General features: G+C 49.0%; 2 protein-coding genes across 3 annotated transcripts; one reads left to right on the forward strand and one right to left on the reverse strand.

The window, feature by feature from the left end:
- Positions 1-3,581: 3,581 nt before the first annotated feature.
- Positions 3,582-173,526, forward strand: Hlcs (holocarboxylase synthetase). 2 transcript variants are annotated; one of them, XM_059277330.1, is made up of 10 exons: positions 3,582-3,712; positions 17,945-18,107; positions 18,332-19,269; positions 23,850-24,032; positions 65,761-66,032; positions 161,339-161,406; positions 164,101-164,261; positions 169,904-170,018; positions 171,477-171,690; positions 172,667-173,526. In XM_059277330.1, exons 2-10 carry the CDS (start codon positions 18,056-18,058, stop codon positions 172,836-172,838), a joined length of 2,175 nt encoding a protein of 724 aa, XP_059133313.1. In that variant the 5' UTR covers positions 3,582-3,712; positions 17,945-18,055; the 3' UTR covers positions 172,839-173,526. The 2 variants fall into 2 exon arrangements, with proteins under 2 accessions (XP_059133313.1, XP_059133312.1); XM_059277329.1 differs by lacking the exons at positions 3,582-3,712; positions 171,477-171,690; positions 172,667-173,526 and having other exon boundaries at positions 17,951-18,107; positions 18,335-19,269; positions 169,904-170,587.
- A 5,256-nt stretch (positions 173,527-178,782) lies between these two features.
- Positions 178,783-221,501, reverse strand: Sim2 (SIM bHLH transcription factor 2). The gene is made up of 11 exons (XM_059277524.1): positions 221,327-221,501; positions 213,129-213,211; positions 210,205-210,294; positions 201,364-201,472; positions 199,751-199,836; positions 196,808-197,007; positions 191,707-191,813; positions 184,192-184,339; positions 182,276-182,444; positions 181,254-181,662; positions 178,783-179,231 (listed from the first exon to the last, which is right to left on the reverse strand). Exons 1-11 carry the CDS (start codon positions 221,499-221,501, stop codon positions 178,783-178,785), a joined length of 2,025 nt encoding a protein of 674 aa, XP_059133507.1.
- Positions 221,502-287,743: the final 66,242 nt, after the last annotated feature.

The following is a 287,743-nucleotide window of genomic DNA, read 5'->3' on the forward strand; positions in this document are numbered from 1 at the left end:
TCCCAGGGTGAGTGGACAGATCCTTGGCCAGTGTACTTCAAAAATCTATTCTTGGATTAGGCAAAACTTGGGGAGAGGTACACCTGATGGTTCTTAACTAATTATGCCGTCTATTTACGGGGGGAGCAAGGGTCAGGCAGCAAGCCACTGGACACAGCTGCTCAGAGGCATTGTGGGTGAGAGGCTTAAGGGAAGAAAACCACTGTTTTTAACTGCTGGGCGTTGTTTCCCCTGGGACCAGGCCGCTGTGAATTGTACCTGATGTCTTCTTCCCCCGGGCTCACAGTTAAACTGGTAGCAGACATGTAGTGAGAACGTCCCATTTGTCTTTTTTGGTGCACCATATGAATTCATGTAATTTGCCTGGTAGTACTTTTGAAGGCTTAGCTAATCAAATGGCCTCACCTCTTTTTCCAACTGGGCCAGATAGAGGCTGTGTTAGCTCTCTAATTTGTAATGTGTAGATAGTTAGTAAATATTGGCTGTTGACATAAGGTGGACTTTGACTTGATTAGGTTAGGCATCCCCCCCATCAAACTCTCCCTTGTCCATCACCCCCTCCCCCATCAAACTCTCCCCTCCATCACCCCCCTACCCCCCACCCCCCGCAGTGGCCTCTCCAGGTTCCTCTATGCCCCTGTTCCTGTAAGTTCCCAGCACAGCTTCGGTCACCTCCCCAGTTCCCTCTAGTGGTGCAGCCTGGGTCTCTCCATCTTTAGGGCACACCTCCACTTTCCTGTCTTCTCTCTCCCTCCCTCCCGACTCCTGTCTTGGAACAGCCGGCCTCCTAAGACGAGTCAGTAACCTCTCTTCCAGGGCCATCCTCAGTCCTGGCCCGGCCTTTTCATTCCCGTAGCCCCTCCGTACCCGCGTCACCCTCTCTGTAGTCCCGGCGCCCCCAGCTCCTACTCAGTCGGCATCCCTTGCACCCCAAGCGCATCCCTCCCCTGCATCTTTCCCTGGCCGGCGCCCCCGGCCCGCCCCCGGCCCGCCCCCGGCCCGCCCCTCCCGCAGCGCACGCGCACTCCACCCCCTCCCCATGCCCGGCTTCCGGCCGGGGCGGGGCCTGGCGCGGGCCGGGTGCGGGCGCCGGCCATGCTCATCACGCTGTGCTACTTGTACCTGTGGGCGCGCTGGGGGCGCCGGCCGGCCGCCTTGGTGCTCTCCACGGTGCGGCGGCTGCGCGCCTCGCGCTGCTCCTTCACCTTCTGCCGTGCCGCCGCGCAGCCCGGGGGCGCGCGCGTGTGCCTGAGCCGCGGCGGCCGCGTCTTCTGCGTCGGCGAGAGCCAGGTGGGCGGCGGGCGGGGGCGCCTTTGCGTGGAGCGGGCGCGCGGCGGCGTCTGCACCCCGGCGTCTGCACCCCGGCCGCGCGCGCGCAAGCCTTGGCGTGGACTGGAGCCCGGGAATCCCTGCCGTGCGCCGTGGGCCGCGGGCCAGCTGCCCCTCCCGCGGCGTCTTCTGTCGGTTGCAGCTGTAGCGGGGACACCCCGGACACCCCACTTGGCACCTCGCGTTTCCGTGGGCTGGCTTTTGGACCAGTGCCGAGGGTGATGGCCGCGGCCCCCTCACTGGGAAGGGGACAACGGCCAAACGTTTGCACGGGCCGGCTGCAGGCGAGGGACCTGACTACACGGTGTACTTCCTACCCTGTGCTTCTGGACATCACTTGTTTTTGTGAACATCACACAGTGTTTTGCTTCTCAACGGCCTTTTCCCCGTTCTGCTTCCTTCTGGAAAGCTGCCTCACTTCTAGCACTGAAATGAGTGTTCTTTTTCATAGATGTCAAACCATAACACCCATATAGGAATCACAATCTTACTTCAGGCTGGATATTTTTGTTAAGCTGCTGAGGTATGGGGATGGAATTGTGCTTCCAGGAAATTAACAAAGACAACACTCTAAGTAAAAAAAATACAGTGTAGGGGTTGGAGATGAATCAGCGGTTCAGAACACGTGTTGCTCCCGAGAGTTCCCTTGTCCAGTTCCCAGTCCCCACACAGTGCCTTGTAACCATCTCTAGCTCCGGTTCCAGGGGGTCTGAGTAACGCAGGTGCACACATACACAAGGAGGCAAGACACTTGTACACACAGATAAGTGTAAGGGAACTACGGTGTGAACAACACTCAGGGCTCTCAGGTGTCCTAAGTATATAGACACTGCCTAGCCGTGTCTAGCACCTCCTGGAACAAGACAGGTGCGGTGGAAGCGGACACTGCTCCTCTTAGAACATTGGGGCTAAATTCTCTTAGACTGCTTGAGAGAGATCACAGAACTGGAGAAAAGTGAGGGTGGATCTTTCCACTGGGGTGGTTTCTAAGCTGATTATTTAACACAAAACCTTTGCGGTTATATCAGAGTAGAAATTTTGACAAATAAGTTTTCCTAGACACCTTTGAACATTTTCATAACCCCTTTGGCCTCACTATGCTAAACTGGTTACTTGGCTCTTACCTGCTTCCGAACCCCAAGTGGGGACGGCCCCATGTCACACCCCTGCTTTTCACAGGCAGCCCCTTGTCTCTCAGCCTTAAGCTTTGCTTTCACCTCACTGCTGTCTGTTTTATTTATTCAGGGCTGTGGTTCTGAGAAGGTTCTTGCAGCCTTAGAGTCCTGCTTTCTCTGCTCTGGGTGTCCCTTTTTTTTTGGAGATAGGGCTTCTCTGTGTAGCCCTGGGTATCTTGGAACTCGATCTGTAGACCAGGCTAGCCTCGAACTAAGAGATCTGCCTGCCTCTGCCTCCTGAGTGTTGGGATTAAAGGTGTAAGACACCACCACTTGGCAGACTAAAACCTTCTAAAATCAAATTACAGCCCTCCTCTCAGAAATCTGAAAATAAAGGAACTGGAATTTCAAGGCTGATAGCTCACCTAAACAAGCTCCCCGCACCTGAGGATGGCCAGTCCCTGTATACAGTGACATGATCTTTGCGTTCTGTGTGGGTCCTGCCTGTGTTTGAGTCCTTCTAGGTCTCCCATACCTGGTCCAGGGCAAAAGCTGTGGAAATGGTTATTACACAGTGTAGTTTAGGGATTAATGGTAAGAACAAAAGTGAGTTTATTTGTATAGAGGACAGTTGTTTTTTTGTTTGAACATGTGAGAAGGGCCAGCAACTCTGGTTGTTAACCAGTCATCTAATCCGCTATTAAAGACCCCACTGGGGTCCACACTTCCTCTAAAGCACGTTGGAAAGGCCCTTTCCTGAAGTCGCTTAGTCTCTGGGTTTGACGATTATGTGACTTGGAGAAGTTGCCAGGCATGCGCTTCCAAGCCTCACCGTACACGTACTTTCCAGTGACTCGGAGTGCTCATGCTTGTTAAGCCAAAAGAAACTGTCAGAATTACCTGCATGGAACAGATATCCAGAGACTTTGAAATTCTTGTGAGCCAGACCAGGAACCATACAGCGGTTTAAACCCCACGGTCCGACGCTTGGTTGGAGGGGTCTGCAGAAGTGTATCAGATACATGTGTAGATCTTACCTGAGGAAGCAGGGGGAGGGTATGTGTGCCAGGCTGTGGAGGTAAGTGGCCATCGGGGCCTGGAATGACACTGAGTCCTCTTTTCTTTCTTTGTAGTCTATTGATGACTTGAACAAATGGGCCCTGTTTCTTGTCTCTCCCTTCATACTTGAGGCAGAGCACATAGCATTTGTGACAGAGAGCATTTGGGCACAAGGCGACAGTTTCCAGAAGCCATCGTCTCCAGAAACAGTGAGTGCCATGTTCTACTGGTGGGACCTTAAGGGTGTGTCTTCGGCCACACTTGAGTGGGTTTTCTTTTTTTTTAATTTTTATTGTTTATTTATTTATTATTTTATTTATTTATTTATTATTATTTTTTTAATGAATGTTCTTTCTTGGGTTTTATGGGTGGCTTCCTTTCTTTGGGGGTATATTGGGATATATATATATATATATATGTATGTATGTAAAATACACTAGTAAAATTAGTGTCATCTGTTTTTGCTTGTGCATGTATGTGCATTTGTGTGTGTGTTTGTGCATGTGTGTTTGTGTGTTCAGTGCATGTGGAGGCTGGGGACAACCTTGGGTATCTTCAGTTTCTGTCCACCTTGTGTTTGAGATGGTCTGGTATTGGAGACTATGGGGGTCCAGCCCCTCGATAGTCCCCTCCCAGGGTCCGGGAAGAATCTACAACCAGCTGATAATTAATCTTTGATGAGAAGAAATGAATCTATGTACACGAAACTCCTTAGTCCATATACTTTATTATTCTGTGTCAGTTACAAGCTTATATTCTGCTCTCATATTTAGGTCTTTTCTTGCCTGATTTCTCTCTACACTTGTCCGCGGTCCCCTCTAGGTTCTATCTTAATTCCTTCATCTTGTTCTGCCCCTTCTAGGTTCTCATCCATCTTGTTCCTTCCCATATCATCTTTTCTCCCATCTCCTTCTCTCTCATCTTGTTGTTCCCCATCTGGCTCATCCTCATCTTCCATCTCATTCCTCTAGTACTCTCTTCTAGCCCTTCAATCTAGTCCTTCCCCATCTCAGTTTGTTCTTCTCAAGTTCTTACCTGTCTAGTTCTTCCATTCTCTTTTCTCTTCTCTCACCCTCCGTGCCCTGGAAGTCCTGGTATATAAAGCCAGGCTTCCAGGGTCAAATGGAAGGGTGATAAGCATCACACAGGGAGGCAATAACCGTTAATTATCATTTGCAACCCGAAAGGGAAGTGACCAATGGGGAAATGAATTAACTAAAGGCTGAATTCAGGTAATATCTAAGAAGAGGGCTCTTATGTGCTCAACTATAATCTTAAATGTGATTGGTAGAAAATGTTAAGAATCTATAAGTTGCTAGGACAATAGGAGAAAATAAAACTGTCTTCTTTTTTCCTGTGGCTCCTATCTGTCCAAGCTATCTGCTGTTTTTCTGCAGGGTGGGGGAAAGTGTGCTCAGTCGCTAGGCAACCTGTGTACAGCTGGATTCCTCTGGTGATAGTTAAAGGGAGATCTGGAACTGGAGGTAAGGTTTGGGAAAGGAGGAAGTAAGGCTTAATTGGCACATCCGCCAGGCCTTCTCAGACAGGTAGCCTGGATGCTTAAGTCTGTTCTTAGAGAGTACAGAGGTATCTTTGATAAGGTACTTTCCTCCATCTGGGGATGGACCTGGCCGGATGCTGCCAATGATGATAATTACAGGGAGGCTTGAACTGGGGTTCTGGCTGAGCATAGCTGTCAGTGCAGGAGGTTATCTAAATATTCCTAGAAGTGGTTAGGTAAGGAGTTAGCAGTCTATAAAGTTAGTAAGGCTGTAAGAAAGGGGGGTCCGAGCTGAATTGTGTAAAGCTATTACTTAACATCCACCTGACCTAGGCAGTGTCTCCTTGTGGAATTTGTCTTAAATCAGGAGACTTACATGTGGACTGTTATTACTGCTAGTCCTTGAAAGTGGCCAAGGGAGATATCTGATTCCAGAGGAAGCCTTTCCTGAGGCTGTTCTCCAAATACCTGGAATGTGTGTGTCCAGAGAGTGATCAGTCCACACTGTTAGCCCTTCTTAGGGAAAAGTCAATTGGGAAAACTATGAAGGCACACATGATTTTCATAACAGAAGACAGCTGATATATAACAAGCCAAGTAACACCAAAAGCTCCTTGGAATTTGGCTTCCTCTGAAGGAATTCCCTGATTCCTCCAGGTAGTGACTTTGCCATAACCAGCTGAGTTCTTATGATATATTCCTGCGGCCTGCAGCAGTCTGGTACTGGGACCTGAGGCTCAGCAGTCTGCCGGTCTCCACCTTCCCAAAGTGTTTGAAGGAGCATCATCACTCTTGGCTTGGGTTTTAACTTGGTGCTAGGGTTATACTCAGGTTCTCGTGCAGACATGGCGAGCAGGTAACCAATGGAGCCTTTTCCCCAGTCCCTTTTTTTTTTTTTTGCACTTTATATATATTTTTTTGTTTTTGTTTGTTTGCTTCCTTTTACAGTGACTGACTGACTGACTGACTGACTGACTGATTGATTGATTGATTGATTGTGTGCGTGTGAAGTTAGCACGTGAAGTTTGAGGTTTGCTTGCCAGGACTCGGTTCTCTTCTTCTGCCGTGCTGGCCCCCAGGGATCCAGCTTGGGTGTTGGGATTGGCAGCAAGTGCCTCCACCCACTGAGTGTGAGAGTGAAGTGTACCTGGGCGACAGTGTCCCGTGTTCTATCCCAGGTGGTCCGGTCCAGCCTGGTAATCTCTTCCTTTTTTTTTTTTTTGGGTTTTTCGAGACAGGGTTTCTCTGTGTAGCTTTGCGCCTTTCCTGGGGCTCACTTGGTAGTCCAGGCTGGCCTCGAACTCAAAGAGATCCGCCTGGCTCTGCCTCCCAAGTGCTGGGATGAAAGGCGTGCGCCACCACCGCCCGGCTGGTAATCTCTTCCTTATCTCGTCCTCTTCCTGGTACCCCAAAGGGCTGACTTCCATAATTACCTCCTTCCTGGATGTCTTGGCTGGAGTTTCCTGGAAATACTTCAGACTCAGACACAGGTCCAAACCTTGTTTATCATCTGCTTGAGAGAGGGAGAGAGAGAGGGGGGTGGGGAGAGAAATCGACGCCTCTTCACCTCCTTCTCACTTCCATGAAGTTACAAGTTTGATCGACCCAGCCCCCCAGTGCCTTCGCTGTGCCTCTTCATTTTCACGGCTCCTCACCACATCTCCTTGAGTCTTCTGTCTAAACTGGGAATCTGTCCTGTCTTGTCTTGTGGCCCTTTTTGGTTTTCCCCCTCGATGGCCAGAGTTCTGGTCCGGAGCACACCCCGCTCTTGCTGAAGCTTTGGTGGCAGCCTGCCCATGAAGTGCAGTCTTTGTCCTTAAGGTGGTGGTCAGTTGACTCTCCCCAGGCTGGTGGTCTCCTGGCTCTGACTGTGGCCAGCCAGGCTTGGCTTCCTGCTCTCGCTTGTCCACTGTGTGCCCCTTGCCTGCCCTTTGGGGACCCCGCTGTTCACACCTGAGTTCGTGGGATCCTTATCTTGTGGTGATCATCCAGAAGACATTCTGCTGGGAGGAGAGAATAGAAAAGAGAGAGGCGAGACCAGGGGACGCTTGAGCGGCGTGCAAGGCCTGGAAGGAGAACTGGGGATGGGGAGGACAGGAAAGGAGAGAGAGACTGGCTGGCTGGTGTGGGTGGGGATTGGCAAGCAGGCCCGAGAGCACCCTGGTGTCCTGAGACTCCCGCATTCTCTCCAGAATGTTCACGAAGCTTCGTTTGACCTTCTACACTTGATGACAAGGGCAAGGCAATTGGTCAGGTCCGTGGAGATGCTTCACACACGGCTCACCTGATGCTTAGAGCCTCTTACCTCTGTTGTTGCTTTTGAAAGGGTGGAAGCCGAGTGGCAAAGCCACTGTGGCTGAGTGGCAACGTTTTAACTGATGCCCAATACTCATACCCTTTCTGGTTGCCAGAGGAACAAGTGAATGGTTTTCATTTGTTGGTTTTGAGTTTCTAAACAGGAAAAGGTTTTGTTAAACTGAGTCTAGTCAGCAGTACTTGTGGCAGGCTGTCTGTGTTTGGTATCAGGAAACTAACTATTGAGACAATATCTTTTTGATGAGACAGGGTTTCTCTGGATAGCCTTGACTGTCATGGAACTCACAGAGATTCTCCTGCCTCTGCTTCCCCAGTGCTAGGATTAAAGGCATGAGCCATCACTGCCTGTTGGTATACTTACTTTTGAAAGAATTATTTTAAAAACAAATAGCAAATGATCATTTAGTTAAATCACATAAAATTGCTTATATTTACTTTATTATTATTTTTAATCTATGAAAAGTTTATGTGATATGGTTGCCTATTCTTCTTTGGGTATTTATTTTTTAATTTTACTACATTTATTTATTTGTGTATATGTGTGTGCACATGGTATACCATGTATGGAGGTCAGAGGATAACTTGAGGGACTCAGTTCTCTCCTTCCACCAAGTGTCTCCCAGGAATCAAACTCAGGTCACCGTACCCTGATTATATTCTTGTCACCTTGACACAAGCTGGGGTCATCTGGGAAGAGGGAACCTCAACTGAGAAAATTCCTCCATCAGATTTTCTGTAGGCAAGTCTGTAGGGTATTTTGAAGCAATTACTTATATTGTTCTATTATTAAATAAAACTTGGGAGTCAGATATTGGAGTAAAACCTGATAGATCCAAAGAGCAATGGATCAGCTGACTCTGTCTCTCCACACTTCCAGATCGAAAAGGCCCGTGAATCTTTTTAAGCCCCTCTCTATTCCTTCCTGTGTCTCTCTATCCTAATCTGGGTCCGCCAAAAACTCTGTGGTTAGTTCTGGCCCGCTGAATGTTGACTCCGCCCTCTGATTCAAGGTTTAACTTTATTGGCAGTCTCAGGAGTGTCAGAATGCGATCAAAACATCCCACAACCGTATTTTCTTGATTAATGATTGATGTGGAAGGCCTTGCCCACTGTGGGTGGTACCACCCCTGAACAGGTGGCCTGGATGCTACAAGAAAGCCGGCTGAACAAGCATGGGAAGCAAGCCAGTGAGCAGCATCCCCCTCCCCCCACGGCCTCTGCATCAGCTCCTGCTTCTGAGTTCCCGGGTTGAGTTCCTGCCTCGGCTTCCTCTGATGGTGGTCTGTAACCCAAGTCAACCCTTTCCTCCCTAGGCTGCTTTTGGTCACGTGTTTATCACAGCACTAGAAACTTAATTAAGACACCACGCTTGATGGCAAGTACCTTCACATACTGAGCCACCTCCGGGCCGTCTTTGGGGTTTTAAGTCTACCTTGGCATTCTTTGAAGTTTAGCAAACATTTGCAATCACCTTTAAAGAGATTTTTGAATGTATTTATCCTGTTTACAGTTGCAAGTATCTTTAAACATTTTAAAATACCAGCACACAGCATTATCTCAATCAGTGTCACTCAACATCAAAACTATAACATGCACCTGTGTGCCACAATTACACACGTGTGCCTGCAGTAGGTGTGGCTTAGCAGCCATCTGCTTAGACCCCGCGTTGTCTGTGTTTTTATGTAGACTATACGTGAGGCTTTTGGTCGGTTTGAGGATGACGTAACTTCAGATCTAGACACAGCGTGATTTGTGTCTGGTGCTTTTCTTGCTGCTGTGCCCAGTATCTGGCAAGTAAGAACTCCAGGAGAGGAGGGCTTGTTTGGCTCACACCGTGAGGAGACCGTCTGTCATGGCAGGGAAGGATGATGCTGGCGGGTCTGAGGCTGCAGCCTTAGCGGAGTGAAGCTGCCTCCTCAGCTCACGTTGTGGCGAGTCAGGAAGCAAAGAGAGAGTGAAGAATACTGGCATACGTCTGCCTTTTGCTTCTTGTTCAGTCAGGGTCCCTAGCCCACAGGGTAGAGCCCCTTAGGGTCAGGGTGGGAATTCCCTCCTCCGTTGATGAGCCCTGGGGTGTGTTTCAGAGATGATTTTAAGCCACTCAAGTTGAGCATGAGGATTGACTGTCGCACTTGGTGACCTGTGGCTTTTTGTCTCTGGGTGTCACTCTTTCCTATCCATGTCAGCACACACAGGTCCCACTTGTCTGTCTTAGTGTGCCTTACAGGTTTATGACTATCACAAAATAGGTATGTAGGGGGCTGGTGAGATGCTTCGGTGGTGTAAGAGCACTGGCTACTCTTCCAGAGGACCCAGGTTCGATTCTCAGCATCTCCAACCATCTGTAGCTCCGGTCCCAGGAGGTTGGATACCCTCTTCAGGCCCCCGAGGGCACCAGGCATGCACGTGATATGCAGACATATGTGCAGGCAAAACACCCATATGCATTACAAAAAATTTCTTTTAGGGCTGGAGAGATGGCTCAGAGGTTAAGAGCACTGGCTGCTTTTTCAGAGGACCTGGGTTCAATTCCCAGCAACCACATGGTAGCTCACAACCATCTGTAATGAGATCTGGTGCCCTCTTCTGGCCTGCAGTCATACATGCTGTATACATAATAAATAAATAAATCTTAAAAAAAATTCTTTTAAAAAAGAGAGAATATATGGGGTTTAAATCATGAGTATGTTTTACTGTTTACTATGTGGCAGAATTGAATATACTTTTTTTTTTTTTTTCTGAGACAGGTGTAGTTTTAGTGCCTGTCCTGGATCTCTCACTGTAGACCAGGCTGGCCTCGAACTCACAGAGATCCACCTGGCTCTGCCTCCTGAGTGCTAGGATTAAAGGCGTGCGCCACCACTGCCTGTCAAATTGAATATTCTTAAGTGATATGGCAAATAGACAGGACACTCTAACCTGTGGTTCTCAGCCTTCTTAATGCTGCAACCCTTTGATACAGCTTCTCATGTTGTGGGGACCCTCAACCATAAGATTATTCCGTTGCTTCTTTAAGACTATAATTTTGCTACTGTTAGGAATCGTAATGTAAGTATCTGGTATGTGACCCCCATGGGGGTCGAGATCCACAGGTTGAGAATTGCTGCAGTCCAATTTTTTTTTTAAAAAAAAGGCCACATACACTTTAGTTGGGAATTGGAACTCTGCCTCGGATTCTAGCAGGAATGCGCGTCAGAGGCTGTTCACCTGATTATATAGAGAGAGGCAGGGAGGGTGGAAGAAAGGTCTGAGATGAGACAGGGCCCCCTACCTTCTAAAATTTCCACAGTTCTCTAAGAAGTACCGGCAGCTGAGGACCAGGGGTTCAGCGGGTGAGCCTGGGGAGGACGCTCCATGTCTGCACCTGGATCTGCCGTGGTTCCCGAGCCACAGATTCCCACTCCTCCCGTGCTGTGCGTTCATCCTCTTCCACCCCGACCCCCATCTGTTCCTGGAACCCCCCGTTTTGCTTCCTTTCTGTTCATGTTCCTGAGATACGATCTTGCTATACAGCTGAGGCTGGCCTTACGTTGGCAGCAGTCCTCCTGCCTCAGCCTCCTCTGTGCTGGAATTACAGGTGTGTACCAACCGTGCCCAGCTTTTATGTTTTGAGGCGGGGTCTCACTACCCGGCCCAGGCTGGCCTCGAACTGGCGTTTCTCCTCCTGCTTCCCCAGTGTGGGGATTCCATGCATTCGCCACCGCCGGCTAACTAGAACTTTTAGGAACCCAGTGTTCGTTTGTTTCGGATGAGTAGGAAGCGGACAAATGGAACATCATAGAAATTAACATAGTATCCAGTCGGGCGGCCGGGCAGCGTGTAGGGGTTTCTATGGAATCTGCTGTTTCACTCTCTGCTTCTGGGACCGGAGTTTTAAGTGGAGTACCGTGTGACACGGAGTTCAGGGCTTCTGTGATCAGGTCAGTTCTGTCTGTGGTGTGTGGGAGGAAGGTCTGTGCCCACACCAGCCTCGGCTCCCGTAGCTTTGATCTTTGGGGCCAGACTTTGGCTTGGCTTCCCCTTTCTTCTCTGCCCTCTGTCTCCATCTCCCATCTCCCTGTGCAAGTTTGAAGTGTCCTGTTGGCTTCTGTTGACGAAGGTGACACCCCCACCCCACGCCCCGTGAAGTACGGGAGACAGTGGCTTCTCTTTGATCCGAAACCCCTGCATGCTCGAAGGAGTTTCCATGGTCCGTGGCGCACAGACCTTGTTCCTTAGAGAGAGGAAGTGCATTTAGGTGAGGAGGCGCTTGGCAAGCTTGATCAGGGATGTATTGTTCCGCGGCCTTCTGTTCTTGCCCTTCCTTTGTTCCCGCATCTCTCTTCCTTCTGTGAGAATTTAATCAGCAGCTCCTTTTACCTGAAGTCAGCAGGTGCAGAGGCAGTTTGAACTCTGAGCTCTGTTGGCTCAGCACTTCCTGGCTGGCAGCGGCTGACACCAGCCATGCCATTTGCCTCACTCGGGGGCCAGGGCTCCCATGCACCTTCATCTGAAAAGCCCACCCTTGCCTGGGCATTAGCACTTCTCCTAGTCTCCTTCCAAGACAACCTTGCTGAATTCCCACGCCGGGCATCAGCACGGTGCTTGTCTATTGCATGCTTCATCTGGTGTACTAGCATCCAAGTGATCAGGGTTTTACGTGTTTTTATGTATTTTCTTCTTTCTCTCCTGTTTGTGTGTGGCATTCCTGAGAGTGTGTGGTTTGTGTGTGTGTGTGTGTGTGTGTGTGTGTGTGTGTGTGTAGATGCATTGCAGTTTAAAGAGACTGTTTTTGAAGACAGGATCTCACTCTGTAGCTCTGATAGGCCTTGAACTCAGGGTGATCCTTCTGCCTCAGCTTCCTAAATATTAGGATTGCAGCATGAGCCATCATGTCCTAGTAAGAGGTCAGTTTTGAAATATGGAATTCTACTGTACACTGCACATCTGGGACCTTCTGGATGAAGGCCATGTGTGGGCTCTGTGTGTGTGTGGGTGGGGATGAAGGCTGGGCCTGAGCTTTTTGAGTGTGTGGGGGGGATGAAGCCCATGTGTGAAGCTGTGTCTGGGAGACCAGAGAATTAGGTGATGAGGTGGAGGGAGGCTCTGAGTTTATGTAAAGGAAAATTCTTGGGTTTCTCTTTCTGCACATGCCTGTCAGTTACCGACCAGAGTCCTGTGTTTATGACTATTCCCCCTAAGTCTTTTAACAGCGTCTATTAACTTCTTTTTTTCCCCTCTGATGTTTCTCTAAGGAAAAATTCAGTTCAATTTAAATTCTGAGACTACTAAGGTGTAGATGAATTTCTAAATGGCCATATTAAATAAAAAACACGGAGCCAAATATAGGGGTGAAAGCCTTATATCAGGGAAATAGGGAAAGCCACCAGCCAACCTCACCTCACCAGCTCTGCAGCTAATTCGTAGCCTGACAAGTTGGGCACCAGATGTAGCATGAATCTTAAAAGGTCTTATTAATAAAACAAACCTGGAGCCAGGTATTGGGGTGAACGCTGAAAGATCAGAACAGGCCATATCTAATCTCACTTTGCCAACTTCTCAGCTGATCCTCTTTACTCAGACTGAAAGCCTCTGAGTCCTCACCCGAATGGATCTCAGCTGAACTGCTGCTAAAAGCCTAAAAGCTTAAAAGCTTAAAAAGCCTCTAGTTCCTGGTCCTCACACCTTATATTCTTTTCTGTTTTCTGCCATCACTTCCTGGGATTAAAGGTGTGTCTCACCATGCCTGGCCTTGTTTCCAGTGTGGTCTTGAACTCTGCTTCTGAAGTGATAGGATTAAAGGTGTGTGTGCCAGCATTTTTTTGCCTCTATGTCTGTCTAGTGGCTGTTCTGTTCTCTGACCTCCAGATAAGTTTATTGGGGTGCATAATATGTCAACCACACTAAGGAATAAAATTTCCTGTGGTAGGTTGAGTCTTGGAGGGCCAGGAACCATTGTAATATCTGACTCTCACTTTCTCCGTGTTTTGTGCCCTGAGAAAACGCTCTGAGAACTTCACATTTTGGGATAATCAGAGCACCCGTGTGCACCTGGCTCTTAGAGTCCCATATAAGTCTCCCTGGTAGCTTTCAGGTAGGCAGTCTTATCCCATCCATCTGAAATCAGTTCAGAGACCAGAGATGCTCAGCTCAGTGAGCCGGAGACTACAGGGTTCAAGTCTAGGCTGTCACGCTTGAGTCTCTTACTGGCTGGGCTGTCCTGAAGAGTTCGGAACCAGCCAACTGGCTTTACCATCTTCCTGAAAAGATTCGTGTGTGGGACTGGAGAGAAGGCCCTGTGTTTAACTCTTGATGCTCTTTTGCACAGTACTTATAGATGAACAGTCTTATTAAATAAGAAACACAGAGCCAGTTGCAGAGTTAAAAGCCCAAGAGGTCAGAGCAGTAGCTGAGAGCTGAGCTTACCCTTCGCTGCTGCTGCCGCTGCTGTCCTTCCTCTCAGCAAGAGAGCTACTTCCTGTGTGTTTGTCTTTTTATAGACTTTCTGTTCTGCCTTCTCATTGGTTGTAAACCCAACCACATGACCTCCTCGTCACTGCCCATCCATACAGACCTCCAGGTCTTCTATGGTTGGTATTGAGATTAAAGGCGTGTGTCTCCATGCTGGCTGTGTCCTTGAACACACAGAGATCTGCCTGTCATGGGATCGGGATTAAGGGCATGTGCTACCACTGCCAGACTACTGCTAAGGCTTGCTATTAGCTCTGACCCCCAGGCAACTTTATTTATTGACATACAAATAAAATCACATTTCAGTACAAATAAAGTATCACCATAAGTACTGAAGTTGGATTTCCAGCACCTACACAGGGCAGCTCTCAACCCTCTTGAAATGCAGCTCCATGGAGATCTGACGCCCTCTGCTGGTGTTTGAAGGCAGCAGCGTGCATGTGTGCATACACACAGACACACATAAAAATAAAATAAAGCCGGGCGGAGGTGGCGCACGCCTTTAATCCCAGCACTCGGAAGGCAGAGACAGGCGGATCTTTGTGAGTTCAAAGCCAGCCTGGGCTACAGAGTGAGTTCCAGGAAAGGCACAAAGCTACACAGAGAGATCCTGTCTTGAAAAAACAAACAAAAATAATAATAATAAAAAAATGAAAAAATAAATCTTTTAAAAAAGTTGCTGTGTAATTTACATGTCATAAGACTTATCTTCTAATGTATACAATTCAGTTAAGTAGTTCCTGATACAGTCCCAGCAGCATTTTACAGTTCTCATCCATTCCCCACCTCGGAAAGAAACTGTCCCCGCCAGCAGTCACCGTCCCCTCATCCACTGCCATCACTAATCGACGATCTCACTATGGATTTGCCTATTTTGCTACATTAGTAGGATCATTTATGACCTTTAGTTATTGGCATCTGTGCTGGCTGGTTTTTATGTCAACTTGACAGGAGCTGGAGTCATCTGAGAGGACGGAGCCTCAACGGAGAAAATTTCTCCACAAGATCAGGCTGCAGGCAAGTCTGTCGGGCATTTTCTTAGTGATTGGTGGGGGAGGGCCCAGCCCATTGTGGGTGGTGCCATCCCTGGGCTCGTGGTCCTGGGTTTTATAAAAAGAAGGCTGAGCAAGCCATGGGGCGCAAGCCAGTAAGCAGCACCCCTCCATGGCCTCTGCATCAGCGCCTGCCTCCAGGGTCCTGCTCTGCTTGAGTTCCTGCCCTGACTGCCTTCGATGATGAGCTGTGATATGGAAGGGTCAGCCAAGTAAAGCCTTTCGCCCTCAGCTTGGTTTTGGTCGTGGTGTTTCGTCACAGCAGTAGAAACCCGACTGAGACAGCATCTTTTAAGATATTCATGATTCACCCGTGTTGTTCAACTCTTTTTTTTTAACGAATGCTTCCTAGTCCATTTATGGATGTACATTTTATTCAGTCATCTATTACAGGATATGTGGGTTATTTTTGGTTTAGGGGATTAGGTATAGTACTGTGAGCATTTATGCACAGGGTGAATGTGTACATGGCATTTGTTTTTAATTATCTTTGGTACATACTCAAGTAGAATTGTTTGGTCATGTGATAATTCAATATTTAACTTTTTGAAGAACCCTCAGATTCTCTCCTGAAGATGCCGAACCATTTTGTATCTCTATCAGTAATCTGTCCGTGTGTGTGTGTGTGTGTGTGTGTGTGTGTGTGTGTGTGTGTGTATGTGTGTGTGTCGTTGTCGTCCCCCCACCCCAGCTGAGGACCGAACCCAGGGCCTTGCGCTTGCTAGGCAAGCACTCTACCACTGAGCTAAATCCCCAACCCCAGCAATCTGTTCTCATTTCAATTTCTTTTTTAAAATTTTACTTTATTACATTTATTCTGTGTGTGTGAGTGTATGTGAGTGTACAAATGTGCCGCGGAGCACACACACAGGTGGAGGTCAGAGGTCATTGGTTCTCTCTGTCCACATGTGAGTCCTGGGTTTACAATTCCCTCTCATCTTCCACCGAGAGCTTGCCTGTATTCTTACACTAGCCAGCTCCGTGGGTGCAGAGGTGATCTTCCCCTGCGGTTTGGTTTGCATTTACTTTCTTCCTTGGCCATTTGCATATTATATTTTTTGAGAAATAATGTATTCAAATTCCACTTTGTTACTTTAAAAGTACAGTGTTTACTTTCTCACTGTGGGTTGTAGGAGTTCGGTGTGATTTGCAAACATCCCCCAGTCTCTGTGTGTTGCCTTTTCACTCTCTTGATAGTGTCCTTTGATGTGCAGAAAGCATTGGTAACTTCCCACTTATCTTTTTTAAAAATAATTTATTTTAATTTTATTTTATGTGCATTGATGTGAAGGTGTCAGATCCCCAGGAACTGGAGCTACAGACAGTTGTGAGCTGCCATGTGGGTGCTGGGAATTGAACTGGGTCCTCTGGAAGAACAGCCAGTGCTCTTAACCACTGAGCCATCCCTCCAGCCTCTTATTATTATTTTTTCTTAAGTTGCCTAGACTTCTAGTGTCATATCTGAGAAACTGTCATTTGACCCTGGGTTCTGACGTTTGCACTGTTTTCTTCTTTCAAGTTGAGGTTTTTGCCCCAGTTTGGGTAATGGGCTGAGATGGGGATCCATCGTCAGTCTTCTGTGTTTGAATTTCTGGTTATTTCAGCAGTGTATTCTTTTTGTGGTTTTCCAGTAGGAAATTTATTCTAAAATCTTATCCCCTCAATGTAGAAATTGGAATTCAGAATTCTGTACCTCTGACTGTGAGCTGCGGGGCAGTCTGCCCTTGAGGACATTTTGGGGAGTGGAGGACTGGTTGTTGGAAGCACGCGCTCCTGGCTGCTCACTGATACAACTCGACTAATTGAGGACTTTCGCCTCAGCTTTACTCCTTTTATAAATTATTATTATAAAATATTGGTTTTATTACTTTTTTATGTGTATGTGTATCAGACCAGAAGAGGGGTTGTATCGCGGGTGCTGGGAACTGAACTCAGGTCCTTAGAAACAGCGGGAAGTGCTCCTGGGGTGACTCTCCAGCCCCCTGCAGCGTCACACTCTTGAATCTCCTTGCCACACAGACCTGAGGGGATGCTGTCGTTTTTCCTACTTTACAGAGAGGGCTTGAGAGGGACAGACTCTTGCACAGGGCCAGAGAGCGGCGTGAGTGGAGCTTGAGTGGAGCCAGGCTTCCTGCTCAACTGTGTGTCTTGCGGCTCCTTTGTGGAACTCTGGTGAAGAAGCTGGAAGGCGGTTTCCTCGCCTCACGTGTCTCTCGCCGTCTAGTGGTGGGATCGTGAACTGTCGGTGCTGACTTCCCCGTCACTGTGTTTGACAGTTTGGATTCCTGGAATGTAACAGGAGGGAGCTGCCCTCTGGGAGTCGGGGGTCTGATGTGCTCTCAGGGGGATCTTTGCAGCTGGCCCCTGGCTGTACTTGAAAATGGCTGGTGGGCAGGTTTCCTTCTTACATTACAGGGTGTTCAGGAGACTCCTGTCCTGTGCCCGTCACAAAAAGGCGGTTAGGTTTCATGTCTGCAGAATGTCCCTTTCTCCTTCAGTGCCCTAAAGCAGCTGAGACTTGGGCCACCTTATTTATTTCCAAGTCACACTTATTTTTACTTTTTACATTTAATCTTACGTGTGTGGGTGTTTTACTGTCATGTGTGTCTGTGCCCGCGTGGTACCCATGGAGGCCACATGAAGGCAGTAGATTCCCTAGAACTGGAGTTCAGAGAGTTGTGAGCCACCATGTGAGTGCGGGGAACGGAACCCAGGCCCTCTGGAAAAGCAGCCAGCGCTCTTAACCATGGAACCACCTCCCAGTTCTCTTTTTTGATTTTTGAGGAAGTGGCTTATGTTGTCTTTGAACTTGAGACCCTCAGCCTCCTCGGTGCCGGTTGTGTGAGAGGCCTGTATCACCACATCTGGTACCACATCTGGCACAAGTCCAGTTACATTAAATGGCAGCTCTGGTTAGTGCTTTGAAATCAGTCACATCGGGATGAGGCTGCCTGAGCCCAAGCCTCTGCTCTTGATCAAAGGTGGTCTCTAGGAACTTGCTGGATGCGGTCTGTCTGCCTGTAACATGGTGCCGAGGAGCCTGAGGGTAAAGTGTTGTGTCTGGTCATTGTAGATGTGAAAAGTTCCAGCTTCTCTTTCTCCCTCACCTGCTCTGTCCTCAGGTTGTAAAATGGTCGGACTGTTGTTTGCCGTTAGCTTGCCGACCCGGGGATCCCTACCAATTAATTGCTAAAGCAAGCGTGGACAACTTCAGCAAGCTCGGGGTTGCGTTTATGGAGGAGAGGCTCCAGATGGATAATGGACTCATAGCCCAGAAGATTGTTTGTAAGTGACTTTAGAACATGTTTGCACGGGGTGTCCCAGTGATTCGTCAGAGGGCTGTCCTGACTTCCCAATGCCGTCCGTGACTTAGTCTACTTTCTGTTTTAGCCGACAGGGTTGATCTCACTGTAATGCATGTGGGACTGGGGTGGACAGGAGGCACGTTGTAGTTTGTTGGATTTCTGGTCAGTAGTGTTGACTAACGATCTCTCCCATCCGTGCTCTAGCAGTTCACTTAAAGGACCCCGCTCTGAAGGAAGTCAACGAGGCCTCCACCAAGCAAGTCCAAGCCCTGCCGCCGAACCCAGAACCTTCCCTCGAGGCCGAGCCTGTGCAGGGCGTCATGGAGCATGCTGGCCAAGGTGACCGGAGGGCTGCTGGTGAAGGCTCTTCCCTTCGGAGGAGGGGCTGTGCCTCTGGGGGTGAGCCTGCCGCGGATGGCGACCTGGGGCAGAGCTCCGCTGCTGAGCACCATCAGCTCCACCTGTCCAGCTGCCACGAGTGTTTGGAACTTGAGAACAGTACCATCGAGTCAGTGAGGTTTGCATCAGCAGAGGACATTCCAGAACTTCCTTATGATCACAGCAGCGGTGGGGAGGGTGCTGCGGATGAACTCTGCCCTGAAAGGGAAGGGAGGAGAGTCAACATTTCGGGAAAGGCACCCAATATCCTGCTGTATGTGGGCCCCAGTTCCGAGGAAGCCCTGGGCCGGCTCCAGCAGGTGCGGTCTGTCCTGACCGACTGTGTGGACACGGACAGCTACACTCTCTACCATCTGCCGGAAGACAGTGCTCTCAGGGACCCATGGCCAGACAACTGTCTGCTCTTGGTTATTGCCACCAGGGAACCTATCCCCGAAGACATACACCAGAAGTTCATGGCCTACCTCTCTCAGGGGGGGAAGGTGCTGGGCCTGTCTTCCTCTTTCACGTTTGGTGGATTTCAGGTGACAAGCAGGGACATGCTACAGAACACAGCCCAGAACTTGGTTTTCTCAAAGGCTGATGGGAGTGAGGTACGGCTCAGTGTCCTGAGCAGCGGCTGTGTTTATGAGGAAGGCCTCAACCCAGGCAAACTCCGGGGCCACCTAGAGAATCCGGACAAGGACAGGATGATTGTGCACGTGCCTTTTGGAAGCCGAGGAGGGGAGGCCGTTCTCTGCCAGGTATGGGGGTGTGTTGATGTGATACGGTGCTTTAGGGTGTTTGGTACAGAATGTGCTCTTTAAGGCTTGACATCAAGACGTCCAGCTGGGACAACAGCTCAGAAGTGAAGTGTGTGCCTTAAAATTGTGCATGAGGACCCGAGTTTGATTCCCCAGAACCCACAGGAAAAGAGCCAGGCATGGTGGTGGGTATCTGTAATCCACGTGCTGGGGAGGTGGAGACAGGTGGATCCCTGGGGCTTGCTGGACAGCCCCTATGCCTTCTGTGGTCAGTTCCAGGCCAGTGAGTGGGCAGCACTGAGGAAAAGCAGCTGAGATTGTCCTGTGACCTCCACCCTTAAGCTTATGTGTTCTTGTGTACATGCACAGACACAGATACCACACACACAGACCCACACATACACACACACACCACATACACACTACACACAGACCACACACACACACACACGCACACACACGCACACACCACACACACACTCCATACACCCCACACTCCACCCCCCACCCCCCACCAACACACACATACACACACACCCCCACACCACACACACACCACATACACACCACATACACACACATGCACACACACACACCACATACCACACACACAAACACACCACACACACACCACACATACATACCACACACGCACATACCACACACACACACATACACATATATACCACACACCACACACACTACATACACACCACACACACACACACACCACATACACACTACAAACACACCACACACCACATACCACATACACATACCACACACACCACACACACATACCACATCACACACACACCACATACACACTACAAACACACCACACACCGTATATCACACACACACCACACACAAACACACACACACTCCACACACACCCCCCCCCCACGCACACACGAACTCAAGTGCCAGTGGTTAGTTGCACTAGTGGTACTCTTGGCTGTTTCTGCTGCGTGTGGAAGTTTCTGATGTGAGGAGGCTTAGCTGGGGGCTCTGGTGAATACCCCGATCAACCACATTGCACGTGATTGAGGAACTAAGGCAGGCGGCAAGGTTAGCCAAACCTTCAGGTTAACCAAGGACGAGCCAGAAAGTTCTTCCTCATTTTAATCATTATTGGTAGCCGTCTTCCTTTTTTTTTTTTTAATTTTTCGAGACAGGGTTTTTCTATGTAACAGTCCTTGCTGTCCTAGAACTCACTTGGTAGTCCAGGCTGGCCTAGAACTCACAGAGATCCGCCTGCCTCTGCCTCCCGAGTGCTGGGATTAAAGGCGTGCGCCACCACCACCCGGCCCAGTAGCCGTCTTCCTAAATATGATTTATTTCTTGCCTCAAAGCACATCCTGGTTAATGTCATCAAGTTCTTGTTTAATTCGGGAGGTTCAGAAGTAGGAGGGACTCCAGACCGGCACCTGTCACGTTAAAGTGATGCTCTTGGTCATGCGCGTGCTTCGTGTTGGACAGATCTTCACAGTCTCTGATCTTTCCTTATGACTTGTTAACATTTAAAACCCAAATACTTAGGGCTCGAGAGATGGCTCAATGGTTAAGAGCACTGGCTGCTCTTCCAGAGGTCCTGGGTTCAATTCCCAGCACCCGCATGGCAGCTCACAACTGTCTGTAACTCCAGTTCTGGGAGATTAGCCTCTGTCTTCTGGTCTCCATGGGCACTGCGTGCACAAATACAGGCCCACAAATATTCATACAGATGTAACAGATCTCTGTGTCTCTCTCTGTAGTATGCACACATCATGGTTCTTGTATGGTGGCCAGAGGCCTGCTGTGGACACAGTCCTTGCTTTCTACCTTGTGTGACAGATTCTCTTGTTCCTTCCTGTGTATGCCAGGCTGTCTGGGCCACAGGCTTCCAGGGACGGTCCCGTCTCTGTCTCTCTATAGGAGTGGGGATCAGAGAGGCTGAATCTGGCTTTATGTGGTTTCCAAACGTAGGTCCTGACACTTACATGGCCAGCACCCCCAGCTCCCCAACTCCCCTTTGTGCTGGAGTCTATTGTTTGTTAAGCTGATGCTCAGGCAGAAATGCTCAAAACGCACTGGGACAGGCGTTCACACAGAGTCAGCAGGTTTCCTGTGAGGCTGCGGACCACATGGGTTAGTTAAATGCTCCTCTTATCTTTCCCTCTGCAAATATGGTCACTTAGTAACCATGCATTCTCAAAAAATTCGCTTGAAAACCCCACTTCCTGGAGCCATATTTCAGTTTTGAAGAGTTTTTTTTTTTTTTGTACACAGACTTGCACTAGAAAATTGATTCGGCACGTCGCAACCCATTTCTCTGAGTTCACGGCACATCTGTCTGCTGCGCCGTTTAAGTCAACCCCAATACTATCATAAAATTCGATACTGTAGTATGTTACCATAGGAAGGAAAAAAAAGGGCAATATGATGCAGGTTCACAAGTCAGAGTCAGGGGATTAGAATGTCACTTGGGGTTCTAAATGACTTCCAGTCTCCTGTGTGGCAGGGTCACTGCTGTCCTGCCTCACTGGAACCAGCCAGTGAGTACCGTCACAGGTTGCAGCACAGGCTCCTCGTTCTCTGCTCCGTTTCACAGCCTTCCTCTCTGTAGTAAATCTAGTAATGATGTAACCCGGAGGAGAAGGCCGAGTGCGTCAAGGGCAGCGCACAGCTGCTCACCGGGTGGGGCCGTCCCTCCCTTGCATTCCCAGTAACGAGGAGAGGGGCTGGCGGTGCGCACACCCACCGTGCTGGGGAGGTGTTGAACCAAGAGTTAAGGCGGACACCCGATTATGAAATGGATCCGGGTTTTGGCATGAAGTTGCCCAGACACAGCTTGAGATTGGATTAGAAAAGATCTCACTTGCTTATGCAGCCTAGCAGAGGGAAGACGCTTCACAGAAGAGTTTCTCCGCTGTGGCCCCATGAACGTTTTGGGCCAGGTCAGTCTTTGTGGTGAGGTGTGGTCCATGTGGACGACAGGCATTTAGCAGCCTTCCTGGTCTCTGCCCACTGGATGCCAGCCAGCCGTCTCTGCATTTGACGCCAGAGACATTTTCACTTAAGGCTTTCGGTCCAGTTGAGAAGCCTTGGCTTAGAAGGGGCCAGGTCAAGGGTGTAGACCGGTCAACATTGCCAGTCAGTGCCTGTGACTTGCGTCAGGGCTACAGGCCCACATCCACAGCATCAGACGGGCGTTCGGCCGCTCATCAGTTGAAAGGGCAGCACCCAGGGTCTCATGCATGCTACGCAAGCACTGTCCTCTGAGCTGCCTCCGCAGCCCAGCGAGTAAAGCGTTTCCCCAACTTTAATGGCGGCCTCTTTGGGCCTGGGGGCCTGTTGCAGCTTGATGGAAACCCTTCCTCTGTGCACCCTCCTCCTGTGCGCACCCTCCTCGTGTGCAAATCAGCTTGCACACTTCCTGCACAAGTTCCTCGTGTCCTCACCATCCAGTGCGACTGCGTGCACTCAGCCTTGCTCTTGCTGCGCTCCCTTGAGCTCCTGTAGGAACGTAACTGGTGCTCATTTTATTGGTGCCACCTGGAGAGGTTAGCCCAGAGGGCAGCCATGTGCTCAGAGGGACGAAGTGGGCCATTGACTAGGATTGGACCCTCACAGGGCACCCCTTTCTTCTCCGTCCCTCTGTCTGGGGGACAGGCCCACCTGTTGTCAACTGACCGCCTGACCACTGTCCTCTAGCTGTTCAGACTGGCCCCAGAGTTCAGCATTTGCCCCATTTTGGACAGTGTGTTTGCTCTGGTCACAGCTTAGGTGAGGATTGAGTGGTGGCACCATGCTGTTGGAGCCTTGCAGTGTTCCGGTTGGAAAATCAGTAGAGAAAACCAAAATAAAACCAGGCATGGGGGTGCCTCGCTGTTGCCGAATGTTCTGGCACCTGTAGACTCCGACACGCAGTTAAAATCCGCTCTCACAGGAGCTACAAGTTCCAGTGTGGTCCTTCATCCTGCCAGGGATGCTGTTGGAGATGTTTGTATATTTATAACCTTCATGTGGCTTCCAGCGTGCATCCTAAATATCTTAAATCACACTTTAACACCTGGACTGCATGTAGGAAGACCTCAATTTTAGAATCCAGTCAGGTGCAGGGGGCGTCAGGAAGGGCTCTCTGTTGTCTGGGAAGTCCACTCTATCCACCCAAAGTCCTGAACACAATCTCCGAGTGAAGAATATGCTTCTCTCCTCTGCTGACTGCAAGGCAGAGTGGAAGTTTCCAGCCCGACCCATCGTGCCTCCCTAGGTCCGGTGACATGATCGGTTGGATTCTCAGCATAATTATGTTTCCAGATGTTTTAGTCCAGGTTGAGTGACCTTCCCAAGGACCTGCAGTTGATTGAGGATGAAAGTCAGGTCCTGGAAAGAATCCGTGACCACCCAGGGGTGGGTTCCACCGTGACTTCTGAGCCGGGAAGCCATGATGTTAAGAGGCTCACTCTAATCCTCGTATTCTCGTTTCTTGGTGTCCCCCTCCGGATGGTCGTGTTCAGATTTTCATCAGACCTGGTGCAGAACCCGCTTCTCTGACGCGGGTGCCCACAGTTTACCTGTGGTTGTCTTTTCCTCAGGTGTACCTAGAGCTCCCTCCAAGCGCTTCCGTGGTGCAAACCCAAGAAGACTTTAACGTGCTGAAGTCCAGCAACATGAGAAGGCATGAAGTCCTCAAGGAGATCCTGACCACCCTCGGCCTGAGCTGTGGTGTCCGGCAGGTTCCCGCCTTAACACCCCTGTACTTGCTGCTGGCCACCGAGGTGAGTGTGGGCTCAGTGGGAACTCTCGTGCTTCCGGTGGCCTCACCTCCAAACCGTGACTCCTTTCCTTAATGTCAGGACCGTTTTCTGCCTTGATTTCTATTTTGACTTTGGGTTTGGAAACCATAATAATAGTATGTCAGTATCATTTAATATTATTCATTTGGATGTAGTGTGTGTGTGTGTGTGTGTGTGTGTGTGTGTGTGTGTGTGTAAGGAAAGTAGAAGTGATTGTGAAGTTAGGAGGTGTGAAGTCTGGTTTGTGATCCTTTTATAGGGAAGTGGCGCTACTGTTGTTTGTTTTTGCTCTTTTGGGGGGCCTGCCACCCAGCTCCCAGATAAATCACAGAGGCTTTTTCTTAATTATGAATGCCCGGCCTTAGCTTGGCTTGTTTCTAGCCAGCTTTCCTTAAATTATCCCATCTACCTTTTGCCTCTGGGCTTTTCCCATTCTCTTACTTCTGTATCTTACTCTTTTTTTTTTTTTTTTTTTGGTTTTTCGAGACAGGGTTTCTCTGTGTAGCTTTGTGCCTTTCCTGGATCTCTCTCTGTAGACCAGGCTGGCCTCGAACTTACAAAGATCCGCCTGCCTCTGCCTCCTGAGTGCTAGGATTAAAGGCATGTGTGCCACCACCATCACCCGGCTGTATCTTACTCTTACTCCATGGCTGGCTGTGTAGCTGGTGGCTGGAGTCCTCCTCCTTCTCTGGCTACCTCTTTGATCTCTCTTCCCAGTTTTCTCCTCCTATTTATTCTCTCTGCCTGCCAGCCCCGTCTATCCTTTCTCCTGCCTCACTATTGGCCGTTCAGTTCTTCATTAGACCATCAGTGTTTTACACAGGCACAGTAACACAGCTTCACAGAGTTAAACAAATGCAACATAAACAAGAGTAACACACCTTAAAATAATATCCTACTACATGGAGCTCTGTCTTACATGTTGAAAATGTAGATGCTGCTCCACACTGGTGGCTCTATGTCTGTGGATGCAGCCAACCGTAGATTCGATATTTGAAAGAAACGTCAAGATCCTGTACTGGGCCAGGGAGATGGCTCACTGCGTAAAGAGCAAGTGTGAGGACCTGAGTTTGAGTTCCCAAGAGCCTGTGTGAAGCTGGATGGGTAGTGTGCTCCTGTGTGTCGTGAGCAGAGGTGGGGAATCCTGAAGCTCCTAGGCCAGCGAGCCTGGCCTGCATGGTGATAAATGGAAGAGACCCTGTCTTCAACACGGTGGAAGGGGAGGGCTGAAGAGTGACGTCCAAGGCTGTCCCCTAACTTCCACGTGTGCCATGGCGCGTGCTCACCCTCTCTTGTATGAACACACACAGACATATTCATACATAGCACCTCATACACATACAGCACACACATACACACACAGCCGCACAAACACATCACACATGTATACAGCTAACACCAGTCCTGCCCACCTGCAGACTTTTCCTGTCGTTACCTGAACAATACACAGTACAGTGTAACAACTGTTCACAGTGTTGGCAATGTTTTAGGTGGTTCAAGTCGGAGGATGTGCATAGGCAATCCACAGGCAAATGCTGTGCTGCTCTGTATGACGGAGACTCAGCGTTTGGTGTCTGTGGGAGGGAGTGCAAGAATCAGGCCCCTGTGCCTGCTGATGGGTAACTATTTTGGAATCAGCAGTCAGCTGGGATCAAAACCAGTTGTTCTGATCAGGGGGTTTTCTCAGCAAGCCTTGGAGTGGGAAGATGGGTTTGCTGTGTACTGATGTCTGCTATCTTGTGGCAAGGCTTTGGGTTTCGTGTCTGTCATTCATGTCTAAAAGTAAAATGGAAATGTTGGGAATGTGTCTGGGAGTCTGCCTCATGCCTGCACTCACTGCTGGACCATGAAGGATACTGGATTTTGGGCAGGCTGCCAGGTTCTCCAGGTGTGTGTTCTTACTAATCCCTTCATGGTGACATGCTGTCAGTTTCTTATTCACTGTGACACATGATTTTGTGGAGCTCTTCCTGTTGTCAGCCACTAACAGGCCAGTCTGTGGCGCTGGTGATGTCAACACACAGGAAAGCAGTGGTGGTCAGGGGCTCCATGCACCAAACCCACCTGTTCCACTTGAAAAGAACAAAATACACCCTTCACGCCCGGCCGCACTGTGAGAAGGGGAGGGGCTGTCTCTCACGGTGGCCTCTGTCCCCGGGCAGGCTTAGTTTGTGGAGGAGAGCAGAGTTGTACATGGTGTGGCTGCTGCATACTGACTCACAGGAACAGATGCAGAGCCTGAAGATTGTGTGAGGGCTGGAGGAGAAAGTGTTTGGGAGAGTTGCGTGAACACCGCACAGTTTAAATGATAATGCAGTGATGATTGGGTTGTTGAGAGGTTGAATGGGTTTGAAAACAAGTGTGCTTAACAAGTTCCCGGTGCCTCCTCTAAGAAGACTGAAGGTAATGCTTTTAATTAAAAAATTAACATCAACACAGGATGATCTTTCTCATTAAAAAACATTCTTTTATTACATTTTCATTACCTAATTTCTAGCTAGTTTATTTATTTATTTCAGACAAGTTTTCACTATCCCACACTGGCCTGGAGCACACTATGCAACAGAGGCCACCCTTAAACTTGCCGTGATCTCCCTGCCTCAGCATCCTGAGTGCTAGGATTACAGATAGGTGCCACCAAGACAAGCTCTACAGTTAGCACTGTTTCTGATGTGTATTTCTGGGCGTTAGTCACGTGACTTCCGTTTGTGCCTTCATCTTAGGAATTCCCACACCAGCTCCTTTCACTATTTTCTCTTCAGTTCATCGGGCAAAACTCCTCACTGACTTATGGCATAAAAACACCAGTAAAGCCAATCCTCGGGGCTTCAGGCCCTTAGGACACACAGGGTGGAGGAGGTGCCCAGGGCCGCATGGGCCGGGGTTATTCTGTCTTTAGTGGAGTGTGACTGAGCCTCCTAGGCCGTTTCTGTACTTCTTTCCAGAACATCGAGGGTTGTAGCTGAAATCGAGTGTGTGAGTGTTGGAGGCTCCCAGCCCAGGGTCAGAGGGCAGCGTCAAATGGCCTCCTTGTCCTTTTCCAAGTCCTTACTGTGGGGTCTTGGGACTTAGGCCTATTGGCTCTGACAGAGAAATGAAGAGGAAAAGTGGCCTCTGGTTACTTTCTGGGGAACAGGTTCTGGAGCACTGTGGTTCAGGCCTATTCTTTTTTTTTTTTTTTTTTTTGGGTTTTTCGAGACAGAGTTTCTCTGTGTAGCTTTGCGCCTTTCCTGGGACTCACTTGGTAGCCCAGGCTGGCCTCGAACTCACAGAAATCCGCCTGCGTCTGCCTCCCGAGTGCTGGGATTAAAGGCGTGCGCCACCACCGCCCGGCCTCAGGCCTATTCTTTAGAACATGTACAGCTGAAATATCTAAACTGAGGTTTGTGTCACAGGAACATAGGAGAGAGATTGGCATTTAGTTTTTCAGTTCTTGGACTGGGGACAAACATGGCAGTTGGACTGGAACAAACTTGAACAGTGGACAAACTTGTTTTTTTTTAAAGATTTATTTGTTTATTTATGGATATGAGTGCTCTATCTATATGTATGCCTTTATGCTAGAAGAGCGCATCAGACCCCACTAGAGATGGTTGTGAGCCATCATGTGGTGGCTGGGAATTGAACCCAGGTTCTCTGGAAGAGCAGCCAGTGCTCGTAACTACTGAGCCATCTCTCCAGCCTGGACAAACTCTTGATACACAAGCACTAGGTGGTCCAGAGTTGGCACCCCCAGCCCGCATAAAAAGCTGGGTGGGTATAGCAGCCCAGCTGGTGATTGCAGCCTGTAGGGAGTGGAGACAGGACCGCCCCGGGCAAGCTGACAGCTAGACAGGCCAAATTGTCCAGCTCCAGGCTCAGCAAGAGACCCCGCCTTAGTAAACAAAGTGGCCAACAAATGAAGAGGACCTCTGATGTCAACCTCTGGCCTCTGCACATGCGCACACACATGCATGTTCTCGTTCACACATTGCACACACACACAGTGCATTTGGCTCTTTAAAATGTCCCATGGCAGCCAGTGGCAGTGGGGGTGGTATGTGTTTCCCTCTTTGGTAATTGACTGGAGAAACATTAATTTACCCACTCAGAAACCACGGGGATGAAATGCTTGAAAAGAGCGAAAGCCAATATTTGCTCTGTATGCAGCACACAAGACCTCTCCCCACTGAGGACCTGATTGCATACAGTCTTGGAAAGAATAGTGTTCAGAAGCGCTCCCCTCTCATTCGGTCCCCAGCCTGGTCTTCCTGACGGACTTGGTGTCAGCTCTCTGGACCGATTCTGCCTCCCCGTTGCTTGATTCTGGCTGAGTTCTGTTGTGTGTTAAGTGAACACACACGTGTGATTGTGGTGTGTCTCCGTGTGATTGTGGTGTGTCTCCGTGTGATTGTGGTGTGTCTCCGTGTGATTGTGGTGTGTCTCCATTGCTTGATGCTTCTCAGCACTCTGGAGTGCCCTGAGTATGCTATAGAGGTTGAGGTCAGAGGTCAGGGTTTTCTTTCCCAGTATTGATCAAGTATTGTGTTTTCTTGGATCAAAAGTTCTCCAAACAATTATAAGGAAAATGCATTTGAAAACAGAAACAGAATTAGATGGCTTTTCTGAGGCAGCCAGAAGATTCTTCATCCCAATGCTGAGGCTGAGACATTTTAAAACATCTCGCCCCTGTGCGGTTGGCTCGACATAGAGACCAGAGAGGCTAGGGATGGGGTTAAGCTGTGTTTTGTCTTCCTTCCTGCATCTCTACTGAGATCTCACTGGCCCCACCTGGATCAAGTCACAGGAAGAGGACCTTGGCATTTCCCATCTTTTGGACCTGCTGCCTGACTGTAGGTTAGGGAATTGCGTAGAGTTCCAGTTTCTTGCTTCCTGTGAAGTGCCCTGCTCACGGGAATCCACGCTCTCACCACATGGTGTCGCTGCTGAGCTAGGCTGCCTCCTCTACGGGTCCCTCTAACGGTATAAAGCAGTTCAGAAATCCAATGTATTCTCCCGATCTCAGTGTCACGTAGTGTAATTTCGACGTTTTCTCTTATATTGGTGGCACTTTCTTTCGGGTCTGTAGAAATTATTTCAGTGCCACAGTTCATAAAATTCATCCGTTCATTCAACATTTATTCGGTACTAAGTCCTGTTCTAGTACAGGACGTGAACGAACAAAATAAACAGAGAAATTATCTAAATACCTTCACTGCGAGGCAGCTGTGTTTACTTAGTTCGGAGCCCTGACGCTGCTCTTGACGGCAAGAAGCACGGAAGATTTATGATCTCCGTGCCCCCTCCCCCCATGGTTCTGTGTGATAGAAAGAGATGTATAAAGAACAGCGGACCCTCGGCGTTCATGACGAGTGTGCTCTGAGACTTCCCACAACCAGCATGGGACTCCCCCATGAAAACCCACCACAATGACCCTTGAGTGTAAGGGGAAGGGAAGCAAGGCTCTGCTGAGGGGCAGGCGCCCGTGGCCATGCTGGCCTTCCTTTCTGATGAGCGTCTTTTACACTTGCGCTGTCCTCCCAAGGAAGGGCTTCTGCAGAGCCCTCAGTGGAGTCCACTGTGTTGAAAACCGTCAACGCTGCATGCCACGTACCTGTGTCCACCCAAACAGGACTGGAAGAGCTATGGGGTGTGGACACACATGTACACACACATACACTTATATATAACACACATGCAAACACACACATCTATATAAACATACACACATGCACATACATATACACGTACATATATACATACATGCATACATACATATATACATACACATTCTTGTAGTAGGCTTAAGGTAATTTTAATAATGCTTTAAAGTTTTCTTTCTAGTTTTCAAATTGTCTCCGATGGATGTATGTTACTTTATAATGAGCCAAACAGGCTATTAAAAACTAAAGAAAAAAATAAGTTAGTGTGTGTCATAAGACTTTGGAAGCATCCCACATGTACTTAGGACTTGAGTGTTTGGATCTTCTGTAGACACTGACACTTGGGCATCTTTCTTAATTATTTAGAGCAGTGGTTCTGAACCTTTAGAGGTTCTCAACCTCTAGATAATTAATTTCTTAATTATTTAGAGCAGGGCTTTGTCACCCACTTGGAGGTAGAGTGACCCTTTTACAGGGGCCACCTAAGACCATCGGAAAACACAGACATTTACATGATTCATAGTAGTAGCAAAACAACAGTTATGAAGTAGCAATGAAATAATGTTACGATTGAGGGGTCACCACAACACGAGGAACTGGATTAAAGGGTGGCAGCGTCAGGAAGGTTGAGAGCCGCTGCGTTAGACGATGTAGTGTTCCCAGTACATCGCCTGACTCCCGTGAGTGGAGTGTCACGTGACTACCAGGCTTGTTGGTGAGCTCCAGCAATGGGGTGTGGGGGCCTCTCAGGCGCTTTCACCCGTGGGAGTGGAAGGCATTGCTGGCGCTAGTCAGAATTGGTACCCTGCCCCTGCTGGGGGTGGTCCAGAAACCTCCGGACTGCTTCTCTGTGAATAAACTCATACGTGGTGCCCACTACAGGGGGCCAGGGAAGGGCCGGGCAGACGGGCTGCATGGCTGATGTAGGGTATATTATGGGCTAGCATTACATGGTGGCCTCCATGTGAGCCTCCCATCCAGCAGAGGACAGGGAGCTGGCAGGAATTCAGTGTCACTGTGGGGTATGATTGTGGGAGACACAGATTTTATAAGCAAAAGACAGAGAAGGAACCCGTTTCTGTGATGTTGTATAGGAAAAGTAAATATTTAATTTGGATAAAAATGTAATATTATTTAAAAGAAAAAAGCCAAACCCACAGTTCCTTTCCAGTGAAAAGCTGTCTTATTTCCATTTCCCCCAATGCCTCTGTCTGAGGAAGGTGACAAGGAAGAGGCACACTGTAGTCTGCAGGGCCAGCCCCCACCTCCCACCCGCACAGTCACCTGTCAGTGGAGGGTGCAGACGAGGAACGTCCCCTCCTCTAGCAAGGGGAGCTGCCATGCTCTGAGGAACCCAGGCTGCTTGCAGATCTGCCCCAGCCCAGCTTCCTGCTCAGATCTACGGAGCACATGCACATTTTCCCCCAAAATGAGGAATCTTGGGATCTTTTAGGTGTGCGTTGGGGCTGGGGGTAGTGATGTGTATGTAGGCGACCTGGGAAGTAGACTCCGGCTAGACTCTCGGCCGGACTCCTTTGAGGGGTGTCTGGTTACTCGGCCCTTGAGATCAAGATGTAACCATAACAAGAAGTGACAAGTGAGTTTGTTGTTAAAGTAACGGGCAAAGTCACAGCGGTGTGTGTGTGGGATGCCGACGGTGTGGGAGTTGTGTGTGTGTGATGCCGACGGCGTGGGAGTTGTGTGTGTGGGATGCCGACGGCGTGGGAGTTGTATGTGTGGGATGCTGACGGTGTGGGAGTTGTGTGCGTGGGAGTTGTGTGTGTGGGATGCCGACGGCGTGGGAGTTGTGTGTGTGGGATGCCGATGGCGTGGGAGTTGTGTGTGTGTGATGCCGACGGCGTGGGAGTTGTGTGTGTGTGGGATGCCGACGGCGTGGGAGTTGTGTGTGTGTGATGCCGACGGCGTGGGAGTTGTGTGTGTGTGATGCCGACGGCGTGGGAGTTGTGTGTGTGTGGGATGCCGACGGCGTGGGAGTTGTGTGTGTGTGGGATGCCGACGGCGTGGGAGTTGTGTATGTGTGATGCTGATGGCGTGGGAGTTGTGGTGTGAACAGTACATGCTTCAAGACAAAAATGGGTTATAATATTTCATTTTGATTCATCCTGAAATTATGTACCAAGAAAGTTTATTTCCTTCCTCAGAATCCAGCTATTGTTGGCAATTAGCTGTTGTTGGTCATAATCGTTTTTATATTTGTAGATGTGTCAAAAAGCCCCTAGCTGGAGCCTCTGCCCAGGGCGTCCTTTCTTCTAAATTCATTTTTGATTATTCTCAGTTAAGGTGTTTAACATGGTGTTTTGATACATAGCCATCCTGAGGTGGAAATTTCTTTCTGTCTTGTTGCTTTATGAGGGAACTAAGTCATTCCACATGGCCCTCACTTCTCCCCCCACTGTCCACGTTATTCAGCAAACGTTCGAAAGCTAGTGAGCGGGTGAGCTGGGGCTGCGGCAGTTTGGGAGAGTCGATAACTTTTTATCTCATGCTTTTTGGTTAATTGAGGCTTCTTACATGCTTCATGATCTCATCTGGATCCCCAATAGGCAGGATGAGGTGTTTGCCTGCAAGTGTGTGCGTGTGTGTGTGCGTGTGCGTTTGTGTGTGTATCTGTCTGTGTTGGTCTGTGTCTTTACCTTGGGATGAGGAACCTGAGCTTTCATTTACTTAGGTGGGAATCAAACCCAGGGCCTCTCTTCTGTGCTACTGAACTGTGTCCTCAGCCCGAAAGTCAGGTTCTTTCTTTTTAACATTTAAAACCAAAATTGTGTGCATGTTGGGGGGAGTGTGTGCGTGTGTGGGTGCACTAGCCTGGGGGGCACGTGGGGAGGCCAGAGATGGATCTTGACATCTTACTCCAGTCACCTCTCTACTTACTAATAAAGTCATTGTTGCTCCTGTTGGAGACGGTCTCCCTCTGAACCTGGCGATCACCGCATCAGCTCGACGAGCTGACGGGCAGGTCCACGTCCAGCCTTGGAGAGCTGGCTCAATACTGCACCCACCTTTCACGTGGGTGCCGGGGATTCCAACTGCCCTCCTGTTGTACAGCACTGTACGCTCCGAGCCGCCTCCTCAGCCCGTAAGCTAGGTGTTAGGAGCATAAACTGCCTAGTGTTGTTGCTTTTTAAATTCTAATTCTTCATTAAAACAAAAAAACTCTGCCTGCCATTATTTTTAGCATAGTTTTGACATGGAATCCTCCCCGCCTACTGCCTTCGGCCTAGTTCTGAACCTTTAATAAGAGACAAACTTACAGCATTTCTCTAAAGTGCAGTTAAAGAAACACTTTTTGGGAGATCCAGATTGGAGAGAAAGTCAGGGCCCCAGGTGCAGCGAGCGGCTTGTGATGTGCGCGTCTGCTGCGGGCTTGTGGCGGCGACTTTACAGAGCACGCAGCCCAGAGCAGCTGGCAGATTAAAGCCAAACGTTTAAAAGCTTTTACAGCTATGAATGTTTTCAAGGGTCTTTCATATACCTCTTTCTCTCCTTTCTTCTTTCTCCCTGCACCAAAACTGGGAATCTCTCTCTCTCTCTTTCTTTTTTTGTTCGTTTTGACTGACTTCCTGTTATCAAATACAATACGCATGTAAAAGTGACATGATTCCTTTTGACACCGAAATGCAAAAGGCATAATACACGGGGTATTGTCCTCAGCCTCCTTTTTACAGGTTATTTTGGTGAGGGCCTTTGAGCTCCCGGTGACCTGACTTTGTGTATGAATCTTGTTCTTACAAGAGTCTTCCGAAGCTGCCTGTGGGGTCCACACCTCAGGGCAAACGTCCAGGCAGGGAGAAAATGCTTGTGGAGATGGAGACACCCACGACTCCTGTCGCTTTCCAGCCTTTCTGGGTTTTTTTCTGAGCTGTGTGTTTTTGCCATGGGGTCTGGAGGGGGTGGTGGGGCCTCCACACTGCTCTGGAGTCGCCCGCTCAGGCTTGCGCTGTGGCTGGGAAGGGCGGCTCTGTTTCCTTCGACTATTTATAGCCACCGTTTATGCAGTCACAGATTTGTGGATGGGAAGCAGGCTCATTCGGAATAAAAAATCCTCCACGAGCAAATGCCTTCTGTCTCCTACACCTAATAGCTGCCATGTGTGAGCGGGTATGCATTATGGCCACACCTCCTGGGAAGCCGACTGAAGCTGTCTCTAGTAAATTTGGCTCTCAGGTCCAACAGATACATCCCTGGGAATCAGGCCACTGGTTCTGGGTTGGGGGTACCGTCAGAGGGCCTTGTGGTCAGGTGCAGAGGAGAGGCCTGGATTCGAGGTGGCTGGTGGTGGGCACCTGTGGTAAATGGCAGGGCCTCCAAACCTGCTTCTCCTGGCCTGGCTCTACGGCATTCCCTGTCAGTGCAGGAATGTGAGGGTCTGATAGCCACTTGACAAATGTGTGCATCAGAGCGGGGTGGGGGTGGGGGTGGGTTGTATGTTCTTTCCGTTAATGCTAATAATTCAGGGATGTGGTTCTGAGCGTGGTGCTTGGTGTCTTGGATGAGCATGGATGTAGGAATTTCAAAACGGGCAGGCCAGCATTGGAGCTGTGTCTGGTGGTGGTCAAGTCTCCACAGCTTTCTTTAGAGCAGGGAGGGTCAGGACGCCACAGTTTGACTTGTTCTCAGGGTGCCTTTCTCTGGCTCCATCAGGAGGGAACTCCACCAGGGTTAGACTGTCGTCTGTCTGTCTGTCTTGTCTGTCCACCAGGTACTTTACAGTGATGAGAGAGATCTGCACAGACCTTTAGTTTCTCAGTCCCGCTGCCGGGATCAGTGTGCGCTGGGCGTGCAGTGTTTTAGGACTGTTTCTAGCAACATTCTCCAGGCTCCTGCTCGGGGACACCTTTCCTGAAAGTTTCTTAAAAGTAGTTCCCTTTCTTAAAAGGTTTTCAGGTTCTGGTTTAGTAACGTCATCAGGGGAAGAAGTGTTAGAACTCCCATCCACCTTAAATATAACAATTTTAATATGTCCAGGAAAATGAATAAAAGAGAGAGGAAATACTGGAGTTAGAGACTACAATACCATCTCTTATTGATCACGAGAGGCAGTATCCCGCATGAGACAGTTCTAGAGTTTAAGCCCCATTTTCTCACCCGAGAAACATGGCTTTAATAAGTGAGAACAGCCCAGCCTTTAGAAGATTTGTTCTAATTGGTATGTTAGTAGTGTTTAATTTCTTTATGTCAGCCATATGTATGTACATTTAGACATTAAATGTGCGTCTCCTTTAGCTAGAACCGTAGTGAAAGTAAGGTTGCTGAAGCTGAGTCTGCTCCTGTGAAGCGCTGTTTGCTCCCTTGACCCCAAGGATGAGGAGACGTAGGGTAGAACATCTGGGGATCTCTGCCACAGAGGGAGGCCGCACATGTCCCTGTGACACACGGGACTGTTGTGTGTGTGTCGGGTCTCTGGCGCGTGTTTGCCAGGGTACAGAGGGAACGGTGAAGGGAGGCTTGCTTTAGCCCACGACCACGGCGTTTCTGAGGCTGACATTTCAGCTCTAGATGTGCGTGAAGCGGGACGCACTGCCCGGCAGATGGGAGAAGGCTGTGCTGCTGAGCGTCAGCATTGCAAACTGAAAGGGTTCTCTGCACCTCGAACTTTAAAAATGTGCAATCAACACACCTCCCACATTCAAATGAGAGTTTAGAAAATTAACATTAGAAGCTAGAGTAATTAAAAAGACAGCTTGAGAAGATTCGTTTTTCTGTGTCTCAGAATGATGTTTATCAGAGAGAGGTGAAATATTGGCGTCATGGATTCCCTTCTCAGTTTTTTAAAAATAAAAAATCTAATAAGTAAAAACATGTTTGGACATACATGTGTATATTGTGTAATGTTTAAATCAGCTACCTCTTCCCATTTTTAATTTCTCCAAATAAGCAAATATAACTTTTAAAAGAAAGCATCAAACAGTGGTTTCATATTTTTAATGGTGGTTATTTTTTGGAGAGGGTGTGGGACTTATTTAATCTCGTTTGCCTAAAACTGCCCAGATGAGTTCACTAGAGTATTCTGTTGGCAACCTTGATCTACTGGCCGAATAGTGTTTGTTTATTTTCCCTGCAGCCTTTTAGTCTATAAAATATCTAAAGGTTAAAAGTCTGTAATTTTGAAGATTCTTCTCTTTAGAGTATTTTCTTTCTGAGGTGTTGGGCCTGCATATAGCCCTGCAGATTGTCCACACCGCGTTTTTCTCAGAAGATGGCTGTGTAAAAGAGAGCCACCCAAAACTCCGAAGCCTTCTCTTTCTGTCAGGAGGGATGAGAGACGAGATGGCCTGTGTGTCATTTCTGGTACCTTGAGGTGTTTATGTGGGAATTGGCAAAGTAGTTAGACTAAAAGTCACACGTGTGTATACACGTGTGCACAGATTTACACGTGTGTCTGTGTTGCTGGGAATCCAACTCAGCGGTACAATTGCTAAGCAAGCATCCTGCTACTGAGTAACACTCCCAGACTTAAAAACAAACAAAACAAAACACAAAACAACAAAACACACAAAAAACCAAAACAAAGAAACAAAGCAAAACAAAAACTTCTGAAGCATTTCCCGTGAATGCATCTTTTCCTAAAACACTGTAATCATTGCCACTTTCATTTTGATACTGGAACAAATCCTGAGTAGAGACCAATCCATAGTTAATTTAAACATAATTAAAGAATATTTTGCTTTCTGTTTTTTTTTTAATGTTGAGCATTAATTTCTCAAATTAATTTACCTATACTGTAAGAATTATCAGTGTGGTCTATACTAGTCTCAAGTCTATAAACAAAATTATGTTTTCAAAGTCTGTGTGTGTCCTGTTGTAAAACTTGGTCCCTGTTACTCAGACTACTGGCTTTCCTTCCTGCGTGTTCCCTTGTTCCACAGTGCAGTGGAGCCCTGGGGAGGTGCTCTCTGATGCACGTTCATGTTTGCCATAAAATAATCGTGTGTGTGGGTGCGTGTGTCTGTGTCTGTTGGTAGCAAGCGACCCCAGAGCCTCACCCATGCTGAGCACCTGCTCTATTTCTGAGCCACACTTCCAGATCTTGTTGGATACCATCCGCTGATTCTGATTCTGCGTCTGGTTCTGCGTCTGGTTCTGGCTGACCTGGGGACGTGGAGCGTTCGTTCTGCTTTTCCAGTGCTCGGCAGAGACTCTCACAGCTCTGCCTCAGACATCGCTCAGCGATCACTCGGGCGGCACCATGGTACATGTCCATCTGTACTTGTGGGGACCTCATATATTTGTTTTGATAGGTCAGTACTTTCTTAAAGTCAAGGAAATGTTTTTTTCTTCTTTCTTAGTAACTGCTGAACTATGCACATAAGTGAAAGAAAACGTCTCATAGAAAATTTCAAGTATGCAGAAGTAAACGTAGAACACAGCGAACTCCTCTGTAGTCATCACGCCCCTTCACAGCTGTCCACTTAAAGCCAGTTTTATTTCATCTGCTCCCACCCACGCCTTCTGTGGTATGATTTCAAACCAAATCCTAGATATTGTTTGGCTCTCCTTGTGAATGTTTCAGTATATATTTCTAAAAAGATTCCCGCTCTGTTTGGAAAGGGGAGCTATGAGGCCGTGGCGACATCCTAGCAGAACACTTCTGCCTGCTTGTCTCCTGAGCTTCTGTTCAGACACATTTAAAAGCAGGCTGTCTTGCTTGCCCGTGCCTTGTGCATAAGCTGCCGAGCCTGGTCCGAGAGGCCGTTGTGACACTGGGGGTTGGTGGAGGACATGGAAGTTGATGCCTGAGGAATTGTTTCCTCTCTTCGAAGGCCCCTCTGAAGGCAGCGGTAAATATCTAGCTGTGACAGCATGGAACAGCCCACAAGCTGACGGACACGGGTTTGTCCCCACTCTGGCCCTTTCAGAAAGAACGCCGAGTGTGAGTTTCTCGCCTTGATTTTCCCCCATGCCGGTCCCCAGTTTCCTCGGCAAGGACGGTATTGAATTTAATCTGTATACTTTCAGTTTCAGGTTGACGGTTAGCCTTTGACCCAGCCACTCTTTCACAATAAACAGTTTGTTGATGAGGGCAGCTGCCCAGCCGATTGTTTCCAGATTGTTCTCTCGTGGCAGTGGACAGAGTGTGCCGTAGGAAGAGGAGAGGCTGATGGCCTCTGTTTCTTAGGCTCCCTGCCTTGGAAGCTGTCAGCCTCTGGTCATTCTCCTCTTTGTATCCTTGTGCGTGGTGACTCTGTGGCGCCAGAGACGCGGGCTCACGGTGCTGAGTGTGCTTCTGTTCTCTGTCAGCAGCATCTTCCAGAAGTTTCTGCCACGAGGAGCAATTCCTTATTCCAATGCTGCCGTGAAATCTCCCCAAATTTAGAATGCAGGAGTTGGGAGACTGTACAGTACTATGCAGAGAAATGGGATAAATAAGTCTTCTCTGCCCCTCTGGCTTCGGCCCTTTAAATATAGATCCTCGGGACAGGGAAGATGGCTCAGTGGGTAGTGTATAAATGTGAGGCAGATGCCCAGCACCCACATAAATAGCCTGACAGTGCTGGGGTGCAGAGACAGGGGGATCCCTGTTGGCCTCTGGCTGGACAGTCTATGCAGTCGCTTGACTCCAGGTTCACTGGAGAGACCCTTTCCCAAACAACAAGGTGAAGAGGGATGGAAGAGAACAGCAGATGTTGTGCTCTGGTCTCCACAGGCCCATGCAGAGGCATGCGCACGCGCACACACACACACACACACACACACACACACACACACACACACACATACAAATGCGCACACGTAACGTGAACACACACAGATCTATTTATTTTTGGTACATGCGTGGCTCATGCACACATGTGGCACTGGGGATGGAGCCCAGAGCCTTACACAACCTGGGTGCACACGTGTGATGCTGGGGATGGGGACCAGAGCCTCACACATGCTGGTCTTCCGACTTTTGGAAGGTAGAAGGTAGGACCTTTACTCTTTTTATTTTTAAACACAGAGGGCGATCACTTAATGTGGCTCAAAGCCTGGGCTCAGTTTGAGTTTTTTCTGCTTCCCTGGTCGCCCCTAGTTGTTACCTGGAATGGCGGGCTGCCTGTAGCGACCTTTATTAAGGGAGGTCAAAGCTTTCAGCATGAGCGCCGACACTTTTTACTAAGCCGGCCACCAGGGGCCGCTGTCAGAAAGGTGAGACCGAACTCTCCTCCCTGGAGGCCGGGCAACTTTTTCTACAACCCGTAAATTTTGTTAAGCTACCAACCCTGGTTTCAAAACTCAGGTCGCACTAAGCGGCCTGCAGCCACCAAGCACGCTCAAGCTGTAGCCCTGTCAGCCAGCTGTTGCGTAGAATCTGGACAGGGTTCAAGTCCCAAGATGAAGCCTGTGTGCTTCTCGTTCCTTGCCAGTAAGCTGTTATTAGTTCTCCTCCGATGCCTCAGACGGAGAACTTCATGGAACGCACGGGGGCTTGTGCGTCCTCCCTGTCTCTGGACTGTTCCAGGTCCAGACTCCGGAGGGACGTCTCCATGGCGGTGGAATTCTGCAGTCTCGCCGTCTCTCGGTCTCTCGAATGCTTCTTGCTCTGGCGTGGCCTCAGCAGCGCTGTGCTGATACAGACAGCAAGGGGGTAGGGTGAGGGGCACCTTCAGATCCAGCTTAAATGCAGAATGCCTGAATGCATTGGGTTGTGTTTTGAGTTGGAGGATGGGAAGGTTTTTTGTTTTTGTTTTCCAGCCATGGTCTCATTCTGTCCACCAGGCTGACTTTAACAGCAGCAATTCTCCTGCCTCAGCCTTCAAATGGGATTGTAGGTGTGGGCCACTGCATTCAGCTGTTTTTTTTTTTTAAGATGGCCACATCTTTGGCAACTACAGGATTGACAGTAGAACAAAAGCCTCAGGCTAGTGCTTTTAGACCCGGTGTGCTCAATCCAGATTTTTGTTCTGGAAAAAATGAAAGGACAGCTTCTAGGCCCCACTTAGCCAAGTGTTTTGCTAATAAAAAGGACTTGTGGTGTGCGTGTGTGTGTCCTGGAGCCTGGGGTGGACACTGAGTGGCTTCCTCAGTTCTCTCCATCTTTGTTTTTGAGACAGGATCTCACGGACTCTGGAGCTTGATTCACCCTGACGGGTCAGCCCATGAGCTCCAGAGAGCACCTCTTCTGCCTCTCCGCTCCCCTACTGGGATTACGGGCCTGGTCTGCCATACCAGCCTTTTATGCTGGTCCCTGGGGATTAAACTCAAGTCCTTATTCTTCTATGGCAAGCATCTTACTGATGGAGTCATCTCTCGAGCCCCATTCTTTATTTTTAAAGATGTTTGCGTTATTACTTAAAAGGAAAGCAGTGCTCAGGGCCCCCTGGGGCTCCTTACAGGGCATGAAGTGGGCCTTAGCGTGTACTTCTAGGGTTGTCAGAGAGTGAGTGGCATCAGCTTCTACTTGGCACTGGGTGTACTCCCTCTGTCTGAGTTCTGGACCAGCCTAGACTACATAGTAGGTTCCAGGACAGCCAGGGCTACACAGAGAGACCTTGTCCCCAAATCCCACCAACCAACCAAACAAGCAAACAAAAACCATAGATAACAACGACCGCCTAATGATAATGAAGACACAGAGGCCTAGCACGCGATGTTTCACAAGACTTTACAGTTGGTTGGTGGCAGGCCATCGTGCCTGACCCCGATGTCCCCTGCCCTATGGGCAATGCTCCAGAGAAGCCAGGAGGCAGAAGACAGGTGCATGGAAAATGGTGGAACCTGACTGTGTCCCAAGACTTGGGATGCAGAGGAGGTGTCTTAGCTCATGGTGAAGAGCAGAAGTCTCAGGTGTTGGTTACATAGTCATTGCTGGACAAAGTAGCTGACAGGAAAAACTTAAGGAAAAAGGATTCATTTTGGGTTATGGACTCAGAGGACTTTGGCCATCATGGCGGAGAGGCTAGGGATCCTCAGTGGTGGTCGGGAGTGTTTGTGTTCATGAGCCTTTCCTAGCATGGCTGGACCGCAGCTGAGGTAGGTCTGACCTGAGAGGCCTTTCCCAGAGGTCTCCATCTGCTGTCGAGGCCCTAGCGGTCCTAAAGAGTCTACCTCCTCAGTACAGCACCTCCATCAGGACCAAATGTCCAAACGTGAGCCTGTGGGGGACCTGCCACTGTCAAACTGTAACACGTAACCGATATCTGTGGAAGAGGTGAGACATGAGGGACGGACTTGCTCTGTGACGGCTGGGTAACTCACCCAGGCTCTGGCGGAGGGGACTAATTAATCCACACCTGGGCTTCTCAGTCCCCTGCGGCCCAAGCACCATGCACAAGGCCCTACCTCCCAACACTGCCGCATTAAGGAATTAGGGCCATGACCCATGAACTTTTGGGATACACCTAGACCGTAGCAGGAAGTATTAACTGTCGCTTCTGAGTGCAAGGAGGCCAGGCCAGTCCCTTCCGGGAGAGCTGAGCAGGCTTTTCCGCTGGAACCGCACGCACAGGTATCTTGGCTTTGCCCTCTCATGTTTCCGACACTCAGGAGCTGGTGTGTTGGATTCTGACAAATGGCGGGCGTTTCACATAAGGCATGGTTAATGAAGGCCTTGGAGACCCCTGCGGATGTCGACCACACCCAAGAGTCCTGTGAGTGGAAGTTCGCCCCCTTGATGTACGGGGCAGCGGTGGACTCCTGCCTAAAGCCTCCCTTTGTCCGAGAGCCCTCCCCCGTCCCTGGGCTTCCAGAATAGATCTTGCCTCTAAAACGAGCCTGCTTGGCCTGCAGGAGGTGTGAGGCCCATAAAACCAGCCTTGTTAGAAACGACTTATTCATTTCTCCTATTACGGTTCCCCCCCAAGCTCTTTGTGGTCTTCGCTAGTTGGCAAGTAACAAAAAAAAAAAAAAAAAAAAAAAAAAAAAAAAAAAGCAGTAAATCTGGGGCCTTTTACAGCAACTGAGCCAGGTTATCACTTTACATAGTAAATGGAAGACAACTTAACGGATACATACGGAGTGCCTACTGTGTGCGGGCACTGGTGTGGACGGAAATTGTGACTTGTGGTAGACTGTGGTGGTTTAAATGAGATGTGTCCCAATAGTCTCAGGACACTTGTCCCAGTTGGTGGCTGGGGATGGTCTTAGGAGGCATGTGATCCGACTGGAGGACGATCCCCACTGGGGTGGACTTAGAGTGTTCACAGCCTAACTTCTCTTCCAGTTCCCTCTCTGTGTCTCATGCTAGCAGCTGACAGTGTGCGCCTCAGCTTCCTGCTCTGGCTACCACGCTCCCCGCTGGGCCTCCCTGCCGTGAACAACATAAGCTCATTGCTTCAGAAGCAGCCTTGTATTCTATCTCATTGTATTCGATCACAACAGAGAAGAAGCTAACGTGTAGATCTTTAAGAATCACAGACTGCCCAGTCTAGTTTGGCCGAGGTATTAGCAAAGCGTCAGGGTGTGTAGACGTGCGTATTGCAGCAGGGACTAAACTGAGAATTGTGCCCCGGGCCTGGTGTGTGAGTAGGAGCCATTTGCCTGGGAACCTCCCCAGCCAGCTCCCAGCAGCAGCAGGGGTGTGCTGGCCACCCCACAGCCCTCCCTCTCCCTCTGTCCCCAGCAGAGGTGTGCTGGCCACCCCACAGCCCTCCCTCTCCCTCTGTCCCCAGCAGGGGTGTGCTGGCCACCCCACAGCCCTCCCTCTCCCTCTGTCCCCAGCAGAGGTGTGCTGGCCACCCCACAGCCCTCCCTCTCCCTCTGTCCCCAGCAGAGGTGTGCTGGCCACCCCACAGCCCTCCCTCTCACTCTGTCCCCAGCAGGCTCCCAGCAGCAGCAGAGGTGTGCTGGCCACCCCACAGCCCTCCCTCCTGCTCTGCTCCGTGCCATCAGCAGGCCTTGGCTCTCCTGTCCCCACCTCTGCTTGGGTCCACCATGAGTTTGTCCCGGCAGGAGCTGATGACCAGAGGGAGGAGTGTGCTCAGGACCCTGTCCTCTCTCCCCTCTTGCCCCTTCAGTCCTGTGGCCCCGGTGCCTCCCCTCCCCTCAGTCTTCGGTTCTTTTAACTCTGCCCACAGTCCTGTGAAGAGATCTTTATTGGACCATTTTGAATGTACCACCTCCTGCCAACACCAGATTGCTGTGAGGTCAACAGTAACTCAGCTACACACTGATAAAAATCTATGCTCTGTGTGATTTGTCCTCTCTCGGGTTTATTAGAATACATGCAGCAGGGAGATGGTGAATCCGAGCTTCAAGTCTCTCCTCTTGACCCACCACCTTCCTGGCTGTGTGGTACCGTCAGCAGTTGACAACAGTCAGCAGACATTCTGTGTTGCTGGGACGTGGGTAAGGCGGGGCTCCTGTTTAGCCTATGGCAGAGGAATTAGAGGAAGGATTTGGGGGCAGTGGATTTGGTTTCATGGATTGAATTCCAGCTCTGTCACTTGTACCTGTGCGGTTGTGAGGCAGGACAGACACAGGGGAAATTATGGTGGTATGGTGAGGGAGGAGGCCCCTCCCCTCTGGAGTCTAGCCTCCGGCAAGCTGAGAACCAACATTTGCTGTGAAGAACACCCACACAGCCCACAGCCGGGGGCTGACAAGATGGCTCAGTGAGAAAAGGGGCTTGCTGCCAAACGTGATGGTCTGTGTTTGATCCCAAAGACCCACGTAGCTGAAGGGGAGAATTGATTCCTCTAAGTTTTTCTCTGGCTTACACACACACACACACACACACACACACACACACACACACACACTGTGATATCTTTGGCTCCCCTCCTCCAACAAAATCAATAAATGTCAAAAGGGGAGGAGCAGAAAATGGTTCAGTAAGAGTGCTTTCTCTGCAAGCCTGAGGACCTGTGAGATATCTGGGTGTAGGGGCTGGAACATCAGCTCTGTGATTAAAAGCACTTACTGCTTTTGCAGAGGATCTGGGTTTGATTCCCAGCATCTACATGGCAGCTCACAACCATTGAAACACTCATATACACAAAAATTAAAAAATCTGAGTGTGGCTTTGCAGACCTGTCACCACCCCCCCACCCCCACCCCCCGTAGCAGAGACAGGAAGATACATTCTGGAGCTTGCTGGCCACCAGCCTAGTCAGAAAACTATGAGAGACCCCGCCTCGAGAGCATAAGGCAGAAGGTGGTAGAGGACCCTTGTATTCCCACCCCTACCCCCATCGTCTGTATAACACACAGGATGTTAACAAGAAAAGAGGCCTAATGTAAGCCGGGCGGTGGTGGCGCACGCCTTTAGTCCCAGCACTCGGGAGGCAGAGCCAGGCAGATCTCTGTGAGTTCGAGGCCAGCCTGGGCTACCAAGTGAGTTCCAGGAAAGGTGCAAAGCTACACAGAGAAACCCGTCTCGAAAAACCAAAAAAAAAGAAAGAGGCCTAATGTATATGACCACTAGTAAAGCCCGACCCCTCTCTCAGATGTTTTATGGGCATCTCACAAACAGGACTGTTAACTTTGTTTACAGTGGAGAGTTTCTGACTTCCTGTATCCCATGCTCTCTTGCTTTACCTTATCAATTATGGTCCTGCCAGGTGCCCCCAGGAGCCACCCTGTGATCTTGAGATTACTTCAGACATCCCCCAGTTCTGTCGATGGCTGTTGTGTGTATAAGAACGTGTGACTGTTCTTGGGTATGCTCAGTTTCCTTCTGAGCACCTTTCTTTTAACTCCTCTCATATGTTAAACATGCCTATAAACGGAGGCGGAGCCTTTTGTCCTGACTGCCTGGTCCCAAATAAATTCACAAAAGCTTGTATTAATTGCAGAATGCTTGGCCAATGGCTCAGGCTTATTACTAACTAGCTCTTACATTTAAATTAACCAATTTCTATTAATCTATGTATTGCCATGTGGTCTGTGGCTTTACCAATCTCTGGCATCTTGCTTCTTGGGCAGCTAGTTGTGTCTCTCCTGACTTCAGCCTCCTTCATCCCAGGCCTCAGTTTGATTATTCCGCCTGACTTCCTGCCTGGCTATTGGCCAATCATTGGCTATTAGCATATGAGTATAATACATATTCATAGTGTGCAGAAGGATCATCCCACAGCATCTCCCCCTTTCTATCTAATCAAAAAGGAAGGTTTTAACTTTAACATAGTAAAATTGCATACAACAACATCAAGCAAGAATTATAGTTACAATATCTAGTCTATTTGTATTTGACAGAATCAGAAAAAACACTCAATTATCCATCTCATCTTGGTGAGTCTAAAGTTTTATATCTAATTTATCTTTTATTATAACTAAGGAAAACTATAATTATAACTATCTAGTCTTCAACTCCATCAAAGACCTGAGAAGGAAATAATACCTGGGTAAGCAGGAAGTGCGGGCAAGCGACTTCCAGAAAATGTGAGACATGACAGAAACAGCTGTCTGCCTGGACAGTCCCCAGAGTCTCTCTGTAACATGGGGGCATCCATCTTTGGCCCATAGTCCTAGTATATCTGACAGACTTCTGTGAAGCCGGGAATTTTGAAGGACTGTCCCACCTTGTCTTGGCAAAGTTCGGTATGTCCAGCTGGTCCAGTGTGAACAGTAACTGAGGCAATTGAGGCAAGGGCAGTTTTTTTGCCCATGAGGCTAGATTTTGCCCTAAAGAAAAAAAACTCCATATGGAGTTGCTTTGATGTCCATCATCTTTTCTGGAATATATTGGTGCTGGCAGGAGCAGATGTGTCTCACTGTCATGAAAAATCTAAGTTGTTAAAACATTTCAAATGTCATATTCTGTAGGTCTTTGAAGTGTTTGAAGATTACCTATCTAAAATATGTCTTTGTATACTTGGAAAACCTAAGTAACATTACTATAAGTTTGACTATTATAGATGATTATTATTCTGTATTTTTAAATTATACATTACATTTTAAAAAAAGATTTATTTATTATGTATACAGTGTTCTCTCTGCATATATACCTGCATGCCAGAAGAGGGCACCAGATCTCATTACAGATGGTTGTGAGCCACCATGTGGTTACTGGGAATTGAACTCAGGACCTCTGAAAGAACAATCACTGCTCTTAACCTCTGAGCCATCTCTCCAGCCCCCTATACATTACATTTTTAATTGAGCTGCATAAACACAATATCTTAAACAAGAATATAAATATATACAGTATATCAAAGTTAACTTTTGTATTAATAAACTAAAATCCATACCAATGTAAAATATTTTGAGATTAACAGTTGTTTTTTGGATTAAAGTAGATTCAATAATCTACCCTTTTTCCCATTTTTAAATCATATCCCCCTTTCTTCTTTTAGAAAGAGATTGACTATGACCAATAACAACTTATAACCAATCTTCTTTAAATGAAAACAAATATTTATAACCAATATTTTGGGAACATGGGAGTATTTTCCTAGACTACTTCCTGTTGATTGGGGGCACTGGTAATCTTTGAGGGACCCTGAGAAAATCAGAATAATTGTTATATCTTGGCTGTAGTATTCTGTGAGGCTGGATCATCTCAGTCAGCAGCCTGGAAGCTGTTTTGGATGCTGGATCACCTGGGCCATCTGTTTTTATTGGTGTCTGGTCCCCTTGTTTTGAAAATACATAAACTTTTAAAGGTAACATAAATATCTGTATTAATACAAATAGAAACTCTGTATTGTACATAAGTCAGCCAAAGATAATTTTTTGTTTTATGTTTGAACAGGTAAAATATACATTACATGTCTTATAGTTACTTTAGGTTTATTTTTTTATGTCTGTAGTTAGAATTTCAGGGGGTCTTTGTTAATCAAACCTGATTTTCCTTAACCCAGAATGAATCCATAGCCTTTCATTTCCTGTGAAAATAAAAACACAGCTTCTCCTGAAGTGACATATCTTTTGACTTAAATTTTGGAGTCAAAATATTTTTAAAATATATAGGTTGGTTTAGTATAGCAGTTTCCATAATCTAAGGTCTCTAAGTAGTTATTTGCTCATTAATAGTTAAAAATATAAAGACAACACATTAAAATATAGAATCCAGACTCTAAGTGTATTCCCTATCTTCACATGGCTTATTATATTTTATTATTCTATTTCCTTTTTAAGGACTTACTGTTTTTAAAATATTTTTTAAATCTGTATCTCTACCCTTTTATTCTCTCTCTCCCAAGCCTATGTATATTTTAAAACAGCAGTGTACCCTGTCTAGAGTTTTATTTTAGTCTGAGTGTGTCCTTGTTGTGTATCTCTAGCCGTTTTTGTCTGTATGAGCAAATAGCCTAACTCTGCCACACAGCTGGGAAACACTCTGTGTACTGCAGCCCGCATGAGACATGAACTATGAAGCTGCTCTTGGCTCCGTTTTGTGTGTCTAGAACCCTTTTTTTTTTTCAAAGCTTTTTGAGGCTTTATGTGGATGCATGTGCCCCATGTTGGAGTGCCGTATGTAAACGGAGATGGAGCCTTTTGTCCCTATCGCCTAGTTCCAAATAAAAACACAAAAGCTTATATCAATTACAAAATGCTTGGCTGATGGCTCAGGCTTATTATTAACTAGCTCTTTTTAATTAATGGCTCTTTTTAATTAATTAGTTAATCTTTTTAATTAATTTAAATTAACCCATTTCTATTAATCTATGTATTGCCATGTGGTCTGGTTAGCTTATGGCTCAGGCTTATTATTAACTATCTCTTTTTAATTAATAGCTCTTTTTAATTAATTAATTAATCTTTTCAATTAATTAATTTAAATTTACCCATTTCTATTCATCTATGTATTGCCATGTGGTCTGTGGCTTTACGGGTCCTCTGGCATCTTGCTTCTTGGGGTGGCTCATCATGTCTGTCTCTCCTCTGCCTTACTTCTTCCTCGCCTTAGCTTGGTTTTTCTGACTAACCTTACCGTGCCTGGCTGTTGGCCAGACAGCTTCTTTATTACGTGCTCAGAGCATACAGAAGGATCATCGCACAGCATTCCTGGGGCTGGGGAGAGAGCTCAGTGCATAAAATGCTTGCTGTGCAAGTTGAGGGCCTGGGTTCAAATCCCCAGAATCCATGTAATCTAATTCTAGCCTTCCTACAGTGAGACTGGAGAGCTGAGCCAGGAGAGTCCCTGAAAGTTTGCAGGGCCGGCTAGCCTGGAATGTGTCAACCAGAGATTCAACAACGTGAGATCCTGTCTCAAATGAAGTAGCAGGTTTTCTTCACATGTCTGCTATGGCAAGCAAGTGTCCACATTCACACACACATTATAATAAATGCATATCACACACACACACAGACACAATTGATGTTTTAGTAAACTTCAACACTGTTCAGTACTGACTTGTCCTGAATTTTCCAGTGGAAGCCACAGATCCAGTTTTACATGACTGGAGGTCTCTCACTCTTTCTCTCTTTTGAGACAAGGCTTCTCTCTGTAGTCTTGGCTGTCCTAGAACTCACTATGTAGACCAGGCTGTCTTCGAACTCACAGAGACCCACCTACCTCTGCCTCTGCCTCTCAGTGCTAGGACTGGAGGTCTCTCTCTCTCTTTCCGAGACAGGGTTTCTCTGTGTACTTTTGGTGCCTTTCCTGGAACTCACTCTGTAGCCCAGGCTGGCCTCGAACTCACAGTGATCTACCTGCCTCTGCCTCTCGAGTGCTGGGATTAAAGGCGTGCGCCGCCGCCGCCGCCGCCGCCGCCGCCGCCGCCGCCGCCGCCGCCACCACCACCACCACCACCACCACCACCACCACCCGGCGAGTGGAGGTCTCTTAAGAAAAACTTCTCAGGCTCCTTCCAGTGATGGTGGGGTGCCACCACTGCTTCCTAGGATGTTCTTTCCTCTCCAATGGGAGGTCCCAGGCACACAGAGCTGTCCCCTGGTTTGAATTGCTCAGAGCAATGCTTGTCAGGGCATGGGTTGGCTGCACAGCGCACGGTGGCTGTAGTAGTTCCTTTTCTGTTGCTGTGATCAGACACCATGACCAAGGCTACTGATAGGAAGAAAAGTTCATTTTGGCTTATGGTTTGGGTGGAGGGGTTAGAGTCCATCTCTGTTACATGGGGAGGGGAGGGGTATGTGTGTGACAGCAGGCAGATGTGGCGGCTGGAGCTGGAAGCTGAGCGCCTGTTCTAGATCTTGCTTAGTGTTGGAATCATATATCTGTCTGTTTGTGTCTGGCTTTTTTCATTTAACATAGTATCTTCAAGATCTACTTATGTCAGAACTCTTCCTGTTTCTATACTGGGCAGTATTGAGTCAAATGTGTGTAGTATGTCTTATTTATCCTTTCTCACGGAGTTAGGCTGTGTGAAGTGTTGGTTTGAGCATTGGCCCAGGAGTCTCCGTTTGGCCCTCCACTCTTGGTTGTGGACCTGAGGGTGGGCTTGTTGGCTTATAGGTTAATTCCATGTTTTCATTTTGAGGAACTACATAAACAGACTTCACGAATTACCTTTCCTTGATGCTGTGATAAAGCATCATGACCAAAGGTAACTTATGGAAGAGTTTGTTTTAACTCAGGGTTCCAGAGGGAAGAGAGTCCATCATGGAGGGAAGGCCTGGCAGCAGCAGGAAGCCGAAAGAGCTGACAGGAAGTGGGCTGAACTTAAAGTCTGCCTCCAGTGATGCACTTCCTTCAACAAGCCTGCGCCACCTCCCCAGACGCCACCCAAGGGGACCAAGTGTTCAGTTCTCAACTCTCTGGGACGAGAATGCTCATTTTGTACTCAGCACTGACCTCTTCTGTCTGAGAGTTCTGGTTGCTGGATTCAGTCTGATAGACGTGGACAGATAGCCCATTGCAGTTGAGGGAGAGCCTTGTGGGTTGGTCAGAGGAGGGGCTTCAGTCAGATGCTCGTGGGGAGGGGCACATGGCGCAGCTGGAGGGGCGGTCTCATGGAGCGAGGGCACCAGCGTGGCTCCAGCTAGAGACTCCTTTAAGTATGAGTCACTGTTCTTTAAAAGGGGAGGGGATGAGATGACTCCCTGAGTAAAGACACTTTCTGCCAGGCCTGATGACCTGAGTTCAGCCCCCAAATCCACCACATGGTGGAAGGAGAGAACCAGTTTCCAAAAGTTGTTTCTGATCACCACGCGTTCCCCGTGCCACATGGACACAGGTGTGTGCACACATGTATGAGTATACACACACACACACACACACACACACACACACACACACACACAATGGATAAGTGTAAATTGTTTCAAATGTTTAAGAGATTATTTTAAACTAATTTTTTAGGCTAACATAAAAATAATGGGGTTGATCTTGCCATCTTTATATGCATATCTCTGTATACTACTTTAGTCTTATATTCCACTTTCAAAAGAAGCAAGAAGTCTGCTGTGATATACCTCATTCTTTCTTTCTTGTTTGTTTTTCAGAGACAAGGTCTCGCCATGTAGTTCTGGCCAACCTGCAACTTACTCTGTCAACCAGGCTGGCCTTGAACTCAGAGATCAGCCTGCTTCTGCTTCTCGAGTGCTGGGATTAAAGGGGTGCACCACTGTGCCCAGCTGATTTATCCCAATTCTTAAGTGTTACCACTTCATTCAAACTCGGGTGGGTCAAATTAAACATCGCCACGGTCACTTTGACCCTTGGTGACGAAGTTGCGCCCTGTGTTCATGAGATCAACTAGACGGGTGTTGATGTAGCCTGGCACTGAAGCCCGAGCCCCTGGGTCTGTTCAGTTTGCTGTGTCGTGGTTGGTTCGGTGGCTGAGCACACCAGGAGAGGAGGCATCTCGGGAAACTGACCTGGGAAACCGTGCCCTCTAAGGAGTCTACACAAGTCAGACATGGACAGCAGGCTGCACAGGGCCTGTGTGGCGGGGACAGTCAGGTGAGGTGTCCCTACACATTGCTGAGCCTCACTCCTCTTGAGATTGGTGCTTGGGGTCAAAGTTCACCTGGTGAGTGCTCTGTGGATAACCCCAGCCTTAAGTGAAATGAGACCAGACTCAGGCAGGCCATCTCAGTGCTGACTTGACAGCCCAGTGCTATGTGCATGCGTCCTGTTTGACACCAGGCTGTGTGTAATTACCTGGGACTGTGCAGTGTTTAAGACACTAGTGGGAAGAACAGGGCTGTGTCCTCACCTAGAACGGACTCTTGGCTTATTACTTCCAGTTTACATGGAACCCACCACAGTTCAGCAGGGAGGAACTCCTCAGTCTCAGCCTTTCGAGCCATCCTGTGTAGCGGCCTCTGCTGGAGCCAGCCTGTCCCTGGTACTCTGGACCCTCCCTCTGGGTCCCGCCCGTCATTTATTTCCATCCCGATTCTTTCCCAGCTGTCAAAGGGGCTGTGTTGTGTGAAAGTCAGTCATGAGTCTTTCCTGCTACCAAGATGCCCTTGCTGGCCTGTTCTCTGGAGTGGGACCACGCCACAGGAGTGCCTAGCTCAGCCATCACCCCGAGTTGCCATGGAAACACCCTCTACTTTTCCTGGATTTGGGATGCTCCACATTCCAGGAAGGGAGAAAGTGAAATCTTGGTTTGTACCTAAGGAGGCTCTTTTCTCTCTCCTAATTGACTCGGGGGCCACATCTTCCTGCCACTCATTCTCTGAGAGCCTGTGCATATCCCCTCCAGGACACTTGAGCCCTGTGTTCATGTCTATTCTTGTCTGCCTTTTCATTCATTACCTTAGGGGGTCCTTCGGGGCAGTGATGGCCTTGGAAGCATTGGTGTGTCCTGCAAGGCTAGTTAGGGAGGAGGTTGGTAATTTCTGTCCATTAGTTAAGAACCTGATTCAAATCCTACAACTTTAAATCCAGTTGGAGGGGGAGGGGGAGGGGGAGGGGGAGGGGCAGTACTTAATGTAAGAGTGAAGTTTGTTATTGTTTGAGATTTTTCAGGGGTGGCATGGAGACAGTCTTACTGTGTAGCAGTGGCTGGCCTTTAACTCACAGGGTTCCACCAGCCTCCGCCTCCCCAGTGCTGGGATTAAAGGGGGGACCATCACTCCTGGCAAGAGTGAAGTTTGTGTGCATGGTCTTGGAGTAAGGGATAAAAATTAAATCACATTTTCTCTTCAAGAACTGTATAACTGGATATAGTGGCATCCACCTTTAATCCCATCACTCAGGAGGAAGAGGCAGGTGGATCTCTGTGAGTTCAAGGCCCGCCATGTGAGTTCTTGGACAGCCAGAACTACATAGTAAGACACTGTCTTCCAAAAATCAAAACAAAACTGTAGACAGTTTTGTCTACATTGAGATTCAGTGTATTTTTTGTTGTTTGTTTATTTTTATTTTGTGAGCATTGGTGTTTTGTCTGCATGTATGTTTGTGTGAGGGTGCTGGATCCTCTGGAACTATAGTTACAGACAGGTGTGAGCTGCCATTTGGTTGCTGGGAATTGAACCCGGGTCCTCTGGAAGAGCAGCAAATGTGTTTAACTACTGAGCCATCTCTTAAGCCCTTATAGTGGGTTTCTTAAGAAGAATTTGCTGGGGGTCTTGATTTCCCCCCTAATGACTTAAACAACCTCTCTTACCACATGGCGCTTGGGCTCTGTCCTCATTTCCACACCTTCCACTCCCACAGTGAGAGGAGAGGAGATCTCTGAGCAGGAAAGCCGGTAGTTGAGGCACAGAAGGATGATAGTTTGTGAATTAAGAAACATCTAATTGGGGTCCATGCCTATCCCCCGAGATCAGCTGTACCCCATCAGGGATCCATTCCTCTGTGTCTTTGGGATACCCCACTTCAGGGAGGCTCTTATCAGAGTGCTGCTCTCCTGGGGAAACGTGGCTCTTCACCCTGCTCTGGGAACACACTGTGCTTGCCCCTCCTCCATAGGTTAGAACCTCCTCCAGGGCAGGGTCATCCCTTCCAAGTGTCAGTATGATGGTTCTGTGGAGGTGCTCAGTACATGTTTTACCGGGGCTGGGTCACGGTGAGATTGACCCAAACCTTAAACGTTTTAATTTTTTGTTGTTGTTGTTGAGTAGATTAAAAAAAAGATTGTGTTGTTTCTTATAAATTCCATGAGAGTAGACATACATGTGTTCCTGTTCCCTGAAGTATTTAAGAACCAGACACCCATAAAAAGGGCTTGTGTGACTTGTCTTTGATGGTTCATTTTCTGATTTACCCGCTTCTGGTTGTCTAGCAGCTGACAGTGTTATCACTGAAGCGGGACTAATCTAATTATTTATCATGAGCCAAATGTGTCTTTGAGATAAAAAACTTCACAGATTGGGAAACTGAACTCCAGAACGCAAATGCAGACTGTAATAAATACTTTTAACCCAGTGTTGGTTTGTTATATGGACGGCGGGTGGGACGGCTGGAGAGTGATGGTAAGCATCCGGTCTCTGATCCTCGCTGCACTCTGAAGTGAGTGTTCCCCGGAGCGTCACTTCTGTGTGCTCACACCTGTTCACATGAGCGTGTCTGTGATGTTTCTTTGAATGCTAGTGAGTAGAGAATCTTGGGTGCAGTGTCTGTGTGGCTCAAGCTTGCTCCCATTGGCTTGTTTTGTTTTGTTTTGTTTTTTGAGACAGGGTTTCTCCGTGTAGCTTTGGTGCCTGTCCTGGAGCTCGCTCTGTAGACCAGGCTGGCCTCGAACTCACAGAGATCCACCTGGCTCTGCCTCCCGAGTGCTGGGATTAAAGACGTGCGCACCACTGCCACCCGGCTTGCTTTTTTTTTTTTTTTTTAAACCAATTTTATTTAGGTGTGATTCGTACTCAAGAAAACGTACCTGCTATGGTATACAGTTTGATGAAAGTGTGCTGTGCAATTTCACTTTCCAGTCAAGACACAGCACATCTCCTGTTCCCATCTCTGAGGATCCTCTCGTGCACTCTCTCACCACCATGCTCGGCCTCAGACAACCATCCTTTTGCCCTCCAACACCATGGATTGCTAGCTTGGTCTCTTCTGAAATGTTGTCCAAATGGGATTGTGTTGGACGTACTGATCTCACTGTGTGCGCATGTTTGGGAGTGTTAGGTAAGTGTGTGTGCATGAGGAGACCACTGGTGTGGCCCACCCTTTTCCTCCTTTTTCTTTTTTTCTTTTCTTTTTTTGAGGCAGGGTTCTTAGTTACCTGGAACTTGTCTAATCGATGTGGCCAGCTGGCCAGTGAGCCCCAGGAATTGTTCCCTCTTGAGTGCTGAGATTTGAGGTTTGAGTGTGTGCTGTGTGCACCAACACACCCAGCTTCTTTAAGGAGGGTCTCCTGCTTGCAAGGCAAGCGCCTTACCAGCTCCCTAGACTCTCCACTCTTGGATTGGTGTTATACTTTGAGTGTCGTTACCTCTATTAGAGACTGTTAGAGCTAGGCATCATGTCTCAAGCCTTTCGTCTCAGCACTTGGGAGGCAGAGGCAAGCAGATCCCTACAAGCTCTAGACCAGCCTGGTCTACATAGAGAGTTCTGTGGCCGGCCAGAGCAACATGGTGAGACCAGCTAACCTGTTTCCCAAAATCACTGTGGCCTTTTCTGTTCTCAGAGAGTTCTATTTGCTTTACATTTTGCCAACCACTGCTGTGGGATGTTCTGTATGTCAAATGTGTTGCTCTGATTGGTTAATAAATAAAACACTGATTGGTCAGTAGCCAGACAGGAAGTATAGGCGGGACAAGGAGAGAGGAGAATTCTGGGAAGTGGAAGACTGAGGCAGAGAGACGCTGCCAGCCGCCACGATGAGAAGCAGATGTGAAGATACCGGTAAGCCAGGAGCCACGTGTCAACTTACAGGTTAAAAGAAATGGGTTAATTTAAGATATAAGAACAGCTAGCAAGAAGCCTGCCACGGTCACAGAGTTTGTAAATAATATAAGTGTCTGTGTGTTTATTTTATAAGTGGGCTATTGGACTGCCGGGGCGTAGTGGGACCCGGAGGGAAAACTCCAGCTACAAACCACGGCAGTGTCAGGATTTAAACTTTAACCATTTGAGTGGATTGTAGTGAATCTCATTGTGGTTTTTAATTTGCATTTCTCTGGGTAGCAAATGATGGCTAAGCATTTTTTTCCCATAGGCTTATTGGCTGTCTCTTGTTTTCTTGTGGACAATGTTCATTCAGATATTATGCCCATGTTTTAAGTTATTGTCTTGTAATTTTAAGAGTTTACAATATATATTTTAGATAAAACTTCTTTCTCTGATGATGTATTGAATAGAATCCCCTGGTTTGTGTCTTTTTTCTTGTCTCATCTTCCATCCTTGTCTTCTGTAGCAGGAATCTTAGAGGTACTTATTAATAAAAACAAACCTGGACCCAGGTTTTTGAGGTGAACACTGAAAGATCAGAGAAGCAGAACAAGCCACAGCTTCCTCACCTCACCAGTTCCTCAGCTGATCTTGTTTCCTCAGACTGGAAGCCTCTGTGTCCTCATCCGAATGGGTCTCAGCTGAACTGCTACTCAAAAGCCTAAAAACTTAACCAGGCCATAGTTCCTCGTCCTCACACCTTAAATAACTCTCTGCCTCCTGCCATCACTTCCTGGGATTAAAGGCATGAGTCACCATGCTTGGCTGTTTCCAGTGTGGCCTTGAACTCACAGAGATCCAGGTGGATCTCTGCCTCTGGAATGCTCTCTCCTTTCCTTTTAAGAGGTCACGTACGACCCTTTGGGCTATATAGCCCAAGGTAAGGGGTGGGGTAAATACAACTACAAATGATTGTTAGGTATTTGCCAGATCAGGCCTGGATGCTGTGGGCACAAGAGAGCAGTATCCATGTGTAGTCTTCATGGAATCCTTATTCCAACAGGACAGTAGGACATTCAATATGTGGCACTCAGTATCTGCTTTGGTGGCTCAGCTCAGAACCAGATGGGTGTGGAGGTTGAGGGTGGGTCATACTACTTACGTAGCAGTGCATTTGACAACATACACATGTGTACACATACATGTGCATATATATGTGTGTGTATAAATGTATATGTGTGTTTATTTATATAAAATCCAAACCTTTTTAAATTCAGCAATGTTTTTCATACTGCCTTAATGGTTACTGATAAAATTATCTGAGTGGTATAGTTAATTTTGCTAGGTAAGTTGATTTAGTTAATTTACTAACAAAACACCACAGAAAAGAAAATAAATTATGTCTAATGATTATGGAGGCTGCAGAATGCAACATAAAAATGCTGGTGAGAGCCTTCTTGTTGTACTATCCAATGGCAGAAAGACGAGCAGGAGGGAGCGAGGGAGAGAGATGTCCCTCCATTTTTTGTACTTAGTTAGTTAGGCATATACTCCTAAGACAACTGGTTGACCACTGAGCTAAGTACGTTGACCTGTTCATGGGTGCAGAGCCCTCATGACCTAGTCAGCTCCTAAGGGTCCTCCCCCCACTTCTTAACACTGTTGCATCAGAAGTTTGGTCACCAACACATGGACTTGAGGGGACACACTCAACCTATAGCCCCTCACGTGTGTGAGTGACAGCCACCTCCTCAGCCCCCAAGTCACCATTGTCGTTTGAGTGTGTCTGAAAGGACACAGCTGGCAGGTGTGCACCAGACAGCTTGGACTTTTTATACTTCTTGCTGTTCAGGGGTTAATGTAGAGTAGAGGGGGGAGCCCTCAAAGCCATAATCAGATCACCTCTGAAAGGCCTCACCTCTCAATGTGGTCTCATTGAGAACCCTGTTTCCCACATATCTTTGGGGGGCCATAGTCAAACCACAGCAAGCCTGAAGAGGGAGCCTGGTTGGTTCTGCTGACACCTCGATTTGACCTCTGGCCTTGGCAGCTGTGACCCATTTTTGTCACTTAAAGCCCCTGTTGTATGGTCCTGGTTACTAGACCCCAGGATATGAATTCAGCTTGTTTATACCTGACTTCTTCATTATCTTCTGCTTTCTTCTGTCCTTAGTGATATCTACATCTGATGATCCCCAAATTTGAATCTTAGTTGACTCTTGCCTGGGCTCCTGGCTTACAGAGCTTCCCCTGCTCATTTTACTCTGCTTCTTAGTTAGAGTTTCTGTTGCTGTGAAGAGACACCATGACTACAGCAGCTCTTATAAGAGAAACATTTAATTGGGGCTGGCTTACAGTTCAGAGGTTCAGTCCATTATCATCATGGCAGAACATGGTGGCATGCAGGCAGACGTGGTGGAGAGGTAGCTGAGAGTTCTACATCTTAATCTGCAGGCAACAGGAAGTGAACTGTATACCACACTGGGTATAGCTTGAGCATATGAGACCTCAAAAGCCCACCCCCACAGTGACACACTTCCTCTAACAAGGCCACACCCACTCAAACAAGGCCACAACTCCTAATAGTGCCACTCCCTGTGTGCTGAGCTTTGAAACACATGAGTCTATGGGGACCATTCCCATTCAAACCACCACATTCCACTCCCTGGCCCCCAAAGGCTTGTAGTCATAACGTAATGCAAAATGCATTTAGTCCAACTTCCAAAGTCTCCATAGTCTATCACAGTGTCAACAATGTTTTAAAGTCCAAAGTTCAAAGTCTCTTCTGAGAGTCATGCAATCTCTTAACTGTAATAAAAACAAACAAACAAACACCAGATTATATATTTCCAACATATATTGGCACAGGATATAATTACTGTTCCAAAATGGAGGAAAGGGAACATAGTGAGGAAATCCTGGACCAAAGCAAGACCCAAAACCAGCTGGGCAAACTCCAAACTCTGCATTTCCATATCTCTTGTCAAAGTGCTTTTCAGATCTCCAGCTCCTTTCATCATTGCTGACTGCAGCACACTTCTTTCTCTTGGGTTGGTTTCACTCCCTGCTAGCAGCTTTCCTCTGCAGGTATCTCATGGCTCTGGCATCTCCAACATCTTGGTGTCTACAAGGCAATCCAGGCTTCATCTTCACAGATTCATGCAATGGCTTCTCTGGGTCTCCACACAGGGACACCCTTGCCACATATCTGGCCTCAGCTGTTTTCCATAGTCTTGGAGGGAGATTCCATAACCCCTTTCTTCTATACTTGGCTATAAAGCCAGAGCCACATGGCTGAAGCTGCCAAGTTCTGTTCCATGCTGAGGCTGGAACGTGTCCCTCATTCAGTTACATCTTCACCAGCTTTCTGTCTTCAGTGGTCTCCTTCATTGCCTAAGCTTGGCTGTCCTGGAACTCACTATGTAGATCACACTGGCCTCAAACTTAGAGATTCATTTGCCTCTGTCTCCAGAGTACTGGGATTAAAGACGTGCACCACCACCCTTAAACCTAAGCTGTTCCTTAATTCCTTTTCACAAGTTGAAAGTTTAGCTGGGCGGGATCTTACCCTGAGGTCACCATTCTCTTTATTCCATTTCTTAATCTGTTTATCTCCTTGAACACAGGATTTTGTTCCATTCAAAATATCCATATCCTGGTGTCTCTTTAGTTCTCAAATTTTACATTTTGTATTTTTACTCGGTTAGCTTGCTCCTTTTCATTATAGATCTTCATAAGAGTGAATGCTAACAACCGTATCTGTGACAGAGTCTGTTGCTAGAGAATTTCTCTCCAGCTCCCGCCACCAAGTCCCGCCAGTTCCAGAGCCCACTTACAAAATAAACACACAAACTCTTATATTATTTAAACTGCTTGGCCATTAGCTCAGGCCTGTCATTGTCTAGCTCTTACTCTTATATTTAGCCCATTTCTATTAATCTTTACTTTGCCACATGGCTTGTGGCTTACCGGTACTTTACATCTTCCTTGTCCTGATGGCGGCTGGCAGTGTCTCTCTCTCCGCCTTCCACTTCCCAGAATTCTTTTCCTTGTCCCGCCTATACTTCCTGCCTAGCCAATGGCCAATCAGTGATTTATTTACTGACCAATCAGCAACACACTTGACATACAGACCATCCCACAGCACTTCCCCTTTTCTTTTCTTAAAAAGGAAGGTTTTAACTTTAACATAGTAAAATTACATATAACAAAACAATTATCAAGCAAGAATTACAGTTACAATATTAAAGAAGAGATCCTATCTATCTTCTATTTGTAAGTTTAAGGTTTTATATCTAACTTATCTTTTATTATAACTAAGGAAAATTGTAAGTATCTAGTCTTTAACCACATCAAAGACCTCAGAAGGATATACTACTACCTGAGAAATGGAGAAGGATATAAGCAACTTTTAGGAGTCTTGTAGGGTAGACAGAGACAGCTGGCAGCCTGGACAGTCATTCAAAGTTTTCTTGTAAAGTTGGGGCATCTGTCTTCAGCCCACAGGCCTAGAGTCTCTTATTCACTTTTCTCTGTGTCCTGTAGAATGTCTGGCAGTTTTCTCTGCAAAGCAGGAACCTGAAGGACCATTTTGTCAAGCAAAGTTCAGTGGTCACCTTTGTATGGGTCCTGCATGTCCAGTTGATCAGGCAGTCCAGGCAAGAACAGTTTCTTGCCCAAATGGCTATTTTTGTCAAGGTGAAGATAAACTCCATATGGAGTGTCTTCGATGCCCATCCTCCTCTCTGAAGTAAATCGGTGCTGTCAGGAGCAGACATGTCTCACTGTCCAGAAAGTCTAAATTTTTAAAACATTTTAAATGCCATATTCTGTAGGTCTTTGAAGTGTTTGAAGACTACCTATCTATCTGAAATATAACTATGTATACCTAGAAGACTTAACTAACATGGCTACAAATATGATTATCATAGATGACTAATTATTAATCTATTTTTTAATTATCCATTACAATTTTAAATGAGTTACATAAACATAATACCTCAAACAAGAATAGAAATATATATATATACAGTATAACAAAATTAAGTTTAAACTTGTATCAATAAACTAAAATCTATAGCGATGTAAAACATTTTAAACAAGTTGTTACTCTTTAAAAGTAGGTTCATTAATCTACCCTTTCATCCTATCATATCTAAACTATCCCCTTTTTTGTTTTAGAAAGAGATTGTATTTATAATCAACCTGATTTAAATAAAAATATTGTTTTTTCTCTGTCCCACACCAGAGGGCTCTTCTGATTTGGGACACAAGAATCTCTTAACCATTTTTTTTTTTTTTGAGCAATATGTCTGGGTTTAGAGGGGGAGTGAGCCAATTCCATCTCTAAAGCCAGCTTGGTATATTTGGGAATTTGGGCGTAGCTTCTCTTACTACTTCCTGCTGGAGGGGGGCGCTGTATCTTATGGGGACACAAAGAAAATTTTAGGATCATGGAGTAGTCCATGAGGCTGTATCATCTGAGCCAGTTGCCTTGAAACCATTCTGGATGTTGAGTCATCTGGGCCATGGTGTCATTGGAGACCTTTCAGGGGGTCTTGGCTGGTCAAACCTGATGTATCTTAATCTGGAACAAATCCATAGTCTCTGGCTTTCTGTGGAAACAAAAGCAGAGACTCTTTTCCAAAGCAACATATCCTTATATCCAAATTTTGAAGTCAAGGTACCTTTAAAATATACATTTTGGCATAACTCAACAGCTTTTACAATCAAATGTTTTTCTGCAGTTACGAATATCAAAGAGAACATAATCCAGATTCTCTGTGTGGTAGCCATCTTTACGTGGCTTATTTTTTTATATTAGCTTGAGCCTATTGCTTTAAACTGTAGCCTTCTAAGCCTGAAACGGCACTGGCGCTGTGGCTGTTGGTTCCGCCCACTTCAGCTTCCCAACATGGCGGTAGTCCGTTTTCCGCCAGCTCTGGGAGCCATCAACTCTCAGAAACAGTGGGTCTATGCTTTTATCAAAGCAGCGTGTAGCGCAGAAACCTCTTTTTTTTGTTTTGTTTTGTTTTGTGCTAGCAAAGGCTAAATTCACCACATAGCTTAATGTGCCATTCGCAGAGGCCTCATTCCCGCCATACGGCGGCAGGTCGAGCACGCACGCTAGGAACCCGCCAGTAGCTCAAACATGCAGGCTGCCGCTAGCTTAAAAGAGACAACTAGGAGCTGTTTTTAGCTCCGTTTTAGAATCTTTTTTCTCCGTTTTTAGGTGGAGACTCTTGCCCCACGTTGGGCGCCATTTGTTGCTAGAGAATTTCTCTCCAGCTCCCGCCACCAAGTCCCACCAGTTCCAGAGCCCACTTACAAAATAAACACACAAACTCTTATATTATTTAAACTGCTTGGCCATTAGCTCAGGCCTGTCATTGTCTAGCTCTTACTCTTATATTTAGCCCATTTCTATTAATCTTTACTTTGCCACATGGCTTGTGGCTTACCGGTACTTTACATCTTCCTTGTCCTGATGGCGGCTGGCAGTGTCTCTCTCTCCGCCTTCCACTTCCCAGAATTCTTTTCCTTGTTCCGCCTATACTTCCTGCCTAGCCAATGGCCAATCAGTGATTTATTTACTGACCAATCAGCAACACACTTGACATACAGACCATCCCACAGCAAGAGTCATTACTAGGCTGTTTTGAGATTTCCTCTGCCAATGGAATTAATCTAAAACTCTTCACTTTAGCCTCAGGCAGACTTTTCAGACAAGGGCAAAAAGCAAGCACATTCTTCACCAAAATATCACAAGAACGATCTCTAGGCAGCATACTAAAATTCTTCTCCTCTGAAACCTTGTTTCAGCACCACTGTCTTCCCTGTTCCTTCTAGGATGGCCCACTAAACCTCATTTAGAGTTCAACTGCTTTTCTAATCCATAGTCTACATTCTTCCAAATAAAAGCATGGTCAGGCCTATCACAGCAGTACCCCACTTCTGGTACCAACTTCTGCCTTACTTAGGGTTTCTATTTCTATTGCTGTGAAGAGACACCATGACCACGGCAACCTCCCCCGCCCCCCGCCCCCCCACAAGACAGGGTTTCTCTGTGTAACAGCTGTGGCTGTCCTGGAACTCACTCTGTAGATCAGGCTGGCCTCAAACTCACAGAGATCCACCTGCCTCCACCTCCTGAGTGCTGGGATTAAAGGCATGTGCCACCACTTCCTGGTGACCATGGCAACTCTTATAAAGGAAAACATTTAATTAGGGTTGGCTTACAGTTCAGAGGTTTAGTCCATTGTCATCATGGGAAGCATGGCAGCATGCAGGCAGACATGGTGGTAGAGAGGTGGCTGAGAGTTCTACATCTTAATCTACAGGTAACAGGAAGTGAACTGTATACCATACTGGGTATAGCTTGTGCATATGAAACCTTAAAGCCCACCCCCACAATGACACAATTCCTCTAACAAGGCCACATCTCCTAATAGGGCCACTCCCTATGGACTGAGCATTCAAACACATGCGTCTATGGGGTCATACCTACTCAAACCACCATACTCTCTATATTTCCTGTAGCTCTGTCAAATTCAGCATACCCATGCTGACCCCCAGCTTCTCTTCCCACACTGGCTTTCTCTGCGTATCTGCTGGTAACAGCTATGCTTCAAGGTGTCTAGACTGGAAGTCTTCTAGAGTGAGTTCCAGGACAGCCACAGCTGTTACATAGAGAAACTTTGTCTTGTGGGGGAGGGGAGTTGCCATGGTCATGGTGTCTCTTCACAGCAATAGAAACCCTAAGTAAGACAGAAGTTGGTACCAGAAGTGGGGTACTGCTATAATAGGCCTGACCATGCTTTTATTTGGAAGAATTTAGACTTTGGATTAGAAAAGCTCATATTTGATCTCTCCCCTTAAAATTTTATTTATTTATTATTATTATTCTCTGTGTGTGTACATAAGAATGATGTGTGTGTGTGTGTGTGTGTGTGTGTGTGTGTGTGTGCGCATATGCAGCAAGTGTGTGGAGGTCAGAGGACAACTTTGTGGAGTTAGAGGCTCTTTTTCTACTTTACGTGAGTTCCAGGAATTAATTAAACTCAGGTTGTCATCCTTGCCTGGAAGTGCCTTTCCCACCGAGCCCTCTTGCTGAGTCTGATCCCCTCATGTTTGATAACATCCCAAGTATGACCTGTTAGCAAATCGTGTAGCCTCTGTTGAGAGCATGTTCTCACCATGTGTGCTGTCACATTGGTGGAGGCGTGGTGACCTCACTTCACTTCCATTCGCTCCTTCCCCTTCAGTCAGCTCACCCCAGAAGGAAGGGCAGGGACCCAGTGCTGCTGGCGTTGGCTCCTCCTACTCCCGAAAGCTCTTAGGAGCTCCCCATTGCTTCCCATGTGGGCTCCACCATCTCTCTGCTCCTTCATCTCCTTGTCCTCTCGGTTCTTCCAGACCCCTTCCCCTTCCGTGCCGTCTCCATCCGCTTCCCTGCCTGGACCATCTGCCCTGCTCCTCTGGACTCCTTCCTGCATGATAAATACAGATGACATCATTGCAGTCAAGCATCACATAATGGCGGGAATGTGTTCTGGGAAACGTGTTGATTTCTTCACTGCGGGAACATCCTAGAACTCTGACACAAACTAGACAGCTGAGCCCGACTGTGAACAGATCACACTGTAAAGCCCACCTCCCCTCCCGCCTCCCCTCCTCCTTCCCACCCTGTCCCTCATCCTGCTTCCCTCTCTCTCTTCTCCTGTCCCTCCCAGGACTTTGCTAATGTTGCCTGCTCAGTAAGATCACCCACCTTCAACTTCCAGTGGCTAGGTTCCAACACACCCCTTTTCTCTGTTCCTTCCTTAGCCTTCTTCTGTGCCCAACAGCCTGCCTGTTGGGCCTGTGAATTTTCTCACCTTGTGACTCACACATGAGAAGAAAAGCCCTTCAAGGTGACCCCTTTGCTTCCTGCTACATCAGAGGCCACAAGATGATCTGCCTGGGATATCTGTTTAGTGGTTGACTGAGTGAATAGGTGGTTAGTGTATTTTAGTTGAATTTATTATTTTATTTCACCACTTAAAAACAAAACAAATTTTATGCCCATTTTTAAACATGCAGGAGATTGGAGAGGACAGTGCAGCAAACTCCTGGTATGCGTCACTCTGTGTAACGGATCATGTGCCCCTGTTGGCTTCCGCCATGTTGGAGATAAATCATATATACTGTGACATATCTCTAAACGTTAAGGACATTTTCCTATATTGCCGCAGTGTCTTCCCACACCTGTTCGAATGGATTTGTTACTTGCTGTACATACTGCCCCTGTTCACATTACCTGATTATTTTGTGTCTTTCCTAGCTAGTTGATTCCAGCCAGAATTCAATAAAGAATCACTAACTGCACTTCACTAGGTCCTTTGCTTGTTTTCTGAGACACGGTCTTACTACACGTAGCCCAGGTTGCCCCCAACTTAGAATCCCCCTGTCTCGGCCCCCTGAGGGCCAGGGCTACAGACGTGCACAGAGATTCCCCACCCGCTCTGTTTCTTGTGTTCTTTAATAATCTTCTAGACAGTGTCCACATCTCTCCACGCGGAATCATCCCCTTACCCAGTGATGTTTTGTTCAGGACTCCTGCCTTGTGGTCCTGTAATCGGTGTCACTGTCTGGGTTTCTTGTGATATTGTTAACTTTCTGCACTTCTCACTGTTTCCTACAACCTGGGTGTGAGTTCTGAAGGCTGGCAGACTGCAGTGGGTTAAATGAATTTCCATCCTGTCAGCTGTTTTTTTGGAACAAGGAGAACTTTGGGACAAACTCCTAATGTTAGTGGAGAAGGAACACTTTTCTATTTTTTTTTTTTTGAAAGTTCTGACATTTGCATGAGGATGTCCTAAACCCTGGCTCTCAGGCCTGGAGAGATTTCTCAGTGGTTAAGAGGACTTGATGTTCTTGCAGAAGACCTGGCTTTGGTTCCCAGCACTCATGCGGTGGCTCACAAATGTCTGCAGCTCCAGTTTCAGGGGGATCTGCTGCCCTCTTCTGGCCTCCACGGGCACTGTAAACACGTGATGTAAACACAAACATACATGCAGGCGAACCCTCATACACTTAATAAGAATGATAAATAAAGTCTCTTAAAACCCCTGGATCTGCTTTGTGCAGGCCTCTTCTTACGGGATCTACACAGTTATTGACTGGCCATCCCAGAGTAAGGCTTCCGTCCTGCACACAGGCATGGCGAGCCTCCTCCAAGCTTCGGACCCTCACCTAGTTGAGGGCTGAAGACTCTGGGTTAAGCACTGTCTCTTCTGTTTTCACAGTTAGGACAAAATAGAGAGCTTGGGGTGCCACCCTGGGCTGGTGACTGTGTGCGACTGTCTTTACATGAGGACACTGTGCCCCCAGAGACCAAGAGTATGCACTTGTACGAGGATGCTTTCGGTTCTGAGACCCCTACTTGGAGTTTGTTTCCAGGTAGGATGATAAATTCTCATGTGAGGCCAAATTATAGAGATGTAAGGGTGATCTCCCCCTCTCCCCCATTTCTTTGTAGAATGCACAGAGTTCTAGATAAATAGGGACCCTAGAGCTGGAGTAGGCTTCTGAGATGTGCTAGGGCATAACTGGGTTATAAAGTAAATAAGGGACTCAGGTTGTTTCTGTGGATCCTGGTTTATAATTCTTTTTTTTTGGTTTTTCAAGACAGGGTTTCTCTGAGTAGCTTTGCGCCTTTTCCTGGAACTCACTTGGTAGCCCAGGCTGGCCTCGAACTCACAGAGATCCGCCTGGCTCTGCCTCCCGAGTGCTGGGATTAAAGGCATGCGCCACCACCGCCCGGCTGGTTTATAATTCTTAAACTGTAAACACATTTAGTATCTTACTCTAATTTATTTTGCCATCACTGAATACTTAGGACTGGGTAATTTATAAAGAAATTAATTCCTCACAGTTTGGAGGCTTTAAAGGTGTGTGTATGTGCATGTGTGAATGTGAGTGAGTGTGTGAGAGTGTAAGTGTGAATGTGAGTGTGTGTGTGTGTGTGTGTGTCTGTCTGTCTGTCTCACTGAGTGAAGGCCACTTTATTGGTGAGAGGAGATTCCGTGGAGTCCATAAGGAGTGCTGTGGGTGTCAGATGGTAAGAGGCCCACGGAAGGTGGATACCTTAGCTTTTATTACAGTCCTGATCTATTTTCATGATAACTAACTCACTTAATAACCTAGTAATCTGCTAATGGGTTAATCCATTTGAGGGGCAGAGTCCCCGACTCAGTCGTATATCAGAAGTCCCATCTCAAAATACCATTAATATGTGGATTTGGGAATTAAGTTTCTAATGTCTGAATACTGGGAGGCAGTTCAAACCAGTCTGGTGTATTGTGTTGATTTGGGTGTACAAAACATCTTAATCTAGCTCTTATTTTGTGAACTAGGAAGTACCTAAGTTACCCAGGTAATATCTTCAGTAAACACTGCTGTTGTTGGATTAAGCCTCAGATGACAACCTCTTTTCCCCCTTTTTATGACGTAGGAAATCCAGGATCCTCTGATGCAGTGGCTTGAGAGGCATGTGGATCCTGAAGGGATCATAAAATCCAGCAAGCTCTCCCTTAAGTTCATGTCCTCTTACACATCTGAAGTGGAAATCAGCCCGTCTTCTATACCTGTGGTTACTGATCCTGAAGCCTTCTCCTCAAAGCACTTTAACTTAGACACGTATCGACGAAATCTGCAGACCACGCGGCTGGGAAAAGTAATTCTGTTTGCTGAAGTGACCCCCACGACCATGAGTCTCTTGGAGGGGTGAGTTCCAGTCAGGTGCTCTGCCTGGCCACAGTGTCCACTGATGTCTGTTCTCTGTCCTCAGTGCCGGGGAGAGGGACATATCCGCCGTCTTCTGAGCACGGTAGACAGACTCTGTCCCGTCCCTGAGAGCCTGAGCCTTAGAAGGAGGAATTCAAAGAAGGCTTCAATGGAGTCCATGCTTTAGACGTGGCTTTGGTGGCTGGAATTGCGCTTCCTTTAATCAGCTATTTCAAAATGTCCTCGAGGGAAATTTTGGAAACTAGTGTAACAGGTGGCAGTGGTCAGGTGACCCTTTCTCTTTGTGCTGTGGTAATCAGTGATAAACGTTTAATCTAGGATGTTCTGCAGAGTGTTATGAAAGTGGATTCGGAGTGACACATAGCTGGTTAGAGGGAGACAGGTGGACCTTTGTGGTTCATTCCCAGTCATCTCCCGAGCTCTCTCTAATCCCGTTCGCATGTTTGAAATGTATTCTGTTTTTTTTTTTTTTTTGGCTTTTCGAGACAGGGTTTCTCTGTGTAGCTTTGCGCCTTTTCCTGGAACTCACTTGGTAGCCCAGGCTGGCCTCGAACTCACAGAGATCCGCCTGGCTCTGCCTCCCGAGTGTTGGGATTAAAGGCGTGCGCCACCACCGCCCGGCTGAAATGTATTCTTAGTGTAAGCTTCCGTTTTTTACTTCTGTTCCATGGCCTCAGTTTGAAGTTAAAACCTGGAAAACAGAAGAAAAGGATTTTTTCCAAATGCCACATGTTGTTTGTGCTAATTAATATGGTATTAGTTTAGGACATTGGGTAGAAGAGAGAAACTCAAAAAACGTGTCTTCCCTGTGCATGAAACCAAAATTGAAAACTATAGGCTCCAGAAATCACTGGATGCACAGTTCCTAGGGTTTACCCATAGGGATTACTAGATAAACATGTAACTCAACATACAGAAATGTCGTTGAGTGTGTTCTAACAGTGTCTGGAATGGAGTTAATTGGTTGTATGTTGGTACAAAACAATGACGTAGCTGCTGTGTTGGCAGAGGGGCAGTTACAGCGTGTGGAGTGTCTAGGAGGATCAGCGGAAGGTGGGGAGAGCAGGGGACGCTGCTGTGAATGAGCTGTAATGTGAGCCGTGTTAATTAGTGGGTTTTGTTTAATGAGTTATTTGTGTTGCTGTAGGTACTCATTTTTTCTGTTTTCTTTTCCTCAAAGAGAAAAGTGTTTCTGCTTTTCTCCGGCAGTGAGGAATCCTCTTCTCTCCTGGTCTCCTCCGTGCCAAGCACAGGCAGCGGGATGGCGGCTTTGATTATTGTTGGTCCCTCTGCTGGGCAGGTTCCCGATGGGCAGCTGTCCTTCACCACGGTCCCCGTGGGCTCCTTCCCAGCACTCCCAGGGAAGGTGGCTCACAACAGCCTGCGGAGTCAGACGTTCCCAGAGGCTGTGGCCGTTTTAGGAAGAGGTGTCTGAACAGGTCTCCGTAGAGCCAGCAGGACCCGGAGCCGCTCACAGGGTTCAAGTGACAGAGCGGAAAAGCCACAGGTTGCTGGGTTCCGGGCACACAGCCAGAAGCATTTCTGGTGCCGGCGTGGCGGGCACACTTGTCTCTTGGGTGCTTCTCTGTCCGTGTGGCTGAACCTTGCACCCAAGGCAGCTTGTAGAAGGAAGGGTGTGTTTGGGCTTATGATTCTGGGGGTTCACCGCAGGGAACATGGCAGCAGGGCAGCATGGTGGCCGGAACAGCTGAGAGCTCACATCTCGAGTGGGAAGCAGGAAACAGAGTGTAAACTGGGGGTGACAAGAGGCTGTGAAACCTCAGATCCTGCCCCCCAGTGACATATGTCTTCCATCAAGGCCACACCTCCTAGGCCTTCCCAAACAAAGCTACCACTGGGGACCGAGTTCAAAGGCCGGAGCCTGTGGGAGTCGGTCATGGGAACCACCGCAGATGCAGACTATGCACCACATGGACATGGTTGGTGCAGCTAGTGTGTTGGACACTTTCCCTTCCACACGTCTTTGCCGTGCGTCCGTGACTCCAGCAGCGCCGTGTGTCACCTCTGGGTGCTTGGTGGCCATTGGTGGACAGTCATGCATTCCTGTCATGGTGCACAGCTAGATGACAGGAGGATGGAACAAAGCAGGCTGGGTTGCAATCCATTCGGACTCTTAGCAGAAGTTACACTTGGCTGTTGTGTTCGTATCTAGTGGGTAGGCCTGGTCACAGTATAGACAAAGAAAGCAAGGGAACAAATGTGGTCTTCATGCATGTGTGTGTGCGCGCACACACGTGTGGAGGTCAGAGGTCGGCGCCTCCTCAGCTGCTCTTCTTCACCTCATTGTTTTGAGATAGAGGGTCTCACCGGATGTGGAGCTTACTAATCTGACTGATTGGTCAGCACATCTCAGGCACCCACCTGTCTGCACTCCTCCCCAGCACCGTATCACAGGTGTGCAATGCCACACCCAGCTTCTTTATGTCGGTGCTGTAGAGCCAAACTCGGGTCCTTCTGTTTGTGTGGCACACACTTCACCGACCAGGCTGTCTCCCCATGAGGTGTCTGTGGCTCCGGCTGAAGGCGGAAAGATGCGTGGGGTGACCGGAAGTCTTCATGGAGGTGTTGCAGTCTGTTAAGAAAAGCAGCTGGGGACCTTGCCGTGACTATGTCATAGCCCCAAAGTCCGTAGGATTCGGAGTCACCGCGGAGAGTGGAGACTGTTGCCCTTCAGGAAATGCTAGCTTTGTCTTGTTGCCTTCTCAACGTCTTTAAGGCATCCTTCTGTTACTGTAAATCCGGGAGATCTGGCGATTTGTCGTGTGACGAAGGCTTTGGTGCTCATTGTACTTTTGGCTTTCACTGCCAAGCTCACCCCACCCGCATGCTGCGGCAGGAGGTGCGGAAAGGTTTCGTTTGTTCTCTGGGGTGATACTGGCTTCATCTGGGAGTTGTGAAGACCCTTCGCCGTCTCTCCCAACCCTGTGGTTCTAGGAGCAGGAGCAATAGAAAGTTGAGAATTACTCGCTCATTACTAAAGGCAGTCAAAGGGCATGTGGTTCTCCCCTCCAGAACCAAAAAGTAAAAGCCTGATCAGTGAGTGATGCTCCCCGAGTCTTTGGATTTGGACGTGCCATCCAGTCCCTGGGTTGGACAGGCTTTTCAGCCTTTATCCCCCGCCTGTCGTTTCTCTGGCTACCGTCCTGACCCTTCGGCTTTCTTCCACTTCGTTGTAAGAGGAGGGTGTTCTGGATGCCCCAGTCTGCGTTGCTGGCTCCGTGGGAGGCCAGGGGACTTTATTTTTCTTCTGTGCTCTCTCCAGTTAGCTCAGCCATTGGGTAGAGTCCCAAGAATTGGGCTCCAGGCTTTGTCTGGCCCAGCGAACCTCCGAGGGTCCGATGGTCACGTCCTACAGCTGGGCCAGGGAGCCATCTGCATTTGTGGTGTGGGGTGGCGCAGATAGGAACAAGACCGTCACCATCACAGAGCAGTCCCTCCGTGTGCTTGCTCTGCTGGGTTGTGGAGGGAGCCTGTGCATTCTGTTTACTGGTAAGACGAGGGGCCAGCCCGCTCGGGAGGCCAGCTGAGGCCAGCGAGCACTTGATCATGGGGTAACTGAATCATGAATCATTGTTATTTTTGGAATTGTCTTGGCCTTGAGTCACAGTATCTTTCTTGATTGACCTCTGCCAAGTCTCTGTCAGATACTGAAATGAATATATGTGAAGCTATCGTGTGGGGAGCCAGCTGCCACAAACTGTGTGTACGCGTGCATGCTGAGCGGGCTCATCAAGGGTTGCCTGTTTTTCATTTGTAAAGAATAATTCTGATTCTCCTATTTAATGTTTAGTTACCACTGTTTAAATCCCTGGATTTTTCAGGCACGCTTGCCTGTAGCACTGTATGGGGTAAGCCAGGTGCTGTGCCCACGCACGGCACTGTGCCCACGCCGACACCACTCTCGCCTCAGGGCATGTCCCCCAGGTGCGTTCTGGTGATGTGCAGGTCAGGAGGGCACGGTAGAGACAATGCAGGGTGAGAGGCAGATGCACCAGTGGGTCTGTGGGCCTTCCTTGTGCGGTTGCTGCTCACTGAGTGTGGTTGCTGCCATCTACGGCTCTTAGTCGGTGGGAAAATGATGGGACCATGACAGTATGTCCTCCAGTTAGCTCTGGGACATTGGCAGCATCCCCTCCTCAGCTCCACTCTTTCTTAGCTGCGAGGACAGGGAAATTGAACAGTAGACACTACCCTGGCACCTTGTCCCCAGGTCAGAGCTGCCACCAACCCCCCTTGCTGCTTCCACGTGACCACCAGCGCTTTCAGAGGGTTGTGGGTCCTGTTTAGGTGGAAGGAATAATTAGGAGACAGTTGGCTCTACTAGCAGGAGGGAAAGAAAAAAACAATTCTGTAAGAGAGCCTTGGAAACTGCTTTTGGATGTCATACATAGAAACTCATGTCTGTAATCTCAGCACTGAGGAGGTTGAGGTAGGAGGATTGCCATGAATTCAATGCTAGCCTGGGTTACGTGGGTTCCAGGTCAGCCTGGGCTACAGAGTGAGACCCTGTTTCCAAAATATTTATGAATTGTGTGTGTGTGTGTGTGTGTGTGTGTGTGTGTGTGTGTGTGTGTGTGTGACGTTAATGAGAATGGCCACGGTCATTTTAGAAAGAGTATTTTGGTCTTCAAAGTTTTGGGCTAGCCCAGTGACTCAGCCGTGGGCTTGCCCCTCCAGCCAGTCCCGACCCTCTCTTCCCTTTTCTCCCCTCCAGGAACTAGCTCCGCTCTGTACCCTCCTCCCATGAAGTCCAAGCCCGAGAGGACAAAAATTGGGCTGGAACTAATTTAATGGCTGAGTGACCTCACAGTGGAGAAACAGCCGGATCCTAATAGGGGGCTTTGTCTCCATTCCCACCCTGGCTGGTAGCATGCCAGTCAAGAGTCAGGCGGGAGGCACAGGTGGAAGCAATTAGCGCTGTCAGAAAGTTTGAAAAATTGATTCTGGAGGCCGAGCGAATAGATTGGAGTTGACAGTGTTGTCCTAAAGATTCTAAGGGAAAATCCTGTAGTTTAATTTGAAATCCCTTGATTATTCATTAGCTTTCCAGATGGCTTTTGTTGGTGTTTTACATATTAATGCTTGTATTGTGTTAGCCACGTACTCTTAATGTGCACACAGGTAATAGGCAGAGAATAAACTTGTTGGTAAGTGTCCCAAATTAATGGGGTATTAGTGTAATTGTGAAATAAAAGGGTTTTAAGAAGTTGATTGCTTTGGAATAATTAATGTGAGATTTTTTAAAAAATGGGCCAATTTAGTACTTTAAAAGTGAAAATGATTGGCGAGTTTCCCCTTATTTGACTGTTTACTTCTAAATTAAAGTTTAGGATATAATTCCAGAGTTTGACTTCTACAGCGGTCATGACTGAAGGGTTATTCTGGCAAGTTTTCCAGGAATTTTATTTGGTCAGTCCAATTCGACACCTGAATAAGTTAACCCTTCTCATGCTGGGCTACTCCAGTTGTGCGATGTTAGCGGCCGGTTTTTATTTTAGAGATGCCTTTGCACTAGTTTTTAGTGTTCTGGGTTTGTTGTTGCTGCATGTGTGTGTGTTTGTGTTGTGTGCATGTGTTCATGTGAGTGCATGCGTGTGTACATGTGAAGGCCAGAGTATTTTCCTCAATGGCTCTCCACTTTTTTTTTTTTTTTTTTTTAATTTTTGGACAGGGTGTCTCTCTGAGCCTGGAGCTTGTGGGATCAGCTAGGCGAAGGTGATCTGTGGGCTGCAAGGATCCACCTGTCTCCACCTCCCCAGCCCTGGGATTTCCAACATATGCTGCTTTTATGTGAGTGAGTGAGATCCAAACTCAGGTCCTCGTGTTTGGGTGGCCGGCATGGAGCCTACTAAGAATTTGAGAGGCAGGGCCCACTTGTTCCCGAGACAGTGCCAGTTTTATGATGGCCATGGTGTGTTCTGTTCAGGTGAAGTTTCACTGGAATGGACCTTCTAGGTTTCTCTCCAAAGTTTGTTGTCTTGGTGAGTTTGCATTGCTGTAACAAGGAGAAGACTCTGTGGCAGGTTGAGGATGGTGTGTGTGTGTGGGGGGGGGGGGGCTTTGTTCCTCCCCTGCTGGAGGCTGGAAGTGGGAGACCAGGGTGCCCCGGGGGCAGGTTCTCCTGAGGACCCCTTTGGGTTGCACATAGCTGCCTTCCACTGTAGCTTGTTCGGATGGTGGAAAAGGGTGAGAAGACCCTTGAGAGCCTTTTGTATAAAGACACCAACCCCATCCTAAAGACTCAGCTTTTGCCACCTCATCCTTTCCCAGGCCCCGCCTCCTCAAACCATCACTCTGGGGGTGAGCTGGGGTGGAGAAAGTGCAGACACTGAATCCATTGCACTATTTAACCCGAAGCATCCTGACCTTTACTGTACCAAAGAGTACAGGTGAGTGTACCCAGGAACGCAGCAAACACTGACTCTTCAGAGGAGGCGAGCTGCTCAGCCACAGCGAAGACCAGACGGGCCAAAGGCCTGTGGAAGCTTTTCATTCGCGCAGGGTCACTTAAATACTCTCGTTGGTGGCAGTCTGAGTCCTAAGGTAGCCTGAGACCTTCGGGCAAGTGCTGTGAAAGTGTGTGCAGAAACCATGCAGTTGTCCTGGGTCCCTCTCTCCAGCCTCAGGTCTCTTCCTTTGCTCTTAGGGTGGATATTGTAATGGGTCCTGTTGTCTTGGGATAATGGTTGCCTCAACTTTTTCCACTCAGAGCCCCTTTCCCCAGGGAACTTTTAACACATCCTCTTACCGAGACACCAAAATTTTGAGAGAAACCTACAAAGTCCACTCCAATGAAATGTCACCTAAATATATATGTTTAGAGGTGACTGAACCCTTTGGTGGCTGGAAGTGTTCTCACTGGAGTGTAGGGTGCAAAGGTGTTAGTCCATAGCAAGAGGACCATCATCTAACCTGGGCCAACCCAGGGTACGTTTACTAGACATACGGCTATCGCCCAGCAAGTCAGCCAGGGATGCTGAGTACGGAGGAGGCTGGTGCACATCTTTGGCTACTGGCTCTGGGCTAAATCTCATGACTTTCCATTGTGAAAATGTCAGGTTCATTGGTGCCTGTTCATGCCACTTGGAAGTGCAAGTGAGTAGTTCATGCAAGGTCCTTTGCAGGGTCTCTGGCTTGCAGGGGAAGGTTGGTGAGTAGTGGTTTAACCTGTTTGTCTATAACTAAGACAAGCGCGTTTCTCCCTTGGAGAATACTGACAGCCACTTATTTGGAAACTGAAAAAAAAAAAAAAAATTAAAAAGCAAGACTTAGAGTCTATGTATATTTGTTTTGAGCTTTTCTTTAATGTTTATATGGATTTTGACCAGACTGGGATCTGATCATATTTCTGGTCCTAGGTGGAAATATTACTGTCAAGCCCGCCTACAGATCCTTAGTTTACCGTCTAGTCAAGGCTGTGACTAGGTCTGCAGGCCTGATGCAGTGAGACACATGTGTGCTAAGACAGACTTTTCAGAAGTCAGTTTATGGGTTAACACGGGTCCTAACTTTAGACAGGTTAGAACGGCATGTTCACAGAGGCGTGACCACTCACCTGTGCACACGTGGTGTGGAGACAGAGGCTGAGCCGGGGTTGACAAATGCGTTGTATTAAAACTCTGTAAATGTGTAAAGAAAAAAATAGCCCTAACAGGGTGTTGGGTAATCAAGCAGAGTATTTTCCCTCTGCTTGTTAAGCCTCCTTTCCTGGCTCCCCCTCTTCCCTGACTTTGCTTTGTGGCTTATTTAGAACTTTTGTTTTTCTTTCAAATAAAACACTTACCTGCTTTGGAGGCAGAGTGAGTGGCTCTCACCTCCCCCTTTAAAAGCTTTTACACACCGGCACACCTTGGGCACAGAGGTCTGTTTCTGCATGAAGGGTATTCCGTCACTTGGAGAGCCCAAAGCCACATTTTTTCTGCATTGCACAAGAAGTCATTCATCATTTCCCTTTTTTGTTTGGCTCTCCCCGAAGAGTATTCAAATTAGTGAGAAGGAGAACAGTGAGGTCATTGGCTGGCAGAGGGGGCTTTTCTTAGGACATGGGAAGGGCAGGAGGGGCTGGGGGCACACAGAAAGGAAAGGTCTTGTCCTGCCTCTCTGCCTGTGGGTTCCAGAGGTCACCTGAATGCTAACAGAGTTCTCACAGTTGAAGTTGGATAACGTGTGTGTGCAGCGTTGACCGAAAACTGAAAGTGCATTGTGGGTGGCGTGTTAACAATCTGGGGATTTGGGCTACAACCTCTGTCTTGTCCTTTGACAGTCTGGGATGCAAGGTGACTCCCCGAGCCTCTCTGGTTGTATGATGAGAAGGCTGTAGTGAGTATGTGGCTCATTTTTTAAGCAATAAACTCCTTATCAAATGGAGTAGTTTACAGGAGCCTACCATACAAATGGCCTCAGGGGCTTTCTCAGCCTTAGGGCTTGAGTGAAGAGGCTGGACCAGAAGGTACCTGAAGTCTGTCAGGCTGGATACTCACTTGCTGAATGACTCCTTTTATTCAGTGCCCTGCTCTAGAAACAATTTAAGACAACAGGGATCCCGAGTTCTCCCTTTTCAGCCCTTTATGCCTCCTGGAGGTGCTGTCCAGTCAGCTTGGACCATGCTCTGCCTCTGGATGTCACGGGGAAGCCCCGTGTGCATGCCTCATTTCCAGCCTTGGTTCTTGAGTTCTCCAGAGTTGCAGTAGCGATAGAGAACTGGAATTCCCTTTTGGAGTCCAGGGAAGCCTGGGTGGGTTCCGTCTCCCTGTCATGCTGAGCGCTACCATCATGGGTGGCAGTGGGAAGCAATCGTCTAGGTGAGTATTTAAATGCTTCCCTTTGGAGGACATCTGTCCACGTTCAGTGACATCCAAGAAGGAGCTCTGTGTTCCTGGGTTGCCTTCCAAGCCAAACAGCCAGACTGTGGAGGGGAGAGGTAGGGAGCTGGGGGAGCCTAGCAGGGTAGTACACACCTGTAATCCCAGCCTTTGGGAGGGAGAGGCAGGAAGATTAGGAGTTCAAGGTCACATTCAGCTACAGAGCAGGTGTTTTTAGACCAGCTTGGAATATGTGAAACCCTGTCTCAACGAACATCCGACCAGCTACGCAAACCTCAGGAGTGGGTAAGGTTGTGCTAAGGACGCAGCTGCCTTGGGAGCTGCCCCTTGGACTGCAGAAACACATGGAGGGTTGCTTAGGAGGACCAGGAGAGTAGAGGGAGGGGAAGGATCAGGGCGGGGAGTGCTCTCAGGTGAGGTCTTGCTAACATTTTAGATCTTGGAGTTCCTTCAAAGCTTGCTTGGCTGGTCGGCATGTATCATCCAGTTTCTGCCCGGCATCAGTCCTTTCTCTTCATTTCCAAGGTCCTTCCTCCTTCTGAAACTAATCACTGATGCTTTGTCCTTTGAAAAGGAACACAAAACAGAACATGATTTGACTTTTAGCATTCAGTGATGTCCGTGGAGGGGTACATGAAGTGTAGTTATTGGGAGCCATGATTATGAACCTCAGGCAAGAATTTGCCTGTGTCCAGAAGTTCCGTAAAGGGCTCTCAAGGTCCTGGCTGTAGCCCCCTCTTCCCTTGCCTTCCTGTTCCTTTCCCAGTGCCTGCCGACTGCTAACTGTCTGCAGGGCCTTCGTGGAATCATGACCTTTGGAAGATCACAACAGCATCTACCTCATGTTGCTGCTGCCCCGAACGTAGTTGTGAAACAAGTCCTCTCCAGCATGGCCTTGTCATGATTGGGACTGTGTGGTGGGACTTGACATCTCCTGTGTCCCACGTCAGGCAGGCAGGATTTACCAGAGCCCACCCATCCTCACTTAGATCCGAAAGGCCAGCCGCCCACAGCAGTCAGAGGATGCCCCTCAGTGCTCTGGGCAGCCACAGCGAGTCTCTCCTGTCACAGATTCAGGTAACAAATACGGGCCAGCTCCATACCTCTGAGTGGGTCTTCATAGACCCATCCCATTCCACAGTAGAAATCCGACCATGATGCCAAATAGAAAACAAAACAAAAAACAAAACTTAACTGTGTCCCAAGTGATTGTGAAGTCTTGACTAGTTTAAGAATATGTTGATTGCCACTAAGGACTTTCTTATCCCATACAGTCTGTTTTCTAAGCATTTCTGCCTCAGTGGGACAGGCTGTTTGTTCCTCTGTACCATCATTATCTGTCAGTGTGGATACTGACATGGACAGGCTGTTTCTCAGACCTACATAGGGTGAGCAGCCACACCGGTGGGACACTGCTGGTTAATACAACTTCCTGTGAGAGTTGGGGCTGCCTTTCTTTTAGCCTCTGTTATATTCACAGTAACCCTTCAAAGGCCAGCCACCGTGAATCTAATTATGTAGGTCTTGTTCTCATGGTTTGTGAACTTGAAAACAGAACTGAAAAAAATGGTCAGATTTTAAGAAATAAACAGAGTGCCAGGGATCTGTGGGGCTATATGAAAATGTCTAATACATGTAGAACCAGAGGTCCAGGAGGACGAGAGAGAGAGAAAATATTTGAAGAAATAACAGCCAGATGTTCCCTCAGTTTAGCAAAAGACATAAATTTACAAGTTCAAGAAGTTCAGCTAACCGAAGCAAGATAAATACGATGAACCACACCTAGGCACACCACACACACGGCCGGAGCCCCAAATCACAAAGAAATATGTCAGTCAGTCAGAGGAAACCAGAAACATGCACTTCATGTACAGAAGAATGGGGTGGCCTTCTCCTCAGAAACCGCAGAGTCCAGAAGACCGTATTTACAGAGGCAGAACTGTATTTTTAAAGAGCTCAAAGAAAATACAGCTGCCAGTCCAGACATCACACACGACAGAACATGCTCCTGCAGCAAGGATCTTGCCCCAGTGCAGGTGACCTGGAAGCACACATGACAGTCAGGTCCTGTAAGCGCAGAGAACGCACCCCAGAGGGAGAGGAGGTGATGGATTGCGTGTGGAGGGGATGCTTGCTGCCCAGATGGTGGCACTGTTTTGGGTGTTGAGAACACTCAGGGGTGTGGGGGCTACTTGGAAGGAGTGGGCAGCTCGGGATGGGCCTTAAGGTTTGATAACTTGGACCCACTCAGTTCTGCCCTGTGCTTGCTGACTACTGACACAATGCGGTCAGCCGGCCACACTCCTGCCGCCACCCCCAAAGCTGTGGCCAAATAAACCCTTCCTCCTTGAGTCGCTGTTATAATTTTGACTTTTGTCATGGGGAGCGGGGAGTAGCTAATCCAGAAGGCCGTCTGGGTGAATTAAAAAAGCCGCTTTCCACCTAGTTTCTTAAACGTGCTGCGGGGATCTGCCGGAATCAGAGCTCCTTGTGTCGTCTTGGGCAGTGCGCGTGGAGATACAGTGCCATGGCAGCTCCAGCCTCCAGGACGGTGAAGCTGGGAAATCCACCGTGGCTCACGGCACGGTCGTCACGCCAGCAGGAGGGGTGAGCTGGGAAGGAATGCTGTGATCCCTAGGGTAGCGTGAAACACGTGAGAGAAGAGATGCAGTTAAAAACCAAGCGGAGGCGTGGGGAGATGGCTCAGCAGTTAGGAACACTCGTTGCTTCTGCCGAGGACCTAGGTTCAGTTCCCAGCACCCACATGGTGACTCACAACCATCTCTAACTCCAGTTCCGGGGAATCAAATGCCCTTTTCTGCCGTACGGGGCCACCAGGCGTGTATGTGGTCTGGGTTTCTTTGTCCCTAGGTCGGCGGTCAAAACTCAGTTATTTTCCTACATAGAGTCTGTATCCAGACATTCCAGATATAGTGGATAAACTGTATCGTAGAAAAACAGTTGGGCCAACCAGAGGGCTCAGTGGCTTAAAAGTTCTTTCTTACTGCTGACAATGTCAGTCCAGTCCTAGGGGCCGACATGGCAGAAGGAGAGAATTGACTCCCGAAAGTTCTGTCTGATGTCCACATGCATGCCACAGCATGCACACACCTGTACATGTTACACACATGAACACACCCACACAGATTGATACATGTGATTAAAAGGACATTACTCAGTGATCAAAGTTCAAGCTGATTCATACATGGGTGTGGGTGGATCCATGAACTTCAGACAGAGTGAAAGAAACCTCCACAAGACCACGTGGTGCGGTTCCGTTGAAGAAAGTTCTGGGACAGGCTGGAAGAAGTCATGGCTGGTTGGCTGTGGAGTGGTCATCAGCAGGGAAGGGCACGGGCCGCATCCTGAGGCTCCTCAGAGGTCCTGCTAACACCAATGTGCCCATCTGCCCAAGTCCAGCAGACCAGGGACACCACAGCGGGCCAGCGTCACATCAAAACTAAAATACTGGACCACAGTTAGTGACATGGAGACTGACATAGAGGGGCTGTCTGTGATTGTGTTGAAATGGGTAAGGTAGTAAGATGATGATGATGGATGGATGGATGCATGGATGGATGGATGGTTTGATGTGCACTAAAGCAAGTATTTAGAATACAGGTGGCAGACCAGGTGGCCCACACAGGGTTGCTCATGCCAAAATTCAACCTTCTTGTAATGTGTCAGTATTTTTATAATGAGCAAATCACCATGGAGTGGTTTTTTTTTGTAGGAGCAGCAATAGTATATTTAAAATAGATTAAAATTAAAAAATGAATTTAAGTAAACTTTTGGTCATCCTAGTAGTGTCCATATAAGCTGCTTCATGGAGAGAGATGCATGGTTACTCGTATGTATGTGTGGCACTCTCTCTTCACTCTCTCTCCCTCTCACTCAAATGTGTTCTCTCCTTCCATGAAGAAAACATTTAAGTTCTATGAGAAGCACAAAGCCGAGCTGAAGTGTTGCTTCTGGTGACTTCCTTAGGTCTTAGGGGCCCTAAGTACTCAAGTTTAAAACAAAAACCTCAGTCTGTATTCTCGCTTTCTGAAAGCCCAGGGGTCTAATTTCTCTTTATTTATGCCCCTAGTGAAAATATTTTAAAAATCTAAATTTGTATGCACATAAAGTTTTCATTTCTCACACCTCATATCACGCAGCCCCCTGTCATGGCCCTCCAAGTGTGTGCAGAATACGAGGCTCCCCACTGGGCACCTGGCCGCTCCTGGGGTTGCCATAAAACATTCCACCTCGCGTTAAAAAAGAAAAGATACAATTAGCAGTGTTCTCATTATCGAAAATCCTCTCATTAATGTATATTCTGATGTAATTTTATTCCATAATCCCTCAAAAGAGCCTCTGGAGGGAAGTGGGGTTCGGGCCCAAGCAGGGGTTGGTGCCAAGCTTTTCCTAGTCCCTTCCACCCAGGAGGCCGGGTGCACTCTCTCTGAGCCTTGGTGTCTCCCAACAGTTGGGTGGAAGTTTCTCCTGGGAGCTGGTCCTTGAGGTGGTTTTCCTCTGGTGATGCTTGTGTGTTTAAGTGCCATACTATTTGCCTCCAGCGGCTCTTGTGAAGGGGATTCCTTAGGCCTGAGTAAATCTTCAACACTCCAACATGAGTGAAGCCAATTCTTTTTGTTTACCTAGTTTTTAAATTAAGAGTTAGCTGGTAGCTTGGATGATGCCTTTAAGATGTGAGAAAGGAGTCGGGAGCAATGGCTGAGTGGGTAAAGCCCTTCTTGGGCAAGCGTGAGGCCCTGAGTTCAGATCCCCAGATCTCATGTAAAAAGCCAGGTGTCCCGGGGAGGTGGAGACAGGGGGATCCCTGGAACTTGCTGGCCAGCATGGCTAGCCGAATCTGTGAGCTCCTGGTAAAAATTAAAATAGAACTCGACATAACAGAGAGCCGTGGAGGAAGACACTTGACAGCTACAGTGTCCCTCTCTCCCTCTCTCTCTCTCTCTCTCTCTCTCTCTCTCTCTCTCCCTCTCTCTCTCTCTCTCTCTCTCTCTCTCTCTCTCACACACACACACACACACACACACACACACACACACACACGCACACACGAGTAAAGAATCATGAGTAAGTCAGTAACAGCAGCCAGGAGGTGACAGAATTCACCTTGCCTGTGGGTGAGTTCTTTCAGTGTGCTGGGTGTGTCCTCACTTCCTCCCCGAAACTTCCTGTGGTAGCAAGTGTGGGTGAGGGAGGGGGTCCTCCTGCAAGGAGCTCCGTAGCAGGGCACCCCCCCTTCCCCCCAGTAGTGCTGGGGCCAGAAGCAAAAGCAGCCCGGCCTCCTGCTGACAGTCCTTCAGTATCAATTTCTGAAGTCTCTTAAGTAAAAACACACATGCTCTGGTGTGGAGTTAATTTTAAAGTCGTGATAAAACAACTTTTCAGATTCTTTGCAATCCGGGGGTACTGTAACTAGGGCCCCTGGGTGCTGTTCTCAGTGTGGTTTTCTCAGGTTCCCTTCTCTGCTGCACTCCCCTTTCTGTTGAAAGCCCCACCCCCATACTGCAAAATTTAAAGAAACATAAAAGTGATTCTCGGTAGAAGGCCTCAGTCCCTGCTCTTTAAGGTCAAGGCTCCGGTTGGACCCTCAGGTGTGAGGGACTGGACGTCTGAGAGTCCGGTTTAACCCACTTGTTAGAAGCACAAGATTAAGGATGCTAATGCATTTAAAATGAAGGATTAATGGAACAAGGATATGGAGGCAGATGCTGTAACAGGCCATGTCTTGTAAAGGTGAGTCGTCAGGGGTGCCAATGAGAGTGTTTCCATGTCACAAGACCTCATGCATCATGCTCTGTGTTCTCATGGGACTTTCTGAAATTCAAAGACCTTTTGAAAATGCAAAGTGCAGGGTATAGGGGTCGTCTTAGGAATGGAATTAGGTTTGAAAGTGAAAATCTCTTTTTTAGAATTATCATTTATTGTGTGGGTTGGGGTTGGTGGTACATGCCATGGTACCAGGGTTGGGGTGAGAGAACAGCTTTGTAAACTGGTCTCTCCTAGCTTTACACGGGTTCCTGTGATCAAACTTTACCCACTGAGCCGTATCATAGCCCCAAAATCTTCCTGTCATGGCATGGTTGAAAGAATATTTATCTGAAATTACGCATCTTGATTAAATGAATTGATTCATTAAAAAAAAAAAAAACTAGTTATAACTGTATAATAGTTCCCACTGAATCTCTTAGCTAAGACCAGGGAGGCTGAGCTCAGGCCCTGCCCACCGGTGTTGTGACTTCACTGGAAGCTGCTGAGGCCTGGAGAGTTCGGCTGCCCTGTGTTTCCCGTTCTCAGGGTCAAACCAGGCACACTTGGTCCTCTACCCCACGTCCTGTTCCAGACCAGGGCTCTCTCCTAGACTTCAGTGTGTGGACTGCCCTGGGTTCTGGAAGTCCAGAAGTGGAGGTGCACTGCCCAGCTCCTATGGTAGCCCAGCAGAGGCAAAGTTCCTTGGGTGTTCCAGCCAATTATTTTGTACTCTTTGTGGAGTGTGAGTGATAGGCAGGAAGTCTTTGCCGTAACAGCTTTTATTTGGGGCATTATTTTCTTTACACTTTAGGAATTGTCTGGAATTTTATAGTAGCGCCAAAATAGAAGGTTCATGAAACCCTGAGAGGATCTATGAACGGGTACTCAGACCGTGAAGACCTCTGTTACAGGGTTGTTGTTCAACACAGGAATGTTATTTTCTTTTCATATAACTAAACACTACAGTTAACGTTGAAGTACCCCCTGTTCCTTTCTCTTCTTTCTCTCTACCCTTCCTGTTTACCATTCTTGCCTCCACAGCCACTACTGGGAAATGCGTCTGCCTCTCTTAGGACTTTTCTGTCTAGTACTACATGTAAACTGTGTGGTCCTGTATGTTCCTGTGTTAGGATAAAAATATTGCCATAGCCACATACCCATCAGCAATTTGTCTGAACTTATTTAGTCATTTAGTTAGATTTTGTTAGGGATTGAACCCATGGCCTTGCACATGCTAGGAAAGTTTACTATTGAGCTACACTCTCGGCCTCTTTTAGCTGTTTTGGACAGGGTCTTGCTAAGTTGCCCAGCCTGGCCTCAAAGTTTTCTGTCCCTTTGCCTCAGCCTCAGAAGTAGCTGGTGTCCCAGGCGTGTGCCACCACACTCGGCTAGCAGTTTGTTTCTAAAATTGGGAGTCTGGGGAAGTAACTCAGGCAGAGCACTCGATTACCTTGCACGTGTAAGCTTATGTTCAATCCCCGATGTCAGAGAGAATGGGAAAGGTGTTTAGTTTTGTTCCGTGTGACAGCCCTGCCCTCATGGCCGTGGCGTTCCATGTCGCCGTCTGTGGACCCCGGCAGAGAGTGGCTCTGCTGGGCATCGGAGTCCCAGCCAGCACGTAGGACAAGCGTGGAAATAGAGGCTAAGTGTGTTTTAGCCAGTAGCACATTTCACTGGTAGTATCTGGTCCCAGCCAGCCAGGTTTAAAGGAGAGGCTGAGATGCACTGTCCTGATGGCGTTCTGTCACCTGCAGTGTCGGTGGTGACACAGGTTTGAGAGGGCTGCCGTCCTTGCTGCTGCATTGTCTGCAGGTCAGCTGTGTGTTCTGGAGATGCAGCCATGTTGCAGTACGTCAGCATAGCTCGTCCTTTTAGCCATTGCAAACCGAACCGCATGTACTCTGTTTGGCCGTGTCTTTTGTAAGGCGCTTCCGTCATTTTGCTGTTGGAGACAGCACTATGATGCCCACGGGCTTCAACCCTCAGGCAGGCGTGTGGTGGTCTTCTCTGGGAGGATCTGGGCTGGCAAGGGTGTGCTTGCATGGCTGATAGCTGCTGTTGAACTGCTCCTAGACTGAGAAGTGTTCCAGGTTTGCCCTCAGCCCTTGTGCTGGAGAGGCCCCTTTACTCTGCAGAGGTCTATGGCTGGTTTTGTTTTAGTGATGACGACAGGGAGGGTAACCATCCCCTTCCTCGACTCTCTACAAATGAAAACTAGTATCAAGTCCTTTGGGGAAACAGTTATTATGGAATAGATTCTTTAGAGCAGAAAACTTTTTTAGAATGACTTGTTTTATAGCCAGCTTCGACGACTAATTTATTTCTACTTAGCCCTTATTTAGTATCAATTTCCAGTCTGTAGTTGAAGATGATAAAGATGAAACTGAATTATTTGAAGGAAATGAAAGTTACCTTTGATTTAGAAGCAGCGGCCCCAGGGCCTGATCACTTTAAGGACTTTATGATGGAAGGAATGTGATCCGGGTGTTTGTGCCATGGATCTGCTCAATGGTAGGAAGCTATCTCAATGAGACGGACCCACCTTCTGTAGGCCGGGTTGGGGGAGGGAGGGTAGCAACTCATGTCTGAACTTCTATCTACACATGGTCGTGAGTGTGGACTCGACAGACATCCCCGACATTTACACACTTTACAGCAACATCCTAGGAAGCGTAACAGAGAGCAGTCTCCTCTCTGGTTTCAAGGCAGTGTTTATAGTCACATGGGGGGGCTAGAGGGGAGGGGTAGAGAGATGGCTGGGGAGCTAGAGAGATGGCTGGGGGGCTAGAGAGATGTGGGGGGTAGAGAGATGGCTGGGGGGCTAGAGAGATGTGGGGGGTAGAGAGATGGCTGGGGGTAGAGAGATGTGGGGGGTAGAGAGATGGCTGGGGGGCTAGAGAGATGGCTGGGGGGCTAGAGAGATGTGGGGGGGTAGAGAGATGTGGGGGGTAGAGAGATGTGGGGGGTAGAGAGATGGCTGGGGGGCTAGAGAGATGTGGGGGGTAGAGAGATGTGGGGGGTAGAGAGATGGCTGGGGGCTAGAGAGATGGCTGGGGAGCTAGAGAGATGGCTGGGGGGCTAGAGAGATGTGGGGGGTAGAGAGATGGCTGGGGGGCTAGAGAGATGTGGGGGGTAGAGAGATGGCTGGGGGTAGAGAGATGTGGGGGGTAGAGAGATGGCTGGGGGGCTAGAGAGATGGCTGGGGGGCTAGAGAGATGTGGGGGGTAGAGAGATGTGGGGGGTAGAGAGATGGCTGGGGGGCTAGAGAGATGTGGGGGGTAGAGAGATGGCTGGGGGGCTAGAGAGATGTGGGGGGTAGAGAGATGTGGGGGATAGAGAGATGTGGGGGGTAGAGAGATGTGGGGGGTAGAGAGATGTGGGGGGTAGAGAGATGTGGGGGGTAGAGAGATGGCTCGGCTGCTGAGACACTGTTGCTCAGTCACGAGGACCAGTGTTCAGGTTCCAGCACATGGGCAGCTCACAGACTGCTCCAAGGGACTGGGGCCTTATTCTGGCCTCTCCAGGCATCCACATACACAAGTGGGCAAATAGTCTCTCTCTCTCTCTCTCTCTCTCTCTCTCTCTCTCTCTCTCTCTCTCTCTCTCTCTCTCTCTCACACACACACACACACACACACACACACACACATCTAAAAAGGATTTGTAATCACATGCATGTATTATTACATTCTTTTTCCTCTCGCTGTATCTTCCTTCTAGGTCTAAATTTCATTTTTGGAAATAAAGTCCCTTCAATCCTGTGGTATCAAAGTCGTCTTCAGAACTCCTCCCCTGCCTGCACTCCAGAAACTGAAAAGGATTAGTACTTCACACTCCTAACCAACCAATTTCACCCAGATTGAAAGGTGATAAAGTTGATACAACTCCAGCTCCCAAAAGTGAGACAGCACATGCAGATTCAGGAAGCTGCGAGCGTGAGGTTCTCTCCCCTCCCAAAAGGAGAGCAGTTTGAAGCTTCATTGAATGGAACTATGAAAAAGGTTGCGTATTATTTTACAATAATTTTAGACTTTCATGACTGAAATTAAACACGGCAGTTTTAAAGGTATATTTTTACTTGAAGTTTTACAAGCTCAGGACATGTTTTTATTAAAAAATCGGACTCAGCACCTTATATGGAGTACAATTCCAGATGTGGGGCATGAGGGGGATTGCTGGGGCCACCTGCTTTCTGTGTATTAAAAACTTGTGTGGTAGCTGATGTCATATGAGGTGTGTATGATGGGGAATAATTTTGAGTTATTAGACCGTATCAGAATATTAAGGGTCACTGCTGGTGGAATGTTCAGAATTTTCTATCACATTTCAGTATTTGTTTGGAAAAACCATGGTTGGTATGATGACCCTTCAGCTAAAAATGAAGGAGAAAAACCCAACAGCCATGAAGAACGAATCAGAGACTGCAGAGGCACCGTGAGTGCATTTAGCTGGGAGTAAGATCGTGTACGAGTCAGATCTCTAATTTGAGGGACTCCCCGTGGGGCGAACTGCTGTGTAGTTCACAGAGCTCTCTTCAGATTCTCCCGTTCATTCCCTTCCTAACATTGTTCATCATCTCTTCCCACCTCTTCCTTCCCACTTCCTTGGCCTTCCTCAGCCCTTTAGTAACAAAGCTTTGGTTTCAGGGGCAGCCCACTGTGGTAGACCAGAAGTCTGCAGCCTTCCTTGGTGTAGAACCTTTGAACTAGGAGTATCCTGGAGTATGTGAGTGGGAAATGTTGAAGTTTCGTGCCCTCAGCCTCCACATGGACTCCTTCCTGAAGTGTTTGTGCATACAGCAGCCTGCTTGATCCCCCCACTCCCCGTTCACCCCTGCATCAGTGCCTTTTTACCCATTCGTAATCTGCTGTACTTGGCTTCTCTGAATGGAGCAACATCCAGGTGTCACATAAAAAGGCTGTGGCAAATACCAGCCCAAAAAAGCAAGTGACACTAAGTGGCAATTCCTTTTGCTCGTCAGATTGGGTCTTTTTTTACTTCTTAGGATAAGTTGGAGGAGGATTTAGACAGTCTGTCACCCGACAGATTATTTAAAAAGATTCAGGTGACAGATATGGGTATGATTTAGGTAGATAAGTTGGAAAGAGTTAAAAGAATTGGGAGGCATTGTGATAATAAAACCCCCTCTGTTTCCCCTGCATAGACAAGCTTTCCAAGTGATTTGCATCTAGCAAAATGCAAAACAGGAATGGAACTGATGTCGGTTGATGCCTGTCTCTTTCTGGCAACAAATAACATTCCTCCATGGCTGTTATTTTTTAAAGGCCTTTTTTGTCTAATTAAGAAATATATTTCCAGGCTGGAAAGATGACTCGGCACGTAAATGCACTTGCCTGGCAATATGAGTTCCACAGCCAGCACCCATATACCACAGAGTTGTCCTCTGACCTCTGTGTGTGTGTGTGTGTGTGTGTGTGTGTGTGTGTGTGTGTGTGTGTCTACACATGCCACGGCACACATGCACACACACACACGCGCGCGCGCGCGCACACACACACAGATAATAGATTCTCAAAGTTTTAAAAACTTAAACATATTATTTCCAATAGCTTTCAAAATTTTTAGGTAACATTTTAATCAAAATTGGAAACATTTATGGTTTTAAGCTGTTCTCTGCTATTAGTGATTAGAACTGAATCATTGCCTAGCTAAAAAATTGACAGGACTTAATGGTCATTGGAAATAAGATAATTTAATACACTTTGTTTTTATACAAATATTTTTAACGTGGGCAAGTGGAAGAGGGGACTTAAGATTCCGAAGCAGAGGTAGGATGCGATTCGGGTGAAGGAGAAAAAGGATGCACATTTCTAGTGCTGGGGTGTGCTCGTGTATCTTAGCAGTAGATATGGAGTAGCACTTCCTCTCTACTGTGCTTCTAGTCTTCTAAATACATTTAAAAGTCAGGTGTTGGCTTTGTTTTACAATGTCAATTCAAACTATAAGCCCGAAATACTATCCTTTACAATTACCCATAGACTGGAACATTTTTATATGTCAACTCAAAAGTATACAGCGTTTCCATGGTTTTTACAGTTCATTCAGGAGGTGTGCAGGCTGAAGACTGGGTGTGTGCTGTCTCAGGGCACACAGGAGCTTGCAGCATTTGGCGATACGGGGTTGAGGGCTGCTCTTCAGCAACAAGTATTGTTCAAGAAGAAATTGTGCATGGACAGCTGGGGATGTGGCTCAGGTGGCAGAGTGCTTGCTAGCTTGTGTGAGGCCTTGGGTTCAATTCCCAGCAGTACTTAAAATAGATGTGGTAGTACACATCCTGAACCTTAGGAGGTGGGTGCCGGAGGATCAGAAGTTCAAGGTCATCTTTGGCTACTTAGTGAGTTCAAGGACAGTCTGGGCTACCTAAGAGGGAAGGAGGGAGGGGGAGAGGGAGAATCTTAAAAAGCTTAGGTGTTGTTTTTTAGGGTTTTGTAACTATACTAAAAACGTTTATATCCATTTGACAATCTGGGTGACACTATAGTGTAAATAGAAATCAGATCACGTCCCCCCATCTCGGAAAAGCTTACAGGACTCACACCCCCAGCCTACAAAGTCATGACCCTTGGAGAAGACTGGCCAGCACCTGGCCCTCAGCCTTCCAGCTTTGAGTCCTGTAGCTGGAGTTTTCCTGCCTGGCCCACAGTCAGGATATATCTCTTTCACCTGCCAGTCCCACAGCCTCTCAGACCCGACCAAGTAAACACAGAGACTTATGTTGCTTTCAAACTGTATGGCCGTGGCAGGCTTCTTGCTAACTGTTCTTATAGCTTAAATTAATCCATTTCCTTTAATCTATACCTTGCCACATGGCTCGTGGCTTACCGGCATCTTCACAAGCTGTTTGTCATCTTGGTGGCTGGCAGTGTCTCTCTGACTCAGCCTTCCACTTCCCAGCTTTATTCTCCTTGCCCCGCCTATACTTCCTGCCTAGCCAACGGCCAATCAGTGTTTTATTGATTAATTAGCAACACATTTGCTATGTAAAAATGTAAAAATAAATAAATTAAAAAAAAAAAGTGTGTTACTGTTGTCAGGCTGGGAGGGGCGGATGCCACAGTCTGGCGAGACTCTCCTCTGTGGGCGGCAGGGATGTTTTAGTTACATGGTGTCGAAGGTTGTGCAGCCCGGCCATAGGCTGGGACTGATGCACCTTGGACTTTAAGAGGGTGAACATGTGGTCTTTCATACCTCAGAAAGTTGTCCCTTTTAAAAAGCTGATGATAGAAACATAGAAGCTTGCATCAGAAATGATTAAAAGGGAGATACTGTGCATGCGTGTGTATGCGTGTGTGTGTGTGTGTGTGTGTGTGTGTGTGTGTGTGTGTGTTGTACACACGTGTGTGGATGTACTCCCATGCACGTGATGGAGACACCAGAGCTGAACACAGTGTGTCTTTCTGTTTCCCACCTCAGCCTTGTTGCCTTGCGACATCTCATTTCTCTTTTCTGTCATCTGTTGTTGAACCAGAAGCTCTCCAGCCAGGGGAGTCTCAGGATCCACCTGTATGCACCCTGAAGTGCTGAGGTCACAGGCACAGGCACATGCTTGTCTAATTGGGATTATAATTTTACATGAATGGCGGAGAATTGAACTCAGATCCTCACGCACATGGCTGTCACCCACCTCCCCGCCCCACAACAGGAGATAGTCTTTAAAATTAAAATGAGGGCCAGGTGTGGCAGTACGTGCCCGTGATCACAGTGTCTGGAAAGCGGAGGCAGAAGGATCAGGAATTCAGGTTCATACTGGAGCTAACGGTGAGTTTGAGGCTGGCAAGGATAACAGGAGACCATGTTAATAAAAACAGCAGCAACAACAAAAAAATAAAATGTATCAACCATCTCTTGGCGAAAGTGTGTTCCCACAGCTGGAGCAGCCGACAGGAGCTGAGGTTTCTCAGCTGTGTGTCTGGGCAGAGTGGAGATGGTGTAGAGGGAAGGAGGGCGTGTCTGGAAGATCCCGGGCCCATTCCTCTGGGTGTTTTGATCTCCGTACCCCTCAAGGATGGGGACTGTGTTTCTCCCGTTTGTTGTGGAGTGACTCCAGCCCTGAGCACAAAACCTGGTCAGCATTCCGTAAATGTCTGTGGAAATAAAATCAAGCAATTTTTCTGTTAACATACCCACCGTTGGGAGAGGTGAAAAATCGGGAAAATGACTAGAATGCCTTTAACTTGTTTTCACACTCATTTTATTGGAGCTGTCTGTGAAAATAAACCCAGGTGGACGGTAATTGATTGAGTGATAATTTCTAAGTAGCAGCAAGTTAAAGTAGGTAAGTGGCTCCTACTGGGGAAAAATTACCCGTCAGCCTGAGCCACCTCCGCTGCGTTTGTTTTAACTCTGGGAAACGTTCATCGCTCTTCAGACGTGCTGTGTCTAAACTGGACTGCTTTAGAAGAGTCGGCATTCCCCGTGAGTTTCATAGAGAAATAATTGTTTTGACTTTTTATTTATTGCTTTTTCCCCCTTCAGTCTCTCCTCGTTCCAAAATGAAGCTAAAGGTGTTATTGGTTCATTGGACTCACACAAAATCCATATGAGCATCACAGTGTATTTCTGCCAACAGTAGCTTAGAGTTAAAATGAATCTCTCAGTGTAAGACTTGGGCTTGGACCTTATGTCACGAAGCCCTCGCTTTGGTCTGCCCAGTCCTTGCCACCCATTCATTCAAGCTTCGTTCTGTGCGGCCAGTTTGGGGCATCACTATGGCTTCGTGGTGGGCGTGGCCTCCTGGTGGGCGTGGCCTCCTGGTGGGCGTGGCTGGAGTCCTAGCCGTCGCTTACTGACTGGATGATCTTGGGGAAACTAGGTGACCTTGGAGAAGCAGCATGATCTCTCTGCTTAGCTTCCCCACCCGATAAAATTCAGGAATAATAATGGGCACTCAGAGAGAAGGAAGAGATGAGCTCCAGCACCGCGTGTGACTCACCAGAATGGGTCAAGTGTTCAGTTAAGGTTGGCCTGTGTGTCCTGTGTACAGGGTGCATGTGCACACGCATGCTGTCATGTCTCATCTAATACATGACCTGCCCTGGAGTTGGTGCTCTGTGAAGGTCGGCAGTGTGAGCGAGTGACCTGTAAAGAACTTGTAGTCGGAAGTTTTCCTGTGTCCCGCCTGATCCCACAGCCGCTCGGTCCCAAGTAAACACACAGAGGCTTATATTAATTACAAACTGTATGGCCTATGGCTCAGGCTCATTATTAACTAGTTCTTACAACTTAACTCAACCCATTAATCTGTGTTTTGCCACGTGGCTTCGTGGCATTACCTGTTCTCTCACATCTTGCTTCTCCTCCGACTCGCCTTTCTTCTCTCTCCATCTCTCCTGGATTTCCCGCCTGGCTCCATCCTGCCCTTTTATAGGCCAATACAGCTTTATTTATTAACCAATGGGAGCAAGGCATACTCACAGCATACAGAAAGACATCCCACAGCAGGAACTGTTGTAGGTCAGAGGTCAAGGCCACGCCTGTCCTCAGTAGCCACTGGTCTCTGTGCATAATTGCTGGATTCTTGCCCCCTTCCCTCCTGTGCCCACTGGCCTGCTTGAGCAGCATGGCTGATGGATGCGTCCCCAGGGTCACTCTCCCCAGGTCATAGCACCCACCTGGACACCACTTCCCTGTCTCGTTAGACATCCTCACTGCGGGCCGTGGTGAGGACTCAGCTGGCCAGGTGCTTAGCATGCAGCATGAGGACTCCAGTTCAATCTCCAGAACTCAGGTAGTCAGTCAGATGTGGGGACACGTGTTTGTAACCCAGGGCTGGGGAGGTAGAGAGGGCAGATGCCTGTGGCCTGATGGCCATCCATCCAACCATCAGTGAGTTCCAGGTCAGTGAGAGACTGTCTCAAGACACAAGGCGGGCAACACCTGAGGACTGACGCCTGCATATGTGTGTGTTTCTGCTTTTGTTAATGTATTAATAATGTCAAAGAATGACACTGCCTGCAAAAGTGTGTGTGTGTGTGTGTGTGTGTGTGTGTGTTCGCCTGCATGCATGTGTATGCATGTATGTGTTCATGTGTACATATATACATATACATATGTATGGTGTATGAGTATGTGTGTGTCCATGTCTGGAGTGTGTGTGTGTGTGTGTGTCTGTGTGTGTGTATACGTGTGTTAGATTTTCCCTGCTAATAAATCTTTGTTCTCTTGCACTGTCTCTGACTTTGGAATACATTAGCTATTTTGTGCACTGGCTTGTGCCCACCTCATAACCAGAGGTGAGAGAACACAGTCCCTAGATGTGGTTTTCTCTTAACTAGGTGATTATTGGTGTGGGGTGCTGTTGGGGCTGTGGGGCGATCATGGGGTTTCTTCCTGCTGTTTTCTTTTCATGGCTTCGTGGCCTGTGTCACACTGCCTGATGCTGCGCTGCCTGGAAAGGCTGTTCAGCCTGCTGCCTGGGTCTGCAGGGACTTTCAAGGGACTGCTCTTGGTGCGGTATGTGTTCTATCTCCCTGACCCAGAAAAGCCCTGGTTTTTATTTGAAATCCGAGACCGTCTCTTTTGGAAAGTCTCACCTGTTGTTTATTGCGCTTGTATGCCGTGTCAGAACGTCGCCTTCCCGCCCTGCACAGCGGAGTCATCTGTGACTGCACAGCAGCTTTAATGCAGCCGGCACCCCACCAGTGTGTCCCACGACCTCTCCCCTGCTTTTCAAACAAGTTAGGCCTACTGCATTTTAGAAACAGCCTCTGTGAGACATAATTCGCATCCTGTGACGTTGGGGCATTTATAGTATGTGTGCAGCCAGTCCGGTGGCTTTTAGTGTGTTCTCACCACAGTCAACCGTAGAACATTCTCATTGTCCTCCCCAAGGAATCCCTGTGCCCATAAGCAGTCACCCTTGGCATACCCTCTGATTCCTCCCCAGCCTCGGTGGCCACTGTCTGCTGCTACGGATTTGCCTGTCCTGGGCCTTGGATACACCTAGAGTTACATAACCTTCAGCTTCTTGTGTCAGTTATCTTTTTCTTCTTGAAGTGTGTGTGTGTGTGTGTGTGTGTGTGTGCGCGTGTGTGTGTGCGCAAGTGTGTGTGTGTGTGTGTGTGTGTATTGTGTGCGTGCATATTTATGTATGTGTGTGTGTATGTGGTGCTGGAGATCAGAACCGGGGCACTGTGCCTGTAAGCCGGTGCTTTGCCCCTGTGCAAAGACCAGTGTAATGTTTAAACTTGAAAAGAAATAAGATATAATGTTGCTAGAGTTTTCCTGCCTGGCCCACAGTCAGGATATATCTCTTTCACCTGCCAGTCCCACAGCCTCTCAGACCCTACCAAGTAAACACAGAGACTTATGTTGCTTTCAAACTGTATGGCCGTGGCAGGCTTCTTGCTAACTGTTCTTATAGCTTAAATTAATCCATTTCCTTTAATCTATACCTTGCCACATGGCTCGTGGCTTACCGGCATCTTCACAAGCTGTTTGTCATCTTGGTGGCTGGCAGTGTCTCTCTGACTCAGCCTTCCACTTCCCAGCTTTATTCTCCTTGCCCCGCCTATACTTCCTGCCTAGCCAACGGCCAATCAGTGTTTTATTGATTAATTAGCAACACATTTGCCATACATCCCACAGCACTATAAGGTACTTTATTAAAATGAAATAATATGCATATGCTCATTTCTGGTTACTTGTGGGGGTGGATTTGGTAGTTAAGCACCCCTGCCTCTGCTCAGAGTCAGAGATTGTTTGGCAGCTCAGACATCACCATTTCACATGGTAAGAATTCGACCCCGTGCCTTATGTGGACTCTGCCTCGTCACCCTGGTTTTCATGGTGGTAACATCTTTGGAACACTTAGTGTGTAATAAAACTGTACAAAAGATAAAGATACTTTCTGTTCACATACAAGAATGAAATCAAGCCAGGCTGTGGTGGTGCACGCCTTTAATCCCAGCACTTGGGAGGCCGAGGACAGCCAGCACTACACAGAGAAACCCTGTCTCGAGAAACAAAAAGCAAAAAAGAAAAGAAGTTCCCACATTGGACAGTTGTGGGTAGACGCTCCATCTTCTCTATTGTTCAGTGGAATTCTAGTTTTGTTTCATTGGAGAAGGCAAGGCAGTGTGATTCCTTGGCCCCTCTGAACACAAATCTAGTCACCGAAATAACAACCAGACAAGCAAAGAGAGGAACTCCGTGGTGGCCCCTGGGGCAGGACTGGGACCTCTGAGTGCTGGGTGAGGTCCTCTGTGTGACTTCTGTGACTCAGACACTCTGGTTTTTTGAGTTCCTGGGGCTGGCCTGCTCACAGGGTTGCTCAAACATGAGTGAAATGGATGGCCTCTTCAGGTGGCTACTGAGGAGCCACTGCTGGGTGCTCAGAGCCTGCCTTCAGGTCCGTGTTACCAGGCATCCATTCTCTCACATGCAGCCTCCCTGGACACCCCACTCCCACCCCCAACCAGTGGGCATTTGGTTCAGGAGAGTAATGGGGTGCCCTGACTGCTGTGGTTCCTCAGCTTTGTTTTTGTGAGCCCCCAAATAGTTCGGAAAAATCCTTAAATCCCCTTACATGGGTTTAAACCAACACTTAGCAATTTTATCCAGAGTTTAAATAGTTTCAAAGAGTGCAGCTCTCCGTGTGATAAATATCGACGTTCAGCGATGGTAGCACATCTTTCTAAAGTAGCCGTTCTAGCCGAGCCTGTCAGCCGCTGGCGGTTTCCGGAAGCTCTCTGTAGTAGTTATAATTTCACACTGGTGGTGTATCTCCTTGAAGTCATGTTTCCATTCTGCTCCTCCGTAGATTATATTTTTGTGATCCAGTTTCACGCTTGAAAAGTCTGTTACTGGTCACTCTGGTGGTTCCTCTGTAGCAAAAACACACGTCAGCTCCATCAGGATAGAAGGGATTGATTTTTTTTTTTTTTAAAGCAGCTCCAATCACTCTTTTGAAATGTTTACAGTAAAATGTCAAAAATTACATTGCTCTCCCATCAGTAATTATTTTTGCCAGCTTGTCAGCTATAAAGTAGCCAGGACCTCCTTCAGTTCTGGTGAAATGCTGGAAACCACCTGATTTGTGAGAGGATTTGTTGGTAGTCATTAGAGTCGGTCACTTTGTTAATCCCTGGAGGATTCTGGAGGCTTTACTGTGACTTGTCCAAGTTAACTAAGTATCTAAGATACTTAAAACTAGCTAAGAAGTTGACATCTCTCATTTTGGAACACCGTTATTAAAATGGCTTTATTTTATCTGCACTTTAAGTATGTTTGCATAAAAAGCAGCAGACCTTGGGATTGGGTTGTCTACTGTTTATAGAAAGTATCCACTCTGTACTCTAGCTAGCAAAGCCAACCCTCCCAGCATGCTAGTTAGCCACACCAGGCTCTCTATCAGAGTCCACATTCACCTCTCAGACAAGCCTGTTGGTGTTCCTGTTCCCATGATGAGGTCCACTCCCTCTCCTGGAGCCTTAGATGGGTAAATGTGGCATGGAGTTTGTCCCCCGGAGGAAGTGAGGTGCCTGTATTGTAGTCCTCTGTACTGATTTTGGAAGTCAAGCATTCTTGAACAGCCCAGCCATGGAAGGTTCCAGATGGTTAAACAAAAGCTGTCTACACTCTGTCTGCCCCACCCCGTGACACATCTCCATGGAGGAAGATGCCCCCTAGATCAGAACGTCTTGCTTCTGAAAGCCACAGTCTCCTCTCAGGAATGTGTCTGAGATGCAGGCCAGGGAGATGGTTCAGTCAGTAAAGAGCTTGCCTCACAGGGCCGAGGATCTGTGTTCAGTCCCCAGAACCTGTGCGAGAAGGCTGGTATGGCCGCATGCGCGTAACGAGCAGTGAGGTAGAAACAGGCACGTCCTCGGGTCTGAGCCTGCTTAGCCAGTTTGTGGTCAGTGAGAGACCCTGTCTCACAAACAAAACAAAGAAGACAGCCAAGGTGGTCCTTTGTCATCTACATTCATGTGCACAGTATGCAAACATGTACTTACACACACACACACACACACACACACGCACGCACGCACGCACACACACACGCGCACGCACGCACACACGCACGCACGCACACACGCACACACGCACGCACACACACACGCACACACACGCGCACACACGCGCACACACACACGCACGCACACACACGCGCGCACGCACGCACACACGCGCGCGCGCGCACGCACGCACGCACGCACACACGCACGCGCACACACACACGCACACGCGCGCACACGCACACACACGCACGCGCACGCACACACACGCGCGCGCACGCACACACACGCACGCACGCACACACGTACGCACACGCGCACGCACACACACACACGCACGCGCGCGCACGCACGCACACGCACGCACACGCGCACACACGCGCACACACACGCACACACACACGCACACACACACGCGCACACACACACACACACACGCACACCCCTACATACCTACACTCGAGAGCCACCTGGGTGTATCGTGTCTTGAAAGGGTTGGTTTTTCTTTGTTCATTTTTATCAGATTCTGAATTTGAATTGAAATGGATGGAGGAGAAGCTGTGATGTAGGCACAGGGAGAGAGAGAGAGAGAGAGAGAGAGAGAGAGGGAGAGGCACTCGCTTGTGCTCGAGGGCCATTTTTCAGGGAGCTTTAGTATCTGCGCAGGCTTTGAGGGAAGCATCCTCCCCAGAGAAAGACCAAGGACTCTGGTTGTTCTGAAACTCTGGGAGGAAGTGCGCGGGGCACTGTGTGGGCATGACATGGGAATCAGTTTGAGGAAGGGGTCACTTCATACAGGACAAATGAGACCTTTGTTACTGATGGACCAGCAAATGGCTGAGACTAGGCAGCAGGAGCCAGGTTTTGGCTGTGGACAGTGGTTATCTGGTAGATAAGCTACCCGGTGTTGAGGGCCTGCTGGGAGCTGGTTATCATAGGCCTCTGGCAGGAGAAGGACCCTCTGGTCTCCTGTGGTGCCGAGAAGATGGAGGATCCCTGGGCCCTGTGCAGCTTGTCAGGAACCCCAGGGGGAGCTCATGAATGCACGAATGCACACAGTTCTCATTGGTGGGAATTTACTAACAGCTGGTGTAAGGAAGTCAGGCAGGAGGTGGCCACAGTGCCTGACCCTTTGAGGTCCTGTCTGCCTTACTCTTGCCATGAGGAAGAGAGCTTTGTGGGGTGGGGGTGGAGCTAAGGGGGCTGTCTCAAGACTCTCGGTGTTAAAAACAGGCAGTGTGCCTTCTCTGGCCTGTGTACGGGTGGTGCTATGTTGCTGTGTGGACTGGAGAGTGGCCTGGCACAGGAGTTTCCTGAGATAACCCTACCGTCACTTGATGTATTTATAAAATAAGAAAGTCTAACAGCTTTGGGGAGGCTTGGGGAGGCAGGGAAATGTGCTTAGAAGTCCTCTCCTATTCCCCCTAACTCCCAGAGCAGGGTGGGGGTTGCACACCTCTGAGGACCCACTATCCTCTCTCTAGCCCTGTGAGTTCCAAGAGAACCCTCCATGCCCCAAGAGATGGGTCCCCCAGAAGTCGCCTCCCCATCCCCCCTCTCACTCACCATCTCCTTCCTTTTCACTGAGGCCATGAGGAGCTGAAAACATGGTCAGTGATGCTAAGGGCTGAGTTCAGGTCTGACCCAGCTTTAACACGTTTAGAAGATGGGGGAGTTCAGGTCCAACAGCTGCAGGAAGGCCGCCGCCGCCGCCGCCGCCGCCGCGGTGTGCATCTTTGTCCGGTGTTTTCACCTCACGCCGCTCTCACCCCTGAGCTCTGCTGCGAGGCTCATCCTAAGGAGAGGAGGTCCAGGCACAAAGAAAAAAAAAAAAAAAAACATAATAAAAGGATTAAGTTCAAGTGTGAGGCTAGGCCCAGAGGCCAAGTAGCTTTTAACAGATTGTGTGTGCTTCCACGCTGAAAGCACTGTGGCTGAGCAAGCTCCCACAGGCTTTAATTTGTGTCAGAAACTAGTAGGAGCGTGCAAGTGAATGTCCATGGTTGCCAAGAGTGGGAATTAACTTGGGTGACACGCGGAATTGATACGTCTCAGGTATGGAGAAGGGTTGAGTGATGATCCGGTTGGGGGGATGGTTTGCTGTCTGGGCATAAGGATCAGGGTTTGATCTCAGAACCCACACACAAGCTGGGCATCGTGGTGTGTACTTAGAACTAGGGAGGCAGAGGCAGGTGGGTCGTGGGCTGTTACCAGCTTAGTCATGTGGTGGGCTCCAGTTATCAGTGAGAGCCCTGTCTCAAAAGAACAAGATGGAAGCTCCTGAAGAATGATCCCAAGACTGCCCTTTGCTTCCACATCCACGTGCACACACACACACACACACACACACACACACACGCGCGCGCACACACACCCCTGTACATAGATCTGCACCCCCCACAGACTTGCACACATATGCACCACACACTTGCACACCCACACACAGAGACATGCACACACACGTACAGACATGAACACACGTACATCTGCACACAGACCTGCACACCCCCACACAGACATGTGCACACATGCACCACACACACTTGCACACCCACATACTGATGTACACACCCAAAGACTGCACGTGCACCTACAGACATGCACTTGCACATATCCAGGCACACAGAGACATGCACACATTTTAAGGGAAGGGGTGATGTAGGAAAGCTCTCAATGCAAGCAGTCATCTGGGGAAGTCAGAAACAGAACCTGCGCTGAGCCAGACTTGCGCACACACCCAGGAAGGCAGGAGGCTGGTGCTGGATGCTGGGTTCTGCCCTGGCCACCTCTCCTTGTCCCTAGCAGGATTTCTAGACTGGTCCAGACAGCTTTGTCACACTGAATAGGGTTCAGCCTCCCCAGCCTCCTCGGCCTTCTTCCAGCCAGACACTCCTGAGGCTCACTCCTGAGGCTCCTTTCCTACCCTATTTGAGAGGAACGTGGGTTGGCACAGCGGTGGCCAGCCATTCGTCTCTAATGAGATTATGATTACATTTAATGGCCAGACGGCATACACCGAGTTCGATATTTTTTCTTTTTTACGTTTTGACAGAAGTAAAAGTTATGTGTATATGCATATATATTTGTGCCTAAGCACTTTATAAACATGCACATCCTGTAGCACATCATAGTTGATTGCACACTAAACACTCTTCTCTGTATATATGCTCCCGGATGCCTGGGGTTCTCTAAGTGGGTTTTATTTGTCCCACACCTGGGACAGGTAACAGATGACTTTAGTTCAACACTTTCTGGGTCATTGTTAGAATAACATCACTTAAATGAAATTTATTCACAGCACTGTTGTATCAATATATCCCTTATTATTTTAGGATTAGATTTCCATGTATAACAAGAATGTTGTTATTGTCTTCAGTGGGATTTCGTTATTGCTGCTCTAGAATGAACCTTTTCTTCTTCAGAATCTCCATTTTCTCCTTCATTAACTAAGAAGCAAATTAGACCTGCATTTAGCCCGAGTCTGCCAAATGTTATCTTTAGAAACCTTCCCACCTTTTCCCTCCTCTGGGGTTTCTGTTTTCTTTCCTCAACTCTGTTTTGCCCTCTCGATCACTACAATTAAAATGAGTGCCATACATGAAGTTGGGCGGAAAAGTGGTGGGGAGGAGGGTGGGGAGGAAACGGGGGTGGGGGGTAAACGGGAGTGGGGTGGGGGGTAGGCTTGATCAAAACACTTTATATACGTGCATGAAGTTCTCAATAAAAAGAGATCTATCCATAGGAAACCAAGTCAGGACAGTACCGTCAGCACAGTGTCTAAGATTGTCTTCTCGTAGAAAGGAAAGATCTTTAAAGCTTAAAAGTCCAAGAAGAGCATGGTTGAAGACATTGATGAGCCATGCCGGACGGTGGGGCCTGAGGATCAACTCATGCTACCCAACATCCGAGTGACTAGTGCGGGAGAAAGGACTGGAAACTACCATCAAGGGGCTCATGTTCTCATTCTACTAAATAATCTTACTGTCGGCCAAGGAAATGAACAGTCAGGTTCTCAAAGACATCAGGTGACCAGAACAAATTCGGCAAAGATCCAAATGTCATTATTGATAGAAATGGAAATGATGTAATTTTTGCATGCTAAGCTAGCAGAGATTAAAGAGTTATTTGGGGGTTGGAGGGATGGCCCAGCAGGTAAAGAACTTGCTATATGAGGATAAGGACTTGAGTTCAGATCTCAGACATCCACATAAGAAGCTGGTCGTGGCGGCACACACCTGCATCCCCAGCAAATACAGGGTAAGGGAGGACCCTGGGACTTGCTGGCCCACCAGCCTGGCCCAAGTGAAATCGCAAGCCCCAGCTTCAGTGAGAAACCCTGTCTGAAGAAAGAATAGGGTGGGGAGCAATGGCAAAAGGCACCCCGAGGTCAACCTCTGGCCTCCACACGTACCCACACAGGCAAGTACACGCACCATGCTCCATTGCACACACATTATTTGGGCAGAAGTATAAGGCAAATGATGCTCTTGTACTTGTAGATGCAGATTTAATATAGCCTCCTTGACGTACCTTGTGTATCAAATACCTTGAAATGTGTGAAGTTGAACCCAACAATTCAGTTCTTAGGAATTTAACCAGAGGAAAATGGAGTAAGCACAGAGACGTGTATGTGTGGATCTTTGTTGCTCCGTGATTTATAATACAGAAAACACCATCCTTGTACAGTAATTATATATCCATTTGATCTGTTTCATAGCTCTTACAGATCATGAAACACATCCAAAAATAATACATACAGCATTACCCAATTTTTGTAATTAAAAAGCTCTATATATGCATTTAAATAAGATGAAAGTTTACCAGGCCTATGGGGAGGGGGATGTGGAAGAACAGAAGACCTCTTCTTTTTTGTGATCTTTATACTTTTTTATACTGTGGTGGTGGTGGCGTTCCAAACACCATTATTTATAAAACAGGAGGTTTTTAAATTAGTGTAAGCTGAATGGCTGGAACAACCAGAAAGTGAGTTAGTTAGATTTTTGTGTTTCTGAAAAGACTGCAAACCTCGCAGGAGCTGTTCTTGGCATGGCCCTTTGGAAATCCCCGTACACTCTGGAAGGATGAACGGCTGACGCTAAGTCTGGCATTGTTGGGCCAATCAAGCCGAGACCCGGTTTATTGACATGAGTGTCGCCAGAGAACCACACGGCGGCGTTGAGCTGTTTGCTCTCAGATTTAGCAGTTGTTTAGATAGGGGACTCTCTGTTTGAGCTCAGACCTGAGGGAGTGAGCCTCATGGTTGAGGAGAGAGAGAAGACATAAGCAAAAAAAAAAAAAAAAAAAAAAAAAAAAAAAAAAGTCTTTCTTAGCGTAGGATCCTCGGGGCTGCATTGACTTTCCGTCACCGTTTGTTCTACCCTGTGTCTCCCCGTTCTGCGGCCTAGAGGTCCCCTCTTAGGACTAACCTCATGCTCTCATTAGCTACATTTTTGGCTTATCCAAAACCAAAGCAAGTAGTAGTAAATAGCAGCAACATCTCCGCAGCCTGGACGGGCCTTCCCCAGAAGTAAGTAAGGCAGCAGCCTTCCTGAGCACCAGCCACCATGGTTGGGACCACAGGTCCAGCCCCTGGGGCGTGTCTTGATGAAGGCCTGAGGATCTCAGACGAGGACAGAGGAACGCAGCGTTTATTAAGTGTCTAATGTATTTCCACCCCAGCATTTGTTGAGTGCTGACCCTGTGGTAGCACCCCCATTTTACAGATGAGCAAACAGACTCTGTGGCCCCTTGACCAGAAGATGCAGAGTGTGAATCCAAGTCTGCCCAGCCATCCTTCCCCCTTCTCCATAAAGAGAGGAATTTAGAGGCCTGGGCTAACAAAAACAGTGCTAAATGTCCCTTAGTGCCCATCATTGTGACCTCAAAGGAAAGTAGATTCTCCATGCTTATTCCTTACCCTTCTTCACAAACGCCCCTTGGCCGACTGGTAACAATTCAGCTGCCACTTCCCCAAAGATGACCTTGTCATGCCGTGGACACCTTGTCCTCCTCCACACTGACTGTCCAGGTCTCATTCTACCAGGAGCAAGTGGTTTAACAGTGTAGGTCTTTGCCACACTGGCTTAAAATGTTCTGGAGGGTTGTTCCAGTTTTGTCTTGAAGACCCTGAGAGAAGAAGCAGGAATTTTCCAAGGGATGTCTGAGAGCATGGTGGAGTTGTGTCATGGTGCTGGCTTTTATCTGCCGTTATTCCTCGCCTCTCTGGTCTGGCTCACGTGAAGCCCCTGGAATGGAGCAGAGAGAGAGGAGAGGAAGCGTTGGTGTGAGAGAGAGGGAACGTGGGTTTCATGAAGCCCAGGGTGCACACTTAGGGCTATGCTGTGAACACAAAGTTTGCCGCCATTATTTTTTTTTAAATGTCGCCATCAAAATGGACAAAAGTTGTTATTAAGATCATTTCCTGTGTTAATTTTTTTTTTTTTTTGGCATGTGGTTGTAGGAAATTGAAACAGAAAAAGTCAAGTCTATCTAAGCTTGGAAAGAAATCCACAGTGGTGGGTTTGCACATCGGCCTTAATTGGCCCAATTGACCTTCTCTGCTGTATTTACAATTGCCTTGAAATTGTAAACAGATGTTGGAGCCCGGCTTTAATGGTCTCCCACATCTGCTTCGCCAGCACGCTGCCCACCAAAGCAGCTGTAATTAGGGAGCACCTTAGCGACTACATCTTTCCTTATGGGTCCAATCGATTGGGTTTCTCTCTGAGGGATTAAAGTCCACCTTCATTCTTGCTTTTATTTGAATACATCTTGCATTATGTTTTCTTAGGCAGAACAGCCTGCCAGCCAGCACAAAAAGAAAAACACCCATGCTAGGTATTCTTCATCATGCATTTCTAAAATAGCGTGTGGAATCCCCCGCTATGGTGAAAACTGACTGATGTGCAGAGGCATAGCCTTGGGTACAGGCGTTCGCTCTTCCTGCTGCATCACAGTGTCGTCTGCAAACAGTGAAGTAATGAAATCGTCAAAAGGTAGAAGGACGGTTTATTTTTCAGTTAATCGGGTTCATTTCTTAGAGGAGTCTTTTTAGGTTTGTTTTTTATTTATTTAATCATGTGTGTCTGTGTGGGGACCTGTTTGTGTGAGCGCAGGTTCCTGCAGGAGGAACTGGAGCTGCGGGCGATTGTGAGCTTCCTGATGGGGATGCTGTAAACCAAACTTGGGTCTTCTGCTGGAGCAGCTGGTGCTCTGAACCTCTGCGCCGTCATCCAGCCTCCTGGAGGAGCTTCGCTTTTACAGGAAGTAGGGGGCTTTCGGGGGCTCCTTCCGTTCCCCTGAGCTCCCACCACCCCATCCCGTTTCCCTGTTACAAGTAACTTTCACTGCGGTGGGGCTTTCATGGCTGATGAGCCTCCATTGGCACATTGCTAGTAAGTCCGTCATCATTAACATTAGTGTCCGTTCCTTGAGTTCTGCACTCTGTAGATGTTACCAGTTCCATGCTGGTATGTATCTACCAGGACATTTTCTTCTAGAATGGATTCACTGTCTTAGCGATGCTGTGTGTTAAGCATCGGAGGGAGCGTCTGGGTTTGCCACTATGCCATCAGTGTCAGGGGGGTATTATTGACTGACAGTTTTGTTTTTTATCATTAATTAAATTTATTCATTTATTTTACATCCCAACCGCAGTTCCTCTCCCTCTTGGTCCCTCCCCCTGCCTCCCATCCCCTCCCTCAACCCCCTTCCACTTCTCCTCTGTTTCTGTTCAGAAAGGGGCGGGCCTTTGGTGGGTGTCAACAAAGCTTGGCATATCAAGTAGAGGTAGGACTAAGCTCCTCCCTTTGTATTAAGGCTGGGTGAGGCAACCCAGTATGAAGCCAGCCAAAGCGTTAGGAACAGGCCCTGCTTCTACCACTAGGAGTCCCAAAGTAGATCAAGCTACACAACTGTCACATGTATGTAGAGGGCCCAGGTCAGTCCCATGCATGATTGATCCCTGGCTGCCAATCCAGAGTCTGTGAGCTCCCATGAGCCCAGGTTAGTTGTTTCTGTGGGTTCCCTTGTGATGACCTTGACACCTCCCCCCCCACCCCTACACACACACACACACACACACACACCCCGGCTCAAATAATCCTTCCTCCCTTTCATCAACAGGATTCCCAGAGCTCGGCCCAGTGCTCGGCTGTGGCTCTCTGCATCTGCTTCCATCAGTCACTGGATGAAGGCTCTATGATGACAATTAGGGTAGTCACCAATCTGATTACAGGAGAAGGCCAGTTCAGGCACCCTACCCACTATTGCTAGGAGTCTTAGCTGGGGTCATCCTTGTAGATTCCTGGGAGTTTCCCTTGCACCAAGTTTCTACCTGGCCCCCAAATTCCGCCCCCCATTGAGACAGCTCTTTCATTCCTGTCCCCCTCCATCCACCACTACCCTCCCCCCCAATCCTTCATGTTCCCACCCCCTACCCACTCCCAATCTACCCAGGAGATCTCTATAGGATATGTTTACTTAAAAAAAACTTCCAAGGCCTGGTGTGGTGATGCACACTTTTAATCTCAGCACTCGGGAGGCAGAGGAAGGTGGATGTCTTTGGGTCTGAGGCCTGCCTGGTCTACGGAGTGAGTTCCAGGCTAGCCAGGGATAGGTAGTGAGTCCCTGTCGTCTTACAATGTAAGTTAATATTATTTAAAATTGTAAGTTGGGATATCATTTGCGTTCTGTAAAATTCATTCATCCCAGTTCCTTTTTGTTTATCCCTCTGTCCAAAAAAAAAAAAAAAAAAAAAATCCCTAATATTTTTTCTAATGAAGATTTCAAATTTGTCCTAAAAGCAGTTTTAGTTTAAGAGGTCAGAAAGTGAGGCTGGGTTCACCCCAGCGGCACTTCCTACAGCAAAGGCTTTTTTCTACACCTCCCCAAACAGCGCCCCCAGCTGGGGACCGAATGTCTGCACACAAGCCTGTGCGGGGTATCGCACATTCAGGACACAGCAGAGATATTTATTATTGGAGCCTCATAATTTCTGTATAAGCAGTTTAAGTACTTGAAGGTAAGAGCCTAGAGTTTCTTCAAATGAATCTTTTCTTAGCTGCTTCCGTAGTTTTTCTTGGAGGATGTTCTAAAATCCCCATCACGGTTATGGAGGCAGTATTCCTTCAACTGTAAAGTATATTAATTCTTTTTCTATAATTATATAATTCTACTCAACTTTTCTATAAAGAAGTGGTTTTAGCACTCAGGGCTATATGTTTTGCATTTAAGTGTAAACTTTAGCTAATGTAGAGATCTCTGGTCTATGAGTTTGTAAAAGTTAGCAATGTGCCAGGCGGTGGTGGCGCACGCCTTTAATCCCAGCACTCGGGAGGCAGAGGCAGGCGGATCTCTGTGAGTTCGAGGCCAGCCTGGACTACCAAGTGAGTTCCAGGAAAGGCGCAAAGCTACACAGAGAAACCCTGTCTCAAAAAACCAAAAAAAAAAAAAAATAAAAAAAAAGTTAACAATGAGATTCTAAGATAAATAACTTTATGAGCTGTTATGAATTTCTCAGATAAAGCCACGCCTACTTATTCTGATGACGAACTAGTTAAGATGCAGCCTCACCCTTTCCTGTGAGTCATGGAGTCTTATTAAAAATTGAAATTTGTGTCTGTATGCCTCCCACCCGTTGGAAAGCGCTTCCAGAATTGTGGTAACGAGTTACAAGTGTACCTCCTGATCTCGCAGCCTGACACCCAGAGAAGTAAGTGTTTACTTTAGAACTGGCTCTCCGAAATAACAGGCCGTGCTGTGCGGTTCTCTTGGGTTCTACTTATTAATGTCGCTGGGGTAGGAAACACACATGTAAGTTACTGCAGACCACAGGCGGCTTCGGGGTGTCCATCTACCTGAAGACGTAAACACACACATAGGGTTTAGCCTATGAGCTGGCGCTGTCTTGGTGGGATTTCGTCAATGTTCAGTCCTGTCCCTGGTGCGCCTGTTCGTTTCCTTGGCCTGTGTTTCGAGCGCTGGCGTAGGTGTTGGATGGCTGTGTACATCCAGCCCTCTCTTGGGGCTCCTGCTGCCATCTGATTTTCTGGGCTGTTACTTGTGTGTTCCATCTTTTTCTAGGGTTCACACCCCGTAATGAAGCCAAAATATTTGTGTTTGTACATAGAAAGTGGTTTTCTCCACATAATGGATTTTGGAGTGAAGTGTCCTCCAGCCTTCGGTCAGGGGAACATAAAGATCCCCAGATGCAGTTCCGAAACCTGGCGTCCATGGGGGCTGATCCAGGTGTACTGGGACAACTGTAAGAAGCAGGCAGGACGATGCTGTCGTGGCTCTTGAGTCTTCGGTCCCATGCAGAGGGCCCTGACATCCTGCTGAGTCCCCATTGGCATATAGTCATGGAACCCCGTGTTCCAGAGGCTCTGCTGAACAGGAGCATGGTTCCTGAAGCTGCAGGAGTGGTGTGCTGTCGCTGCCTGGAGTTGAAGGGTGTACAGCTGTTACCTGGTGTTTCTTGGGGCTGCCCTATACAGTCACCACAGTTCCCTAACCACTTTGGAGGCCACAGCCAAAGCTCTGGGTGTGGCCAGGCTGTGCTTGCTGTGGCTCTAAGTGGGGATCCAGCCTCTTCGTTCTTGCTTTACTTTTTCAAAGTCAGACCGCTCCCCAGGGTCACCAAAACTGGAACAGCATGATTGAGCGGTACTTCCTAAATGGTCTCTAACTTTAAAATTAGCCCCGATTCTTATTTTTTGGAAAAGGGGAAAAAGAAGCTGGAGGCAGGAGCCGCTTAGGAGGCGGTAGGTCTCAGCTCGGGGGACCTCCCTCCCCACCCCGCCACCCACCGCCACCCCGCCACCACGTGTTGTCATTCCGGGCTGCCCCAAGCCCGCCAAGCTGAGAGTGGCTTCCATTGTTAGAGGTGACATTTATGATTGTAGTCCCCTGTCCACATCTCCAAAGTCACACTCTTCCAACATGGGAAAACTATCACGCATCTGTTTGCTTGTTTGTTTTTCTGATATTGTCCAACTTTACTGGCAGGGGGTGTAATCTTCATATTCTTGCCAATGATTTTGTGAGCTGTACCAGTGGCACCCACTAGTTAGACCTCTGTTCCTTCTTGCTTCATCTTCTGGGGCAGGGATTTCAAACCTAACCAGACTTTTGTTTTATTCGCTGTTCTTGGCACGGACATGGTCAAGATGTAATTTTTTTTTTGTATTGCATTTTTAAATGTCTAAACTTGAGACATTGTGTCCTTGGGATTTTGAGCTGCCCCTTTGGCAAGATTTCTTAAAGAAGTCCGACTATAAAGGCTAGCTAGCATCGGCCGGCTCCAAGGCTTCAGATGCCCCACTTTATAAATAGCCTTCCGTAACAGGCGGGTCAGGGGGCCGCACTCAGGACGCGAACATCATGCTCTTTGTCATTCACCACACGTTTCTGGAACAGTTCAGCTACGTGAGGAGCAGCTCAGATCCTGCCTCGGCACCTGCCGCTGCCTTGTTAAAAAAAAATCACACCAGGATTTCCCTGAACCCGTGGGCAAGGTGAAAGCGTGGTGCAGCCGCGATATCATCTTCCCATCCACTGTCATACAGTGGGGGAGCAGGCTGCCTTGACGGGGGGAGGGGGGGGAGCTGCAGAGTGGGGCTGCCTTCCAGAACAGCCTTGCACCCGAGGGCATCCATTCAGGGATGTTCTGGAAACTCTCCATGCCAGGCGAACATGAACGGCCATGGGCAGATTTCTATGTCAGTGTAGAGTAAGACAGTGCACTAGATGTGAGCAGGAGTGGTGGGTCACTGTGGATCCGCCCCCTGTGGCCGTGGCTGAAGTGCACATGGGGGTGGGGGGTGGACAGCAAGAAGGGCGCACCGCCTCTGGTGTGCCTAAGGGAATGTTTTCGTGTCTAAAATTGTGCTGGCACTGATTGTTACTCACAGAACATGACATCTCCAAGTGGCTAATTAGACCCCTCCCTGGCATGCCTGCCCAGGACTGCTGATCCAGGGTGTGTTAGAACCGTGACACCTGATCCCAGCCCTGGACTAGGAGAGAGGCCCAGTTCATTAGTGCAGGGAATAGGGAGCCCTGGGTGTGGCCTGCCCCTGGCAGGGAGGCCTTGTCGGGGAGGAGGAGACCATGTCCCCAGGATTCTGCACCAGGCTGGGCATGGGCCAGCAATCAGGATGGCTTCTGAACTATGTCTGAATTTACGGGCTAGGGAGGGGCAGAGTGATGAAATTACTACTTTGGCCGTAATCTGGAGAAATTGTGACTTCATACCCACCGTCAACACCTACTCTGCATTTAATCTTACCGCCCATAAAGTACTCTTAGTTATTATTTAGATTTAATCGTATTTTTAACCCGAGAGGCAACGGTTATGATTGCCTGATTTCCACGCGACTCAAGGAAGGGTATTCAGTTTTGGAAGGCTTCTTGGGCTCATAAAACTCTTGACGTAATGTGGATTCAAATCTCTGTCGTCCTACTCAGGGCGGACTGGATCAGACATTCCAGCTTCCCTTTGGGTTTAATTCTTGGAGGCAGTTACCTGCTCTGCTGGGAATGGTTGTGATGAGGTGGAAGACCTTCGTCTGTACTCCCCAGAGGGCAGCCTTCTGGAAAAGACTAGTGACATTCAGCCTGGTTCCTGAGTGATAATTACTCTTTCCTTAGATGTCGTTCTCGTTTCTCAACCCAAACGTTTGTTGTTTGAATCAGAGTGAAGCTTTAGAAGCATCTGTGGGGAGAGTCTTGCCGTGCAGCCTCGGTTGGCTGGACCACCCACACCAGGAGACGCTTGAAGGTGGTCGCTCTGGAGCTTGCTCTTTCTGGTGCCTGTTCACTCCTAACGTTTGCCCCATCCCCACCCACAGGGCTAATCTCTCCCACATTTGTTCTCTTGGATGTCTAGTCACACTCCTACTTAGTATCTTTCAACAAGGTCACTCATGTGGTTGGTGCTGTTCTCAGTTTCTTGGCTAGGACACTCTGAGGTTCCATTACTTTCTCTCATACATGGTCACAACCCTTACAATGAGAGATGAAGATTCACTTGGCCTTTAGAAGTTTGTGACCTTAGCTCATGGCCCTGGGCTGTGGTGACTGTCCTGAGCACTCCCATAAGTCTCTTCTGCCTGGGAGATCAGTGGAAGAGAATCTTTGGTGACTGGAAGGATTTGCAAGCAGCAGTTGTAGTTCTGGCGTGGGGTTCTCCAAATCACATACTTCACATTGTCTTAGTTCCGACCCCTCCCCGGCTTAGCAGCTGCCATGCCCTCTTCCATCCCTCTTCCTTTGATGGTGGCTTGAAGAGAAATGTCCCCATAGGCTCAGGCATGTGAACACTTGGTCCCCAGCCGGTGGCACTGTTTGGGGAGGTTCAGTGGTGTGTGTGTGTGTGTGTGTGTGTGTGTGTGTGTGTGTGTGTGTTGGCTTGCTGAAAGAAGACCATCACTGGAGGTGGGCTTTGGGGAGTTTGTACCTCACCCCATTCCCAGTTCACCGTCTCTGTGGTGGAAGATTTGCGCTGTCAGCTTCCTGCCCCGCCGCCATGCTTCCTGTCACGTGCACTCTCGCCCTCTGGAGCCCAGGGAACTCTCTCTCCCATAAGTCGCTTTTGCTCAGGGTGTTTATCACAGCAACAGAAAAGTGCCTAATGCACAACCAAGTACTGGAATCTCCAAACAGAGTCAATGTCTGAACATCCGTGTGGACATTTGCTTCTAAAGGTGGTGTTGTGGTTTGAGTATCATGCGTCCCCCACTGGCTCACATCGGAACATGGTCTACCGCCGGTGGCGCTGTGTGGGAAGGTTGGAAACCTGTATGGGGGGTCAGCTCTCTGAAGGAAGTGGTCCACTGAGGCCTGACCTTGAGATCACAGCCGAGTCCTGCTTCCTAGTCACACACTGTTTCTAGGCTGTGGATGCGTGCGAGCAGCCAGCCCCCTGCCTCCATGCTTTCCCTGCCTTGATGGGCTGCATCACCTTGAACTTCAGTTCTAGTGTATTGTCACAGCCGTGAGAAAAATAGCTGATACAAAAGGCTTGTCGTCATGGTTTCCTATTTTCAGGTTCTCTGCTTCTTTAGTCCCTTCTAGAAAATGGGAAATAGGGAGCAGTCTCCCACAAGCCCCTCAGTCAGCCACACAGTGGAACTGGAAATGGGGTTCCAGGGGGGCTATGAATCGAAAGCCCCTCCTCAGCCCTCACAAGGTCATGATGCAGCAGGGGCTGCCTCCGTTACCTACCCTCAAGGACGCATTTTGGGGACGTTCAGAGTGCTGTCACGCTCGTTTGTTAAAGAAAGAAATTTAACAACCACACCTTAAAGGAGACAGTGAACAGTGAGCTGGGGACGGCCCTCCGCTGCAGATCTGTGGCTGCCATGTGACTAGCCGTGTGGACAAGTCAGTCAGCCTCCCCATGCCCCTTTATTTTCTGTAAAGTAGGGGGGCCGTTCACACTATCGTAGCCAACGAGCAATGGCTGTGTGGTGTGCAGAACCATGATCTTGTGTGGCCGTGGGGAATCCTCACCGGCTATGATTGAGGGGAAGGAGCTGGGACCATGGTAGACTTTCATGTCTCATTACACACTCACTCAGTCCACTGAATGACATGTGTTTAGAGAGAGAGTCTTCACAGCCGTGGGTTCTACATTTGATATTTTTATCAAGGTTCTCGAGTGTGATATTCTCCCAGCCAGCATTCAGGCCAAGGAGCAAGTTAACTTAGTCCCTGTGTAGCTAGAGTTTTCCTGCCTGGCCCACGGTCAGGGCAAATCTCTCTCACCCGCCAGTCCCACAGCCACTCAGACCCGATCAAGTAAACACAGAGACTTATATTAGTTACAAACTGTATGGCCGTGGCAGGCTTCTTGCTAACTATTCTTATATCTTAAATTAATCCATTTCCATTAATCTATACCTTGCCACATGGCTCGTGGCTTACCGGGATCTTCCCATGTGGCTTGTCATGGTGGCGGCTGGCAGTGTCTCCTCTCTCTGCCTTCCACTTCCCAGAATTCTTCTCCTTGTCCCGCCTATACTTCCTGCCTAGCCAATGGCCAATCAGTGATTTATTTACTGATCAATCAGCAACACACTTGACATACAGACCATCCCACAGCACCCTGAGTTATACTTCCTTTCTGTCCCCATCCTCCTGATCGGGCATGTCAGTCATCTTCTGGCCTTTTTATTGAACTGTAACTTTGCGTACATAAAAGGCAGGACTCTGGCCGAGTACTCCCCAGGCCCTCAGATGACGGTATGAGTCCATCATCAGTGACCTGTCTAGCAGGGTTTTCTTGCATAGTCTTTCAGGATCAGGCCTTCGGACTCTGATGGAGCCTAAAAGCCAAGTTAGGTACAGGGACATGCCCTTCAAGAAACTGAAGGGGAGTTCCTTCCCACTATGGTGCCAAGTCCAAGCTGTGTCCTGTGTCTATAGTATTTGTATTCTATATAATAAATACCTGGTTAATTAATACCATAGGCTGTGCTCATCTGTCATGATGTGGCTGTTACATGCCAGCTCTTAGAATAGGTGTACAGACAGATCGCTAACAGTGTAGCAGTTGCAACTGAACAGTGTGAAGCCCAGAGCTGAGCCCGGGTGTGTGTCTCTCAGGACCAAAGCAGCGAGACTTGTCTAGAAATATAACAGTGTCGGGAGTTTCAGAGGGCTGGGAGGTATGGCACGATGCCTCACTGAGCGAGGAGGAGGAGGAAGAGGAGAGGAAGAGGAGACGGAGGATGCCTGAGCTGTGCCCTCATGAAGAAGCTGAAGGACGCTGTGTGAAGTTGCCAGGCCATGAAAACCAGTGAGAGGCAGTTGGAACCAGTTAAAGGAAACAAGCTACATTTTTTACAGCACCCGCCCTGTGTTTCATGTTTGGAAATGTAGCTACTGTTTTTTGTTTTTTTAAACATTCCACAGTTTTCCTTGATTAACAGCATGAGCTGATCATGGCACATTTATCTCCTGAGGGTGGTTCCAAGTTTTTGAACAGATATTCTGCCATTTTCTGAAGGCTACGACCTTTACTGCCTTTTGTTTCTCAGGGAGATGAAAGGCGTGATCCGAGAGATTATGCTTATGGTGGGCTTAAGTAAAAGGGATTTATGCAATCAGATTTGCAGATGCTCTTCTTTATTGATCACAACTTTTATGCTGGGGATCAATTTTAATCTACTTGGCATCTTTAATTGCTTATCCACTTAAAAAATTAACCTTGTGGATAGAAGGGCCTCTTCTAATGTGAATTGTTTCTGCTGTTAGTGAAAATATGGCATTATGTTATCATTACAAGGAAACTGCTGAGTCTGCTGGCAACCTTTTGGGCAAAAGGGAGTCTGGAGGGGAAAGCAGAGTTGTGTTGGCATTTTCTTGAACATTTCCAGAGTGTTGACAGGTCACTCACTGCTTAAGCTTTTGTGTGCAGATTCTGAACACCAGAGACACGAATGTGGATAATCTTTAGGAGTCCGGTCCTGCTGTCTAGTCCCACCTGTTGTCCCTGTGCCCTGTGCCCATCAGTCCTTCTCCTCGGTTCCTCCTGAACCAGGATCTAGACACCCTCTCCCCGCCCCACACACACTGAAAAGCTGAATATCCTTTCTCTAGTTCTTAGGATGTGGAGCGGAGGTAGGGGATGCCACAGACTGAGGTTTAGGATGAGAACCATGTAGGGGCAGAGTAAGGTCAGCAGAAGCACTCCAGGAGGGCAGTTTCTGCTGTGCCAGCTCCCACTCAGCCCTAACTTACCAGTTGGGTGTGCACGTTGAGTTCTCTTTCTTCTCCAAACAGACAGAACTCCCGTGGGCTCTTCAAGGCTCTGGACCTTCCCATCCAATCAGCAAACATCTTCATTCATTCTCTTGTGCCTCACAGGTCCCCTTGGTCCTGCCTTCCTGTCTGTGACCTGCCTCACGCCTGTCTGTTATTAGCGTCTTGTAGCCCACATCTGACCCTTCCTTTTCTCTTTTACTCTGTTTGTCTGTACTTAGGTCCAACCTTGGACCCGAGTTCCGACCCTGGGATCCCATTGTCTCCGTTCTGCCCTTGGTCTTTCCTGAGTAATTTCTGCAAGCTTCCTAGGAGGCCGTGTGGCAAGCCTACTTCTGTGGCTGACAGACTTGTTAAGTACAGGCAAGCTTTCTCACTGGTAAAATGGGGGCAACGCTACTATATGGTTCAGTCATGGTGAGTAAACTAGTGCAGGACGTGAGTCAGCTGTGGACAGGGCCATCCTAGAAAATGCTGTGTTACAGAACGTTACTGTTTGTTGTGAGTTCGAGGTCAGCTCAGACAGACCCCCTCATGGGCCCAGGCGTTAGGACAGTCCCGGGAGAATGAGATTTAGTGCAGGTGCTCGGGGTCTTGGGAGGTCAGTGACAGGCCATCAGGCGCTGACCCTGTGCTGGCTTCAGGAAGAACTCCTGGATCACAGCCTTGGAAGTGGCCACTGCTGAGGAAGGTGATGTCCCTACTGGAACTGCTGATCCCAGCAGCTCCCTTGCAGCCGAGACAGGTCCCCACCATGGCTGTGCCTACTCACAGGAAGCTCTAGTTCTCCCGCCATACTGGGAACTATACAGAAAACAGCTGAAGAGGATCTTCAAACCTCACAGGAATGCTGTGGATATCGCTCTGTATGCTGTGAATGTGTTGCTCTGATTTGGTTGATAAATAAAATGCTGATTGGCCAGTAGCCAGGCAGGAAGTATAGTATAAGTGGGACAAGCAGAGAGGAGAATTGTGGGAAGAGGAAGGCTGAGTCAGGAGCCACTGCCAGCCGCTGCCATGAGAAGCAAGATGTAAAGATACCAGTAAGCCATGAGCCACGTGGCAAGGTATAGATTTATAGAAATGGGTTAATTTAAGATGTAAGATCTAGCTAGCAAGAAGCCTGAGCCATTAGGCCATACAGTTATAATTAATATAAGCCTCTGTGTGTTTATTTGGGTCTGAGTGGCTGCGGGCCTGGGAGGGACTGAAGAAAACTTCAGCTACACAGGATTGCACTTTTAGAGCCTGCAGAGCATTTGGGAGTGCCACTCTGTGTTTGTGCAACCGTTGAAAGACAGGAAAGTACCCCCACAAGGAGGACAGGAGGCCTTGGGGTACCAATCCCCAGATCTGTCCCAAGGGTCAGCAAAAGCATCCAGAAGGAGACGGCTTTGACTGAGTCTTAGAAGACAGATGGGATCAGTGGGTGTATTGTGGGTGGCTCCATTCAGCCCTCCTGTCTCCACATCACCAGGCTATCAAGTCCTGCCTCTTCCAGCTCCTCATCTCTGCCTCAGAGTTCACCTCCAGAAAGGCCCCCACTGCCTCCCTGTACCCCCAGAACCCTCACTTCCATCCTCAGCCTGCCTCCTGAGATGCTTCTCTACCAGGCGCCATGGAGATAGTCCATGGATGCTGGACCACATCCAAGCTCTTGCTGTGTTTTGAGAGCCTTTCACATGGGCACCAGAGATCTATCACTTCCTGCACACAGACACAGCCTCTGTCCTTTCATCTCTCGCTCAGCCACTTCCTCTTTCATGCTTGGCCTCCATCTTCGTCATACTGACGTCATCATGGCCACCTTGAAGGCAAAGTCCTCATCGGCATCCAGGCAGCAGCTCCTGCCTCCACTCCTTGGAGACAGGCTTGCTTACGTATAGGCTTTTCCCGGTTATGTTTTAGTGAACTTTTTTATCCTGGATTTTTAATGAACTTGTATTAGGATTCATTGATGTGTTTCTTAAAAGTTAAAATGAATGTATGGCATAGATCTTTGGTGTGTTTAGAAAAAGAAAAAAGTCACTAGCTTAGTGTAGCGGAAAGTGGTGGCGGCAATTGAGAAGAAAGCCCGACACCGGATCCTAAAGAGTGTGATAGGGAAAGGCCGCCTTGTGACCGTCAGAGGCTTCCTGTTGTGGAGGGTCTTCGCTAGGCCTGTGAGAAAGAGAATGATCGGGAACAGGAGGAAGAGAGTGAAGGGCTCACTCACCAAATGCCTGAAAGGCGATTTCAGATCCTGCCTGAGAAGAACACTAAGATTCACGTAGGCTAGTGAGGATCCATCTCACAGAGTGTGCGGGTCAGTGCAGAACTGTGGGGTTTGGTAGGTTCCTCATTCTTGTGTTTCTTACATCAAAATTGGTCCAGAGTGAAGCTGGTGCAATTCCTTCCTTTCTTTTCCCTCCCTCCCTCCCTCCCTCCCTCTCTTCTTTCTTTCTCTCTCTCTCTCCCTCCCTCCCTCCCTCTCTCTCTCCCTCCCTCTCTTCTTTCTTTCTCTCCCTCCCTCCCTCCCTCCCTCCCTCCCTCCCTCCCTCCTCTTCTCTTCTCTCTCTCTCCTCCCTCATTCCCTCCCTCCCTCCCTCCCTCCCTCCTCTCTCTCTCCCTCCTTCCCTCCCTCCTCCCTCCCTCCCTCCCTCCCATGTGGGACTCCTATTCCTGGCATTAGGTGGAAAAGTTCCCTGCGTCTCCAGACGTTTCTCCTCTGGTTGTGGGGAGTGTTGTGCCCCTCATGTTACTGCTGCACCCCCCACCAGCATCGCTGCCCTTCAGCTAGTGGCTGGCAGATGTGAGAGTTCCAGTTCTGACTGGATTGTACAGCAGCATCTTTTATCCTCAAGACACTTCCTGCCTTGTTATCTGCTGTCCGGAAGCCACAGACTGACCACTGCATCGCAGGTGTGACATCAAGTACCAGAGGACAGTCGGGATCCGCGGTCCTCTGGCTGGGCAGGGTCCTTAGACTGGGAACCGTGTCCCAGTAGGTCCTGAAGGAGGCTGATAAAAGCAAATCCACCTGTACTGAAATTGAAACAGGAAGGCTAGCTCTCATGGAAGATGAGTGAAGCATGTTTTACAAATCACTTAGAACAGTGTGTGTGTGTGTGTGTGTGTGTGTGTGTGTGTCTGTGTGTGTGTGTGTGTCTGTGTGTGTGTGTGTGTGTATGTGTGTGTGTGTGTGTGTGTCTGTGTGTGTGTCTGTGTGGGTATACGCTCAAACTCACGTGTACATACACAGACTCCAGAGCCAAACCAATCTCAAGAATTGAGTAGTAGCTATTTTTAGTATCAAACCATGGACTCACATGACTGGCTGAAGGTTTCTGATTTCGGCTAACGCTGAGCCATCTCAGCCGTAAGGTAATGTCCTAATGACAGTTCATCTGTGGTGAGACACCCTCTGCCTGACACTTTTCAGACACGCGGAAGAAGACGAGTCTCAGCCCAGGGGATCCGTTTTCAGATACTTTCTGCTGTGGGACATGCTGTATTATAATGAAAATAGCATAACAACAACAACAACAACAACAAATCCCATTACCCCACTAGAGTAGTATGTCCCTTGTCTTATTTTTTTTTTTCAAATGTTTCCATTCCAAGTCTGTCAGCAAAGATCAGTTTCCAGCAATTGTGATGGTTAATCTTGTCAGCTTGGCAGAGCTCAGGCTCACCATGAGGATGTTTCCAGAGCGGCTTAACTGAGGAGAGAGGTCCTACCCTGGCTGTAGTTGGTGTCCCACAGTGAATAAGAAGGATGGAGTGAATGGAACATTGGCATTTATTCCCTCTGCCTCCTGTGCACACCGTGACCAGCCACCTTACACACCTCTCACCGTGGCAGGCTGTGTGAACAGCTGTTGTCAGGCAGTTTGTCTCGGCAATAAGAAAACGTAATGAATACAGTATTATCTGAGCAGGACTAAAACACTCTATGTTCAGAGTTTTATGCTAGAGACAGGCTTCAGTGCTGGCACAGTCTTCCTTGGTGAGGACGACAGTGAAGGAGTGCTGGACTCCTCTTGTGCCCACCTCACACCTGGCCACGGCTGTGGTGTGCCCACCTCACACCTGGCCACGGCTGTGACGGCAGCTTCTGGCAGGTGCACCAGGCTGTACCGCCTGTGTGGCCTGTGTCTTTCCGCTTCTCCAACTTGAACAGGCTGAGACCCTGCCAAAGCTGTACCTGGCGCTGCACAGACGTACCTGGGGAAAGAGTCCCCGTTGGGCACACCTTGACCGAAAGGATGGGGACAACAGATAAATCCTTTCTGTGGACCATGGAGATGCGATGCTGAGGCGTAGTCCAGGTAGTTCTTTATGACTGCCTAGCACAATGACACTCCTATCCACCTAGTGCGGTGACCAGCTCAAAGGTTCCTAGAATGAACACTTGTGTGGAAGCCGTTGTCCAGGCTCCCCGCTAGAGCCTGCAGGGTCTGTACAGCTGCCAGAGTCACCCCATAATGCTAGCATTGAATTTCTATAGTTGTGTCTTGATATTCTGAAGTGGGGGGCTGGAGAGATGGCTCAGAGGTTAAGAGCACTGACTGCTCTTCCAGAGGTCCTGAGTTCGATTCCCAGCAACCATATGGTGGCTCACAACCATCTGTAATGAGATCTGGTGCCCTCTTCTGGCCTACAGACATAACACTGTATACATAATAATAAATAGATATTCTGAAGTGACACTCACCGTACTTATGCCCATGTCTTTCCTTCCTTTAAAAAAACAAAACAAAACGACGAAGACGCAAACTATTGCAGTAAACAACTCACCAGGTGAGTGACCGTTAACAGGCCAGTGACTGAGAATAGGTCGTCACCAAACCACTTCCCCAAAGGGCGGAGCGACAGGAAGCACTAGTCAGTTGTGTGTGCAGCTGTTGGGATGCCTGATTTCCAGTGGTGTGGAAAGCAGGGGAAATGTCTGGTGTGCATTGCTTTCCCTGTGTGTGCATACCCTCAGCAGATAACTGACCCAACACACATGCACTTCCCCCGTACTTCGGTGCCCATAACAAACTTTCTAGGAAGCCCTCTCTAGCTTCTTTGTGGCGTATTCAGACTGCCTGCACCAATGTTCTCGTGTTTGAAGGACTCCAGTAAGTACAGTAAGGGTCATTTGAACAGAAACGTCAAGGGTGCGGTTGACCAGGGAGGGGAAGGAGGGTAGCATACACATTGTCAATACACTGGGTGAAGGGAAAGTTCGCATCCCAGCTGGGATGGAATGGTCGCCCAGCATCCCCGTCATGCTATTCAGAATGGCATGCCATTTAAAATGTATGAAATACTGATCTCCAGAACTTTCAATGTACTACTTTTGGACCATGAATGGCTGCAACCCACGAGAACCACAGACTGAGAAAGTGCAGGTCGGGGGAGGGACCTACAGTGATCCTCCGTAATCCTCCATTTTTTTGCTTTGTTCTGACGTCATATGGTTAGGTATAAAGAGAACCTCTGAGCATAACGAATTAGCTCTTTCCTCCTAGGATGGAGGGAGGAACAAATAGTTCTGGTCTGCATGGCTGGAGAACAGGGAAACGCTTCTCCAGGTAACGCAAACACCAAACCCAACTGTGTTTAACGTACACAGATGACTCAGACTCGCCCCTCAGACGGTAGCAAACTCATGGGGTAAAGTGAGTCGCGCACGCCTGACCCTTGAGCACTTCTGTGCTTGCTCACACTCGCATTCGTCCAGCCCATGTAGAAATGGAGTGCCGCAGACAACTGGCACACACAGGCCGTGCGTGTGAAATTGTTGAACCGGGCTGCTTCCAGGCTGCCCCTGGCCTAGATCCATGCTTGCACATACAAGCAGGGGAGGATTCATGCTTTGGAGATGTGTGTGTGCGCGTGAGGAAGACCTGGCACACAGGCCCACAGACTCTGAGTGGTGGTGTCCTAATCAGTAGAGCATGGAATTCCAGCATGTGATGTGCTTACTTCTGCATTAATGTTTTTATTTCTTTTTATTGGACTTTGAATTAAGTGTTGTGCTTATTGCTGCTTAAAAAATAGCCATCTGTTTTTATAATTTTAATTAAATTTATTTAGTGTGTGTGTATGTGTGTGTACATGCCATGGCATACATGTGGAGAGCAGAGGACAACTTGTGAGAGTCAGTTCTCTCCTCAGGGATGGAACTCAGGTCATCAGGTCGGGAGTCAAACTCTCTTATCCTATTTATCCACCTCATCAGCCTAGCTACCTCATTTTTGAAATTATTATCCTGCTGTAGTTAAACATAGATATTATCCTTTACTTGTTCTTCCATCTTCTGGACATTTTCCAGACTTCTAGAACTTTATTTGTGGGGTGCCATGAGCAGTAAATTCCACAGTAAGGGTTATCTGTATATATCCTTATATTTGTCTCCACATCAGTATGCCATGTCTGCTTCAGCATCCGTGCCTGCATCCATACACCATGTCTGCTTCAGCATCCGTGCCTGCATTCATACACCATGTCTGCTTCAGCATCCATGTCTGCATCTGTTTACCGTGTCTGTGACATTGTGTCTGCATCCATCCATGCCTGCATCTGTTTACCGTGTCTGCTTCTTCAGCTTCTCTGTATTTATATATCCTTTACTGTGTTGCTGATTGGTTACAAGGCTCATCTCAAGAAAGAACTCATCTGGAGTCTGTTAACAATGGTGTCAGTGAAAAAGTATTATAAAACAAAAAGGTTATTTACCAAGCAAAACATCCCCTTCAGACTGGATGACTCTGTGAGATCTGCTCGTCATCCATCACAGGGATTGAGCCTCGAGCCACATGTCACCTACACCCCGAAGTGCTCAGGAGTGAGTGTGGGAAGAGGTGGAGGAGGCTCCTGTCTGCTTATCCAGCACCTGAGGGATCCTGGGCCCTTCTCCTCCTCTCCTCCTCTCTTCCTGACTTCCCTTCCTTGCTGTCTTCTCCCTGGCCCTCCTCTTTCTTCCCTTCCCTGTGATCACAGTTCTCTCTTTAAAGCAATGGGTTTTGATCCTCTGCTCTCTGTTTCTATGTGACCTAGACTTTGCATCTTCAAATGCACCCGAGTTTGAACAAATACTGATGTTCATGGTACTCAACACTCAGCAGCAAGTCTTCAGTCTATTCAGATGAACTCTTGAAGGGTTTTTTGTGTTGTGTCTGTAAGTAAATGTTTCTGCATCATATAAGACAAGAGTGAGGTGTCCAGGAAGCACTAGTGTAAGCATTTGGCAAACTTTGCTTTAAGGTCTAGAGCAAGGGCTAAACATGAGGTTTGGGGAGTGAGTTCCAGACTTGGCAAAGGGCAGATCTCCTCCAGGTTATTTTTGTTGGTTTGTCATAGATTTGTTTATTTTATGTGTATGAGTGTTTGGCCTACATATATTTCGGAGGAAGTCTGATCCCCTAGAACTGTAGTTATGGATGATTGTGAGCCACCATATGGGCACTGGGAACTGAGCCCAGGTCCTCGGCTAGAGTAACAGGTGTTCTTAACCGCTAAATGATTACTCACACACACACTCACACATTCACAGGTGTGAATGGTAATAATCTTACTGGGGACTGTAGTTAACTGTCTGTCTGTCTGTCTGTCTGCGTGAGGTAATGAGCCAGTGAACATCTAACAGTCCAAGCCCTCTCCCCTTGGACTACTTGGCCGTGACTCGGCAAGCCTTTGAGATACGGTTGTTCTCTCGTGCTCGTCCTGAAGACAGCAGGGTAGAAGCGTGGGAAGGACGGAGCAGGTCTGCAGCGGAGAGACCCTTCTGCACACACAGCTTGCCTGCCCCTCACAGGCTCCCTGCCTAACACTGTGAACAGGGCACGGTGAGATGAGTCCCTAAACACTGCTGTGGGCTGGCTCCCCAGTTCCTGGTCCTCAGCCGGTGATGAGCAGCAGTGTTATGCCGTAAGTTGGGTGTGTGTGTTTTTCCCGCCCGTCTGTGCCTCCCCACCCCCCACCCCCCACTCCCCCACCCTCACCCCTGGTCTTCAGTAGCCATCTTTGTGCTCACTGTTGCTGTGGACCAGGTAGCACAGCTGGCTGTCCTACTGTATACACCATGCCCACTGGGTGACTGCCTGAAGGACAGACATCTGGGTCTTCTGCACTTTAATTCCCTCCCTCAAGACTCTAAGACATGATGGAGGGCAGGTAAGCTGGGGCTAGGGGAATCAGTGTTGTTCCACTGAAATTCTCTACATGGTGGTTGATCACTCCTGGTAATTTTGAGATTGTGGTGTTCTGTGTTTCTCTGTGGTGGAGGGTCATGTGTAGTTGTGTGTGTCTGGCCCAGATGCCACTGTTGATGTGAATGGAGGTGCAGACCATGGGTCCAGGTGATAGAATCTTTCCTGTTCTGTCCTGCTCGAGGGCTTCCCTATCAGATCTTCATGCCCACAGTCATTCTAACTTTGGAATGTCCCGGCTCCTAACTGACGAAGGAGCAGGTGGGGAGATCACCCACTGGGTTATCCCTTCCCTCAGTCTCTCCATGATTGGCCTTCCTTGAGACCTGAGAGTCTGATGTTGGTGGGGGCCCTGTTCAGCAGATGGTTGTGCAGGTCCAGGGCCTGGACTGGGGTAGTCTGAGCCACATTCCTCCTGCCTCCCTCAGGCCTCATCCTCACGGCCTCTGCTTTCTAGGCTCTGCCTTTTCCATACTTCACTCCTGCTGAAGGGAAGGACTGTCAGGTGCCCGTCATCAGTGGCACAGCCTAGCTGTCAGGGACTCCCCAGTACTCCTGTTTCCTTCTGCTGCTCCATGAGGACACCCAGTCTGGCCAAGGCTCGCTCTTCTACTCCTAAAACGCTTCTTCCTAATGTCTAACAAGTGACTTTGTTTTGGGTGTGAGAAATCCTGTAGCCTTTGGGGTTTCTGGCATCGTAGCCATGTGTCTTAGTTAGGGTTTCCTTTGGTGTGAGGAGACACCGTGACCACGGCAACACTTATGAAGGAAAACATTTAATGGAGGCTGGCTTACAGTACAGAGGTTCAGTCCATTATCGTCATGGCAGGACATGGCGGTGTGCAGGCAGACATGGTGCTGGAGAAGGAGCTGAGAGTCCTACCTCTTGATCTGCAAGCAGCAGAAGAAGGCCCTGCTAAGCCTCGCTTGAGCATGTAAGACCTCAGAGCCCACTCCTACAGTGACATACTTCCTCCAACAAGGCCACACCCACTCCAACAAGGCCACACCTCCTAATAGTGCCACTCCCTATGGCCCAAGCATTCAAACACGAGTCTATGGAGGCCATTTCTATTCAAACCACCCCTCCCTGCTTCTTTCTTTAGGGTCATAGTTTGTTTTGTCCCACTGTTTCTTTATGGGACCAGCCTGTAGTTTGGAGTCCAAAAGACTTGTGTTGGATTCTTTCAGTTGTGGCTCGGCTGTGTGGCCTTTAACAGCTGCCTTGCCCTCTCTCAGCCTGTTTCACCTGTCACACAGGTACCTCCCACCTGAAGGAGTGTGAGGATTAGGGATAATGTCTGCAAAAGGGATGCCCTGGATTCTATCAGGAGTGATCACGTGTGAAACTGTTGTGGTCATTACCATCGTTACCATGCTCATAGGCCCAGAGTTTGGACTGATAAGCTGTTTATAGTAGGTTGAGTAAGTCACAAAAGAAGGGGAACAGGCTGATGTGAGAGTAGGAGTGAGAAGGAGTGTTAGTTCAGGTTTTCTTGTGTAATGTTTAGCACAAGAGAAGGTGAGCAGTGCTCAGGACTGAGACGCTCGGTGGATCCCACATTCGCAGGTACATCATGATCTGTGGGAACCATATGACCTGGCTTGAGCGTCCCTCGGTGTGCCTGTATCCCCTCCTGCCTCTCCACCCAAGGGAGCCCTCTGCTCAGATGGTGCCTGGCACCCAGGGTGGACCTTTATGTCCTGAGCCACCAAGGCTGAGCCCCTCCGGCTTCTGGGTGACATGCAGTTTTGTTTTTCTGAGTCCCCTCTGGTCTTGCAGGTTTCAGTCCTTGGTATTTCTGAGGTTACATGTGTCATGGTCATGTCTGGGGTTTCACTGTGGACTTCAAACACCCTCAGGCCACCATCCCACTGTGCTCTGTCTGCAGATTCAGCCACGGAAATAGCCTCAGGGACTGTCGGTGACTGCTCAGCTCAGACCTATCTCGATAAACGGCTAAATTATCTCTTAATTGAGTACAAGCAGAATACAATGAGGGGGAAAGAGAAGTGTTGGACACCACTGCTTCTTCGAGGGAAATTAAGAGCTCTTTCATGTCCGATTTTTAAAAGTGGGTTTAACGACACCATTGTGCAGCTAAAGCCGTGGAGGCGCACATCATCCTGGCACAGGAGGGATAACGGCGGCGTTTAAGCCAGCCCGTGAAAAAGGCCTCCCCTTAGTGCTTCGTGTAGCATTTCTTATGTGATTACTCAGACAACCTAATGTAAAAATATTTTGACTGCAGGTATCACAAGTGACACCCGGGCCCCTTTCCCCAGTGTGTGGTGACAAAAGCAGCTTCTTTAAGACCCACACTTTTAATGAACCGTCTTACCGGAGACCCTCAGAATCTAATAGTGTGCCTTTTGGTGAAGTTGTTGAGAATTTTAATGCATTTTAGTTCTCATTCATCACGGCCTGTGTGCTCCTCACAGGAGGGTCCTTAGAAATAGGATTAGTTTCTAGAGGAATGCATTAGCCACGCCACAGAAGTAGGCCGAGAGCTAACCAGCCTGAGATTGCTCCAGCCTTCAAATCCTTAGCTGCCCCTCCCTGGCCCCCACCCCCCCCTTATTGACAGCTTCTCATTGAATGGCATTAGTGTATTTAGGAGTTAGATGTTTTGTATGATCCTAGGCTGATCTCATATTCCTTTTCTGAAATTAATTCGGCGCTGCTTTACATGTTAATCCGCAAAGGATTGATTTGAAGAAGGTCGGAGCGGCGCAGCCCCAGAAAACAGCACTCAACACGGCTCATTTCAGTTCCCAGACCTAAGCCCGGCTGCCTTTTCATCGTGACCCGCGGCCAGCTGGAGGCGGCTTGGAGGGCCGCAGAATACATCAAACAGTGGGGTTTGATGTGGGCCGGAGGGTGGACGGGCTAATTAAGTTCAGCTTGGTTAACCAATTGCAGTTTGCAAATTGAACAATCGTACTTTGAAAGCTTCGGACACAATAGAACACAGAATCTTCTCTTTAGGCATAAACATGCCCAATAACGGAGTAGCAGTTTTTGAAAGAAGCTTATACCAAATCCACACAATTTGGATGTCTCTAACGTAGAGTTCGTTTCGCTGGTAACAAAACTGCAGCCCCTTTTATTCAAAGAATTGCATGAAGTCAAAGGCAAGAAGACCCCATGCACTGGGTGGGGAAGCCAGTGAGGAAGCAAAGTGCCCAGTGGATGGAGGGTAGGTGAGTGCTGGAGAATTAAGAGATTTAAATTCTTCTTTGAGAAAGAAATTTAAATCTTGAGCCATAGTCAAACAATTGTTGGGCTGATCTCATGGATGCACCAGATAAGCGGCGATTCAGAAGATGAAAGTCTTGGACCCAGAAAATCAAATTAGAGAAGGCAGGGTCCCTTGGTGAAAAATCTCAGTTGTAGGGAAAGGCGGAGAAACCAGTTAAGTCCAGACTGAATAAAGATACGAATGGTAAATCCAAAGCAATCCCAAATTCGAGTAGAAAGAAAAGCGTCCACGTTTTAATCTACCTTCGGTGTGTGTGCGCGTCCCCCTTGCTAATAGAAGCTTTTCCCACTTTGAGACCAAGGTGCCATGCGAAGGTCCTGCTAGTCCCTTTGTCCTCTGCGTTAATGTAACCTCCGTCTTTATCAGATGCTTACTCTCTGCTCAGAGAAGTCACCAGACTGCCGTGGTCGATTGTAGCCAAGCAAAGCTGTCTTGCAAGATCACTGGGCTGCCAACTGGACCTGAGGTTTTGCTACAGGATGTCTTGTGGGGGTCCTCAGTTGGTCGAGTGCTCGCCTGGCATGCTCAGTTGGTAGAGTGCTCCCTGGCATGCTCAGTTGGTCGAGTGCTCGCCTGGCATGCTCAGTTGGTAGAGTGCTCCCTGGCATGCTCAGTTGGTAGAGTGCTCGTCTGGCATGTTCAGTTGGTAGAGTGCTTGTCTGGCATGCTCAGTTGGTAGAGTGCTTGTCTGGCATGCTCAGTTGGTAGAGTGCTCGCCTGGCATGCTCAGTTGGTAGAGTGCTCGCCTGGCATGCTCAGTTGGTAGAGTGCTCGCTGGCATACATAGTTCTCTGGATTTGGTCCCTAGCACTACACAAGCCAGGCATGGGGGTTGCATGTGCCTAAACTCAGCCCATAGGAGGTAGCGGTGGATGGATCAGAAGTTCAAAGACATCCTTGACTATAAAGAGAATCAAAGCCAGCCTGGACTATACGAGATCATGCCTCAAATAAATAGGAAAGGAAAATGAGTCTTTCTGGGGTTAGGGCATCTGAGCAGCTGTCTCCACAGACCCTCTGTGAAGTGTCATCCTTAAGCTTTTCTTACAAGGAAGGCTCCTGGCACACTGAAGGAACTGTCAGCTGCACGCTTCTCTCGGAGCACATGGCAGGGAGGGCTGACAGCAGCAGCCCTGGGCTGAGGGGCAGGACCTCAGGTGCAGTGGTACCTCTGCTGAGGTCAGTGCAGGACCTGCTGCTGCATCCTCAGTCCAGGCAGAGTCCCCATCCACAGCAAGGGGGCTTCGACAACCTTTCCTGCTGCCTTTATCTGTGGGTGTGTACAGTGATGTAAACAAGCTTAATTGTGGCTTTCTGCTTTCCTTACCCCCCTTGGGAAGTGCCTGGTGTGTGGTGGGATGTAGCAGCTATCTTTAATTTGGATAGAATGATAGTTTTCTGAAATTAGCCATGGAAGTTGCTTCTGGACTATTCTAATTGATGGGGAAACAGGCTGTGTATAGGATGAATTTACATGCTTGCATTTACAATTGACTGCAGAAAGCCTGTGTGTGCCAACTGGTGCTACCTCTCTACTTTCCCCAACAAGTATTTCAGATAACTCTGGGCCTCCGAGGGATGCATGCCTGTTCAGCGAGTCCTGCAAGCTTATGCCACGTGTTTGGGGGTTGTCTGCGCCAGCTGAGGCTTTTGCCCTGGATTTTTGCATGTGCTGCTGGTCTCAGCAATATGGAGAGCATATGTGACCAAAATTGCTTGGTGCATCTGCTTTGTGTATACGTGTGTGCTTCTGCTCAGCACCCTTGTCTTGGTGCTTTTAACGAGGGCGCTGGTTTCTCACAGTGGGAAGCTAGAAGGAAACTCAGAGATGGAATGTTTGTACTTCACTTCCTTTTCTTTTTAAGATCTGTTTATTTTTTGTGTGTATGAGCATTTTCCCTGCATGTACATCTGTGCACCACGTGTGTGTATGGTGCCCCGGGAAGGCCAGAGGGGGCAAGGGTGGTGTATGTCCTAGAACTGGATACAGACCGTTGTGAGCTGCCGTGTGGGGTGCTGGGAACCAAACCCAGCTCCTCAAGGACAGCAGCGAGTGCTCTTAACACCGGGCCAGAAGCGGGTGAGAGTGTGGGGTAGGCTGTGAGGAGGGCTGGAGCTGCAGGTGGGAAACTGTCAGAGTAAGACTGTGGCAGGAAGTGGGACGCAGGCATGGTGGATGCAGGGATGAAGCCAGGTCCTGGGTCTGGATAGGGAGTCGTTTTCTCATTCACCTTTGAATGAAGAACCTTTGGTTCTGGTGTGGGATTTCGGCTGACCTACTCCATCTGGCAGCGTGACTAGCAGGCTCTGTATCCTCTACACGGAAAATATGTCAAAGAGCAGTGATTAATGCTGAGAACATCCCGGCAGGGGGAGGGGGGAAGCCGTGGGCATTGCTGGTGAGTGCTGAGGAGCCCTGCGCTACACTGACCCTGTAACAAGGCCATTGCTTCCAACTCCAGCCGCTGTCCATAGTTTGAAGCAAAGTCTGTTTCTCTTGTGTTTTTTCTCTGGAAATTGTAAGGAGGTAGTCTTAAATAAACTAAAAACAGGGTTAAGTTTTGTTGCTTACTGGCTGCCTTCCTCCTCCGCAGATGATCACCTCCACAGTCCCCCTGCCTAGATGGGCTTCAGAAAGTGATGGGTCTGGGCCAGCAGCGTCCATCTCATGGGGAGGGTGGGAGAGAAGCAGGCCAGCCCCTGGCCCTGCCACTCAGGGCCCATGTATTAAACTAACCAGATCCGCCCAGATCCCTGAGTGATGTTCAAGGTTGAGAAGCAGCATGGGGAATTCTAAAATGAGGAGCCTTTATTTTTCCACATCCCCCCTCATCCCACTCCTCCCCTCCCTCATCCCACTCCTCCCCTCCCTCATCCCACTCCTCCCTTCCCTCATCCCATTCCTCCCTTCCATCATCCCATTCCTCCCTTCCATCATCCCACTCCTCCCTCATCCCACTCCTCCCTCATCCCACTCCTCCCCTCCCTCATCCCACTCCTCCCTCATCCCACTCCTCCCTCATCCCACTCCTCCCCTCCCTCATCCCACTCCTCCCTCATCCCACTCCTCCCTCATCCCACTCCTCCCCTCCCTCATCCCACTCCTCCCTCATCCCACTCCTCCCTCATCCCACTCCTCCCTCATCCCACTCCTCCATCATCCCACTCCTCCCTTCCTTCATCCCACTCCTCCCTCATCCCACTCCTCCCCTCCCTCATCCCACTCCTCCCCTCCCTCATCCCATTCCTCCCCTCCCTCATCCCACTCCTCCCTCATCCCACTCCTCCCTCATCCCACTCCTCCCTCATCCCACTCCTCCCTCATCCCACTCCTCCCCTCCCTCATTCCACTCCTCCCCTCCCTCATCCCACTCCTCCCCTCCCTCATCCCACTCCTCCCTCATCCCACTCCTCCCCTCCCTCATCCCACTCCTCCCCTCCCTCATCCCACTCCTCCCTCATCCCACTCCTCCCCTCCCTCATCCCACTCCTCCCTCATCCCACTCCTCCCTCATCCCACTCCTCCCTCATCCCACTCCTCTCTCATCCCACTCCTCCCCTCCCTCATCCCACTCCTCCCTCATCCCACTCCTCTCTCATCCCACTCCTCCCTCATCACACTCCTCCCTCATCCCACTCCTCCCCTCCCTCATCCCACTCCTCCCCTCCATCATCCCACTCCTCCCTCATCCCACTCCTCCCCTCCCTCATCCCACTCCTCCCTCATCCCACTCCTCCCCTCCCTCATCCCACTCCTCCCTCATCCCACTCCTCTCTCATCCCACTCCTCCCTCATCACACTCCTCCCTCATCACACTCCTCTCCTCCCCAGTGGCTGCATTTTCTCTCTTCCTTGACTGATTACAAGGAGGGCAGGATTTCATTTCTCCTTCCCTGTTGTTACACTTTTGCATCGATTTTTCCAGATAAAATAGCAGACATCTTGTTGAATCTGATGATAAACACAGGCTGAATCTTTATTGTTAGTGCACCCCACACAGATGAGACTGTATTAGGCAGATACTTTTTAGCTTATGAGAGGTTTGTGTCTTAGTTAGCTCATCAAGTTGAAAATATCCTAAGTTGAAAATTCACTTAAAGGCTGGCAAGGTGGCGCTCTGTGCTGGGGTGCTTACCCAGCAAGACTGAAGGCCTGAAGTTCGGTCCCGGGAGCCCTTTTGAAGGGTGGCTTTCATCTGTAACCCCAGAACTTCTCCCTCCAGATGGGAGCTGGAGACAGGAGACTCTCCTGGAAGCTTGCAGGCCCCCTAGCCCGGTCTATGTGTTACCTCAGAAATAAGAAGACAAACCCTGCCCAGCGAGGAGGCTGGCGGGGGAAGAGAGAGAGAACACTGCAAAGCTGTCATCTTGTTCCACCCAGGTGCTGTGGCAGGTGTACTTGAGACACACAGACAGACAGACAGACAGACAGAGACGCAAAAGAACATGTGTGACAAGGAAAAAAAAAACTACTAAAAACATAATTCATTGAAGGAAGGAAAGAAAGAATGTGTGTAGTGTGCCTGACTCAGGGACATTGTAGCTTAGCATCCTAGGGTGTGGTTATTGTGACTGCGGCTGCCTGGGGCCCCAGCTGCATCAGCGTCATCGTTCAGGGCCACCCATACCAACTGTGACTTCATGGAAACTCATGTCTGTGTTAGTCTCCTGTTACTGGAGCAAAACGCCAAAAATGATCAGCTTCTGACAGGGAAAGGTGTATATGGACTCATGACTTTAGAAGTTCTAGTTCAACAGTTCTCAACCTATGGGTCCCTACCCCATTGGGGGTCAAATGACCCTTTCCCAGGAGTCGCATATCAGACATTTACATTACGATTCGTAACAGTAGCAAAATTACAATTATGAAGTAGCAACCAAGTAATTTTATGGTTGGGGGTCACCACAACACGAGGAACTGTATTAAAGGGTCGCAGCGTCAGAAGGTTGAGAACCAGTGTTCTAGTTCATGGCCACTTGGCCCAGTTGGGTCTGTGGTGAGGCAGAATGTAACGCAGGAGAGTGTGGAGGAAGCTGCTTACTTTGTGGAGACCAGGAAGCGAAAGAGAGTAAGAAAGGGCCAGGGTCCTGGTATCCCCATTAAAGGCACACCCCCAGTGAAAGGCCATCCACCAGCCCCCCATCCTCCAGGCACCCTAACTGCCCAATAGCCTTCCACGTAGCCTTTGAGAATATGGGACCCCTAGAGCATCTAACTGGGCCTCTGTGTGTGTGTGTGTGTGTGTGTGTGTGTGTGTGTGTATGTATGTGTGTGTGTGTGTGAGTGTGTGTGTGTGTGTGTGTGTGTGTGTGTGTGTGTGTGTGAAATCTGACGGCATCGCTGGAAGAAGATAACGCTCAGCTGTAGAGTATGAGATGTGCCGGGGGAGCTTGGGGAGCCGTCCACCTCCCTTTGGCAGTACTCTTGAAAGGGAGGGGGTCTGTCGCTCTGCGGGGGGTGTCAGTGAGGTCCTCCTGGCTGGGGCTGGAGACACTGAGGGAAGATGCCACCTTATTCCTGCCAGGCCTCTGAAGACCACCAGCTGAACTGGGCTGAATCCAGTGAGAATCTGGGAGAATCCAGTGAGCACTGGGGACACGTTTTCTACCAGGTGGCTTGAGGTGGGAGAGCTGGCAGTTAGTCATTTCAAAAGAGAAAAGTATCCCCACGGCAGTGTTTTCACTCTGTAAGTTGGATGCAAGCCTTACGTTACATTTAACTGGAAGTTTCTTCCTCGCGGAGGCACCTGAAGTGCTGGCCCGCTCACCTCATTAGGCAGAGGGCTTGCAGCTGCTTCTCCAACAGTGCCTGACCTCATATTTCTTCTTGTTAGGTACTTCCAGATGATGGGGTTTGACTCAAATGTCCCAAAGCACTGAGTCTCGGAATTGAAGTTCTAGTGTGTGCCATGGCTATTTGCTTTTTATGTCGCTTAATAAGTTGTACATACATATTCCGAGAGGAGTTATGGGCTGCTTTATTCATTACACAGTTTTCCAGCCTCATAATTGCGTTGGCACCAAGTGTTGGCACCGTTTGAAAGGAACTGGCATGTGACTTGGTCGTTGTAAACCTCCTCATGCTTCTAACTGAGAACGGCATCAGACCATTTTCTTAGAATCTGCCTCTACCCCTCCCTGGGGTCATGGGGGTGGACAGTGATGGTCAAGGGCCTTGGTTGAATAGCCCAGCCTTCACGGTGCATCTCCTTGCGGCTGGCATGCCGACCTGTGGTGCCTAAGGATGTGTGCGTCTGTGGGCCTCAGGCATGAGAGGGCTTATCCAGGAAATGACGCAGTGGAAAAATGGAAGCGGGGACGTAGGACCCTGGCTGTTTCGGCGCTGTTTGCGTTGCTTAGTACCGGGAAGTGGGTTGTTCTGAAGAACGTTGACTAAATTTATAATCTGCCGAAGTGACCTTCTCAATTACAAGAAAATGTTATCCCTGTGCTTTACATATTTGCAAGTGCGTGTAGCATGAAACTTTTAATTTGTCCTTCTCTCCTCTGTAAGCCACTCTGATAAATCTCATATACATATGATGTGTATATGATGTATGTGAATATCTATACATACACACACACACACACATATATATACATATATATATGTATATTCATCCTATCAGTTCTGTTCTGTTCTGCTGTTGTTGCTGGCTTGCTTTTTCATACACACTCATGAGTTTTCAGTGTGCACCTGCCATGGCCCACAGGGCAGAGGACAGTTTCCCAGACTTAGTTTTCTGAGGGTCCTGCTTCTGTCATGCAGTGTTCCAGGCTGGTTCTCTGGCCTCTGCCTTGTGTCCCAGCAGAGGTGGGATTACGGCGCACACCAAGGCATCCGGTTTTCTCTATGGGTTGTGGGTTGTGAAGCTACCGCTTTTTACCTGCTGAGCCATTTTACCTGGCCAAGATCTCTCCATTTTAAGCTCACTAAAATTGGTGAGTGGTGCCTGTCTTTTGAGCTTAGCTAATTAAACAAAAAATTTAAGTCAAAAGAATAAAAGCTGTATCGGGTGGCTTATGAAGTCTTATCTTTTAAAAATTAACTGATTTTAAACATGAATATTCTAAGTCCTATGTGAGGTTTCAGTATTGGCTTAGGCTATCTTACTCCACAGTTAAAAATCAATGGATAAATTTTGCACAGCGGCACACGCTTGTCATCCCAGAACTTGTGAGGCTCAGTTAGCAGGATCAGAGAGAGTTCTCTAAGCCAAACTGGGCAAAATTCTGTCTCAGAAACTTCAAAACAGTAATGATAAAATAAGCATGCATGATATAAAGACATAGAACTTTGGGACTTTAATTAGCATAACCCTCTGTTAGGATTGTTAAGCTTAGTGCCACAGAATGTAGGTATTGCTTGTCTCTTTGTGAAATCTTTTAGGAACCTGTTACTTCCTGGCTTGATGGGACTTTGAGAAGCAGAGGACTGACCTCGGAGCTTGGGCGGTCCCATAACACCTCAGTGGCTTTTACCTCCACCTTGCGACACAGCTGTGTGGTACCAGTTTCTGTGAGGCCAGCTTGTGGCTTCTGAAGAGTCTTTTGTAAGCAAAAAGGTGTCTCCATCTGTGGCTGTGAGCCCAGTGTCTGGTCCACCTCCTGGCCTGTCATCCATGCTCTCCTCGGGTGTCAGCAGCAGGCAGGGTCTCTGAAAGCAGGCCTTCTGAAGGGTCAGATGTTAATGATGACACCTGGATGCCATGAGTGGGAAAGAGGCCTCTTAAATTGTTTGAACTTCAGAACCACTTTTCTCCAAGGAACGAACCTGACTTTTGTACCTAGCTCTGAGAGAGGGATGCTCGTTCTCTCTCTCTCTCTCTCTCTCTCTCTCTCTCTCTCTCTCTCTCTCTCTCTCTCTCTCCAGACTGAGTCAGGACTCACTCTTGACACTTGATGGTTGGCTCATCAGCATCACAGTGGGATGAGTGAGTGTCTGCCTCTATGGCAGGGCACTGGTGGATGCTCCTGGCTCCCCACCCCTCCAGGCATGGCTTGGTGGGGGAAGGGCAGACCTTTCCTCCCTGCCATCACCTGCACTGGAGTGAGTTGCAGTTTTGAGCTCGTTTTCCAGACATGAGCAGGTAGGTGCCTACTGCCCATGGTCCCAATTGACAAGCAGATTGTATGTCTCTAGTCTGAAAAATCTGGAATCCAAAACAATAATATGATGCTCAAAAAGTTTTGGATTTCAGGCCAGTCATGGCAACACACACCGTAATTCCCAGTACTCAGGCGGTTGAAGCAGGAGGACCATGAATTTGAGGCCAGCCTGGAGTGCATAGCGAGGCCTTGTCTCAAAAAAGAAAGAAAAAGTTATGGATGTCTGAGCCTTTTGGATTAAGTTTACTCAGCCAGTGAAACCTGTGACTCTTGCTCCCAGCATTTCAGGTGTGGGATTTGGTCCCATATCAGCATTACCTGGGATGAAAAAGAATAAGACCCTGTTAAGGAGCTGGAAACTGTGCCGTTGAAGCACAAAACGCTCTCTCTGGATAGAATCTCATAAGTCAGGGCCCGGTGTGTATCAGCTGAAAGCGTAACAACTAGAGGCCAGTGGGATGGCCCAGGAGATAAACGTGCATGCTCCCAAACCTGACTTCAGTTTCTGGTCCCCACATGGTGGAAGCAGAGAAGCAGCTCCCACAAGCGTCCTCACCTCCACACGTATGGGATGATATGTGCCTGCCTATATAAATATATACACTCAAATAAATAATGCAAAATAAAATTTCTTAAGAGGGTCTTGGTTAAGAGCAGGTACTGTCCTTGCAAAGGATCCTACTGTGGTTGTCAGCATCCACCAGGCAGTTTACAACTGCTTGTACCTGTAGCTCCAGGGGATCCCATGCCCTCTTCTGGCCTCAGTTGGCACGTGCAGTCATGGGCACATAACTTCAGACAGACACGTACATACACATAACTAAAATGAAAATAAATCTTAGTCCTGGACATGATGGCACCTTTAATCCCAGCACTTGGGAGGCAGAGGCAGTTGGTCTCTGAATTCATGGCCAGAGTTCCAGGCTAGCCATAGAAACAGTGAGATGCTATGTCAAAAAAAAAAGGGGGGGGGGGAGGAAACAAACCAAATCTTTTTAAAAAAAAAAAATTGTTGTGTAAATACTAGAAAACTCCATAAATTGTCGACCTGCCGGTAATAACTGTTAAATATTGGTTGCATTGCATACTCTCTGAAGGGACACTGTTTTAAAGCCCATAACAGAAAGTGCTTCTGAAGAAACTAGACTGTGCCCTGTGGCTACCAGAAGAAGGTCAGTGTGACACTGTCTAGTTCATAGTCCCAGTGTGACCACATTACTGGTTTTAAAAAATATATTCGTTTAACCAAAGTTATTGGTTTCCTAATTAAAAATTGTCATGTGCATCCATGGTGGGAACTGAAACCATCTTAGAACTTTCTGGCTTAAAAAGACAATTTTATGTTTCTTGTGGTTTTTCTGGGTGGGAGACTTGCATAACGTTCAGCTGAGTTATTCTCCATGTGGTGTTGGCTGAGGACACTTGGTTAGATCTTTACTCAGGTGTCACCTATTCTAAAGGCAACTGTCAGGCCAACAGTCCCCATGTTCTTGTCCATCATGGTGATCTCGAGGAATTTGGATATTTTCTTGGGTGCCGAGGACCCCAAGAGAGCCCCTACATTCCATTGGAAGCGTGCTGGAGAATTTGGAACTAAACCTTCCGACCAGCTTACCTTCCTCTCTCCTCCTCCTCCTCCTCCTCCTCCTCCTCCTCCTCCTCCTCCTCCTCCTCTTCCTCCTCCTTCCTTCCTTCTGTTAGGATCTCGCAGATCTTAGTCTGGCCTCTAACTCTCTGTGCAGTCAAAGATGGCCTTGAACTCCTGACCTTCCTGTCTGTACACAAGTACACTTCAGTCATGGATTATAAACATGCCCCGCCATGCCTAGCCTCTGTGGTGCTGGGAATTGACTACAGGGCTTCCTGAAAGCTAGCAAACACTCTACCAACAGAGCCACAGCCCCAGACCCTTGAAATTTATTTGTTTGTTTATTTATTTATTTTATGTGCATTAGTGTTTTGGCTGCATGTATGTCTGTGTGAGGATGCCACATTTCCTGGAACTAGAGTTACAGTCGGGTCAGCTGCCGTGCTAGTGCTGGGAATTGAACCCGGGTCCTCTGAAGATCAGCCAGTGCTCTTAACTGCTGAGCCATCTCTCTAGCCCCTTAAAATTTATTTTTATTGGGTAATTCCCCCTGACACCTGGAAGCTGCCGATGTCTGCCTGGAGACTAGCATGGAGATCTTCCCACTTGAGCTGTACTGGGTGCATGCTCCAAAGACCTGCAAGAACTTTGCAGAGCTGGCTCCAGGGGCGGGGTGTGGGGGTGTACTGCTGCAATAGCACCAGATTCCACAGGATCATCAAAGACTTTGCGATCCAAGGCGGTGACCCAATAGGTACAGGTCGAAGTGGTGCATCCATCTACGGCAAGCGGTTTGAAAATGCGCATCATCCAGACCTGAAGTTCATTGGGTCTGGGATTCTCACATGGCTAGTGCAGGACCAGACACCGATGGCAGCCAGTTCTTTGTGACCCTCCCCCCACACCATGTGAGCGTGCCAGGGTATAGGGATGGTGAATCGAGTGGGCATGGTGGAAACAAACTCCCAGGACTTACCAGCAGACCGTCACTGTGACGCAGGCTGAAGGGACCCCTGCAAGTGAGGGGAGACGATGGTGCAGGGAACTCAGGTCCTGGAGGGGCGATGAAGAGAACTGGAAATGAACTATTTGGATAGGTCCACAGTATTGGTTTACATGCTTTTCCCTTCTTTAATTGTTTGATTAACCACATAACTATTTAGAACAAGGATTACTGCGTTTCCTCCTGGGTCTTATAACACCCGTAGATGCAATACACCTAGCAACTCCAGCCTGATGTGGTCGGTATGGGCTCCTGTGGCTCTAAAGTTTCTCCATTGTACAGGAAGTGGTACAGTATTGACGGTGGCGGGTTATAAAACGTAACCGCGCATACTGTGGTCCCCGGTGCAATAACGTAAAAATGTAAAGAAACATGACTAAGAAGCTAATCGAGCAATTGAAATGAATACCCCAGTGGTTTTTTAAGAAGCAGGAAATGAGGAGCAGAGGAACACAATTTTAATTTTTTAAAACAAAAGGAACCAGTTTGTATAAATTAAGTCATAACAGGATGATGAATGATCCAAAGATCCATTTCAAATCAGGTTTTGGGAGGAGACTAAATGTGTAACGTGCTTTCTGCCAAGTATGATGAGAGCATTTGGACCCCCAGTGCCACATAAATGCCAAGTGGGCATAGAGACCAGGGGACAGAAGATCCCCAGAGCAAGCTGGCTAGCCAGACTAGCCAGAGCATTCAAATCTGGGTGCAAGTAAGAGACCCAGCCTCAGGTATATGAGTTGGAGAGCGAGTGAGAAAACAGCCAATGCCGGCCTCTGGCTTCCACATGCCCGCACTCCCATGCATGCACATGTGCACACGTGTGTGCCTACACATGCACACCAGCCCACCCATGCACTCACGCCCCCACACAGGTGTATCTACACCTGCACGCTGCCCCGCCCTGTTATTACACTTTTATATATTGTTATCTTTACTATATCGTTATTGTGTGTATGCACGCGTGTGGAGGTCAGGACAACCCACGGTTCCAGGGATCACACAGGTCATCAGGCTTGGACACCTTCCCCCGGCTGGGCTGGCTCACCGGCCTGAGTCAGCAGTTTTGAAGAATGTTTATCAGTAGCAGGATGTGCTCCCACGTTGTGGTGAGAACAGTAGCGCACTTGGGCAGTGGCAGCTGGCAGTGGTGGTTTGTTTTCTCTGGTTGTATAAACACCCTACAGAAAACAAGGTAAAGCAGTTTCACCAAACACCTTTTGGTGGCAGACTCGTGGGTCATTCCGTGTTCTGCTTCTTCCTGTTGTTCAGATTTTCCACGGTACGGATGCACTGTAACAAAATTTACTTCTTAGCCGCTGCTGGGATATAGCCCTGTTGTGGCGCCGAGTTTTTCTGTGTTCTCATTTTTGTACCATGACCAAATTTATGTTTATTCTAGTGATTTTTAACTTATTATCTATTTATATTTGAGACAGGGTCTCACAATGTAGCTGTGGCTGGAACTCACTATGTAGACGAGGCTAGCCTTGAGCTCGCAGGGATGAACCTGCCTGTGCCTCCCGAGTGCTGGGATTAGTGGTTTACAGCATCACATCCGGCTCCTTTAGGTTGCCTAAATCTGTAGCACTGTGGTGTAAGAGCACAGAACTGTTTGGACACGTGACTGTTCCTGTCGGTTTTAGTGCGGCCGAGTATTGCCAGGAGGTGCTCGCTCACCTGTGGTTCCTAAGTCAGACCCATACCTCATCCCTCCTCGTCTAGAAGTACGGTCATGTGAGACACGCTTGATTCAGTATTTGTTCACCACACACAGCCGACAAATGCCAGTGGTGTTTATTTTTTTAATTTATTTTATTTTTTATCTCTGAGCATGTAGTTTCCTCAACAGAGCCAAGTGCCAGAAACATCCATGGCAGTCTGTGGACACATGGTAAAAAGGGACAGGTCACCAGCAGTTGGTATCTTAGAATCATCAGCTCCAGACAGCTGTGCCTGAAAACTAGTTTACCCTGGTGAGGGCTGCATGAGTTTGTCTTGCTTAACACTCCCTTTGTGATAGGAAGCCATGCTGACTTCCATGGGACCTGGGGAATGATGGGAATGTGCACCCTAACGTGTGGCCTCGCTGTGTAGCTGTGTGTCGTTTCCAGGGGCTCACTATGGGAGGACGGGCCCTGGTTCATCCAGCATCTGTGGAGTCCGTCAGTCTGTGGTCAGCAGCTGTTGACAGTCCAGGGGCCTCCGCCTTCGGCCCTTGGTGCTGGTCTTAGTACTCATTCATCAGATCAGCTGTAGCCCAAGTATGGCTGTCACTCCTGAGACTGGGTCACGAAGGAGACGGTGGCATCGTCTTTGCTGCGTCTGTCTGTCTTGCTGCCACTGCCTCTCTCCTCTCCCTCTTTCTCGCCTCACCCCAGAGAGCTGAGAGAAGCTGGGGGAAGCATGCTGACAGGCTGTAGCTGACACACTGGAGGAGTCTGTGGCAAAGGCTTCGTGAGGAATAGTCTGTGGAGAGCTAAGCCATGGAAATAAGCTTAGAGGTGGAGCCTCCCCAGCCAAGCTTGAAGGTGGCTTTGGCCCTGGCTCACACCAGGATCACAGTATTGTGGGAGACCCTGAGCCAAAGGCACTTAGCGGAGCCCTGCCAGACCCACCAGACCCACAGGAACTAGGAAACAGTCAATAACATGTCTGCCTCCTCCTTTCTGTCTTTGGAAGGAAGGGCTGGACACTTTAAGGAGAGGACGAGACTCCTTCTGTCAGCTATAAGGATTTAACGTTCGAAGGGTTTAACTCTCCTCGCAGTTCACAAACTGTCCTGGGAACTCTTCGGGGTCTGTGAAGTGCTGCGGGGGGAGCGCGTCTGAAAATAATTTGTTGATAGAAAATTAGCTTCCCCTAAGTCACTTCTGTATCCCTTCAGCAGCTCCTTTACAAGGTGGGCTTCACACCAGATGCCGTCGCCATCACGGTCGCTTGCTCTCCTCACACCGTTCCTGGCTGCATTAAGTGCCCCCAGTGTAGAGAATTAAGCCCCAGTAAAAGTGTACTGTGGATTTCACCAAGAGGTCACGGAGAGCCCCGCTCCCCTTGGCAGTCCGTGGCGCTCTGATTACTTTTCATTTATCTACTTGGGAGGACTCGGAGGACCAGCTGGGCCCCTGTCTGTACTCATCAAGAGTTAATTTCTGAGAGAGGTACACTGGTCATGAACAAGTGCAGAAGGAACCCTGCTGCTCCTGCCAGACGAGAGGGGCCCTTAATTAGCAGCAGTGTTCAATCAGGCTGCTTAACCCACCACGAGCTACAGAGGTCATGTCCTTCCTGCCGCCCTGCCCATAAACACAGAGCCCAGAGCCGGGCTGCCTGGGAGGAGGAGACATCTAAACACAAGAAGCCAGCACAGGTCTGAGCCTGACATTGCTTCAGGGCATGCCTGACCATTTTGTGTGTGTGTGCGTGTGTGCGTGTGTGTGCGTGCGTGTGTGTGTGTGTGTGTGTGTGTGTGTGTGCACATGCATGCACCTGTGTGTCCATATGAATGTGCATTGTGTGTGTGGTATATGCATATATGTGCGCCTGTGTATGCATATGGGTGTATATGTCTATATGCGTGTGTGTGTGTGTGTGTGTGTGTGTGTGTGTGTGTGTGTGTAAGCCAGAGGTTGACATCTGGAATCTTCCTTCATATTTTGGAATAGGGTCTCTCACTGAACCTAGAGTTCAGTGTTTTGGCTAGACTTGCGGGCCAGTGAGCCCCTGGGATCTGCCTGACTCTGCTCCACAGTCGGCGATGGCAGGCGAGGACCACGCTGCCCAGCTTCTGTGTGGGGGCACCTGAGCGCAGGTCCTCAGGCTCACACAGCAAGCCCGTTACCCACTGGGCTGTATCTCTGCCTTAACTAAGTACCCAGGGTTCACGGGGAAGTTGTGTTGCTATCATTTAAAGTCTGGAAGCGTCCTTTGGCCAACTTCATGTTTCTGAAGCTGGACATCACTCTAGCCCTCTTTCTTCACTGTTGGAGCGTCTTATGCCACCCTGACCCTGCTGTCACAGACTGATACAGCTTGGCAGAGTGGGAAGTCGGAGACCCCTGCTAGCCTGAGGGCCACCGAGTCACATGATTCAGCTGCAAAATGAGGCTGACTGTACCTGTCGTAGGTTCCCAGAGCTGGGAGGGTGGTTGCTGAGAGAGGTGGTATGTCAGCTGCACATACACAAGTGTCACGTGACAGTAGATGACAGACTTGGGGTATCTTTTTGTCTCGTCCTTTGTTGCCAAGGTCAGTGTTTATTCCCGTGGTACATGGAGAGCACCAGAAACCCAGTGTTGTTGGTCGGTGCTCTGTGATTTACAGGAAGGCTGCTCACCTCCACAGCAGAGTGAACAGCATGCATTGGACCTTCTGGCTAAGTGGCTCTGATGTGCTTTGATGCCTGGAGAATCCAAGGCTGGATGTAAGAAGAGGATACAGGAGAGAGTCTTAGCCCTGGGGAGGTCTCCAGTTTAAAAGCTGGGACCAGCACGCAGGCTGTGCCTAGATGGTGTGGGTCAGTAACCTGGAGATGGCCTTGTAGATGTGTAGAGCAGCCCTGGGTTTGAATGAACCCAGAATTGTCCCTGATCCCTGTCTATGACTACCTTAATTCCCTTTGCAAAAGTTAGCTAGAAACCCTTCCTGATCAAACAGAATTGGGAGTGGTCTCCGATGTGCCGGTCAGTGACCCGGCCCCTGGGGTGGGGGTGGAATGAGTGGCAGTTACAGCACCGTTCTGAGTGTTGCATGGACACAGACCTGGTGCAGCCTCACGGCAGACACACGAAGCAGCAGCAGCAGAGGGCTAGCTTGGAGCAGGGCCGGTGCAGCCCATGCGTTCCTATAAGGGAGACGTGTTTAGCATTTTCAAGGTGACTGTGAAGTCTAAGCTTCATTATTTACCTGTCTGGCAGCAAATGAGAACGCTGTGTCTTAGTGTAATGAAGCATTGTGTTAGTGCAGTGAAAGGAAACTGTCCTGCCAGCTGGGGTTAGTCCTCAGTAAAGGCCTGTGCTCTGGTGAGGTGGATGGGCTGGGAGTGCATGGGTGGCACGTGTGTGCACGGCCTTACTCAGGACGGAGAAGTGGAGAACAAATTGTCCATTACATTGCCTGATTCTGACGGTTTTCTGAAATGGATATTTGATCACAAAATCCGTTTCTGTATCGAGGACTGTTTTTCTTAACCTTGTAATTTTTTTTTAATCTATGGGTTTTTTTTTTTTCTTTCTACTCTTGCTTTGGCAACATGGATATGATTCATTCAGAGAAAAAGGAACCGGGGAATAAATCAGACGCAGGATAGATCTTGCAGCCAAAACCTGGCTGGAGCCAGGAGCTCTGTTAGGGGAAGCCAAAGGCTGCAGCCACATCCAGGAACCTTGCCGTGCCTCGTGGGCATAAACTGGAACCTTGGCAATAAACTGCTGGACACAAGGTCGCCCTGTGTGAGTGTTTTTGGACTCCAGGTTGAATACTGCACGTTCCACTCGTTTTGAGAAGAGAAAATCATTGCTTTTAATGTTACATAAATCCCCTCCATCCTTGGCCTAGAAACGTTGATGCGTTAGACAGAGAAGGAGGTGGTGGACATTGTCCGCCTGTTCCCTGCCAGCAAGCATGGGCCACGTGCTCTGTGGTTGTGCCGTGAGCCTCCTTCCTGTCAAGGAGGGTCCTTGTCGATGTGTGGTGTCACTTCTACAACTGTTTCCATGTTCATCTCAGAACACCACGGGATTTGTGTTCCGTGTGCGTCTTCCCTTAGTCGGGCCGGCTATCACCATAGTTATACCTGGCCTTGTTTTCAGTTAAACGGACAGGGTTAGTAACCTAACTCCTAATGCCTGTAGTTCTTTGTTTTTTTTTTGGTTTTTTTTTTTTTGTTTTTTTTTGGTTTTTTTTTTTTTTTGGTTTTTCGAGACAGGGTTTCTCTGTGTAGCTTTGCGCCTCTCCTAGAACTCACTTGGTAGCCCAGGCTGGCCTCGAACTCACAGAGATCCGCCTGGCTCTGCCTCCCGAGTGCTGGGATTAAAGGCGTGCGCCACCACCGCCCGGCTTGCCTGTAGTTCTTGATCACATCAGTCATTTCATCTTAATCATAACTTACCCATATCTGCTGCTGCGGTTTTGGCCTCCAAAATAAAAGAGATCTCACCTGGGAAATGTTACCACATTAATTTGCTGGGGTTTTTTTTGGTTTGTTTTTGTTTTTGTTTGTTTGTTTTTTTAATGAGTGTACATGTGTGTGCACATGTGTGTGGAGGCCAGGGGTTGACATTGCACTTCTTCAATTGTTCTCCACCTTCGTTTTTGAGACAGGGCCTCTCACTGAACTCAAAGCTCACCGATTCCGCTAGAGCAGCTGGCTCTTTGCTCCCACTGTCTCTACCGCCCCCATGTTAGGATTATTCGTGCATGCCTCTGTACTTGGCTTGTTATGTGGGTACTGGGGATCCGAACTCAGTCCTCATGCTTGCATGGCAAGCACTTTTCTGACTGAGTCATCTCCCTGGGCCCCTACTGTACTTTTTGCAATGTTCTCTGAAGTGACTGATGATGGCTACTTGGCTTCTCACACTGTCATTGGTTTGGTCCTTGTGAATCACTCAGGGACCACACTATGATCAGCAGCAAGACGGTAACCCCAAATCTACTGTGCGTCTTCCCCAGGAGCTCTGGTGTTCCTGAAGTTGAATGCAGAGTAGTGAGTGAAACAGCGTTTGGCCTCTGTCTTCCCCAGTTCTCAACCTTTCACCTTTTTCTGACTGTGTCGAGTGCTTAAGGGAAGAGACAGCATGTTGTGAAAAGTGCAATGAAAACCTTTACCGAATACAAACCGTCCACGTGTCACTGAGCACAGTGGTGAGAACGTTCGGAGACTCCTAGCCACGCTGTTTACCGTGGCACACGGTCCCCCTCTGTGTCTGGTGGCCACATGGGTTGAAAGTGAAGGGTGTTTCTTCCAGGTCTCACCCCTGCAGCCCCCCACTCTCCCTCTACCCTGCTGTAGTCAGGTGGGAATATGGTGGCTTCACAAGTTTGAAGAAGTGGGAGGCCCTGAGCTGAGTGACAGCCTTGAACTCAGGCCACCACGGTCAGGTTCCTTCAGCTCATGTTAGCCTGCCTTGGTTAAGCACAGTTTTGCTGGTGGTAACATGAAATTGTTGTTCCTTGTACATAACTGCATTATATATTATTATAAAAACTGTATAATATAGTTTTGTTAAAAACATACTGTATTGTTATACGTCACTAAAAGAATAGATAGGAATAAAAGAAACCCACTGAAAGAGGTGTGTTCACTCTAGAGATGTTGTTGGTTGTTCTTGTTCTTTTTGGGGGGCCGCCACCCAGCTCCCAAATAAATCACATGGAGGTGAATTCTTGCTTATGAACACCCGGCCTTATCTTTGCTTGTTTCTTGCCAGCTTTCCTTAACTTAAATTATCCTGTCTTTCTTTTGTCTCTGGGTTTTTCCTGTTCTCTTACTTCTGTAAATCTTACTCCGTGGCTTGCTGTGTAGCTGGGTCATTGGTCCCTGGAGTCCTCCTCCTCCTTCTCAGGCTACTAGATCTCTTCTCCCAGAGTTCTCCTTCTATCCTCTCTGCCTGCCAGCCCCGCCTATTTCTCTCTCCTGCCTCACTCTTGGCCAGTCAGCTCTTTATTAGACCATCAGGTGTTTTAGACAGGCACAGTAACACAGCTTCACAGAGTTAAACAAATGCAACGTAAACAAAAGTAACACACTTAAATAATATTCTACCACATAGAGCCATCAGTAACAATGAGCCGACTAACTGATGCTGACTCAGTACTTAGCCCTGGTCAGGTGACACAGGGTGGTATGATCCTTGCAAGACAAGGTAGAGTCAGTTCTCTTCCTCCATCTCCTTGTTTTTCTCAGTACAGGGTTTCTCTGCGTAGCCCTGGCTGTCCTGGAACTTGCTCTGCCACCCACCTGCATTTACCTCGGGAGTGCTGGGATTAACGGTATGTGCCATCATGCCTGGCCAGCATCCTCCATCTTTATGTCCATTCCAGGGGTGAAAGTCGGTCACTGGCTGAGCCATCTCATTGACCTTCCAGTTATTTTTCTCTTTTAAAACTGAGTTATGAGACAAGTTCTTCCTCTCTGCTTCCTGGTCCCCATAGACCCTTCTGCGTAGGATCATAGAAAGTGGCACAGGTGAATTAAGTTGGGAGCTCATTTCGTGTGTGAACCCTGATGTCCCAGGGCAGACAGCTGCCACGGTGGATTTTCAGTCAACTGCCGCCGCCGTCGGCTGAAGAGTCCCCGCTGTCCCTGTTGTGCACTGGGTGTTGGGGCGGGAGTACATCAGAAGGGGTTATTGGAAGAGCACCTGTGGTTAGCTGGTGCTTTTCCAATCCGTCTTTCTCTTCCGTAAATCCGTCCAGACAAGCGCAGCTTCCTGTGTAGCATGACGTCTGCAGGCCGTATCTCATAGGTTTTGTCTGTGATGGGGCTTCCACTAGAGCAAAGGATGCCATTGAAGTCTTGGCTATCACAGCAGCCGTGATGCTTCATGGTGAATCTGCCACAGCTTTGCCACCGCAGGGCTGGCTCCACCACCAAACTAGATAGAATGTGGGTAGAATTCACACCTTAAAGGAAAAGAATTGCAGTCAACATGAAACTTCCTGCCCCAGACTGGCATGTCGTCGCGATGGATTGCACTTTGAAGTTCTACAAGTTAGATTGTCTCAAGGTAATGGGGGCAGCATGGGAATGTGCAGCCAAGGGCTCCCACTTGTGGGGAAGCAGATGCTCTGTGGAGAGATGGACTGGGGAATCCCAGTCAGGTGATTGGGCGTCAAGTCCCAACTCGGCCACCTCTGTGGGTCTTAGTTTCCATCTCTGGCAAGGAGGTAATTCTAGCACCCTCCTTGGCACGCAAGGGGTTAATACAGCCCCACCTCATCAGATGCTGAGAATGTTGCCAGCAGAGAGGGAGCCCTCTGAGAGGTCTAGATTTGATGTCTTCCCATTGTCGTAGAGAACTTGGCCGGAGTGTCCGCCTGTTGCTCAGATACCTGTCTCTCTTTGTGGGTCTCTTGTGTGCCGAGGATTTGCGGTGTAGCTGTGGGCTGCCTGGCGTGTCTTGTAAGGGTGCCCATTTCCACAGGGGCTGCTTTAGGTGGCCACATCTGCTCCTGCTGAGCTGCCCCAGTCAGCAAGGAGCAGCCATCCTGCAGGCCATTGCCTGGGTCCTCTTTGATGACATGATGACAAGAGCATGCTGACCCGTGCCTGCCAGGCTCGTTTGAGCTCAGATGACCCAGCCCGTGTTCTGTGTGACTCATGGGGAATCAGTGGAGGTGAATTAGGTAGACCCCTCCAGCCAAGAGGAGGAGACCCGGGGCCTCTCCTCAGGAGGCCTGGGTCTTATTTGCATTTTTGCGTAGTAGTTGTTCATAAACAGCCATGTGTAACTGCAATCCCAAAAGTGAGAACTGAGGCTTAGAAAACTAGATTGGCTTCCTGAACTTCCAGGCTGACTGTGAGACTCTGATCTGACGGAACCTTTGGCGTTTGGAAATACAGCAGATCCCGGTTAGAGCTGTACTAGATGGTGTTGGTATGGCTAGTGACAGGAATCAAGCTGCTCAGAGAGCAGAGAAATCACTGGGGGCTACACTTTAAGTTTGTCTGTCACTGTGTGTGTGTGTGCGCGCGCATGCGCGCGCACAGATGCATGTGTATGCACACATATATGGTGGCCGGAGGCTGGCCTTGAGTCCTTTTTCCAGTCCCATCCACCTTGTTTGTTGAGACAGGGCCTCTCACTGGCCTGGAACTTGCAAAGTGGGCTAGGCTGGCCAGCAAGTCCCAGCAAACCCCCAGTTGCCGTGTCCCCAACACTGAGATCACAAACCCGCCTCCATGCCTGGCTTCTTGATGTGGGCCCAGGGTACTAAACTCATGCCCTATGCTTTCATGGCGGGCACTATGCTGAGTCCCTGTTTATTCTTGAGACCAGATCTCACTGTAGAGCCCCAGATGACCTTGAACTTGTTAGTTTCCTGCAGTAGCCTACCGAGGGTTGGGATCACAAGTGTAGCCACCACACTGGGCTGGGACTACACTTGGAACAAAGGCTGACTGTTCATTACTCTGTGTTGTGCAGTTTAAGAGAGGAAGTGTTTACTGTGGCTCACAGTTCAGGGATTTAGTCCATCACGACAGGGAAATCACAGCAGCCAGAGCCTGAGGCAGGGGACCATGGGAACGCAGTGCTCGGCCCACACTCCAGGACCTCGGCCCAGGCAGGTAGTATAAACCATCACACAGACCAAATGCATCCACGGTCACTTGGGTACACAGGCCTAGGAGAGCCCTTCCTCTCCCCGTCCCTCTCAGAGCCTCTGTACCTCGAGGAACACCCAGTCCTGCTTTGAGTCCCCTCTCTAACTTTCAAGTCTGTGTCTCGGGTCTCTCCACTGACTTCAGGTCTCGTTTAGATTTGCTAGTCGGATATATAAACTGTATTTCAACATAGACAGCTCGTCTTTATCTACCCGAGAGACATCTTAAAGGTTAACTTGACCTTGTAGGTTAGACGGTATGGAACAGGGTAGCAATAGTAAAAATAGACTTACGGTTGAATTTTGAGGAAAGGGGCCGTGTTCTTGGATGGGGACGAGTGCTGTCTCAGTGGGCTCTCTGATGACTAAGTAACTGTATAGGGGGAAGAAACTTTCTTTACTTGTTACTATGTAAAAAAAAATTAATTTCAAATGAACCATAAACTGAAATGTAGGGCTAACATCATAGAAGGAAATGTTTCTGACAAGCTAACAAACATGAGCTGTAGATGAAATTCACAAGTCAAGTGGATCTTGTTTAGTGAAAAAAAAAGAAAGAAAGAAAAGAAGACCCTTCATTCTTTATGGGACACATGAGTACTCCCCAAAGCACCCTTTTTTCTACTGAATTTTTATCATGATCTGGACTGCTGACCAAAGGCCACCGAGGAGGCGCTTTGAGTGTCTGTGCCGAGATCAGGTCATTTCCCTCAGTTCACGCGCCTGGGATGTAGTTCATTGCCATAGTTTTCTGTCTTTGCATTTCTAGGATAAACTGTCGATTCCAGAAGGTGCACTACTGGTTCAGTTTCTTGACCTTTCATTTAGGACTCTCACATCTGAGTTTATTGGTGCCAGGTGAGCTGCTCCCCAACGTTAACTGTCGAGTTTTAAAATTGCAATCGTGCTGGGATTGTGACCGGCCCAACAACTTCCCACTTTCTCTACCTCACGGCAAATAATGGGCAGTTTTCGGGGTTACAGGCTGTGGCTGTTTTGAACCCCACTTGGGCTTGGTTTACTTAAGCCACCAAAATATTTTTTTAACCTTGTTCTTAATTAACCTTTTAAATTAAAAAGATGTTTTTTCTAGTTTTACTGTTTTCCTTTTTTTTTCCCAGGGAGTAAGCCAAATTAACTGTCCAGTTAATTTTTAATGGATATTTATCCACTCATTTATTTGACATTTATGTAGATTTATTGGGCATTGCTCTGCACGGGGCATCGTCCCCGGTCCTGGAGAGGACTGAACGGCAGACGTTGCACAGTTAGTAATAGCTTACACCTGTGGCAGGCTGTCTGGTTCTCTCCGAGAGACCTTCAGACACTTGTCGTTCAGGGAACAATCCTTTTCCATATTTGCTGAGCTGTAGATTAAGCATGGCTCTAAAGTCTCGAATTTCAGTTAGAAGTATACATTATTCATCAAATATTTATGAAATCCATATACTACTCTAGGCAAAGTGTGTGGTGCCGAGACTGAGATCTGTTCCACTAGGGTCTCAGAACATTTTCTGTTGCTCTGACAGATTGCCTGTGACTCCGCAGCTTACAGAGAACAGAAGCACATTTGGTTATAGTTCTGGAGGCTGGGGAGTCCATGGTCGTGATCTTGCATTCAATAAGGCCTTCTTGCTGTGCTAACATGGTAGACGGTATCACATAGCACGACCCACCATGTACTCCTAAAGCACTGATGCCATCATGGGGGCCATCCTGGTCTCATCCCGGTTACTTCTTAGGTCCCCCCTTCTTAGTGCCATCAACATGATCTTCTACCTCATGAACTTCAGGAAGACATGTCCAAACAACAAGCCACTTATGTCAAAGGTCTTCAATGTTTTGGAGGATGTGTGTGCCATTGGGCCTGAGTCTGACAAGAGGGTCCTCACTGTCCCCTTGTCCTTCTGCCCTCTGTCCCAAATACTCAAGCACCAGGGCTCAGTCTCGGCAGGAAGGAGACTCCTTTGAACCCTTGTCTTTGCAGCTCATGTGTGGTGACAGGGTGTGGTCATCACACTTCTTTCCTGAAAAGAAACGGAGGGTAACAGTGGGGTTCACCAGAAGTGTCACACTCCCTGCTTGACCCCCTGCCTGTGTCCTAGGGCTCTAGGCACCATCTGCATGAAGTGCATTTCAACTTTGTAGAGAACCATTCCAGAGGGGCCACCTCTGAGTTCCATGGAGCATGTGTCTGTCTGTCCTTCAGCTCTGGGGAGGTTATGGCGGACACTGTGTAAAGATTCCTAGGTCCTTACCTAGGCCCCTCCCTTCCCTCCAGGCTGCTGTGGGAATCCCCAGGGCTGTGTGATGGGGTATCTCACATTTACCTCATCCAGGACCTTCGTGCTCATCTGTGACTCCATCTGTCTCTCAGGAACCAGATACACCACCAAATTATGCTGGTTCCACTTTCAAAACATGCCCGTGCATCCGTTCCCTCACCAGCCAGCTCTGCTACCCACACGGCCTCCTCTCACCTGCCCCACTACACAACCTCTTAGCTGGTTGCCCCAAGTCCATCATACTCAGGTGAACTCATTTAAAATGTGAGTTACAGCTTGGACTATATAGCCTAGGCTAGCCTCAAACTTGAAATTTCCAGCCTTAGCCTCCCAAGTGCAAAGAACACACACAACACCGCACCTGGCTCAGTTTTGTGTCTCTTTTTATTCTTCATACAACCCAGAGTCCTAATTGTGACCTTTAAACCCCTGGCTCTGTCCCTAAGCACACTAACCGTTGCTCCTGTGGCCTCCAGCGGTGGGCTTCAGCCTCTGTGGCCACTGTGTTTCTCTAAAACCTACCCAGGGCCTCTGGCCTTGCTCTTCGATACCTTCAGACACTTGCTTACACTTTCTTCTGCTCTCAGAGAAAGGCCTGTCAGAGCAGCCTTCCTGGCCCTTCCTGCCCACCCCGGTCCCTCCCCACCCCTGGGTCTTTGCTAGCCCCCTTCCTCTGCTTTTGTTTTCCCTAATTAGCCCATTTACCTGCCCCCTCCCCCAGAACACACACACACACACACACACACACACACACACACGAGAATCCCAGCCCCCAGGGCAAACAGGGCATTTGTTCACTGTAGCCACCCCCAGAGCCTGGGAGGGGCCGGCACATGACCCATGTTCTTTTCAGTTCTCCGCGTGTGCTCCAAGGACCTCAGAGGTGGCCCCTTGGGGACTGCTGCTCCAGCAAGGCCAGTAGAGCATAGCTGTGCCATATCGGTAAGCTGGTTCTCCTGGGCAGAGACCAAAGCACCATGGCTGTGCATAGGTGTGCCATATCGGTAAGCTGGTTCTCCTGGGCAGAGACCGAAGCACCATGGCCTTGGCTGGCTGCAAGGCTTCAAAGTGGCCATGCTCAGCAAACCCCACAGCAGCCCCGTGCAGGAGCGGCACCCTCCTGGTGAGAGTGAGGCTAAGGGGTGGAGGGGCAGCCTGGCAGAGTCGTGTCTAGGTAGCATCTTCTAGATCCCTTGAGTCCCGCCCCGTCCCCCCCCCATCCCCCCCCCCACCCCGGTATTGGCAGAAACAGCCCCAGATGCCCAGCCTGTCCCTTCAGCTTCCTTGTCCTGTTCCCAGCCACTGGACGGACCAGGGGGTGATGTGGGACGCTGCGGCTTCATTGCTTAGGAGCCGTTGTTTGTTGTGGGCAGTGGGCATGCCTCCTACCAGCTGTGCGGCTCTGGCCGTGACTCACTCATCTCAGAGCACTGTCGATGAAATCACCAGCAGTCCCTCACACAGGGCTGCTGAAATACAATCTGTGCATGACCATCCTCTGCTGCTCCGCATTAGGCCGAGTCACACGACCGAACAGTCAAATGTCCATGGTTCCTGTGGCCCCACTGCTGCTATGGTGGACAGTTGATAAGCAGGTGGCAGCTGTCGGGCCTCACACAGAAGCCAAAGCCTGACTTCTTGCTGTGACAGAAGAAAAGGCTGCCTGTCCCCTGGGCTTACTCCAGGGCCTGTGGACAGCCCCTCATTCCCCCCCACACACACCCCCAGGTGTCTTTTACCCGGGTCCCCTCATGGGTTTTGCTGTTGGTGGCTAGTTATTGGGAAGGGCTTGGGGACTAAGATTGCCTTTGCTTTTCTTCTGAGCAAGGTCACAAGTGGCATCCCCCCCTTGCAGGTGCCCCTACCCTGTCTCCTGCTTGCCATCCACCTGGACATTATTTTAGACTCCTGCTTCCTCTGTGCACAGACGCCACAGTGTGAATGAATTCTGACCTGCCTTATTTTCTTTCTTAATCTCTCCTGCTTTTTTTCTTTTTTCTATTCAGCTCTTGGTGACAGTGGGTTGACCCAGCAAGGTTATATTCAAAGCCACAGAAACAGCCTTGTGTCCATCGAACGGACCCCTGGGAACAGCCACGCTCCACATGGCCCTGTGGCACCCACTTGTGTGGCTCCTGAGGGCTGCCCAGCCAGCCTCTCCTGCTGGCCATTTTCCCCATCACTCTCCATTTCTCTCACATGGTAAAATCCCACCTAGGGTGGGTTACATTTAATGGGGTGAGAAAAGTCTACACAGTAGAGGAGAAGTCACAGGTGAGGCCAAGGCCTTCCTCCCAGGAGGGTGAACCATTTTCTTCTCTCTGGCCCCACATGGCAAGAGGCATACAAAAGAGCCCTTTCTGGGTTTGATGTATTACTTTTCAAAAACAAACCCTTCATGTTTTTTTATTTTTGGTTCCTACCTCTTGGCCGACCCAGCAGGAATTTGGCAGCCGGCTAGGCTGCTTCTCACAAATGCTAAGAGCAGCTTCACTGGAAGTCACAAGTTGGGGGGTGCCGGGAATTCTAGATGTGCTGTGAGGCTGCCCAGCTGCCTAGGTGCTCAGGGAGAGAGGGTCTCTGGTCTCCAGTGCGTACACAGCCAGAGGCTCAGCAGTCGTTGATACGAGATGTTAGTGGATGGAGTTCCTTCTGTGACTGCTGCGTCTTGGTGTATGTTTGAATTTTTTATATTCTTTAGAATATTTCGGGTGTTATATGAGGCATAACAGGATGTGTGCATTTTGTTTGGGAGCAAGCCTATTTAATAGCTATTTTTTGTTGTTGTTTATGATTTATGCTCCAGAAGATTTTGATAAGTCCCATCTAACTTATAAACACAAGCCCCCTCAGTGGCAGCACACCTCCATTTCTCATTTAGTTCTGTCTACAAAGGACACCAGCACCTGGCTTCTCTACTCTGAAAAGAATCAAGAGTCAGGTCAGTACTAATTCAGCATAGGTAGACAACGGTGGTGAATGGACAGACCCATGGAAGTCTGCTGACTTCGTGAGGTTTTGCAATGTGGAGTATTCCAAAATTCTCCTGTTTCCTGCTGTCGGAACACAGGTTCTCCATGGGCCTTGGGTTAAAATAGAGGTACAGCAGAAGGGCCCCTCATTGCTGGTGTCTCAGCGAAGCGGAACAGAGCCTGTGGGCTGTCTTGTGCAGTCTTCTGTGATAGGTGAGCACAGACAGAAGAAAGGCGGCCAAGGGGATGAGGATGTAGCTCAGCTGGACCAGTGCTTGCCTGGCATGCAGAATGCCCAGGGTTCCTTCCCTAGCACCAGGCCACATAAAGTGGTGTAAACACCTGTAATCCAGCACTTGGGGAGTGGAAACAGGAGGATCAGAAATTCAAGGTCATTCTCAGCTACAAAATGAGTCCAAGGCTAGCCTGAGCTACACGGGATGGTGTCCGGCATACTGAGTTCACTCTTACTGTGGCCTGGATGCAGTGATGTGTGTTTTTAAGATAACGGGACTGCGTTTGTAGTTTATCAGGAGAACACTTACCTCTGCGTGATACCCGAGGTTCAGCCCCCTGTACTGCCGGGGGGAGGGGGGGTCATGTTATGTCTCATGGCTCAGGGAGCTACTGGAGATGGATATTTTTGTTGCATTTTTTTATTAGGATAATCAAGGTACTCAGTTGCTAGGGAGAGGGCTGCTTTCCAGCCTACTAGAGTGTTCCTAGGCTAACACTGCATTCTGCCTCTCCACCCCTAAACAGGGTGTCTTACAAAAACAACAAAATCCAGCTATTAGCAATTAAAGAGCTTGGCCAGGTAACCACCCCCTCCCCCGCAGCCTGTAGGAAATATGAGTTATTCATCTTTACCAAAGAAGTTATTCATCGTCACTAAATGTTCCTTTGAGTTTTTATAACTTTAGGATCCTTTTAATAACACACTCATTTTATATAATAATATCCAACTGTAATGCTGCGCACAGCCTCCTGCCCGCCCCTGCCCGCCCCTGCCCGCCAGCCCTACTCTCTCTCCCCACAGGCCTAGTCTGTGGCAGGAACTTTTAATCTTCCTCTTTGCGTTTTAATGCTTATCGTAAAAAGCCTTATGAGAAGTTCCAGGCAGTTTCATTTTGTGAAAAGCACACCCTGCAGTCTTGGTCTCCTTAGAATGCTAAGCTCCGTTTATGGTTTCCAGCTTTATGAGGGTCATTTGGTGGGCTAGCGTGGAACGGTAGGTCCCTGGGTATGTCAGCACCCAAGTCCCACTAGGGAGTCCCTCTCCCTTGACAAAAGGTGTTTCTGTGCCGTGCTTCTGTGGGTGCACAGCAGCACATCCTGTGTGGAAGGTGGGCACACCCACTCCTCTCTGCCAGGTGAGTGACGTCCTCGGGGATGCTTTGTATCAAGACTGTCTCACCAGGCGCCTTGCCTGGGAACAAAGAGGATCCAGCATGGCATAGTTTCAGGGAGGCAAAAATGTCATCCCTAGGAAGTGCCTCTTTTGAGGGGCGTGGTGGCACAAGAGTGTTCTAGAAGTTTGAGGGAGATGGATGAATCGAGCTGCCTTGGAATGGAATAAACTTCAAACTTGAGCCAAACTGTGGGGCGGGGAGGGGGGCCGGGGGAAATAAAATCTTGGCTTCAGTGTGTTCTCAGGAGAGTGTCTCCCCACAGGAGAGCATTCACGTGAAAGAACTTGTCACTAGGAGAATGTTTCCCCGAAAGAGTTTGTCCCCAGGGGAGTGTATCTACAGAAGACTGTCTCTGGAGAATGTGTCCCAGGGAGAGTGTTTCCCCAGGAATCCTTAGGAATCCTTGACCCTCAGGGGCTGTTTCCAACCTGGCCATTGGCACAGGTCAGCCAGCAGGCACTTTTTTCACATGTAATCAGTCATATCGAGCCTTGACATTGATACATTTGCTGGCCTTATGGGTGTCTTGATGGGGCTTTGATCTGTTCTGAGCCGTGTTAGGTAGAAGGGCATACAGGCTTCTTTTCCAGAACAGCCTTGGACTGGAAGCTCCTCAGACATGCAGGAAGAGGGCTTTGAGTAAAGTGGCCTGTGTGAGACTCTGAGAGTGCCTTGTGATGTCAACAAGAGGAAAGCCAGAGGCAAGAGCAGCTGTGGCCAGGGACCTAAGTGTGTCACATCCTCTGCTCAGGATTTTGTCAACAAGGACACCATAGGAAGAGACTCCATGGGTGCCCTCAGTAAAGCATTCCACAGGGATGCCCAAGCCAGCAGCCCATCACTGTCAGGAGGGGCAAGTGTGTGTCTCAGAGCCCATCTCTGGCCAAAAGACCAGCCCCTCCCTGCAGGTTCCTGGTGCTCCTAAAGTGGATGGTAGGGTCCACACAGCACCACGGTCCGTACCTGTTCAAGAGCCCTAGACCACACTGTCAGTTCCTCCGGTGTTGTCTGGCCCTCATCAGCCCTACCTCTGCAAAGGGCCACAGACAGCACTCTGCACATGCCGTCAACTACGGGAGCGTGAGCCCTGGCCACCCTCACTAAAAGGAGCTGTCACCATCTGGACACTGAAGCATCACCGTCCCTCTTCAAATGGCCTGTGTGACTTTATATTACACCTCGTTCGGTGATTATTATTATTCAGTGAGAACCCACTTTGTTTCTGGTTTCATCAGATTCTTTCACACAGCCAGCAGGTCATTTCAATTCATAAAAAATCCTGTAATTAACATTGGTTATTTTAAAAATGTGCGCCTCCGGGCCGGGGGCTGCTCAGTGTGTATGGTACTTCCTGTGTAACAGTGAGGAGCCTGAGTTCTGATTGTCACCACTTAGGTAGGAAAGCCACATGTGACCACACATGCCCGGAACCCTGACACTCAGGAGGTGAACCAGGCACCTCCCACAGTCTCCGTGGCTGACCAGCCTAGCTGCATATCGAGCTCCCGGGTTAGTGGGCAAGTCCGTCTCAAAGAAGAAGACAGAGCAGTAACTGGGGAAGGACACCCAGAACCTTCGGCCTGCACACGGGCGGGCACATAAACGCGCGCGCGCACACACACACACACACACACACACACACACACACACACAGTCATTGTTTCATGTGTTGAGGATACCTTCCTTCCTTCCTTTCCCCCATTTTTTTAAGAGGGGGGAAAGAAAATGAAACAAAATGTAAGGGAAGAATTTATGTATTTGATTGGGGGAGGGGAAATTAATCTTCTCATAATAGTTTTTAAATTAAGTTTCAAATGGTCCAAACCTTTCCCCTCCACCCCTTCCTCTGATATTCCCTCTCTCATTAAAACTTGGGTTCTGATGGCATTCACAGGGAAGCTGATTTACTGGAACACAGACGCTCTTTAGGTCTTAAGTTCTGGAACGTTCCCAGTGTGTCTGAACCCAGGTTTCAGATTTTCCTGGCATTTTGTTGGCAGGCCCGTCTTCGGAGTCCTCCCTTATTTGAGCATGTTTCCTGACACCTTTCGCAGTATGGTGCTGTGTTTCTTAAATTTTAGAAAAGAGAGAGTGATTTTAAATAGAAAAGCATTGGAATACACAGACGGAAGGTCAAGTCTAAGATGTCAAGCAAAATGAAAAGGCAGTTAAGTCTCAAAAATGGACAGGTAGACACACTTTATTTTTTAAGGGCAGGAAAAGACCAGAGGAGGAAGCTGTTTCCGGAAACCCCAGCTGTGTGGACTCTCCTCTCCCTGTTGAGGCAGTAGAGAGAAGGGAGTTGTCTAACTCCAGTGGGCTGTGGTCAGTACCTCCAGCCCTGCACTGGACTGTGTTCGGTACCTCCAGCCCTGCACTGGATTGTGTTCGGTACCTCCAGCCCTGCACTGAACTGTGTTCAGTACCTCCAGCCCTGCACTGGACTGTGTTCAGTACCTCCAGCCCTGCACTGGACTGTGTTCGGTACCTCCAGCCCTACACTGGGCTGTGTTCGGTACCTCCAGCCCTACACTGGACTGTGTTCAGTACCTCCAGCCCTACACTGGACTGTGTTCAGTACCTCCAGCCCTGCACTGGACTGTGTTCAGTACCTCCAGCCCTGCACTGGGCTGTGGTCAGTACCTCCAGCCCTACACTCGACTGTGTTCAGTACCTCCAGCCCTACATTGGACTGTGTTCAGTACCTCCAGCCCTACACTGGACTGTGTTCAGTATCTCCAGCCCTGCACTGGACTGTGTTCAGTATCTCCAGCCCTACACTGGACTGTGTTCAGTACCTCCAGCCCTACACTGGACTGTGTTCAGTACCTCCAGCCCTACATTGGACTGTGTTCAGTATCTCCACCCCTACACTGGACTGTGTTCAGTACCTCCAGCCCTACACTGGATGGTGTTTAGTACTTCCAGCCTTACAGTGGGCTGTGTTTAGTACCTCCAGCCTTACATTGGACTGTGTTTAGTACCTCCAGCCCTTCACTGAGCTGTGCTCAGTACCTCCAGCCTTACAGTAGTAGGCTGTGGTCCAAACCCCCAATGCTGCAGTCAGAGTCGCAGGTGGACTCAGGACCTAGCTTGCCTGAAGGAAAACCTTGCAGACACAAAAGCAGGCTGATAGGAATGACCTAGGATGGAGATGCCTCTAGAGATGGCCCCAGAATGGCACTCTGACACCTGGGTCTAGAGGGACAAGGGGGAATTTACCGGTATTTCCCAGCTGGATGGGAGCTGGTAAGATTGCTGAGGCCTAACTCTGATACCCTGAAAGAAAGTAACCCTGGGCTGATGAGAGCGCTTAGCAGGTAAAGGTGCTTGCCAAACAGCCTGATGACCTGGGTTCAATCCCTGGTCCCATGTGATGGGTGAGCAAACCAACTCTCGGAAGTTGTCCTCTGACTTCCACACTTAGGCATGCACACACAAAATACATTTTTAAGAAATGGAGGGGGCAGGAGCATCTCTTCACCTTGACACCATCCTGGGGACACAGGAAATCAGTTGGAGACATAAGAATAAAAAAAGATGGGATGCTCAGTGTGCACCGTGTAGATAATGTGGTGGTGTAACCTCTCAGGGCCAGCGGTTAGACTCTGCTCTGACAGCAGAAGAGATCGGTGAGGAAATGCAGTGAATGTCCCACCACCGTCAAACCCAGCAGAAGTCAGCCTCGCAAGGGTTGGAGAGATGGGTAGAAGGTAGAATTGGCCCAGAGGGGATGGAAAATAACCATCTGAATGAGTATCTGTTCCAGCCTTGGATTCAGAACCAGGTTTGGTTCCTGGGGCCGCCAACCCAGCATGTCATGGAGCAAAGCCCTGCCTTGAAGAAAGAGGCCCCTTGTCCCGTAGCGCTAGAAGCTAGCTGGTGTTAAGCTTCCCGGTCACACTCTCCCTGTGCCGCTCGCTCCTGGCAGAGCGGAGCCCGAGAGGAAGGAGGAAGGGTGATGTTGAGGGCAGTGCTGCCAGAAGATGCTCTCGCTTTTGAGGCCAGCTGGCAGGGTAGGAAATCCTTCCCAGTGATTACCCTGGAGCAGAGATGGAATTGAGGTGGAAAGGCTGGACCGGGGCCTGAGTGGGAGGGTGGGGCTTCCCTTTCTAGAAGAAACTCATTCCATGAAACTTGCTTTGACCACCCAGGTGCTTCAGAAACTCCTTGGCTCTGTAGCTAAGGAAACTCATTATTTTATTATTTTATGTAAATTTGGCGAGGAAAACTTGGCATGTTTGAAACAGAGCTTCCATGGGAGAGGCCTTACCTATTATGCGCAAGGCCATGGATTCAATCCCCAGCAATACCAAAAATAAATTGGAAAAAAAAAAAAAGAATTTGTTTCCTGGGAAGTCGCTCAGTAGATAGAGTGGTTGCCTAGCACCAGGAAGTCTGTCCTGGGTATGATTCACAGTAACATAACTCAAGGGTGGTCCTACATGCCTTTAATCCCAGGACTCAGGAGGATCAGAAGTTCAAGGTCATCCTCAGCTACACAGAGATCTGAAGCCAGCCTGGGCTACATGTGAGACCCTGTCTTTAAAGTTAAGGGAGGAAGGAGGAAGGGAGGAGAAACAAAGGAAAAACAAACAAGCAAACAAAAACAAAACAGAATTTGTGAAAAGCAGGAAAAATAACTTCCCGGCACATAGGGCAAAGAAAGTGAACTTCATCGCAAATCCGGTAGCATTTAATTTTTGAAATTTAAGATTTTATTTCAGTTGTTTTAAAAAAAAAGATTCTTTTCTCAAGTTTAGGAATAAGTGTACAGAACTTTCCAGAAAAAAACTTCTAACTCCCCAGGACTGTTAAACTTACGCAGATGCATTTTAAGAGACTAATGATGTTCCTGTTTTTATGTCTTACTGATGAAACTTGAGTTGGGAGGCTGAGGCAGGAGGATCTCACATCCAAGGCCAGCCTGGGCTACATATCAAGACCCCCCAAAACAAAACAGCAGGTCTTCTGCAGTGAGCCGGGCCAGCCCTGGTCTGTGATGCCCCCGGCCCCCAGACCTCCACTTCCTCAGCTGTAAAATATGACCATGTGGTAGTGACTGCTGGGACAGTTTTGGGGACATTTCAGGGATGGCTCAGTAAAAGGAACCCTAGAACTGTCACCATCCAGAACCCTGGAGACTGTGCTGAAGGTCTGCTCCTTTCCTGTGGCTCGGTGGTTCATTTGTGTTTGGATCTCAGAGAAATCTCAGTGAGTGTGATGACGGCACTGTGTCTGTGGCTGGTGCACGTTAGCTGCTGGAAACCTGCCATATTAAGGTCACAGACCCTATAAGTAAAACTATGTGTTTGCAGGTAAAATGATAGCTTGCATGTGAAATCTTAGAGAAGTGATAATTCTCTACCTTAAGCAATGAAGGAATTCAGTAAGGGGGCAGGATATCAAATCAGCCTATAGAAAACAACTTATTTTAATATACATAATAGTAAAATGATAGTATGACATCTATTTACAATAACAGAGAACAGGGTAGAATGCTGAAGAAATGTATTGGAACAGCATCATACTCCTTGCTCACAGGGCAACTTGGCCAACATTCAGTCCTCAAGTTAATTTAGAAAGTATATTTATACAAAACAAACAAAACCCTCAATAGCTGAAAAGGCATGGGGGAAACAATGCCCAAAAAAGACCAGTGAGGAGGACTGGGCATGCCGGACCTTAAAACGAGCTTGGTAACTAAAACAGTGTGGTGTCAGCACTGGAGGGGGTAGACGCCAACGGACAAGGACTCCCTCCAAACAACCAAGCGCATTGGACAGGACAGGAGGAAGGAGGGCCCAGACCTCCCTGGGAAAGGAGGATGTCTGTCGATGACAGACTTCCTAACACATAGTTCTGAGACAAATTGACAGGCATTGGAAAAATATAAAGCCAGACCTGTACCCAAACTTTAACTCTACACAGGAATGAACTTTAAACGGAATCTGAAGCTTAGACTTGGAGCACGTGAATTCCTGTGTGACTTGGGGATGGGAAAAGATTCTCTAGTTGGTGCAGCAGTGGGGCGGGGAATTCGGCCATATCTCACAAAGTCACAGAAGCGCTTGCTCTCCGACCAGCATCCTCCTTTACCCCGTAGATGGAACTCCAGCAGTTCACCACACCGTGGTCAAGGCGTGAGAACTCCTTAAGGATGGACCAGCCGTGGAGTACGGCACCACACATGAGTGATTTGACAGGAGTGAGAGAGACTGGGGAATGGGCTGAGTGTGCCCAGCCTATGTCCAGTAGACTGGAGAGAGGGGGCGGGGTCCAGAGCGGCAGCTTTCTCTAAGGGAGAGGGAGAATGGAGGAAGCAGGCATGTGCCTACCGTGTGCAGAAGAGGTCGTGAGAATAAACCGGAGACAGCTGAGCGTTTGGCTTGGTATTTTTACAAGGTTGAGGGACAGGCTAGCTAGCAGGGATGGAGGGTGCAGGAGAGTGGCCTGCGACCTGTATCATAGTTCTGGGGTGGTTTGAATGAGAACGGCCCCATAGGCTCCTCTATTTGAATACTTGGTCCCCAGTTTGGGAAGGGTTAGGAGTGGAGATGTGTCACTGGCGGAGGGCTTTGGGATCTCACAAGACTCTTCCCACTGCGTGTCTGCTTGTGGTTGTGGAGCAGGGTGTGGGGTCTCAGTTCCTTCTCTCCACCATCATGGACGCTGACCCGCTGGAACCTTGAGCCCGATTACATACCTCCTTTTATAAGTTGCTTTGGTCATGGTGTCTTACCACAACAATAGAAAATAACTAAGACAGGCCAAAACCCTGGCAAGCAACTAAAAAAATATAAAAGGAACAATGATTGAAGGAAGTGAAGTCACAGTTGAGGTTAAACCTGATCAGACAGGCAGAAAGGCCACACTGGACGAAGGGATAAAAGGGCAAACCGGAGGAATCTGTAGACCCCTTTTTGCTCCTGTAGCTCAGGCTGAAGAGGAAAAGAACTGTATGTAAGTGGACACTGAACTCTCTCACGTGTGTCCCAGCAGGGTAGCCAACCATTCTTAATCCTTCTCTCTGTGCCGTAGCATCACACCAGTAGGTTGATTGTTTTTTTTAAAGAAAGCTTTAAGTAAAATGTTCATTTTATGAATTAAAAAAAAAGATTTGTGTACTTCATTGGATGTAGGTTATATCTTAACGCAAAGTATAAATAGAAACAAAAGAAAATTGTTATGACTCTAATTTTTTTTTTTAACCTCTCTGAGTACCCCTTAGGATTCGATTTGAGAAGAATATAGTTACTAAGTCAGAAGGTGTGAGAAAAAATAAAGCTACCATCCATGGGGGTCAGGAATGCCTGCTCACTGTCATTAGTGTCCGCTAGGCTTTCACACTGTGATAACAGGAGGCTGTAGATCACTGTTAGCTCACTGCCGGCTTTACAGTTATTTATCTGCCTTGCCTGTCTGTCTGTCTGCTGAGACAGGGTTTCTCTGTGTAGCCCTGGCTGTCCTGGATCTATCTCTATCTCTCTCTCTCTCTCTCTCTCTCTCTCTCTCTCTCTCTCTCTCTCTCTCTCTCTCTCTCTCTCTCTCTCCCCATAGGCCAGGCTAGTCTTAAACTCAGAGATCCACCTGCCTCTGCCTCCCAGATACTAAGGATTAAAAGTGTGCACCACCGTGTCCAGGTCATCTTTACTTTTAAAGCAGACCTTTTTGTTTTAATCCTAGAAATTGTTTTGAATAACTGCAAATAATTGACCTAATGTAAAATAGCATGTTTTTCACAAACGAATTTAAAAATAATTTTAAAATTAGAAGCTAACTAATCGTCTTAAGGGAGAGATTTAAAAGAGAATGACAAAAAAAAAAAAAAAAAATCATCCCATTATAGTTGCCAAGTCAGCTCCTTTCCTTTGAATTTTCCACAAGTTGAATAAACGCATATGTTACGTTTTAATCTTGCTGTTCAGTGTGCGTTCCGTGGCCAGCACGTCTTCCGTGGTTCTGTATGTCAGAGCTGTCATTTAATGACACCCGATTGTCCTGTTGCTCTGTTCAGCTGACTTCCTCTTTTCCGATTTGTTGCTCTTCTAACTGGTGAATGTGGCTGTTTCAGATCTCCACAGAGGATGGGCTAGATCCCAGTTTAAATTTTTGCTCACTCACTGTTTTGACTGGTTCCTCCTGGTCTGTCTTCTGGATCTGTATTTGTATCAAAACTTTATCATATTGACCATGTGAAAGTCAGGACAGTCTTGGCAGGGCACCCCTGGGTACCGTGACAATCTCTGTGACCTGAGCATTCCGTGTGGGGATTTACAGACCTCCACACAAACAGAGCTTTTCCTCAGCATCCCTTCGGTACAGCAGTGAGTGCACATAGCCCAAACCTTTTAGCCCACAGCCCTGCCAGCCACAAAATAAAACACAGCAGGGGGGCTGGTAGGTAAAGGTTGTGCAATCCCCGCTCCCCCCCCCCCTTCTGTCTTCAAGGGCATCGAGGAAGAATGGAATGCATCCATGGTTGCTTTTTCTCTAAGCAGACTACAGCAACCTCATTTTCAGAAATGCAGCATTGATGAAGTTCATAAATGCTCCTTTGTCGACCATGAGCCGTGCGGCTTGGCCCCCAGAGTTATCTCGGATAGCACGAATAAATCTGGCTGCCTCCAGTTGTCTCAAACAGGCATTAACTCCTTCCTCGTTGTCTCCCTCACAGAATTTCCTCTTGGCCTCAGCAGCACAGGCTCGCTCTGCTCATTAATAGGTCCTGTTAAGTGCTGCCAAACCTCTGGCAGTTTAGTGCATGTGTTCCCTTAATCGTTCTCTTTGTTCTAGAAGTGTCCTGCAGCCTATTCCCACCCCTTTCCATCGCTGGCTGTATGTAGTCTTTGAATGTCTACTGTCCACATGTTTAAAGAACATTCTAGATTACCTGCCATCCATAGAGCTTCTGCGGTCTGCTCACAGAGTACTAAATCACATCCTCCTCCTTGTCCCTTATTCGCCCTAGGAGTCTGGGCATCAGGGATGGGACCTTCTAGAAAGCAGAAATTCCTCAGAGACAACATTAACTCTGCCCCGGGACAAAGAACGCTTCTTAGGATTGTTGTTTGTCCAGCACAAGCAAAGGAATTTTATTCTTGGTGCCCAGGGGTGCAGAGGCATAGTCTACCTCAGTGGGTTGTTCATAGCGTCCGAGAGGAATACTGTGGGGATGTGTTCATGTGCTTAGGCGCAAGTTGGTTTTCCTCAAGTGCCGTGTTCTGCTTTTGAAGCTTATGAGGAAGACCCCACTGTCGCACTGGCCAGACCCTACCCACCTGATGTCCCCTTTACAAGCGAAGAATCCTTAGGCTTCTCCCCCTAAGCAGGTACTGCTCGCCTTGGAGATGCAGGAGGCAGGGTGTGTGTGTTGGTTTTTAAGCAGCTTTCTTCTCCTAGGGGTTCCTTTAGCCTGCAGGAGAGGGTGGAGAGCTTCTCAGGACGCAGGCTTACTTTACAGCTGTGGTTCTTAACCTTCCTAATGCTGCAACCCTTTAATACAGTTCCTCACGTTGTGATGACCCCTAACCATAAAATTATTTTCATTGCTATTTCATAACCATAATTTTACTGTTATGAATCATAATGTAAATATCTGTGTTTTCCAGTGGTCTTATGTGACCCCTGTGAAAGGGTCGTTCACAGGTTGAGAACCACTGCTTTAAGGGGTTCTGTCTTGCAAGAATGTTGAGGAACACTTCAGACTGACTTGTAATTTTTTTTAATACAGGATATATCCTCTGTCCTGTTCAACCTCTCTCCTCCCACAGATGATAGATGATGGATGGATGGATGGATAGATAGGTAAATAGATAGATAGATAGATAGATAGATAGATAGATAGATAGATAATAGAGATAGATTGATGATAATAGGTTGATAGATAGATGATAGATAGATAGATAGATAGATAGATAGATAGATAGATAGATAGATAGATAGAATGGAAAGAGACTGCCCACTGCACTGGCAGGAGACGACTGTCTTTGGCCGATAATACCCCTGCTCTGAACTGTGTCTGCTCAGTGCCAGACCAGCAGCCGCTGGGAAGGTCTTAATATGGAATTAAAATGCAGAGAACTTAACATGGAGTGAGGGACTTGGTTGTGTGTGTGAGCATTTTCCTCTTTCTTTCTTTTTTGAACCTAATATTGGCTGCTCAGGTAGAGGTGTGCATAAGTACACTTTGCTACTTAACTCCCAAGAAGTTTGTATTCTTTTCAATGAAACTATTTTAAAAGCAGAACTGAAGCCCAAATAGATCCAGGGTTCTTGGGAATTCTCAGAAGGTGTCGATTTATTTACTACAGTTAAAGCATAATTAGTTCTCAGGGGATGGGCATCTCTTAAACGCTTTACTGCCAGCATATTGGTTTTCTGAGTAATCAGAAACGTGTGCGAGTTCGAACAGAACCCCACTGTAAGTAGAAACAAATGTCAGAAATTGCTGTTGTCATTGAAGGTAGATATGACGTAAGGGAAACAGCTTGATAAAGTCATCAAAGAACTGTGCCCTGATGCAGTCAAACTGAGCACCGGCCAGGCGGGTCACCCTGCCCCTCTCCTCTGTCTTGCCTTTCGGTGGCATTCTCTTCACCCCTGTCCCGGTTCCCACCAGGCTGTGAAGGGAAGCAGTACCCCCCCCCCCCCCCCCCCCGATTTACAGCTCTGCGGCCGTTGGGCCCTTCCTGGCCACCGTGCACAGGCACACACTCTTCCCTCTCCTGTCCCAGCTCTTGACCCTCCTGTGTGTCCGTTCTAACTGACCAGTTTTTCCCACCATTTGCAGGTTGATGTTTGAGATGCCACAGGAAATGGGTTTAATCGCCATTGCTGTTCGGCAGACCCAGGGCAAAGGTCAGTCATGGAAAATCTGTGAGTCTCCTGCCTGGGGAGCTCAGTGTGTGCTGGGGAGCTCAGTGTGTGCTGGGGAGCTCAGTGTGTGCTGGGGAGCTCAGTGTGTGCTGGGGAGCTCAGTGTGTGCTGGGGAGCTCAGTGTGTGCTGGGGAGCTCAGTGTGTGATGAACCCTGAGATGTCTTGAATTAGAGTCTTTCCATTTTAATAGCCACCCCCTCCTCTGAAATGGGGCAGGGGAAAAGGAGACGGACAAGGACAGATTGGACCTTAGTGGAACACACGTGTTCTCCCAGTCCACACTTTGTTAATCATGCAATGTTTGCATTTGGTGGCCGTCACACCTGGTAACCTGCGTTCCCTGCATATCCTGCAGGCTGTGATGGACAGAGTTCTGAGACATTTAATCTCCTCCAGGTCCTCAGTAAGGGTCTGTTGGAGTCTGTAAAAGGCATAACGTTCAGAGGCCTCCGGCTCACCACCCCCACCAGCTGGTACCCAGCGCTGCTCGAGAGTAAGGAGCCAGTCTGGGTTCCCACCACCTTCTGCTTGCAGATCAAGAATCAGCACCCTCCCAGAGCCATGGTGGGACCCACAAGGGCAGAGACCCTGCCTGTGTCTGCAGGAAGCACAGAGGAGGCTTTACAGGAACGTGGGTCATGTTTCCTCCAGCCAACACCAGGCCCACCCACATCCCGTCCTCACTCAGGGCAAAGAGATGGGAGTCTGCTGCTTGTCACTTCTTTGTTTGAACATAAGACGAAGAAAATATATTGTGTAATTGTTATGAGATTTGACGGTATATATAATCATGATATATGTATGTGTGTATATATGTACACACACACACACACACACACACACACACACACATACATATATATAGTAGCTCAGGCTGACTTTCAGCTCCCGAACTTCCTGATGCAGCCTCCCAAGTGCAGGGCTTACAGATACGCACCACCCACACCCACCAGAGATGGTAGATTACTTAAAAAGATACTCTAGAAAAATTTTGATTAAAGTATACCTCTCATTTTGATTATTTTCTTTTCTTAACTTCAATTTTAAAAAACAAGTAGCAGCTTAGAGAGTTGCTGTCAGGGATCGTGTGTGTGTGTGTGTGTGTGTGTGTGTGTGTGTGTGTGTGTGTGTATGTGTGTGTGTGTATGTGTGTGTGTATGTGTGTGTATGTGTGTGTGTGTATGTGTGTGTGTATGTGTGTGTGTGTGTACATGTGTGTATGTGTGTGTGTGTATGTGTGTGTGTATGTATGTGTGTGTGCCTGTTTGTGTGGGTGTAATGTGTGATACATGCATGTGCATTTGTGTGTGTGCACGCACATGTATGAAGGTATGTATGCACTCATGTGTACAGGCAAGAGGTCAGTGTCACGTGTGTTCCTCTCACTGAACCTGGACCTCACCTATAGACTAGCCGGCTCCCAAGTCCCCAAGAATCCACCTGCCTGCCTGCATCTCTACAATACTTGGGTTACAGGCGAGGAGACCACCATGCCTGACACTCTCTCTCTCTCTCTCTCTCTCTCTCTCTCCCTCTCTTTCTGTGTGTGTGTGTGTGTGTGTGTGTGTGTGTGTGTGTGTGTGAACCTCGATCACTCTTCAGTTTGTTTATTGCGGCAGGGTCTCCTGGTGACCATGGAGTTCTCCCATTCTAGCTAGTCTAGCTAGCCAGCACCAGGCTTCCCCTTTGTCTGTATCCCAAGCATCCTCATGCTTGTGTGGCAATCCCTTGATTCACCAAACCATCTGCCCAGCCCCATGCCTGGCCTTTTATGTGGATGCTGCGGATTCGAACTCCGGTTCTCAGGCTTGTGCCTAAGTACTTTACAGACTGAGCTGTCTCTCCAGCCCCCAGGAACTGATTTTTAAAACAACTTAAATATTAGGCTGGGACTTGCCTGACATGCACAAAGCTCCAGATTCAACCCCAGAACTAAAAGTTTGAAGCCTAAAATAACACCACTGTTACTAAGGCACAGCTCTGGGCTTCATGTCCTTGGGCCAAATAGCCAGTACTGCAGGAAACTCAGAAGGAGTTTCCAGAAGGTTCTGTGGGTCAGTGTAGCTTGTCCGGTTCCCCTGCTTGCTATTTTCACCCACGTGACCATCTGTTTGCACAGCATTCAGGCACTATAAGACATGAACTGTCAGGAGTATAAAACAGGCAGGGAGTTATGCTCACTATGTCTCAGCAGCAGCTTCATGGTAAGGGGTGCACATGTAGGTGCAGATAAGTGTACAGGTGTGGTATGTGTCTGTGCGTGTGAGAACCAGGGGCCCACCTTCAGTGTTGTTCCTTGGGATTTGGGCACCTTATTTTTGAGACAGTGGGACTTGCAGATTCGACTAGACTGTTTTGGCCAGGGAACCCCTGCTTATCTCTACCTCTGCAACACTGGTATTATAAGTCCATACCAACATGCCCCTAGACCCAAGTTTTTATACAAACACTGGAGACTAAACTCAGGTCCTCACACTTGTATGTTGTTTACCAAAGGAGTTTTCTTCCCAGACCCCAAAGCATCCGTCTTCTGTTGAGTTAAGCCCAGCATGTCAAGGTGTGTCACTAAGACTAATAGACTCGGGTAGGACAGGCATCAGGTATGTGGCATTAGAGACACTGTTGTCTGGGAGTGTCCACGTGTGAACAGTGTTCTCAACGGGTTTATCTTCCAGGAAGGGGCCCGAATGCCTGGCTGAGCCCTGTGGGGTGTGCCCTATTCACTCTGCTGGTCTCCGTTCCCCTGAGGTCACAGCTGGGACAGAGGATTCCGTTTGTCCAGCATTTGATGTCCCTGGCTGTGGTGGAGGCCGTGCGGTCCATCCCAGAGTATGAGGTAAGTGCAGCTTCTTTGTCCTCTGCCTTCCCGTGAAGCCTCCAGCTCGGCCTTCTGTGGGGTACCATTTAGAGTGCATATCTGGCCCCGGCCCTGGTCTGGGGATAGACTGGCTGACACGCCTTTACAGTGTTGCTGTGGGCGATTGCGTCCACGGAACATTTCCCAGAGTCCCTCGGGGCTGTTTATCAGGTTTCTCAGGGTCCTAGTAAGAACACGCTTTTCTTCTTTTAATGAAAATGTTATATCAGGACTGGACAGAAGCTCTCTGCATTTTCAGGTTTTTTTTTTTTTTTTAAAGGCTGTTTTGTGGACCTAAATGACTTCTTACCACCTCCCCTTACCCTCATCTCCACTCAGCGGAGTTCAAGGCCAGGTTCATTTGGTGCTGTCTTCCTGCACCACAAGGACAGGTGTGCTGACACCCTATCACTGCCTGACTTGGACCCCACTCCCGGTACCAGTCTCGTTGTTAGTCACTTTGCTGCCATAGAACACCGCGACCGAGGCGACTTCCTGAAGAAAACGTTTATTTCGGCATACGGTTTCAGGGAGATGAGAATTCGTTGTGGCAGGGAGGCATGGCAGCGGAAACAGGAAACAGGAAGCTGAGAGCTCATCTTCTCAGCCACAAGCAGGAAGTAGAGAGAGCAAACAGGAAGTAGGCAAGGCTCTTTACCTCAAAGCCCCTGGTGACAGACATCCTCCAGCAAGCCTGCACAACCTCAAACCTCCACAAACAGCACCCACCAGCGGGAACCAGTTTTTCAGTCAGTCTGTGGGTGGCGCTCCTCCTCAGACTACTGTAGTGTCTGTCCTGTTAGAGAGACAGGAGAAAGAATGATGAATTCGGTGACCAGAGCCTTTCTTCCACACCTGTCTCCACTTCCCCGTGCACCCGAAACATTGCTGTGGCAGCTTCATGTGGCCGCGAAGAGGAGGTGCTCCCAACCTGGTCCCCACCGTCAGCTCTTATGTCAAGGTTTTTGTGTTTGTTTTTAAAGGCTGTGTTGATTCCTTAAGTGAGATTCGAGAAACACAGCTTTCATTACCAGGCACCCCACATCATAAATGTGTGATGAGTTCTGGGCCCATCAGAGCATCACAGACCTTCAAGGTGCCTGAGCTGTGCCCTTGATCTCATAGGAGGTGCTGAGACTGTGACCCTTTGTGGTAGGACCAGGCACATTTAACCCTTGTGGGAAGATAGACCGTCTTCAGGAAGTCAAACTCTCAGGCTAGAACGCAACGTGAGACTGATCCCCTTGGTCACGGCTTTGACTTCTACCGTGATGCCTCACTGGTTCATGTGGTGCCTTCTTGGAGCCCCTGCTGTGTGCAGAGGTGATGTCGGGGCACGGGGTCATAGACTGGAAGGGGGAGAGGAATCTTGCTCACGGGGACAGGTTGTTAGGGACAGTTGCCACTGGAGATCTTACCATTCCACGGTTGCCAGCCTCACCCTCACCTGTATGAGACGACTTCCATTTTGATTTATTTTACCTTTGTGCAGTGTATTTTGATCATGTTCCTTCCCCCATTCATGCCTCCAACTCGCTCACCTTCCCCAACACACCCCTCTCAACTTCACTCTCTCTTACTTTTTTAATAATACACTAAGTCCAGTCGAGGACAGACAACCCACCCGTGGCCACGGCCCCAAAGGAAAATGAGTCTCCCTCCTCCAGCATCCATCACTGTATGAGCTCCCCAACTAGGGTTAGGGTTATATGATTCCTTTCCCCATCCATACTGGAATTTTGGCTGGTTCAACCTTGCACGAGTCTTTCACAGATGACCGCAGGAGACAGCGTTTCGTGGAAGTCCTCCCCATCCTCTGGCTCTGAGATTCTTTCTGCTCCATCTTACTTGATGTTTCCTGAGCCTAGAGAAAGTAGGGGATTTCTCATAGTCCATTCAGGCTAAACGCTTTTGTTCACTTATTCTTAGTGCTTTGGTCAGTTGTGAGTTTCTGTATTACATTAACCACTGCCTTCTACAGAAAGAAATGTCTCTGATCACGGTTGAGAACAGCACAGATCTATGGGTATAAACATAAATAGTTACGTGGCAATCTGACAACATGACCATCTAGTAAGACCATTAGGGTCTTACTGTTTAGTTTAGTTAGCAGCCGAGGGTAAGTGGCAATAGTCTCTGTTGTTTTGGGAGCCTTGGGAACCTCCCTGAGCAGCAACTCATAGGGAGGTGACCATATGTCCTTTCATAGTCCCTTTATTTGGGTTAATCCCCCCCCCCCCCGTACTTTTCACTCCCAAACCCCATCTCCCTCCCTCCTTAGACCTCCCCCCATGGTGTGGCTCTTAATTTTCCTTTTTCCTGGTTCTGCTGTCCCCGTCTTTCCTGTACCCTCCCCCCTCCACCAGCCACTTTATAAGTTCCTGGCATCTGAGGGTGCCTCAAGTTAAACACACAAAACTGAAGATCCACAGCTGGGGTCCACACACGAGAAAGGACATACGGTGTTTGTTTTTCTGGGCCTACCTGACCTCCATGACTGGAGTTAGTTTTGATGTGGCCGAGTTGACCCACATAGAACAGCTACTGGATGGTTGGGTTCCTTTCTCTCTGGCCTTTGAAGGGATGACGGCCTGTCCTTAGTTGGGTGTCACTGTCAGCATACAAACCAGGATCGATTTCTGCACACTAACTCAGTGTCACTGGAATGTGGCCTCCTTCCCAGTCCCGGCTGCCTGCTTCTCTCTGTGGCTTCTCTCCCTGCCCTTGGCTGGACTCCTGCAGCCCTCCCTCACCCCCCACCCCCCACCCCACCCCCACCCCCCACTCCCGCCTCACTTCTTCCCTCGGTGTGGTAGTAAAGTCCTTCCTCCTTCCCTGGGAGCTGAAGTTCCTTTCCCAACATTCCTTCCTCTAGGCAAAAGCACAGACTTAGGTTTCATTGAGAGAGAGTCTTGTGTTCCCTGTTCCCTCACCCATGAGTTCCCAGAAATCAAAGACAGAATTTGTTTTACTTAGGTCTGTGTGGGCCATAGAACTTTACATATAAGAAAGTCACAGGGGTTGTTGGAATAAATGACCAAAGATGGGATGTAACTCAGTTGGTAGAGCTTGCCTAGCATCAGAGGCCCTGGGCTCCATTCCCCACACTGGCACATAAACAGTGTGGTTGCTCACACCTGTAATCCAGCCCTTGGGAGGTGCAGGCAGGAGAATCAGAACTTCAGAGTCATCCTTGGCTGCGTAGAGAATTTGAGGACAGCCTGGGCTACATGAAGCCCAGTTTCAAAATCATTCAGTCAGCAGGTCATCAGGGAAAGAGGAAAGAAGTTCCTAGCCTCACTTTTCACCGTGGGGCAGATGTTCTTGTTTGGAGAACCCAGGAGTTGTATAAGTTGTTTCCTTCCTGAACAAGAACAGAACCCGAAAGTCAGGCCAGGGCTGGAGCACAGGGCCAGCTCAGAAGGAAGCCACTGCCACTGGAGAGAATCCTGGCCCAAGCCATGTGAGGTGATGGGGACTTGATCTCATTGCCGTGGCCATAACGGGGAGCACAGAGGGGAGGAGGGAGGGCACAAGAGGAGAGAGAGCAAGCCTTGGGAGAATCATGAAGACCAAAGATCCAGCTTGCAGGTTTTGGGGACCGGTCTGTCAGCCTTAGTGACAGTGCCATCTTGGTCATTTGGGGCTGTCCTGAGCGTGAGAAGATGGGGAGCAGCACCCCAGCCTCACCGTCTGGATACCAGCAGTGCTCAGCCAGGCTGCCCCCGGTCTCCTGTGGTTGCCAGATGCTCAACACTGATGACTGGGCTCCAGACAGGAGAGAGTGAAGATCCTTGTGAGCACACTCTGGTCCTTTCTGTGGCTGCTCTTTAGTCTCAGCACTTGTGTTGGGGCTTCTAAAGCGCAGTGACCGTGAGGGTCTGGAAGGAGAGGAAGGGATTTGGTGGCAGCAGTAGGTCACAGGGCATCGCACTAAGCACCTAGGCTGGGTGTTGGAAAGCCGTGGGCTTGAGTCCCCAGGTGCTGCTGCCAACAGGGGTCCGCTCGGGAGCCCTGGAGATCTAAAGGAGAGAGAAGCAGACCAGCACAGGGTACAGATGCGCTAGGAAAGGCTCGGTGCTGTGCCTCAGCCACAAAGTGGGTGAAATAGTGTCAGCCCCAGAGACTTGCAGACCAGCCTCCTCCGTTCCCAGCTTTAGTTAGCTGTGTCTCCTTCCAGCTGCACGGCTCCATAAGAATTTCCTTTGCCCATGCGTGACCCAGCGCGGCTGCCAGACAAGATCCAGGGCCCCAGTCCAGGCCTCTTGCTCTAGTCCAGTCCGTGTTTCCAGGGGTGAGGTCTGGGAGGCCTCGAACCAGGAGGTGCCCACCCTTGTCCATTCTGCACTGAGCAGGGCGCAGACAGATCCCAGCATACCACACCCTTCATAATGGAGTCTGTGGGCATAGGACAGATCCACTGCTGTACCCCAGTCCCCTGTTGACAAGGTGCTCGCTAAGGCAGTGGTTCTCAATCTTCCTAATGCTGTGACTCTTTATTAATACAGTTCCTCCTGTTACGGTGACCCCCCCCATCATAAATTGTTTTCATTGCTACCTATCACTGTAATTTTGCTACCATTATGAATCATAATGTAAATATCTGATATGCAAGATAGTCTTAAGTGACCCCTGTGAAAGGATCATTCGACTACAGAGGGGTCACGACCCACGGGTTGAGAACCACTGCTCTAAGGGCTTGGCGAGCTGGACCCTCTGCTGCTTCATAGCAGTCTGCTCCACACCTCATGCCTGTCAGTTCAAAGCCATCTTCGTCTGTCACGACTTCTACAGGGCAAAGAACCCTGAGGACATTGTTCTCCCTCCCCCACACCTGCCTCCTGATGACAGTTGTGGTGCTGAGGTATTAATGAACTAAATTTATAAGACATCTCTCCTCTTTTGGCTGTTCTGTTTGGGGAGTGTTTGTTTGTTTAGAGTACTGGAGACTGAGCCCAGGCATCCTTACCAGGCCACTGTGCTACACTGAACTAATACCACCAGCTCACCTTTTCAAGTTTCCTTTTGAAAAAGAGTCTCACTAAGTTGCCCAGGCCGGCCTTGAACTCGTTATGTTTTCCAGGCAGGCCTCAAATTTGCAATCCTCCTCCCTGAGCCTCAGGGGTCGTTGTGCAAAGATGTTTTAAAAGTGAGGGACAGTGATGGGAATAGGTGAGGGTGCTGAGTGGATGGAGAGCGCTCTGTCAGGGTGTTACGTTCTAGCTCCAGCAGGGGCTTGAATACTGGGATCCCTAGGGCTGGAGAGAGGGCTCCGTGATTAAGAGCAATGGCTGCTCTTCCAGGGGACCTGGGTTTGATTCCCAGCACCTACGTAGCAGCTCACAGCTATGTATAACCCCAGTCTTGGTGGGCTCTGGCACCTTCTTCTGGCCTCCATGGCACAAGGCCTGCACATAGGACACAGACACACATAAAACAGCCATGCACACAGAGTACGTTTGGAAAGTACTGTATTGTACCCCACAAAGTGGCCAACTGCCTAAGGCAGGAGAAAGGACCGGTCCCTGTCCCTTAGTTTCGTGAGTATTCTGTTCCTCTTTCATCCCATTGCTCGCTACCCTGTGGTTTATTGCTTAACTAACCTGCAGATTTCCTTCTAGGAGATCAACTTGCGGGTGAAGTGGCCTAATGATATTTATTACAGTGACCTCATGAAGATTGGTGGAGTTCTGGTTAATTCAACACTTATGGGAGAAACGTTTTATATTCTTATTGGTGAGTTCTTAAAGCCCTGCCTCCAGCATTGTTTATATTAACAAAACAGCAAAAATTAAAATGTCTTCTGCATGCCTGTACCCGAGACAGCAGATGTCATTGTGAGATGATGTTTTCAGTCTCAGGTTATAGAGTGTGTGACGTGGATGCAGAGAGGACCAGACGAGTTGAGAACACTTCAGGGCTTAGCGGTTCCCCTCTGGGGCCGTGAAAACTGCCAAATTGGTATCACACCTCACAGATGTCTTTCTACGGGTCTGCTTCTCACAGAACTTGAAATTCTGGAGACAAATATTTTACAATGATTACATTTTATAATAAGCAGTGATTAATGTCTGTGGCGGTTAGCTTAATTGTCAACCTGACACAGTGTAGAACCGGCTGGAGAGAGTCTGGATGAGGGACTGTCCGTATCGGGTTGGTGGGGAATAGTCTTGATGATGTTCATCGACGCAGGAAAGCCCAGCCCAGTATGGGTACCCCTAGTCTCCGCTTTCTGTTGGGGTATTTATTACAGGAACAGAAGTGAGGCTAAGACACTTTGCTGCCCGCCTTGCATCCTTAGCCATGAAGAGAAATTACCTTTTAACCTTAACAAAAAAACAAAAACAAACAAACAAAAAAAAACTCAAGCGAGTCACAGTAGGACAGAGTCCCTGCCCTCTTCACCTCAGTACATTCGAGGAGGTGGTTCCACAACAGTTTCAGGAGGTCTGAGGACCCTGATCATCCCACCACCCACCCTCCTCATTCCCAGTAGCGTTCACTTGCCACTCAAAAATCAGCAACAGACAGAAACACGTGATCGTGTCTAGGGCGCCAAAGAACACAGGCTCGTGTTTCCAATTCTGCTACCAACTGGCAGTGTTTTTCTAGGCAAGCTACTTCATACTTCTAAAGCTCCACACCCCATATTTAAATGAGTCATTGTCCTATATGCAGATTCCAAACAGCATCTGCCGGTACTGCGGCCAGAAGACTGCTTCTGGAGGCTGAGGGATGGTGTCAGGGGGAAGTTGAGGCAGGATGTGTAGCTTAGTTACGTTCTTACAGCTTTTGGAGGCTGGAGAGTCAAGAGGGGCAAGTTTCAGGATGAACAACAGAATAGTCTGTCTTCTAGACAGACAAATCCAAGTTGGTAGTAATTGATATTGTTCTTCTCCCTCAGTTTTAATCGTGTGAGTGCTGGGAGAATTTGCACCATCATCTAGAGCAGTAGTTCTCAATTTGTGGGTCGTGACCTTTTCAAGGTCACGTAGCAGATATCCTGCATATCCGATATTTACATTACGATTCATAACAGTAGCAAAATTACAGTTATGAAGTAGCAACAGAATATTGTTATGGTTGGGGGTCACCACACCATGAGGAGCTGTATTAAGAGGTTGCAGCGTCAGGAAGGGTGAGGACCACTAGTGATGTCAAGCTGCTTGTGTTTGTTTGTTTGTTTCTGCCCAGGCTGTGGATTTAACGTGACTAACAGTAACCCTACCATATGCATCAACGACCTCATCGAAGAGCACAATAAGGAGCATGAGACAGGCCTGAAGCCCTTACGAGCCGATTTTCTCATAGCCAAGGCGGTGACTGTGCTGGAGAAACTGATTGACAGGTTTCAGGACCAAGGGCCCGATGGCGTCCTTCCTCTCTATTACAAATACTGGCTGCACAGGTCAGTCCCTGTTGTCCTCTCTCGTTTAAATTCCCTGAAGTTAGTGCTTCAGTTTCCCAGCGTGAAGGGCTGAGCATCGGCCTGGATGGCTGTTTTTTGACTCTGTGATGGAAAAGCCCCATGACTCAGCCTAGTCAGGAGTGAGAGGAACCGGTATCCTAGAGGAGGCACTGGGAAGGACACAGCACTGAGAACATCTAGAAGCAGTTTAGTGTGGACTGTGAGGAGTGGTCAGACACATCTAAGTGGTGGAACCTTCTAGATCTTAAAATGAGATTCCCCATGCACCCATGGCAGCTTCGCCTGCACCTAGGATCTTCTGAATCTGTGCTCTGGGGCTGAGGCCAGCCCCCCACATGCTAACAAATGCTCCTGGTGTCCTCCTGCAGCTCAGTGGGGGCCTCTACCCTTCCATAACGTCAGTGTCCTCAGACTTAAGAGAAGGTGGACAGCATTGTGGAGCTAGTTGTCCTCTCCCACCTTTACCTGGGTTCCGAGGATTGAACCCATGTCACCAGGCTTGTGCTGCAAGTCCCTCCCCAGCTGAGCCCATCTTGCCTGTCCCTATGTACTGCTTTTCTTCTCTTTTCCTTTCTTTATTTTAATTAGCATATATTGATTTGAAAAAATAGCGGGTTTTTGTTAGGACATTTCATACCTGTTTACAATATAATTTGGTCGTATTCACTGGTCCCCATTGCCCTCTCTTGTCTCTCCTTCCCCCTCATTTTCCCACATCATCAGCAATAGGATCAGAATTAGTGTGATGTGGTACGTAGAAGTCCCAGCCCCCACCACTGTGGCTGCTTGAGTAGGAATTACGACATTTCACAGGGACAGAGAAAGTCAGAGCTTGCTATAATAAGCCACAGCCTGTCCCCAAAACCCTAATCCCTTGTAATGAATAATCACTCAGCCTGTGTTCCAGCCTTCTGTTGCCTCCTGTGACGCCGATGTTGGTGTGCTCCGTTTTCAGTGGTCAGCAAGTCCGCCTGAGCAGCACCGAGGGGCCACAGGTGTCTGTTGTGGGCCTTGATGATTCCGGATTCCTGCAGGTCCATCGGAAGGGTGGTGAGGTTGTGACTGTGCATCCAGATGGCAACTCCTTTGACATGCTGAGAAACCTCATCCTGCCCAAGCGACAGTAGCGCATGTCCCCAGACAGCTTGGATCTGCCCTGCTGCAGCAGCAAGCCACACGGGGAAGCTCCTGGGCTGCTCCTGGGAGCTCCGAGCAAGCCCCCTGCTTCCCTGGCTGTCGCCTTTGTCTGCCTAGGGCCCGAGAAAGGAATGTAGAGCTGTAGGCCAGTGTCTTCTCCGAGTCATTTGTTAGCTCTTCAGGTTATTGGTTCCCTGCCTCCGCCCCTACCCCACCCCACCCCTGGGTTTGGGTTTTTACTTTGTCTTTTTATATCTGTGGTTGTATTTGGTGTTTGAAGATTCATCTGGTGAGGATGGACAGGTGAAGATTCGATTTAGCTTATGAGTTCAGTTTGCCTTGCACAGTGTCAAAGTGCTCTTTCCCACACGGGCTTGGACTTATGTTTACTAGGAGAACATGAGGGGCAGGGAGTTGGAAATAGCCATGAGGTAGTGCAAATATTTCCCAGGCAGTGAAGACTGTTCCAACAACGAATGTGCTGAGCTCAGGTGAATGCTGAGTTAGCGGTCCTCAGTGACTGCTTGTGAGCCTCCAGAGGGGTTCTCCCAGAACACACAGTGGTGCTTAGGCATTGGGCTGTTCTTTGATTTGGTTCTGGGGGGTTGTTGTTGTTTTTCTTAATCAAGGTGGGCTCCCTGAAGAGTGGCTGAGGTGACCCCCACATGGCTGCGGTGACCCCCATGTGCCTGCGGTGGCCTCGGGGAGGAAGTAAGTTTCTCACTTTGCTCTTATGCAATGAGCACTCCTTCCCAGGGTCAGATGTGCCAAGTTTTAGGCTTTTAAGCCAAGATGGCACCTGCTTTGGAGGCTGATGCTAAGCCCAGGTTGGAGATGAAGGCTCACTGTTCTGCCCACGTGAGGGACGGTTCTTGGAACTTTTTTTTTTTTTTTTAATTTTTATTTTGCAATACAATTCAGTTCTACATATCAGCCACAGATTCCCTTGGAACTTTTAAGCCTGGCGGCGGCGACTCCGTTAGAATGTGGAGCATTCCCACAGGGCTGTCCTCATGCGGGATGGAGTGCATGGCACTGTATTGCAAGTCGAGATCTTCTGCCCCTGTTTCCTTTTATTGTCATGAAAGAAAGAGATACTGACTCTCAAGTTTGGAGGTGTGTGTGTGTGTGTGTGTGTGTGTGTGTGTGTGTGTGCTCACATGCGTGCATGCCCGAGCGCTCACATATGACTTTAAAAGAGATGTTCAAACTCTGATGTGTCCATGGAAGAACAAAGGAAAGGAAGCCTTTCTAGGTTTGTTTCCAGATGTACGAGTGCTTCCCATGTACCTCCAGTCTCTGTGGAGTTTGTGAACTGCACCCATTACCACCCAGCCTTAAAGAACCAATCCCTGTCTGCTCTCCCGCTTCCTGCCCATCAGACTGCAGTCGGTGGAAAGGAAGCAGCAGAGTGCAAAGCTTTGAACAATCCCCTCATCGTGAACAAGCACCATCTTTATCCAGGTCTTACGTAGTCGGGCCACACTCCAGAAACCTGAGGCTTTCAGTATAAAAACCCATCCACCTTCAACCTAGAACAGACAACCCCACTTGAAGCAAGAAATAACATGGTAAATTCCACCAACCTGACCTACGTTTGAGGGCATGTAACTTTAAAAGAACTTTAGAAAGTAACTTTTTTTTTGCAAATAAGACTTCAACTAAAAATTTTCTCAAAAAGAGATTGTGTGTGTGTGTGTGTGTGTGTGTGTGTGTGTGTGTGTAATTTTAGTTCAGGTCTTTTTTTTTTTTTTTAATTCATGTGAGTTTAAATAAAACTCTACACCACCCCGAAATTACAAAATGGACCAACCCTTGAGAGGACGTCTGTAAAATGTCATCGAGAACGAAGATCTCCAGGCTGATGTTGTAAGCTTCGTTTCTCAGACTTTGTAATATAAGTCCCGCTGTCTCCCAGGACAGCCGTCATTGCATTTTAAATTTCTTTGGGGGATTATTTAATGAAAAACATGCTGTTTTGTTTTAAACCGAAAGCCTATTCTGGGTAGTTCTACTTTGGGAAAAAATGTTATCATTTAATTTCCTTTCTGAAAGTTAAAACTAATGAAGTGTGGTCATGGCAGAGCAGACAGAGATGTTCTGGCCATGGCAGCCGGCCTCTGAGTAGTTACACTGTTTTGGGGTATTCTCGATTATGCAAACGTGACACCCACTTGTCATGAGAGAGAAAGAAGCCTTGAAACAGATGCTTCCCATTAACCTGGTTTTGCCTCACGTGAACCAAAGACTTCAAAGTCCACATCATAGAGAGCATTCTGCTGATGGAGGTGGGGAGGCTGCCACTGTACCTGCTCCAGGCAAGGGTATCTGTAGACTCAGCAGCCTGAGATCTCGAGGAACCCTACAAAGTCTTAAGGGAATCTTTGTTGTCTCCTCACCGTGAGATGTGGCCACCTAACTCAGAATCTGCATATGCTTTAGAGCAGGTTACTCCTGATGTAAAGCTGCTTACATATCCCCAACACCCCCCAGCCCCGTGTCGGAAGGCACACACACAGCAAAAACTGGGTTTCGTATGACCCAGCTAGAGCAGTGAGGGAGCCCTGGCAGGGAGGGCTGGAAGTGGGAGATGTGTGTCCTGTGGATCTCACTGTGCACGATGACATGACCCAATGTGGAGGCAATGTCCTGTCTGCAGCGTGGTCAGATACACACCCAGTGAGGGACCACAGACTGTGGGTTCCCCTGTACCTAGCACACAGTGTGGTAGTCCCCTGGCCTATCTCACAGGGCGCTTCCAGAGTGCAAGAGGGGCATCTTAGGAGCTGTGCTTTCCCGACCTGTCAGAAATGGGATGTCCTCATTCCTGGTTCATCACTATGCATCTTTGAAATAAACAAAAATGTAAACCTTTGCTATTTTTTGTTTTTTAGCTTTTCAAAGAATCATCTCTGAAAAGAATTTCTGTAAACCAATGCCTATAAAGCAAGTCTACCAAAATAAACTTTTAAGATTTTTCACTGTGATTCAGGCTCATTCTTTTTTTTTTTTTAACCTCCAGTGTCATTATTAAAAACAGTCAGTAGCTTTTGATTGCACTCTTTTTATTTAATATTTAAGCATGATCCTGTGTAAGAGTTCAGGAACCTGGTGCTTTGTGAGTTTTTGTGTATTTTTGGCAGGAAGGAAATCTTACTAGCCAAAAGAAGAGCAGCTCAGAAAGGTCCAAAGAACAAACAGATCTTTCCAACCAAACGAGAGGGAGATTTCAAGTCACCACTCCTCAACTGTTCTTTTAGGATTTTTCTTTTGTGAAAACTGCTCAACTTTCACTAAAGATATTTTTGTCCTGAGATAGTTAACATCATACATCATGCCTAAGTTTGGGATCATCGTGAATCGTGCTGTAGATAACCCACAGGCTGCCAGTCTCCAAAATTTCAAGCTAAAAATGTTTTGATCTCACTTTATCTGTAGTGACTCCCACACTCTACCTCCAACTACCTTGCAGTTCTAATAGATTAAGATGTGGATCGATTTTATATGTGTAAACTGTTAGAAAGCCCCCCCACACATACACCTTTATGGTGGAAGGGAAGAAGGCCTGTCCTACTGGACTTCCGACAGGATGAAAGGGGTGGGGGTGGGGAAACAGGCAGAGGTATGAATGGAATGGCTTTTCTAGAAAGGGGCTTCCGAGAACATAAAGGAATTCCTTTCCCTGGGAGGCCCTGTGCAGAGCCCAAGGCTTGAATTGGGTTTAGGCCTCAAATCCATTTGATCTGGCATTTTTGTCAATATGGTACATCTTAGGTAGGCCCACTATGGTTTTCTTTTCTTCTTCTTCTTTTTTTTTTTTTTTTTGTGAAAGAGTGGCATCATTATTAAAATGCTTCTTCGGTCAGAACTTCAAAGTTGAGAAAACGATACCAGGGCTGCTTCTGTGGGCAGAATCTTGAGGATGAGGGTAATGGTATTGGGTTGCCATGGTAACTGTTTTGGCAACTTTGCCAGAGTCCATAACCTCTGTAAGCCAGTTTGGCTTTCTGAGGAATCTTTCTTCCTGTTTTAGGTCATGAAAAAGTGATGTTTGTTCAAGTAAGGAAATTTTTACTGATATGCGTTTTAATTTTTAGGAACACACAAACTCCCTTATGTTTACATTATCATTTGTAAATCTGTAACAGGTTCACTTTTCCCCCCTTCAGTTAACCTGTTAACCTGCTCCAGAATCCTTCTGTCTAGTGGACACAGCTCCCAGAGGTAATAACCAAAAGCACTTAAGTGGTACTTTATTGAAAAATGTTGGTGCCGATGCCCACGAATCAAACATGGACCTTCTGAGAACCATGGCTTAATTATGCGACTCATGAACATAAAAGATAACACCATTACCCTGTGCAGACACCGAGAGCATCCAGTGAGGCGTAGCTGAGTAGGGAGGGAGTCTACACGGAGTCTACAGAGTTCGTGTGTTGAGGGCTCTGGATGCCACTGATTGGAGAAGGGTTAGTAAAAAAAAAAAAAAAATCGACACCTTTGGATACAGGTGGGAAGAGTTTCCTGAAGTAAACTTCCTTAAAAGGAAATGGATGAAGTGTTTCCTGTGTAGAGAAACTGAAAGGCAGTAAAGCAGATGTTGGACAAGACAGATGTTCAGGTTAGAGCCGTGACAGAATTTTTGAATAGTGATTTTTCTTATTTTTCTTTCCATACCGGGGTTTAAACCCAGCATCTTCCTGTCACCCAAGCCCTGGGCTACTGAGCCACACCCATCAAGAAAAATACACCCATAAATACATAAATCGTAAGTGTGAAACAAAAGTAATGGAAGTTTATTTTTAAACACTGCTGGTGCGTTTATAAAAAGGGTCTCCGTTCACCTGTTACACATGACATGTTCGTGCGAAGCTCTCGCTAAGTAGAAAACGCTTAAATGTATACACCATTTTCATTACATCCCTTACGCATGTTCACCTTCCACAAGGTGCGGCCCGCTCCGGTTTCTGTATTGCACATGCAATTTAACTAGCCTTAGTAGTACCTAGTTGCAGCAAACACAAGCGTAGGACTAACAGATCTGTGAGGGTTGGAGGGACTTTGCCAGGGAATTAAGCTCGTCAGGGACATTCTAAGATGCCTGGCTATATATATCTTTTTTTTTTAAATTTTTTATTTTTTTGCATTTGATGCCTACTCCATATATTTTGAAGGTGCAAATTGTGGGTGTTACCAAGAGTTCCTATGGGCTCGGGAAAGAGCGAGCTTGTTAATGTGCTTCTGAAGCACACCCATGTCCATGCACACAATAGGCTTGCACGCCGGCCTCCTTATCCTCGGCTTGTTGGGTTTTGTATTTTTAAAAGGATTAAATTTTAAAATGAGATGCATGAGTGAGTTCAAAGACCGCAGAAACTCTTGTCTGCTCGTGGGACTTACAAGGATAACATTTTGCGTTTACTTAAGTGTCCAAAAGGACTCTGAAGGGACTTCCACCCTGACTCCACCCCTCTGGAACGGCAGACTATGGGATGGGTTTGGAGAGGGGGGTCCCTTTAAAGTGGCATCCTTCCGCCAAGCTGCATACAATGCCTTGAATTCCCATTGTTGCGCCCCCGGCTTGATTGCCCTGGGAACTGGGTAGTTTGAGGTCACACGTTGGCATCCGGACTCTCAGCCCTCTGAAAACCGGCCCTTGGTGACAAGGATGGGCGGGCGGTCCCTTCTCCTCATCCCCAACTGGGATCCCGACCCTCTCCACCGGCATCTACGGTAAAAATCTAAAAGGCGGCTGCGGAGTTCTATTAAAATAGTTGTCTCTGTATAAATTAATTTATATCGTGCATATACAGTTCGCCCCTCCATCTGCTGGACCTTGAAAAAAAAAAAAAAGGAAAAAAAGGAACCAGAGAAGGCCTGGCCTATGGCTTCTCCCTGTGGGCCGCCCTGCGGAGCGGGACCGGCCCTAGCGGGTCACCTGCCGTTGGTGATGATGACCGAGGCACCCAGGTAGTGCGGCCGGGGCGCGCCGGGCGCGGGGGCGGCGACGGGGCCCGGGTGTCGCGGCCGCAGCTGGCCGACCGCCTCCGGGGCTCCGGGGCCGCAGGCCAGGCCGGGCGCAGCGCCCCCCAGCGGCCCGCGGCGCGCAAGCACGCGGTGGTAGTTGAGCAGCACTAAGGGCAGCTGCGCCGGCGCCTGCGGCTCGGGAGCAGGGGGCGCGCAGCACTCGGGGGGCGCTCGGGCTAGCGCCAGCCGGGCTCCGTCCCGGGACACCTGGCGCGCCGCCTTGGCGGGGCCCAGCGCCGGCTCCTCGCGGTAGTGACCGCAGCTCGGGAAGCTTGGGGGCGCGGGGTCCTCGCCGAACCTGCGCGCGGCGGCGGCGGCGGCGGCGGCGGCGGCTGCAGCGGCTGCAGCGGCGGGCGCTGCGGGGAGTGGGGACAAGAGACAGGTTAGAGAACTGCACTCAGAGACACATCAGCCCTCTGCTCTGCCCGGAGCCACAGGCACCCTTGACCTTGCACGGAGACACATGTGCCCTCAATCACGCACAGAGAGCCACGCGGCCCTCCTCGTTTACGCACGAGTCGCACGTGCCCTCAATCAATCCTGCAGAGCCACGTGTTCCTCCTCCGTCATACGCGGAGCCACAGCCCCCCTCGACCCCCTCCCATCGTGCACAGAGTCCTCCTCCTCCACCAGTGCCAATCAGGAGACGCTGTTGGAAGCGTGCTGGGAGCTTTAAGAGGAACAGGTGGGATTCATTCCGAGTAATACACTTAATGCAACAGAGCCAGACACGCCAGTGTGGCGTCAATATTAAAAGATGCTCCAAAGCTACACGGAGCTAGCGGACACCTTCCTGGACAGTAGTGGAAGCTAAGCAGGGTCCTCTCCACAGTGCCCAGTCTGCTAGGCTCACTAATTCCTCAGCGTGGGTGGGGTGGGAGGGAGGGGGTGTTAACGGCCCTGTGCTGTTTAGTATCCCCATAATTAAAAGTATTAACCATGCCCATTCAAGTAACTCCCCCGAGCTTTCCCATGAGGCCTTTGTTTTTTTTTAATACCAAAGACAAGGAAGTTGGTCACAAATCGCCTCAAATCAGCCCCTTTAGTCCTTCCCCACCCCACTTCTAATCAAATGTGACAAGTAGGTGGCCTTTTTTTTTTTTTGCTTTGAAATAGTAAAATAGTAATAAAAGTCAAATTCTGTGTGTTTTATCATTAGCCAATCCTCAGATACAAAGAAATAATAAGTCTGTCTCACATGGATGTTTACAAGGCCCTTCACGTTTTCTTTCCTCGACTGTGGGGGATCATGGCTGCTGGGCAGGCTGTGGCTAAGCAGGGTGCCCCAGCGGCGGATGTGGTCTCTTCTAAATTGTCTGCTTCTGAAAACCATGTTCTCCTGCCTCACCTCTCCCACGATTGTCCCCTGCTCAGATCTGGCCTTGAAATGCAGACTACTCACAACATGGAGTCATATCCTCAGAGTTTGCAGAGAAAGGGAAACCACAGAGAGTGTGGGTGCAGGAAAGCCACGGGAGAGGGAAGAGAAGGTGAAGAGGACACACATTTCAGGGAACTGCTTAATAAATGCTGCTTTGTTGTGTTTTTTTATCCCTAGGGCATACGTAGCTTCTTAGTATGACATTTACCCTCACTTTAGGGGTTCCTGCAGACCATCTGCACCAGCTTGCTCAATGCTCTGAGCAGTCACCAGGTCTAGATGGAAGCGGTTTATACCTTCCCACAGCTAGCCTCAGGACATATTTTCCTCCTCTGCTGGTGATGGTCTAGTGCCCAAACAGAAATCTCAGAGTGTCCCAGGTCGTGGGCTGGCTCTTCCCACTTACTTGCTAACAGAGAAAGTTAAAAGGTCAGCCCTGTCGGGCACCTGGGGTGTGCTAAGTAGCCTCCCTACATAGGCTGCAATCCCATTTTACAGAGAGAAAAACAGAGGCTGGAAGAGTCCATGTTAATTGTTCTGTGTTCGTGGCTTCTGCCCCCAAGGCCAGGAATTTCTACTTTGGTTTTCTGTACTTTGAAAACTGGCCTAGGAAGAGAGCCAGTGTTTCTGCCGGTAACTCTGAGGCACAGTGAAAAGGCATCTCATGGATGCAGCCGGGGTGTTGACAAACATGGGAGCTGGTTTGGAAAATCATTTTTGTCTCCCCGTGGGAGCATGAATAAAGCCAGGAGTTATACGGGTGGTCTGTTTCCCTTTGCTCTTTATAGTGTCTCTGGTGGTCTTGGGACACGTGACCTGTAACCCAGTCATTTCTCATTCCTGTGAAGCCATGATTGGCAATAGGAAGCAAGGTAATCCCTACTTAGACACAGAAAAAGCCCAAGTCTGCCCAAAGCAAGAAGATTCTTTTTCCATCCACCACCCACCGCTGCTGATGCCGGCCCCCTCCCCTTCCCCTCATGCGAACGGGACCCACCTTCATAGTTTGGCACAGGTCCATGGCGGGCAGCATTTACAGGAGGCTCAGAAAGGTTTTTAGCTGGCGATGGGCTGCTGGGCACTAGGGGGTTGGCGTAATGCCATTGGCATTCGCCGCTGGCTGGCAGCGTGCTCAGGAAGAAGCGTGCCACCTCACACGGGGATCCTTGGGGTTGCCCGAACTTGGCGGGCAGTGCTGGCTTCTTGCTGCTGAAGACGTGCGGGTCCAAGGGGAAGTGTCCGTAATGGTAGGAGAGGGGGAGGCTGTAGGGCGGCCCGTATAGAAGGTCGCTGCCTTCTGAATGGAGCTGCTGTTCTGGGGGAGCCGGAGCACTCGTGGGGGGACTGGCTCTCCAGTTTCCCGCCTGGCTGCACTCCAGTTTGTCCATTTGGAACGAGCTGTATTGCTGCACGCAGCAAAGACAGATGAGAGGCCATCAGAGAGGTCACGAGCAAGCCACCTTCTAGTCCCACAAGACCGGATCTTAGGGGGCCCTGACTCCAATGTTACTGTGAGGGCCCTGAGTGGAAGGATCCTATACTCCAAGCTGACCACACACCAGATGCTTGTGGACGCTTGCCACACCCCAGAGCTCAGTCATGACCTTTTAAGAGGGCAAATTTTCATTTTGATATTACCATAAGCCAAATGAGGTAGCACACACCTGTCCTAGCTTTTGAGGAATGGAACAGAGGATCACTTGAGGCAGGAGTTCAAATCTAGCCTGGTCAACATAGTGAGACCCCCACCTCCAAAACAGAATCTACAGGTTCTGTAGCCCGTATTCACATGGATTCAGAGGGCCCATGTGCCCTCCCGAGTCAGCTGGTTTTTTCTCATTCTTGATGATTTACCTGGGGTGTTGCTATCTGAAGGTGTCATTACCATATGGTCAAAACATCCCTCAGGGACCTTTTCTTGCTCTGCAAGGACACCCCTGAGCCTGAGATTCCTAGATCATGCCCAGGTGTCCTGGGTCCCCAGATAGACACCGCCATCTTGCCCCCTGTGTGTGTTACCTGTGGGGGGTAAGGGTTTGTTCTCAGCTTTGTCTTCATCTTCGTATGTTTGGGTTTAGCTGATTTCCTAGTTTCTTGTGAGGTAGACAAGGTGGTTCTCCAGGAGTCCTGAGGCTTAGAAGTGGACGCCTGGTCCAGAGACAGCTGAAGCTCCTTGTATTCGATATCCCTGGAAAGCAAGAGCGGGCAAGTCACGTCCAGCAGCAGCCCATGTCTGGGGGGAAGAGCAGATCCCCTGAACAAGCTCATCCTCAAGTCCCAGCACATCTCTTCTCTGAGGCTGGACGTGTGTGATGTTGGCTAGAAGGACATCTCATCCTGACAAAAGCCACCAGCAGCTTGTGGTGGCCCAGAGAGTGCTGAGCAAGGCCAGTACTGTCTGGCAAGAATGGTGGAAAGTAATATGCTTTCTCTGAACCCATGCTGCTGTGGGATGTTCTGTATACTGTGAAAATGTGTTGCTCCGATTGATTGATAAATAAAGCACTGATTGGCCAGTAGCCAAGCAGGAAGTATATAGTATAGGCGGGACAAACAGAGAGAATTCTGGGAAGAGGAAGGCTGAGTCAGGGGACGCTGCCAGCCGTGGCCACCATGAGAAGCAGATGTTAAGATGCTGGTAAGCCATGAGCCACGTGGCAAGGTGTAGATTTATAGAAATGGGTTAATTTAAGATATAAGAACAGTTAGCAAGAAGCCTGCCACAGCCATATAGTTTATAAGTAATATAAGTGTCTGAGTGATTATTTTATAAGTGGGCTGCAGGACTGCCGGGGCTTGGCAGGACCCAGAGAGAAACTCTCCAGCTACACCATGCAGCCCAGGTACCCTTCCCAAGGACTCTTTGACCATGGCAAGGGGTGGGCATGCTAACAAGGCCAAGCTGAAGGGCAGCAACTCCAATGACCCCCAACACCAGTGACCCCGACAACCCCAGTGGCCCCGACAGCCCCTATTGGTTTGTGTATCTGGGGCCTAACTGTTCTCTGTTGAGTACCCCAGAAGCTTGGAGGGATGGACCTGCTGGGAGCCAGCTCCTAACCTCACCTACTGTCACAAGGACTCATGCCCAGCCTGCAGAACCAACTGACAAAGTCACATTCCCAAAGGGAGAGTCGCTGCAGAATGCTGTCATGCCTAGCTAGTGAATTAAGGGGCAGAGGCATTTTCTCCCATGTGGTTTTGACAGATCATCATCCTAGAACACAAAGTAACCTGGTGACCGTTCTGTGAAAGAACCTAGAGTCTGAATCCTCACAGTGTTTAGGATACAAAGGAGGACCCTTCTTTGGCTGAGGCTGGGGACATAGAGAGTGAGAGAGAGACGTGTGTAGGGTGTTCTGGGAAGGTATGCCTATGACTGCTCGTGGATTTATACTCATCTGCATCATTTGGTGGCCCATGCCTGTAATCCCAGTATGTGGGAGGCTGAGGGGGAGGATCATGAGGTTGAGGCTAGCCTGGACTAACGACAAGACTCTGTCTCAAAAACAATTTTTTTTTTCAATTAAACTTGGGTCTTTCGGGGACCAAACACCATCATTGGGAACAGAATATGTGGGAAGACACACAACTGGTAGATGGTGTCTGTTCCTGATGGCAGAAGCACAGATGTGTGTGCCTGACACGGGACATGAACCCTCCCTGTACACGCTGTCCCCTCCTGGGCCCCGTCTTGGGCTCTGTACCAGGATCTAAACTATATCCTCAGAGGGCTCCCTCATCATCACCACCGCTCCCTGGCACATGTTCCTGGTTGGGACCTCCCAAGCTACCGGATTATTCCAGTACGACAAGAAGGGGAGGAACGGTCTTAGACAGCGAGAGGAGCGGGAGATAACGAGTCCTGGAGCGGTGTGTGTGACCAGGGACAGAAGCAGCAAGAGCGGGGAGAGAAACAAATAGGGCTGACTTACGTGAGGACATAATTGACACTCACGATGCAGTGGGGTCGGGAGGAGCGGCTGTTGTGGACCACGGTGGCGTAGCTCTGCACCCACACCCAGCCGCCCAGCTTCGACAGCAGCCGGTAGTATTTGGTGGTGACCTGGCCTTTCACCAGCACTGCAAGTACAAGGTGACGTGAATCCGGGGCCGCCGCAGTCCCGCCCGACCCCCCGACACACAGCCTTCTAGGGCAAAGGACCTTTGAGAACTTGATGGAGTGGGTGGACTTTCTGCACACAAACACGGCACACACACACACACACACACACACATGCACGCACGCACGCACACATCACACACACACACACACACACCACACACATGCATGCACACACACACACATACATGCGCATGCACACACACATCACACACACACACACACACACACGCACACGCACGCGCGCACACACACACACACACACACACACACACACGAAGGAATGTCACCTATAACTTTGCAGACTCCCTGGAGTAACCCCTCCCCTTTTGTTAAGAGCCCTGATTTAACAGTCCCTGTTTTCATGGGAGAAAAAAGCCCCCAGACATCACCAGTACCTGCAGAGTGGTAAAATCCGATTAGCTTTTTAGTACCGAAATGCCCCAATTATGTTTTAATCCCCCAAACCTTTAACCGGCAGAGGGACTACGTTGTTTAAACAGAACGCTAATTTCAGTGCATTCAGCCAAGTGTCAGATTGGTGCTGACATTTGCCATCTGTCAGGACGTGTGTGTTCACTGGGAACCTGCTCCCGACTCAAGTGCCATTTATATTTTCTTCCCAATTACCCATTTTCCTTGGGCTGCTAATTTCCTGTGTTGCTCATGGAAGAAAGCCCTCTGCTTAGTGACATGACTCCTGAAAATTGGGCCCATGAGCCCACCTTCTGTGCATGCGTGCCAAGGCTGGGCAGCTGAGCGGTTCCCCTGAAGCCTCTGTGCGCCCATAAACTGCGACTCCCCCTTGCAGCCCTCAAGTAGGCGGATGGAAGAAAGCCCAAAGGGAAGGAAAGTGCCGGAAGCTGTGGGTGGCCACTGGAGGGGAGAAAGCATGGCCATGGCGGGGATTTCACCCCAGCCCTAGAACACTCCTGCTTCTCAGGGCAGGGCTGGCCTGGGGCCCCTACCTGGAAACCACCTGGACAGCTACAAGGGGAGAAAACAGAGGGGCTAAGGCTGTGACAGCAAGGCTCGCTGGGACTAAAGGACCCCACACAACAAGGTGCATATGCAACACAACAGTCCTCATGGTGTCTACAAGCAGAGACCCCAGTCTGCGCAGCACGCCCCAGGCTTCCTGCTGTTCGTGGGGGATCTGTGTCAGCGGCTGTAACAAGCACTTCAAGACATTTTGATGCACTGGGAAAGTGGTATAGATTGATAGATAGTCAAGAGATTGTCAGCCTTGCGTATCAAAGGCAATAAAACCTCTGAAATGTCTGTGATTTGGTTCTTCAGATATTTAGGATAAACTGACTCTGTCTTAGCCAGCCAGGTGTGATGCCTCACCTGTAATTCCAGCATGTGGGAGGATGAAATTGGAGGATTGCCACAGGTTTGGGGCTAGCCTGGGCTACAGAGTGACTGCCAGACTAACCACGGTGTGAGACCCAGTCTCAGACAAACACATAGACACACATGCACATGCAGACATGTATACACACACACACACACACACACACACACACACACACACACACACACGCATGAACATACTCTTGAATACACAGAGAGACTTCATGGTTGTTAATAAAAAGCATTTAGACCTAAGAGCAATGTGATCGAAGGGCATGTACAAACTGCCTGTGGTAGTTTGAATATAATTGGCCCCCATAAGCTTATAAGGAGCAGCACAATTAGGAGGTGTGGCTTTGTTGGAGGAAGTGTATCACTGTGGAAGTGGACTTTGAGGTCTCATATATGCTCAAGCCATGCCCAGTGTTTCAGTTCACTTCCTGTTGCCTTTGGATCAAGATGTAGGACTCTCAGCTCCAGCACTATGTCTGCCTGCATGCTGCCATGCTCCCTGCCATGATGATAATGGACTGAACCTCTAGATTATAAGCCAGCCACCTCAATTAAATGTTTTCCTTTGTAAGAGCTGCCATAATTATGGCGTCTCTTCACAGCAATAGAAACCCTAAGACACCGCCAAAGAATAAACATAAAAGGACAAAATGAGGAAACTCATTGATTCAAAGGCAGGGGTGTCCAGCAAGTACTCAAAAAGAAATGAATACATGTGGTTCTGTTTATGTGAGCCACCCATGACAGGCAAATCCACAGGGCCAGAGCTGATGGGTGCCTGTGGGCTCCAAAGGAGGAAGGGGCAGGAATAAAGACCACAGAGCAGGCACTTCTGGAGAGGGTGACAGTGTTCTGGGATTATATAAAGGTGACAGATGTACTGTGGGCATTCTAAAACCCACTGAAAATGGTCAAAAAGTTGGATTTTGTATTATGTGACTTTTTAAAGAAAAAAAGTGGCAAGCTATACCAGCTGATCTGTGGCGAAGGCCTGTCAAAGGGTTAGTGGAGGATGACTCAGAGAGCTTTTTGGAAAGCAGTCTGGTGGCTCACTGAAGCCACACATTTCTAGGGATGGGGTCTGTGGGAATTATGCATGACGTAGTAAATAGACTGTTGTGCAAAAAGGTTCACTGCAATCTTGTTTAAGGTTCCAGAACTTCAGAGGAGGGGACTTATGTGTTCAAGGGGGAAGGTAAGAAAACTGTGGAGTACTGTGCAGACACTGAAGTGATCAATAGGGATTTGTCTTGCTGGAGACAGGGCACATGATGCAAGAGAAAATGTAAGACTCAGAAATGAGTAGAATGCAATCCTAACTTTAAAAATGGGTCTGTGGGCACATGCCCACTCAAGCTAATTGTGCTCTACCAACTAGCCTGTTGTGGAATATTCCTTTACACTGTGTGAAGATGTGTCACTGTGATTGGTTTAATAAAGAGCTGAATGTCCAATAGCTAGGCAGGATTTCTGGGGAAAGAGAAGAAGAGGAGGAAGAATCTAGGCATGTGAATTACTCCAGGGAGATGCCAACAAGACAGGGAGGGAGTCAGACATACAGAATAAAAGAAAAGTGAAAAGCCACATGGTAAAATGTAGATTAATAGAAGCAGGTTAATTTAAGTTATAAGAGCGAGTTGGGGACAAGCCTAAGCTAAAGCCGAGCTTTCACAGTTAATAAGTCTCCTTGTTGTTATTTGTGAGCTGGCAGACCAAAGAAAAATATGACTTCATTAGCCTGTGCCTCAGCCCTTATTTGTAGAAGGATGATCACAGTCACTAACATACAGTTGTGAAGATGACACCATTCCTGTGAGAAACACTGGCAGACAGATGGGGCTCCAAATGCATGAATTCTTATCTAACTGGTAAAATGATGGGAAATCATCATTTTCTTCTTTTTAGCTTTTCTTCTTCTTCTAAAGTTCTAATAAAGAAGGGGTTTGAGTTTTCTAACCAGAATGAAAACTCAGGATTTTTTTTGTTTTTTGTTTTAATTGGAAAAACATTTTGAATAGGAGGTTGGGAAGCAGAAATCTAACATACTTGAGGCTCCAACCCCTTTAGAAATATTTGCAGAGATGGATGCAGTAATCTTGCCATGTAACAGCCCGTTCAACCTGCTGTGTAACAACCATCCCTCTGTCCTGCTGTGTAACAACAACCATCCCTCTGACCTGCTGTGTAACAACCATCCCTCTGTCCTGCTGCGTAACAACCATCCCTCTGTCCTGCTGCGTAGCAACCATCCCTCTGTCCTGCTGTGTAGCAGCCATCCCTCTGTCCTGCTGTGTAACAACCATCCCTCTGTCCTGCTGTGTAACAACAACCATCCCTCTGTCCTGCTGTGTAACAACCATCCCTCTGTCCTGCTGTGTAGCAGCCATCCCTCTGTCCTGCTGTGTAACAACCATCCCTCTGTCCTGCTGTGTAACAACCATCCCTCTGTCCTGCTGTGTAACAACCATCCCTCTGTCCTGCTGTGTAGCAGCCATCCCTCTGTCCTGCTGTGTAACAACCATCCCTCTGTCCTGCTGTGTAACAACCATCCCTCTGTCCTGCTGTGTAACAACAACCATCCCTCTGTCCTGCTGTGTAACAACCATCCCTCTGTCCTGCTGTGTAGCAGCCATCCCTCTGTCCTGCTGTGTAACAGCCATCCCTCTGTCCTGCTGTGTAACAACCATCCCTCTGTCCTGCTGTGTAGCAACCATCCCTCTGTCCTGCTGTGTAGCAGCCATCCCTCTGTCCTGCTGTGTAACAACCATCCCTCTGTCCTGCTGTGTAACAACCATCCCTCTGTCCTGCTGTGTAGCAGCCATCCCTCTGTCCTGCTGTGTAACAACCATCCCTCTGTCCTGCTGTGTAACAACAACCATCCCTCTGTCCTGCTGTGTAACAACAACCATCCCTCTGTCCTGCTGTGTAACAACCATCCCTCTGTCCTGCTGTGTAGCAGCCATCCCTCTGTCCTGCTGTGTAGCAGCCTTCCATCTCAACCAGCCCTGCTGCATGCCAGCTTTCACCTGCTCTTTTCTGCCCACTCTTAATCATGGCTCCTCAGCAGACTTGCATGGTCAGGATGGGGTCCACGTTGCTGAGCATGGACAAGGCAGTAGAGTAGGTGCCTTTATGGTACTTAGTTCAATTGCCTCATCGACTTTCTCCATCTCCATAACACCATGGGAGGCGACCGCCTCATAAAATGGGGCTTTCCTACCAAGTTACAAAAAAGGGCCCGCATCACAGAGGTGTCAGAGAATGTCCCTGCTACAGGCTGAATTGTGTCACCCAAACTCTAAGCTGAAATTATCACCTCTGGCACCACCCCGTTTGGAGACAGGGCCTTTACAGAGGTAAGTGTGGTGGCAGAGGTTGTAGGGTCCTGGCCCATTACGCCCAGTGTGTTTATAAGATGATGGGGCCGTGAGAACAGACACAGAGAGCTGACCACAGGAGAACATGGGCAAGAGACCTCAGGAGGGGCCATTGCAGACACCTTGAGCTCAGACTTCCAGCCTCTCACTGTGGAGAACGGAATGCCTCTTGTTACAGCCACCTGGGCTGTGGTGGTTTGCCGTGGCAACCCCGGGAAACTCATCTGGTCCCCACAAGGATCTAAACATCATGAAGCGGAAGAGTCCTCAAGAAACAAGAAGCCGGGTCGCTTGCGTAGGGTTCTGGGGAGCCAAGCAGCAGCTAGACACACTACGAGAGGAGAGATGGTCATTGGGGTGTCCGGCGGGGGTGGGGGTGGGGACTCAGCGCCTTTCACTCTTCATGGAGCAGGAGTATAGCTGTGAGGATGCTCCCGTTAGTCAGCAGGGACCTCAGCCAGGGAAGGTGAGAGGGCCCCAGGGAGAGGTGTCGCTTCTGTATACAAGAGACCAGGAGGTTATCGGAGCCAGCTGCCAAGGAGAGGGGGAGTCTGAAGAGGGACTGAGAAGCTGGCTTTGGTGCTGGCTGGTGGCCACTTCCAGCTGCAGGCACCTGCTCTCCTGCTGGAGACCTTGCTTAAGCAAAGCCCACTCTGACCAGACATGGAATGAGTCAGGGGATTAATGTCACTCACAGGCAGTTCTCAGCCAAGAACGACGGAACTGCCATGTAGAAATGTTGGCCACTCTTTCCTCTTTTACCCCATCAATGCTGAGGTGGGGGCCTCCCACTGGCTCCCAGAGCACCCCAGGACCGAGAGCCCTGACAGCAGCAGTAAGTGGGGGGTCCCCATACTTTCCTTTTGAGACAAGGTCTCATGTATCCCAAGCAGGTCTCAAACTCTCTATACAGATAAGGATGCCTGCTTGACTGGTGTGGTAGTACACGCCTTTAATCCCAGCGTTCAGGAGGCAGGCAGAGCCAGCAGATATCTGTGAGATGGAGGCTAGCCTGGTCTATAGAGTGTGTTCCAGGACAGCCGGAACACACAGTAAGACCCTCTCTCAAAATCACTAGATAGATAGATAGATAGATAGATAGATAGATAGATAGATAGATAGATAAATGAGGATGCCTTGAACTTCTGATCCTACTGGGATGGAACCCACGGCCTGGGAGTCTGGTTTGCCAGCTCCCTATCAGAGTTCTCTCAGGTCCTGGTAATATCTTGAGATAACAAACTTCCCATGAGACCTCTGGCTTTCACACCTGTGCACACACATGTGCATATACACAAACACGTATATACAGCATACACAGAACATCACACACACACACACACACACACACTGTTCCTATCCCCTCGTTTCTGTGTGCCAAGGGGTAAGGAATCTGGTCACGGCAGGTCTCCCTATGGACTTGGAGAGAGGAAAACAGCCGGATGGTATATCCTGTTCACCAACCCTGGTCACACGGCCTAGCCAGGAGGACAGTGTAGCCACTGGATCTGCCAGCTACCTCCAAGGATGCCAGCAAACGTCCTCTAATATCTTTTAGCTGATCCAGAACAAGACAAGCACCCAGGACATAAACCCAGGCCACACACAGAAGCCCTCAGTTTGCCCAACCATTGTATCCCACTGAGTACCCCGGGACTTGCTACGGGCCTGATGGGCCTAGACAGGAGGAGGACAAAATATTTCATTCCACCCAAACTAGTCCCTGGATTCTTGAAGCAAAGTACCATTTCTTAAGCACACCTGCTCCAAACCCTGGGGGTAAACTGCCTCCACAGGCAAATCGAATCCTGCCAGCTCACTTGAGAAGCCAGTTTCCCTTATGGTAGAACATAAGGTATCTCTGGCATCCCGGTGGGGTGAGGCTCAGCAGCGGAACTCTGCTGAGGTTTGGCTCTCTGTTCTGCCTGTATGACCACAGGCAAGTGGATGGCCCTCTCCAAATTTCACCATCCTTGAAGGTAAAATGAAGACTATAAACGTAAGACCTCTCTCACGGGTTGCTAGTTGGTTTAATTTCTTTCTTTCTTTCTTTCTTTCTTTCTTTCTTTCTTTCTTTCTTTCTTTCTTTCTTTTTTTTTTTTTTGGTTTTTCGAGACAGGGTTTCTCTGTGTAGCTTTGCGCCTTTTCCTGGAACTCACTTGGTAGCCCAGGCTGGCCTCGAACTCACAGAGATCCGCCTGGCTCTGCCTCCCAAGTGCTGGGATTAAAGGCGTGTGCCACCACCGCCCAGCTGGTTTAATTTCTTAATGCAGTGCCAGGCCATACCTAGTAAGGGCTCCGCACCGTTCTTGTACTAATGCTGCTGGTACTCATAACTGGAGTCTAGATTCCATAGATTAGCTGGGCCTGCAAGTCTAGAACCCAGGCCCCCGGGGTCTGGCACTGGGATCGTGCCTGTGGATAAAAGGGAACAGGCAGCAGGGGCCATCATTAGCAGTGGCAAAGGAAGTCACACTGTTCCTTACGATTCACACATACTGCTGCCCCAGGCATAGGATGTCCCCTCCCTGTCCTTGGTGCCTCCACCCTGGCCAGCTGCCCCTGGCCCAGTAGATACTCACAGAGGTGGTGTGCATAGCGGAGGTGGAAGGTGTCACAGCCGTGAACGTGATGGTACAGCGTCTTTTCGATAAGGTCTTGTGGCTCATAGCCCGTAAGCTCCGTCACCCTGTGGAAGGATGGTGGTTCCATGAGTCAAGCTGCCCTTAGGCCCCTTCCTTTAAACCGCTGTTTGCTTTGCCAACTAATCAAGTGTGAAGGGGCCTGGGGGTGGGGGATGTTGGTTTTGGAATGATCTTTTTGACAGGAAGGAAGTCTTTGAAGTCCAGCTCAAGATAGGATGGAGAACTGTGAGCAAGAACGTCCTGGAACCATTGGCTACAGGCATGTTTGGGATGGCTTAGCAATTTGGATCTCTCTGAACCCTGCCTGTCTGTGAGTGCCAAGGGGAATGCTTTGATACAAACATTGAAATAATCTGCATGATGGGAAGGAGCCACTCTGGGGTCCTGTTGCTAGAGCCCTTCGTGAACCTGTTTCGTTCTCTGTGTGGGTAAATGCGTGCAAGCCCCAGCCATCCCCCCATCTCTGTCTTCCAGAGCTGGGGTTACAGGCTCCACTGCTACGTGTGGCTTTTGGACATGCTTCCTGAGGATCTGAAGTCGGGCCGTCATCATGCTCACATAGCAGACACTGTGCCCACTGAACCTTCTCCCAGGCTCCTTTATTTGTTTAGTTCTAAGAAAAGATACATACCACAATATGTACTGTCGTAACCATTTTATGTGCATGATTTAGTGGCATTAACAACAACATCCACACTGTACCGTGATCATCTTCCCACACTTTCTCATCACCTCAAACAGAAGAAACGCTCACCTTCGGAATAATGCCTTTTCATCTGCCTTCCCCTGAATACCACCAGTCCCTTTGATAAAGCCCTTGTCCTCCGTTCAGCTTCCTGTCTCCCTGAACTTGTGTGTCCTAAATCGGAATGATACGTGTGTGTGACCCTCTGGCTTCCGCCTTCCTTCATACAGGATGACGTGTTAGAGGGCCACTGTCGTAGCATGTGTCCAGAACATGCCTGTCTATGACTGTCTACTTACTATTCGGTTTCATCTAGAGACCACGTTTTGTGTTTTGTTTATTCCCTTGTCTGTTGATGGGTGCTGAGGCTCTGTGTTGACTGTTTCCATCACTGTTCTACATTGTTAATTGGGTGGTTACAGTTAATCCAGAGCTTACCGCTGGGTGGCTCCTACTAACGGGATTTACAGAGTAACTGTTTAAACCTAGTATCCACAGACCCTCCAGAAAACAGTGCAATGACTGGAAATATTCCAGCTAGAAGGTGAGGTGCCCACTCTCCCTCTGCGGTGGAAGTCTTTCCCAGCACGTCTGGGACATGATCCCTCACCTCTCATCAAGCCCCAGACATATTAATTTCCCACTTCAGCACTTTGAAGAGAAATGGGTATCAGCATCTAAGCCCCCTCATCAGTACCACGCTGGGCTGCCCTTTCCGGGGGCTAACGTGTGGGTGGCAGTGATAGGCTTCATGGACTTGGCCTAATCAAGCTGGGAGCTGTGTCCTTAAAAAAGGTAGGCAGCCCTGAGCATGTTGGTGACAGATATTTAAGGGCAGATGAAAGGGCAGGATAAAGGATTTCAAAAGCAGCGTGGCGGCAGGGAGAAGTCAGTTCTGGAGATGGCGGAGCGATGGGGGTTACTGAAGGCTGGCACTGAGGACCCTGCTTGCCAGCTGTGAAATGCTAGCCACAGGCAGAACCAGGAAACGTGACCCCACTTCCATTCTTCAATCTTCTCGGACTCTGGCTCATGCTTCTCTCAGAGCCTCAGATTTCCCTGGAGTGGCTCTCCATTTGGCACATGTATCCCCGTGGTGTTCCTCTAAGGTGGGGAGGGAACAGGGCTCCAGGTGAGTCTATGGGGATGCCACTGACTCCTGCCCTGTTCATTCAGTGCTCTAGAGACTCGTCCATGGGCCCCGTCAGGTCTGACTGGGCGGGGGGAAGGTGAAGATAGTGGCTGACCCCCCAAAAAACCCAGATGTCTCTGCAGCATGGACTGAGAGGCTTATCCAGTTCCTGGACCATTGAGCTAATACAGCAAGGACCTGAACGTGTCGAAGAATCAGAAACACATGCATCACGTTCTCATCAAACTATTCACCAACTTTAAAAATTAAAGGGCAGGGAAAGGGCTTGGCAGGATGCCTTCCAGGGTTTGTTCAAACCTCCAGTGTCTGTAGACCTGTCAGAGAGATGTGCCCGACTCCAAACATCGCTGGCTTCACCCAGCCTTAACGAAAGCACCAGCTACAGTTTCAAAGCGAAACCACAAACCCCGGAGGATCCGAACGCCAGGTTAAAGCGAGTTCAGTTGTGTCTGGGATGCTGCTGGGTGGGCAGCCAGCAGCTGCTCCCCGAGGACCACCACCCTTGCTCCTGTGACTTGGGGGAACTCAGGCCAACACCCTCCCTGCTGTAGCTCCCGGGGCTTGGGTGCTGACGTAACCACCGACCTGACTAGTGATGTCCTCCCAGAGCTGGCTCTAGCCGAGAGGCCTTTCAAGATCATGTTGCTGTAACAAGACAGAAATGCAATCGGCTGTGAAGGGTCCCGATCCCCTTAAGTGTCTCCTACACGACAGCAGCCTGGCTTCTGAGCTAGCCCTCACCCTTCACTGAAAAGGCCCTCCACATTTCAAAGTGCCATGAGCTGAACAACCAATCAGAAAAGATTTTGGGTCGCTCCTCTGGGGACATGATCTCTTCTTCCTCTTTGAGAGAATTCAAGTGGTCTCTTGGGGTTTTCTTGAATTGTCTGAGAAATACAAGGAAGCTGTGCTGGCTGGTTTTATGTCAACTTGACACAAGCTAGAGTCATCTGAGAGGGGGGACCCTCCGTTGAGAAAATGCCTCCATCAGATCCAGCTGCAGGGCTTTTTCTCAATTAGTGATCAGTGGGGGAGGGCCCAGCCCATGGTGGGAGGTGCCATCCCTGGGCTGGCTGAGCACGCCATGGGGAGCAAGCCAGTGAGCAGCACCCCTTCATGACTTCTATATCAGCTCCCGCCTCCAGGTTCCTGCCCTGTTTAAATTCCTACCCTGACTTCCTTCAGTGATGAAGTTTAAGTTTAAGTTGGATAAACCCTTTCCTCCCCAACTTGCCTTTTGGTCATGGTGATGGTCGCAGCGACAGAAACTCTAAGCAGGACAGAGGCAGAGAGGAAGGAACCAGGTGTTTCCTCTGCACTTGACCTTGGACAGCCCACGTCCCGCCTGCTTTCTGAAGAGCCCCCATCGTTGTACCTACCAGGCTCTGAGGAGGCTCCCACCCCCTCAACCTGTGCTCTCTGCTTCTGCAGGAAACAACAGAACTTGCCGCCATTCAGCCGCCCCAGACGGTGCTGGCCAATGAGTTAGTTCCATTTTCTCTTTGCTTGGAGTTGTAGGGCCACTCTGTACCTCCTGTCACGCCACCTTCCTCACTTCTCGACCCTTCGAATAGCTTGAACATGAAGACCGATCCTGACTGTCTCCCGTCCCCCCGGGGCCAGATAGATTTGTAAGTGGGTAAAATGCTCACTTCTACGGGATATGTTAATGCCATATTTTTCCTTTCTTTATAAGTTGTGGGGTTTTGTTGTTATTGTTTGTTTTGGTTTGGTTTTGGCTTGGTTTATTTGAGACAGTCTCGCTCTGTAGCCAAGCTGGCTTTGAATGTGCCTTAGGTTAGCCTGGAACTCATAGCAATCCTCCTGCCTCAGCATCACAAGTGGTAGAATAACATACGTGAGTCTTTACACTATTTTTCATTAACTTGAAAAAAAAAATAGAACAGAAAAAAAAAAAAATCCAGTAGCCCAGCATAGCAGCACATGCCTGTGGCCTCGGACCTTGGCCTATGCAGCCAAGGAACCCAGAAGCCAAGTGGCAACTCAGCCTTGCAGGTATATAAGGCTTTGGGTTTTCAACTGCGTCACGTCTGGTGTCTACTTCCTCCTCTCTGAAGACTTCCCAGCAGCGAGTGGTAACCATGGCTGACAGACGATATTTCACTGAAGCTCACTGGAAGAGGCCCTCTACCTGCCAAGGCCTCAAGATCTGTGGAGGCTGGGGACGTTCCAGAGTGTGTAGTACACCAATATTAAAACACTGCAGATGTCTCATAAAAATACAGCTACCAGATATCAATCAAACAGTAAATTTTCAAGGACAGGCATGGTGGCACATGCCTTTAAAACCAGCACTTGGGTGGCAGAGGCAGGTGGATCTCTATGAGTTCAAGGCCAGCCTGGTCTACAGATCGAGATCCAGGACAGCCAGGGCTACACAGAGAAACCCTATCTCAAAACAAAAAACAAACACAAACCATTTCTCTCTGGAGCCCTGAAGCACACTCTGGGTAAGGACAGAGGCAGCTCCAGCAAGGGCTCCTGAAACAAAAACCATGCTCTGCCTCAGTCACCCTCTCTTCCCCAGCCAAACACTGACGTGGTATCCACAGGCTGTGGTCAAGCCTCCCCCCAAGGAAGGCGACTTGTCTGCTCCCCCCACTGACTTAAGGTGACTGTCACAGAGGGAGGAGTTTCACACATGCTCAGAATGGGAAACCTTTTATTCCAAAGTCCTACCAATGTGGTGGGGAGATGAGGAGGGACTTAAACCTTCCAGGAAGGGAAAAGCAAAACAAAACGTGATGGTACGTGTCTGTCATCCTCGTACTCCGAGCAGGAGGCAGGAGGATCGAATATTCTCAAGGATATCCTCAGATATATAGCAAATTGGAGGCCAGCCTGGGCTACATGAAACCCTATCTCAAAAGAAAGTGAGAAGTTGGGGGAGGAAGGAAGAAGGAAGGAAGGGAAGAGGAAAGGAAGAAAGGAAGGGCTCTCTTACATCATAATGTAAGTTCTCATCACAAGCTTGTAAGATGATTCAAATGTTAGGTAATTCATTTTAAAAAGTCCCTGCGTCCTGTCTGTCGTGAATGCTTTCCCTTCATGACTAACCCCTGGCTGGCCCACACTCTTAGTAGTTCTCACTTCTTCTTACAATTTGCCTCAATGTAGCTCTCAAGGACCAGTTCCCACCATGGGACCTTCTGGGACATCACAGCGAGTGCCAGACTCACCTGGAATCCAGGAATATGAGCTTCAGGTCAAGGCTGGCCCTAAACATGAACATGTTGCTGTGCAGCTTGATCTCTGTGATGGCACTGGGTGGCAGCGACTGGCCCACGGCCACCAGCCCCACGATCTGGTAGCAGGAGTCGTACAGGGACATGTCCAGCATATACTGCCTGATCTTCAAGTAACCGCTGCAGTGGATGACCTGGGAAGAGAGCGTAGGTTCAGTGGGCAGCGCTGCTCGGGGCGCAGGTTTGGTTGGTTTGTGTTTGGGGTTGGTTTTTGTGTGTGTGTGTGTGTGTGTGCGTGTGCGTGTGCGTGTGCATGTGTGTGCTAGAACATTCTTCAGCCCATTTTCTGCAGGGTTGTCTTGCTAACATGCTGTCAGAGAGCCTGAATGGCTGCTCGGGAGAAAGGATCCAGGTCTCTGCCTTAAGAAACAACGTCCTAAAGACACGAGCACCTCTCACCCAGTCAGGTGTGTGGGAGGGTTGCTGCGGATCCAGGCTCACTGACACATGATGGACTTGGATGTCAACTCGGGGCCAAGTTTGACTCAAGAACCCAGCAAAGACATGCTAGGGAACTAGTTGCTCTCCCATGAATGCTTGCCAGTAATTAAAACGTTTGCCAACTTCCACTGGGATTGAGCCTGAAATTTCTGTCACCCAATGTGTTCTTATCACTCCAGGAAATTAAAAATTCTCTTGGTAAAATTTGTATTTATTTCAATTGTTTTGGCCAGTGCTAAGGATCTAAACTCCAGTCCTCATGCCTGAGTGGTAAGGACCTTACCAACTGAGCCATCTTCCTAGGCCAATGTATGAGACTTTTATTTCATTTATAATTTTAATTTTAATAAACAAAAAGCCACCAAGCAGTGGTGGTGCACATCTTTAAACACAGCACTCGGGAGGCAGAGGCAGGCAGATCTCTATGAGTTCAAGGCCAGCCTGGTCTACAGAGTGAGTTCCAGGACAGCCAGAGCTACACAGAGAAACCCTGCCTCAAAAAAACAAGACTAAATAAATAAACAAATACAAAAAATAAGCCAGAGTATCTATTCCACTCTTGAACAGAAGCCTTCTCAATAGTTACGAGAGCCAAAAACCATACTGAAGAGGTCGTACAGTTTCCAGGGCAAATGAAGTACCTGAAGCTTCCTGAACCACCTTACACCCAGGATTACGTAAGTGTGTTTGCCATTTAAACACATGAAATCCTACAAGGACCATGATTGCTAAGAGTGGTCATCTGAGCGCTTAGGACTCTGTTTCTGTTCTCTGTCTCTATCTCCCTACCTGACCTTGTGCCAGGTCTCATGTAGCCTAGGTTAGCTCAAACTCACAACATAATGGAGGATGACCTTGAACTTGTCCTGCCTCCCCCTCCCAAGTGCTGGGGTTACAGGCATCATACCCAATTTATTCTGTGCTGGGGATCAAGCACTCTACCAACTGGGCTACATCCACAGCCCACACAAATTCCCTCTTCAAAAATTCTCTCTACAGGATTCGCAAACTTACAGAGCTGGAAGAAATATTAAAATCACTCCGTTCTACCCTGTTCTCCCACTTTCCTGATGGGTCAGTTGAGGCCAAGACAGACAGGTGATGTTTGAATTTACAGTTGGACAGTGTCAGAGACTAGTAAAGTCCAGGGCCTCCTGAGGAATACATTGTTGGGTTCGGGTAGAGCTAAGGGCTTCCTGCCCTGACTCAAGGAGGCTTTGTGACTGGGAAAAACAGTAAGTGTATCTCTCAAGCTGTTAAAGCATGAGATGTGGGAGAGCTTGGTGGTTAGTGTCTGCCTGGTGCATGTGAGGCCCTAGGTTTAATCCCAGCCATGCAAAAAGTAACTCCGTAAAATAAAAGTGAGAAGTGGGGTTAAGGTCAGGGTCACAGGACGAGTTCACTGGCAGGAAGAGCAGGCAGCTGAAGAGGGGCGGGAAGAGCCTGTGGCTGACGAGGGGTGTTCCAAAAAGAGAAGCTAAAAGCACAAAAGCCTCATAGCACCCAAGCCCACCTTCCTCCTTTCCCAAGGGGCAAGTGAGAAGGACCAGCATAAGGGCCTCCAGCTCCAGGGAGGCAATGGCACACAGCCCCCCACTCCCCCCCGTAGAAGAAACAGCCCCGGAGACTCCTGGGAGGGTGAGGAATGGGGTGAAGGGTCTGCAGGGATCCCTGGCAGGTTGTCTAGAACCCACCCTCCTACCTGGAAATTACCATCTCTAACACTGAGGTATTGCCAACTCGCCATGGCGTTGATCTGGTCCTAGATTCTGGAATTAACCTCAGCAAGTGGCATTACCTGGTGAAGTTCAACCAGGGAGAAGCAGGACAACGCCGGGAAGTCTCAGCTGCGCCGCTCAGCTCGCTGCCCTACCCCTTCTCCATTTACCTCCCATTCTTGAGGATAAGATAAGGCCAGTGTCACACCCTTCAGAAGGTCAAGATGACCACTGGATGTGGAGCCACAGAGATGGCGGTGCTTGGCACCTGGGAAGGCCTCACACCATCTTGGGTACCGGATTTAGTTGAACATTCCAGGGGTAAGAGAGACATCTCTGTAAAGCAACTGCTCACGGCTGCTCTGAGGTCCTGCCCCGGAATGTGGATGGATGCTTGACAAACTCAAGGGGCAGCTGGTCTAGTGGAGCTGATGTGTGGCAGGCAAAGTGGAACGCGTAGACGCAGGGACAAATGTCTCTGCTAAGCCACCGCAATCCTGGTCTTACATTGATGAAATCCAACCAGCCTGGAACATCCGTGTAAAGTGCCAGGTCTTTGGGCTCATAATCCACTCTGAGCCTTGCTCAATACTTCTGTCATGGTGGACGTGGTAGATTCCCCCCACCCTCTCTCCTGCCTCAAGTGTGAAGGAGAATATAAGATGCATAGTGAAAACCCCTGCCCACCATTCCCATCCCCACCAGGAGCCCAGTGTACCTTGTATCCACTGCATGTCAGGCCTGCATTTCTTTTTGCCAAGACGCACTTCATTCGAAGGAAGAAAGACCGCTCTATCTCGTACTCTGAAAGCAGAAGCACCGTTAGACAGGCGATTGTCCTGCCCCCTTCCCCAGCAACCTCCCAAACAGCACCAGCAAATCCCGAGACACAGCAGCCAGAGACCTCCTCATCCATGGCCAGACCCTGACCCAGAGAGCTCTGCCAACTACTAGAGTCTGGATGGAGAGGGCAAGAGGCCTTGCCCACCTCAATATGGTTGCCAAAACTTTGAAGAAATGCAGCCTGAACCATGACCATAGGAAACCAACAGGTTCCCAAGATGCCTGACAGAATGGCATCTTCCCTCTTGCAGGCCACAGAGGAACTAACTGGGTGCCACAGTGGCCGCTTGAGCTGTTGGAGAGGCCCAGAAGTGTCCAGCTTCCCTCAAAGCAGCAGGTACTAAATGCCAGTCACAACTTAGCCCCTGCCCATGGCAGAGGGAGCCAGACACATTCACCTCTTGCCCGCTACGTAGTGGGCTCTGAGACACCAGAGCTGGGTAAGATGGTTGTCATTTTGGAATGCCCTCCCTCAAGTCTTTACCTCTCCAGAACTCCCCCAGCGTGGCTCAGCTTTTACCTGCTGAGCCATCTCTGGCCATTCCCTCCCTTCCCTTTCCAGGCCTCACACAGGAAAACTTTGAGCATGCTGGGAACTGTAGCCCCAGGAACACAGGAGACCCAGGCTGCCGAGGGTTGAAAGGCCAGGGCCTCTGGAATAAGTTGTGTATCTTCCTAGCACTCATCACGGTTGTAATTTAAGGAGGCGTGTGTGAGATGCCCAGGGCTTTTGAACCGATCTGTGCCATGGCACACAAATTAAAGTCCCTGCTCAGAATACTTCCAAATGCATCAAGTAGATTACAAAAGAAACCAGCTCTGTGGGGAAAGAATTACCAAAAATATCTAAACATGGCAATATGAATATAACTATCTGCCAATCTCGTGTGTTAAATTAAGATTCGTTCATGGGCCTCATCACTCAGTAAGTTTCCAAGTGTCCACTGCATAAATGTTTTGACATATCTGCAGTGTCTGTGGTAACAAAGCCAAGATTCTAATGACCCCAGCATGGTTGAAAGACTCCAGTCATGTGCAAATGCTAACTGCACCTAAATTACACAGACGTAATTTCCCCAGAGATCTCACATTCTCCAGTCCCTGATTCTGTTCTCAGAAGCACCAGGCTGGACCTAGGCTCATGATAGGCAGCATTGGAACTTTAAACCAGGAGCATGTGAGGGGAACAGCCTGTGGCCCGATGCTGAACAGCCTGTGGCACGTAGTGGGGACTCCATAACTGCTGGTGAACAAGCAGCAACATAACAGAGGCAAGCAGGGGACGAAGTGACAGAGCGCTCAGCCAGCATGCACAACGCCGTGGGCTTGATCCACTGCAAGCGAGCAGCACCCGAGCATAAGTGTGGCTGCACACTCTAGGTGGGTGCTGCCATTAGCTGACCCAAACCCAGCCCAAGGAGAACCCTCTGGTTAGAGTAAGAGCATGACCTTGCTTCATTCTGGTCTCCTGTGGTGTGGAGGACGAACCTTGGAGCAGGTGATGGTGGAGTGGGGGGTGGGCTGTGAGGACAGCTGTCATCTCGTCATGGTCAGAAGGATGGATGTACTCATAAATACTGTTGCCTGTGAGCTCCACCTGCAGAGGGAGGGAAGGGTCCGGACACATCAGTTCTCTCCAGGGCGGGTGCAAGGGACAGAAGGACAGACCAGGTGTGCCCCGGGCTCACATCATGCTAGGGATGGGATGTGGGTCTCTCCTTGCAACTCACACCTTGGCCAAATGCAGAGGTGGAAACATGCTCCTGTTTGCAGAGCTCTGAACTGTGCCCCCCAACCCCACCTCCCTGAAAAGGTCAAGAGCACAGGTTTGAGCTTCCAGAGAGTCCTGAGCAGAAGATGTTCACAGGGGGTTGGGGGGAGGGTAAACTGAAGGCTGGAGGTGGCACCCATAGAGGGAAGCCTGGGCAGTGTCCTTCAGACAGAGAACATCTCACAACAGTCTCAAGCTGGGGCTCTATCCTTCACCCTCACATGCTGGAGACCAGCTGCCTTGAGCCTTCTGCACCCCAGGAGATCCACATCCACTCAGAGGCTGACCAGCTGGGAACCGTGGAGGAGGACTACCATGCCATCAAAGGCTCCTTCTGTGTCAGCACTGAACCATGCCCCGGGCACTGCCAGAGCTCCCTGGTGTTGCCAGGAATGTGTCTCTGACCCTCTTGGTCCAAGCGGACTGCTTACTCTGTGGATCCACCCAGGGTGTGGCTGTGTCCCTCGGCATGACCTGTGACCTAAGGAGGCGGAGCTTAGGCAACAGGAAACAGCAGTCACTTCCTAAGGTTGCTCTCTCAACATTTAGGCATCACCAACTCCCAGACATACTCACAGGGAACCCCACAGCAGGCCTCTAGACCACACAGGGCCAGACAGGGCTGTGGAGCAGCTTTCTGTGCACGTCTTGCACATTGAGTTATCATACCCACTATTACTCAGAGGGGCCAGGAGCGGTGATATTCCAGCAGAGCCAGTGTAGGGAGAAACTCAAAGCACACTCAGAAAGTGCCCGCGGGTGGCAGGAACCTTAGGTGGATCTGAAGGCTTCTCAGTCCTGCCCAGGCAAAGGCAGATCAAGATGACAGAGGGAGGCTGTGTTGCTGGTGCTGTCCCCGGCCTCAGACACTTTAAATGGGTGATACTGAGGGTTATGGGTCACAGGATCATCTGTCCAGGGGTGACCCTGACGGTGCCACCTCAGGAAACAGCTTAGTGACATGCTTTCCCAGGACCCACAGCTTCACATTAGCATCCAGCCCCAGCTCCTGGCCACGAAGCCATGAGGAGCTGACTACTTCCCCCATCCTTCCTAGCCAGTGCTTCCAGTTTGCCAAGATGTGGGAGTTACTTTACCTTTTGACATAAACTACATTTCCAAGTCTTGCCACCCCTCAAAACTGCATCCACCATTCTATTTCCTGCATCATTTGTGGAGTCGTTCCTTCGAATATTATGCAAACAGCAAGAGGGAATCCAAGTGCAGAGCTTCTCCCTGCCAGCTACTCAAACCTCACACTCCAAACCTGAGGCTTCACAGCCGGCCCCGGTGAAGAGCTGCCTATGTGAAAATATAGTGCACGACTTCATTTGACTGTTGGTTACTTGTTTATTTGTATGCGTGTATGTGTTGTGTGTGTGTGTTGGGGGTATGCACATATAGAGGTGTGTGTGTGTTGGGAGGACATGCACATGTGGAGGTGTGTTGTATGTGTGTTGGGGGCATGCACATGTGGAGGTGTGGTGTGTGTGTTGGGGGGGCATGCACATGTGGAGGTGTGTTGTGTGTGTGTTGGAGGGGAGGCATACACATGGGGATGTCAGAGGACAACTTTTTTGATTTGGTTCTCCCCTTGCACAGAGTGGGTTCTGGGAACTGAACTTGTCTGAAGATTAAGCTCTGGTAGCAAGCACCCTCACCACTGAGCCATCTCCTCAGCCAGATTTCACTAAAAAATAAATAAAAATGCATCATTTTTCTTGCACAACATTTTTGTTAATTCCCTAAAAGGTTTGAGTAAACCGGCCACCTTGAAGCCAGCTGTCTGAGACGGGAACACCACCTGTCCTGAAGGTTTCTGGGGAGATCCACTGGGAAGGCCATGGGAGAGTCCAACCAGGAGTTGACAGACTGGCTCCTTCTGGTTTTCCTTCTTTACCTCGCCAACCTCCCCGTCCACTCGCACCCCCATCCTCCCGAATTTCAATGGCTTATTTTAAAAACAAAATAAACCAGAGGCGAGAGTGGATTTTATATTGTCCAGTTATTTCTCCCTTACTCGCTGTTGGAGAAGGAAGTGAGCATTCAATCTTAGTTAGAGTTCTGTTTGAAAACAACGTACTCAGATGATGTCTTTACAGACTGGCATCCCTGGCAGCTGCGACTGCAGAACAGACCTGCATTTTCTTGAAGCTGCTTTGTCTGGTTTCAGAGCTCTGGTTCTCAGGAAAGCCAAGACTTGTGGATGAAGGACTCGGTCCTTTGAGCTCTGGAGTCCATTATCAATGAATGGAGCCAGTGGTGGTGGCTGACACCTTCAATCCCAGCACTCGGGAGGCAGAGCCAGGTAGATCTCTTTGAGTTTGAGGCCAGCCTGGTCTACAGAGCGAGCTCCAGGACAGTCAGGACTGTTGCACAGAAAAATCATGTCTTGAAAAACCAAAAATTAAACTAACTAACTAACTAACTAACTAACTAACTAACTAACTAACTAAAATAAGAATGAATGGGATAACTCTAAGGCTGTCTGGGAAGCCCCAAAGCCGTCAAAGAACGGAAATGTCTTCACAGAAAAAATATGGAGTAATATACAACAGTGCTGACCTTAACTCAAAATTATGGTTGACATGGTGTTTCCTGGTGTTTTTTTTTGTTTTGTTTTTTTTTTGGTTTTTTGAGTCAGTGTTTCTCTGTGTGGCCCTGGCTGTCCTGGATCTTGCTCTGCAGACCAGGCTGGCCTCGAACTCACAGAGATCCACCTGGCACTGCCTCCCCAGTACTGGGATTAAAGGCGTGCACACCACCGCCCGGCTTGCTTCCTGTATTTCTATATTTATTCATGCTTTTGAATGCTGAAAGAAACGTGGCTATGTCACCCCAGCCCCAGTACATATTGTCTCGGTGAAACTCCCCACGTCTCTACCTCAGCCTTATTAAAGCAGAACTCCAATTCGATGTTTTGGTATCTGTAAAACCCTGACGACTATAAAAGCAATGGCGTTCCTGCTAAGAGCTTTTAATGCTTTGCTGAACAGTTTCTTCCTGCCCAGAAAGCTGATATGATAAGTTCGACACTAAGGGGACAGATTCCGTGTGGAAAGGCAGAGTCACTAGACCCCTGGGAAATGTTCAGGGCGCTGCTGGGGCATTTTGCTGAGTATAACAGATGAAGCATTTTAAATTAAGATGGTTTGAGCCTCAGGGTTCAAGCTATGTAAACAAACATGAGACGCTGCCCTTTATTCCCAAAGCAAAAGGGATTCTGTCTCGTGTCCCTGAGTGCCATGGCTGCTATTTTTATTGGCCAGTTTCTGGCATCCTTCTCAAACACTGCATTTTTCTTTATGTGTCCCATAAACAGCTATTTCACATATGTGTACACAGCTTCGAAAATGAGTTTTAGTTACCTAGACCTTGTATAACATGACTTGGTTATGTTTAAACCATATGGATACTTAAAATGTATACACAACTATTTTCCCTTCATCAAACATAAGTAAAACGATTATATTAACAAATTGAAGGAAGAGGGAGGGAGGGAGGGAGGGAGGGGGGAGTCCTTTAATAAATGTTCACGGATAAAGATGCCCCCCCAAATACCCATCCAGTGACATTAAGCATGTCCATGTGTTTTACGTATGAGCACAAACACCGAGCGGACTTTGGACCTAGAGCGTCTCTCTTTCCGCACGGGCTGAGGACACAGCTCATGTGTGTCATTTCTGTCGTTTCAAACCAGAGTTTGGCAGCAGTGATCACATTTGTTTTACTAATAGAAAATCAAAATAAAGGAAAAAATTCTCCCCTGAGAAATAGATTTCTTATTCCAACATTTATGTTTAAAATTTAATAATAGGCTTTAAATGGAGATGGATTCATTACACATCCAGGATTGTTTTGACCTCAACTAGATCATTCTGACAGAGCAATCCCTTTCTGAGAGCGGGGGCTTGTGCTCCCTATGGTCTCTCCACCATGGAGTGTAACCTGGGCTCCCCAGGAGCTCCGTCTACCTGGATGATGTTACTGTAGGGTCTCTGAACACAGCGTGGATGGCACCGAGCAACTAGAAGCTGTGAACGGCTCTGGCTGTCATTCCTCAGAAAGTATTCACAGGATCGCTAAGCTTGCTCTCTAAAATCTTACTAATGCAACTTTATTTTATTTTCCTGTTCTGGGTATCGAACCCAGGGCCTCATGCCGCATGCCCGCCACTGAGCTGCACCCCTAACCCCAACATTTTTAGTAATCTTGTTTAAGAACCATCTTTACATAAATTTAATAACATGAATGTTTATCATATTGGCTTCACATTTGGGTAATTATAGAAATAACCCAAAATATGAACTATATATAATACATACATACATATACATACATACACACACATTTATTTATTTATTTATTTATTTATTTACTTACTTACTTACTTACTTACTTACTTATTTTGAGACAGGGTTTCTCTGTGTAGTCCTGGCTGTCATAGGCCAGGCTGGCCTCAAACTCAGAGCTCTGCCTGCCTCTGCCTTGTGAATGCTGGGATTAAAGGTGTGTGCCACCACTGCCCAGCATACAAAACATGTTTTGTTTTTTAGATTTTTCGAGACAGGGTTTCTCTGTGTAGTTTTGGTGCCTTTCCTGGATCTCGCTCTGTAGGCCAGGCTAGCCTCGAACTCACAGAGATCCACCTGGCTCTGCCTCCTGAGCGCTGGGATTAAAGGTGTGGGCCACCACTGCCCAGCTGCAAAGTGTGTTTTTAAAGAGTAGTAGGCATGGTATCCCCTTCAATACTCCTCTTTACTATTTAAGTAAAGAAGACAGAAAACACTGACTAGCTTTCGCTCCTGGCATTAATCCTGCGCAGGAGGCGGGTTTAGGGGCAGATTTGCTGTTGCTTATTTAAACAGCTCACCAAGATAGCCCCAGGCACCCATGGGGGAGGGGCTCTGGGCAGGAGCAGCAGCCCTAACCGTGTTTTTGTAGCTGCTGCCTGGGGCTCACAGCCTCCCTTGGGAATCAGGAAGAAGCCAGTTGTTCTACCTAACTGGTTTGGCTTCACTCTATTTAAAGTGTCCTTTCTTGGGGAATGCATGATCAAAAGGCATCCCCCTCCAGCCTCCTTGCAACATAGTAGCACGAGGCCCCTCTCTCCTCTCAAAAGTGGTGCTACCAAGTTTTATTTCCATGCCTCACCAAAAGGAAACAAGTTTTATTTCCATGCCTCACCAAAAGGAAACATGTGGCCGCCTACCTTTCCTTCTGCTGAGCTAATCCGGAGTGGGACTCAGGTCTGTCCCCTAGCCCAGGCTTTGGTCATTCTTAGAGTATTCATGGTCAGTCCATCCTATTTCCCACATGAAAAGATAGAAACGGCCAGGAGAAGCTGGCTGGTGGACCAAGCCATCTACGGGAGGAAGTGGCTACCCCAGGACCCAGGCTGTGCCAGCATATTCCAAATAACTGCCCAGTCCTAACAGGGACCCATGAAGGGCTCTATACCTGGGTTCAAACGAAGTTGCTAATAAATTACAAGATGTTTATTCCACCTGTGCCTTGAGAGAGGGTCAGAGGCATGATTTTAATATTTAAATTATGGTTCCCAGACCTTAAGTGCCATCTAATCAGACAATGAAAATGATATAACTGATTCCCCTTTTTGTTTTGACATCGAGGGAGCTCAAATCTAAGTCTACTATTCAATAACAGTGACTTCATTATTTTAAAGGATTGCTGAGCGATCAGCCTAAAAGTGCATGAAATGTCTTGTCATAGTCATGACGTTATTGTAGGACTAACAGTGATCTTACGAATTACAAATAAAAGTGAAAAATAATCCGATCGAGGTCATTTGACCCCATATCAAGTCAGGAGAATAAACCAGTCTGGGTACAAGGGCCTGGCTAGTTCTGCACCCAGTGATATAGAAAATTCCTGGAAAAATAATCACAAGACAAGTTTCCCTCCCTTCTTCTCTTCCTCCCTCCTCCTCCCTCCCTTCTTTCTTTCCCGTTTTGGGAATTGAACCAGGGACCTTGGTGCAGTCTGTGCTCTACCACTGAGCTCTGTTCCCAGCCCTATAGACAGTAAATTTCATGTTGTCAACACTATTTCCAGTCTTACAAGTATGTTAATCCTATGAGTCATGAAGTACAAGACTTAAGCCTTAGTAAACTGTATTCAGAAGAGCTGGTGTTATTTTCTAAAGAAGGGAGGTGGGAAGAAGAGGGGGAGAAGAAGCGGTGGAGGGGGGAAGGTGGAGGGAAGGAGGGAGAGAGAGGGGGAGGGAGGAGGAGGGGGCGTTTGGAGGAAAAGAAACCTCCACCCAACTGTAATGTGCAATTCACTTCCTTTGCTTGAGCAGCACAGAGGCACAGACCCACCCGAACAGAAGGGCATAACACAGAGGAGGTCATACACCGGTGACAAAATGTTTGCAAACTTGTTGCTCCAAGGGAAAACAAAAGGAACCGCACCACGAGTGGGTTTCCAAATCTGGTGATTTTTCCTTTCAATGAGAATGCCTCATTTTTGCTTAACTACAGGAAAAAGCCTGCGGTTCAGAGTCTTTGGGTGTCTCCCATTCTCCATATTATCACTAATCCTAATGTCTTCCACCTCGGTTACACTGACAGCTCGTAACAGAGAGAAACATTTAGTTCCTACTTCTATAAAAACTGTGACTTCCCAAGTGAGCTCCCAATATTGGTGTTTATGGCCGTGGACAGACGCTCCTCTCAGCTTCTCTTTGCACCGAGAGGTGGTCACTGCACAGGCTCATGGCTGCTCCAGAGAATGAGTCACGTTGACCTCTCAGTCCTAACCGGGACGTTTCTACCACCTTCTCTTAGGCTCCGGAGCACCGGGGAAGTGGGGGAACCAGCAGGGGTGGGGGAGGGGCTTGGAGGCCCCGCCCCTCGCGGCTGAACCAGCGGTCAGAGGTCCCCGAGAGAAGGGGAGTCGGTGTCCTGCCTACTCACTGATGGCTCCACCAGGCTCCAGGGAATCACTTCAAGCTAGCAGCCACACCGAAGGCTCCAGGAAACCCAGTGGGTCACAAAACAAAAGAAAAAAGACCAGAACGTGAGAAAGGTGTTGATAGTGATGTGAGGGAGAGAAGAGGGGGTGGGAGGGGATAGAGGAGTCGGATGCTTTATATACACACATGAAATTGGTCAAAGAACATTTTTTTTTTTTAAATGGGGCTTGTCATGTCAGGCATGAATGGAGGAAATAGGAGTGACCTTTCAGCCTCTCCCTGGCCAGACATGGCATTAAGCCACCTAGCAAACTCTCTGGGGACAGACAAGCTGGGCCACCTCCTTCCTCCAAGGAATGGTACTCTGGAGAAGTTCTAAGAAATCAGGGCCTTGCACAGTAGTAGTGAGCTGACTGTGACGCCTATAAAATGCTTTACTGAAACAACCACTGAGCTGGAAAAAACTCAGGAAAAATGACCCTGAACTCCACGGGAACGACCTACAAGTCCACCCCCTGAACTCCACGGATTGACCCACGAGTCCACCCCCTGAATTCCACCGAACGACCCACGAGTCCACCCCCTGAACTCCACCGAACGACCCACGAGTCCACCCCCTGAACTCCACGGGACGACCCACGAGTCCACCCCCTGAACTCCACGGGATGACCCACGAGTCCACCCCCTGAACTCCACGGGACGACCCACGAGTCCACCCCCTGAACTCCACGGGATGACCCACGAGTCCACCCCCTGAACTCCACGGGAACGACCCAAGAGTCCACCCCCTGAACTCCACGGGAACGACCCAAGAGTCCACTCCCTGAACTCCACGGGAACGACCCACGAGTCCACCCCCTGAACTCCACCGAACGACCCACGAGTCCACCCCCTGAACTCCACGGGACGACCCACGAGTCCACCCCCTGAACTCCACCGAACGACCCACGAGTCCACCCCCTGAACTCCACGGGAACGACCCACTAGTCCACCCCCTGAACTCCACGGGAACGACCCACGAGTCCACCCCCTGAACTCCACGGGAACGACCCACGAGTCCACCCCCTGAACTCCACAGGACGACCCACGAGTCCACCCCCTGAACTCCACGGGAACGACCCAAGAGTCCACCCCCTGAACTCCACGGGAACGACCCACGAGTCCACCCCCTGAACTCCACTGAATGACCCACGAGTCCACCCCCTGAACTCCACGGGAACGACCCACGAGTCCACCCCCTGAACTCCACGGGATGACCCACGAGTCCACCCCCTGAACTCCACGGATTGACCCACGAGTCCACCCACGAGTCCACAGACAGTGAGCAAGGGCAGAAGGGTCCCCTGGGGGAAGCTCTGTCCAGTGCCACCTCACGTTGCTAAGTGACAGGTCAGGAAATCTGGCAAAATCTCAGAACAGGGCTGACCACAGCTGAGATACACTGAATTAACCTCAAAGCAAAAAGAAAGGTGTAGTGTCCCAGGAGGGGGTTACAATTATGGATTCTGCTCACACATCAAAGCAGACCTTAAGCAGACTGACTCATTTCAGGTTGGGAAGAGCAGTCATGACCGTTAACATTTAGTATTTCAACAGATCCATAGAATCAGGCAGTACCTACCTGGGACAAGCCTAGATGGACAGAAGCCGTCTCCGATATATACATGATTTTGCCATCAGAGGCCACCACAAAAACGAAGCCATCCAGGGTCTGTAACAGAAAGTGTCAGGGAAGAGAACGCAGTTAGACTTCATCGGTGAGGAGAAGGGCTGAGGGGTGTTGCTTCGTGGGGGAGGGTGCTTGCTCAGCGTGCATGCAGCCCTGGGGCAAAACTACGTATATTTGTTACGTGAAGACTGCAGGTACTGCTGCTCAACGTCTGCTTCCCGAGCCAGGCTCTCAGAGCACTTGTAAAACAATCTTACATCCACACTACAGAACCACGCAAAATGTTTGAGAAGTCCTAACCGGCTCAGTTTGAACGTCGTGCCTTTATTGTTTGGGCTTATTTTAGCTCTTAGAACGAATCCGGCTTTCTATGGTTCTTAGGGGAACATCTACCGCTCTACAGACTACTTAATGTGGGAATTGGCAGTCGCTTATACCACAAGGACCAACACTTTATTCGCCACAGTTTTCTAGTTACCCCTAAGTACCGCTTGAATAATAAATTCCTACCATTGCCATTCGCCAGAAAATAAAACAATGTGTCCGATTATTCTAGCAGACCGTGTCTACAGAATCAAGCATTTAGACTTTGAAAGAGATCAAATGACCTTTGCCAAAGTCAGGGAGGAAAAAAAGTATCAATTTCTGAAAAATGAAAACGACTCCAATGAAATTCTGATTTCTGAGTTGACTAACCCTTCAGAAATAACGTGAGATTGTACAAAGAAAGTAAAAACCGCACCATCAACGACAAAAAACTAAATACTTTTGGAAAAGAAGAAACTGTATTATATTTATTAATATTTTAAGTTCAGGAACCCCCCAAAAAAGGAGGGCAATAAAGTTGGTTTTTAAAAAAAAAAACCTCCATACATCTCACAATGTGCACCCATAAAAATATTCCAAACTAATTTCTGGCTACAAATTCTATTTTTACAGCATGTAATTGAAAGCAGATTACCGTTGAGTTTCTTCAAAACACTCCTTCAAAGGGGAGGAGATGTAAAAAGAACGAAGTAGAAACGAAATTTGAAGAGCCCCTTACATTTGCTGCTGTATCACATAGTTTGCTACCAAGATTCTTTGCCATCTAACCTGTCAATACCTTAGCTACATTAAAGGTAAAATCACCTTTAAAAACATCATTCCGCGCCGGGCGGTGGTGGCGCACGCCTTTAATCCCAGCACTCAGGAGGCAGAGCCAGGTGGATCTCTGTGAGTTCGAGGCCAGCCTGGGCTACCAAGTGAGTTCCAGGAAAGGCGCAAAGCTACACAGAGAAACCCTGTCTCAAAAAAACCCAAAAAAAAACCAAAAAAAAAAAAAAAACAAAAACAAAAAAAACAAAAAAAACAAAAAAAAACAAAAAAAAAACCCATCATTCCGCTTTTAACTCAGCTATATAGTATTTTCCTAACAGAATCGGTGACATTTCAGATATGAAAACCAAAAATCAATTTCTAACGTTCTGATCCAGATGCTGGGCTCCAAATTCATTTAAGAAATACCAAATGAATCTCTCACTGCGTCTAAGGAAATGAGTGGAAGTTTTTAAAGTTATGATTAAAAACTGAAAGTTGCCAGCAGTAGCTTAAAAAAAAAAAAAAAAAATCCTGTTCTCAAAGGGAAGTGTGGAGCGTCATCCCCACAGGAATTACCCAGACCCAAGACGTTCACTTTACCCACCGGGTTTCTTCTAGGTACCTAGGTCTTACTCGTCACTGACCGTGAACGTCACAGTTGGAAGGGGTTTGGAATACACAAACAACGCTCTCCCGGCTGCCCGTGAGCTCCCAGCGACCGAGGGCGCAGGCTCACCCGGCCACTGGACTCTTCTGCTACTTCCTTGGCTAAGGCTGTGAAGGTTCCAGGCTCCAAATACGGCCCCGGCTTCCCCACCTTCTCCAACCCCAGGGAGTGCAGGTTTTAGCTCACACCCGGGGTTCGGAGCAAAGGTTTTCAGAGAGATGGGAGTTTCTGTTTTGTTTGCTCAGCGCTGACTCTCCGACCACTAGGGCCTTCCGCGAACATTTTTTTTTTTTTTAAAGAAAACACAAAATAGAAGAAGGAAATGCAAAATAGCCACCCGTGGGCATTTCTCGATGGCAGAGACAAATGACAGGAGTTGGGGGGAATGAATCGCGTCCTTGATGGGACTCTGAGAACCGCATTTGAGATGAGAAGGAGGTGGCGCTGTCCTCAGCTACCCCAGCCGCTGAGGTGGAAGTGGCCGCGGGCGCCAGGGCTGCCCAGCGCCAAGCGCAAGGCCAGGGCGCGTGTAAAGTCGAGGTAGCCATACAGGGTTCTGGGGAACCTAGTGCCCGACCCCAAATCAAGCAAGAGCTCCAAGACAGATGGCCCTGGAGGACGCCCCATGTCTGGGTTATTATTGACGGGGGCCACAGAACTGGACCGATTCCTGTTGCGACCTCGTGGACGCTACTGATCACTTCCACGTCCTTAATTTCCCGCTCAGAATAAAATGGAGAGTGCAGGGGGTGGGGGGTGGGGTGCAGCGAGATGAAAGGGTTCTAAAAGAATCTGGCCTGGGACGGGGGACCCAGGAGAGTCAAAGGTTCGCGTACTGCCTCGGCCATCTCAACTTCTCTAGCGACAGCTGGGGCGCTCTGCTTGCGAGCTGCGGGCACACCAGCTTGGTCTCCAGTGCCCGGCCGGGTCTGCCACAGGGCAAAGCAGAGGTGGCAAGGACTCAGTCACTCCGGTACTGCTGGAGGAGTGCTGGGTGTGGGCGTCGCCGGCCTGACTCTGCACTCCCGACCAGAGGCACCCCAGGTCCCCTCGCCCCGCGTCACTGCGGCCCGGAGGCGCCGCGGGGAACCCCTCCCCACAGCAGCCCCGCGCGACGCTGGCTCTCTACCTGCAGCAAATGGGATCCCAGCTCTTTGGCCACGCTGTCCAGGGGCCCTGTTCTGCTCGGCTGTCCCCACGCGTCTCCTAGACCTGGGACAAGGGAATAAAGCAAACCGTTTAGCCGCAGCACCCACAGACGCCAGGGCTCCAGGCCAGACACGCGGAACCCCGCCGCATGGGCTCCCCAGCTCCGACCTCCACCCGCCACCCTGCTCCTGAGTCCCCGTACACTCAGCCCGGTGTCGGGCGTTTAAAAATCCAAAGCTTCACAGCCGGACGCGGTGGCGCGTGCCTTTAATCCTAACACTAGGGAGGGTCTCTGAGTTCGAAGCCAGGCTGGTCTAAGAGTGAGTTCAGGGCAGCCTGAACTACACAGAGAAACCCTGTCCCAAAAAACAAACAAACAAAAACCAACCAACCAACCAAAAAACACCAAAGGGGGACCGAACAAACAGAAGCCCGAGGACGAACTTCCTCGGGGTGGGAGGCCCAGTCCGGGGCCCCGTCCCTTCCCTCTCCGAGCCCGCCGGACCCACCGCTCCCGGGGGTCGCCCACGTGCTCATGGCTCTGAAATTGCGGTTTTATTTGAAATGCCACTAAGTAATCTAATCTGCTTTGAAATTGGTCATCCTGGGAGCCAAACGGGGGTATTGATTTGACCAGTAAATACTCCCCCGAGTCCCTGCGCTCCGGCCCTCTTCCCACCCCTACCCTGTGCAGCCCGCAAAGATCATCAGGTCGTGTGACCCTCTGTCTTCTGGGCGCCCACAGCTTCTCCGGAACTCGGTCCTCTTCGATCCCAGAGCTCCAGGCACACTTGGGTGGCTTTTCAGGGCATTTGTCTGTTCTCACACAGTCAAGGGTCCCCCATCCCCTCCACCTACAGGGATCCCTTAAGACCTGAGATTTCCACCCCAGAGTGTAGCTTGGAAAAGAGAGCAGGGCCCTTCCCAGTCTCCCTCTCCCCACGCCCCCCACCCACCCCACCCCACCCCACCCTCGCTAGCTGCTGTGACCCCATAGAGGTTTTCCTCTGTCCACTCCGAAGGCAGGTGACCAGGTCTCAGGAGGAGCTCGAACCCGTGGTGTTCACTCCTGGGACCCAGCAGGCGCGTCCTCTGGGGAACTGCAGGCTAGGCCAGATCTCCTCCTGCCCGTGTGCCTTAAGTGTGAGGCTACAGGTCAGCGGCCACTTGATAAGGCTGGGCACTCTGAGCAGGCATCCTGGCTAGCCTTAGCAAATTGCGTGGAGGCAAACCCCCTCGGTATGGTTCCCTATCTACACGTGGCCTCTGAGCCTCCAACCTAGGAAATAGAAAACAGTACCCCGAAGACCAGTACAGGCTTCCGGGAAAACATTCGGAAACTAAAGGAAAGGGTAACCTCTAATTTCTGCTCCCATCCAGGTCTTCACGGGGAGAAGTGGCTAGTTAACACGCCCCCCTCCCCCCACAGGGCCCTGCAAGGATGCAGCCCTTTATCCCTGGCCCCTGAGCCTCTGCCTGCGAGCAAGGGCAGTTCTAAATCAGCTCCCTCCAAGCAGCCACACACACCCCACCCACCCCCAGCACCCTTTGCCTCAGGATAGGTCCTTTGTTTTGTGGAGAGGAAGGCAGGGGCATCAGGCCTTGTGCCCTTTGGAATAGCCTTGGAAAGAACCAAGGTGTAAAATTCCAGGAGGTTCACCGAGAAGAACGAATTTAGTATAAGGGTCTAGGAAATCTGATTGCTGAAGATGGACAGATGTGCCCTAGCGACTGTCCCCTCCCCTGCCTCTGGGTCCTTCCTGAGTTTGGGTGGTACTCTGGCTATGAAGCCATCCTTGACCCTTGACTCCCAGTGCAAAGTTGCCTCTCCTCCTCCCGCCTCGATGTTTCTGACTTCTCCCAGAGTCCTCCAGGGACCCTTCCCATTTGGGAATGACCTCCAAACCAGCCGCCTCCGTAATCGGGCTTCCCCGGAAACCTGTGGAAGGTCCTGTCTCCACAACCAGCGGAGCCCTGGGCACACAGGACTATTTTCGGTATAATTCAAATACCCGGATGTTTTTGGACATCACTATAATTTTCCTGTAATGTCTTGAAAAATGTGCCTCTTTTGGATCTGGCAGAGGTGTCTGGGCTGCATGGGACAATTCCTCCACTCACCCTCCCCCCCCCCACCAGCCACCTCATCCTACAGCAGCGGCTCTGCCAGCTGTTCCATTAGGAGCCGCTATGGGAGAGGTCTTTTCACTCAGCCCATAAAAGTAAACTTTGGGCTGAACTTAGAGACGTAATAAAGTAAGGTTTGTCATGAGAAGAAGAGGCTTGCTACTGGAAAACACCAGGCACCAGGCGAATGGCCCTTATCTAGACCCAACCAAGGGATTTATGTATTTATCTGAAGAGTAGGGGTAGAGTTGAAGACTGGGTTGGGCTGCCCCAGAGTTCATAGTTAGTGGTGGTCAGTCACACTGGGTCCTAAACCGGCTTCTTCCCGGGAAGGGAGCCTGAGGCCCCACCCTCACCTGCAGCATCCCAGGCTTAAGATTGAGGGCCCCCCAACACTTATTAACCTCTACAAGACAAGCTGGGAGCCCCCAGATAGAGGGCCAGGTCACATGGTGAGCCCCCAGGGAGAAATTGATGAGATTGCTGGGGAGGGAACCAAGCCCACATGCCCTTTTCTAGTGATTTTTCCTCTGCTGTCCTGGGGTCAGTACTTGACCCCGGACTGCCTGCTCTTCAGTTTAAACCCCAGCAGGCCACTGACATCAAGAAGCTACATATGGTCCCTCCTCTCTTGGCCTCTTGGTCAGTCGGTCAACAAACAACTTAGGAGTAACTATGGGGGTCTCAGCCAGGCTCTTGGGGGGGTACCTCCAGACAAACCACAGACCACAAACACTGGACCACAAAACAAGAGATTTAGGACAGGAAGAGAAATTAATTTCTCACTCAGAGGCTGGCTGCCCACTTGCAACTCAGGGGCAGAGACTCTGGGTTTTCGGGTACCACTGTACCAACAAGCAGGATTCTCCTGGCTAGGAAGACGGGGGCCTGGGCTCTGGGGAAAACAGCGGGGGTTCCACATCCATCCTCTCTCATCCCTCAACACTGAGTGTCTAAAAGTGGCGACACAGAAACCCTTCACAGGGATCTTGTGGAAATAAATGTAATGGAATTAACACCCCCTCCTTCTGGGGGGAGGCTTGCCTGGCCCCCACCTTGCAGAGAAAGAAGAGAGTGTAAAAACACAGTTAGGGAGCCTCACTACAGGGGAGACCTGGCCTCCTTTTTCCCACCTCCATTGTTTAGGGCATCACCTCCGACACTTCGGGCTCCCCTAGGCCTCCAACCTTCTCCACTCAAAACCCGCGCTGTTTTAGGACTAAGTTAGGGAGCACCATCATCACTACATCCCATGGTCCCTGGTCCTGCCTTCTAGGCCTCTCCCCTCCCCTCTCCCAGTAGTGCTCTTACAGAGTGGGAGAGAGGGCATGCTTCTGGGGAAGGCAACATCAGGGCAGTCAAAATGGGTGGGGGCGAGGAGCCAGCTCCTTGACAGTCTTCATCCAAGGGCACACAGGTCCTCCCCCCACCCCTGCGCGCCCCATCTACCACATGGATCTGAGCACCACCGGGATCCTTGTCATGAATCCGCTTGGCAGGCGCTAGGGCCGTAGCCCATGCAGCAGTGTAAAAGCCAGACTTGTTATCCGGCCCTCTGTTGTGTTTTCCCAGGAGGGCCAGCTAGTACCCCTCATGTGCCTCCTTTGTAGACAAGATGCCAGTAAACTGTCCCCGGTTCACCAGCGCCCCTCCCTTAGAGTCCTGTGCTCTCCCAAGTCCCTGAAAAAGCCTCTCCTGGCATCCCCATTTCAAATCAGGTGGCCAAGGTGACCTGTGTAAGGATGTATCTGTGGATGATGGGTCCCGAAGGCAGGGCGGCCACCTACCGTCGGTGGGACAAAGGGGTTGGTTTCAAGGTTTGGGCATCCCACCACGGGCTAGAGTGCACACTCTGACACCAAGGCGAAGGCCCCTAAGACAGCAGCCTCCAAGGCTGAAAAAGTACTTAGCCCTATTAAGTGCAGGGTACAGTCTGATAGTCACACCCAAGAGAAAGCCACCAGAAGAGCCAGGCGCCTGTGCCCACCGTGTGCAGCTCTCCAGTTCCCTCTCCAAAGCTGCATCTGGGACAGAGACTGCACCAACCCCAGAGTGCCAGGCTTCAAAGTGGAGAGAAGGAGAAGGTTGTAAAGACAACAATTACCGCGCACACACACCCCTCTTAAAATGTTAGTCTTATTTTTAAAAAATACATGTTTTTGGATTTCGATAGCAAGGGCCTCCCGGGTCTATAATTCCATACAGGCATAGGGCTAGAGTGCCCTCACCAAGTGTCAAAATCAAATCATTTTGATCCACAGAAGCATGACCTAAGTCAGTCCAATCCTGCTGGGTATTTTGATGAAGAGGTGAGGGGCTGTGTGCAACTGAATTTAAACTCCAAAGAATCCAGTTGCTGGTTTAATTCAGGCCTTGAACTCACTCTGTCTCTGTCTCTCTGTCTCTCTGTCTCTGTCTCTCTCTGTCTCTCTGTCTCTCTGTCTCTCTCTCTCTCTCTCTCTCTCTCTCTCTCTCTCTCTCTCTCTGTGTGTGTGTGTGTGTGTGTGTGTGTGTGTGTGTGTGTTTTGCTTTCTCTGAAGTACACTGGGATAAGACGCCTATGCCTTCTCACCTTCCAACACGAAAAGGGAGCAGAGGAGATTCCATTCCTGAGCCTAGCCTTGGGCCAGTCTCTCCTGCCAGGAATAACGAATGTGATGGGTTCGGAGGAAACACCCTTACCCACTAACAGGAAGCCCGATCCAGGCTCCCTTAGAGGAGGTGGACTGACGGAATCCACAGCAAGGGTGCTCTGGGTTTGGCAGGTAGAAACTGGGTACACTCTGTAGGGTCTGCCCCATATTTCAAAGCCCCTCCAGAGGCTGGACCTCATTACTCAACAGAGCTCAGGCTATGTCACCCCCCAATCACTCACTAAGGTGCCCCCTCTTCCCTGTTTCTAGGCCTTCTTCCAAAGCTCGCTTTGCTGAGATGCCCCCTACCCCTGTTTACCTCCGTATCAGTTTAGCATTGGAACAAAAAGGTAGAAACTGGAGAGTCTTTGACGTGAGATGTTGCCCCTGCCTCCCTGCTCTTCAAGTGTCTCTGGGCACAGCGAAAGAGTGGTTTTAGTTGTCTGTTGCAAGGCTCCTCTGTGCTTTCTCTCACTCGATCTACAACACTGTGAGGACACGGAGTCCTCAATGGGCCGGGTTCACAGAGACAATGTGCCAGACCACCTACCCTCAAGCCTTCAGCAAAAATGGAAAGCATGCCTCAAAAGCTGCAGGACTTCTCCAACTTGCTGCCTGACCCTTCCCAGTGTCTCTTTCTGGTGGGCTCTGCACCACTGGAGGACAGGCCTGCCAGTTACCGGCATTAGCGGGATGCGGGCCTGTCCCTCTTTGGCCTCACTTTGCCCAGCTAAGAAGGGGTCCTCTAAGGTATTACTTCCATACTTCCTTTCCTAAGTTGGCCTTCTAGATTCTTCTTTACCCAATGAACACCCTTGCTCAGAGCAAAACCGTATTCAGCAGCTGGGTTCTTGCTCAGAACCTTTTGTGTGGGAGAACTAATCGAAAGATCTTCTTAGTGCCCAGGACTGCCCTGACCAAGTCTCCTGAAAGCCACAGTCTTGACTGGCATCAAAGCAGCAGTCCTTAGCAGACCTGGGTTACAGGGAGGACTGCCTCGGGAGAAGGGGGCACTTTATTTTGTTTAACAGAGATACTTAAAAAGCACAGGGCCCTGCTCTTGGTGAGAGACTCCCAGCTTCCTAACTCCTCACCTGAAGATGGGTGTTACCACGGAGGGTGAGTGGGTGGGCAAGCTCCTTGGGGCCAGGCTACCTCTTCTCTGACGGCATTCCTGACAGTATTGCAGGGGGCGGAGTTAGGGCACTGTCCCCTTCCTCACTTTGGCCCCACAATTTCAGAGCCATTTCCAAAATTTTCTAGAGCCAAATAGCTCCAGGCTGACCCCTTCAGGGAGTGCCAACCTTCAGAGTCACCTTCTACAAGGTAGAGGCGGCCCCTCAACCGGGCAGTTTCTGAGCAACGCACTAGCAGCCGCTGCTCAGGGCAGCACCCACGACCACCCACTCCCGCAGGGTCGCAGGACCCAGCCAACGGCCTTCTCAGGCACCCCAGACCGGAGCTCGTTTAAATGGCCGCTGTGTGGTACACACAACACTGTCCGGGTTTTTGTAGTCTTTGCTGGCCAGCACCCAAACAAGAGTGGCTTCCTTTGTCCCTAGCCCTCCCTGCCAGCTGATCTCTGGTTTGTTCGAATTCATTGGCAACAGATCATTTACTTTTTTGATAATTTCTTTCTATTTTTTAAAACCCAGTACGGCTGGGCGAGGTAGGCGGCCCGAGCTCCACACCTATTTTGTAGCAAGCGGACGTGAAGGCTGATCGCAGGACAGTAGCTAACACTGCTTTTCCCGTGTGGGAAGGAGACTGAAGAAAAGCCGCCCTTACAAAACCCAGTTCCTGTTTGTTTGTTTGTTTGTCGTTTTTTAACTTTCACGGAAACTTCAGGCAGCGGGGACTCAACTCTACCTCTCAGGCCAAGGGGCTCACGGTTGGCCGTCATGACTAGAGATCACAGACCTAGAGCTTCCCGCAGAAGGGGAGAAATCCCGAGGAATCTTCCTTAGGCCCAGCCGGGTAGGTTTCAGGACAGCCGGGTGCGGGAGCAGAGCGCTCCGAAGCGGGGCTGGGAGGCCGGGCCGAGCCACCTCCTCCGGCCACCTCCGCTCGCTCCGGGGTGCTCCGAGTCGGCCGGCCGGCGCTTACTCCCGGGCTCCGGGACGTAGAACGGGAGGCTAAGCCGGAGCTCCACCAGTGTGGTGGAGGAAAATTCAGCTAAGACTCAGACAAAGGAAATAACAGCGGGTGGCAGCAGCAAAGGGGGACGCTTACCGATTTCGGGTGCTGCGCCCGCCCGGCGGTGAACAACACCAATGGAGGAATCCTGTGGCCCAGGGACACCTGTCGCCACCGGGGCAACGACCCTCCAAAGCCTGTCTTCCTTCCCCGTCGCTGGCTCCCCAAGAGGCCTGCCCTGCACCGCGGGCCCTGGAGCCGGGAGGTCCCGGAGGCAGCAGGCCTCGGAGCGCTGCGTTTCCTGACAGTGCTCCGGACCGAGACCCGGTTCTCTGTGGTGCCTGGCCCACCGCTGGTCACCCTTGGAAGCCCGCTGGAGCGTGCCCACCCAGTAGGCCGCTATTTCCTACAAACCGGAGTCCGCAGGAGAGCTGCGGCCCAGTGACACTCGCTCAAGGTAGCACTTTTAAATCCTAAAATGTTACACTCAGGCCTGCCCCGCCACTTTTGAAATAATTCCCCTTTTTCTTTCCGGCTATGTCCCGGCTCATCCAATCTCTTGTCTCCTTTTCCATGTCACCGTTTCCCAAAGCAAAGGGAGGCGAGTTGGAAAAAAACGATATCCAAGATTATGAAGGCCCCCGCTGCTCGCAAATGCTCGGATCGGCAGCAGCGTTGGCCTGCAGTGCCTGCCCGGGTCTTGCTCTGCATCCAACCGCTTGTAGAAGCCAGAGCAGCGAGGTCCTTTACCGCCAGCAGAAGAAGAGAGAAGAGATGGGAAAAGAAGAAGAAGAAGAACAAAAACCCAAAGCAGAAGCGAGAAAGAAGGAAGGAAAAGGGAAAAAAGGAAATAAAATTATAATGGAGAGAGAGAGAGAGAGAGAGAGAGAGAGAGAGAGAGAGAGAGAACAGAACGAACTGCTGTAGGAAGGAAGGACAGAAAGAGAAGAAGGTGAGAAGGGCTGGGAAGGAAGGGAAAAGAACCCAAATGAAGTAGCATGCCTGTGCCAGCTTGGCAAACACCAACCTAGGATAACGCTTGGTTTGCCCCACTCTGCCCGGAGCTGAGAGGTGATTGGATCGCCTGGCTGGGAGCAGCCACGTCCCTTTCCCTTTGCCCGGGCCGGCTCTGAAGCACCAGGCGCGGCCTCTCCTAGACTCGGCCACAGTAGCCGGGGGCGCGTGGGCTTGTCCTGCGCCCCGCAGCCTCCTTTTTGCAGCAGCCTACCCCGCACCCCCCCCCCCCCACACCGCGTCCCCGGAAGCCCTTCTGCAGCCTCACCTTCCGGGAAGACGGCGCGCATCTTCAGGTAGCTGGTGGTGAGTCGGATGATGGACGCTTTGTCCAGCTGCGAGGTGATGGCCGACGGCAGCGGGAGCAGCTTGGCCAGCTCGTAGAACTCACCATTTTCCTTCTCCCTCCTGGTTTTGGCCGCATTTTTGGACTTCTCCTTCATTGCGCCTCGGCTCTGGGCATATTAGACCTCGCCGCGCTCCAGGCCCGCGGAATCCGGCTCGGGCTGCAGCAGCCGGGATGGGGATCGGGACGCCAGGGGTCAGGTGAGTCCGAGGCTGTCGGGCTCCGGCAGGTGCGAGGGGCCGGCCTGGAGCACGGCGCGGCGTCTGCACAGTCGCCAGCCCTGAGTCTGACGCCAACCAGCTGCGCAGCCCCGCTCTCCGCCCGAGGCTGGGGGATGGCCTGTCCGGGGCGGACCTGAGTCCTGGCTTTCTGCTCGCCTTTCCTTCTCTTCTCCAGGCTCTCCGGCCTCGGCCTACCCGGGGATGTAGTGTGCGGAAGAGCTGGCGGCGACCCTGTTTAGTCCTTAAAGGAGGGCTTGCACCCGCTGCGGCGAAGGCCCTCGGAACGCAAGGGCGGCATCGGCGGCGGCGGCAGCGGAGCCATGGGGCGGGAGCGGAGCCGAGCGAGGTGGCAGCGGCCGGGGCCAAGCCTGGGCTCGGTGCGCTCTCTTGCCCTCCCCCGGCGGTTCCGGGTGCCTGGAGCCCGGGCGTCCGGAGCCCGCGATCTGTGGCCAGGCGCAGCTGCTGCTCCGCGGTCCACGTGCGACCGAGCGGCGTTTGTTTATGGCGGACCCGCCTTCGGGCGGAGCACTGGGCCGCGTTGTGCCGCCCCGGGGAGGGGGGGAGGGGGAGGGGCCGCAGCGGGGGCGGTGAGTCTCGCCTCCGACCCCGCCGCGGCCCGGGAGTCGCCTGCGCGCCTCCGCGTCGCCGCCTCCAGGGACTGTCCCGCCAGAGAGCCGCGCGCTCCCGTGCTGGGGGTAAGTCGGGGTGAGCGCACAGGGCTCGCCGCGCCTGCTCGCTCCGGAGGATGAGTGGCAGGACCCGAGCTAGAGGATGGGCGCGGGGGTGCGGCGGAGGAGGAGGGAGGGAGGAGTGCGGTGGCTTCCACGGTGGCTCCGGGCAGGTCACCCCTGGGCGCGGCCCAGAAGAGGCGGCTCGAACAGCTGGCCAGGGGCCCCTCAGGGAGGACCCATACTGCAGCTGGTCCCACACTCGTACCTTCCTTGGGTCACAGGCCCGCAAACCTAAAGGGGGTCACCAAGGGGGGAAAAATCACCCCCTTCCCCTCACCCACTGGCACACGTGCACCGAAGTGACCTTTCCGCCCTTTCTCATCTAGAAACACCGGGGCAAAGGGAGACTGGCGCTTTCCCGAGAGGAGCGAGAGGCCGTGGGTGCACAGGGAGGGCCCGAGGGCACAGGGTGGGGTGGGGGAGCTGGGCCCAAGGGCCAAGCCTCCTCCAGGGCGCTGGCGCAAACAGGGCCCAACCGCCCTGATTCTGGTGACCCAGAGGGCGGCGGGAATACGGGCAGTCGGCTTTGGGCCAGGGCTTCAGGGCGACCCTAGCAGAGCCAGGGTCACCGGGGGATGCGGATGCGACCCACGGAGATGGAGGAGAAGGCCACTGGAGAAGGGAGACTCGGTCGCCGAGAGTGAAGCCTTCTCCCACCGGGCCACACTACGTTAAACAATCACGTGGCGTCTCCTGGGCTAGTGAGACCAGCCAGGATAGGTGCCGGCCCTACAGTCCGGTCGCTGTGGCGCACGCCGGCGGTGGCGGTCGTGAATCCTCACTCCCCTTTGGATCCTGAGCCTTCCGACGCGGGTCAGATGCCAGCTTCCCAGGCGTCCTGGATCCCACACAGACGCAGACAGGTCTCCTTTTGCAGCCATGGTCCCCATGGCTCTCCTGGCGGCCGTAGAATTTGGGCTGCAGGGACTCTGACCTTGGGAACCGGGTGCCCGACACGGGGGTTTTCGATTCCTGTTGTCGTTGCCGGGTTCCTCTCCCTCTAGCCTTCACTCCAGCCTGAGAGGAGCTTGGGAGTCGACCGGCTCCTGCCTGGTACCTGCGGATTTCCCTCCTCCGCACCGGGAGAGCTGGGCTCCGATCCGCTGTGCCTGCAGCAGATGCTTCCGCCCTTTCCCTGAGGCCTCCTTTGAGAACCCGGAGGCTTTCTAGGCGCAAACTAGCCCACAGTAGACTGTTGTGGGCTTCGCGCGGTGGTGCACACACCCGGGCCTTTGGCGCCTTGCTAAAAAGACAGCGCGGCGGGGTGGCGCGAAGTCGCGCCAGGCGGGAGCGAAGAAGACCTCGCGCTTTGCGTTTGCGGGTTCGGGTTGGACGAGATTTTCTGGGTCCTGCAGTAAGGTACGAGCGTAGGGTTGGGGCAGTTTGCCAGCGGCGCGGGCACCCAGTGTCCAAACCTGCAACCGTCGTCGGGAGTCCCGGTGCGGCGCTGTGCTACCCCCGGCTTCGCCGGGAAGGGGCTCCGGGCGAGCAGGGCTGCAGACCCACCCTGCCGCCGCTACGCAGGCCTCCCTGGAGCGCGCTCCTGCACCTCTGCCGCTACCGGAAGGGTTTAACGCTTCCCCCACCCCCAGGATTCCCGACCCTCAATTAAGGACTCGGGAGAATTCCTTCCCCGCTTGAAAGGGATTACCCAGATCGTGGAAACATGGTTAAGTGGAGGTGGGAGAAACCCGGCAAGAAACAAGAACTGAAACTTCTCAAACGAATTTCCCAGTTTTTAACAGGAAAGGCGCTTTTGAATTCTTGCGACTGGATTTTCACAGTGGCAGCCGCTTCCAGCATCTGCAAGACAGTTTCCGGTCTCGGGTTTTGAGAGGTGGCAAACGCGGTTGAAGAGGGCATGGGGTAGCTCTAGGCCCAGAGCCTGACTCAGCAGACACCCAAACATCACACACAGGGCTATGGAACTAGGGTCCCCAGAGCCAACTATCAAAAGTACAAGTCTTTGGGCGGGGATCTCAGCACTAGAGGTTTTTCGTCTGGGAAGGAGTGTACGGTCCATGCCGAGTAATGAAGAGCTCCAGCCTGTAGTTGGGGCCCCGCCTAGAGCTCTCCCGAGAGAGGTAGAGCCTGGATTCTCAACAGGACTCTTAGACGTCCATAACGTGGGTGAGAGACAGTATTAAGTTAGAAACTATGTTTAAGGTTGAAAAGAGGCTCTCTCTCTCTCTCTCTCTCTCTCTCTCTCTCTCTCTCTCTCTCTCTCTCTCTCTCTCTCTCTCTCTCGGCATGAGGAAGCCGGAGGTCGACTCAGGGATGTCTTCCTGAATCACTGGCCATGTTATTTTTTGAACCGGTTTCTGCACGGAACCTGGAACCCCTTATTTCAGCGAGACCGCGGGCTAGAGAGTCCCGGGTTGCGCGTTTGTCTCCACTGCACTGTGCGGACAGTATAGAGCTCCTGTCCCCTCTTCACTTTTTACATGGATTTGGGGGATCCAAACATAGGTCGTCATGTTGTGTAATAAGCACTCTACCTACTGAGCTGTCTCATCAGGCCCCGGACAAGTTTTATTTGGAGCTGAGTTGAGTACTGAGCGCCACTACTGGTCTCGGATCCCTAGACTGGAGTTGGCTGAAGATCAGATCACAAGCCTCTTCCTACTATACACTCAGGGGGTTGTGTGCCATATACAGCAACAAGGTTAGATGAGCCGAAGTTACCTCTGGCCCACCAGGGACGTGTTGATGGGGGGAAAAGAATGAGGTCCACAGATTGGGGCTAAAGCTAATCAACAGTGCCGGCACCAGCCTTGGGCCCTAAGGAAGAAGCGGAAATGCAGAGGCCCTGGAATCCCAGGTACCACCTAGAAGCCACGCTTCACCCACTGGCTGGAAGGAGCCTGCACAGGGCGGGTGTGAAGAAGTGGTCTGCAGATCCCACTGACTGCCTGCTGGCAGGGCACCCACACCCTCAATCTGCCAGATCAGAAGCACAGCCCACCAGCCCCACCTCTTAGAAATTTTCCATCAGGAAACTAATCTGGATGAAATTTGGGCCCCAAGAAGAAAAGGGTGGGCCAGGCTGCCCCACATCTGTTTGGATTTTCCGCTTCAGATGCTTGCAACCGTTCTTGCCACGCTGCACACCCCGTGCCTACCTGAGGCCCATCCCCAGCAAAAATCAACTTTTGGGTGAGATCAAGGCCCTCACAGACGGTTGTCTCAAGATGGGCTCTGGGAAAGCTGGTGCATACAAGGAGATCAGAGATTGGAGAGCTGGCCACCACCCAGGTGTGTGGGGCAGGAGAACCCACCTCTCCCTGGCTTTGTCTCCAGCCTCTAAGTGAAATTTAAGAACTTCGATCTCCCGAGCTAACAGAGGAAACAGAAAATCTTGAAGCCTCAGAGATAGGAAACTTTGATTTCTAAGCCGTTGTCTACACAGGCAATCAGTGGGATGTGCTTACTCAAGCAAACCTCATTCCCATCCAGCCTCACAGATGTGACTGCCTCACAACTGAAATGGAAGTCTTTTCTGGTAGGAGCTACCCAAAAAGAAGACTTCAGCTCCCTGTCCTCACGCCTGTCCATGTATAAGTTACACTGACTCCCCTTAGGGTCACTGTTATTCCCAGACAATTACAGTATCAACAAACACATTGTTTAAAAAATAATTACAGGTAGCCAGAGCAATTTCAGAGTAATTTATTCTGGCAGAGGTCAGGACAGTAACACTCTGTTCCTTCCCAACTAGTATAAAATCTCCCTCCCTCCCCCACCCCCTCCCTCCCTCACTGAGAGTGACTTCTTCGGAGAAAGTGTTTGCCTTAGCTTTGTGCACTAATTCTCTTCCTAGATCCCAGTAATGGGACAGTACGTCTTCTCACATCAGGTCCAGGGGTCAGGTTTGCAGAGTCTGAGGTTAGAGCCTGAGAAGCAGCCACACTGGCAGTCAGACACCAGCTCTTGTTCCTGGGAGCCTCTCCTGGCCCCGAGGAAAGGTATCCCTAAACCCCGGGCACCTGCATTGGAGCGGGGTGTGCGTGCGTGCATGCGTGCGTGCATGTGTGCATGCGTGCGTGCGTGCGTGTGTGTGTGTGTGTGTGTGTGTGTGTGTGTGTGTGTGTATTCTGAGAAGAGCAATTCTCCTTAGATTTGGTCATCCAGGAGGATTCCAGATTCCAGGATGGTGACTCCAGAGGGTTGCAGCTACTCCCAAAGGCTGGAGAAGGTGCTGCCCTCCTCTGCCCTTCTCTCAAGAAGACGCATTTAGGGGAGCGAGCGGATGCTATCACCAGGAGTTTATGGTAGGGATCTTCAGAGTTCCTGAGGGAGGATCTCGGGGCTGGATGAAGCTGACTTTCCTAGACATAACTGGATCCTTTGAACGTTGTCTGGAGGTGAAGGGGAAGCCCTTTCCCCACAGGTTCCCTCTGTCTTCTTACCCACACCTTGCTTCCTCCCTGGTCTCTGAGAGGATGCCAGCAGCTGAGGACTTCCACAGGTCCCCTCTGAGGGACACTGACGTGCAGTGACCTCCTGGGAGCCTAGGCAGCAGGCACACCTAGCTGCCCGGCTTCAAGCTAGGCTCTTCCAGGCAGAGGAAGGGGGAGTCCTGGTCCGAGAGTGGATGCCGCCTCTCCTGCCACCACCCGCTGGGGTTCTCCTAAAGGACTCTTGGAGCGGCTTAGCAGAAACAGCCACCTCAAAAGCCCACCTGCTACCAGGCAAGGCCCCCGCTTCCTCTACAAACGGCTTTCAGGGAGGCCTGGATCACGTTTGAAAACCCCTAAGCGGGAGGAGGCTTAGTAGGCTGTGTACTGAAATTCCTCAGTGGTTACATCAATTACACACCGCCTTGAAATCTGAAAACCGATTAGTTCATTTATGACGTCGGTAAAACAGCCCTTCAAAAAACCTCAACCTAAAAAATTCCCCTTTAAGAGCCCGAACAAAACCTATCCACCTGAGATAAATATTTCTGGACATCAAAGAAAGCATGGATATGATGCTCCCCCGCCCCCACCCTAGTAAGTGATAGTAGCCACCAAGGCTTAAGGTAGGTCTGACTACGACGCAGTATTTTATAGACTAGGAAGTCGTTTCGTTTAATTAACATTCTTTATCTACTTGCAAGTTGCCAGCGAGGAATTTCTTCCCTGTTCTAAACAAATCTGGATTCATTCAAAGTTTAAAGAGAGAAAGTTACAGGAAGGCGGGTAGGCAAGGCTGGCTTGCCGCAGCCTGGCCTGGGCGGCCGCAGCAGATCTGAATCCTCGCCCGGCTTCTCCCGGACTTGCTCAGATTTTCATTTTGTTTTGCTCTTTCTTTTAAACGCTAACGTGAAAGGTAGGATTCCTAAGGGGTGTATGTCTAGAGCACTCTCAACCTTCGTTCGAGGAGGGGGTGACGCTCAGGACCTGAGGCCAGAGGTGGTCAGAAGTTCCGCACCCCGTGACTAAGAGCTGGACGTAGCCGTGTGCGGGCTTCTGAGCTGTGGGTCACACTGGGGGGACTGGGGGTGACGGTGGGGGTGTGGGAGGAGAGCAGGGCCACCGCGGGAGGGTTCCCAATTCCCTCGCAGCGACTCAGCTCCGGGACTCCCACCTTCCCGGCGGGAGAAAGTTGGTGATGAGATTTTTCTCTAAGTCCTTGGGTGTCTCTGGCCTTTTTCAGCCGGAAAACCTTCGCGTTAACCAATGCAAGCCCGGCTCGCAAGCCCACGGCTCTCCTGCACCTGGAGGCAGCATGGGCGTGGGTCTCTCTCCTGCGTGGGCAGAGGCCCGGATGTGAGCTGCCTGGGCGCATCTTCCCTCCAAATTCGGGTCATTCGGCCCCGCTTCGACGACCCCCGCCCCAAGTTCTTTCTACGTGGGAAGCAGTGGCCTGGGACAGCTGAGACTCGGGTAGAGTGGGCGCAGGGGGTGAGACCGGTCCCGTGGGTGGGAGCCTGTCTGGTGGCTCTCGGAAACCAGTTTTGTTTTATTTTGTTTTGGTTTGTTTTTTTTTTTATTTTAAGTGTCTGTGAGGCCCCTGCTCCGGTCCCCAGCTCTCATGTTCCCTGCCCTAGAGTTCTTGCTGAAGGATCAGTCTTTTGGGGTTAGACTCCGGAGTGGTCCCGGATTAAGGAACAAATCCAATGCGCCTTGTACGTCCAAATCGTCTCCAATTTTGGATTGGAGGGGCGGGGGAGAGATACAGAGGGAGGGAGAGAAAAGAGACAGAGATCTCTCTAGATGCCAGAAGAGCACCCTGGAACCGTTGGCCGGAGTGGAGCAGGTTTTCGGTTAAAACGAGTCTTTTTTTTTTTTTTTTTTAATTGACACGTCCTCAATTCAAGAATATTGTTTCTGGAGAAAGCGTCGGTTAGCTGACAAATGACTTCCGGTTTATAGATATTTTTGGTCCCCAACTCCGCGCCACGCCTTCGTTTCCCACCCCCATCCCCAGGACAGAAGCAAACTAATTGGGTTCACTGCCTGCATGGCGCTCCTGGCACCCGCGGATGTGGGCATCGTTTATGGACCACAGTGTTCTCTTTTTCTCTCCCAAGCGAGTTGGAACCAGGCCGGGTTCTGGGCCCGTCACCTAGGCTGCGGGTCACTGTCCTTTTAGGGACAAGAGGTCAGGTGCAAACCCGCGCAGTGGAACGGAATCGAGCGAGTGGATGCCAATTAAACCTTCAGACTTGTTTGTTTTTGGAGACTTTCCATCTGCCAGGCCCAGCGCTGGGCGCAGGGGAACCGGGATGGAGAGTTCTAGAAGTGGTTATTGAGAACCCCCGATTTCTCAGTAAATCCCTGCAGACGTGCTGGGGGCGGGGGCAGGCGTGCAGGCGTCTGGAGCCGCTTTCAGAGAGCAGATAGCTCTGTACAGCGACTGGACCAAGGAACAGTCTCAAATAGCTTTAAAATAATTTAAGCCGAGCCAGCCGTGCAGGCTAGAAAGGTCACATGCGTGCGGACCTGCCTTTATTTCTGGATTTTTGGGGGGTTGCCATTGTTACCAAAGCAGAAATAATTTACACAGTGCTTATTTATGTCTGCTAAAGGTAACTGTCCAGAAGGACCCCCCCCCCCCGCCCCGTTTAAGCCGCACCCTGGTGTCCCAGTAACAGCTTACTGTCTTATTTATATTTCTGTTTACTTATGTATGTATGTATGTATGTATGTATGTATGTATGTATGTACTTATTTATTTTTTAGAAGCCAATTCTAACAAATGAGGGGCAGTAGATTCCAGGAGAGATACACCTGCAGAAAGCTCTGGAATTCCAGGACTAACCCCACCCTTGGGTCTTTAAAGACAACCAGACTCGCCTTCCCTCACTTTCTGCATAGCTGGAGAGAACCCAGGGCCTCCTACAGGCTAAACCTAGGCTCTGGGGTTGAGACGCAGCCCCACTGCCTTTGGACCGTCCTTGATGTTGGAGATCCACCAATCTGGGTTTCTGAAGTAAGACTCTAAGTGGAGATCCCGGTCTGGCCTAAACGTTCTAATTTCTGAGCAGCTTGGATTGAGCTAAGGGGCAGGAAGCTGGTTTGCGGCTATAGCAGATTGCTTGAAAACTCAAAAAATGCAGGGGTGACAGAAAGGGAACCATTTAAACACAAGGACAATTCTGAGCCACAAGGAAAGAACAAAGCGTCCAAACTAAGTTAGGAAATTTATATCTGTAGAAATATCCTTTAGAACCACCAGTTGGCCATGAGCGAGTCCATTTTCCTAGTTCTGTTTATGGCCCCCACTTCTCGGGGTCCCTTTGCATGTGGAAATCGAGAGGCAGGTGGTGACAGGGTGGGGATGACTGATGGATCCTTTAGGAGTCCCTGCTCTGAAGTTGGTTTTCTGTGTGGGTCATGGAAGCCGCTTCACTTGAGGTGCTTTGTGTGAGGGCTGTCAAGGGAACTTGGGATAAAATTTCCCAGGAGTGTCTCTGAAAACATTATTCATAATTAAAAAAACGATTCATAGAAATCACCAAAAAATTATAGCATGCTGTGTTCAAGTATGTTTTGGAGCCATGTGGAATACATAAAACCACAGTCTGGTTGGGTAATGCTGCCTCCCTGTCTGCCTCTCCCCGTGGTAGGAGGAGCGGAAATAGATAGATATCATATAGAATAGCCCGATTGACAGGAACCCAGAGATTTTCTCTAGGTTTTATTTTATTTTGTTTTTTGAGACAGACTTGATATGTAGTCCAGGATGGCCTTGGAAGCTTCTCATTTATTTTATTTTTTGAGACAGTCTCACGTAGCCCAAGATGGCTCCCAACTCTCATGAATGCTGGGCCCTTCTGTTTCCTCTTATACTTACAGGTTTTACGCTGGAGACCAGACCAGGTTTGGATTGGTAGCAAGTACCTCTACCTATCAGTCATCTCTTCTGCTCAAGAATTCGTTCATCAAGACAAGTTTTTTTAAATTTCATTCTTCAAAAGTTCCAAGAGGTAGGTATGATTTCAAAAAGGAGTGTCTTTAATAACAGTAGTATCTCTGCACAGCCCTGGCTGTCCTGGAACTTGCTCTGTAGACCAGGCTAGCTTTGAACCAGAGCTCTTGCCTGCCTCTGCCTGGGATTAAAAGACATGCACCATCATTGAGCAGGATTGATTTTTTTTTTTAAATCAGGAAGGGACTCACTGAAACACAGCCACATGATGTTTCAGGTAGCAATATGCAACTTCGATGCCTGTAAGTAGTGACGCTCCCGACACCAACCCTGCTGCTGCTCCATTGGCTCTGCAGGCAGAAGCAATCAATATATGATCTAAGGCTGTGCAAGATGTTATCAATCCCAGCTTAGGATTCTACTTCTTCCTGCCAGTAGTAGGCCAAGTTTTGTTATATTTTGTTTTGTTTTTCAAGACCGGGTTTCTCTGTTCAGCCCTGTCTGTCCTGGAATTCATTCTGTAGACCAGGCTGGCCTTGAACTCAGAGATCCTCTTGTCTCTGCCTCCCTGCCCCATTACCACCGGGCATAAAGGCAAGCCTTGAAGCCTCCAAGTGACTGCAGCAGTGAATACACTTAGGGTTAGGGTCTCATTGCCTTAGGCACCGGTGGAGAGTAACACTCTATGTCAGTGGCTAATGTTTATGTGGAGAACTAGCTTATGATAGAGCAATTAACTTAGTAATAATCCATACTGAAGCAGTTGCCCTTTAGGGAAAAAATGTTTTCATTACCAAGACAAAAACAAAACAAAAGTCAAACCACCCAGGAGCTGGGAGACAGCTGGTCAGTTAAGGTCTACTTGCAGAGGTCCTGAGTTTGGTTCCAGCACTCAGCCTCTAACTCCAGCTTCAGGGGCTCTGGTGCCCCCTTTTGAACTCCTCAAGCACTGCACTCATGTGCAGCGCCCCTCATATATAATTAAAAATAAAAAAATTTAAAAATATCCAATCAATGCCCTGTGCCTAGGCTGCATGACTTGGGGCCTGCCAGATGGCCTTAGTCTCCTGCTGTGACTCCGCTGTGACTCACCTAGCATGTGAAGGCGGCTTAAGCAGAGAGAGGGGGCTGCATGTTTCAGGAACATTCCTCATTTTCAAGAGCAGTCCAGAGTGACACTTGCTTAGAAGCCTGAAGGAATGCGGCCCTTCAGATTGGGAAATCCTCAGCCTGGCCGCTGGCTCACGCTATGACTCAGGCGGGAACTGTTCAGCAGTTTGCCTAGACCCCAGCCAGGCATTTACATGACACACTGAGTTCCTTTGACTTAGAATCTGGCCTGAGCATACATATTGTATACAGAGGACCTGGACAAGGCTCACAGCATTTGAATCACTGATTCTGCTTGTGTGACCTGTGGAGAGCATGTATAATGTAAAACAAACAAAACATGGTTTCTCTGTGTAACAGCCCTTGCTGTCCTGGAACTCGCTCTGTAGACCAGGCTGACCTCAAACTCACAGAGATCCTCCTGCCTCTGCCTCCGAGTGCTGGGATTAAAGGCATGTGCCACCATGCCCAGCTCAAGTTTTTATTTTAAAATGATTTATAAAGCAAGGTGTGATGGCACACACCTGTGATCCCAGTACCCAGGAGGCTGAGGCAGGAGCATCATGAGTTGGAGATCAGTCTGGACTACATAGGCCTGTTTCAAAAGAAAAAAAAGATTGATTGATATAATGAATAACAAAGGGCCTCGTCCACTGCCCACGAGAAGGAAGCATTTAGTAAACTGTAGTTGTTATCATTGGCATCATTTTACAGTATTATTAATACAACACTAACATTAGGATCTTTATACAGTTAAGCTCTAAAAACAAACTATCCTAAATGGGTGGGGGTGGGTAGCTGTTGATATTTGTTCAGTGAAAAGATATGCAGCTAATAAAAGATTTTAAGAGTCTCCAACAACATGGCATGATAAATGCCTTCCCCTATACATGTATGTCTCCCAGACTCCCCTGTAGCCAGCATTCCTGAATGGATCGGGTGTGGCCAATTGTATGTGCTTATTCAAGGACTGAGACGGAAGTCACAGTACTGCTGCCTTTTTGGTTTCTTCTGGTAGGACCATCGGTAAACACTCTGTGTTGATGAATGCAAACATGTGTGCACATGTGTGCACCTGTACACGTGTGTACTTGCTTGTTGTTGTATAACCGTGTCCTTTGAGATACAAGTTCTGTGGATGGAAGCTCCTTAAAAGTCAGGAATAAACAACTCAAAAGCTTTAGGAAGTCCCTGAAACTGACCAGATTCACTAGGCCTCGCCCTCCCCAAGCCTATGTGAACAGTAAGGGTTGATGAGAGACACTCAAATGGACGGAGCCGCCTGGAAGAGATTCTCCAACTTGTCCAGCTGGGGGCAGGCTGTGTGGTGATCTCCACGGTTCCAGCTTTCAGGACCCACCACCCTTGCTGGGGCTTTGATGAAGCAGCTGCCTTTGAGTCATGTCTGCTCCTGTAAGTGACCTCTCACCCTCACTCCTATAAATAACCCCAATAAAACTCACTTGGTGGTGCCCTTCTTGTGGTCTGTCACCATTTCCCCATCTGTGGTGAGTAGACATCGGTTCATGTCTTCCAAGGAATGGTGTCACATAACATATGTGTAGGTACACGTGGTTGAGATTGCTCACATGTACATGTGTGCATGCATATGTATATGCATATATGTGTGCATGTGTGAACAAGCATGCACTGTGTATCTTCGTGTATATATCCGCTGTCTTAATTACTGTTTTATCACCGTGAAGCCAATAGACCACGGCTACTTAGAGTAGACGGGCACAGACCTGAAGCAGTAACTGAGACCTCACATCTGGAGACAACAACCACAACAGAAAGAGAGAGAGAGAGAGAGAGAGAGAGAGAGAGAGAGAGAGAGAACAGAGAGTGGAGTGGTCTTTTGAAATCTCAAAGCCTGACCCCAGTGACATATCTCCTCCAACAAGGCCGCAGCACCTAATGTTCTCAATAGTTCCACCAACTGAGGACCAAGTATCGGAACATATGTGCCGTGAGGGCCACTCTCGTTTAAAGTGCCACGTCCCCAACTCTTCCTGACCCTGTACTAATGACATGAAAACAAGTTGGGAAATTTTAGACTATAATGAAAGTATGAGCCAGGCAGTGGTGTCGCACGCCTTTAATCCCAGCACTGGGGAGGCAGAGGCAGGCAGATCTCTGTGAGTTCAAGGCCAGCCTGGTCTACAGAGTGAGTTCCAGGACAGCCAGGGCCACACAGAGAAACCCTGTCTCAAAGAAAAAAGAAAAGAAAAGAAGAGACGTCCAGGCTAGCTAGCGTACTGAATGGAAACGTGATTGCAGATTCCACCCTCACATCACTGGCCAGTGATTCGGGTACACACTGAACTCCAGGCTCAGATGGAGTTTCTGGAAACAAACCAGGCGTACAAGAAAATCTGCGCACTTCCTAGGAAGGAGAAGTTTTGCCACGTGACCTTCTGTCACCCAGGCACCCTGGACTTCATGCTTTTGACTGTCTCCTGCTTCCCCTACCTAATCCCACAGCTGGTCATAGACGGAGCTCCTTTTCCTTTTCCTTCTTGAATCTCTCTCTCTCTCTCTCTCTCTCTCTCTCTCTCTCTCTCTCTCTCTCTCTCTGTGTGTGTGTGTGTGTGTGTGTGTGTGTGTGTGTGTGTGTGTGTGTACACAGACATGTGAGGGTACCCATAGAGGCATCACAGTCCCTGGAGCTGGAGTTACAGGCGGTTGTGAGATGTCTGACACAGCTGCTAGGAACTTACCCATAGGGTCTTGTGGAGCAGCTCTGCAGTGCTCGGGGGCATTTCACATTCCGACTTCTAGCAGTTGGGTGCTGGATCTGTTCTGTCCTGCCACGGGGCCCCATGAGCCTCTGATGAGCTGTTCATCTAGTGGTCCTATTACAACTTGATCACACTGTGTTTCCGGGAAGGAAAGTTACACCAGAGAGTGGAAGACGCAGGAGCCGTGTGTCTCCCCTCTGATCCTGCCTGTGGACCCCTCTTCCAGCTGCTGCTTTCCCTTCATGACTACATCTAAATGGCCTCTGGCTCCCGCCACACAGCTGGGAAGGAAGAGAGCTGGGGATTGATGCTCTTCCTGACGGATAGGGCACTGCTTTCCCTCAGAATTCTTCCAGTGCGTACACAAGATGTGATTATCAAGGCTTGGCTGGAAACTATGTGGCCAGGAGGTCGGGCTGGCCCCAGAGGCCCAGGCTCCCGGCTCCAGCACATACTGTTGTCTGTCTTGTGTCTTCACCCTTAGCACCCTGCTTCGAGTCAGGCACATCACAGATGACCAATAAATATTTGTTGAGAGAATGTGGGATTCTCACCAAAAAACAAGTGGGCTGTCCACGTGTCAATTTCCCATGCAGTAGGAAAAAACAAAGCAAGAAACTCAATTCTTTTCTCCTTCTCCCAATGGGGACATCAGTGGATACTGTCCCAAGAGCATGGAAAATTTCCACCAGAGACATAAGAACTCTCTGGCAAGCCCCGTGAAACGTTAATTTTAGCTTACAATGACTGGTGCCTGATGCCCTTGCATAATTTAGTGGGTCAGGAGGAGCAGGAGCCACAGTCAAGGATGACACACTCAGAGAGCTCTCCCTTCCCTCAGAGTGTGGGTGGGTGCAAACCAGCTCTCTGTACATTTCCTTGGAGAGATTCCTGCCATTTGGAAAATCCTGGAACCTGGGGATGGTGGGATATTCCCTGAAAGTATTGGTGTCTGTCCTGCCGCTAAAGTACCTCTAGAGGACATGCATTAAACAAGACTGTAACTCCAGATGTCCCACGCTGGAAGGCTCCAGCAATCGCCACAAACAGAATGCTTGCAAGGCCTTCATATTCTGGGTTGACAGACAGAGGTCCACTACCAAGTGATGAACATAGACATCTCCAGGGATTTCCATATTTCTCCATGTTTTTTTTTTTTCTTTCTTGGGTACCCCTAGCACAACCATCCTGATAGCAATGAAGCTACTTTAGAGAGACACGTGTCCCTCCCTTTCATTAAGACAATGGGCCCAAGGAACCAGAATTTCCCTATGAATCTCACGCTGAAAGAAGGAAAGGCTTAAAGCCTGGAGTCCAGCAGAGGAGAAGCCGATCTCTCAGAAGGAGATGTCACACAGTTTAACTTGTCACACACCACCTTATGGCGGGATCCACTGAAGCCTGTACAATGATGGATCAATGGGGTGGGGGGTACCTTGACCAGGACCGTTAATTTTGCATACTTCTTGCTCTCCATTTAAATCTAAACCTCATACCAAGACCTCAGGGACAGACTGGGAGATATGTATCAGTTACTTTTCCATTGCTGTTACAAACAGTATGATTAAGATAACTTATAGCAGGAAGGGTTTATTCGGGCTTATGGTTCCAGAGCGAAAGAGTCCATCATGGCCTTGAAATCATGGCAGCAAGTGGCTGTCATAGCAGCAGGGGTAGGAAGCGCACACCTTTGATCGCAAGCATGGAGCAGAAAGAGCAAACTGGAAACGGGGCGAAGCTATACATTCTGAAAGCCTGCCCTCAGTGATATACTTCCTCCAGGAAGGCCACCCCTCCTAAGCCTCCCCCAGACAGTGCCACATTCAAACCCCCACATGGACAGAGAGGTCACTGGAGCTCTTCGCTGCTCTTTCAGGTGTGGCCACATTGAAAACATCTTTCTCTGTTTGTTACTATTGCTTGTGTGTTTAACTGACTCACTGGTGAGGGGTAGACAAGCTCAGCTCAGGGTCTGACTGGAACCTCCGCTAACACTAGGGGACATAGACCTATGCCGCGGGTGGATACCTGTGATTTTGTTGCAATCAGGTCTCCGCTGCCTGGGGGTGACTGGAGTCTGACTTTGGTGCTTGAGGACCCACACACCTTCCGAGAGAAGGGTGAAACTTTGCCCCTTTGTGTTCCAGTTGACACTCACACACATTTACACATCTGTTGTTGAGACTGCTCTTGTGTGAGCCCAGCACCCTCGTGTGCACCATGAAACACTCGCCTGGGGTTTGAATGCAATGTCCCCCAAAGGCTCATGGGTTGGGGCCTTGGTTCCAGCTGATTGTGCTATCTGGGAAGGTTCTGGAAGCTTTCAGAGGTGATGCCCTGATGGAGGAGGTAGGTCTCTGAAGGGATCCTCGAGGGGCATCTTTCCCCTTTCCGTCCCATTCTCTGCTTCCTGTTTGCTGGGATGTGAACATTGCCCTCTGCCATGATGAGAGTCAGGTGACTGTGACCAGGAAGCCAGAGGCCAGGACCATTGTTTACCCTCCTTAGCTTGTTCGAGTCAAGTGGTTTGTCACAGCGATGAGAAAAGTACCCAACACACTGTCACACCTAGTCAGATGCAGCTGTGCTTGAGTGAGTGTGAGGGGGGCGAGGAATTCAAAGATGATGGTGCATGTGTGTGCACATGTGTGTGCACGTGTGTGTGTGTGTGTGTGTGTGTGTGTGCACGTGTGTGGGGATCAGAAGCACTGACTTGAGGATTGCCAAGTAGCCTGTGCTGGTCAGGGAGCTCCAGAGACCCTCCTGTCTCTGTCCCTTCAGCATTAAGATTAGAAGCATGTAGCAGAGCAGGGGCAGCTTTATGTAGGTGCTGGGGGTGGAACTTGGGGCCTCCTGCTTCAGCTGTAAGCATCTTACTGACTAAACCGTCTCCCCAGACCCCCAAATGACTTTCAAGTGAAAAAAAAAATCTAAAAGACAAAGTCTACGCCAAGAACTTCTAAGAACATTTAGTTTTCACAAACAGCCCTACCCCTCACCCCTGACGTGTGTCTGTTGTTCAGACTGTACCCCGTTTAGTCATACATAATGGGGGGCAGGCTCCATGGTTCAGAACACTTGATGCTCTTGCAGAAGTCTAGAGACTGATTCCCAGAACCCACGGAGCATCTCACAACTGTTGATATATAACTCCAGTTCTCGAGGACCTAGAGCCCTCTTCTGACCTCCTTAGGAACAAAGCACACCTGTACCTTTAAATAAAATAAATTAAATCTTTTCTTTAAATTTTTTAAAAAATTTTTTATTTGTTTGTTTAGGGTAGTTTTGTTTTATTGTTTGTCTGTTTTTTTGAGACAGGGTTTTTCTGTGTAACAGCCCTGGTAGTCCTTGGAACTCAATTTGTAGATCAGGCTGGCTTTGAACTCACAGAGATCTGCCTGCCTCTGCCTCACGAATGCTGGGATTAAAGGTGTGCACCACCACCTACTGGCTTTTTTTTTAAATAAAAAAGAGTGCATTGTGGGTAGAAAAAGCCTTTCCCAGCTCAGCTGCAAGCTTCCATTTACACTCTCTCTTTAGATTTATTTATTTTATGTTGCATGTATGAGTGTTTTGCCTGTATGTATGTGGTACATGCCTGGTGCTCAGGGAGGCCAGAGAGGGCACCAGATCCTGTGGAACTGTTGTTACAGATGGTTGTGAGCAGCCATGTGGGTTCTGGAACCCAACCCAGGTCCTCTGTAAGAGCCTCAGCCACCCAGCCATCTCTCCAGCCCCTTCTCCCCCGTTCGTTCTGTTCCCTTGAACCTACCTCTTCTGAGCTCTGCTTTAAGTCACAATGAGGACTAGGTAATCCTGTAATTTCTGCACCCAGTCCAAAAATAAAATAAAAATGTGAGGTCCTTGTTCCAAAGGCAAGAGAAAATGACTTTGAAGACCCTAAGACAATACCCTTTCTTTTCACAATTCTTCTGAGGTTTCTCGGCTTATCGTACTTGGGGCACTTCCTGTTTGTGGTTTGAGACGTGAGCTCTCACTCAGCTGTGCCCAGCCGCCCGCTACCTCTGCTCCACCACCCTGGACTATTTATCTCTTTGGAACTATAACCCAAGTAAACCCTTCTTCTCTAAGATGCCTTGGTCATGGAGGGTTTTTTTTTTTATCAGTGTTAGGAAGTAGCTAATGGATGAAGCCTTCAGATCTAGCTGTATCCTCGCTCTGTCTCCTGTCTGCCCCACCCCATTGTTCTTGTGTTAGTGCACTGGGTCCCACCTGACCCACTGTGTTCCCCATCCCATTGTTCCTGTGTTAGTGCACTGGGTCCCACCTGACCCACTGTGTGCCCCACCCCATTGTTCCTGTGTTAGATCAGTGCACTGGGTCCCCCCTGACCCACTGTGTGCCCCACCCCATTGTTCCTGTTAGATCAGTGCTCTGGATCCCACCTGACCCACTGTGTGCCTCACCCCATTGCTCCTGTGTTAGTGCACTGGGTCCCCCCTGACCCACTGTGTGCCCTACCCCATTGTTCCTGTGTTAGATCAGTGCTCTGGATCCCACCTGACCCACTGTGTGCCCCACCCCATTGTTCCTGTGTTAGATCAGTGCACTGGGTCCCACTTGACCCACTGTGTGCCCCACCCCATTGTTCCTGTGTTAGATCAGTGCACTGGGTCCCACCTGACCACTGTGTGCCCCACCCCATTGTTCCTGTGTTAGATCAGTGCACTGGGTCCCACCTGACCTACTGTGTGCCCCACCCCATTGTTTCTGTTAGATCAGTGCACTGGGTTCTACCTGATCATGCCACACTAAATATCCTCTCCTTAAAAAGATTTGCTTCTCATTCAGACCCAGATGCTGCCTGGGTAGCCTGGGATGTGTACCTATTAGTTCTAAACCTTCAGTATCCTCAAACTTGACTTGATCTCCTGGGACTAGAAAAGGGCTACAGACTGGAAACTGAACCCAGGTCCTCTGAAAAGCAGATAGCATTCATAACTGCTCTCTCTCCAGCTCCTAAGGCCCCATTTTTAAACCAGTAAGTACAAACTCAAAGTGAAGTCAGAAATGAATGGACCTTTTTGGATCCTTTTTATGTAATTCCCAAAGTACATAATTGTTGTTAGAAAAGTGTAAGGCGCTCTGCCACAACCGTTCACCTAGATTCCAGCTGTTCACACTGCCTCCCATTTGATTCATTAGAAAACAAGCTGGAGACGCCATGCTCCGCTGGCCCACAAATCCTTCACTACCCATCCCTTGAGAACAGGAATATTCTCTTGCATGACCTCAGTATGATTATGAAAATTAGGAAATTTATTGTTGACCACTACTATTATCTAACCCAAAGTTTATATTCAAATTTCATCAATTTACAAAATAACGTCCTTTATAACTTCTGCCCCACCCCAGACCCCAATCCAGGATGATGCCCTCTGCCTACAGCTGTCATGTCTCGTTAGATCCTCTAATCCGAAGCGGTTCCTTGGCCTTTCTGTCCAATGCTCCTCAGAATTAGTTCCAGGTGATGTGGAATTAATGCGCTCTGGGCCTGTGTCCTCACAGCGTCTATCAAATGGTGCAGGATTTTCATCTACTCCACGCTCTCTGTTATAGTGAGAACATGCCCTGCCCCCACAGGCTCGCATTTTGAACTTGCCTTGGTCCCAGCTGATGGTGATCCTTTGGGAGTTTGTGGAAACTATAGGAGGTGGACCTGCATGAAGGAAGGAGGCCCTGGGGGAGGGTCCTTGGGATTGAAAATGTCCCCTATAGGCTTCTGTACTTGAACATGGCGGTGCTGTCTGGGGAGGTTGTGGAACCTTTAGGAGGTTCAGTCTTGTTGGAGGGAGAAAGGGCATGTCGAGTTCATGGCCTCAGCTCACTCCCAGTTCACTCTCTCTGTATGGTTAAAGATGTGAGCTCTCAGCTTCCTGCTTTCAGGCCACCATTATGGTCTCTCCTTCCGGAATCATAAACCCAAATGCATGGAAGAAAAGTCTGTAGCAAGATATTAGAAGGTGACATCAACTGTGAGAGAGAACAAAACAAGAAAAAACCAGAACAGAACAAAAAAATAAGTCAGCCTGGGGTTGACGGCTCAGAGAGTAAAAGCATTGGCACCCAAGCCTGACTCGAGTTTGATCTCAGGGACCTGGGAAATGACATAATGAAGGGGTCCTCTGTCCTCCACACACGAGCTGCAGCACACACCTTCCCACATGTGTCACACATGTGCACATACAAACAATACTAACAACTTACTGTTGTTAAAGAGTTAATCTTGGGCATATCAGAGCATGATGGGAGACTGTGAGTCCAGTGGGACATGCCCTGGCTGGGCTTCTCTGTCAGGCTATTGGAGAACTGGGTTGTTGTTGTTGTTGCCTGAACTGTTTGTAAGTCTCACCAGTTTCCTCAGGGTCAAATGGCTAGCTTTATGACTTTCTTGTTTTTCTTTTGGGGTGTGTGTGCATTTGTGTGGCTTACATCTGTTCGTGTGGGCACACGAGCGTGCAGGTGTACAGGGAGGTGTGCAATGGTGCAGTTCAGAGGTTGACTGCGTGTCTTCCTCACTCTCCACCTTATTTCTTGAGATAGAGTCTCTCAGTGAGCTGGAGCGGCTGGCAGCAAGCTTCAGGGGTCTGCCTGCCCCCCCCCCCCCCCCCCCCGCTCCCCACCACAGCCATGGCCAAGGGTAGGCCTGCCTCCACCTCCCCCGCTCCCCACCACTGCCATGGCCAAGGGTCTGCCTGCCTCCACCTCCCCCGCTCCCCACCACAGCCATGGCCAAGCATCTGGAACTTTCTGTAGGTGCTGGGGATCAAACTCAGGTCCTTGCGCTCACACAGAAGCACTTCCCACCTGTTAACCCTAGGTGGTTTTTCTCCCCCTGAGGAAAAGACGCCTCATGTCCAACATTGTGGGCACTAAATGAGGAACATAATTGCTCACCATGTGGTACCACCCAGTGTGCTCTTCCCCACTTAGCAGGACCCGATCTCGCAGTCGTGGTCTCTGAAAATGGAAGGTTTTTTTAAAAAAAGATTTATTCTTATTTAATCTGTGTGTACATGTATGTTTATACACACGTGTGTCCAAGTGTCCTCAGAGGCCAGAAGGGGAAAGTGGGACCCCTAGAGCTGGGGTTCCAGGCAGTGATGAGCCTCACATGTCTGCAAGAGCAACAAGCACTCTTAACCTCTAAAGCTCTCTAGTCCCTGAAAAATAGAAGTTTTTTTTTTTTGAGACAAAACCATTTAGAGAAAGAAAAAAAAGCTTAATTTGAAAAATTCCTGCGAGGATGTTCAGTGGTCGGAAGGAACGGGCCGTTAAATAAAATTAATTTTGATTTAAATGAAAAACACAATTCAGATTACCAAGGCTGACAGCACCATGTCTGCTCTGTGTGGAGACAGCAAGGACTGTGGTACCCAGAGCCGCCTGACAAACCCTGGGAGGTCAGCGCTCTAAGAAGCCTGGGATGGAGGTTGTGCCTGTGAGAGAGTGTGGGGTCGTGCAGGGCACCCTTATCTGGGCGACTGTCACAAGTAATGATTAGCTCCCCACTTCCCCTCTCCCCCTTCTCATTCCCCTCCCCTCCCCCTTCCCCTCCCCTTCCCCTACATTTCCTCTCCCTCTTCCCTACTCTCCCCCACCTTTTTGATGTTGGAATCCAGGGTTTGGGGTGTGCTAGGCAACCATCCTGCCATTAGCCTATACCCCGGCCCACTTTCTTCTTCTTTTCTGCTAGGGTGTGCCTGGCTACCATAAGTAAAATGAGTCTGTTTCTACAGTCCCACCTCGTGGTCACGTTCTGACCCTCAGCTCATGGTGCCTGTGTTTTGCTTTGTGGTGTTCTCATGCTTTATTCCTTCATTTATGTGTGTGTTGTTTTTTAATTGGTCAGTTTTATTTGTTTGAGTGTAACAGTTGTTGATTAGATTGTTGACAATGGTGATACAGCACTCCGGGTTTGGCTAGCGACATTCATCCTAGCTAGTGACACCTTGGTGCTAACTTGTCTCGTGTGAAATGTTCGCACACACAGGCCTAAAGGATGTGTCATTAGGGTCTGGGGATGTGGCTTAGTTAGCAGAGTGCTGGCCTAGCATTCAGCAAGGCCTGGGTTCCAGGTGTACATCTGTAATCCCAGGGAGAGGAGATTGAAGGATCAGAAGTTCAAGGTCATCCTTGGCTACATACTGAGTTCTGATGCCAACCTGGGCTACGTGAGACTCTGTGTCCAAAAATAAATAATAAATAAATAAGTAAATAAGTAAGTACGTAAATAAATAAATAATACCAGTTCATCAACTGGGAATTAGTAAGGACGGAGAATCGCCGTCTCCACATTTCCCCGCGGTACCAGTGTCTAAAGCTGTCTTCGGTCCCAAGCTTGCCAGTGCCTCACGGCCATGGTGCAGACTGAGGACAGCTGGCTGGGTCTTCTGCAGTACGTGGAGCCGTGGCAGTCTGGACGCTCAACTAGGCTGAGACGTTGAAGATGGCTCACATGGATGAGGACAGCTCCTGCATGGTTCTGGTAGAGGTTGAGCTGCCTTTGGGGCCGGGCTCTGGCATCCAGACAACATCGTAGGTTCTGGTTCTAACAGCCAGGATTTGGGCTTGGGCAGGAGTGAGGCTCGGCTGGAAGCCAGCTCCACAAACAGCTGGGTCCAAAGGCTGCGCTCAGCTGGAGGACGATGGACGGCCTGCCTCTCTGTCCTTGTGGCCATGACCTCTCTCCCTCCTGGGGGCCAGGTGGTCTCAGGGGAAGTGTTGCCCTTCCCATGTGGCAACTCAAGGCTCTCAAGTGGAAGGCAGACTCCACCCTACCTTCCAGAGACTCAAGCCTGGATCTGTCGTGGTGTCACATCTGTGTGTGAAGCCAGGCCCTGCCCAGCCAAGACTCCAGAGCAGAGGAACTCCATCTTGGAGTGGGAACGACAGGAGCCTGGGCTCATTTTCACTCTAGCACACCAAACCCCAGACCTGAGCTTGTTCCCTGTGCCACAGCAGATTAGCACAGCCCACAGAGCTGAAAACAGTGGGAATGGATCGCCAAAGTGCTGGAAGCCCAGAAACCCACAATCAGGTTGTCAGAGACATCCTGTCCCCTCAGAGACTCGGGGGCAGGGGGAGGGAAAGCCTTTGTCTCTCTCAGCTCTGTGGGGGTTTTGTGCCTGACCAGCTCTTACGTTCACGTGGCTTCTCCACGCATGTCTGTGTCACTGGCCTCTCCCCCACTCCTTGCTCTTCTTTTTCTTGCGCCCGCTCCTTCTCCCCCCCCTGCACATGTGCACATGTGTGTGCATGTGTGTGCATGTGTGTGCATGTGTGTGGAGGTCAGAAGCCAGCCTGAGATGTCATTCCTTGGCATTGCTGTTCTCTTTGTTTTCTGAGACGTTTCTCACTGGCCTGGGGCTAACCGATTCTGCTGGGCTGGCTGGTTAGCCAACCCCAGGGGCACAACTCTCTCTGTTTCTCCAGCGCTGCGATTACAAAATCATATGACACCACAGCTTTAAAAAATATTCGTTTAGGAGCTGGAGAGATGGCTCAGCGGTTCAGAGCACTGAATGTTCTTCCAGAGAACCTGGGTTTGATTCCTAGCACCCACATGGCAGCTCACAACCATCTGTAGCTCCAGGATCAGACACACATGCAGGACAAGCACCAGTGCATATAAAATAAAAGTAAATAAATTATAAAAAATATCCATTTACTGACACAGCATCATGTTTACTTGTTTATTATTACCGTGAATCCTGGGAATTGAACTCTGGTCTTCAGGCTTCCATGGCAAGTGCTTTACTTACGGGGCCGTCTTCCCGAGCCCCACTACTCTCTTTTAAGATGTATCTGTTGTTTATTTACACGTATGTGTATATTTGCCTGCATGAGTTATGCTCACCACCCCTGTGTGGTTGCCTTCATCAGCCTTCTCAGGGCCCTTGAACCGGAGTGGCAAGTGGTTTTGAAGCTGGGCATGGGGGCTCAAGTCTCTAAATCCAGCACTTGGGAGGTGGAGGCAGGTGGATCTCTGTGAGTTTGAGGTTAGCCTGGTCTGCAGAGTGAGTTCCAGGACAGCTATAGTGGGACTTTGTCTAGAAAACAAACAGACAAACAAACAAACCAACAAACAGACAAACAGACAGACAAACAGACAGACAAGTGGGTCTGAGCCGTTTAATGTGAGTGCCGAGAACCGGATAACCGGATCCAGTCTTCTGTAAGAGCAGTGTTACTAACTACTAAGCCACCTTTCATGTGTCTGTGTGTGTGTGTTCATGTGCGCGTGCGTGTGTGTGTGTGTGTGTGTGTTCATGTGCGCGTGCGTGTGTGTGTGCACGTGTGTGTGTGTGCGCGCGCGTGTGTGTGTGTGTGTGCGTGTGTGTGTGTGCATGTGCGTGTGCGTGTGTGTGTGTGTGTGTGTGTGTGTGTGTGTGTGTGTGTGTGTGATAACAGCATGAGTCAGGGCTGGAGAGACAACTCACTGGTTAAGAGCATGTACTGCTGTTGCAGAGGACCCGAGTTCAGTTCTAAGCATCCATGTCAGGTGGCTCACACTGCCTGTAACTCCAGCTCCAGGGGTCCTCTGGCCTCCAAGAGCACTTACACACACACACACACACACACACACACACACATACATACATACATACACACACACACACACAATTTATCCTGTTTGTTTGTTTGTTTTAATTTTTGAGATAGGTTTCTCTGTGTAACCCTGGCTGTCCTAGAACTTAGACCAGGCTAGCCTCAAACTCATGAGATTCCCCCTGCCTCTTCCTCCCGAGAGCTGGGATTAAACATGTGTGTAATGAAAACCTCAATGGTCTCTATGTATCAATTTATTAAGGGGCTCAATGGGGAAAGTAGACTCACTGATACAGGATGAGGTAAATGCAGTTGCAGAGTCCTTGGAAAGCTGGGGACCAATCACACGCTGCTTCAGTCACCTGATCCGGTCTTCACCACCCACAAGACCGAGATCCCCTTTCTCCTCCCTTTTAAGCAGTCACATAGGCAGATAAGAAGCACCACCTCTATCAGGCCAGATAGCCCAAGGTCATGGGCAGAGTGAATTCCTACTACACTTCCCCTTTTTATCTAAGTAAGACTGTTCTAAACCTAATACAAAACTGCATACAGTAAGAATGATTATCAAGTATTGCCCAGGAGAAAGAAAGGGCAATAACATAAACAAAAATGGAACTACAACCAACAAGAACAGCATCAAGCAAGAAACATATACCAAATATCCAGACCATAGGTAAATGGCAAATAACAGAGATTACTCCAATAGCTGTCCTATCCTGGAGAATTTAAATCTAGTACCTGATATGCTCTTAACTAAGATGTGAGAGGACTGTAACTGTAACCTTCTAGTCTTCAGCCCCATCAAAGACCTGAGAAGGAAAATACTATTACCTGAGTAAACAAGAAGTGCAAGCAAGCAACTTCTGAATAATGCAAGAAATGGCAGAAACAGCCAGCTGCCTGGACAGTCACCCAGTGTTTCGCTGCAATGTTGGGGCATCTACTTTTGACTACAGGCCTAGAATATCTGATAGACCATTTTCAGAAGCAGGATATTTTTAAAGACTATCTTACCTTGTCTTGGCAAGGTTCAGCAGTCACTTTTCCTTGTGTCCTGCTTATTCAGAATGCACAGCATGCTTACTGTCAGCAGTGGAGGCAAGGGCAGTTCTTTGTCCAATGGGCCACTTTTGCCACGAAGACAAACTCCATATGGAGTGTCTTAGGAGCCCAACATCCTCCCAGGAATAGATCTGTGCTGCCAGGAGCAATTGTGTCCCCTGCCAACAGAATTCTAAGTTATTTAAACATTTAAATGCCGTATTCGCTAGGTCTATGAAGTGTTTGAAGATCACCTATCCATCCAACATGTATTTCTGTATATCTAGAAAACCTAACTAACATAACTATAAATATGACAAGCATGGATGACTATTGACCTGTAATTTTATCAACCTACATAGCTTAAAGATTAAGACTTTACATTATAAGAATAAACAATCTTTAAACAGATGTACAGTACAGGGACAATGACCTCAAAATTGTGACAATATACAAAACTATCTTAATCAGAGGTAGAAATGTATAGTGCAATATGACAACAATATCTTTAATATGTGTCAATATACAAAATATCCTAAACAGAGGTAGAACATACATATAGTATGACAAATATAATTTTACATTTGTATCAAACATTTCAAACATCAAAATATTTCAAATAGGAGTAGGAACATACATACAATATGACAAATACAGTTTTGTATTTATATCAATATACAAATTATCTTAAACAGGAATAAAAAAGTGCAGATAGCCCAAGGTCATGGGCTGAGTGAATTCCCACTACAGGTGTGTGCCATCACCGCCCAGCTTAAATAAGTCTTTAAGAAAAACATACCAATCATTTAATTCAGGGCCCACTTCAAGTACAGAACGATCCCATCTCCAGATCCTGAACTCGAGAGCTGGGGACATAGCTCAGGGGCAGAGTCCAAGCTTAGCCCGCACTGAGCTCCAGAGATGCTCCCGGGCACCAAAGCAAAACCAAAATCCTTAACTTGATGATATCTGCGAGGAAACTATTTCCAAATAAGGTCATAGTCTCAAGCACTGGGGCTGGGGCTCCAGGGGCTTCCGGGGGGGACATAGTTCATAGTGAGGCCTGCTCCTCACTCATCCTCACTGGACAGTATTGTGTCCTCCGCATCCGAGGCTTCGCATTTCCAGTCAATTCTGGAAATTCAGTAATTAACCTTAGAAAGGTCCCTTGGGTGGTGGGTGACTGCAAAGAGGCTTTGTTTACCAGACACAGCAGGGCAGCTGCACATAGGAACTCAGTAGTCCCGGCAGCACAATACCTGTGCAAGGCCAGGACAGCGCAGAAAGGGGAGGGGGGCATGAAGCCGCACCCCCAGCTGAGGAGCTGTTGGGACTGGACAACTCCTGGGGAAGGAAAGATTTGCTTTCTTTAAGGGTGTGACCTATGGTAGGTCATGTGGTAGGATCGCCATGATCCAGTGGAGGGCAACACACCCAAGGATGTAAAGGCAACACTAACTGGACTCAACACAAAGCTGGGTGAGTCTGTAGTGGTGTGGAGTACTTTGGGATTGGGGGGTCCAATACAATGTATGAAATTCTCAAAGAATAAAACAAAACAGAACAGAAAGTGTTATCTCTCTCTGTCTCCACTTCCTCCTGGGTCCCCAAAGAGATATACAAGAGCAAGGCCAACTTTGTAAGTATTCAGAAAGTGAGTATTTCAGGCTCCGAAAGCCACAAGGTCTGTGTAACAAGTACTGAGCCTTTATAAACTGGGTTGTAGTATGAAAAGAATATCTAGGCAGTCAGTCCATCTGCAAATGAGTGTGGCCTCTTCTAAGCAAAGTTTATTTACAGAGACACCCCACGTCTCCGTATACTCTCCCACATTTTCATCTCTCTGATTCTGCCTTCTCAGTAAGCCTTGGATGTGTTTCTCAGTTCTCTAATCCTCTCCTAAGGCCGTCACCCATCACTCAGCAAATCCACGGTTTTATCCCCGGCTACTGTGTGTGGCTGTTTCCTCTAGATTGAAGCATCCTCCTCTAGAAGGTGTGGGGGGGCGGGGGTTCGCGAGGCTCAGAAAGGGACCGAGTCACAGGCCTGGAGTAGTTTACAAAAGCAGTTGCTGGCAGAGGTGACTATTGGCCTGCTCAGAGCTTCAGGACACAGCTTTTGAGTTGTCCCTAGTGCTGGGGTGGGCCTTTTGGTGGTCACCCATGATCCTGTAAGTAACCCCAGTACACCCACTGGTTCACAAGCTAGACTTGAGTGGAGTCACTTCTTTAAAAGGCCTGTCCACATGTCCTTTCTGCAGAGGAGAGATTTTTATTCACAGGTCCACCCTGCTCATTTATTCCCCTGCTCTCACCAATTTCCCCTATCTATCCATCTTTGTGAGCGTATTCTTTCTTCTTTAAACAGTTCCACTTAACATCAGTCTACACACTGTTGAATTGATAAAAGCATCTCTCGGCCAGGCGTGGCTGCCTGGCAAGCAATGCACAGCCATCACGGTGTTCAGGCAGGGATGGCCCATCCAGGCTTGCTCTCTAGCCTGAGAAAGGAGGCCCGGCTTGCAGCGAGGCTGCCCGCTGGAGCCAGGAACAGATGAGGCTCGCTTTGCCTGTGGGTACTTTCTGCCAGCTTTCACATTTGTGGCAGTTTGCCTCCCCACACGTTTATTAGTGTTTGCTCGTGAGGTCATATGCACAGCAACTTTAATTTGTGGGATTCCTGCAGAACTAACCGGAGGAGCTGTGGGGCGAAGAGAATCCGCCTCAGCTTTGCTGTGCCTGGGAAGGCCTCTCCTCCAAACACGCTCACTGCAGAATCCTTCCAGGAGCCCCAGACTCAGGTCCCTGTGGGCACAGTCTCAGGACATCCCTTTCTTCCCATCACCTCTATTCAGATTCCCAGTGACCCCAGCCCTGTCTCCCTGCCCGTCATCCAGTTCCCAGATCTCACCTCGGCACCATTGCTGATTCCTGCCCAGCTTCAGGTCACAGCAGCCCGGGGAACCCAGGTGACACCCCTTCTTCTTCTTCTGTGCCATCCCCACCCCTTTCAGACTCGGCTTCCCCTGTGCCTATTTTGTGGCATCCCCCAAGACCTCTGGCAGCACCACATCTGAGATTCTGTTGCTATGGAGACAGCACCTCCAGACCCCAGGTTCTCCAGGGTTTAGAAACTGAATTTGTCACCTGGACTTCATTTGTGACCTTCACATTGCCTGGACACATACACTTGTTGGTGTCACCTTGGACCAGAACAAAGGGACTTGTGCACAGCCTATGAGATGCCTGCCACCTTATTTTATTTACTCATGGAGAGGCCTGGGTGCCCACCTCACAGGTTAATTTGAGGGTGGATTGGCATGCCCGTGTGGATGCACACATCTAGATGGCAGAGTTGTCCCTCCGGACACTCCTCAGGAACAGCAGGGCTCAGGCTTAGCTTTGCATGTGCGTCTTAACCTGTAAACGGAGGCTTTTCTGTCCCACCCGGTCCCGCAGCCACTTTTAAAATAATCACTCAGACTTAATATTAATTACAAACTGTTTGGCCTATTGCTCAGGCTTATTACTAACTAGCTCTTACAACTTAAATTAACCCATTTCTATTAATCTGTGTTTTGCCACATGTCTCCTGGCTTTACCTGTGTTCTAACATATCTTGCTCGTCTGCTGGCTGGATGCATCTGCCCCTGACTCCGCCCTTCTTCTCCCCATATCTCTGCTTGGATTCCCCACCTGGCTCTATCCTGCCTTGCTATAGGCCAAAGCAGCTTCTTTATTAACCAATGGTATTAAAACATATCACAGCATGCAGAGGGGTTATCCCACAGCACCCCTTTATCCTGCACAGAGGACCTTCTCCCACCATAATTATCTCACACTTAGAAACTTCAACAACAGGGGTTGCGGAGATGGCTCAGGGGTTAAAGCACTTGCCCCTTGTAGGGACAAATGTGAGGACCAGAGTTCGGGTCCCCAGAATCTATGTAAATGTCCTACGGCGATGGCAACGCAGCCTCAGAAAGTGGAGACGGGATCCGCAGAGCAAGACTCGCTGTATTAGTGAGCTCTGGGTTTGATTGGGATACCCTGCACCTCCACAAGCAGGAACTCCCCAACATGTGCCCATACACGTACAAACGGGCATATGCACATACATGCCATACAAGCATGAAACATGGAAAAGAAAATGCTAGAACAAATATATAAATAAACCCATCTTTAGAGGGTGGCCCTTCCCAGGATCACCGATGTCCTGGCCAGAGGAAAATATAAAGGAAACAGCTGTAGAGCTTGAGGCTCTGGGGTCACTGCCGAAGACACCTGTACCTCTGAAGTCACCCAGAGCGGCCACTTGTGAAGGGACAACAGGTTCCTCACTGCTAAGACGTGTGCTCTGTTTCTGTTCTACCCAGAGCAGACGTGTCCTCACGGGTCTCTTCCTTGCAGCTCCTATTCGTGAGGTGAGCAGCCATACTCCCCTACAAGTCCGGTAAAACAGGGCCAACTAGTCACAGACTGGAACCACAAAACAGATTAGCCTTCTCGTTCTAATTTAATTATCCTTTTAAAAATGTATTTGTGTAGTTTCTGAGCTGTGTGTTTGCGGGGGAGACTCGTGTGCCATGGTATACATGTGGAGGACAGAGGACTTTGGGGAATTGGTTCTCCCCTTCTACTGTGTGGGTCCTAGGGACAGAACTCCGGTCCTCAGACTCGGTGGTACGTGCCTCTACCCACTGAGTCATCTCCTGAGCCCTGAGTTGTCTGAAATATTTTGTTACCGTGATGGGAAACTGATTAGCACCAAACCAATTTAATTCAGACTTACTGGTGATAGTGAAATCTGACTTTCCTTTCGGGTGAGTAGGTTGTTCTAGTCTGCTTTCTGTTGCTGTGATAAAATACTCCAACCAAAGGAACTCAGGGAAGGGTTTATTTGGCTTACACTTCCAGGTCGGTCCATCATTAGGGAAGTCGGGGGCAGGAAGCAGAAACCACAGAAGAACGTGGCTTACCGGCTTCCCTCTGGCCCACGCTTAGCATGCTTTCTCATAGTCCAGGCCCACTTGCCTAGGGATGGTGCCGCCCACAGCGGACTAGGGCCTCCCACAGCAGTCATCAGTCACGACGGATTCTCACAGACACCGCCACAGGCCGATCCGACTGAGGCAATTCTTCACTTGAGGTTCTCTTCTCCCCAGAGGCTCTAGGTTGTGTCGAATTGACAATAAAAATTAACTGGGACACTCGACTCCTTGTCGGTGTGACGTGTGGCGTCACTGTTAAACTGTAACTTTTTTTTGTATGTCCTCAAGATCTCATGTTAATATCACAACATAAAACACATATAATTTCAGAAGTGCCTGAGTCTTTAAAAACTCCAGTGCTTCAAAAGTTCTGTGTCTCTTTAAAAGGTCAAAGCCTCTTAACTGTGGCCATCTATATAATAAAACAAGTTTCTTATTCCAAAAGGAGGGAAGAACCAAGGCATTAAAAACCATCAGATAGAAATCAAATCCCAGCAGTGAACATCTCAACAGCTCAGTGTCTGGCACCTCTGGGTCCCACTCTGGCTTTGCCAGGGGCAGTACCCACCAGGATAGTGCCTCATAGCTCTCAAGACATCAAGGTGGGGTCCCCATGCCCACGTGGGACCACTAGGCCTTGACCTGAGAGCAAAGTTTCTTTCACGGCTCCTCCGTACCAGGAGCCTCTGGTCCTCGGTGGGGCTACACCAACTCCTTCTGAGTGAGGTGTTATCTTTGTGAACTGCCCAGACAGTTTCCCCTGGGGAGCCAGGAGGGATGCTCATTCCTTCAGGAGACAGAGAATGCCTCTCCTACCAATCCTGGCTGCACTGTCACTGTGGTTGTATCAGTCAGGTTTTGTGGACTGGTAGACTGTGGTAACAAACATCCCTTAAAATTGCGTATCCAGTTTCAGGTTTAGTTCTGTGTACACTGTGTTTTCTCTGCTTACCTGGGACTCAAGCTGAAGATTTAAGGCCTCGTGTCCAACCAGGACAAGCTGGTTTTATGGCAGAAATGGAAGAAAAGTAAATGGGTTTGGCCTGAGAAATCTCGTGGCTTGACTCAGCAGCACCATATATCGCTCCCATTCACAGTTCACTGGCCAAGAAAATAATGTGGCCGAGTCCAACATCAACAGGCCAAGGGAACAGTCTACACAGGGAGAGGCAGCTAGTATTTTTATCACTCAAGGCCTTGTGGACACACGGCCCACGCTCAGGCTTGCCACCCTTCAGCACACCTCTCCACCGGGACTCAAACCAGTCCAAAGACAGAGATATGGTTGTTCTCTCTCAGGTCCCTTCAGAAGGCGCTTCTCTCCACAAACAAACAAACAAAACTGGAGATGGAGGTGAGAAGAGAGGCCAACTCACAAGCTGTGGAAGAACCAAACTACAAGCTCCAGCTTGGGCCTCGGTCTTGTCTGTAGTTTTTTAATTTTTTTATTTTTTATTGCATATACAGTGTTCTGTCTGCATGTTGCCTGCAGACCAGAAGAGGGCGCCAGATCTCACTATGGATGGTTGTGAGCCACCATGTGGTTGCTGGGAATTGAGCTCAGGACCTCTGGAAGAACAGCCAATGCTCTTAACCACTGAGACATCTCTCCATCTCTCCTGTCTGTAGTTTGAGGAACGCCAAGGTGACAGAGTTCCTCTCGGTGTCTTATGGGGCTCAGGGCGTGTGTGCTCTATGCTTTCCCATCCTCAGCTGGGTCCAGGGTCTCCTCCAGTGCAGATGGCACTTCCTCCAGGAAACCCCTGAAGACCATGGACACACTGCTCAGGACTGTCCCTGACACCTTGTTGACCTGGGGTGCTTGTCCCAGGTCACTGCATGGATCCTTTGACCTGAGTCCCCTACTCTTTGTGCTGAGGGCCACAGGCTCCTGACCCATCATGAGCACTGTGCAGATCCTTAAGGACAATAAAAGTGTGAGAAGGTGGAACATCCCATTGGACAGCTCCCTCTTGGTGTTTGTCCTTTCTGGTGTTTTCATGTTTAGTGGAGAGCTGGCTCAATAGTTAGGAGCACACACTGCTCTGGTAGAGGACCCGGTTCAGTTCCCAGTACCCACGTTTAACAGCTCACCACTGTCTGTAACTCCTGGCCTGTGTGCACCTTCATCCACATGTGTGCAGCCACACACACACACACACACAAACACACACACACATGTACACACACACACACATACACACACATACATACACATGTACACACACATACACACATGTACACACACACATACACACACAAACACACACACATGTACACACAAACACACATACACACACATACACACAATACACACACGTGTACACACACGTACACACACGTACACACACATACACACATGTACACACACACGTACACATACATACACACATATACACACACACATACACACATGTACACACACACATGTACACACACATACACACATATACACACACACATACACACACATACACACACACGTACACACACACACACGTACACAGTTCAAACAGTAATAAAAATGTGGTCATAGAAGCCTTGTGTCGTGGGACACAACTGCAACTCCAGCACTCAGGCAGGAGGATGGCTTGGACTCCGTCTAAAAAACAGTTAGTGGAAAATTTTGCTGAGTCACCGTCATCCCTGGTCGGTTGACGGCTTTGGCAATTTCAGGGCAAACTGTGAGAAACGAACAGCAGGCGCCATTAGGTCAATTACCTGGAATACTGTTCCCTGCTCCCCGCTCTGTCCCCAGCTGCTTGGCCTGGGCGGATGACTGGTGGTTCTCACCGGTAGCCACTATTAGTGGCAGTGACACATTAATTGAACCTCACTACTTCCAGGTGTGCGGCACACTCCGGGGTCGCTGTGCAGGGGGCTCATGTGTGTTCAATTACTGCCGAACGATGAAGGAATGCAACATGTCCCGCTCAAGTGTCAATTACCACCCCTTACCGGGCTGGCCGCAAGCTAAGCCCATTGGCCTCTGTCCCAGGAGCTGGCATGCAGGTTGGGAGGCGTGCGAACCTCACTGCGGACACTCTGCGTGTTCCAGGCCTGGAGCAGACAGAGCCGGCGGGAGGCGCTGGGGTTGGTACGTCCATGCTGTAAGCTCGAGCAGCAGAATCCCGGACAAAAGGACACAGGATTGGAGTCAGGGAGCCACAGAGCACTGAAGGAATCCCTGAAGGACCCAACCATCTGCCCGGGGCCAGGTGAAATATGCAACATTGTATACACAGGGGTTGTTATTACACAAGGCTAATTTGTGACCTTAACATTTAAACGTTCATTCTTAGCATTTTATGAAAAGTGAAGAAAGGCATAATTGCTTGCAAGTCTTGGCCCCAAACATACCACAGTCGAGATAATTTGACAATTGAAATATGAAATTCTGCACGAACAATTAAGAAACATGGACTTTCAGCCCATTTCACTGTCCCTTTGGGTCCTTCAGGCCAGCATGAGTCTGTGACCCAGGAGACTGTCCCAGGAGACTTTCTTTTGGAGAGATTTCTCTTTCCTTCCTTTTTTTTTTTTAAAGACATTTTTCTTCCAAGCTGGCATGGTTATTATAATTAGTATTTATTACACCGTCTTCCTTCCTCACAGTCATAGCAATGAATCACCTTTCACCCCTTTAGTGCTGCCCTGTATGGAATAAATATTATCCCTCTTTTCCATAACCACAAGAAAGAGAGCTAGCGTTTCCATCCAAGGTCACCTGACAAATTACTCTGAGCTGGAAATCACGGATTCCAGAACTTCACCGTAGCTCAGACAGACAGTTGTGTTTTGCTCTGTTCTTCTGATTTGGGGTGCCGGCAGCCCTCCGGTTGACCTCTGCGTTCATCCATCAGTCATCAAATGCAGGCCAAATACCTACTTTTAAATGAGTCAATTGTGGAACAGAATTCCTTGTTGAAAGAACACAGATCAAATTCAGCCTCAAAACCTTGCTATATGTGTCCTGACTAGGGAAAGTGGTCATGGCTGGTACCATTTCATTCATGGGTCTTTCTCCTTCTGTATTTCTCCTTCTTTCTGTGTTTCTAGTTTTGATTCTTCCTCTTTTGGGGGAGAGGGTTTGTTTGTTTGTTTCGAGACAGGATTTCTCTGTGTAGCCCTGGCTGTCCTTGAACTTGCTCTCTAGACGCGGCTGGCCTCAAACTCAGAGAGATCCACCTGCCTTTTCAAACTTTTTTCAAAACACATTTACTTGTTATTCTTATTTTTTTATGTGTATGTTTTGCACTCCTGTGTACCAGTTGCATGCCTGGTGCCCCGTGAATCCAGAAGAGGGCGTTCGATCCATGGCACCGGAGTTAGAGATGGTTGTGAGTCAACACGTGGATGCTGAGAGTCAAACTTGGGTCCTCTGGAAAGCATGCCACGCTCCTAACCCTGGCGCCATTGCCGCAGCTGCTTCTCTGAACTCTTGCCCCTGGAGTTTGTCACTGGCTGTCCGTGATTTCAAAGTGTATGAAGATGCCGGTTTTTAACTGTGTCGGACTTATAAAATTAGCAATTTCCTGTGGTTCAACTTAACTCAAGGCTGCTGTGGAGATTTGTGCCTTTGTGCAGTCGTTACTAAATGGTGCAGTGTGCAGAAAAGAATGACCAGGGCTGCAGAGACGGCTCAGTGGGTACAATGCTTGGGACAGAAGCACGAGGGGCTGGGTTTGATGCTCAGAACCCATGGACACAGAGCTGGTTGGCTTTAGGATCCGTTGGTCCTCTATCGAGGCTGAGCCAGCAGCAGAGGGTCCGGAAGGTGGGAGACTGAGGGTGTCGTAGGTGTGTCCAACACACCTGAGGCAGTCTGCGCTTGGACTTGGCCACTTAGGCTCCAGTTGAGTCCTCAGTGGAAGGGCCTGGCTGTCTGGGGCTTAAAGGAGGAGGAGGTAGGTGAAATGAGCAGGGTAAGGAAGGTAATGTGGATGGAAAAACCCACTGGCCCATGAGGGCTCGACAGTGACAAGCATGGAGGTGGCCAGGCACTGTGTCCATTTCCTTTCACAGCGCTGTGACAAAGTACATGACAAGAAGCAGCCTGAGACAGGAAGGGGTCACTGTGGCTCACTGTTAGAGGGGACACAGTCCATCAAGGCAGGGAAGCGTGGCGGCAGGGTAAGAAGCGGGCCGCTCACACTGCACCCACCGTCAGGAAGCAGACAGTGACAGAGTGGGGCTGGGTTACAAAGGCTCCGAGCCCACCCTCAGGGGCCCAGTCCCCACCAAGGCTCAGCCTCCTAAAGTTCCCACAACCTTAGTTCCCAACTCGCCACCAGCTGGGGACCAAGTGTCCGTATTCAGACTATAATAGCAGCTGTCTGTGTGGTCTGTGACCTGGGAGGTCACCTGGGGACTGGCCAACAGGGTTCTTAAGAGTAAGTGAAAGCCCCTGGAGGGAAGGGGGGCTATCATCTGAGACAAGTCTGCCTCCTTCTGTGGAGCTGAGGACAATCCAGTGGGATGTTACCCACTTCCGGGTGACTTAGATATGACTTGAAGGTCTCCTTTCAGAGTGCTAACTTGGCTGAGGTGCCTCCCATCCACCTACCAGCAAAGACAAGTCCAGTAAGAATCCAGATGAACCAAACAGGAAATCCTTGTTGGGAAAAATGAGAGAGCTCAGGTTTACAAACACATCTTAAGCACACTGTGGTTTGTCAAACAGCTTGGAGAAAGATGTTAAACCATTAACATCACCAGTACACCGTGTGTGTGTGTGTGTGTGTGTGTGTGTGTGTGTGTGTGTGTGTTACCATCCTCAGGCACCATCCACCTTGGTTTTAGGACAGGGACCTGGGGATTTCAGGTTAGGCTAAGCTGGCTGGCTGATGACCCCCAGGGGTTCAGCTGTCTTTTCCCCTCTGCCCATCCTTACCCAGTGCTGGGGTTACAGGCCACTGCGGTCTCTCCATTTATGTTCATGCTTACAAGCTGGGCCTTCTCCCAGTCTACTCCACCGTTATTCAAAGACCAGGAATTCCAGCTGGCCAGTCTTTAGCAGATATCCTGGTTTTGTCTGACATTCCATCAATGTCCATGGGTGGAAACAGCCTTGGAAGCAAGGGGATCCAGGCCTGTTCGTGAGCATGCACTCAGAATGCCTTTTCTGAGTGAACAGTGAATCCTGGGGGCTCAGGCGTGGGGCAGGGACAGACCCAGGAGAGCAGCTCATTGACCACACTGTCACCTCTCTTGGGAATCACCCAAGTCCAGACTTCAGACTTCACTTACAACTATCTGTTCCTTGTCGGTCCCCCTAGAGGCATTATAGGGACAGTGTCTCCACTGCTCTGGCTGGCAGGAGATCCAGCCTGGAGTCATAACCCGTCTTCTCCAAATCCCTGTGAGAGCCCCTCCCCCTTGACAAATAACCCAGGGCATGGAGATCATTACGCAGCACATTATTAGGCCAAATTGGATTAATTAACCTCGTCTGGCCTCTCAGCTTTGGAGACAGAAAAAAACTGGAGTCTAATTCAAATGCAGCATTTTGGAAATGTCAGCCACGACTCGGTGATAAATATTTATAAATATATATGCTGCGTATCAACAGGGTGGCCAGTGTATTTTTACATGTAAGTACACAAAGGCACTCTGTCGTTAACACACATTCAAAGCAGGAACCTTGAAAGGGCCATTATGGCCTGAGCTATGAATGTTTATTAAGAATAATATGCAAAGCGGGCCAGCTGAATGGGTCCATTGACGGGACATCAGCCCCGCCAGGGCGGGGATGGCGGGTCCTAAGGAATGATAACCATCTACCAACAGGGCCTGGCCCTGGCATTCGAGAGTGATGTGGTGTGTCAGCCATCCTTGCCACTTCTGGTTGTGGGTGTTTGTTCTGGGAATGTTGACTTGGGGCTTGAACACGTCTTTAGACCACAGCCCTTGGGTTCTGAGTCACAGACTCATGCCAGAGGTTTTCCCCTTGAAGTGAGCTGTAGGCAGCAACTGGAGATGTAGATATGCACCCCAAGTTCCTCCTCGTCAGCCTGAGTGGGGCCGTTTCCTACTGGCTTCTCGCTTTGACTTTTTTTTTTTTGGATAGCCTCCTTTTCCGCTTAATTCCTTCAGGGCATTCCGGGATCCTTCTTGGGTTTAGGAGACTTTTCATTCATTGATTCAATCAGTAGTGTTTGTGTGTGTGTGTGTGTGTGTGTGTGTGTGTGTGTGTGTGTATGTGTGTGTATGCGTGTTACAGGCACACACGTGTATTCGGAGGCCTGGGTATGACCTTGTCTCTTCGAAGCTGACCACCTTGTCTTTTGAGACAGGATCTCTGACCGGTCTAGAGCTCACCAGTTAGGCTAGCTTGGCTGGCCAATGAACCCCAGCTGTCTCTGGCACCCCAGCACTGATCTTAGAAACACACACCACAGCTCCTGCGGTTTTGTGTGTGTGTGTGTGTGTGTGTTTTGTTGTGGTTTTTTTAGTGGGTTCTGAGGTTCGAACTCAAGTCTTAGTGAGTGCGTGGCAAACGCTTTCCCAAATGAGCCCTCAACTAGTATTTAATTGAATGCCGACTGTCTTCCCAATATGGACCTGGTAAGGCTAAACTAGAGACAAGGAGAAGACAGGCAAGATCTGGAGCCAACAGGTAGCACAGATTACTACACAGGGGGGTGTAGGAGTTCAGATTAAGCAGGGCTCCCTTGGGTTGGGTGTCCGCTGGGCACAGAGTGGGGCAGGTTTCAGGATGAGACATGTGGGCAGTAGCTGCAGCAAAGTTTCTGGCTTTAGAGCCGAAAAGAGGAAAGGGTCCAACCTCTACAGCCCGTGCTTAGCCTCAGCTAGACCATCACGAAGACGTGGCTCTGACTGCTTCAGGGATAGGGTGAATGAGGCAAAAGCCAGCAAGCAAGCGGTCAGATGAAGGAGGACACTGGCCTTAGTTTTGGGGAACCCCAAGTGGCCCTCAGAATGTGGGTCCCAGGTAGTCCGGGCTTATTAACTTGAGCACTGAAAATGCTCAGTGATTAGAGATATTTACAAGGCAGGGATTCAAAGTCACGATTGCTGGTTGATTTGCTTAGGAAAAAAGAAAACCTGGTCCATGGGCTTGGGGCACTTCTCCCAAATTCAGTTTGAGCTTCACTGTGCTCCCTGACATAGCCAGCGTAGCTGACAGACCCCCCTTTTAACGCCCATTCCAACGGAGGCTGCCAAGTCACTCATTTCCCTTCAGAGTCCCTTCCTCACTTACCACTCGGCATGGTTGAAAGATGAAATTTTAAAAATCAACTTGACTTATTATTCCAAGAGTAGTTGACATCAAGATCAATATGGCCGGACAGACACTATTAACATTTTAATGAGATACTCAGTAATATTCTGAAGACATGTCAATGAGTCATGGCCCCTTTGATTAAGGATGTACTTCAGAGGCAACTGTAAACACACCCAAGGAAGGCCTAGAGCCAAGAGCTGTCACCCATCAATCGCAGGAAGAAGAGCGAAGCTTCATGAATAAAGAAACTCACAAGGTGTCCGTCCCTGGGCTGCACAGTGTCCTGTCAAAGAAGTAACCTTTTAAAATGCCATTGGTCTCCACTAAATGACAAGCACACATCCACCCCGTCAGTTGTCAGGTGTGTGTACTGGCGGGGTGGGGGGTGGGGGGTGGGTACCACAGATAAAGAGGAGAAGAAATGGCTACTCATCTCTTTGTAGACTCAGACACGGGGTACCAGGAAGGGAAGGATAAAGCTTGGGAGGGAGGAACAGAGCCGGAAAGGGGGAACAGTACTGAGAAGGAAGGACTGGGTGGCCCTGAGAGGAGAGGGCTGGATGATGAAGGCCAGCAGAATGACATCCTCATGTGTGGCTCCAGTCAAGCGCTGAATGCCATGACACGGGAACCACCAGTCACTGTGGCTGCCTTTGGGTTCCCATTCTTTCTTCATCCAACTTTCTTCATCCCTAAAATGTCTAGACATACTCTAAAGGCCCTTTTGACTGGCCCTGACAACACAGAATAAAAGTCTCCTTCTTTGGGAGGTCTTTGAAGGCAGTGTCCTTCTGGGTTTATGCTGTGGAGAAGAGCCCCACTGTGGTGAGCCTAGAACAAGGGCGAGGGCAGACACAGACCCTATGCTTTGCCCTTGGACCAGACCTGGGCGTGGAGGGCAGTGAGAGACTGGGGGCGGGGACAGTAGGGCATAATCATTATCCAGCATCCTTCCAGGTCTCAGACAATGAGCCACATGGCTCATGAGCCAGGACATCAGAGAGCATGGGCTTCAGGAGCTTGATCAGAGAGAAGTAGCTGATGGATGGGGGTGGACCAGCATCCAAATGGAAGCCCGAAAGGGAAGAGGCCAGCTGTGGTGTACACACCTCCAATACCAGCACTTGGGAGGCCGAGGCAGGAGGATGCTGAGTTCCAGGCTAGCCCAGGCTAGAGAAAGACTTTGTCCTTAAAAAAGGAAGGGAGGAAGAAGGAGGACTTGGGATAGTTCAGGAAAGGACAGAGGTCGATGGTCTAGGCACCGTGTTCTCCCACCATGGACTCTGTGGGGTGAAGTGTCTGAGGTCAGAAGAAGCCAGTGTCTTCTGTCCACTCTGCCCGTTCTTTCGTTTTCCTTTATTACAGGCGGCAGATTTTGATGTTTAAATGGCTCCAGCTCAACCTGGAACATCTGTTTACTGGCCAGGACACATGGTCAAGGTCAACACTTCAGTGTCATCGAGTTCAATGTTTACAAAGTGAGAATGACAATGTGGTTTCCTCAGAGCTGTGATGCTGGCATGAAGAGATGGGATGTATGTGAGCACTCACTTGTCAGAACACAACATACACACATGCACACACTGTCACACATGCATACGTATGCAGTGACGCTCGGCTGCTCTTTGGTGTCAGTGGACAAGGACAAATCCATGAGCCAAAAGGGAAGTGACAGATGGGTGGCAGCTGTCATGTTCTCTGTGGAGACACTCCTCAGTTTCAGGTGGCTAGATTCAGAATTTTTCAACTTTACGACATCACGGATTGGTACTCAACTACACCAACCCTACTTTGAATTTTAAAATTTGATCTTTTTCCAGGCTGGTGTGGATGCTCTCTGAGATACTGGGAGTCTGCCAGCCACAACTCCCTGTCGGCCCTACAGGCACGAGGCTGAAGAGACAGTGTTCTCTAATGTACTGCTGCTGATATGGGGGCTCATAAGTGGGGTGTGCTGCGGACATTCTGACTGACAGTATTTTCAACTTATAACTAACTTGTTGGGATGTAAATCCACCATAAGTGGAGGAGTGCCTACCTGTATTTTTTTTTTTTTTATAAAATTCTGTCTTCACAAAAAGATAGATATCTGTCTATCTATCTATCTATCTATCTATCTATCTATCTATCTATCTATCTATCATCTATCTATGATCTATCATCTATCTATCTATGATCTATCTATCTATCTATCTATCTATCTATCTATCTATCTGTCTGTCTGTCTGTCTGTCTGTCTGTCTGTCTGTCTATCTATCTATCATCTACCTGTCTGTGTCTCAAGTATCACAGGCTAGCCTTCACCTCTTTTTGAATTTCTGGTCCTCCTGCCTCCACTTCTTGAGTACTGGGATTACAGGCTTTCATCACCATGCTCCATTAATGAATGGGGTGCTAGGGATCAAACCCAGGGCTTTAGGCATGCTAAGTAAGTTCTCTACCAACCGAACTGCATTCTCAGCCCCTGTGCAGCCTTTTTCTCACAGTTGGAGAACAGCAGGGCTGACAGACAACCTGGCTTCTTCAACGATGAGTCCCATTCTGTCGGAGATGACAGCTGATCAATGCGTTTCTCCAATACTTTGAACTTGGACAATATTTACTGAATGTCTTATGGACTTTGTGCCTCTGGCACCATGAAGGACCAAGCTGACACAGAACAGCTCTTCATCCAAATGTCTACAGAAGCTGGAGGTCCTCAGTGATGAAAACATCAACAGGGCTTAAAAGACGGGGACAAACCCCAGGCTGGAAACAGAACCAGAAAAACAGGGCACAGGGGCAGCTGATACCAGAGCCAGGGGTGGAGGGCTACCTACAGCAGATAAAGCACCACAGAAGGATAGGGGTGCTGGAGCTAAGTCCCTGTGCACGGTGCTAAGAGCCCCTGCAAAGCCAACGCCATCTGTGAATGGCGGAAGGTCCCTGTGAGAAGCTGAAACTTCAAGCATAAGCCAGAGGCTGTTTGTAAATTATAAATCACTGGCTGTGGGGCATGTCTTTTTTTTTTTTTTTTTTTTTTAGGTGTGGGGGGATTGAACCCAGTACCTCCCACATCCTAAGTGAGCTGGTGAGTAATTCTTAAGTCTAAGAGTTTCCATAAAACTGGTGTTAGGTTGATGAGGCCACAAACCACTTCACAGAAGGCAACACAGACCTGATCCAAAGAGCCATTTCCACAGCCTAGGCCACAAAGAACACTCTCAAAGAACTGATCCCAGATTCAGGGGGAATTAGTGATAACCACGTGCAGGGCCCAAGGGCAGAGACACAGGCAGCAGAAGGGCCCATCAGTGTGCTGGGGCTGAGTGGAGGGCTACCGTGGAGTGGAGAAGGCCCTGGAGCCTGTTGGCGGTTCCTGGAGGATGTCTGGAGTTAGAGTCCTGCTCAGCTCACTCTGCGGCTCTGGGCGTTTTCCTGATGCTGAGGACAGTGGGCTGCAGGTGAAGGTCTCTGGGAAGTAGCAGAGACAAAGGGGTTTGCTGATGACAACAATTTGTCATAGCTGGCTTTTGCAAGTCACAACTAAACAGCCACTGTCTCTCTGTCCAGTTTTTAGTTAATGTTGCACATTAACTAACATGGCACATCACCCTTCAAACTCTGCAGCAAGAAGCTCCATGCCATTCAACCCCCATCACGGATGTGGAAATCAAGGGGCGGAGTGTGGCTTTCCCAGAACAGCTGCTATGATTGGCACATTCTGCCAAGGGGAGGCCAGCAGCAGGCACCAGGTCCCAGCTGGGTGAGGTATCAACATGTCAGCTGCTCTCCAAGACACCCCCACTTCCAAGCTGATTGTGTCAGCCCTGGGCAGGAGGGATGACGTACTTCTCCTCTCTCTAACTTACTGTTCTTTTAAAACTTTTTATTTTCTTCTCACTGAGGTGATAGCGACTCAGTAGGTAAGGGTGCTTATTGTACAAGCATGAGGCCGTGAGTTCAGATCTCAGCACTTACATTAAAAAAAAAAATCTTGAAGTGGCCACAGCGCTGTGGGAGGTGGAGACAGAAAGGCTGCTGGGGATTGCTGGCCACCAGCCCAGCTCTGGGTTCAGTGAGAGACCCTGTCTCAGGGGAATGAGTGGAGAGTGAAGCAGAGAACCCAGCATCGTCCTCCTGCCTCTGCACACATGTGCACAGGCTCATGTATCTGCACACGCACATACACCACATGCCCTAGTCAGGGTTTCTATTGCTGTAAAGAGACACCGTGACCACAGCGACTCTTATAAAAGAAAACATTTAATTGAGGCTCATTTAGAGTTTCAGAGGTTTAGTCTGCTGTGGTCATGGTGGATGGCATGCAGGAAGACATGGTGCTGGAGAAGGAGCTGAGAGTTCTACATTTTGATCCAGAGGCAGCAGAAGCAGCTATGTGTCATACTGAGTGTAGCATGAGCAAAGGAGACCTCATAGCCCACCCCCACAGTGACACACTTCCTCCAACAAGGCCACACCTCCTAATAGTGCCACTCCCTATGGGGGTCACATACACTCACATGCACACACAAATACATGTAAATTGAAAATGACCTTTAACTTTTATAACACAGGTATTTATGGGGTGGAGTCTTGATATTGTACATGTATATAGTGGGAACTGGTAATAGCATTGGTCAAATAAGGTTAATGAGCATGTCTGCCACCTCAAATCGTTACCATTTCTTTGCATTGGGAACGTTCAGAACCCTACCTTCTAGCTATTTTAAGACACATAGTTAACTATTATTAATTATAATCACCCTATGGTGCTACAGAATGCCAATCCTTATTTCTCCTATCTCACCAATAGCCAACTTCTCTCTGTCCTGGCTGTCCCTCCCCAGCCTCTGGTGGATAAGGTAGATAATATTATACTCTGTTTCTATAGCATCAGTGTCTTTGACTCTCTTGAAGAACATACAGTGTTTGTCTTTATGGACTGGCTCATTCCACTTGACATAATGACCTCTAGGTCCACTCAGAGCACAAAAGATAAGATTTCATTCTTCTCTTTTTTTCTTTAAGACAGGGTTTCTCTGAGTAGCTCTGGCTGTCCCAGAACTTACTCTATAGATCAGGCTGGTCTTGAACTCACAGAGATTCACCTGCCTCTGCCTCCCAAGTGCTGGAATTAAAGGCATGCACCACCACTGCCCAGCAAGATTTTATCCTTCTTAAAGGCAGTGTGATATTCCACAGCATCAAGGTACCATGTTTTCTTTATCCACTCATTCAAGGGTGTGTGGGTTGGCTTCATATTTTAGAGTTTATAAATAGTGCTACCCCAAACCTGGGGGTGCAGATGTATTTTCAACATACTGATTCATTTCCTTTGGAAATGCACCCTGTAGAAAGCAGGGCTGTTGACTCATATGGTCGCTGAATTCTTTGTTTTGTTTTTTTCAAACAGGGTTTCTCTGTGTAGCTCTGGCTGTCCTGGAACTCGCTCTGTAGACCAGGCTGGCCTTGAACTCAGAGATCTGCCTGCCACTGCCTCCCTAGTGCTGGGATTAAAGGCGTGCCACCATGCCTAGATTTTGTTGTGGAATTTTTAAGAGCAGTTCCCATGTCTGTGCTGATTACGTTACCACAGAGAGTATATAAGAATCCTCAGCTGGGTGGCAGTGGCGCACACCTTTAATCCCAGCACTCGGGAGGCAGAGCCAGGTGGATCTCTGTGAGTTTGAGTCCTAGCCTGGTCTACAGAGCAAGATCCAGGACAGGCACCAAAATGACACAGAGAAACCCTGTCTTGAAAAACCACACACATACACACACACACACACACACACAACAACAACAACAACAACCCTCCCTCTTCTGCCTCCTCAGAGGCATTTGCTAGTTCTTTCCTTTAGTGACAACTATTCTGTGTTTTCCCTGTTCCTCTCTGAAACTTCAGGAGCCAGGCCTCCATTCTCTGTGCCTCTCTCAACATTGTCCTCCAAGTTCTCAGAGAACAGTTAGTTCATTGAACTCTGTTCACTTAACAGCTTTTCTGGCTCAAGGTTCTAAGCACTTCCATAATCCTTCCAAAAAGAAACACAGTCAGCACACCCCACTCCTGGTACCAATTTCTCTTCTAGTTTGGTTTCTATTGCTGTTATAAAATACTGACAAAAACTAATTTTGGGGAGGAAAGGGCTACAAATCTGACTTATAAACTAAAGACTTCATTGAGGGAAGCCAAGGCAGGACTGAGGCAGAGGCCATGAAGGGACGCTGCATACTGGTTTGTTCTCCATGGCTCCTTCAGTTTGCTTTCTTACACCACCCAGAACCACCTGCCCAGGGGTGGCGCTGCTCACTGGAGTCATTAATCAAGAAAATCCCCTACAGACGCGTCTACAGGCCAGTCTAATGGAGCCAACGCCTGAGCTGACTTTTCCCTCTTCCCAGAAGACTATTCTGAGCCAAGATGACAAAAATAAAAAATCAAAGCAACAGCAGCAGAAACCTAACAAGCACACTTCTCTTTGCATCCAGAATGGTTTGATCTTCTTTCTGTTTGTGTCCATTTAATCTTTCTCTCACTGCTCTGGTTAGAACTCCCAGGACAGTGTTGAGTGTCAGTGGCAAAAGCAGGCGCTGTTGTCCTATCCTGGATCTTAGATGAAAAACTTTCAGCTTTTTCTTATTTAGTACAGTGTCAGCCGTGGCATTGTTGTGTAAGGTAGTTATTGTGTTGAGGTATATTCTTTCTGTTCCTAATCCGAGGAGAGTTTCATTTATCATGAAAGGATGTGTATTTTATCAAATGTCAAGAAAAATCTTCTTTCTAAGGCTCATCAGTGTGATACTATGAACAGAAATTTGGAGTTTGGACCCCTATGCCAAAAGTGACTTCTAATCCTTAAAATTTATTATCAAAATGTAGAAAAGTGTGTGTCTTATCACACAGTTTTTAAGCAATATCAGGTAAAATAAAAAAATTCAAGGCATGGATACTTTCAGTTTGTAAGGTGTGTGTGTGTGTGTGTGTGTGTGTGTGTGTGTGTAAGTTAACATAAGGCAAATCAATCATTTTAAGGTAGACATTTCAGTGACATTTGGTAGCATCATTGTGTTGGGTAGTCACTCCTGTCTAGTTCGGTTAGAAAGTACTCGTAGCACCTCACGGGAACGGAGAACTCTAAACCATTGCTTCCTACTCCTTCTGCCCCGCTCTCCAGCCATCAGTCTGCCTCCTGTCTCCATGGATGTGTCTCTTGTGGGTGCCTCATATAAATGAAGTCAAACATCACAATACATCACATGCGTGTATAACTTCTTTCACTCAGTGTATTTTCAAGGTTCATCCATGTTGTACCACATTTCTGAACACTGCTTGTAGTAGTCTGTCACATGGATATGCTGTGTGGGGCATTTGTTTGTCTTTTAAGTGTTTTCTTGCACGCATGTTTGTGCACCACTTGCATGTGTGGTACCCACGGAGACTAGAAGAGGGCCTCAGATGCCCTGGGACTGTTGTTACAGATGGTTGTGAGCTCCCATGTGGGTTCTGGAAGCCGAACCTGGGTCCTCTAGAAGAGCATTAAGCTCTCTTAACCCTGAGCCATCTTTCGAGTCCCAAGGGTGAAGTTTTGATCTTCTTGGCTCAAGCAAAAGCAGAGAAGTAGAATTGGAGGTAAAGATTCTGCTGACCTAAGGGACAGGTCATTCAGTTAGCATCCCTGGGGTGTGCTCCCACAGTAAACTACTTAGGGAGCTCTAGCTATATTAGAATTCTTCACTCAGTCTCCTGGGGCCAAAGAACCATCATTTAAGCTGTTTTTAAAGCTGTTGCTAATTTGATTTCACTTTGACAATGACATTTTTGAATGCTTTGCTCAAAATTTCCTTCCTCCCTGGTCACCACCCTCCCATTGGTAGGAAGTGTTTCCTGTGTCGAGTAAGTGCTATCAGATGACACAGTGCATGGACCCCCTTCCTCTGCTGAGGCATTGTGAAAGCTGAGCCCCATTCACCCTCTCAGGGTTAACGAGACAGCCATCCAGGCTATCTAGTGTTTCCTTCTGACTAAGAAACGTAAATGTACATTTGAGATAAGGACGGACGATTGGTGGATGGAATGAGTTTACACACGGAGGTGTTTGTTCACAAGCTGAAACACTGAAAACCAGTACACATTGGCTCCCCCAAGAGGACAGCTGGATGTTTCCCCTCCTTAACCAGTGTCGGAGATAGCGGCTTGCTCTTGAATGTTTCTGTGTGTGTCAAGAGGTAGTTTGCACACACTCTGTCTGGTTCACACTCACATACAAAAATTTAAATCTTCATGAAATCTAGGCTTTGTTCTTAGGATTCTTAAACCATTAGAAAAAAAAAAAAAGGAAATACAATTTGTACCTACCTTCGCCATTCACCTCCTGCCAAGAGGGCAGGGGCCACATCTTGGCACTTGGTGGGCACTTTGTAAATGCAGACAGTAAGAATGTACATGCTTCCTGCTTGGTTTTACTGATGATTTTCTGGTTCGGCAGGCCTGGTGTTTGCTATGTAAGCACTTCATACCCATGCATACTTGGGGATGGTGACATGTGGCTGGCACCGGCATGGAAATTGCTGCCATATAGGAAGTAGGTAAGGGACATACTGAGGTAGCTCAGACTGGCCGGGCTCCAAGACCATCTGGAGGCCTCAGGAGCCCATGACAGCCTCTACATCTCCAGTGGGACCTAACCTAAGGATGTCACTGAGTAAAGCAGAACTGTCCCTATCACATGCCCAATTCTTTGTCATTGGTAGACAACTCAAAGCCATAAGTAGAAAAAGGATGCTTATCTGTAGTTCTAGACCTTGAACTCAGAACCTGAGGTGCACATGCTAGGCACTCCTCCACTGGGGTACATCCAAGTCCTCTTATTTCAACTTCAGTTTGAGAAAAAAATCTAGTCAGATTGTTTCCAGGATGATGCTAAACCCCCCATCAACAGTAAAGACCAGCCGTCACATCCTGAGACACAGATGCTGGGGGATGGACAGAGGTGGCTGGCCCAGGCCAGGCAGACACTTTGGATGCCTCAGAGTGGCAGACACAGCTCTGCCCAGGGGCAACTGTGCTTGGCTCACTGTACCAGACAGAGGTGGCAGGAGCTCCTAGGCCACACATCCTGGGGACAGGATTCATACAATGACTGTAAACTGAGGCCTCAGGAAGCAGGCCAGCTGCAGAGCAGGGACTGGCCTGGGATTCAGGGGAGCCACTTACCCATAACTACTCCAGAAAGGGGGACAATACCATTACAAAAGCTAAACCCAACCCAGAAGCCTTTGCGCTATACCACAGGCACCAGCACCTGCCAAGTTTGTTGGCTCTGGCATGGTAGGTCCTTCCTGGTCTCCAGCCATGGTTCTGTCAATGTCATTATCTAGCAAGAATATCATCTCCAGATGACCTGAGGCCCCCAGAGAGGCCAACACACACACACACACACACACACACACACACACACACACACACACACACACACAAAAAAAAAAAAAAAAAGCAAAAGAAAGAAAGGCATTCTCAACTGGAGGTGAGTTTTGCCTCTCCATCTCAGGGCTAGCAGTCAATGTCCAGAGATTGTCAATGGTCATGGCCAAGGATGGTGTTACTTGACAGCTGGACATCCTGCTAATGGACAGGGTGCACCCATTCTCCATCTCCAGAAAAGACCATCTCCTCAAAATGTGAACAGTGCCAGGGGTGGGAGACTGCCCCAGACAGACAGACTTCCTTCTGCACAGGCGCTAGGAAAACACATGGGTGCATGTGTTCCCCAGCTCAGCTGCAGGCAGGACCACACAGGCTTCAGGCGAGCAGGTGGTAGCGCCTGGTGCCCAGGATCCTGCAGTCCAGAACACTGTGCAGACAATGGGGGCAAGAAGAAACCAGGCAGTGATTCTGTAGGACTCGTACGGCTGACGGACTGCAGTCGGGGGTGGGGGGTGAGCCGCATCCTGGGAAGCTCTGTTTTACAGTGCAGGAAGGTTTTAGTGGCTTGGCTGCTCAGGTTACCAGTGGGATATCATTTTCCTGGTCACCCACCTCCAATTTCCTGTTTTGCTTATCTCAGATTGACTTAAAAAAAAGGTTTGCACTGCCCCATATGGCCGGGCTTCAAGTTGATTAGGTATGGGACTCGGCTGTAATGGATTAGAATGTGGGATTTGTTTGCTTTGTAATATTTTAAGAAAGCACTGAGAGAAGCTGAGGTGGTGGAGGGAGATACTGTACATTTACAGTCCTTCTCCGTTTTCATTACCGGAAAAGACAACTTGTTTAGGAATGTGGATCACGGCTCTTGGTCACTTTTTGATTTGTGTTTCATTCCAGGGCGTTCCTGAGTTACAAATCCCTACAGACCAGTGCGACTTAAGAGGCACACTTGTACATTTGTTTTCCTCTTAGTGTTTTTCCTTTTTTGACTCGCTCTCCCCCTTGGAATTTTTTTCTCCCTCCCTTTGTTGACAGGCTTTCCCGAAAGCCGGTCTGTGTGTCGATTTTGCCTCGTTGTTAGATGGGATTATTCAAATGAGTCCTGTGAAAGCAGGGGCCTGGTGCTCCAGTTGTTACACACCAACGCTCTGCCATCTGGAAATGCTAATTTCAGCTCTTATTTTGGTAAATATCTCTTGTCTTCACCATTTCCAACTGCTATGCGCAGCCACGTCCCTCTGTTTATGAAATGCTGGGCAGCATATGCCATGCCAGGGAGGTTGGACAAGCAGTTTGCTGTGTGTGCTGGGTTTGTGACCTGAAATCTTTGGACCAGGGAGAAGATGGCCAGTTAGAGGGGACCAGAATGAGAGCTTAGATTCCTGGGCCAGGCTGAAGGTTTTCAGTGATGTTTTCAACCTAGTGAGCCATTAGAAACCTTTGCAGTCATTGCTAGAAAAGGTGTACAGGATACCTAGGGCTCCTGCAATCATTGGCTATTTCCAAAGAACTGACAGAGACGATATGAACATTTCGATAACCAACATCAATCACCGTCTGAGGGACAAACATGTGGACTGTGCTCAGTGCGACTGATCATTGCTCTTGCATGTGCTGAAATGTCACATTGAATCCCATCTGTGCTAGAAAATAGTAAGAGTCCATTAAAAATTAAAATTTTGTCATGCCCACCCCACCACTCCCACCCCACCTTTGACACGGAATCTCATGTAACCTTCAGGCTGGCCTTGAATTTAGTTTTTTATTTATATTTAAATTTTGTTTTTTTGTTTTTTTTAAGACAGGGTTTCTCTACGTGGCCCTGGCTGTCCTGGTCACTTTGTAGACCAGGCTGGCCTTGAACTCGGAGATCCACCTGCCTTTGCTTCCCAAGTGCTGGGATTAAAGGGGTGCTCCACCACCGCCCCGCAGAGTTTTAATGTTCTGACAACTTCACACAGGTCACAGCGTACTGTGACCACATTCTCCCTTCACTCTCTCTTGCTCCTCCCACTCCCGCTTGAGCTCCTCCCTCTTCCTAATGAACCCCCTTTCTACTTTTTATTTCTTTTCCTCTTTTCGTGCCCCACTGAATCTAATTAAGGCTACTTACATGAGCACGTCTGAGGAATTATTCTCCAGCGTTGGGATTCTAGGTGTGAGCCACCGCACTTGGCTTCTGACGTGGGTTTTGTCCTTCACCCTGTTGGTGAGGTCTATTAAATCTACAGATTTTCATACGCTGAGGCGTGCGTGTGTTAGTTACTTACCTGAGAAAACCCACTTAAGAAGGAGCGGTTGATTTTGGCTTGTGGTTCGAGGTTACTAAGCCCCGCGGTGGCAGAGCCGTTTCTTGCCTTTTCTTTACCAGTGTTCAAACTTTAAGCCTGATGGACGGCCCCTGATCCATACTTAGTAACTTCGCTAGCTTCGCTTCAGGGGGACTCATCCTGAAAGTCTTCTCTGCGGCATCACCATGGACTGGCTCTACCTGAGTGGAGGTTCCGACGGGACTTCCTTGGGCTGTGGAGGCGGTGCTGGGCTGCACCTCCCCGACGCTGCTGACACCAGGACTCGGTCTTCAAAGGAGGCTGCTTTCCACTTCTGTCCAGCTCCCAGAGCTCTCTGTGCTTCGAGCTATGATTTTCTGAGGATGGAGTGGTTTGCACGTGCCCGTGACTGTGGATGGGGGAGGGTTATGCTGAGAGCTGAGAGATGCGCTCCGCTCCTCTTCCTGGGAGGTGGCCAGCCGGTCTTTCCTTTTCTACACGGCCAAGGAGAGAAGGGTCTAGGAGATGTGGAGTGAGGTTGGCCCTGTGCTGTTCAAGGAAAGGTCTGTAGTAGAAGTGAGCAAGGCAAGGGCCAGCACAACCACATTCTCCTGGTTGTATACATCCCATGCTGCTGCCATCCCCAAACCTCCTGGACCTACCATCATCAAGAAGCCACCAAGAAAGGCCTTCAAAGCCAGATGTGATGGCACACACCTCTAATCCCAGTACTAGGGAGACAGAGCCAGTCAGATCTGTGTAGATTTGATGCCAGCTTGGTTCACAGAGGTAGTTCTGGGATAGGTAAAGCTACACAGAGAAACCCTGTTTCAGAAAAAAAAAATGAAGGAGAAGGAGGAGGAGGAGAAAGGGAGGAGAAAGAGGAGTGGGAGAAGGAGGAGGAGGAGGAGGGGAGGAGGAGGAGGAGGGGAGGAGAAGGAGGAGGGGAGGAGGAGGAGGAGGGGAGGAGAAGGAGGAGGGGAGGAGGAGGAGGAGGGGAGGAAGAGGAGGGAGAGGAGGAGGAGGAGAAGGAGGAGGAGGAGGGGAAGGGGAAGAAGGAGAAGAAAAAGGAGGAGAAGGAGAAGGAGGAGGAGAAGGAGGAGGAGGAGGAAGAGGAGAAGGAGAAGGAGGAGAAGGAGGAGAGGGGAGGAGGAGGAGGAGGGAAAGGGGAAGAAGGAGAAGAAAAAGGAGGAGGAGGAGAAGGAGGAGGAAGAGGAGAAGGAGAAGGAGGAGAAGGAGGAGGAGGGGAGGAAGAAGGGGGAAGGAGGAGGAGGGAAGAAGGAGGAGGAGGAGGAGGAGGAGGAGGAGGAGGAGGAGGAGGAGGAGGAGGAAAGACATCAGCTTCCCTTCAGGGCTGGGTTTCAGCAGTGTCCCTTCTGAATAGCCAGGGTCCCCCAGCAGCCATAGTCATTTGGCACACAGGCTATACCTAAGGTCATTTAGGCCCAACTCCCCCATCTGGAATTTTCTGCTGGAGTCGTCAGCTCCAGCTGGCTCAAAACCACAACATACACTGAGGCCTCAGAGCACAGAGATTCGCTGTCTCCTGCACCTGGGAGGCAGGAAGTGTGAACTGAAGGTGGCTTCGGGGTCGGTCTCTCCTAGGCCTGCAGATGGCCACCTAGCCGCACCTCCCCGTGGATTTCCTTCTGTATGTCCATGCCCAGATTTCCCTTTTTGTTTGTTTGTTTGGTTGGGTTTTTTAGTTTTTTGAGATAGAGTTTCTCTGTGTTGCTCGGTGCCTGTCCTGGATCTCGCTCTGTAGATCAGGCTGGCCTCGAACTCACAGAGATCCGCCTGCCTCTGCGAGTGCTTTAATCCCGAGTGCTGGGATTAAAGGCGTGCACCACCACTGCCACCCAGTCAGATCTCCCCTTTTGTAAGGATATTGTCGTTTAATTGACATTTTGGATTAAATCTCACTTTGTCCCACATGAGCTCACGTGCTGATCACATCTGTAACAGCCCTGCGCCCCCATGAGGTCCCAGGCTTAGGACTCCAGGCTATGAGTCCAGAGGGGTACATGTCTATCCACAGCACAGACAGTGTGGCCTTTGAGCCTTGTGGTACTGCATGGACATGGTAGGGTCACTGGAGAGGGTGTTCCAGGGACACTGGGACGGTCACTCCTCTCCATCCCCCTTTGTAAGGGGACTGAGCTGAACCTGAAGGAGATTACAGTCTGTCCTGAGAGCTGGAACCTGGCTCCATGCTCTCAGTGGAGCACAGACCACGTTTGCAAATAATTTACAAAGCTCTCTACGTTTAAGTGTGTGTGTGTGTGTGTGTGTGTGTGTGTGTGTGTTTGTGTGTGTGTTTGTGTGTGTGTGTGTGTTTGTGTGTGTGTGTGTGTGTGTGTGTTTGTGTGTGTGTTTGTGTGTGTGTGTGTGTGTTTGTGTGTGTGTGTGTGTGTGTGCATGTAGAAGGTTTTGTTTATTGGTTTGTTGGTTTGTTTGAGGTCTCTCATTGGAATCATGGATCTTTGGCTAAGCTGGCTGGGCCCCAGGAATCTACCTGTCCCCACCTCTCCAGGGTATTACAAGCACATGCCACTTTTTATCTGGGTGTTGGGGGGTCTAAGTCAAGTCTCCTGCTGGCCAGCAAACATTCTACCTGCCGAGATACCTCTCCAACCATCGCCTCGTGTTCTGTGTTAGCAAAGTAATGTTGACTGAATAGGAAAACGGATGCTTGCTGGCGTCCCCTAAAATTGTGATATATAGCGTCCCTTCATGCTGAGTGCAAACACTGATTCTCACTTTACCTCTCCCCTCTGTAACAGGTCACCCTGTGCTGGCTTGCACTAGTGACAGTTCTGGACAAAGGTGTCACTCGGAGCCCAGGGAGCATCCTGCCCTGCCCATCAGCATCCGGCCCTTCCTCGGGCCCCGTCTTCTGGTTGTCACAAGGCCCCACTTTCTGCATCTCTGGCTCTTCTTTCCTTATGAAGGCACCAGTCACACTGGCTTAGGAGCCAGCCCACTTGAGTATGACCTCATCCTAAAAAGTGTCATAGCCATTTTTTTCCAAATATGGTCATTTTCCCACTGGGGACACAAACCTCGGCATTTCCACTTGAGGAACATACAGCTCACAGCAAGCAATGGGCAAGGCTGGGAAGTCACCTTCAGAAGCTCCAACACAGCTCCTCAAAGAGACACTTGACAGGGTCTCAGAGCGAATCAGCCAAGCACGGTCCTCACTCAGACCCCAGTGCAGTGGCACCAGAGACCCTGTGGTTGCTGTTGGGACCCTGGCAGTGACAGGATTGTCATCTGCTGTTGACTGCAGGTTTGATGCTCTGAGGGCACTCATAGATACCAGTGTGGGCACAATCCTCTACCCCCTCCTGCCCCCAGAGCCTCTGACCACTTCCCAGGCCAGACAGTGGTCCCTCTGGCCACAGACCGGTGATGGATGGCCAGGGCCAGAATCCCCCCACTACACACACACACCTCAGCCATCTTCCAGATCCGTCTTCAGCTACAGCCATAAGGAATGGTCTGCCCAGGTCTCCCAGACAGTCGGCCACCGATGTCAGCAGTGCACAGAGCAGCTTTTCAGAGGTGTGGGGAAAAGCACAGAACAGGTTGGCAATGGGGATGGTACCGTTCTCCACTCACACTCATCTGTCCCCAGGGTCTGTCCCCACCCAGGGCCACCACTGGCAGGGAATCCTGCGCCCCCTGGTGGAAACTTTATATTCCCATAATAATGGAGGGCGCAGGTAAACTCAGAAGGAGTAGTTCCCAAAGGATGCAACAGACCAGAAGAGACGCTCCAGGGTCAAAGGTGAGAGAGCAGAGGGGGGTGGGTTATGGTCACAGAGCTCCAGGGCGGAGCAGGGCTTAGACCCTTGCAGGATGGCGGTGGGCCAAGGATGGCTCACTGTCACAGCCCTCCAATCTTTAACTGGGAAAATCTTGGACTGGGACAAATTTTGACTCTTTCTAGTTCCCGTGTGTGGTTGAAAATAGGCTATATGCTGTCATGATGAGGGGAGCTATGATATGTAATTATTATTACTATTACTACTACTATTATTTTGTTTTTATTTTTATTAATTACGTTTGGGACAGCTTATTATATAGCTCTGGCTGTGTTGGAACTCACTATGTAGATCAGGCTGGCCTTGAACTCACAGAAATCTGCCTGCCTCTGCCTCCCAAGTGCTTGGATTAAAGGCGTGTGCCATCACAGCTGGTGAGGAAATAATAATATTTTAATCACCTTCAGAAAGATTTGTGCTTTAGTGAGCTACTTATCCTCTAAAAATTATTTTTCTTTCCTTTCTTTCTCTCTCTGTCCTCCTTCCTCTCCCTCTCTCTCTAGAGATTGAACCCAGGGCTTTATCATGCTAAGTGAGCTTTCTCCCATCCCTGTTTATCTCTTAAAATGCTGGCAGCATGTTAGAGAAATTAAAATTAATATTCTGGAGGAAAGAGAGGGCAAGAGCACTCTCTCACAGAGAATATTTCCTACAGTAAGTGTGGCAGCCTCTCGTGCCATCTCTTAGATTTTCACGGGGACACCGGTACCATCTCTTAGATTTTCACGGGGACACTGGTACCATCTCTTAGATTTGCACGGGGACACCGGTACCATCTCTTAGATTTGCACGGGGACACTGGTACCATCTCTTAGATTTACATGGGGACACCGCTACCTTCCAGAGACAACACAGCTCATCAGTCGCAGAATCAAAATCCCAGACGGCTAAAGTCAGAAGAGCGTCTCCTTCTCTGAAATTCTAGGACTTGCAGACACTTGGAAGACTTCGTCATTGAGGGGTGTGTTAGTCAGGGGCCATGCACTGGTATCTCGGGGATATCTTCAGACCTAGACCTGAAGATGTGCAGAACAAAGCTTGTCTACGGAGCAAGCAGTACCTGGCACAACTTCTTCTTGTGTTAACACATTCCCCACAGGCTTGGAGGCTCCTGAGAATACACCCAATGTACAGACACTGTTGGTTCCAGAACAGAACGGATCAAGTCTCACAAAGCCATCCGACCTGAGCTCACTGAGACTCGGCTGTGGGTTTGGCTCTGAACTTCCCAATAGCCACTGGGTACCTAATGTTCACTACTAGAAAGACTGGAGGTAAGCAGTTCCCCAGCATTATACTGAAAACAGCTTCCCTTGGAGCCTACCTGGGGCTCCATGAGTGACATAATTAGCCCAAGTTTTAGAATGATTTTGGCCCTAAGGCAGAAACAATCTTAGTTCTCTCCATCCACCTGCTATAGTGACCTCAGATAAGTCAGAGGGCGTAAGTACAGACACGTGAATGTTGAAGTTACAGCTAAAGTAGCAGAAGCCAGAGAGAAGCCCTCCTCACAGTCCTTACCGGCAAGCATCATAGAAGATGGTACATATGGGGCAGGGCTACCAGATGGCAAGGGAACACACACACACACACACACACACACACACACACACACACACATACACACATACACATACATACACACACATACACACATACACACATGCACACACACATACACACATATGCACACACACATATACACACACATGCACACACATACACACACATACACATATACTCACACATACACACACAATCACACATATACACACACATACACACAATCACACACATACACACATACACATACATACACATACACACACATACACACATGTACACACATACACACAATCACAATACACACATAATTACACACATACACACATGTACACACATGTACACATGTACACACACACACACACACACATCTTGTGGGACACTCTTCATTTAGAGATACAGTAACATGAAGTAGAACGTCTGGTGCTTTGTCCCTCGTCACCCACCAGCGTAAGCTGCCGTTTTTCTGTGGAACTTGCCCCACCGCACACACCCAGCTAGCGTGTGTTGGGAGGCCGAGCTCCAGGCAGAGGAAATGCAACCCACACGGTAGACGGCTGCTTCACTGATTCCAGAAACACCACAGGTAGCAAATGTCTTTAAGACCCTGCTAGAAAAACATGCACCGAGTGCGCACAGCTCGCTCTTTGCGACTTCACACATGAAATGTCCACTGGCTTACGGTCACCTTCCCCTCAAGCACAGGGAAGGTAAGTGGCCACACACCCTGGAGTTCCGGCCTGGGAGCTGTGGCTTAGGGTGTGGGGCGCTTGGGGTGGCTTGGCGTGATGGTACCTCCTTCCCTGGAGTGTGTCCTCTGAGAAGAAATTCAGGCCACTGGTGGGGAAGGTCGTTAAACCGTTATTTTCTTCTGCACAAAACAACAGCTTACTGTTCAGCACCGAGGCAGGAGTTGGATGGACCAGGGCAATTAGGGGAAGTCTGTCTTCACTGGGGTATGAGGTGTGGTGTGCGGGAACACCAGGCCCCACTGTTCCCAGAACAAGCAAACCCTAGCACTTTCTCTGGTTGGCCTCAGAGAGGAGAAGGCCTGGCCGAATCCTCTCCTATTCTGTTTTTCTCCTTTCTCTGGACTTGCCACAGAAGCAGGATTGGTTGGGCGGGGCTGTGAAAGAGAGCACAGCTTTGCAGAAGAAACCCCTATAGCAGTGGGAGATGCTTGTCAACTGATGAAATAACAAGGCTAAAAGACTTATAATATTGACTTCTGTCATTTTGCATATGTGGGTGTTTTGTGTATCTCCATATTATGCACCACATGTATGCAGTGACTGAAGGCCGAAGGAGAGTGTTGGACTCCTGGGGACTGGAGTCACAGATGGCTGTGAGCTGTCATGTGGGTGCTGGGAGTCAAACCCAGGTCCTGGAAGAGCAGACAGTGCTCTTCGCTGTTGACCTGAAATACGCTTTTAATCTAATCATTTTGTATTTAATGTATGTTACTAAGAAAAGTAGCAAACACTGCACTGTTGTCCTGAAATGGTAATAAAAATCACATGCAAATGTATGCATATGGTCCAAATGCTCGTGTGTGTGTGTGTGTGTGTGTGTGTGTGTGTGTGTGTGTGTGTGTGTATGTGTGTGTGTCTGTGTGTCTGGTATTCAGATACACTTATTTCTAAAAGAGATCTTAGCTGATGTATTATCCCTGCCTGGACAAATAACCCCAAACTGTCAGTGACAGACATTTATTTCTCAATATGCTATTTTAAAGCCATATAAAGTATATTTGGATATTACTTGGGACACGTCTACATGATAGTAGCTAACTGAATATTGAGACATAAAATGGTTTTTCCACAGGAGGAAATGCCCCAGAGACACAGAGACCCATGGTGCCACAGTCGGTCCATGGTAGTTTGGGGATACAGAGATACATCAAAGCAAGGAAGGAGACAAGATCTTCCAGCCCCAGCAAGGTTCTGATGTCGTCTGTCCCCTACATACCCCAAGTTCTTGAGTAGAAGCAGTCTTTATGTACTCTACCTGGGCTCAGCATCGCATTCCCGACAGCCACTGAAGGGGCCAGGCACTTTCATGCCGGGACCACTGGGGTCTGCAGGATGCACAACCCTCAGAAGACTTGGGAAGAAGATGGCAGACCCAAACTATTTGATAGAACAGAAGAGTTACACTATTTCTCCCTGTCCAAGAGGTGGGCACTGGAGCTACCCTACTTCTGTCTTTGAAGCAGGGTCTTGTGTAGCCCAGGCTGGACTTAAACTTGTTATGTAGCTAAGGACAACCTTGAACTTCTGACCTTCCTGCCTCTCTGAGTCCTGGTGTTACAGGTGTTTACCACCACATCTGGATTATAAAGTATTGGGGATTAAACCCAGGGCTTCATACATTCTAGACAAGCGCCCCACCACAACCGAGCTGCATCCCCTATCCTTCCCTCCTGCTCTCTCTTTTGTCTCCCTCCCTCCCTCCCACTCTCCCCCTCCCTCCTTTCTGCACTTCCCCCTGCCGGAAGAGGATGTCAACACCTGACTCATTCTAGTCAGATGCTCTACCTCAGAACATCCTAGCCCAGAAATCCATTTTGCTCATACACAAAGAGGAGCTCTGCAGAACTCTATCTGCTCTCCCTTCTTGGGGCCTCCTCTGTGACCCAAGGGGCACATGGTAGGGCTGAGGCTCTGGGAGACTGGGTGAATGTCCCTTACCCTCTTCTCAACCTGGCTCTTAGGTGTGTAGAGCCACCTACCCAGGAGACAGGCAGGGAACAGCCTTCCCAGACCCAGCTTTGTTTTTTTAAATCTCCCTTCCGTCTGGTCAGAGAATTCTGATAAAGGGAGACTGGAGTGTCGTTCAGTTTTATTTTGAGCCATTTGACTAGGGTCTCACTTTTTAAAGGGCTTGTGGAAATAAAAAAATCATATAAAGTTTATTTTAATTTCACATATGTTACAAATAAAAGGAATCATTGTGGAAAAAAATACCCCAGTGGCCTGAGACAGTCTGATTACTGAAGCCTTTTCCAGGACAGATCCACAGCTCCAACAGACAGAGGCCATCCTAGGCTCCTTCCCATGCGCTGGGAGTGAAGGGGCATGCAGCCGTGACACACCAAAGCGCAGGCTTTTGCTCTATAAGATATTTTTTATTGTTGAGGCAGGAGCTGTAGTATTTGTTGTTTCTTATTAAAAAGAAAAAGACCATTGCTCTAGAAAGAAAGAAAAAAACAAACATTTTCCAGATACCCATGGCTTTAAAGAAGATCTGTTCCAAGACATTTATTGCATTTTTGGCTAAAACTGAAAAGAAATGAAAGTGGAAAAAATAGTCAAAATTAATGATGGTCCTACACAGTCATGTGACTGTCCTAAAAGGGAAAGCTGTGTCCCTGTCTAAGCTGGGAAGAATTTATAGGCAGGCTGTGTTATTTTAAACCATTCCTCACAGCAACTTCAAACTCGAGTTTCATACCTCCAGGGGCAAATTAGAGCCCATTTGACTAGTGACGTGATGCTGCTGTTTCCCAAAGCGTGTTCCTGAGGGTCCCAGGAGCTGCCCCTCCAGCAGGGTCTATGGGGCTTAGAGTGAAAAAAAAAAGTGAGACATTGAGTCTTCTTCCCTGAGTTGGAGAGTCTTTACACTCCAGCAGCATCGTCAAATCGCTGACATGTATTAAAGGTGCCCTGCCCACCCATCTCTTAGCATCTGGGAAGACATTTCAGAAGGTACATTGGCAGGTATCTTGGGAAGCTCAGGATCAAGACTCAGAATCAAGACTGATAGGAATATGGTGCAGACGCTTCTTCTGCAACTTCATGTGGCCCTCGGGCAAGCCACAGCTCCCCGAACGCTGTGTTCAATTCCCCAGGTACATCACAAGGTTGGGGCGCCCTACCTGTAGTCACTAGGGTTGGTATCATGACTATTCATACCCCTAATTCCCCGTTAAAGAATGGTACCCTTCTGCCCGTTGACCTGCTTGGCTGTGAAGTAGACCACACCTCACATGAGTAAGTGGGACGTAAGCCGTAGACATGCTGAAGTTCCACCAAGGAACACTATGGGCGTGCGTTCTCTCGCTGTTTTCCAGGACATGTTGCTTTGTTAGTTTGGATTCCGTATGGGAAGATGTGAGAAACACAGCAGGGGACCTCTAACACACACTTGCCCTTGTGGCCACTGAGGACATGAGGCTGTCTGCTGCTTGAGTCACGCTGACGGATCCACCAGCTCAGAGCCTTCCTGTTCTGACGTCTCAACACTCTGAAATACCTCTGCTCCTGCCCTGAATGGTCCTATCTGCTCCTCCCATCTTTGGCAGCCTCCTGCCCATGAGAGTTTCCTTGACTTTCTTCATCAAAATATCCAGAGCAGAGGATTTTTACTCCCTACGAGTGTGTGTGTGGGAAGGCTTGGGCTATCTGTGAAGTTCATAGCTGCTTGAGCCCAGAGTCTAGTGGTCTGGAGGCCTGAGAGGACTCTTAGGAAAGAACTCATTTAGAGATAGGTTCCAGTAGACATTGGACTGTGCTTTTGGGTTCCATCGTACAGTGGTGTCTGGAACTCTTCAGGATGAAGGTGGTGGAAGCCAGTGTGGAGGTTTTAAGGATTCTTGGGTGTGGGATGTCCTTCAATGGCAGGAGCAGGACAGGTAAGCATCAACGCACTGTGACTAAGGTGGGACATTCACCCTCAGTAAGACCAACCCAGAGCAGCATGCATGGTGACACTGGTCTTTTACAAACTTCTCTTCAAGCCTGTCTGCAGCTTCGACCCAGCTACTCAAGAGACAGAGACAAAAGGACACCTGAGTCCAGGAATCCCAGGCCAGCCTGAGCAACACAGAGATCCTGTGTCCTAGAATGAAACAGTGTTTGGCCTGTGTGTAAGTCTGTGATGATGAAGCACTTCAAGAATGGAGATTTATGGGGCTGGAGAGATGGCTCAGAGGTTAAGAGCACTGGCTGCTCTTCCAGAGGTCCTGAGTTCAATTCCCAGCAACCACATGGTGGCTCACAACCATCTATAATTCGATCTGGTGCCCTCTTCTGGCATGTAGGCAGAATATTGTATACATAATACATAAATAAATCTTAAAAAAATATAGATGAGGTCAAGCTGAAAATTAAAAAAAAAAAAAAAAAAAAAAAGAATGGAGATTTGTGAACTCCTGAAGCTTGTTTCTGCCATCACGACGTTGGAGATGAGGATGAGGCACTTGGAGGGTGCTGCCACGGAAGCCATCTTCAGGCTACCATAAGCCTGGAGGGTAAGTTATTGTCTTTCTAATGATACGGAATCATCTGCCATGCAGGCCAAACCTTTAGGCATCACAACATGACGTTATCATCTACAGTCTGTGCTTGAGATCTGCACAATCAAGCTACACAATAAAAAGAATCATACAGAGAGACCTCACGTTTTAAGTATGTTAAGAGTTCCACGTTGAGCCTCATCCATAGTTGTCCTGGGCATCGGGTTGGACATGCTTGCAGCTGTAAGAACAGAGCAGGGAGGACTCAAGAGGCATATTAAGCCTTCAATCATTTATGTGTCTGTACATCTAATAACAAACAACTACTTGTTTAAAATAATAGATAACACAGATAGTCCCATCTGGGAGACTAAAGTCCCTTTGTTGCTTTGAGTGAAATCTGGGATTCCTGGCCTCCTGTTCATGCTTGCATGGTTTTTCCATTGATATTGGGGTGATTCCAGTGCTGAGTCACTGGATCTCGGGACACAAAGAGGAAAAGTGTTTAGGGAGCTGGCTGTATCGAGGCACAGACCAAACGTTCTGAGTGCCACTGCCTAGCTGTGAGCTGTCTACATGCTGAGTGCCACCACATAGCTGTGAGCTGTCCACGCTGAGTGCCACCACATAGCTGTGAGCTGTCCACGCTGAGTGCCACCACATAGCTGTGAGCTGTCCACGCTGAGTGCCACCTTATAGCTGTGAGCTGTCCACGCTGAGTGCCACCACATAGCTGTGAGCTGTCCACGCTGAGTGCCACCACATAGCTGTGAGCTGTCCACGCTGAGTGCCACCACATAGCTGTGAGCTGTCCACGCTGAGTGCCACCACATAGCTGTGAGCTGTCCACATGCTGAGTCCCTCTCAGTGTATCTAGCAGCAGAGATCATGACACTCCCCTGCTGCTGCCTCAGTGTGCAACCCCCAGGAGCTCACAGGGGACAAACAGGAGCTGGATCACCTGGCCTACCTCTTCTGCCTTCTTCTCCCTGCACTTTCTCTGTTCAATCAATTTCATCCATTTCATTTTTTTTCTAATGTTCAGTCTGACCCAGAGCCTCTTGCTACCCAGGCTGGCTGTCAATCTTCCTTCTTCCTCTTAATACTGTGTTTGGGAGCATATTATTTGATTTTATTATTATTATTATTTATCTTCATATACGAAGAGTTATGTTATTATTGGAATGTCCCTGGCAAAAGCTGTGTTGAACTGGATTGCCATCGTGACAGTATTAAGAAGTGGGACTTTAAGAAGGAGTGAAGCCAGGAGGGCTCTACTGTCCTCGTGGTCACAGAAATGAGTTAGTTATCATGGGAATGTCCTGACGGAAAGGATGGATTAGGTCTCCTTCTGATCTCATGCCCTCTCTCCCTCCTCCTCACCCTCTCCTCATCCCTCTTCCCATCCTCTTTTCCCCTCTAGCAGTGATGCCCGCCATGTTATGACATAGCAAGAAGCCCCACAAGAAATGCAGAACCTTCATTTGGGAGTTTATAAAACATTAATAGAGGTGTTATAAATTTGTTTTCCATGAGGGAACCAGATGGTCGGGCTGGGGGAGGGACAGAGTGGGAGAGCAATGAAAGAGATACCTTGATAGAGGGAGACATTATGGGGTTAGAGAGAAACCTAGTGCTAGGGAAATTCCCAGGAATCCACAAGGACAACCCCAGATTAGACTACTGGCAATAGTGGAGAGATTGCCTGAACTGGCCTACTCCAGTAATAAGATCGGTGAATACCCTAACTGTCATTAGAGAGCCTTCATCCAGTAACTGATGAAAGCAGATGCAGAGATCCACAGCCGAGCACCAGGCTGAGCTCTGGGAGTCCTGTCGAAGAAGGGAAGAGAGATTATATGAGCAGGGGGTGGGGAGGTCAAGACCATGATGAGGAAGTCTACAGAGACGACTGACCCAAGCTTGTATGAACTCACGGACTTTAGACCGACAGCTGTGGAATCTGCATGGGACTGGACTAGGCCCTCTGCATATATGAGACAGTTGTGTAGCTTGGTCTGTTTGAGGGGCTCCTGGCAGTGGGATCAGGATCTATCCCTGGTGCATGGGCTTTCTGGAGCCCATTACCTATGGTGGGACACCTTGCTCAGCTTTGAGGCGGGGGTGGGGTGGGGGATAGAGGGTTGGGAGGTGGGGTGTAGGGGAGTGAGGGGTGGCACTTGGTCCTGCCTCGACTGAATGTACCAGGCTTTGCTGACTCCCCACGGGAGCCCTTATCCTTTCGGAGGAGGGATGAGAGGGGGAATCTGCGGTTGGTATGTAAAATGAATAAAAAATTTCTTAAATTTGTTTTCTTTATAAATACTGAACCTGTAATATTTTGTTACAGAAGCAGAAAAAAAGACCAAGGCAAGTCTCATTCATATCAGATGGGGCATTTTTTTAGGTCAGGTTCTGAAATTTGCACTTTGGAGTTGAGGTCAAGTGCATCAGGATTCTGAGAACGATTGCAATGGAATAAATGTGCAGAGAAGCAGATGTGAACTTGGGGGTGGCAGAATGCTACTATATGAGTGTTTGTGTCCCCTCCAGATCCAAATGTCATAACCAAGTCCACAAAGCAGTAATGTTAAGAGAGATCATCTCTTTGGGAGATGATGAGGTACAGACAGGAATGGTGACCTTGAGTCCCAAGGGAGCTGTCATCTTCTCTGTCGTGAAGAAGACAGAAGACGCCATCTGCAGGGAACAGGCTCCAGCGGGCACTGACTCTTAGTGCCTTACTCCTGAACTTCTATGTCTCCAGAACTACTCCAGAGAAGTGAATGGATGCTGCTTACAAATTACTCAGGTTTAGGGTGTTTTGTTACAGCAGCAGATGTGAACTGAGACTTCTCCACAGGGACATGTGTGCTGAGCTGCCCCAGGAGCTTGACACAACGGCACTATTTTTAGAGAGATGATGGCATGCTGTCCTACTTCATGATATTCTATGATTATTATATATTTGTCTTTTTAATATATAAGCAAAGCCATCAATAAGAAAATAAAAGCCATCCTCTTTGGGGGAGCGAGGCCTGGGGGTTTATTTCCTTTTCTGGAACAGCCTGGAGAAGCCTAATGTCCACATGTCTTCTTCCTCGGCTGTGTCCAGTGCAGGCTCACACGCCCTCACAGAGCGGGAATAGTTTCAATCCCCGTGCTGCCCTCAGCACCAGGCAGCCAAGTGCCTGAGGGTCAGGGCCTTCTTTGCAGTCCCTGGTGTGGCATTCTTCCTCAAACACAGGCTGTTTGGTTTTGCTGAGACAGGAACTAAGTCAACAGGAAATCTGGCCTGGGCATATCCTATCAAACAGGCAAAGGGCGACAGATTCTCCCAACACACAAGGTCTCACTGCGTCTCCTCCCACCAGAAGCCTCACCCAGGGTGTCCCAGGACCCTGTGGGTACAGGGTGCTCTAGGCTCTGGCAGGCACAGGGTGGCCCTCTTTTCTTAAGAAAAGTCAATGTCAGGGACATGCTTGGAGTAGTAAAGATTGGGAAAGACACCATCCTCCTCACTAACCAGCTGGCCAAGGGCCTTACCACGTATACCTGCAACCAGAGGAGGGAGAGGATGGACTGGGCAGCATCCCAGCTGGGCAGTGGGGTGCTCCCCTCCCTGGTTCTCTGGTCCGTGCATGGAGGAGAGTCACTTGAGGAGGTAGACTGGCTCACCAGGTAATGAATGACTCAGTCAGTACTCCGGGCCACACACTATCATAAGGTCCCACCAAAACCTGACCCCATCAGAGAATGCGTAAATTCCTCTCTGCTTGGCAGAGAGTCAAGAGAGTTTTTTATAAAAACACAAATAAGGGATTGGCATTTGAATGTTTCAATAAATCACAGGAATGTGGGATTTCAGGTGACCTACAGAAGGAAAAAATTGGAAAGTAATGTGCTTCAATGTTGAAGGAAATGAGAGGAATTAGAGTCACGGATGGAGGCATCCCAGGACGGGTCTGAGCAGGAGACTGACTCTCCATGCCACGCAAGGATGAGGATGGCAGAGTTTATCTAAATCATCAGGACTATTTAGCTTTGCCCATGTCAAAAAATTCTTCTGTGTAATTTACAGGATGACATCAGATTTCCTTGTGATTAGGCAAAAATGAAAACACTACATATTGGCTATGATTTTAAGGTCAAAAGAAAAATTTTGGACATATACTTAACTGTATTCATTTATTAGAAACGTCTGTTTGTTGCAAAAAAAAAAAGGTAATCTTCATGAATAAGTCGCTGTATAATAAGGATTCCAATGTTTTCTATTTATAGAAGGGCATCTTTAACCAAGAAAGAAGTTGAATCGGCTTTTCATGGTTGTATATTTAAGCTAGCTGCCTCCAACTCTTCCTGGAACATGGCAGACCATAATAAATAATACACATCTTAAAGCCAAATCTGGAAAGTATCACAGTAAGTCTGCTGGGAAGGATCTGGGCTGCCATGGGTGTTTGATAGAGAGCCTAGGAACATTATGTTTTCGAGACTTGCGTTGTGTGTGTGTGTGTGTGTGTGTGTGTGTGTGTGTGTGTGTGTGCGCGCGCGTGTGTTTGAAAGCCAGGGTAAGATGCACATGTCTCACCCAGCACTGGCTTTCTGTGTTTCCAGAGAGCTGTTTCTCTCTCTCTGACTTCCATTAAGATCCGCTGGTGTATGGAGAATTCCAAAGCTGCAGACTGGGAGACGGCTCTGCTGGTCACGGGCTTTCCTTGCAAACACAAGGACCCGTTTGATCCCTAGAACTCATGTGTAAGGGAGAGATGACTCAGTGGTTATGAGCATGTACTGCTCTTGTAGAGGAGTTGAGCTCAGTCTTTGGTACCTAGCTTAGGTGGGTCACAACTTCCTGTAGTTCTAGCTCAGGGCATCTGATGCCCTCTTTTGACCTCTGTGTGCACCTGCACTCACAAGCACATACCCACACAGAGACACATATACATAATTAAAAATAAATCTTTGTTTGTTTGTCTAAAGCTGAGTACAGCCACGCACACTTACAATCCCAGTACTGAGAAAGCAGAGTCAGCCAGGTCCCTGGAGCTCACTGGCCAGCCAGCCTTGCCTGCTCCGTCAGCTCCAGGACAGCAAGGGACCCGGCCTCCAATAAAGAAAATGGTGGGCAATGCCTGAGGGAAAACACCCAAGGCTGTCTTCCAGACCCCAACACATGTGCATGCCTGCACATAGAAAGGAAGAAAACCACAAAGCCAGCTTGCTGATAAGGGAGCCCCAGGGGTACAGCTGTGTGGGATTATGAGTCCAACGTGATAAAAACCCCTTCTCTTGAGAATAAAGCCTTCCCTGCATTGGGCCCCCTTCCACCAGACGGTGGCTCCTCTAATGTGCTTCCAGGCTAGTCAGGAACCCTTTTACCTGCCTCATGGTGAACTCCAATGACAGATAGCCAGACTCATCTGGTTCTGCATTGCTGAATGACAGCCTCACGGAGCTCCAGAGATCAGTGGTGGAGGGGACGCCGTGTGTCAGTCACAATGCAGAATGAAGAAAGGGGTAAGGTTTGTGTACCAGCCAAGGCCCACCGCTGGAAAGCCAGCCACTGATCAGGGCTTATGACCAGTGATGGGAGGGGGAAGTTTTGCCCTGACCAATTACAGTGCCTGTGAGAAGGAGCACATCCATGGAGACTTGCACAGAAGAACTTCATCTGGAGCCTATGCCAGTGTGACAAAGATGCACTTTGGGTGTCCTGGGTTGGAACTCAGGGCCCAGTGCTAAGCAAATGCTCTACTCTAGCGGCACATCCCCAGCCCCAGAACAGGCATGCATGTATGGATGTGTGCACGCTTATACAAACCTATGTGTGTGTATACACACTTACACGTGTCTGTGTGTGTGTCTGTTGTGTGTGTGTCTGTGCAGGACCCTGTGGAAGCCAGGGGTTAACGTCTATGTCCTCCTTTATCCCTCTCCACATTGTGTTTTGAGACTGTCTCTCACTTAACCTGTAACTTGTTATTTTGGATAGACTGGCCAGCCAGCAAGCCCT

The sequence above is a fragment of the Peromyscus eremicus genome, chromosome 12, assembly GCF_949786415.1.
Source record: "Peromyscus eremicus chromosome 12, PerEre_H2_v1, whole genome shotgun sequence".
Taxonomy (NCBI): domain Eukaryota; kingdom Metazoa; phylum Chordata; class Mammalia; order Rodentia; family Cricetidae; genus Peromyscus; species Peromyscus eremicus.

Coding starts and splice junctions, on each gene's coding strand:
- Hlcs (XM_059277330.1), top strand. CDS start 18,056: ATGGAGGAGAGGCTCCAGATGGATAATGGACTCATAGCCCAGAAGATT. Junction 66,033..161,338: donor ACCATGAGTCTCTTGGAGGG/GTGAGTTCCAGT, acceptor CACCATTTGCAG/GTTGATGTTTGAGATGCCAC. Junction 164,262..169,903: donor GGTCCATCCCAGAGTATGAG/GTAAGTGCAGCT, acceptor ATTTCCTTCTAG/GAGATCAACTTGCGGGTGAA.
- Sim2 (XM_059277524.1), bottom strand. CDS start 221,501: ATGAAGGAGAAGTCCAAAAATGCGGCCAAAACCAGGAGGGAGAAGGAA. Junction 210,295..213,128: donor TGGGATCCCATTTGCTGCAG/GTAGAGAGCCAG, acceptor TTTCTGTTACAG/ACCCTGGATGGCTTCGTTTT. Junction 191,814..196,807: donor CTCATATTCCTGGATTCCAG/GTGAGTCTGGCA, acceptor ATCCTTCCACAG/GGTGACGGAGCTTACGGGCT.